Below are 225,117 nucleotides of genomic sequence, written 5' to 3'. Positions count from 1 at the left end.
CAATCTGTCGCATTTTGCAGCTGCTTTAAAGGTGCAGTGTGTAAATTTGAGCGGCGTCTAGTGGTGAAGTTGTGAATTGCAACCGCCCACTGCTCACTCCTCCCTTTCGAAGCACATAGAGAAGCTACGGTGGCCAACACAGGACAAAGATGTCGTCGTCTGAGACGGCAGAGAGTAGCTAGCGCTCTATAGAGAAGTTTGTCCATTTAGGGCTTCTGTGGAAACATGGCGGCACAAAATGGCGACTTCACTGTAAGGGGACCCGCGGTGTATGGAGATTCTAAGCGAATAAAAACATAACGGTTCATTATATACAGTCTTTATACTGAAAACATAGTTATGTATATTATATTGTTATATACAATATAATATCAGTCGGTCAAATTCATTTTCTGTCTGTCTAATTTATAAAAAAAAAAAAATTGTCCTGTGTGTTCTGAGCTAGATTAACTGAGACTTGCTACAGCACTTGCATACTGTTGCCCTTGACTGTTCTAGTTGCTTTTTTTGCTCTCATTTGTAAGTCACTTTGGAAAAAAGCGTCTGCTAAATGTAAATGTAATATTGCATTTCTGTCAATAGATCCTCATAAATATTACACACTGCACCTTTAAGCCTGTATGTAGATTTTTAAAAATGTAATGTAAAGGCATGCTAATATTTTTGTATGCTTTCAAAGCTATTACAATTATGACAACATGACAATATTTCTCATCATGTAAAATGCTTTATTACATTATGAGAACATTATTACATTATGAACATTCTATTACGATAACAATGTAATTCTTATTACATTATGTGCAGTTATTGCATTATGAGTTGATACAATGTCAAATAGTCTACAGTGTGTTACAAAATTTAAATTAATCAACAATACTTAAAATGCCCCAGATTCAACTAAGGTGAATTATTTAATATATTTATAAAAATATTCTATAATAAGTTAAATATTAATATATATATACTATGTTTTCAGTATAAAGACTGTATATAATGAACCGTTATGTTTTTATTCGCTTAGAATGAGCCATTTCTATCTCCATACACCGCGGGTCCCCTTACAGTGAAGCCGCCATTTTATTTATTATATTATATATATATATATAACCTATAATAGGATATTTTTTAGATTTAAATTTCCCTCACATTATAGAAATATAGGATAATAAACCATCTTGGACCAGCAACAAACCAGCTGGTCATTCCATGTTAAGGTGGTCAATATGAAATATAGTTTGTCATCCCGCTAACGACCAGATTTCACTATAATGTCATCTTGGACCCATCAGCTTTACCGGGATTTAACTGGCTTTAAATATTTATTAAACTATGAATGTAAAATATCATCATTTTTCCAATGCGTATTTTATAGGGACATTCTTATGCATTTATTCCATTTCACACAGATTCACTTCATGACCCGAAAGTGAATTATGACAGAGCAGATAAGCCTCTAAACTAATGGTACATTATAAAGATAACTAGTATTAATCTTCAAATGAACCTCACTGGCTCTGAGTCAAAAAAAATATTATATATATAAATAAAAAAGTAAAATTGAGTTGAAATAAGGAAGAATGCAGATACTGATTTACACAGACTTGTTTAATGTTTAAACATGAATGTCTCTTAAAGGTTTTATTACCCTTTTGATTGGTTGTGTTGTGAAGTCGCATGCATTTGTCTTCTATGGGATAAGACTTTATTGCAAATCCTTTGAATAGATAAATTGCATTATTAGGTTTTTTTCGTAACGCTCCTTGACTGACATGACACTGGACTTTAAACCATGACAGCCTTCTGATACTTATTCGGGCCAGGGGCCTTTAACCCGCCCCTGCTATTTTCAGCCACGGTGACCTTGCAGTTAGGCTAAAACGAGAAAGATAAATATTAGCTTGATTTTTTTTTTAGCAAAAAGGTCCAGGGCAATGCACTATGTCATGCAGCCAATGTGGAAGTGGCGTAACTAAGTCAATTAAGAATATTGAGATATTTATTTAATAATAACACTCACACACACATAAAATGCTCCGGCTACACATACTGCACAGGTCAGAGGTTCAACGTATGTTATGATAATGGGGTATAGTATTAAAAGTAGGTTTAGCTTTATTTTAACCTGCTGGATTGCCCCATGAAAGTTACTTGAATCCCATCCCAGTGAAATGCCTTTCTTTGGTCATCCATATGGGACAGTGCATTAAATTGTGTAAACTGGGAAACCATTGACAGGTTAACCAGACGCCTAACCTAATTAAAGTCGGAGGAGACTTACAACCTGCGATAGTGGTCACATGACAAAAATAAAACACACGAGAACGAGGAATATTGCCAATCAATACATTTCACACTGGGGAACATATTGCAGACTGCAAGCAACTTTCCTGAATTTCGAAAACCCAACAGGAAGTGTAGTTGCCTAATCTCCAAAAAAAAAGCGACTGAAGTGGGACTGAAAGCCCTGGCTAATGATTAACCAGTTTGTCAAATTTACTGTGTACGGTGAAGCAGTTGAAAGCATTCCAGCCTCTGCCTTCCACGAGAGAAAGCCACTGACTTACGAACAGAAACATGGCCACCAGCCGCAGCTTCCACAGGTGAGACGGTCAAACTGTGTGTGTTTTTAATATACAGTCAAACCAAACAGTATTCAGACAGCAGATATCATTTTGTACTAGTGGGTGCAGGACATTATAGTTTGTTTATGTAAGTGAGGATAGCAAAGTAAAGTAAACTGTGACATATTATACCCAAATATTCCTTATACAGTGACTATAAAATTGATAAAAACGGATTCAGACACTTTGAGCTGACCATGTTTTGCTTCAGTGTTTATTCTTTAATTGCTAATGCGACCTTTTACTCCACCAAATGAAGCATCTCTTGGTCACTGGTTGACCTAAATTGATATTATCTAATTGTAGACTTAAATTGAACAGGTGATTGGTTGATTGTTATCCATTACATACCTTTCTATCAAAGTTATCTGACATTATCAAGATGAATTTGTTCTGACAGCTTAACTCATATTTTACTACCACTTTCTAAACTAAAGTGAACAATAAACTATGATAATGTGAGAATGTTTAAGGTGTCTGAATACATTTGGGTTTGACTGTATTTCATGCACATTTCTGTGCATGGCGATGCTAAATTGAGTGTTTAAATGATGGCATTCATCTTGCATATGAACAAAGCACTTTATTTGAAGGTGTACTTGTTACAGTGTAAACCAGTAAAAGGGTTAGGGGCATGTAAATATGCATAATTTACTGTTATTAATATAATATAAAGTACATGTAACATGGACACTGTAAAATAAAATGTTACCCAAATTATAATATAACATCCCAGACAGCAACATAGTGTCAGCACAGATGTTTGGGATAGATTTTCCCAGAAAATCTATCTGTCTGGGATAGATTTATTTTGATCATATCCAGCATATATTATTATAAAAAATGCTGGGTTGTTTCAAACGAAATTTGGGTCAAATATGGACAAACCCAGCTATTGTGTTAATTTATTTTTAATAAGAATTTTAACCGAACGTTTGGGTTTGTCCATATTTGACCCAAAATTGGGTTAAAACATCACAGTATTTTTTAGAGTGTAGAAATGTATATGTAAATAATACATTTGAAGCTATGTATTATGATGAAGTGTGTGTCCTGGGTCTGCAGGTTAAGTGTGTTATGGTGTGTTGTGGCAATAAAAGTCTCCACACAGACACATTAAACTATGCCACCTGATTTCAACATGTCAAACACATTTCTGAAATGCATTAATATGGGATCATGTGCACATTGTGTTCTTTTGCAGACAATTTTGCAATATCTAGATATCATAACTGCATGATATCATAACTTCAGATTAAGTTATTTTCATATCAAAAGCAAATGCCAGCCTGGTGTAAGTCTGCCTGATATTGCGTTATCTAGTATGAGTAAATCACAGGTGTGTCAGACAGCTAAGTTTAGATTTGGTACGTGCTCCTCCAGACATAGTCAGTCTATCCAGACTGCTCACTGATAAAACATGCAATAGGTTTTGTAACAAACATCTTGAGATGTTTTTATCTGATAAAGACGGTCCTCCCAGAATTTCAAAAGAAAATCAGCTGTAATGGACGGTAATGCACATTTAATGATGATGACCTTTTAAACGCTAGCCCTGTGTTGTGATATGAAGTCTAGGAAAAATGGGTGAACATAAACTCCACAGTATTGCATTTCAATAACGGCATGTCTCACTTCTGAAGGTCCTCTCTACTCTCAAAGATAAGGAGTCAAGGGCAGACACACAATTCTCACGTGAACAACAGAGAGGTGAATACACACATGCACTGGGCGTCAAAATCTGAGAACACTATGCATGATTTCCCATTAGAAATGTGTATTTCAGTGTATTTCAATATAATTCTACAAAACTAAACATAATCCTAGAAATAAATGACGTGTAAGTTACTGTAAGTGCATTTTTTGAGTATAATATCTTTATTTTATACTTGCAGGATTTGCCTAAAAAGTGGTCACCGGCAAGCAACAGGGATGTCCACTGCCCCGTGTGTTTACAGATCGCCAGCTATCCTGTCGAGACAAACTGTGGGCATCTTTTCTGTGGTGTGTGTCACAAACTGCACAATACATCATTGCAAAACAAAAAACTATTATTTGTATCTCAGATCTTAGTGTTTCATAATGTTAAACATAACGTGCTGGTTCACTTAAAGGGATAGTTCACCCAAAAATGATAATTCTGTCAACATTTATTCACCCTCAAGTTGTTCCAAACCTGTATAATGCCTTTGTTCTGCTGTACACAGAGGAAGATATTTGGAAAAATGTCTGTAACCAAGCAGATCTCGCCCCCCATTGACTTCCATAGTATTTTTTTCTACTGGGCGAGATCTGCTTGGTTACAGACATTTTTCCAAATATCTTCCTCTGTGTACAGCAGAACAAAGGCATTATACAGGTTTGGGACAACTTGAGGACGAGTAAATGTTGACAGAATTATCATTTTTGGGTGAACTATCCCATTAAGGTTTTTAGATTAGAGTAACTGGGACCAGTTGTATAAACATACACTGCAAAAAATGCTTTTCTTACTTAGTATTTTTGTCTTGTTTTCAGTCCAAATATCTAAAAAATCTTACATTAAGAAGCATTTACTAGACAAGCAAAAGTTTTTGTCTTATTTTAGGGAAAATAACTAATTTTTTTTTGCTTAAAATAAGCAAAATAATCTGCCAATGGGGTAAGCAAAATAATCTTAATTCAAAGAGAAAACAAGATATTTTGTTTACCCCATAATATAAATTGAGTTGTGCAACTTAATTTAATAGAGTTGGTACAATTCCATAGAGTTTGTCCAACTCAATTTAATAGAGTTGGTCCAATTCCATAGAGTTCGTCCAACTCCATTTAATAGAGTTGGTCCAATTCCATAGAGTTTGTGCAACTCAATTTAATAGAGTTGGTCCAATTCCATAGAGTTCGTCCAACTCAATTTAATAGAGTTGGTCCAATTCCATAGAGTTCGTCCAACTTCATTTAATAGAGTTGGTCCAATTCCATAGAGTTTGTGCAACTCAATTCAATAGAGTTGGTCCAATTCCATAGAGTTCGTCCAACTCCATTTAATAGAGTTGGTACAATTCCATAGAGTTTGTCCAACTCAATTTAATAGAGTTGGTACAATTCCATAGAGTTCGTCCAACTCAATTTAATAGAGTTGGTCCAATTCCATAGAGTTCGTCCAACTTCATTTAATAGAGTTGGTCCAATTCCATAGAGTTCGTCCAACTCAATTTAATAGAGTTGGTCCAGTACCCAGTCATGTGACTCTCCAGTGTTGTGCATGGAGTTTAATATTATACTGTTACCATAGTTACGAAAGTCGAGCCTCTCACCTTACCCAGATCTCGTGAATACACACGCAGAGAGGGAACATTTGTAGATTTACGTTAATAGCAAACTACAGGGTTAATACAGTGAATTCTTGCATCACTTTAAATAAGCTCAATAAAGAGACTGAAATAAAGAACAGCAATAAAAATGAGTAATATAAATAAATATGTGGTGATACACACGTCTACCTTTTTGATTCAATCAGTTGTTCCATTCGAATATCTATTGTTCTTATTATTCTTCCTTCTAGTCACAGGAATTTGACTAAATGTATAAAAAGTAGTGATATGAACAGATACGAACAGTCTTAAGGAAAAACACTGAATGACTAACTTGTAAGACTAGTTTGTTTATGCAACCCTGGTCTACTGTGAGAGAGCAGATGGTGGTGGGCGTTTAACCTCCAAGTACTGAACACTCACCCAGTCATGTGACTCTCCAGTGTTGTGCATGGAGTTTAATATTATACTGTTACCATAGTTACGAAAGTCGAGCCTCTCACCTGACCCAGATCACGTGAATACACACTCAGAGAGGGAACATTTGTAGATTTACGTTAATAGCAAACTACAGGGTTAATAATACAAAATTCAAAACGTTGTACCATCACATTATAATTCTTGCATCACTTTAAATAAGCTCAATAAAGAGCAGCAATAACAATGAGTAATATAAATAAATATGTGGTGATACACACGTCTACCTTTTTGATTCAATCAGTTGTTCCATTCCAATATCTGTTGTTCTTATTATTCTTCCTTCTAGTCACAGGAATTTTCCTAAATATATAAAAAGTAGTGAACCTGAACAATTAATTTATGTAAAATATTTCCTTCGACTTGGATTTGCTAGATTTACCTGAATCAAAAAAAAGTGATTAAATAAACATAGCTTAGCAACAAACCATATTTGTGTGTGATTGTAACATGATGTGAATAATATAATTCAAATTACATTTCTGAATCACCAAAGTCAATGTATTTCAATGGAAAAGCAAATGTAAGGTAAATATTTGATAAAAATGGTTTAGAATAAAAAAAAAAAAAAAAAAAGCATAAATGTATTGCAAATACATAAATTTCTGTTTGCCAAGAAGATGAGTTGGACCAAGTCAAGTTAATTCATTGGGTCCAACTCTATTAAATTAAGTTCGTCCAACTCAATTTAATAGAGCTGGTCCGACTTAATTATATTTGGGCCAATTTTATTTTAATAGAGTTTGTTCAACTCAATTAAATTCAGTGGTTCCAACTCTATTAAATTAAATTGGACCCAATTTGGTCCAATTTCATAGAGTTGGTCCAACTGAATTTTGGCCAATTAAATTAAGTTTGACCAACTCAGTTTGGGCCATTGTTCAACTCAATTTGATCTAATACAGTTTAAATTAAATGTATACATTTATAAAATTACTTATGCTTGTCAAACTTAAATTAAAACATTTAATTGGAATATCAATTATAAGCAGTTTCATTAATCATTTTACATAATAAGAAAAGACTGGTGCGCCCACAGCTTAAACACTTAAGCAGCCTCTTGCAAAGCATGCTGGGAACTACAAATCCACTGCCCAGTTAGTTGTCAACAAAAACAATTCATGGATATTAAGTAAACTTCAGTTTTAAATATATTAGATTAAACACAATTTATTTAAGTTGTGACAAAATGTTAAAAAATGTTTTACTTCAGCTCATTTAATCAGTTAAACTGAACAAGAGGCAAAAAACAATGAGTGCATGTGCAGAAGGCGCTCCTCTTTCCAAAATCAGAGTTGATCTTTCATAGATGACACTATTTAAATATAAATACACATCACTCCTAGTTAGATATGTTTAAGTGAAAGACATTTAAATATGTCATATCATATCTATGAAGGGCCTTGTAAAGGAGAGGCCGATGCTAATCTGTCTTCTGTCTCTCTCTCCCTCTCCAGCACCATGTCTGATATCCTACTGGAAACATTGCTCCTGGTTAGATGCCATCAGCTGTCCTTTGTGCAGACAGACGGTAACAGATGAGATAGATAAACCTCTCATTGTATCTGATGTCTTTTATTATACAGACAACAACTGAAACGAAAGAGTTATGGTTTCCTCTGGGTTTATTTGTCGTCTTTATTGTCTTTACTCACTCAGGTGAATGAGATGTGCCGTCTCTTCAGCGAGAACAGAGCGGACTGTAAAGAGAGAGAAGTGCTGAGACACGTCAGAGACTATAACAAGCGCTACTCTGGGGCACCAAGACAGGTAAACACTGAGAGCACGTCCTGTTTGGAGATATTTTTCAGTATCTTATTGAAAACATATTCAATTTGAATAATTCAGTGCTTGCCAAACACAAGTCACTTCCTTTTTTTACTTTAAGTGAAAAAGTAATGTCTTTATAGTATTGTTCGTCAATTCTGTTACTGACAAATTAGGCAATGTGTAGAAATACCACCGGTAATAGAGTTTGACGGTAACCGGATTGACAATTTTAAACTTTTTAGCCCAAAACTCCACTTGCTAGCATAAATGCTAAGAGCACATGTCACTCATGAAATCATGATTAACAGACTTTTAAACAACCCACTGTGATCAATTCTGATATCGTGGAAACAATTTTGACCTTTTTTTGGTGTAAGAATTTTTTGATTAAAATATTTTCTCAGAGAGAACACACACACACACACACACACACACACACACACACACACACACACACACACACACACACACACACACACACACACACACACACACACACACACACACACACACACACACACACACACACACACACACACACACACACACACACACACACACACACACACACACACACACACACACACACACACACACACACACACACACACACACCTACCTTTCAGTGCTTCAGATCTTACCAGTGACGGAAAGTGACATCATTTCCTGTGTCTTACATAGTTGTGTACATTAAACGCAAAGTATGGTACCGTAACACAATTGACGCAAGATTTATGGATAAGTTTGGATAAATTTGATAAGATAAGTTATTTTTAAACAATTTAATGTTATAGATTTAGGAAAATGACTATTTAGGGCTTTTATAAATAAAATAAATGAAAAATTACCTAAATAAAAGTGAAATAAAATATTTTGATTACACAATGATACAAGATGGAAAAAATAAACTAATTCAGACAACAAGAAACCATGATTTTCAGCTAAATAAGACACTTTTTACAGAAAATATTGTATTGTTATGGCCTGTAACATCTTCTAAGTTATACAAAATTATTTAAAAAATTTGACCCATTTGAAAAAAGCAGAAAAATATTATGACTTTGGAAACCAAATGTACCTGCAATTATAGAATCACCCATATAAACGCTTTTTTATTCCGCAGTCCAGTTTTTGCGAAGTTAATTGCGATTGTAGGAGCTCGGCATTATCCATCATGTAATCGGACTACAGATACAGTCATCCTCAGCGCTGTGCGTAGGCCCACTGCCATATTATTAGGGGCCAAGCACCGAAGGTGCGGAGGCACCTATTGAAACCGTTAGATTTCTTATTATTATTATTCCGCCATTGAAGTCTATGTCTGAAATGTCACCATAGCAAATTTGGAGTCTCTAACTCAATCCCTCTAGCCCCCCATTTTTAATTAACCGAAAAACCTACTTTTGTGAACTCCTCCTAGGCCGTTGGTCCGATTTACACAAAAATTTAACCAGATAATCTTCAGACCATGCCGACAAAAATTCAGGAATTCAAATTGATTCGTCAAATCGTTTTTGATAAACGCGGCAACAAATTTTACGTAGCGGTTGCGAAAATACACTCAAGGCTATATCTCTGCAACGCTTTATTGTATTCAAACCAAACTTGGTACATGTCATCAGAAGCATGACCTGGCGCAGCGCCACCTAGTGGTCCGGAGATACGAAAAATTGCTATTTTTGCGTATAACTTCTGAACTGTATGTCCAAAAATCATAAAAGTGTCATCTCGTTAGATTCAGGACGGCATGCCGAGTCGTCTGATATCCAATTTTACCATATCGGCCATTTTGAATTATGTGCTAAAATGCTGTATTTTAGGAACGCATGAACGGATTGTCACGAAACTCGGTATGGGTCATCAGCACGATGCCCTGAAGGAGCCTGAGAAGTTTCGAAACAGCACCACCTAGTGGATAATTTTTTTTTTCAAACGCTTATAACTTTGGGTGTGGTTGACTTATTTTCATGGGAGTAACTTTTTTGGTCTCCTGAATACCAGATTTGCTAGGTTTCGGCGTATGGTTTGTGCAGCGTGGTAATTTAGCGCTTCTAAAACAGCTGATATCTTCGAAACCGCTAGTCCGATCGAGACGAAACCAGCATCTGAAGTTCGGATACATAGGTAGATGGCTAAACATTAAAACCCAAATATCAAAATATTGATATTAAGGGGGAGTAAAATCCAATCAAAGTCAGGTGTCAGTCATTTTTTATGTGTTTTTTAACATAAATGTCTATAACTCCAAACCGATTGAGATATTTTCACCAAAATTGACAAACACATGTATGGACTCACTCCGAGGACACATAAAAAAAATGGTATGATTGTGCCTCTTGGTGGCGCTATAATAGAACAAAACATGAAATTCCCATAGACTACAATGCATTCTTCAGCATTTTTGCCTTAAATCATCTCATTGCTGCCGTTTATCTGACACTCCAAGCCATTTTGGCATGTCTTGTCTTATTTGCGCTTGGCCCCGGTATTGCTGCTTGCTGCTATATTTTATCTTCGTCATGCTATGAAAGACTTTTAAAAACAATTAATTATATAACCTTTCTTTTTATTGTTGACAAGCCTGCTCCCCTTCCTGTAAAGCCAGTGCAGTTAGCATTATTACTTCTCAGCAAAGAGTTTACCGTTTTATTTGCTCTGGACAATATCACATTGCCACACCCATTTCGGCTCCTGATGTTGAAAGGTTGTGAAACCACAGGCAGTGTTGCCTAGTTAGAAGACACCCACGCATATGTTTTTATTGTTCAGACACACGTCACACACTGATATCCCACACGTGCAAGGTCATATGCTGCAGTATGATTGTCATCTTTTTCTTTCTAGGTCAAGGACTACCTGTGTGATACACCTCTCTTCCTGCTCCTGCTGGTGAGAGGGCTGGGGAACATGAGTGGCCTGGTGTGGCTGTTTCTCTTGAGGGTGGCCGTCTGTGGATTTGGTGCTGCCTTGTCCTTGGCCTCCCCGCTGGAGACTCTTCCCGGGCCGCTGAGCAGTGTGCTGGGCACGCTGGATGATTTTGTAGTGGTCTTCCTTCTGCTCATCTGCATTATCAACATCAACCAACAGATGGGGCCGCAGAGAACCGGACCGCACTCGGTCACGCAGGGTGTGCTGACCGACGCATTGTAGAGGACAGTGATAGTGTGCTTGCTAGCGTGTTGAAATGACACTAATCAACCTTGTTGGCAAAGGTTAACCGTGTTTGACCTGCTGCACTTTGGTCTTGGTGAACATGGAGGTCTGATGTTATAAAACCAAGCGATTTTAAAGTGTTTTATCAAAGATGGATTGTACATAATAAATGTAAAGTGCTTTTGTAAATATTCAAGTTTCTAATAAATACTTATTTATATATATTTTGTTTAAGTCGCTTAACTTTCACACAAAGGAAACCCAGACACGAACATTTTTTAAACATGTTTTTTTTAATATTATTTTACCAGTAGTTTTTTTCAGTGGAATGTTAATAATTTCTGGAATGTATATTTTGGATTTTTTAAATTAAAAAATGCTGACAATTATGTACTGAGACATGCATATGTTGAGGCATCATGTTAATTCTACCGGAGTACACACACAATTATCCAGATCTGAATAGTTCTGAATTTTCCAAAGGTAATAACTCTTCAGGTCAAGAGTATTAATAAGTTGACTAGTCTTTCTTTATCATCTATCACTAATGTACAGTGGCTATCTCTATGAGTTCTGACACCAGACGGCTGCATTACGGAACATGCTAAGCCAGGGTGAGGGATCCAGGGATCTGCTGAGGTGACGAGGAGCCCAGGCCCACTGCCAGCCCAGCACGGCCCGCTCCGGATGGGGCATCATGGCCAGGTGCCGGCCATCTGCAGAGCAGACGCCTGCCACACCTTGTGCAGAACCATTGGGGTTCATGGGATAGATTTCAGTAGGGCTGCCCGAGTCATCCACATAACGCAGAGGAGCTAAAGAGGAGCTGATCAGCTTCTGCTGAGCCTCAGGAGAACGAAACTGCATCAGACCTGTGGAACAAAAGACAGGTGTTTTTAACTCATTCCCTGCCATTGAGGGAAGTTATACGCTAGAGGGCGCTATGACATCTAGTATTGAGCAGTACTGAATCTACTGATCAAAGCACATGCAAAGAAGATGCAGAAACATGCAATATCATATGTAATCATATGCATATGTAAAATCATGATTAAACGGCAAATAAATAACAAATTCTGCCTAATGTTACTGAAATTTCAACCCAGGACGAGCTACAGGACTGTGCAAGCATTAGGGGTACAATGTACAGATTTCTAACCTTCTCCATGAGCGACCCAAACGCCCAGAGCAGAGCCCTCCATTCCCTTCAGCATGATGGCCGGAGAGGGCAGGACGCCCACACTCACAAACCTTGATTCGAAACGACCAGACTTGTTATGTGTCAGAGTAACATCAGAACCTGCAATTCAAATTAATAAAAAAGTTATAAAATAATATAAAATTAATACAATTGCCATTTACACATAATATGGATGAGACTAAAGGTTCTCTCTCTCTCACCTCCATCTTCTCTTTCACCCACCCAGCCCAGCAAAGCCAGAAGCTGACATCCGTTACACACTCCTAGACTCAGCGTGTCTTTACGGTTGCGGAAGCGCTCAAACTCCTCACGAGCCTTGGGGTTAAAGGTCACTGTTGCAGCCCAACCTGATTAATAAGAAAAAGTCAAAGCATCTGATCATCAGCTGGAGAACAAGTGCTAAGAAACACTCAATTTCAGTATGCAGAGCGGCAAGGCCAGTACGAAATAACCTACGAGTCGGGTCACGAATCTAAGGTCATCGAAACATTCAATGCTTGTTATTATATAGTAAGCAGTGATGCAGTATTTAATCAGCCGCCAATTGTGCAAGTTCTCCCACTTAAAAAGATGACAGAGGCCTGTAATTTTCATCATAGGTACACTTCAACTATGAGAGAAATCCAGAAAATAACATTACCTGATTTTTAAAGAATTTATTTGCAAATTATGGTGGGAAATAAGTATCTGGTCACCTACAAAAAAAGCAAGATTTCTGGCTCTCACAGACCTGTAACTACTTCTACTACTACTAAGTGGAGGACTGAGGCTCCTCTGTCCTCTTCTTGTTACCTGTATTAATGGCACCTGTTTGAACTGGTTATCAGTATAAAATACACCTGTCCACAACCTCAAACAGTCAGACTCCCAACTCCACTATGGCCAAGACCAAAGAGCTGTCAAAGGACACCAGAAACAAAATTGTAGACCTGGGAAGACTGAATCTGCAATAGGTAAGCAGCTTGGTGTGAAGAAATCAACTGTGGGAGCAATTATTCGAAAATGGAAGACATATAAGACCACTGATAATCTCCCTCGATCTGGGGCTCCACGCAAGATCTCACCCCGTGGGGTCAAAATGATCACAAGAACGGTGAGCAAAAATCCCAGAACCACACGGGGGGACCTAGTGAATGACCTGCCGAGAGCTGGGACCAAAGTAACAAAGGCTACCATCAGTAACACACTACACCGCCAGGGACTCAAATCCTGCAGAGCCAGACATGTCCCCCTTGCTTAAGCCAGTACATGTCCGGGCCCGTCTGAAGTTTGCTAGAGAGCATTTGGATGATCCAGAAGAGGATTGGGAGAATCTCATATGGTCAGATGAAACCAAAATAGAACTTTTTGGTAAAAACTCAACAGAAAGAACGCGGAGTTGCATCCAAAGAACACCATACCTACTGTGAAGCATGGGGGTGGAAACATCATGCTCTGGGGCTGTTTTTCTGCAAAGGGACCAGGACGACCGATCCGTGTAAAGGAAAGAATGAATGGGGCCATGTATCGTGAGATTTTGAGTAAAAACCTCCTTCCATCAGCAAGGGCATTGAAGATGAAACGTGGCTGGGTCTTTCAGCATGACAATGATCCCAAACACACCGCCCGGGCAACGAAGGAGTGGCTTCGTAAGAAGCATTTCAAGGTCCTGGAGTGGCCTAGCCAGTCTCCAGATCTCATGCCCATAGAAAATCTTTGGAGGGAGTTGAACATCTGTGTTGCCCAGCAACAGCCCCAAAACATCCCTGCTCTAGAGGAGATCTGCAGGGAGGAATGGGCCAAACTACCATCAACAGTGTGTAAAAACCTTCTGGAGACTTACAGAAAACGTTTGACCTCTGTCATTGCCAACAAAGGGTATATAACAAAGTATTGAGATGAACTTTTGTTATTGACCAAATACTTATTTTCCACCATAATTTGTACATAAATTCTTTAAAAATCAGACTATGTGATTTTCTGGAATTTATTTTTCTCATTCTGTCTCTCATAGTTGAAGTGTAGCTATGATGAAAATTACAGGCCTCTCTCATCTTTTTAAGTGGGAGAACTTGCACAATTGGTGGCTTACTAAATACTTTTTTGCCCCACTGTATGTAAGAGTGCTGCAACATGCAATAGTGTGATTTTCACCTTTAGCTGACCCCAGCACATCTGCATAGCTGAAACCACCCACAAACACCACGGCTCGGAAGGGGTCAAGGGTCGTAGAGCCGGAGCACAGGTCCTGCATTGTGACATCCCACACCTACAAATGGAAAAAAGCCGAAATAAAATCAAACTCAGTCTTGTTTAAACATTGTGCAAGAAAACAAGCAGCATTTGTGGTACTAGTGAACAAACATTATGCTAAAAGCTTCATTTTATTGTAAAATACAAGGAACAATTGGTGGTTAATTGCATGAAACAGTGTTGTATTTTAAACATATGTTATATTAATGTGTATAGGACTAGTAAATATACTTACACACATGATGCATACATTGCAAAGCAACTGAAAATCATGATGCATTCCTTTTATCGTATTATTTGTTTGTTTTATTTCACAAAAATGATGGTAAAAACAGTAATGTTGTGAAATATTGATGTAAATTAAAAGAACTGTTTTCAATTTTAATATATTTTAAAAATGTAATATATTCCTGTGATGCAAAGCTGTATTTTCAGCATCATTACTCCAGTCTTCAGTGTCACATGATCCTTCAGAAATCATTCTAATAGGCTGATTCGGTGCTCAAGAAACATTTCTGATTATTATCATCAATGTTCAAGTTATTTAACTACATATCGATCATTTTTAGGAGCGTCTTTACCTCGAATCCAGCCATGAACAGAGAAGTGGACATCTCTCTGTCTCCGTTACTGCCTTCCTCTCTCACAACAGCTACGCAAGGTTTCCCTGAAGCTGAAGCACAATACATATATCTTATATACAGGTCAAGTATGAATAAAGGAAAGATTGTGAAATGGGTCCATGGTCTCACCAAGCTCTTTAATGATGGGTGTTTGGGAGGGGTCAAAGGTGAGTTTGAGGTACGGCTGTGTGCGAGAAGCAAGCCCTTCTTCTTCCTCTTGGACACACAGTGGATTAGCCTGCAGTCGCTCCAGCTGAAAACTAGTGCTTTCCCATATCGCCCTAAGTGTGGGCAGACGCTCATCCAGCACTTCCTGTCCACGCAGACTCACTCTGACCTACAAGACCGTATGGGGAAGTAATCAACAGTTATTGAACACTTTAATGATACCCCATTGGACTCCATGCATATGCTTTCAGATGACAAAAACTCAGCTCACCTTGGCATCAGGTCCAAAACCAGAAGTTGTGCCAATTCTGTGGCACAAGAGACCAGCATCTGTGTATCTCTGACAGACACTCGATGCATTGCTCTCGCACACCTCCAGAACCAGACCAAGCTCCTCTGAAAAAAGAGCCTCCATCACTGAAAGAGAGGGATAGGGAGAGACGTGAGGAAATGTTTATTTAATCTTGTGAAAAATAGGAATAAATTGCAAAAAGAAATTGGGACTAAAGCAGAACTTCTCCCCCGTGTGCTCAAGAGACTATTGAAACTATTAAATAGCTGAAATAGAATAAAATATAAATGTTATATTAAAAAACAAACGAAAACTAGAAAATAAAAAGTATTTAATTGAAGTACTAAAATTACTAAAACTGAAAAATATAAATTAAAGCTAAATAATATATATTTTTAAAGGAACTATTAAAAATAAAAGCACATAAAATTACTAAAACAAACTAAAATAAAATTATTGATATAATAGTTTATTTTCTATTTTTAATCCAACACCTTACCTACGATAAAAATCCCATATAAATAGAGATATATTTAACTCGTATAAGCTATTCTGGGTCTTTTTGACCCCAAATTACATTTGCTGAAAAAAATGACAAATTCTCTTCATCTAAATGGCACGAGACTTGATGTGGTGGTGGACACTTGCTAGCTCTACAAATAAAACAATTAATTGGAATGATATATGGTCGTATGTTAGCGTGAAAAAAAGTCACACTCAGGATGTTCAGGGTCTCGAGAGAACGCAGACAGTAAAATGTGATTTTGTAACATTATAATGTAAAAAACTTTTTAACAAATGTAATATCACTCACTTTACTAATGTTTTTACTACATTTGTACAGTGTCTGGGGGTTTTAAGGATAAAAAAAAACGATTTTATATTTATATTATATATATATATATATATATATATATATATATATATATATATATATATAAATAAAATATACACACAAAATATTAAAAAAACTTCATAGACATCACTGGGAGACCATATATATTGCTTTTTGTTCAGTTACAAAGCAAAAAAACACACACATAATGAAAGGACGATACCACAACACACCCCTGATGGAGTAAACACACACAACAGCCCATCCCACAACTTACCCCACAAACCCACAAAAATCACTGAATAAAAGAAAAAAAAAGAAAAATGGGCTTCCATAAGTTACTCTCCGTGACATATTTTGCCAAAAAATAAATCAGCTACAATCCAGAACACACACAGAAAAGATGGAGTGACGCCACAACACATCCACGATGGAGAACAAATGCAAACACACATGTAACACACATAAAACACATATTTAACACTATGTTCAGGTTTGACGGTAATAATGTCATAATTGCAATTCTTTTTTACTTCAGTACCCATTTCAACAAAAAAAAATAAAAAATAACCTTTGAAAAAAAGTCATTTAATTTACTGTTCTAATAATTATTTTAGAATGTCTAAACATAAACCTTAATAATTATTTTAGAATGTCTAAACATAAACCTAAATAAAAGAAGAGATGCATACCCATGAGGAAATGGCAAATGAGCCATTGAGTAATGTTTTGGAGCCATCTACTGGCTGTAGTTCAGTTGCATGATTTAGGTGAGAAAAGCATATTTCAAAAAGTAGTTATTTTAATTTTAAAAGTGTTTGTTCTCCTGTAGATGGCAGCAATCTTCCATTTCAACCATGGCAGATTGTCCATATTATCTCCATGAATGAAAATCAGAAACTTTTTTTTAAAGTAAACTTTACATAAAAAGTTTAAAAAAAAATATATTTTATATAACAATATACCTTAAAATCCCCAAACACTGCACAAATATAGAGTAAAAATATGGATAAAGTGAGTGATATTGCATTTGTAATTTTTTTTTAAAATCCATTATGTTACAAAATCACATTTTACAATCAATAGCCTGGGTATACATCCCAAGCGAATAGCTTATAAGGGTTAATGACTAGTTCACTAGAAAAACACTTAATTATGTTAATGTATTCTTATTTCTAAAAATAAAAGCTTATTCAAAATGTTAATAAATACTATAACAGCATATAAATAATACTAAAATAACACATTTCCAGATTTAAAAAAAAAAAAATCAAAATGAGTGTATACATTTTCATGCGCATTTTTGGAAGTTTTATTTGGTATTTCCATGCAGACTGAAATAAAAATAAGGATGTTTATTTTATGAAAAGATAATATTCTTATGAAAGATGGCACAAGTATCTTTAACAAAACATCTTGAGCTTTTTCCATAACATAATTCATATTTTTATTACCAACCGTCAACGCCTTCTAAAGGCAAGTCCACCTCCATCCCATGATTCCCTGCAAAGGCCATCTCCAGCAGACAGGAAATAAGCCCTCCATCACTGACATCATGTCCTGCAGTCAGCAGTCGATCTGCAATATATGGTTTAAATCAACAGATTGAAGGGAATCAACAAACACAGGTGATCCTAGATCAGTTTATGGATGTTTTTAACAGCGCAGCTGCTTCTATAGAAGAAGAATGGAGCTATTAATACATCACTATACTATTGCTTCATCTTATATTTAAAGCACACACTGACCCTGAATCAATGTCTGTGTGGTGTTGAAGCAAGCAGAGAGCTTGTCTGGCTGATCCAGATCAGGACTGCAGTCTCCGAGTTGCCCATAACACTGAGCTAAAGCAGAGCCGCCCAGTCTGTATTTACCGGAGCTCACGGGCACATACAGAAGCACACCTGAGAAAGGAAGAGAGAGCTTGTGAGAGATGTACACAATCCTAATCGATTTTTGATATGAGAGGCACAAAGTGGTAAAGATTCACAAAGTCCAGACCTTTGTCATCAGGGTTTTCCAGGTCAGGGGTCACAGTAGCTGTGATATCAGGACACACAGCATAGACTGAGATAACCAAAGAGCCTAAAACACAAGATTAGTTTGTCATGTGACATAATCTGCTAACATTAAAAACATACAAATAGGGATCTGCACAGGTAAAAGTCTGGTTGAGTAGTTAATATACACCAACTAGAGAACCAAAAAACTATTTGTCACTATTTATTCTTTTTTGTTGTGTCTTTTTATTTATTTGTGCACATAGCATTGAAACGATGGAGTGTGTTGTGGTTGCTTCATCTGACAGAGCTTCTTCCACAAGCTTCTGGCTGCTTTATTTTAAATAAGCACTAGATGGCGCTGTTCTCGACACTCTCAAAGCTTCAAATCTTTTCCGGGATCAGTCAGGGGGAAGCCTCAGTGCTTCATTTCCCCATGCCTACTAATCACTTTCTCTTTTTTTATGTGATTTGACTACGAAATGACTTGAAATGTCGATTCCGACATGCACAAGAGATACCTGGAGCCTTAACCGTTTCTCCACCGACACGAGCAGCCATGCTAAGTGAATCTTTTCCCCCATCCACAGCCACTCCCAGCTGACCCATGACCTCACACATGGCCTGGCAGGCCTCCCACAGACATGCTCCCTCTCCTGGCAGCTTAGCAGCCCACATCCAGTTCCCACTGCACTTTACATCCTGTGAAGATATGCACAGATATCTTTGGGTGACAAGTGAGTGTGTGTGTGCGCGTGTTTTTCTTTTTCTTTCAAATTACGTGCGGTCACTTAACATGCAGTTGTTTCACCTTGAGAGCGGTCACTCTCGCAAACACCAAGTTAGTGAGAGCTTCTCCCACCGCCATTCGAGCCCCAGCGGCCGGTGACACCAGGCCTTTGATTGGCTGCTCGCCAATCGCTGTGGCTGCACCCTGGAGGCCGAACGGAGACAGGGCAACAACAGCTACATCAGCCAGTGGAGTGTGAAGAGGACCAACACACTGCTGCTGAGCAACCAGACCAGTCACAGATCGATCAACCTGGAACAGAGGGGTTTTATTTCACTTTAATTCATGTTTGCCAATTAAAAAATGCTGACATTTCTAGAATTACTGTGGTCTTTAGGTAGCCTGGATGCCAGCCGAATTTAGCCCAGCCCACAATTTTTTTTGCTCGGGCAATTCGGTCTGGACTCGCTCCATAGAGGAGGAATTATGCCCGAACAGAAACTGTTCTGACCAATGAAATTGTCAGGGCGGGCTTTAGACGATGATGGACAGATGATCAACAGTAACGTAATCATCCACGTCATCGAAGGCTCTTGGGTTGAATTTGCTCTCATCCTAAACGGAGAACTTGTTCGTATATGCGTTCACCTTCACTATTTCTCTCAGAAACGATGATCGTGTTGGTAAGTACTCTGGGTATCCTTAAATTACTTTATTACTGGCAAAGATCGTTTACACTCATCTTTTTCTTGTAACGTTACTTAATCCAGCGTGCGTGCAGACAGGGTTTCCAAGTGTTTTTGCAATGTCGCGCACAATTGCTACTCAAAACTATAGCCCAAAACAATAACTTTCCGGGGGGTTCTCCGGAAAAAAATGGCGTTTGGTTGGCAAAATATGTTATTTTGGCAAGGTTGCCTGCTAAAATTCGCATTCCTGGGTTTATATAATCACATAATTGGGGTCGCTTCAACCCGCGGACATGGAGAAAAACACGGACTTGGTAACACAGTGCAGTTGAGTTCTGTTGACATTTGACAACTAACGTTACGCGTTGCTCCGTTGCTCTGATTGGTTGTGGGTCTATCCAATTGAGGTCTTTCCTGGCTCGGTTGAAACACGCCCCATAATCAAAGCTCAATGGAGCGGTACCAGACTCAAATTCTGACTAGAATTGAGTATGGCCACGTCAGGCTAGTCTTTAGGAACAGGTTGCATTAAATTTAATTTAAATGCCTGTACATTAGATAAGACAACTAAATAATTGATTAAATATTGAAATGTAATTATTAAAAATTGTATTAAAGATGGCAAGGTAACAATAAATTCATATGTCTGGATATACCAGGAAGTATACAGCGGGGAAAATAAGTATTTGACACATCAGCATTTTTATCAGTAAGGGGATTTCTAAGTGGGCCATTGACACGAAATTTCCACCAGATGTATCCATCAAGCCAAATATTGAATTCATACAAAGAAATCAGAACATTTAAGTATACAAGTTGAGTCATAATAAATAAAGTGAAATGACACAGGGAATACGTCTTTTGAACACACTTTATTTAATACTTTGTAGAAAAGCCTTTGTTGGTGATTACAGATTCTAGATGCCTCTTGTGTGGAGAGACCAGTCGTCTGCATTGCTCAGGAGTGATTCTGGCCCATTCTTCCACACAAATGGTCTTTAAATCTTGAAGGTTCCTTGGGCCTCTTTTATGAACTTTGATCTTCTGGGTAGGGTTGCACCAGTCGTTCATAAGTTCTTTCTTAAATTGGAACGTAAAGTCCACACTAGAGGCTTAGTAACTACTAGATAGTTTGTAACTAACTCTATACTATTTTCGGTTGCACCATTTGTTCTTAAGGCAGAACGTAACTAGTAGGTTGCAAGCTCTCCGTAAAGTAATGCGTAGTCGCATAATATGACGTTTACCCTCAATGATCCAATAGCAGCCTTCAAACACGTGAGCAGAAGTTGTGTTGAAATACCGTGAATTTCAGTGTATCCTTCATTATTATAACTTCTTTTGCCTCACGTAACCAACTGTAAAAATACGTTTCCATTAAATATACTTAATCATGAATAACATAAGTGCTTTTATATATAAATAACATTCAGAAGCAATCAGTATATGAAAAGACATTAACAAAGATCAATAAATAAATACTGAAACAAAAACAAAAAAAAAACATAAGAAATTAAATTTATTGATTATGACTGATTTTATTTGACATCATGACGTGCACAACACGGACCGATGGGACAGATTCACGCAGCGGCGCAGTTTTGGATGGTTTCGTGTTGAAGAGCTGCAAATAAAGTAATCTATTCACATAATGTTTTCTCTCTTAAAATGTAAGCGAGTGTAAATGTCAGCATTATCATATATGTGTACAGAATTGAAGTCTGTCATGTAAAACAAGAGCTTATTATGCAGTTCAGTCAGTCTGCTTTACTATTCCAACCATTACTCCTGATTGCAGGCTTCCGTAAATATTTAGTTTATACGTAGATTTATGCTGCGTTCACACCAAACGCGAATTGAGCGTCAAAATCGCGCCTACCGCGTCTAGTTTCACGCGCGAACATTTTGAATGCATTCGCGCGTCCGCAGAGAATTGGACGATCGTAGAAATCGAGCGTTTGAAGCGAAATTGACGCGCGTTCAAGGCACTCCAGGAGAAATATGTCATAAAACACCACTCTGCCTCTTTTCATTTTCATTAAAAATATATATTAAGCATTAATAGCCACACAAATGTGGTCCAGGCAACTCCTACATCATCTTCACTGCATGTATGTTTAAATATCCTTAAAATATAAAGTTATGAAACTTATCTTTGCCCTCAGTCAAAACGATTTGGCAGACAACAAATTATAGATTCATGAGAGCAAAGATCGGCCGTTAGATCTACACAAAACGAACCACTACAGGACATCAGAGCCAGCGGCAGACGGCAGAAGGACTGGCCGAGGAAAGGCTGCTCTCGCCGGGGTTATGAGCGCTGATTGCCCGGTGATCGCCTGGATCTCACAACTCCAAAAACACAAGAATTTTTTTTTTCAATAAGCGCTCTCTTTATAAATAAACCACAGGTTGAGCTTTAAACAACTACATTCCCACCTGAAAAAGTCTTAAAACTACATTTTGTGACACAATAGTAATATTTTTAATTTATGCAGGGTTTCTCATACACGTCACTTTACCACGTGACAGCAGCAAGCAGGCTCCTGATTGGTTAACGCGGCGCGAATTGACGCCAAAGTTCAAATTTTTCAACTCGGGCGTCAGACGCGAATACGCTTCAAACGCGTGAATGCACAAAAGCACCATTCGCGTGTAACGCGCGTACCGCGCAAGACGCTCAATTTGCGTCCAATTCGCGCCATTCGCGCGAACTGGACGCGCGAATGAGGCGGATTCGCGTCCTTCGCGCCGCGCGTAACGCGCCTTCCGCGCCGCGGGACCTCCAGACGCGCGTCAACGCGCCTTTCCATTGACTTAACATTGAAATCACTCGCGCCAGACGCTCAATTCGCATTTGGTGTGAACGCAGCATGACGCTTCAACTAAGTTTAATGGTGCAACGCAAAAATATTTAGTAGTGCGTAAGTTGTAACTTAGTGTCCATTTACGTCAAAACTAAGCTAAGATGTAACTTACGCACAACTGGTGCAACCGGCCCCAGTTCTCTCCATAGATTTTCTATGGGATTTAGGTCAGGTGATTGACTGGGCCATTCAAGCAACTTGATTTTCTTTCTTTGAAACCACTTCATTGTTTCCTTGGCCTTGTGTTTGGGATCATTGTCTTGCTGAAATGTCCACCCTCTTTTCATTTTCAGCTTTCTGGTAGATGGCAGCAGATTTTTATCCAGAATGTCCCGGTACATTTCTCCATTCATCCTGCCTTCAATAATATGAAGTCTGCCAGTACCCCTTGCTAAAAAGCAGCCCCATACCATGATGCTTCCACCCCCAAACTTAACTGTTGGTATGGTGTTCTTGGGAGTGGTGGGCAGTGCCATTTCTTCTCCAAACATGGTGTGTAGAATGACTGCAAAAAGTTAAATTTTGCTTTCATCTGACCATACTATAGTCCCCCAATAATCCACAGGCTTCTCCAAATGCTCTTTCGCAAACTTTAAACAAGCCTCAACATGCTTTTTGTTCAGCAATGGAGTCTTGCGTGGTGAGCGTGCATGGATGCCATGGCGGTTCAGTGCATTGCTTATAGTTTTCTTTGAAACAACAGTACCTGCTGATGCAAGGTCTCCCTGAAGTTCTGCCCGAGTGGTTCTTGGCTCTTGGAGAACTCTCCTGATTATTCTTTGGACTCCTCGGACAGGGATCTTACGTGGAGCACCTGATCGTGGCTGGTTTATGGTAAACTGATGCTCTTTCCATTTCCGGATAATGGCCCCCACAGTGCTCACAGGAACATTCAGCATTCAGGAAATGCGCCTATAACCATTCCCATCAAAATGCTTTTCAACGATAAGATTACGAAGATCTTGAGAGAGTTCTTTGCTTTTACCCATCATGAAGTCTTTCCTGTGTGCCTCCTGGGTAATGAGAAGCCTTTATAGGCTATCAATTAGGACTAAAGCAGCTGATATCAATTAGTACTGATGGGGGCAGGGTTTCTCTCTCAATACTGACAGATTTCTGGCTTTCTATGCCATTTTGCACCTTGTTATCTTCATGTGTTCAATACTTATTCCCTGTGTCATTTCACTTTATTTATTATGACTCAACATGTATACATGTATATAAATGTTCTGATTTCTTTGTATGAATTCAATATTTGGCTTGATGGATACATCTGGTGGAAATTTTGTGTCAATAGCCCACTTAGAAATCCCCTTACTGATAAAAATGCTGATGTGTCAAATACTTATTTCCCCCGCTGTATAAATAAGTACCACTGCAATAGACAACCTGGAAAAAGTCATATATTACAGTGCATGTGCTGAAGAGGGAGCATTATACCTTGTTGGTGAGGTAGCGCTTGCTGGCCACTGAAGGCAACCGCAAAACTCTCTCTAGAGCAGGAAGAACCGAGAGACCCGCAGGAAGAGAGAGAGGCTGCAGAGTCACAGCCATGTGCTCCGATACAAACTCCTGAAAAGAGCCAGTTTAAACTCTCAATGACACACGTAGTGCTGACTGAGCAGTGAGTGACGTTATGCATGTATATACTTATAAGTAAAACAATCAAACATGCTTAAAGGGTTAGTTCACCCAAAAATGTATTATTATTTCATCTTCAGAACACAAATGAAGATATTTTTAATGAAATCCGAGAGGTCGCTGATCCCTCATAGACTGCGATGTTATTACCCCTTTCAAGGCCCAGAAAGGTAGTAAAGACATCATTAAAATAGTCCATGTGACTCCAGTCGTTCAATCTTAATTAGGGATGCACCGAATATTCGGCCACCGAAAATTTTCGGCCGAAAATGCCCCAAAAGTGCATTTTCGGTTTTCGGCCGAAAGACTTTTATCACCGAAACAACATGGCCGAAATGTTGTGATGACGCAAACAGAAACCGCGACCTGCACGTGCTTGTCTGAAGCAACATGTCTGCGGTGTGGACGTATTTCAGTATATCTGAGAAACACCCACGTCTGCTTCATGCACAAGCACTGACAGCGAGAGCTCATGTTGAGAAGAGCTCATGATGAGAAGAGGACCAGACTTCACTGTGAAACCGAACGCAATCTTTAACAGTGGGCATGTTTTAAGCGCGGAACACACTTCAATCTGGCGGCAGCGCGCGCGCGTGAACGCGATCATTTGTGAGCGCGATCGATCATCTCTTCCTTAAGAATAAACATGAATGAACATCTAAGGTGTGTTGAGGATACATTACAATTTACTGTCACGTATCATATGTGGTGTAATCGCTCAGTCAGTGTTTCAACGGCAGAAAGACCCTCAATATAACTGCTGTAAACTAAACAGTCATGTAGCATCATTTACATCAGGCACCTCAGTGTCCTCAGCTGTTAGTTCACTGGAAAAATCAACTCTTTCACTAAATATATGACCTATATTAGCCGTTATATTCATTATATTCTACTTAACCTGTTAATGATGTCTTGATTTTTTCATGTATGTTTAAATAAAATGACAGACACTGTGTATAAATGATTATATTTCAACAACGAATTGGATGAAAAACTATTTTATAATTAGATTTAGAAGTTATTGCAAAAACTGCCTTATGTGAAGTGTACATGTTTGTGTATGATGTTATTTGAGTGTTGATTATTAGACCTAAAAATACATAGCAACTGAATTTAGGCTAATAGTTTGGGCTCTGTTGTTAACCTTTAATATTAATGTGCAAGTAAGGGCTCCCTATATAGTTTAGAGCAATATATTCAATAAACTTTTAGTTATAATTTAATTCATTTAAGGACAGACTTTTTTTTCAGTAAACCAATAAAAATAAATAAAAAGCCATTTTGTAAAACTGCTGTACCGAACCGTCAGTTTTGTGTACCGCTACACCCCTATTCTACAGTTAACATATGGGCTATGGCAGTCTTTGCTTTGATACACTATTATGTTGAAGGCCTACAGAGAAAATAGTTTTATCTTTAAGCAGTTGCACTTGTTCTGAATGCACTTTCTTGTAGTAGTCCTACAGAGAAAATTTTTAACCCTCATATGTCCTTAGTTTCCTGTTTACACTCAGTGCATTTGGGGTCAATATGACCCCAAAATTTAGAGAATGATTGTAAAAAAACTATACATTTTTAATAATACATATAATATATTATTTATTTTTTTTACTTCTCATCTATACAGTAATGCTGTGTTTTTGGATATACAAAGTACTTTTGTACCTATTTACCACACAAATCCTCAACTATACCATTAGCTTGCGTGTAAAATATTAATTTTTTATGAAAAAAATACTTAAATGATGATCTAAATTAAAAATAATTTGTTTCTGGATATTTATCTAGGTGTTAGCTGTACAATTCTGCCATCTGTTGGTCAAAGACAAACCTGAAGGAATTACAAATTAAGAAAGAAATTGTTTTGTCCATTGAGACCCAGCAGAGGGCCATAGAGATCCATTCATTTTACTGGATGTGGCCAACTGCTCGTATCATAACTTTTGTGATACATTTTGTGAATTTATACATGCATAAACATTATACAAGACATTAAAAATAAATATTCTTTCAAATAGTAGAATTTTGGTAGTTTTTGATGCGTTTTGAAATGTCTGTTTTTACAAAATACCACAGAAATCGCCACAAGAAACACCTAAAGTTTCACTTGAATAAAGCAGGTAATCCAAAGTCTCCAGGAGAGTGTATTTCATTGTCATACTGCCACAGAATGAACTGTGTGCAGGACACCAAAGACCCTCTTTTGTGGGAACAATTTCTTTGTTTTCAAAACAAAGTTGCAGCTCTTAGATCTCAGAGTAAACTTTCTCAAAGTTGAACAGGTCAGATGCCTTTCATCTCTCCCTTGCTCTCTCTGCATGTGTGTGTGTGTGTGTGTGTGTGTGTGTGTGCATGCATTAGGTCTCACTGATTCACTCACACGTCTTCTACATTTGATAGCTGATTTCATTTGACAAATGATTTCATTTGCTGATTTCTGATTTCATTTGACAAACTCCATACAGATGCTCTCTGTGACAGTCACACCTCTCTCTCTCTGTGTGTGTGTGTGTGTGTGTGTGTGTGTGTGTGTGTGCGTGTGCGCGCGAGTGTGTGTGTGTGTGTGTGTGTGCACACGTGTGTGTGCCCGAGTGTGTAAATTAGGTCTCACTCCTTTTATCTTTGTTCTGCATTTGTGGCTGATTTTATTTGTCTGTGGCAGTTATACCTGTTTGTGTGTGTGTGTGTGTGTGTGTGTGTGTGTGTGTGTGTTTGAGTGAGCATGTCTTTTCTACATTGCATTTTTGCTCTAGTACCAGGCCTTCATTTCTGTGTGGAAATTTTCAGATTTATGCTGGAATTATTGATTTTATTTGTCAATTTCTAAAAAAAATGCTTTCAATTGGAGTCACACCTGTGTGTGTGTTTGTGTGCGCGAGCATGTGTGTGTGCAAGTGATCATGTTCGTTCCACATTACATTTGTGCTCTAGTACCAGGACTTCGTTGTGGTATGGAAATTTTCAGATTTATTCTGGATTTATAGATTTTTTTTGACAAATGAAAAATAAAAAACACATTTTTTTCGATTTTCCCATTCATTTCAATGTGGGGTCATATTGACCCCAAAGGTCATGAGTGTGACTTTTTTTTTTTACATGCCTTTAGAACAACCGAATCAAGCCCAGGTTTTTTGTGTGTGTATAGATAGATAATTTAGAAAAAGTCACAAGATTTCATTCCACTGAGATAAAGGGAACCATTATTTTTAACCAAAGAAAAGTCGATTGGGGTCATATTGACCCCAAAGCACAAATGAGGGTTAAATGCACTAGACCTAAATGCACTTTGTTTTTATGAGAGAACATTTAATTTAAAAACCTTTCTGTAGGCCTGTACATTATTATTTAATGTACAAATGAGTGGGGTCAAGTTAAACATTTTAGTTTGAATTTTATTTTATACTGTGCATTGTTGCAATGTGCTAAATAAATATTGGCATAACTTGTAATTGATTTATTCTTTGAAACGTTAATATTAATGTATGCAATTGCAATGCCTTGATTTTAGTAAAGTTAGTACACAGTCATAGCCATAAATGCTATGGTACTAATATTTGGCATAATTTATTTCGGTGTTTCGGTTTTCGGCTTTCGGCCTTGGTTTCCTCTTTTTCGGTTTTCGGTTTCGGCCAAGAATTTTCATTTCGGTGCATCCCTAATCTTAATGTTATGAAGAATACTTTTTGTGCGCAAAATCAAACAAAAATAACAATTTTATTCAACAATTTCTTCTCTTCCACGTCTCCCATGCAGTTCATGTAATAAACATAAACATGTGCAACCATTGGCTGACACGGTTCACGTGAGCACAACGACGCATGCGTGTGATGCTGTGAGCTGGCCAATCAGTGGCCAATACCAACCCGGCGTTCTGATGTAAAAGCAGGAAGTGCTGCACTGTGTTAACAACATAAACAGCGTAGGAGACGGACATGGAAGAGAAGAATTGCTGAATAAAGTCGTTATTTTTGGGGGGGTTTTGCGCACAAAAATATTCTCATCATCATCTCAATAAAGTTAAAGTTGAACCACTGTAGTCACATGGACTATTTTAACGATGTCTTTACCACCTTTCTGGGCCTTGAAAGTGGCTATTACGTTGCAGTCTATGGAGGGGTCAGAAATCTCTTAGATTTCATCAAAAAGATCTTCATTTGTGTACTGGTTTGTATGTAAACATGCTCACTGATACAGAAAATAACTCCTTTGTCCATTGTAAATTTGGTTGGCTACATTGGCTACAAGGATCAACACTCTTACACAGATACACACCGGAGCATTTGAAAGAAGGCGTCTTTCAACGTTGAACACTGTAGCCAATCAGAGACATATATGTTGTGCATGTGAACACGATGGCCAATCAGAGGTGTATATGAATCCGATCAACAGTGATCAAAATGCTAGAGGGAAACACTGGTATCATCACATTTTAAAATTTGAATACCGACTTGGTATCGAAGTCAGTAATTTTGACAACACTATAGTAGAGATGCCAAAATAGATTGTTTTTGCACCTTCTGTGGCATCTTTCCCAGGACCCAATCCAGCTCCAGATCCACAGGGCTCCGCCCACTATCAAGCCCATCGGTCTGTTTACACAGGTCGTCCACCAGCACGATCTATAGAGCAATATATGCACAGAATCCGAAAGTATCAAGAAGTGTCCAAAAATACACTTGTAACTACAAAAAGCCACAAACAGTGAGACTCACCTTGCCATCACCGGTTATCTTGCCGACAAAGTCAACAGGACATTTCTCCCTCTGACACACCCTCTCGAGGAAGCTCCGGTCAGAGGGGCGGAGCAACAGAGCATTACTCTCCTGATACTCCGCCCCCCACAGCTCCAAAACACTGAGGGTGGGGTCACCTCTCTGAGCATCAGGGTGAAATATGTATGTGACGGATATGAAACACTGACACTAAAATCAAGATACAGATGTTTTGATAAGATCTCACCTTGAACTTGCTAGTATAGATAATGGCACCAGCAGGCTCACTCAGCTCCTTCAACACATTACCTGCACAAATAACATGAAGAGAGTTTTTTCTTCAGAAGAGCAACTGTTGTCAAATATAGTGTGTGAAGGGAAATAGCACATTTAAAAACACCCCTACCATTGCCTCCAGCACCCTGGTCATGAATGCTGCAGATGGGGTTTCCTTCCATTCGCTCCAGGCAGGCCCTGAGAGCCCGGTTCATCTTTTGCTCCATTTCAGCGTCTCCTCTCTGAACCGCTCCAAGATCCCTGGCACTGGAGTTATCACCTTGAACCTACAATTATACACACACGCACACACAGATTAAGTTGCATTAGAATATGAATAATGATGCAATACACAAGCATGCCCTGTAAACACAAAGAAAGCACTTGTTAATTTCAAAATGTTGGTGTACCTGTACAGAAGAGGCAGCGCCTCCGCCAACACCGATCCTGTACACAGGACCTCCGATTTTCACAACCTCCATACCTGCCGAGAACAAGAGGAAAGAACAGAGGAATGAATAAAGAAAAAGGGCTATTTGTATACACTACCGTTCAAAAGGTTGGTTTTAGGTACTCAATACTTCTATTCGGCATGGATGCATTAAATTGATAATAAAAAGAAATGTTTCTTGAGCACTAAATCAGCATATTAGAATGATTTCTGAAGGATCATTTCTGATGCTGAACATGCAGTTTTGCCATCATAGGAATCCATTATTTAAAAGAAAAAACAGCTATTTTAACTTGTAATAATATTTCACAATATTACTGTTTTACTTTATTTTTTATCTGTCTTACTCAATTTTTATTTCATTTTTAGCAACTTGTTTTATGGGTGCAGTGTGTAAATTTTAGCGGCATCTAGTGGTGAGGTTGTGAATTGCAACCGTCCACCGCTCACCCCTCCCTTTCGAAACACATAGAGAAGCTACGGTGGCTATCACAGGACAAATATATCGTCTGAGACAGCTGAGAGTAGCTATCGCTCTGTAGAGCAGTTTGTCCTGTTAGGGCTACTGTAGAAACATGGTGGCGCAAAATGGCGGCTTCACTGTAAGGGGACTCGCTGTGTATGGAGATAGAAACGGCTCATTCTAAGGTAATAAAACATAACGGTTCATTATATAAGGTCGTTATACTCCACTGAAAACATAGTTATGTATATTATATTGCATTTCTTGTGTGTATTGATGCTTTGGCAATATTTTATGTTTAACAACCAAATAAATATGTTGAAATTGACTAGAGCGAGGGAAAAAAGAAAGATGCCAATGTATGAGCAATCAACTCTATTATGGTGCATCAGGTGTATCTTTTTCCTCACACACCTGCTGCAGCCTGTTCCTTCTCCACGTGCTGGTCCTCAATAGAGCCCAGCCCACCACTGAACATGATCGGTTTGATCCACTCCCGCCGTTCGCCGTTAGCCAATCGCATTCCAAAGGAACGAGCAAAACCTTAATGGGAAAGAAAATGACAGATAAAGAGCTGTAGATCCAAGCTAATAACCGCACATGAACAGATGGCCACAGTCCAGCTGGGTTTCACCTGCTAGAACTGGCTCCCCAAACTTATTGCCATAGTCGGAGGCTCCATCACTGGCCTCTATGGCCACCTGGAGTGGAGGAGCAAAGCTGGATGGGTACTCCCACCCTTCCTCCTCCCACGGGAGCACAAAACCTGAGAAGAGAGAAGATATCTGGTATGGGGAAGTGTTTTAAGGGCACTATTCAACTAAGTGGTTGAGGTTCATTATGAAACCTGGGCTTACCTGGGATGTGCAGGTTACCAAAGCAGTAACCAGCAGTGCCTGCGATCACGTGACCACCCTTTCCAGCACTCTGCACATCTCTGATTCGCCCACCAGTTCCTGTGGTGGCTCCGCTGAATGGAGCAACACCTGTTAGAAAGAGCATTTTATGACTCAAATATGAACTACATTATTGTTTTTGTCATCTAAAACTATTACGTTTTTCACTGCTAGAGGTCACCTATTCAAAACAAAGGTGGAAAGGGGTCAGCATGGGCACCCTGACTGGTCATACGCAACAAACTGAGATGATCTGTGTATTCTGACACCTTTCTATCAGAACCAGCATTAGCTTCTTGAGCAGTTTGAGCTCCAGTAGCTCGTCTGTTTGATCGGACCACACGGTCAGCCTTCGCTCCCCACGTGCATCAATGAGCCTCGGCCGCCCATGACCCTGTGGCCGGTTCTCCACTGTTCCTTCCCTGGAGCACTTTTGATAGAGACTGACCACTGCAGACCAGGAACACCCCACAAGAGCTGCAGTTTTGGAGATGCTCTGACCCAGTCGTCTAGTCATCACAATTTGGCCCTTGTCAAACTCTCTCAAATCCTTATGCTTGCCCATTTTTCTTGCTTCTAACACATCGACTTTGAGGACAAAATGTTCACTTGCTGCCTAATATATCCCACCCACTAACAGGTGCCGCGATGAAGGGATAATGTTATGCATGATCGGTGTATATACATACATAGATGCCTCAGTTTCTATGGGACGCTGTACGCAAGCCGTCCCCCATATTGGAACGGTCAAAAGTCGGTCCGTAAACACCATATATATATATATATTTTTTTTTCTTTTCCAAAAAATATTTTAATATTTTACTTATTGATCATGTTTTGAGTATTAATATGGAAGCTTGTTTCCTCGACACAATAAAACATAAAAAAGGTAATTGCGACTTTCTCACAATTGCGAGAGTTGTGAGAAAAAAAGTTGCAATCTTTTAAAAATGTTATTCTGTGGCAGAAACAAGCTTCCATATAATAGCTATTTTAATTTCATTCAAATTAATTTACACATGTGTTCAAAAGTGGGCAGATTAAATGTATTTAGGGTCAGACCGGTGGGGAAGTTGTGTGTCTCTGCAGTGAAGATGACGTGTCTGGTAGCATGTCGGGTTTCATACGGACTGGCCTGCACAGGGTTTGTGGGATACATGCACTCCAGCTCCATGCCTTTAATACCACTACAAACACACAAGAACCACACATTGAGACTTCCTGCCAAAGTGCCATTCCAAAGAGTTGACATTCACGGTGAAGCTCCTAACCTGCTGTTGTCACAGAATTTGATGACATTGTTCTGGTTGCTATGGTGCTGAGTGCCCATAATGAGGCTGAAGAGCGTCTCCTTCTGCTCTTCTCCATCGATGATCATTCGCCCTCGGAAGAACCAATGGCGGCTGTGCTCACTGCAAGACAAACAGGGCATTAGGGGGCATTAGGGGGCTAAGCATTGAATGGTGCAATGGCACCTATTGTATCCATTAGTTTTCTTGTTATTATTCTACTTCCGCCATTGCAGCCCATAGAACCATATGATAAAAAGTTGTGAAATTTGGCACACTGATAGAGGACAGTCCAAACATTCACCACAGCAAATTTGGAGTCTCTAACTCAATCCCTCTAGCGCCACCAACTGTCCAAATTTGCACTCACGTATATGCTAATAACTTTTGAACCATGAGGGCTAGAAACTAAATTCTCTGATTCCTTGGCTCAAGACGATTCGTTTGCACCCTATGACGTAATTTTCCGCAACTTTTTTCGAACTCCTTTCTAGACATTTCATCCAATTTTCACTCTACAGACCATGCTGGGAAAAAGTTATCAAAAGCTTTTTGATAAACCCAATTATTCTCGAATAACACGCAAACGAATTTGATGAAGAGCACGCCAATTTGGACGCAAGGCTATATCTCCGCAACGCTTTAGCGTATTCCAGACTAAACTTGGTACGTCATCCCAAGCATGACCTGAGGCTACATGCAGCGTTTCGCTAGAGTGCCACCAACTGGACAGGAGATATAAAAAAGGCTTTTTTTGCTTATAACTTCTGTGTGAGTCGAATGATACCCGATTTTCCCATATTAACTATTGTGGGCGTCGTCCATTTTTTATTTTGTCCTAAAATGCTGTATTTTAAGAACGCATTAGCGTATCGTTACAAAACTCGGTATGTGTCATCGGGATCGTGATCTGAAGGTACTCAAAGAGTCAATACAGTGCAACCAAAAGTTATAATGTAATTTTCAAAAATGCTAATAATTTTTGATTAATTTGGCCTATTTTAATCAAACTGGCCTTGATAGGTTACTTGGGTCATGCTGAGAACAATGTTACCAATGCCACATTTGCTCGAACTTGCTTTCCGCCATTTTGAATTTCTTTGAAAACCTACTTTTTCTAACTCCTCCTAGACTGTTGGTCTGATTTTCACCAAAATTGGCTCAGATCATCTTAAGACTGGCAAAAAGCTTTTCGATAGACCAAACCATTCTCGAGTAACACATCAACAAAATTGGTTGGCATGATGCCAAGCTGATTCTTTGTCTGTAACTCTGCAACGCTTTGGCATATCAACACCAAACTTTTTATGTGTCAGTAGCTATGTTTCCATCCACCTATTTTTATGCGAATTTTGGGATATCGCATCAAAAAATGCTGAATGGAAACGCCAAGATGCGCATAAATTCTAAAAATGTACATAAAAAACTTTTTTTTCTATCCGATACGAAAACATGCGCATAAACTAAGATGGAAATGCATTATCAAATAAATTCCTTGATGCGCATATAAAAAAATCATGTGACTTTCGCGATGTAACAGCATAACTGTAGTAACCAGCGGGAAAATCTTGTTTGCAAAACATCTGAAATGCTGTTTTGGTCATTCAGAAGTCTGTGGTCAAAGATGCTCGGTATATTTCACTCCTGTCTTACATGACTGCGTTCCCAAACAGCACATCTGCCTCTGAAAGCAGTCTTCACAAGTTTATTGAGACGCACAAGTTTCTCTGAGACGCAAATCATTTATTATATACGAAAATGATTATATATGGTGGCTTCTCCTATGTTTCTTAGTGATTTTTTAGAGGTAGTTTATCAGGAAGTGACGATTATGTTCTCTTCGACTCACTGGATGGAAATGGTGCTTTATTCGCAAATGTTTTATGCGATATTGCATATTTGCGCATAAATTACATTTGCAACTTTGGATGGAAAGCTTTCCTGTAGCTCACACAGTAGAGCGTGGCGCTAGCAACGCCATGGTCATGGGTTCGATTCCCAAGGAAAGCAAGAACTGACAAAATGTAAAATGTGTACCTTGAATGCAATGTAAGTGGCTTTGGGTAAAAGTGTCTGCCAAATACGTAAATGTAAATGGAAACATAGCTACTGTCACCTCCCACACCACACCATAATAATTTGATAACAGCACCACCTATTGGTCAAAAGTGATACACAAGTTAATCATTTACAAGTGATTTTATTTGTGATATTTATGTCATTTTGAGAAAAATATTTAAAACATTTCTTTAATTACTCATTGTTGCAATTATCCTGAAGCTCACAGCCATGCTTACATGTCTCACTGGTCCTTTTTGTGCTTGGCCCGGATATTTTTTTTTTCTATATTGGTTTCATATTATTGCAGATAAAAGACACCCTTTCCTATGGGGTTAATTCTCTGGAGACCACACACCTGTTGGACTGAGCCAGATCAAAGCATTCGACACTGGTGGGATTCCTTTTCACTCTCTGGAAGAGTGCAGTGTAGTAGTCCAGATCCCAAGAGTCAAACGCCAACCCTGTTCATACACGGAGAGAGACAAACAAACAGCAACCACAAACATGAACTTAAGAAAAAGATGATCAGAAACCAATTCAAAACCTGCTAAACTGACCCTTTGCTAAGCTCAGCCTCCCTCCCTCGTTAATGTTGCTGACTAAACAAGCTTTACAGGACGTCCTATAGGAACATGATCACAAGCCATAACATTAGTGTAAGTGAACAATGTATTCCTAATGTATTCACTATGGTACTCTTACTATTGACACTACAATGACATATGTCAACTTAATAACATTAACAGGGTTTCTGCAGGTTTCACCAAATCAAATTTAAGACTTTTTGAGACCTTTTTAAGACCATTATGAATTAAATTTAAGACCTATAAAAGGAAATGCAGTCACAAATTTACTTGCAAAGTAAATTAATTTATTCAAATTGAACAAATCGATAAACTTGCGCTTACGCATAACTCAATTCCACCAGGATTTTGTGACTTTTTTTGTGATTTTTTTAGATCAAAATGACTTGAATGATTTTGTGGTGGCAATTTCCAGACATTTGCATTTTGTTCATAATTAGGACACCACATTTATCATATTATGTAAGATGCACAACAGCAACGCATGACAATATAATAAAAAACTAAATACATAAATCTTGTTTATTTTGGTTTAGGAATAATGCAGGATCTAAAAAAAATGCATGTTGATTTTTCATTATATTTAGTAATCGCAGAAACACGAAAAAACTGGAGGACTATTAGCTGAAGAATAAAATCTGTTTTATGTGTCTGTGGTACAATCTGAAAGAGACTCCAATAACACGAAAGCTGATTGACTGCAATATAAGCTGCATGTTGGTCTCATTTGTAGTCGTATTACAGCAAATTATATTTGGACTAATTAAACATTCTAAAGTGCTGCAGGATTTCAAAGAGCATTAGAGCTAGCGTTACATGGACGTAGGAAAATCAAGACCTGTTTAAAAGGATTTAAGACATAGAACAGAATACTTCAGCGAATTTAAGACTTTTTAAATAGAAATTCTACACTTTTTTAAGACTTTTTAAGACTCTGCGGGAACCCTGATTAAAAAAAACACTTTAAAAACACAATGGGTAACATTTATCATCATTATAAGTGACCCAGAAACAAAGTTGTGTAGCATCTTTTGGTAATATCAATACAATTGGAGATGCTTCCTAAACATACACAATTGTTCAAAAGTTTGGGGTTGGTAAGATTTTTTTATGTTTTTGAAAGAAGTCTCTTATGTTCACCAAGGCTGCATTTATTTGATCAAAAATACATTAAAAGCAGTAAAATTGTGAAATATTATTACAACTTAAAATAACAATTTTCTATATTAATACATTTGAAAATATAATTTATTCCTGTGATGGCAAAGCTGAAATGCACTCGTCTTCAATCACATGATCCTTCAGAAATCATTCTAATATATGATTTGCTGCTCAATAAACTCATATTAATGTATACATTTCTCATTAATGTTGAAAATGTTGTGGTGCTTCATATTTTTGTGGAACGTGTGATACATTCTTAATAGGCTCAGATAACTGTGTAACATTTAAAAGTCAATTTCACCTGATTGTTCATTTCTATCCCTGTAGGCCTTCACTAATCTGATAGACAATGAGCTCTGTTGTAATCCACCGGTCATTCATTCTCTCTCTCCCTTCACACACCGCGTGATCTAATCAAATAGGCTCCCCTTATCTCGTGACATCTACTCTTCCTCTAATCATGTTAAGTGTCATGTGACCTTAAAATACTGGATGATTATGTGCTGAAGAAACAGTTGCAGATCTCATCACTGTGAGTGTTGACAACACACACTTTTTAGGCATTTGATTGAATCCCTATTCAAATACTCAGTACTCTTTAGTGTGATATAAGATTTTGGTCGTATCGCCCACCCCTAAAAATCATATTATCAAGTTACTTTTTTGTTAGTGGAAATGTGGTACAGACTCCAAACACGTCTCTTACCAAGTTCATCATTGGCCTTCTCCAAGGCAGCACGACCTTTCCCCAGAATGTCCAACTCAAACACTTCCTGTGGCCGAATATCAACGGCGAATGATGTGATTGGCTGGGAGTAAGCGCATTCTGTCATACTGTCATACAAGCAGCAAATCAGTCTCTCCATCTCTCCGTCCTTCATTACTCCAGTATGTCCCTCCTGGGGCTAGATGGGGATGAAAAAAGAGAGCTTTTAATCAAAATGGGTGAGAAAAACTCACTGAAACGTAAAGCTATTTAAAGCTATTCTCCTGACCTTGATGAGATGCCTGCGGGAGAGCTCCACTCTTGTCACCCGGTTCAGACCCGCACTTCGGCAGATGGACACGGCATTGGTGGACCATGCAGTGGAAAAGTTCAACCTACAGTGTTTAAGATATAATGATATAAGTTGCTGTAAAATTTACAATGCCATACATCATGATAAAGCAGTGGCAGAGGTTACCTGGGTCCAATCTCCACCAGTCTTTCTCCATCCGCTGGTTTAAGAGTGGGCTCCTCTGACAGATTGACAGAATAAGGGGGACTAAACAACCAGCGCAAAACACCTTTCTGCTCCACGCTTAAAGTGTCCGAGCCTGAGAGAGAAAGAGACGCAGATGAAGAGAGGACAAATCGAATTTGTTTAATAATTGATGCAACATCGACACTGTTATTGAACTGAACTGTATCAACATTGAACAGACTTGAGCTGAATAGTGAGCACGTTTACATGCACACCCGGAAGCTGATAACTCACAAATATCAGCTTATTGAAATAACCAGTTTTCCCCGTTTACATAAAAACCAGTAAACTGACAATGCAAGTAAACCGCGTTTACATGACTTTTATTAATCAATCGGATTATTTCCTTGTAGTGACTTCAGAAATAATAATTTCTTACTTATCTGACTCAAAGTATTCCATGTTATGTCAGTTGTGATGTTAAATAAAGCTTACAACGTGTCAGCGGGAAACTTACGACTCATATATACTCTCTCGTGCCGTTACAGATGCAGCGTTTTGACTGAACCACTTCGAGAGATGAGAACACATTTTTACAAATTTCTGGGTCTTAAAAGGGTCTGCGTTTGTGATATATTTCCTTCTTTCTTTCATGCAAAATGCTCGCTCTGTCTAGATGTGTTTAAATCTGCCCAAAGTATGCGTTTCTGTCCCCCCTCACACATGCCCATTTCATTAAGCCGACAGAAAGCAGGTTAATGCGTTTACATGCTGCGGAAAATCGGGGGAAGAGGGAAAAAAACGACCTGTTCTGACCGGTTTATGCTTAAACAGTTTATGACCTTACTCCGATAAAAGAAAACGGGTTACCGCTAGGGCTGTGCGATATTGAAGAAAAATGCGATCTGCGATATCCTTGTTAAATAATGCGATATTCGATACGATATTGCTTTAAGTGTGTAAAATCAATTTCTTTCCCCAACTGATATCGTTCACTTAAAGCATAACCAACTGTGTTTACATGAATACTCATCACAACTGTGTGTGTATTTGACAGTTCGAGTGTGAAACAAGACATGAAAAAAGAACGGCTTGTGCGCACGTTTTGGTGTGTGTGTCAGACAGCACAGGCATGCAAGGAGATGTTTTTTGCAAGTTATTGCGTTTAATAACTCTTTTTAACGTCAAGCAAGTCACATAAGTAACAGTCATGTGCTCAGTCTATTCTCTGCTGTATGCATCGACCTAAAACGTACACTTTTCACAATGTTGAAGTAGCCTATTAAAATCATTCAGATATTGCCTACCCTTGCGATATGCATATTGCGATATGTACATTTGCGATATTTCTATATATTGCGCAGCCCTAGTTACCGCGTTTACATGACCATGTTCGTTGTCGGCTTATTAAGCATAATCGGCTTAAGAACGTGCATGTAAACGCACTCAATGAAACTCTTGCCTTCTGTAGAATTGCTAATGGCTGAATTGAGTTTGCTTCATAAAAATTTGGTCCAGTTAGTTAACATTAATTAATGCATTAACTAACATCAACTAACAATGAGCAAGACATTTGTTGCAGTATTTATTCATCTTTGTTAACATATTTTGATTTTAATAATGTATTAGTAAATGTTGAAATTAAAGGCACAGTATGTAAGTTTGGCCACTAGAGGTCGCTTATTCAAAACAAAGGCGTGGCTTGATGATGGCGTGAGTGAGTGTGGAATCATGGGAGTTGTAGTCTTGACTCTTCACCTCCACAGCCGATGGAAAGGAATCCGACGAACTCGGGCAGAAATCATGTTCATGCATGAGTGAATGTATTAAAGTTTTATTAGCGTTACGCTGGTATGAAGCAGGACGTGCTAATGCTAATGAGAGAGATCTGCGCCAAACACCGTCTCTGAGCTTTTATTCTGCTTATGCTGCAGTCGCCGCTTACGCTCTTTTCGTTGTGTGTGTGTGGGAACGCAGTGCTGTTTTACATGCTTAAAACAATCACACTAAACACATCTGAGTGTGTGAGAGTTATGTTATAACGTTACTCTGAGCGTTCACTCTGCGGCTGCTATGAGACACTTGTTCACTTTGCAGTATCTAGATCGATATTAGAATATCATATTAATAAACACAGGATGACTAAATGACTGTTGCTCAATGACATGCAGTTAATTTGAACATATATTGTGTGATGGAGAAAGCTCTCTCTGATTATGCTGTTATTAAAATAGTGTCTCTGAGGTAAAAACGTCACTCGCGGTGAATCAAGAAAACAAGCGATTCAAGCAATAAGACTAACCGTGTTGAGCTGTAGAACAATGAGCAGTTTCTGTTGATAAATGATCCAAACAGTTGCTCGTCTGTCTAATAAAACACACACTTTATTAAAGCGCCTTTGGTGTTTTCATGGTTTCTACAGAAATCAAGGGTAGTACGAATATGACGTTATTGACAGGCGATGGTCATGGTCCATGTCCTGGTTAAAATTGCTGATTTCTCTGGATTGAAACATTGTTGGAAATGTTTGAGATAATGCAAGTACACAGGACAACAAAATATATAACACTGTTCAAGTGGTTTTTGGATATTTTAATCGAACAATCTTACATATTGTGCCTTTAACATCAACTAAGATTTATAAATACTTTTATAATAATAAAAGTATTTTTCATTGATATAGTAAACTGATGTTAAAAAAATGGAGCCTTATTGTAAAGTGTTACTACTAATGAACTGCGACACTGTCATTGAACTAAACTGAATCAACATTGAACTAAATTAAGCTGAATAATGATATTTTTTTAGCTGCTTTACAGCTGAAATTGTATGTTTCGTAACTGAAGAACATCAATCTGTATTGTGTAAAGTGCTGTATAAATAATTGTGAATTTACACGACAAAGAGCCACACAAATTTAACACCATTTCTATACTATATTCTCTCACCATCCAGCTCTACATTGTAGCAAAGCTCTGTGGTTATAGTAACATCTGGATACAGTTGTGCGATCCTTCTTAGGACCCGGCCCTCCCCGGTCTCCTCTCTCCTGTAGAAGCGCACGACTGGCATGATCCTGAGGGAGAGAGAGAGCATCCACAATAATGAACTTTTTTCACTCCGCATAATCGGGCACATTTCCTGACCTACCTTTAATTTACCAGCAAGTCAAAAAAATCTCAGCTTGGTCAGAAATCAGAAGATCAGCTTTAGAGTGCTTTCACACAACGATTTTTTCTTGATAATGAAGCTTACAGTGTACACTAATAAATACAGACATAATCATGAAATTAAAGAATAAAATATGTATAAGTATAAAGATGCAGGTTAAGTTAGAATAGACATATTTACAGTCAGAGCTGGATAGTAACTGATTACATGTAATCTGGATTACATAATCAGATTCCAAACATTAAGTACTTGTAGATTATATTACATTTTAAAATACTCGTATTCAGACTAGCTACTTTTTATTGATTACATGTTATTTTCACAAAGGCAGTCAAATATTCATAATTCACTGATTCTCTCGACTACTTATTTTTTTATCTTTTCCTTTGTAAAAAGACTGCTTGTGTACATTCAGAAGCTCTTCCAGTTTTGTAGAATTGCACACACAGATCAGCCACTGGTCATGTGATATAATCAGTGAAAACTGACACACACACACACACACACACACACACACACACACACACACACACACACACACACACACACACACACACACACACACACACACACACACACACACACACACACACACACACAGCGTTTGATCACTGGATTTAAAGAAATAATTTCACTTTGAACAAGAGTTTCTCAACATTGCATTTCTAATCAACTCCTGATTCACACATTCATTATTATTTTAATTATTATCACTCAGTTTCAGAGAGTTATTTAACCATGCATTAATGTCTTTGGAAGCTTTTGTCTTTCAAACACAATATAATGTACATAGTCACGCAATTTCATATTTACATGCAATGCAGGGATTCCCCAAGTATTTAGCCAGCTGAAATTGGTTTCTTTGACCTAATATATTTACTTGAAGTATCCCTGAGATTTTAGTTAGTAAATTAGGTCATTAATACAATTCTTAAGTCAATAAAAATAATAATAACGATAAATAATAAGTTCACGGTTCTCTGATGTCGGTTAGTAGTCACATGACATGCAGGCAAACTTATAAACTATTAAAAATATATATATTATTAGTAGCGTTTTATTTTGAATTATTTATTATAAATGTAAAATATTCATGATTTAATTACTTAATATTTTTTCGTTAAACTCACGAACCCCAAACCCTTACGTAATGTAATATTTAATACACTTCATGTGGTTTGATAAAGACATTTTTTATATATTTTCTCTCTCTTTGTATTTTTATATCAATATGGTACACGATTATTCTACTCAAATCAATGTGATAAACAAGTTAGGTCAAAGGTAATCTAAAAGTAATCCAAAAGTAGTCAGATTGCCTTAAATATGTAATGTAATGGATTACGTTACTAACAATTTGTGTCATGTAATTTGGAATCAGTAATCGATTACAATCTGTAAGTGATCTACCCAGCTCTGTTTACAGTGTTATGAGTAATATCAAACAAAATAGGGGTGAATTTGACAAAATATTGCACATTTACTTATGAAAAAGTTTTAGACTTTTAAGGGGAATTTGTATCAGTCAGGGGTCAAACACAGGAGTCACCCATTTAGTTTTAGTAAAAGAAAAGTGCTTTACATTTGAATGGGTTAGATTTAAAAAGGAAAATTACACGAATAAATGAATAACACTAAGACAAACACTCTCACTATGCATTGTTAACAACAAGTAGTCATATATTGGTGTTTTTATACTACTATACGACGTACTAACAGCCTGATATTATTTACAAACCTTGAAGTGCCTCTTATATCACAGCCAGTTAAAAAATAAGTAGTGAAATTGCAACTTAATAGCAAATAAAAGTGTTATTGTTAACACTTTCTGCTCCAAAATGGTGAACAAGTATCTTACTTTCCGGTTGCTGGAGTAGTCCGCAGGTTAATATTAGCCGACTCTGAGGTGATGTTGACCACTGACTTCAGGAACACAACACACACGTGTGTTAGTGGGTTAAACACGAACCTTCCGCCACAATGAGCACACTCTGTGCGCATGCGCACAACAATGTGTTTGATCAGGGGTTTTATTTTTTTATTTTGTATTTATTTTTTTACAGTTTATGTGTTATACATAGAAACAGTACTGACAGTATGTCACCTGAATGGAAACAATACATGAGAATATTAATTTTAAAAAAAGCACTAAAACGTATAAAAAAAGACTTTATTTTAATTTAAATTTTATTTATTTAACCGTCAACTTGCCATGTGTGGATGTGAAGTTGGGCACAAGCACTTCACTGACACTGTTGCCGTTTTAGTATACAAGTGCACTAAACAAACATTTGATAATACTTTATAAGAGCCAACATTGTTCGTTATGGGACAGTCGTACATTTTTAATTATATTATTTAGATTCACATCGTGTTATTAGTGTGTATACATTTGTTATATTTATTTCACTCGCCATAGTTTTGAAATAAAATAATTCGAAACCGTTTACTAGTATATTTTACGTACTACTGTTGCGAATTCTTCAGCCAGTTAGAGTCACCATTGTTGATGTTAGACAGCCAATCAGAATGCTTCTTGTACACACTCCTCCTCTGTCAGAGGTCGAACATGGCGGCGTGCACAAGGAGGGCGAGAGAAATGATGGGCTTGCTACGAATTTTAAGAAATGTAACTCATAACGAACGTATGTTACTATGTTTTATATTCCCCAATATCAAGTCATTGTTAGATATTAATGACATAAGAGTGTACAAGTGAGACGATCATTAAAACAATTAAAGTTTACAGTACGATTAAATGAATCAGATTGTTAGCTATTACTGACACCTAAAATGATTAGTACATATACATAACGCATATTTTATTCCTAGGACTTTTGTCGACGTCTGTGATGAGGCATGCTGCGGCGTCTGATGGACCTCCAAAATTCACCCCTCCGACCAAACCTGTTATCATAGACAAAACACAGAAAGAAGCATCTCTGCGAAAGTATGTACACTGTTTTTAAATAAGTGCATATGGTTATGTTTTGATTTGCACCTGCAGGTTAATTTAAAAAAGTTGTATTGGAAGCTGTCGCTCATTCAGCATGGGAACATGTACAAATGAGATATAGTTTGCAATTTTTGTGTTGATATATACGGATGATTGAGGGATGGTTTATGTTATTCAGCCGAAAATGAGAATTATCCCATGATTTACTCACCCTAAAGCCATCCTAGGTGTATACGACTTTCTTCTTTCAGACGAATACAATTGGAGTTATATTAAAAAAATGACCTGGCTCTTCCAAGCTTTATAACGGGAGCCCAAAATTTGAAGCCCCAAAAAAGTGCATCCGCCCATTATAAAAGTAACCCATAAGGTTCCGCCGGGGGGTTAAAAAAGGGCTTTTGAAGCGAATCGATGCGTTTTTGTTAGAAAAATGTCCATATTTAACATGTTATAATGTAAAATATCTAGCTTCTGGCGGACCTCCTTCTGTATTCAACTTATGTCAAAAGCGTAACACCTCTCGCAGTTCAAAATGCTACGTCATGCATCGCGTCAGTTATGCTTTTTTTTCACATAAGCTAGATATTTTACTTTATAACTTGTTAAATATGGATTTTTTTTTTTACACAAACCCATTGATTTGCTTCAGAAGGCCTTTATTAAGCCCTCAAAGCTGTGTGGAGCACTTTTATAATGGATGGATGCACGTTTTTGGGCTTCAAATTTTGAGCTCTCAATCAGAAAGCTTATAAAGCTTGGAAGAGCCAGGACATTTTTTTTAATATAACTCCGATTGTATTCGCCTGAAAGAAGAATGTCATACACCTAGGATGACTTGAGGGTGAGTAAATCATGGGGTAATTTTCCTTTTTGGGTGAACTATCCCTTAAAGGGTTAGTTACCCAAAAATGAAAATTCTGTCATTAATTACTCACCCTCATGACGTTCGACACCCGTTAGACCTCCGTTCATCTTCGGAACACAAATGAAGATATTTTTGTTGAAAGCTGATGGCTCTGAAAGGCTTCAGATAGGCCTCCATTGGCTTTCAGTACATTTACACTCCCAAGACCCATAAAAGGCACTTAAAACGTTGTTACAAAGTCCATCTCACCACAGTGACTCTACAATAATTTTACGATGCGACGACAATAGTTTTTGTGCGCAAAAAAAAATCAAAATAACACCTTTATCCAACTTGTTCTCGTCTTCCGTGTGTGCCTCCACGACGCATGCGCGAGAATATGACGCAGATCCGGCGTTCGGACACATGACCCAGAAGCGATTTGTTTACAAGCAGAGGAAGACGCGCGTGTCTAAGCTGTTGAATTCTACATTGATCGTGCTTTAGGTCTCGGCGTAGTTCTCAAAATCGGGCTAAAGTGTGCATTTCATGGATTCCCGAACGCTGGCGCTACGTCATATTCTCGCGCATGCGTCGTGGAGGCACACACGGAAGACAAGAACAAGTTGGATAAAGGTGTTATTTAGATTTTTTTTGGCGCACAAAAACTATTGTCGTCGCATCGTAAAATTATTGTAGAGTCACTGTGGTGAGATGGACTTTGTAACGACGTTTTAAGTGCCTTTTATGTGTCTTGGGAGTGTAAATGTACTGAATGCCAATGGAGGCCTATCTGAAGCCTTTCTCAGCCATCAGCTTTCAACAAAAATATCTTCATTTGTGTTTCGAAGATGAACGGAGGTCTTACAGGTGTCGAACGACATGAGGGTGAGTAATTAATGACAGAATTTTCATTTTTGGGTGAACTAACCCTTTAAAGCAGCGAGTTATGTCATTGTACAGGAAACACACCCCTGATTGTTAGCAACATGTTTCATGATTTTACATGATGCATGTCTGTAGGTTTTTGAGTCCAGAGTTCATCCCTCCTCGCCAGCGCACAAACCCTGTGAAGTTCTCCGTCGAGCGGAACGACATGGTGCAGAGGCGGAAAGTTCTCAACATTCCAGAGTTTTACGTTGGTAAGAAATGTTACGTTGATGTGTGCTTGATATAATCTACAGATGAAAAACATCCCCCTTTTAAATATTCTCTTTACCCTTTCATGTAGGCAGCATTTTAGCAGTGAGCATGTCTGATCCTCACGCGAGCGGGAACCTGAATCGCTTCGTTGGAATCTGCACTCAGCGCTCTGGAAAAGGATTGGGTGCTACTTTCATACTTAGGAATGTGGTCGATGGCCAGGGTAAAAAAATACCCCTGTAACAATTACTTTTACCACCCAACCACCATCAGTGGAGCTGTCATAAGCCGCGTTTCCACCGCAGGAACTTTCCCCAGGAACATGGGACTAGGGTCTAAATGAAGTTCCGGGTAAAAATGTCCCCCTCAGAAAGTCCCTGCTCACGAGGTAGAACTTTATCAAAAGCGAGGTAGAACTTTCGGGGGTGGGACTTGGGCGCTGAACATGCTGATTGGTTGAGTTTACGCCGCATTTTGATTGGTTGACATTTTTAAAAGTCTGTTGCGGTGCGCGCAGTAAGAGTTGTTTGCTATTCGAATCAACAATGGAGTTTTAAAAATACGACCGATAGACCGACAACGAGGTTCAGGATTTATTAAGCTTATATGCAGAGGACGAAATCCAGCGGGAAAAGACGTGCGCAGTCCTTCACCGTAAAAAAATGATTGTGATTTCAACGGTAAAAGACTGTAAAAATGCTACAGTTATAAACAGTTTATTGGTTAACAGAAAATGTCCGTACTATATACAATGATTAACGTTAATAGATCTAACCTTGCATCCGTTACATTTACAGTTTTTGGAAGTGAAAAAGAACAAGTCGTGTACTTTACAGTGAAAACCCGTAAATTGAAATTCTCAGAATTCCCTGTGTGACACTTCAATTGAATGTATTTTCATTGAAATAACTGTTGTTATTTTTTTCTAATCAGTTATGTACATTAGCGTTTTATGTTCTTTGTAATGTTAAATTAATGTTTATTGCACTTTTAAGATGTCATGTCACTCTGATGGTGTTTAGTGTTTGTGTGAAGGACACTGTGCACCTTCTATATATTAGTATTGTCTCAGGACTCAGGAAGTTGTTCAAAATCCTGCCGCGCCATTTCAAGGTTTTATATTAAATTTATATTATTTCCCTCAAATCGTCAATGGACACACTGATTTCACCCTGTGCTACAAGATACATTTGTTTTATATTCTGAGTTCAACAACTTAAAAAACGAAATAATAAATAAAGTAAGAACTCTCCCATCGTGCAGCTCTTCTGTCAGAAGTCGATTAAAAATTGAGCTTGCGCGTATAGAATGTGCGCGTCCGGTGTGCGACCCCCTTGACTCTCATCACCACTGTCTTTGGTGGTTGTCAGTAAATATCAAAGGTACATAACAGATATTAGTATTTCAATAGGTTGGTAATTTAACATTGTTTACGTTTAAATTAGTTTTTTTTTTACCGTAAATGTAACGTAACTTTTTACAGTGTACACGTAATTATTACAATATTAACCTTTAAATTATATGGTTTTGAACTGTAAAATAAACAGTAAACTAAGTGCTGTCCCGTAAAACCTAAAATATTGCTACCATATTTTTTACGGTAAGTTCTGGAAACCACAGCTGCCATATTTTTACCGTAAAATTTACAGGTATTTTTTTTTTTACAGTGTACGTCACTAGACTAATTTAACTAATCTTCACGGTACTTTAGACCAAGATGGGAACACAGACAGCAACAGGTCTGGGGGGAAAAAGTTCCTGTGGTAATTTCTGTGGAAACGCGGCTATGCTGTTTTTGTTTAGTTTCATTCTCTGTTCTGTAGGGCTGCCGGAACTAATCAGTATAATCAATAATGAAAGTTTGATTAATTAGTGGGAAAATATACACCTGTCACTTCATTTTACATGATTGAATAATGCATTTCTGTAAACAAAACACATCTGAAAAATAGGGAATTTAAGCAACAGCTGCTGATGGAACGGCAACGGCTTTCTTTATTGTGCCTGTGCGACTTTAAAGGCCCACTGAAGTGCGTTGTGCGAAATGTGTTGACGTAATTTCCCCTGAAACGACTCCAGCTGTTAGCAGCTCCTCTCCTTTTTTGAAACGGCCAATAGCGTTTTGTTAATACCACAGTTTGACTAGAGCCTTTCTGTTTGTTAAAGCCAGAGTTTCCTCCTAATCTCTAACCGTTTATCATCATAATCTCCTCTATATCGCTTTGAAATACAGCGTTCTGTGCAGAGTTTAAATGGGTCCGATATGTTTTGTTGTCTGCGCCGACTCGCGCATATGATCCGCTCTGCGCTCTCGTGTCTCTAGTCAACGGTTCTGGTCTAGACTGTGTGTGTGTGCGCGTGAAACTAACGTGAAACCCACGATTCCTTCGCCTCAACTGAAAGCATATTTACACTGTCTGAATCGTTTCCTATCGCATGTATAGTGCGCTAGGTGCCATTCACCATGTAGAAAATAGTAAATGCGTGAACAACTGACCGTTTTCAGACGCAGTTCAGGGTCTATTTATAAAGCAGGGGGCGGGACTTCAGATTCTAGAGCGCATTTGATTGGACAGAAAGTTTGATGAGAAGGTCTGCGATGATGTCATCAAAATCTGTGATTCGTTTAACGGGAGTGAGAGACTGTAAGTTTTGTATGCTTATATCTCATAAATGCAAACTTTGTCATTGTTTTGGAACACACCACCTTATTCATGACCTTAAAGGTAGGGTAGGTAGGATTTGGTTAAAAAAACTTTTTTTCCAAATTTGTTTAAACTTTCTTTATATATCAATACATAATTAAAATGTAAGTACTCTGAAAATGAAAGTATGAAAATTGAGTGTCTGTAGACCTCTCACGACTGTTTTAAAGACAGCTCATTATTTCCATTCACTCCACCTTCTCCCTTCTGGGCTCTTTCCAAAGCCACGCCCCCAAAACACATGAACGCGCTACGCCCACCGCGATCAGCTCAGCTGACGCATTATTTACCTGAGACGAGCGGAGAAGAAGAAGCGGAGTGCATGTAGTGACATCATGTCAGAATCACATGTAATAAAAAATCTAACTTTATCATTATGATTATAAACAAATAAGATGTCTTTTAGTAGGCTACTCACTCTCAAGCTAGAATAACGATACTGGTAAAGTTTAAAATACACACACAACACAGTGTCTACGACACACACAGATACAAGATAAAAGCATTGGTAGAGTATATAAAAACAAACCACGGAAATAAACGTGCAGGTAAAGTTCCCGGTGAACATGGTAGAAGAGTTTAGACAGAGGGTAGTAGCTAAAGCTAACTTAGTTCTAAAAAAAGTTCCTGGATGCGGTTTTTCTAGCTTTTACACATGCATTTTGTTATCTAAAGTAACATTTTGCGAAATTCAACACGACAGCGATCAACTTGAGCTAAGCATATTGAGTATTTATCATCTCTACTAATGGCTTGCTAGGTGTATAACATTGTAACTTTATGCTAAGTAATGTTATGTTAGCTATATTAGGCAGCTACGTGTGCTAGTGAGACATGCTTCATGAAAACATAAACCAAAAAAATGTATAATCAAAATGAAAGATTACCTGTCCAGCAGAAATACAGCCTCTTGAACTCAAACGGCTGCGCCAGGGTTGCCATGTTTTCACAACAAAATCCGCCCAATTGCTACTCAAAACTAGCCCAAAACAAGCCCAATCGTGTTTCTCCGGTAAAAATTGCGTTTGGGGGGTAAAATGTGTCTTTTTGGCAGGGCTGCCTGCTAAAATGCGCAAATCCCGGGGCAAAACATCACATAATTGGGGTCGCTTCAACCCGCGGACATGAAAAACAGCCCGCGGCAACAGTGCTGAAATAGCCCGACTTGGCAACACTGGGGTGCATGTGGGCAGATCCTGAGCAAAAGCGGCCGTAGCCATGGTAGCGAGAGAGAGTGACAGGCGCCCAAACCAATCACTTGATTCAGCCCGAACGAAAATAATGAGCGGTGTTTATTGCAGATTAAAAAGTCTAGAGTCACTCGATTTTTATACTCTCTTTTTCAGAGTACTTAAATTTTAATTATGTATTGACATATAAAGACAGTTTAAACAAATTTGGACAAAAGTGTTTTAGATCAGACTTACCTACCCCACCTTTAAGGCTAACATAGTCATACTAAAAGCTAAAAACGTTATTTTGATTTCAGTGGACCTTTAACTGCTACCTTGTGAGATTCTACAGCATCCGTCTATTACGGGAGAACAGCTGATTTGCCTTTGTCATTATTACGTGACAGATTTGATAAGTAATTTTAATTGTATCTGTATATAATTTCATGCCAAAATCAACCATTTACTTTTTAAAATAATATTTCTTGTATTTTGTTAAATGGTCCATTACGCCGTCCTCTTTATTGTTGCTTGGTGATTTTTGCGTTCTTTGGCTATGGCAGTTAACCGTTTAACCAGTAACTGCTGCTTAAAGTCCCTAATATCGGAGGACACAGAGTGAAAGGGCCTGAGCTGTCCTAAACTTGAGAATGCATGTAACATATTTACATTTTTGTAAGATGGTAACTTAAATTTTGCCATTATATTCTTATCCGTAAATGTACGAAAATGAGTATTTTACATTTTGCATAAAGGCTGGTCCTGGCAGAAAGCGAGAATCCTTTAAACTTCACAGAGCGAAAGGCGGTGCACATGCAGACAAACTGCAGGAGAATAGAAGCACAATAATTCAGACTTTGCTGTTAAAAATTCATTTTGTTGGACATTAAATGTAAGTTTTAAATGCAACATGTAACAGTAGTTGTATTTTTATGAGAGCAGTATAAGTAAAACAATTGTTGTAAATGTGTATAATATAATTACAATATCCAGAATGTGTTAAGCCTGTGCTTTTGGGTTGTTTTATTATGTTTGTTTATATTTTAATCCCCTTTTTTGCACACAATTTGTGTAAGGCAATTAGAGGACAAAATGGGCTGGATATAATTTAAAAAAATAAAATGAAATACTGAAAATCAAATGTAGCTTTTTAATTCAATTAATCAAAGATATAATAGACAGATTAATCGATTATCAAAGTAATTGTTATTTGCAGCCCTACTATACTGATTCGGTTTCATTTTAATCATGGTATTGAATTTTTGTTTGACTTCCACTGCCATTTTGTCACGATTTAAATAGTAATTTTCATTCACCGTAGGAGTGGAGATATGCTATGAGTTGTACAGTCCACGTATGCGTAAGATCGAAGTGTTGAAGCTGGAGAAGAGACTAGACGACAGTCTCATGTACTTGAGAGACGCTCTATCTGAGTACAGCACCTTCGACTTCAACATGCAGCCTGTCCATTATGAGCTGACAGGAGATGTCCCAGTCAATCCGGTAAGACCTTCCGGTAAAACATTTGACCTGTACATTTCTGTAATGTTAAATTTGTACAACTGCAGTGCTCAACCAACACATTTCCATCTGTTTCTCTCTTTCTCTTTTAGTTAAAAGTCAAAATGAGGCCAAAGCCTTGGTCTAAACGCTGGGAGCGTCCCAAGTTTAACATTCAGGGAATCCGCTTTGACCTATGTTTGACTCCAGAGATGATGGAGGATGCGCAGAAGTGGGGAGAGCCGTGGAGAGAGTACGATATGCTAAAGGAGTACGACACATCCAGCCTAGAGGAGCAGATCTTCCAGGAGGTCGAGGGAAAACTCAGCAAATGAGCAGTGAATGGAGACCGGCTCAAGCCTGGACTGAGACAATCCCTGTGAAGGGGCGTAAGGCTGAGGTGATGCTGAAAGGATCTGACTTTGGTGAGAAATGGTTTCTGGAGATGCATTTAGATGACTTGGGGAGAAGAGAAAAGAAAATCATTGGAACTTTTCATCTGTGTGTCTTTTATCTTATAATCTGCCGTCAGTCAGTGTCTGCTAATGCCTCTGACCAATAGAGGGCAGCAGAGAACACTCCAATAAAGTGTAAAATTGATATCTGAATAGTAAATAAAAATCCTAAAAGATTATATCCTAATTCCATGCTTAAATGAATGTCATTGTGCAGAGATGTTCCATGTAGCCCATTTTGCATTTGCTCACAGTCTGAAAAGAATAAGTTGTGCTACCGTTTAAATGTTTGGGGTCAGTGAGATTATTTAAAAAAATAAAAAATAACACTTTTTATTCAGCTATATCAGTTAAATTGAAAGTAAAGACCTTTACAATACAAGTTTTCTTTGTTCTTTTGACCTTTCTGTTCATCAAATAATACTGAAAAAAATCCATGAAATAGGTTACACTTTATTTTAAGGTGACATTGTTACACTTGTTATGTGTACTTACTGTTGTAATAACAGGAATTTATGCATAATTACAAGTAAGTTACTAACCCTAAACCCTATATTAAGTACATGTAGTTAATTAATATAACTCAGTACTTAAATATATATAATTACACTGTAACAATGACACCTTAAAATACATTTTAAGGGGTCTTTGTTACAGTGTAATTACACAAACAACTACTGAGTAATATTAATTAGCTACATGTATTTACTATAGGGTTTGGTTGCATGTAATTATGCATAATTTATTGTTATTACTATGGTAAGGTCATGTAACGTATGTAACAAGGCACCGTAAATAAAAGTGTTACCATTTTAAGTAACGTCATTGATAATAAGAAATGTATTTTGAGCACCAAATCAGCATATTAGAATGATTTCTCATGATTTGACTGCTGGAAATTCAGCTTTGCCATCACAGGATTCAGATTCATATTTTAAAAATATATTAAAATAGATAAATGTGACCCTGGACCACAAAACCAGTCGCACGGGTATATTTGTGGCAATAGCCAACAATATATATATGGTTCAAAATTATCAATTTTTCTTTTATGCCAAAAATCATTAGCATATTAAGTAAAGATCATGTTCCATGAAGATATTTAGTACATTTCATACTGTAAATATATAAAACATTTATTATTATTAGTAATATGCATTGCTAAGGACTTCATTTGGACAACTTTAAAGGCGATTTTCTCATTTTTTGCAATAAATTTATTTTCAAATAGTTGTATCTCTGCCAAATATTGTCCTATCCTAACAAACCGTACATCAATGGAAACCCTGGTTTTGTGGTCCAGGGTCACCACATATGCAGCCTTAGAGCATAAGATACTTTTTTAAACGCATTTAAAAATCTTTCCGATCCCAAGCTAGGGGCCGTTTTAAAAACAGCAAACTGTTGTGGTTCGTTCCGACACTCCTAATGTTTCTTGAGAAACTGAGACTGAAATTCGATTATAGAATAAGTACAGCTGTTAATATGACACAGTTATTTATATTAAAGGATATTAAAGAGGAAGTAATTACTCATTTACTCTCGCTATATGGACGTTTTTATTATCCCACAGCATAACTAAAATGAAGTCAGGAGACCAGCAGACCAATATAGGCTGGCTGGGTTAGCCTCCTAAGACCCAGGAAAACAGTCTGTTTAATTTAGTCATCATTACATTGGAGCATAAGAAACAAATTGATTTTTTTATTTATTTATTTTTTATTATATTTTATTCATATGTCCTCACCTCATAAGTGGACATTAAAAAATAAAACGACATGTAAAGGTAAAAATGGGATGTTTTCTTTCGCTAATCAATTTTTCAGGTTTCAGGACAGTTTAAAAATGATTCTCAATGTTATGAAAGATATAAAGGAATGAGTTGATATACCATTTTACTTTATGCAATATGTGGGTAAAATGGCCACACATGGGTTTTCCCATTTAATGCAATGTATCTATACACCGGATCTAATTTGCATATTGATGTTTTCTTGGAGCAACATGTCATGCAAATAGAAGTGTAATAATGGGGAGTACTAGTTGGCAACATTTTCATAATAATATCTAATATTTTATAGGAAGAATATGTAATTTCTCCCAAAATGCATGATAAACATGCTTTAAGTCCCGGTGTCCTCTATTGCATGAAATCAATGCCCTGTTTTGTTACAGAAAGTCATATTTTGTTTAGAAACCCCATAACATTTTCCTGAGATGTTGATTTATGGGTCAATGACACATAAGGCTATGGTGTTGATTCATATTGGTTTTACAGCTTTTAGACTGCATTAATTCATTATTAAACTAGATTTCTGATGTTACCACCCAGGAAATGTCAGGTGGTGCGACCATATATTCATTTAAAATAATATAGATTTAATGTACTTCGCACTACTGAAAACTGAATCATTGTAGTGTCTAAAATGCATATCACACTGTAAATTCCCTTTCTTTATGTATTGCCCTTTTAGTCCAATTCATATAAACTGACACTTTTCTGTGTGTTCAAACACCCAATTTTCCATAAAGAGTTTTTGTTTTGTTTTTAACTGTAAAAATTCTACATATATATATATATATATACTTTATATAACGGTTTACAGTTATATTTCTTACTTCATTTTGCAAGTGCAGTGGGAATTGATACTTTTAAATGTCAGGTATTGCGACCAGCAAATTTACATTTCAAAACTCACTTCAAATCTAACAGGCATTAACTTGGACACCTATACAAATGTTTGACCATATGCTCAAGGTTATACATACATTTTTTAAATCAAATACACATTTTAAAAGGTTTCCAGGGGTCATGCCACCTGACATAAGTTGAATCAACCTCATCATTACTCAAATGTCAAATTATTTAATATTTATGGGAGGGTGACTAACATTGTTACTGCATCAAAGTGGTCATCTGGGGTTTTCTGTAAGATGTCACATGGTTTTCCTAAAGTAACATTGCATAAAATGGCATTTTTATGTCGGTCACCCCCCTTGACATTTGGAGAAGTACATTTTTCGGACAAAAGTTTTTTTTAATAATTAAAGTTTTCTTTTCCTTCATTTATAAGGAATTTAACGTAAAATAGTGCCAAACTATTTTATTAATAATTTTACTGAGAAAATGAACCTTTTTATTGCAGTTTTGTTTTCTGCTTGTAAGTTCAGACGGTCGCACCACCTGACATTTTTGGTCTTTCAAACACCACAACTCAAAAAGTCATTAAAAAAATAAATAAAAATGAAAAATGTTTCTTATAAAGGAAATATTGTAGATCAATTTGATATAGGACATACATTTTTTTAAGGAAAATAATGAATTCGGACACAAAAAATTTTACCCTTATAACAAACACTTTGAATATTGGTCAGATTTAAATAATTACAAAATAGTATCCATAACTGTGCTAAACTCTGAAAAGCCCTCAATGTGCTCTTTACAGGACTTATCCAGACTTAAAACTGTGACAGAGAAATACACTAAAATATAATGGCACCCAAGAGGTTAGTATGTTTTTTTTTTTTCCAGCTTGGCGTTTTAATATCAAATTTACAGTCTTTTGAAACGCCTGAAACTGTCCAATTTTAACTCCACAGATTTTTCGCATAGCAGGCATAGTATTTCAATCCAAACGCTGCATGCATAATCCACACACAGCGTGAACTTGTCACATTATTTTAGTGACATGGTATTTTGTCCGAGCTCATCTAATCCGCGCGCACATCTGTGCAAGATGTACCGCTACACCGAGCGCGCGCCCGCGAAGCCCCGCCCACCCTGCTGTTGTGACTGACGTCAGCCCTATCACTTGTGGATAGTGAAGCGCCGCCGCCGCAGTCCGTCCGCCGAGCTGCAGTGAGCAGGTACAGCCGAGCCTTCACCTGGAGACCGAAAACACATCGCCCGCTATCCACGGATATTCCCGGTTACCCTGACGCCGTTTGGATGAAACCAAAACAACACTGTGTCTTTCTCTTCAGCGATACGCACGGTAAGCGCTTATATTATGAGCTTATCCCTGTTATCCCTATTGTGATGCTCGCAATAAGGTTGCCGTCTATTGTTACTGTTTTTAAAATAGCTTTTCAACATAATACATATTCAATAAACACATTTTAAAAGCTTAATCATGTTATCTGAGAGAGAGAAAAAGCGCAGTTTCAGAACAAAAGCCCGTAACGTGTTGGAGAAGGAGCGGAATCGCTGCCGTTGATTTCAATCACATAACGGACAAACTTGTTGTGCAGGTTGTGAACTTGTACAGCAACTCAATCCGTTTTTAAGCTCCGTAATAAGCTGAAACATAAGAACTAGTGTTTCCCAGCGGGCCGTTAGAGATGCAACACACCTGTCCCACTAGTGCACCTGCCTCCAGGATACCTGTGTGCATCTATGACCCTCATCCAGCCTATAGGAAATGCACTTGTTTGGCTCATTTGTGTGTTCAATTAACGCTTTTTGTTCTGGCATGTATTACACATTAAGTATTAAGTCATTTTTATTCAGGATTTAAGTTGCATTGTTCACTTATGTTGTGGGGTTGGTTTGGCAGAGTGTTAAAATACTGCAATAGTGAAGCAAAACAGTTTTTTTTTTCATGACTAAATTAAACTATGGTAAAATAGCATTTTATTTATTTATACATGCTTTTAACTAGTCTCACCCAGATATTTTCAGGGCTAGTTTGGTTTTAAAGGCACAATATGTAAGTTCCAAAAACCACTAGAAGAGTGTTATATATTTTGTTGACCTGTGTACTTACATTATCCCAAATGTTTCCAAGAATGTTTAAATCCAGAGAAATCAGCCATTTTAACCAGGACACAGGCCGTGACCGTCGCCTATCATTGACATATCATACCCGCGTTACCCTGGATTTTGTAGAAAACATGGAAACACCAACAACGCTTTAATATATAATGTGTTTTATTAGACATGTGAGCAACTGTTTGGATCATTCATTGACAGAAAACGAATAATTTTCATACAGCTAAACACAGTAAGTGTTTTTTGCAGTGAGAAGCGCCTTTTTAATAGATTTCTGTTGGCAGAGAGCGGCATGGGCCCCGGGGGCCTCGCAATTTAACCGCCTCGCGTTTTAGAAGGAGCGCTCTGAGCGCCTGAAGTTTGGAAAAAAAATCTACTTTTCTGAAGTCATCGCGTTTTTTTTTCTATTGTTCAAGCGAATGAATGGAGAGGCGGGCCTTCCGTTGTGGTCTGACAGGACGGCTGATTCGGGGGTTTCCTAGCAACATAAATAAAAAAACACTGATATTTTCTAAATTGAAAAACGCTGAACGCAGAGAATGGCATTATAACATAACTCTCAACACACTCAGATGTGTGTAATATGATAAAGCAGCGTTGCGTTCCCACACACACACAAGCAGAAGAAGAGGAAGCGCTCGTCTGACAGAATTAGGGCTGTCAAAAAAAATTTGAATTTCGAATATTCGTCGAATTTACAAAAAAAATGCACATTCGAATGCAAAAACTTTGCATTTGAATTTTCGGTAGAGGCACGTGAGACATGATGAAGACGTAACTGACGTGGTTTGTTTATCCAGTACAATGCGGTGCGGCTGTAAAAAGGCGGAAATAATGGGCAACCTGTTCAACGGCGTATTCAGTCAGACACAGAGCAGTGCAGAAGAAGGCAATCAGGGCTTTGGAGCATGAGATGGATATAAATGAAAGAGAAGATACTCTACCCGCTGACGAAAATCCTCTCAGTTGGTGGCAAAAATCATGCGGCCATATGTATCCACATATTGCGCAGCTGGCAAAGACATACTTGATCATACCTCACCAAAAATCGCTCCACACTCACTGCAGGTCAGGTTGACTGTTTGGTGTTTTTCACCAACAATATGTAGATGTTTAGTGAGTGGAAATGGATTGTTTCTGAATATCCGTTTGCTATTTTGTGTCCCCCATTACGTTGTCTGTTGAAGCGTGTTTTCTCAGGTAACTGATGCACTTGCAGTTTTATGTACTTTGTCACCTAATTTTCCTTACATACTCATTAATGAAATTATATTTTATTTAATAACAATTGTTTAAAAATGGTTAATGCACTGTAAAAAGTGAATGTCATTTAAAAAAAATATGCGATGCTTGATTTGGTTTACATTTGCTTGTTGCGCTCGCTTGCGCCCTCTTGTGGCCATAGGAGACAATACAGTACTTTTTCCCTCTAACATTTAAAGCTACATTGTGTGATATTTTCCCCCATCTATCGGTGAAAAGGTATATGACCATCCAGTGAATTTTAGTTTCTCTTCCTCTCAATTCCGATTTCGTTTTAACTCCTACGGTGGCCGATTTAGTCCAAGATTAATATGGCTTCCAGTTCGACCTCGTCCACATTCGACACGGTGCCATCGAGTGTTAAAACGCCAAAGGCGAAGCTTGAATTTACGGGTATGTCCCTCTTTGGCTAATGTACTTTCAAGATGGAGGGGCAACATGGCGACCTGCATTCGAACCCCTCACCCGTATGTATTTTCAATGGCATATTATAAACTTACGAGAATACTTTATTAATGAAAGAAGTAAATATACATTAATGAGCACATATATTTTTGAAAGAACTAAGTGTTTTTAGCTAAGAACAAACTAAAAAAGTTACACAGTGTAGCTTTAAGTATTTCTTTAGAATTCGAATATAATTCGAATTTTGCTAATATTTATGAAAGAATTTCGAATTTAGCTTTTCAGACATTTCGACAGCCCTAGACAGAATAAAAGCTCCACTGTTGTCGAGCCGTGTGTCCGCTCGTCTCTCATGAGCAATCGCTCCAGCGCCTCGTCCCGCTCCTGCTTCACACTACAGTAACACTCATAAATCTGTAATACATTCGCTCATCCATGAATATGATTTCTGCCCGAGTCCCGTTGGATTCTTTCCACCGGCTGTAGAGGTAAAGACGACAACTCCCATGATTCTGCGCCCTCTAGTTGGGAAAATTACATATTGTGCCTTTAAAGGTGCACTGTAAAAAAATTTCTGTAAAATATCCAAAAACCACTAGGCCAGTGTTATATATTTTGTTCAGGTGAGTACTTACAATATCCCAAATGTTTCCAACTATTTGTAAATCGTGAGATATTTTATTATTTTTCTATTTTAACCAAGGAACCGGGACGTGTGAGGGAGTCGCCTGTTGATGACATCATATCTGCGTTACCCTCGATTTCTGGTTTTATTTTGCAGAAACGCTTTACTCTCACTGCAGTGTGAACAAGTGTCATAGCAGCCGCTGAGAGAACACACAGAGTAACGCCATCACATCATTTTCAACACACTCAGATGTGTCTAATATGATAATCAGAGCTGCGTTACCTCATACTCATGACCTGCGACTGTGGCATAATAAAAGTCCCGCTGCTCGCAAGGCGTGTGTTGTGTTCATCTTATTAACAATCGCTCCAGCGGTTCCTCAGCTCCACAACACTCGCTCCTGCTCTGCTTCAGACTAAAGTAACGTTAATAATCACATCCATCAACATGATTTCTGCCCGAGTCCTGTCCCGATTCTTTTCCACCGGCTGTGAGGTGAAGACCACATGTCCCAAGATTCTGTGCTCAAACTTGGCGTCATCAAACTACGCCTTTTGTTTTGAATAGACGACCTCTAGCGGACGGAAAAGTTACATAGTGCACCTTTAATACGAATAATGGATGAATTGTGTCCCCCTTTTTATTTATTATATATGTTTTATGTGTGTTTCTGCATGTTTTTAGAGTTCAATGTTCAAATCAGCTATACATTAATTCTTATTGTAGGCTATACTACATACATACCCCAGGCAACCCTGAAAACCAAAGTGCCAAACATCCCCACTCTCGTCATCATAAATTACCGGCTTCAGAATCGTGAATCCAAACTTTATGGTTTCATTCATGTATTTTAAAATGTATGTGTGTGCGTGCTTCAATGAACGAATAATGAATAATATAGAACGGTGATTAAACTGACTCTCAACTACCCGTGCATTAAACGGTTTTAGTTGCACACCTTCCAGCCAATCAGAATTGAGTATTCAGACAGGCCACGGTATAATACATTTGTATTGATTAATCTCTGTTAATGTCAGCTCCATTAAATAATATTAACTGATATACTTTTGATTTTAAGGTATTAGTAAATACTGAAATTAAGATTAATACATGCTAGAAATATATTTCTTCGTTAGTTCATGTTAACTGATATTGTATTAAGAGGGAAAACACAACTTTGTGAGACCTAATTATGACCCACAAAACAAGTGTGTACCAACCAACACCGGATTTATCATGTTGTTCATTACTATTACTAAGAACTTACTCATAAAATTGCACTGTAACACTGTAGTGTGAAGTGTGACCCAGGCTATTTCCGTTGAAGTTTTTTAGATTCACAGACTGTTGTGGAAGTAGGTTATGTAGTGTGTGCCAACTGCCATATATTCTCATAACTCTCCCTCCAAGGCTAACGCTGTTAATCAAAGCACAGAGGCTACAATCTGTTTCGGCTCTTGCATCTTCTCCGTATGTGGGGCATTGGCCTGTCGCAGTAGTAAATAACCTGCGTGATGAATGGATGAGTCTGGTCAGGAGAAATATGCTGACCATCGTTTATTTTCTCTTATTGGCACCATAATAAACCCACCTCCCCGAAATATGTCATAATCGGCAGTTGTTGTTCATTTGCTGAAAGACACCGCTGTAATGACCTTAGACAATGTTTGGTTAGATTCTCTCTGAGGTCTTGATAGCTTAATCTTTGTGTAAATGTCAGTGGAATTTATACTTCATTGTGATCGTCTTTGGAAGATGTAATTCCTTTGCAAGGCATAATTGTGCCAAATTCACACGCATATGTGTCTTTATCTAAAGAATCTAAGCAGATTACATCATTTCCTGGAAGTTTAATGGGGTAATATTCATCATGTATACAAGACGGGGTGTGTTGCTGTACACTACCATTTTGGGTCAAGATTTTTTTGTTTGTTCTTTGAAAGAAATTCAAGTGCCCCATTATGCTATTTTATTGTCTCCTATAACAGGTTTACATGCATCAAAGGTCAAAAGCACTTTAATTTTTCCCATAATGCACATCACCACATTTTTCAATGATTCTCAGACAGATGAATCAGGCTGCGTCCGAAACCTGCAAAATGCTGCCTTCAGGGGACACATTATATCAAAGCATGTCCGAATCTAATGTTAGCTTCACTTCCTGTCCCCTGAGAGACCTTCATCTGATCGATTTTTGAAGGCAGCATTTATGTATCCTTCGCTGCTTTTGATATCCCACAATCCTGTGCTTTCCATTCTGTGACAGTTGAGCTGTGGGGAAAAGATGGCGTCCGAAAGTTGCATTTGCTGGTCAGTTTGTGTGTAAATATACGTTTTTATTACCAACATTTTCCACTTCTAGTGAGTAATTACTAATGTAGTAATTAAATATTAGTTTAGTTCTCACCAAAGCTCTCTCTATTTTGCTGTAGATCATTAAACTGTTACACTGCCTCAGAAGTCTGTCAGAAATTATTTTTGTGAGGTGCCTTCATGCACAAATGCTTGGGCTGGGTATTGACACAAATTTCACAATTCGATTCGATTTCGATTCACAAGCTTTCAATTCAATTTCGCTTATTTTAGATATATATCAGGTAAAATACATGGTCAATATTCTCAAGGAAAACAAAACTAATGCTGTGTCAACTATGGGAGTCATAATCATATTTCTACTCCAATATGTTTAATATAAACATTTGGCTGTCATAAAAACTTGCCAGATTTATTCATAGGCTACACACATGCATTAAATATTGAAGAACATTAAAAATGACAATCAATAGCCTATGTAATATGGTGCATATTGATAGATTTTGTATTTAAATCTTCCAGGCCAGTTCCTGTTTGTAAAATGAGCACCATTTGTCTTTAATGGCTCTTGGAGCCCATGAGTGATTGGATTAGCATCTATGCATTTGAATGTCACTGTTATGCTGATTGGATCAGTATCGATGGCAGGAACATTTGGGGTGTGTAAGAACGATCTCCTGTGGGAGGTCCTAACAGTTTTCCTTTGTCTGAAGCCCTTTGTCTTCCCTGTATAAAGTTCTGTCTCAGAACACAGAACGGTGGGTTAAGATTGTTGAAGGGCGGCATGATAACATCGATGCTGAAAGACTGCTACACTACAAACCTTCAATAAATTCTTCTCCCCACAAGATCTCTGGTCAAGCTTACTTATTTTATGTATTGGAGAAATCTAATACATTGGCGAGCCACCCAAACGACTGCTCGGCCAAATACACCAAAATCTAACAATTTGGCGAGCCAGCCAGGAGAGACTGACAAGAAGAGAACTCACCAGCTGCAACAAGAAACTGAATCCAGATTTAAAACTTCAAGCACAAAGATCTGCTTTCCAGACTGCATCTTGTGGAATCCAGAGTGAAACTTCCAGCTGAACAAAGATTTCCAGACTGAATCTTTCTCAAATATCCTAATTTGGTGAGTGAAACTTATCAGCTCTCTAAAAGAACAACTTCTGACAAGAATAAATAAGTAGACCAGTAAAGATTTGTAGTGTAGTCACACATACTGTGTATTGTTGAGAATTTTAAGCTTAGGCCTTTTTCATGAGTCTGTAGGAACCCATTAAATGATTTAGTTCTGAGGAGCTATTGTGGTGGGTTCGAGTCCCATCTCAGTAAGAATCATTTAAGAAGCGGTTGAGTCCGTTCTCATGTGATTGAAGGAGCTATTGAAATAAGTTTAGTCCTTTCTCTGGAAGTCTGTAGGAATTGTTAAAGAAACAATTGAGTCCGTTCATCAGAGAGATTGTAGAAGCAGAGGCTTAGCCCTTTCACTTTGATGTCTGTAGGAATTGTTAAAGAAACACATTGAGTCCGTTCGTCCAGAGACTGTAGAAACTGTATGAGGCTTAGTCCTTTCACTTTGATGTCTGTAGGAATTGTTAAAGAAACACATTGAGTCCGTTCGTCCAGAGACTGTAGAAACTGTATAAGGTTTGATCCTTTCTTTGGAAGTCTGTAGGAATTGTTAAAGAAACAATTGAGTCCGTTCATCAGAGAGATTGTAGGAGCTATTTTGGTGGGTTCGAGTCCCATCTGAGGCTTAGTCCTTTCACTTTGATGTCTGTAGGAATTGTTAAAGAAACACATTGAGTCCGTTCGTCCAGAGACTGTAGAAACTGTATATGGATTGATCCTTTCTTTGGAAGTCTGTAGGAATTGTTAAAGAAACAATTGAGTCCGTTCATCAGAGAGATTGTAGGAGCTATTGTGTTGGGTTCGAGTCCCATCTCTGTGTTTTCCTCTGCACTGCCAGGGAAGAGTTAACAGACAGCTGTAGGGTTTGGTTAACTAAGTTATCCTCTAAAATTTTTGTTTTAGAGATGAGTTAAGCCTCTGTTCAAACAGGGAAGAATTGTTTTTGCCTCTGTTTTTCAGACAGGGAAGATTAGCATACAGGCTAATTTTTGTGTTGTCCTCTGTTTTAAGCCTCTGTTCAAGCAGGGGAGAATTGTTTTTGCCTCTGTTTTTCAGGCAGGGAAGATTAGCATACAGGCTAATATTTGTGTTGTCCTCTGTTTTTTGTGAAGGAAAGTTAACAAGTCTGTTGATCAGAGAAGTCAGTGTTTGTGAGTGTGTGGTAACAGAACAAAGAGTAGCTAGAGTAGCTTCTTTGTGCTTCTCCGTGCTAGAGTAGCTTCTTTGACTAAGAAATTGAACCTCAACAAAGCTGCAGAGAAAACTGATGTGAATGAAGTTAGTCAGCCTGATAACATTTATCCTGATTTACAAGCTTTCTTTGAAACAGACGTAGCCATTCAACCAGTATCTGATGTGCCATTTGATTCAGTGAAACTATGTGGCGCTAAGAGAACATCTCAGAGATTTGAGGAAATTGAAAATATTTCTCAACCTGCTTACTCATGTGTCACACTGCAAAGTTGTTCCACCACCAACAGCGATAGGATAGGACGGACACATGGACCAGTGAGGAGCCCAGGAAAGAACCGAATGCAACAGGCATCGGGGGCCCATCCTTGGGTGAAGATTTCCCTCATAGGCATTCCCACAATAGTCCATCCTTACCTCACTGTTCTTTAGGTGTCGCAGGAATTAAGAAATAGGGAAAGAAGGAATAACAATAGCAGACTCAGATTGAACAGATGAGACAACCCTAATGTTTGCTGTCTTTTAGAACGAATACTGCTCTGTTGTCTTTTGTTCTCTTTCTTAATCTGTGCAGATACCACTTGACGGTTATCCTGAGCTCAAATATCCTAATTTGGGGACACATCTGCTGTACTGCCATGGCCGAGTCTACACAAATCAAAGATAATGACCAGACAAAAAGGCCAACCACAGAAAAGCATGGAACAGAACCCCCAAATGTAACCATTGCTGAAATGAAAGACAACCTGTTTGAATATTTGGACAAAAGGCTGGGACTGAGGAAGTGCCATGATGACATGTGGAAGAAATATGGCATTAAAAATTCAGAAGATGGATTATGGGACTTGCAGGATATTAAAAGGGTTTACGGAAAGACACATCACTTAAGGTCAAACACTAAGAGAGATGGATTATCTGTTATTCTGGGCAAACAAATTCGGCAACATTTGCAGAAGTGTGAGACTGACAAACTACATCGAGAGATCAATGCGGAAAAGGCAAAAGTTCGAGCACTTGCTGAACAACTGCAAAATGAAAAGAAGGAAAAAGAAAGACTCTTGAATGATAATGACAAGCTGTTAAAATTGCTTTCTGGGCAACAAAATTCCATAAAATCTAGCAGCAAGATAGAGAAAGAGTTGCTCTATCCATTTAAAGAACTCGAGAAGGTTCAACAGTGTCATCATCTGCTAGGAGAAACTGAGAGCTCTGATGGCAGTGATGTTGAACCTGAGACACATGTTCATGTCCCCAAGAAGAACAAAAAGATTAGACTTGCTCCTGTAATTGTCAAGAACAGAAGGACTGAAATTGAAGTTGACAATGAGGAGGAGTATGAGGAGGAAGGCGAAAGACGAACCCACATCGTAAAAAAAACTATTAAGAAATACATTCCCTGTAAGACATACCAGCCAGCTTCACCGGAGCAAGTAGACAAGTGGTCTAAGGAATTACCAGATGTGTACAAACAACCACGAAAAGTATGGCAAGTTCTTCAGCGGTTGCAGAAAATCTATTCCTTACACCCATTAGATGGAGCAATGATACTTAATATCAACATGAGAGACAATGATCAAAAAAACCTCACTGGAAGTGTTGAATCCAGGGTAGGTGAGTCTCAAGAGAACATTGAGGCTGGCTGGGAAGCTGTAAAAACCTTCTTGTTCGAACTGAAACCTGCAGAGATTAATTGGGCTAAAATTACCTTATGCATGCAGAAAACAGGAGAAACTGTTACAGAGTTTGAAGAACGCTTCACACAAACCTGGTTGGAACACTCCGGTGTAAATGACAGTGAGGATCTAGACAAGGATACTAGCATGCCTCTGAAAACTGCATTTGTGAATGGACTGAAACCTGAAATCTCAAAAGCCCTAAAAATCCGATATGACGACTGGGACAGTGTTGGGTCAGCTTTCAATCAGCTTGTTGAGTGGTCAGCAAAAATTGAAAGGACACATGAGGTCAAACTAAGAACTCTGCAATCTGGATCTTTAACACACAGCACAAGGAACATGGGGATTGATGTTCAAGAAAAAGGAGGTTGGAGATATACACACACAAAACCACAACGTCAAGAACGACACAGAAAGTGCAACTATTGCAACAAAGAAGGACACTGGTTTCGTGAATGCAAAAAGAGAATGAGGGATGAAAACAAAGATGGGAATGATCTCACCAAGAGGTTTGAGCAGCATACTGAAGAACAAAAGCACACCCTTCTAAATCAAACTCCAGGAGAACATAGCAGACAACCAAATGGCAAAGAAAACAGGTTTTGCAGTTCCTGTCAGAAAATAGGCCATTCAGAGGTAAAATGCTGGTCACTTGGAAAGGGTCGTCCTTCGCCTTATTTTCAGAAAAATAGGGAATTACTTTCTAAAAGCAAAGATCAGCGCGTATTTACAGGTAAAGCTCTCAGTGAGCTGACTGCATTGTTCATGCAAGGCCTTCAAGTATTAACTTCACTTGCGAGCGGGCTAGCAGCCTCTTAGCAATGAGTTTAATAGTAAAACATCCAAATATCCTGTTTGTTTTCTCATGAATAAACACAGAACACAACACTATCTGCCATTTCCAAAAGATCACAACTCCAAAATAAAAGCTTCAAGAGGATTCAAGCATTCAAGAGGATGATAAGTTTCACCATGAACTCTTATGCTGTAATTTTAAGAAAGAAATATACAGCATGTGTACATGATATCTATATTGTGATCAAAAATGATCAAAGGAGGGATTGATAGATTTTGTATTTAAATCTTCCAGGCCAGTTCCTGTTTGTAAAATGAGCACCATTTGTCTTTAATGGCTCTTGGAGCCCATGAGTGATTGGATTAGCATCTATGCATTTGAATGTCACTGTTATGCTGATTGGATCAGTATCGATGGCAGGAACATTTGGGGTGTGTAAGAACGATCTCCTGTGGGAGGTCCTAACAGTTTTCCTTTGTCTGAAGCCCTTTGTCTTCCCTGTATAAAGTTCTGTCTCAGAACACAGAACGGTGGGTTAAGATTGTTGAAGGGCGGCATGATAACATCGATGCTGAAAGACTGCTACACTACAAACCTTCAATAAATTCTTCTCCCCACAAGATCTCTGGTCAAGCTTACTTATTTTATGTATTGGAGAAATCTAATACATTGGCGAGCCACCCAAACGACTGCTCGGCCAAATACACCAAAATCTAACAATATAATTAGCAAAATGCTCCTCTCTAGAGTTAATTTTTCTTGCTGACTTAAGGCCTGTACACACCGGGACGAATATCGCGCACGCTTATCGCCAGCGTTTTTCGTGACGTTTTTCGGCGCGTTTTGAGTGTTCACACCCAAGCGATTTTCACTGGCGATGCGCAGAGTGAACGTGCACATTCAGTAGATGCGCTCCCGGTACACAAGATGGTGCTGCGGCACTTTACGCTTCTGACACTCGCTTGTCACACAGAAGAAGAAGAGAGACAGTATTTACGTGCTTGCCAAAACCATAGACATATTATGTCTATGGCCAAAACTATTCACACACTTTTTGCTAACTGGCAAGCAGCATTAGCAGCTCATCTTCTTCTTAATCTACTTACTACTTCCTCGTCGTATCAATGTGTGCTCGGCAAGACCGTTTTGTTCTTGAGCGCCACCAAGTGGTGTTTTACTGTCACTTCAGCAGCTCCAGGCACGTGAACAAAAGCGCTGATCTCATTGGTCGGCCAGTTTTTAACGCGCCGCGTCAAAATAAAAAAAACGAACCCGAGGCGTTTTTTTTTTTTTAAATGAAGCTTTTACGCCTGGCGTTTTATGCGTCGGTGTGCACTCTCACATTTGGCGCCCATTGTTTAGTCCCGAGGCGTTAAACGTCGGCGATAAACGCGTGCGAAAATCGTCCCGGTGTGAACAGGCCTTAAAGCTGACAAACGAGTTTATGGACACTGGATATGGTTTTTCTGAGCGATATGTGACGTTACGATATTGTTTACAAGCTATTTTACTTACGTCTTTCTGCGGTTAAAACACTTGAGCTATTCTATGTGACTTGATACGGATTTCAGTAAGTTGTCCTGTATCTTTTAACACACTTTCAGATGCTTATTCGTGTTTATTTTGCGCTGTAACTGGTATTAAATCGCAAGATATTTTGCATGCTAAATATATATATAATATCTGGACCTGTCGGCGATTCAAACTCCTGCTGTGTGAAATGTGTTCTGACTGAAAATTACATCGGCGATGATCGACAGCCAATGAGAGAACGAGATACAGGGCAGCGGGAGGTTCGGGGAGAGGTTATAGACCAGAATATCAGTATTTTAATAAATATATTTACAATTCTATCAAACAGAAACAAAGCACAAACATTTGCTTGACCAGCCGCAACAGCAGCACATTGCAAAACGATTTATGTACCTCCAACTCTCTTTGCATGAACACAATCATTGCTCCCTGTGTCTTCCCAACCATTTCCGCCACCAAAATCTTTTTTCTTTTTCTCCCTTTTGCTGTCAATCAGCGCACAGACAATTTGGACCACAAGTTTCTGCACTGCAGTATATATTTTTAATAACAATTCCAGTCTCGCGCGAGAACTCCGGTCTGACGCACGTGTGATCTCGCGTTGTTTCCTTCTCACTTCTCGTGTGTGTTTTGTTGCTAAACGTTATTTGCGGACGGGACAGAGCTGTCGCCGATATTTCCTCTTGTACAGTCATTCAGTGTGAATTCTGTGAAACCCCCTGTAGCCGATCCATCGTGCAGTGTGAACACAGCAGTGACTGAATGTTTGCCCAGATAGTCATGCAGTGTGAAAAGAGCAGTGATCCGACGAGTTTGAAAATCGTGCAGTCTGAACTAGGCTTTACAAGCCATTGTCTAATAAGGCAGTGAGGCAACGAGTCACTGTCTAGGTTTTTGGACGCAGCCTCAGTCTCTCTAAATCCCTCCTTTCTGTGAGCTACTCTGCTCTGATTGGCCAGACGGCCCAGTCTGTTGTGATTGGTCTACTGTGTACAGCGAGTGTTTCAGAAGCTAAACGCTCATCACCATAACTGAACTTCAGCTCCAGAGGCTTCCTAAAGCTCAGTGACGTCGGTGAGGTTGATTTTACCGCATCAATCCGAGCGCGAGTCCGATGATGAAACATTGAAGAACTAGTTATTCAACCCGAACCTCCATCACAAGACGACTTGAGCAGGAGTTTCTCAGGGATACGCTACTCATTTTGAGGTTCATTATGGGATGTTGCAACTGTAAAAAAGTAGTAAGAACGACAGACGATCTGCATTAACACACACAGTTTGAGGTAATAGTGGCCCACAGCTGATGAGCAGAAGTATTTCAGTAAGACCGTAATAACGCGAGTTAGCCGGAAACTTACACAATATAAAACACAAAACGACGTATTCTGAACACCTGGTAGAAAATGTATACATCAATAATTATTCATACTTATAGGTTGTGATTCTGAGGAGCTGGTCCAGATAAACTGACACTGACCCGAGGAGCAGTCGTCAGTAAAAGGACGTTTGAGGGTCAAGTTTTTCGCGGACGGACGACGTACAACATAGTCGACATTATGCAAATATATTTTCTAGTGATGTAGAACCGTAACGCAGTGAGATTCAAATTACAAACGACTCATTTAGGTATTCTTTCTTTCGCCGATTCTATCTTTTGGGAGATAACTTTATTTGTCATGTACTTTCGATGTTTACGATCACACAGCTCTATTTCACACTGCATGAAAGGGAATATTTGAGAAACCATAGTAGGGGCACTTTAATACTTATATTCTGCAAGGATTCTGTTCTTTTGAAATCCTGATAAAAATGTATCCTTGTTTCCACAAACATATTAAACAGCACAACTGTTTTCAACTTGGATAATAAGAAAAGCAGCAAATCAGCAGATTAGAAGGATTTCTGAAGGTCAACTTCGAGATGAGATGTAATTTGTGGACAGAGTGGAGTAAAAGTGCCTAAAGTGTGTATGGTTGACGTGACATGCTTTCTATTTGAGTTTCATTTCTCGTTCGCTCCTGAATGCCAACCACCCATGTTCTGTGCGAGTGTGTGTGTGTGTGTGTGTGTGTGTGTGTGTGTGTGTGTGTGTGTGTGTGTGTGTGTGTGTGTGTGTGTGTGTGTGTGTGTGTGTGTGTGTGTGAATCTCCCAGTGGGAACAGGGTGGAGTGTCCCAGAAATAAACCTTATATGTCACACACAGAGAGGATTGCTTCCTACTAGAGGATGTTGGCTGCCCTAAATACCAAATACTAGTGTGTGTGTGTGTGTGTGTGTGTGTGAGAGTTTACCAGTGAGATGTAAAGAGGAGAGAAAGGGATAAGAAAGGGAAGCTGAAAATTAAATGGTGTGTGTGTGGCTGTGTCCTCAAAACACTGTTTAATTTAATCAAATCTCTGAGAGTTAAATTCTCTTGCTTTGTCATTCGGTACACAACAATATCGTACTGTGAATATAAATGGAGTTACAGAGATACAAAACTTCACCTTCAAATGTAAAGAGTCAGGAATAGTTTCTCAAAGCGTCTCTGTTGAGACAAAGAGATTCCGCATGGAATAAGAATGATAGACGTGCCTTTCTGAACTTCTGAAAAAGACGTTTAAAAAGTTGGTTGGGCCTGAGTGAAGCGAAGTGCAATAGAGAAGACAAGCGGTTCCTTCGACGTGCACTTTCAAGAGAACGCGGCCCATGCCTTCTGTGCTTCTGCTTGCACAGACTAAAACACTGTGAACTATGAGGAAAAAGCATGCTAAAGGGATCTGAGGTGTGAACGCCACTTGTGTAACTCCGTGAAAAAAGGCGAGAGGTATAAGATCTGTTGCTGCAGTTCTCCCTGGATTACGATTGATAAAAGAGTTGTGTTTAGAAGTGCACTTGGAGTACTTGCGTCTCATGTTTAGCCAAAGTCCCTTTAAATCCTTTAATTTCACCTGGCGTCCATCTTGGTAACTCTATTCAGCAGCTATTTTCTGTGTAGATAATGGAGAATTTAAGTACCAACCTAGGAAGAGGATTAGCATTTTTTTTTACGTGTAGAAGAAGTCTACCTACATTTTTGCAAAAACAATCCTATACAATTCACTGCAGATTCCAGCAGAAAAGACGACTAGAGACTAGGGGTGTGCCACATCATAACGTCCACGATAATACCGGTATACATTTTTACATGATAAAAAAGTGTCATATCGTGATATCAATGATATAGCGACGCGATGGCGTGCGGCGCATGTACTTTCCCTAGCGTGCACAGCAACAACACCTGTCAGAGTATACACGAAGAGCAGCATAACGATAACGACTTAGTACCTAAAAAGGGAGCTACTTGGTTACAAGAGGTCAGCCCTCTTGACAACTGACTAAACATTGTACAACTTAAAGCTGCTATTGATGTAGACTGCCTTCTTTGAATCAGACACAGAGATATAGTGTGTAAGATTACATTTATGAGAGAGAGAGAGAGAGAGAGAGAGAGAGAGAGAGAGAGAGATTGATTCAGCGTCTCTCTTAATGAAGATGCGGGTTTATTAATGAAAAATAGCAATGTAACCCCATCGTTGCTGAGAAATATAATGTAGTGATCCAGTAACTTAGCTCTTTTATTGCTAAAAGTCTTGGGGCGGCGTTAATAACAAGTTTCTGCTCTCTGAATGCGAGTGTGTGAGCTTCGATAGCTCCGTTTACATGCACACTTTTATGTCATTCCGATTAAAATCATTCCGATTGAACGATTCTGTGGACAGTTTACACGAGACTTTATCTAAACCGATCTGGTGTTGCTGTAAGAAACACCTCAGAAAAATAAATTCTTCTGTCAGGCGCAGTTGAAGTAGAAAGTGCCTGGGACAAACGCTGTCAGATGAGATGGCGTAGCCAGGCTATGTCTGTGTCATTATTCCAACATTATCTTCATAACTTGTTACAAAATAAAAAGTGTAACACTTCAGAAAAATTGGTGTATCCTTATGAAAGCAGTGTTTATGCAGCATTTTCATTCAGACTTTCTGACTTTTAAACCGATTACAGTGCTCCTTCTAAACACACCTGAAATGAAAACAGTGCATTAATATAGAACGAGGATTCATCTGACTTGGAACTAGCTGTGCATTAAACGATTTTATTGCTCACCTTCCAGCCAATTAGAATCAAAAATTCAGACAGACCATGGTAAAAAATACATTAGTTATTGTTAAACTAAAATGTTATGTTATGGTTTTGTTTGCACTAATAAATGCTGTTGCCTACCAGCTGCAATAACCAATAAAACCTATTAACCATATATTTTTTTTCTATATCGTCATAAATATCGTTATCGCAAATATTCTCGAAATATTGTGATATAATTTTGAGGCTATATCGCCCACCCCTACTAGAGACTTTTTCATGCAAATTATTACAGGGCAGATTATTAATCAGAGACATATTTTCACACAGTTTCTTGTACAAAACTATGTTATGACCTCAAAATGTTCTTACCATATTTAATCTGTAAGCTAATACATGTTGACATTTGCATTGTGTATTTTTATCTCACGTTTGCTCTTTAAAGGCACAATATGTAAGATTTTTGGATTTAAAGGGTTAGTTCACCCAAAAAGGAAAATTCTGTCATTAATTACTTCCCCTCATGCCGTTCGACACCCGTAAGACCTCCGTTCATCTTCGGAACACAAATTAAGATATTTTTATTGAAATCCGATGGCTCATGGTGCGTTCACACCGGACGCGAATAAATCGCGCTATCTGCGCGTAGTTGGGTTAGGGTTAGCTTGAATTCAGATTGACGTTCATCCGTTTCAGATACAACTGAACTCGCTTTTAGTGCCAACTCACTGGACGTTTCGGTATGAAACTTGCAAATAGAAACATAATATAATTTAGTTTTAGAGTAAACTAAAGTCTGTGGTTTACTTAAACAAAATTTCTAAATTTGCTGTATGACATAACGTGCACATACAGTTGTAATTCAATTCATATTTATTTGTATAGCGCTTTTCACAATACATATAGTTTCAAAGCAGCTTCACAGAAAATGCATGTGTCTACATTACAATTTAGAGTGATCTGTTATCAGAGGTGACCGTGTCCAAGTTATAGATTTCAGAAATGTACATATACAAATCACAGTAGTATTTAGTATTAATCCCTCAAATGTACATTTTGAAGCTGCCATGTTGCTAACAGTTTGCTAAATAAGGACAACTGCCACAATAATGTGAGTTTGATTGACTAATCACAACTGTTGTCGGTCTTATGTAGCAAGTTAGCAACTTATTTTTAAAGCACAGTGTTTTCAAATTTCATGGATAATGTATGAGTGTGTGAAATTAATGTCGTATAACAAAATGTGAAAGTCTCTTGAAGAAGTATTAACCACAGAGCTCATGTATTCTGCCAAAAACCACAAGGGAAACCCATTAGCCTCCCGAATTGGCTCCAAATTAGCATTGTGTCTTAATAGTGAAGTACAAGTATGCAGCTTCCGTCTGTTTTTATGGGAAAAAAACAGACATATTGTTTCAATAATGGCAAATAAATTCAGCAAGAAAAAGAAGGTAGTATAGTACAATTTCGTAGCAAATAATGCTAAAACTTTTAGGTTCTGTAAGTATGATAGTCTGAAGGTTTTTCTGTGGTAATTGAAAACACGGTTTAATATTGCATTCAAGTAGGATCATTTAGCGGATTCACTTTTCATCTGTGGATATGCTGCTGTTTATTTAGCCAGCATCTGGAGATTTGTATGAGTATGAGTCTGCTAATCATACAGATATGATATAGAAAGTTGCCGCTCTCTGTTCACGTTCACCTCTGCGGCATCAACTCTCTGAATGGCTAGTGTGGTCTCGCTGGCATGTTTCATATGCTTGTTTCCTGTGTGGACAGAGGAGCCCTTATTCCCCTTCCCTGCACAAAGCATGCTGGGTAGTGCACTCAGAACAGACATGTGCTCTGTGAGGAGAGTGACATGTTGAATGCTGATTTGCCAGGTGTCCATCACTAATAGTTCAAGGGGCATTTGTCTGTGACTGTGTGAGATAAAGTAAGCGATGGATAGGGATGGGACAGAGCGAGACAGACAGAATGAAAGAGAGAGCAAGGTTTATGCAAGAACACAGGTCGAAAATACCCTTACCTGTTGTTTTTTCATGTGAGTGTTCTTGTATGTGAGGTTTTGACGGAAGGATATTGGGTGGGATTGCATGTTTCTGTATGTGTGTGTTTAAAGGAAAGCTTGTAAATCGTGTCCCAATGCTTGTAGGCTCAGACTCTGTTTGCAGATGTAACACTAACTCTTGGCTTGCACATACACAAACACACATTCTCACTACATGCACAATGGTGATATTGTCTGTATTGACACAAATGAGGAAGCATTCTAGATAACAAATGACAATTAAAGGCTTTCTTGTACCTCACAGCCCCATCAGCAAGACTCAATACACACTTCAATGCTCATTTGAACTCATTTTATACTGTATTGCATGTAGCTGTATCATGTTTAAAGCCAGTATTACTCTTCAAACAATCACTGCTGTGGGTGAAAAACTCATCAAAATTTCTGAATCATTTAATGTTAAGAACAAAACTTTTTTACAAGATGTAAAATAAGTCTCTGATGTCCCCAGAGTGTGTATGTGAAGTTTAAGCTCAAAATACTTCACAGATAATTTTTATAGCATGTTAAAATGGTCACTTTTTGAGGGTGAGCAAAAATGTGCTGTTTTTGTGTGTGTCCCTTTAAATGCAAATTAGGTGCTGCTCCCGGCCCCCTTTCATAAAGAGGGCGGAGCTTCAAGAGCTTGTGTTAGCAGCTCTGATTACCTCACGCAGACACGTACTGAAAATGTCCCAAACTGTTCAGCCTTTTATGTTCAAACCGGAGTCGGACAATGATGGAGAGACTCAAGAAGAAGAGACAACATGTAGAATACGGCAGGACGTTTCTGAATGGTTAGTTGATGAATTTATGTAGCTGATATGGAGTTAACTATTGTCAAATCATCGATTAGCATATTCTGTCATGATAATCTATAAATCGCTTGTGTGGGATCTGTTGTAAGATGCACAGAGCCAGAGAATATCTGCTGCATGAAGATAGAACAGGTATAGTTTAGTTTAATTACGGTTATTACTTATGTTGTCATCTTCGGTTTTATGACATGCTATTGCATTTGTGTTCGTACTGTATTGCAATAAATGTGAAAAGACGGATGCGACAGCTTGAGCAGACTCTTTACAACAACTCTTCCTCTTCTCAAAAGGGCCTTTGTTGTGTGTTCCTGGGGGCGGGGTTTATGTATATTTTAGGGTTAGTGATGTCACTAAATGTGAAGAAGCTCATTGTAGTGCCTACCGCCCATTTGTTGTAGTCCTTAAAAAGCGATTTCTGTAAAAGAAAATATCTCCCTTTGCTTTGAACTCTGAGCGGTGTGACTTTGCAGATGTTGTTAATGCTCAAGCAGCAACATTACACACTAACTAAAGTTAAAAAAGTGAAATCATAATCAACCACCCCTTTAAGAAATATACGGCTGCATGTAATATATATATATATATATATATATATATATATATATATATATATATATATATATATATATATATATATATATATATATATATACAATTCTTAAGATAAGGGACAAAACATTTACTACACACAAACGTCCTCTTTATGTTAAAAATAAAGGAATTTAGCAAAATAAAATACTTAAAAAGTTACATCTAAAGAAAATCTGGATACTCAGGACATTCATTGCTTTTATTTTTAAATAATTATGTTGTTATTATTTTAAATACATGCTCTATACTTGGAAAATACATGTCATTTAACCTGTCCTCAGCATGTCACAATGTGTCTAAAATGCAACACATTAAAAAATATACATTCAAATTGAAAGGCAGAGCTCTTTAATATATCAAACATTACACAAAGTCCATCTAGAATTATATTTTCCTTAAAAAAAAGTAATCAAAGTTGTGTCCTCACTTCTCTGCGGTCACAGCTTTAACATGTCAACTCTGTCATCCCGGTTCTGTAAATAGTTGTGGGATAAATCTTGGCAGTTTTATGTTTATTAAGGCAGCTACAACTAGGGTTGGGCGATGTCCCCTAAATTGGCAGTTGACGATGTATACAGTAAAACATTGCGATGGACGATGATATCGTATTTTACTATATCTCTTTACATAAATATTTTTTTTCTACATAACTATAATTTAGTTATTTTACTAACCCAACTAATTACTCATCCGGGCTTTCCAATAGGTTGCATGCACTTTTCGCAATCCGTTATGGATCTATTCAATTTTGATTTTGCATATGGTTTTTAAATGTTCATGTTAGTCATAGTTCATATGACCACCTTACAATATTTCAATAACAATGTATTTTGTAGCATATATTTTTTACCCTTAATTTCCATGATCTAAGAATTAAAAGTTTGTCATTTGAAAGTGTGTAGGTCTGCTTGCATTATTATGCTGTTATACTAGGATTAAATATTCAGTGGCATAAAATTGTCTTAAAATGACAATAATATAATTTATCGCTATTATTTCTGGGACGATATATCGCGAAACAAAAAGTAGTTATCGTGACAGGCCTAGTTTTATATTACAACTATATATTATTCATTATTAATTACTATACATTATCATTTAAATTATGTACCTTTAGTTTTAACATCAGGGTATCATTTGCATTTTTCCCGCTCCCACTTCCTAGTAATCAAATCCATGACCTTGGTGTTGCTGGTGCCATGCGCCAATTTTCGAGCTATAGGAATCCTTAATGATACACCCCCAGAATATACATTTCCTGCCTGTCCTTGTCTGTACAGTCGAATGAAACCCCACGGCTGTTATAAAGTGTACTGAGACTTAGTAGTTCAGAGAAGGAGCGTTTTTCCCCCCCGCTTTCTCGCTTTACTGTATGTCGCTCTCTCTGTCTTCATAGTGATCAGTTTGTGTATCTGTGCAGCCTGAATCCTAATGTTTTCTCAGAGCCTCGGGGAGACATATTTGTGTGGGTGTAAATAGAAATGCAACTGCCCATCTTAAATTTACTGCACAAAAATGTGAGACCCACAGTGACTTTTACTCCAGACATAGAGAGAATTGCATTGATGAATGTGGCGATTCACTCCAAATTATCCTTATCCTTATTAAGCGTTCAGAAGAAGAGTGACAGGAAAAGCGAGAAATCAACAGGGATCTGCAAGCCGTGCTATAAGATCACTGATGTACGAAGTCCTCTCTTCTCTCTCGCATCATCTCTGCTGCATTAGACAGAGAGAGACACTTTAATATTCATTCTAGTTTAGTCTACATGAGAACAGTGAAATTGAGAATGGAATTTAGAGAGCAGTTTTTAATAAGCAATTCATCCTGGATCCATTACACTTCTGAACCTCTCATCCACATCCCCGAACCTCTCTAGAGCACGAGCTCTTCTAGAAATCCTCCATGTGAAGCCGCAGAATTTCTGAACTAAATAATAGAAATCCTGGTTCCCATAAACACTTATGGTGAACAATGCGACTAAATGGACAACATTTAGTTGTCCAACGGCTTTATGCAAATGATGTGGTGGATTATATAAAGCTGATTTAGAAATGAATCAGAATTTGCCCCCTGTTCAACTAATGACATGCAAATGTCAGATGTTTACTATGTGCATATGAATGAGCTAAGAATTCTATGATTGTGTGAGAATAAAATGTAGTTTCTTTGACCTTTAGTTTCATGTGGATATTTTTTGACAGAAAAAAATTGAACGGTCACTTTAGGTTTGAACGTCATGTTCATATTTTGAATACACTCTCTCTAATACATCACAGGAGATTTTCCTGCAAATATTACCAGGATTTTAAATTGAATTAAACTGTTTTTGATTATTTTGTTTCATAAATAACTTGAATGAAAAATGGAAATTCATTTTAATTCTCTTATATATAATTATTATTAATTATCTATATTGTTCATTGGAAGAAATGGACCTGAATTATATTTAGAACCTGAATAAAATATTTGGGTTAAATTGAATAGTAAAAATGTTTGTTTGTGTGTGTTTGATTTCAAGGATTGAGATCCACTTCACCTTCGTCTCAACTTCACTCCACTAGCTTGTCTGCACATGCCTGTTGAACTGTGTATTTGTGTATATGTACACTATATTGCCACAAGTATTGGGACACCCCTCCAAATCACTGAATTCAGGTTTTCCAATCACTTCCATGGCCACAGGTGTATAAAATCAAGCACTAGGCATGCAGACGCTTCTACAAACATTAGTGAAAGAAGGGGTCGCTCTCAGGAGCTCAGAGAACTCAAGAGTGGTACCGTGATCAGTTGCCACCGGTGCAATAAGTCCATTCAGGAAATTTCCTCACAACTAAATATTCCACCGTCAACTGCTAGTGGTGTTATAACAAAGTGGAAGCAATTGGGAACAACAGCAACTCAGCCACGAAGTAGTAGGCCACGTAAAATCACAGAGCGGGGTCAGCACATGCTGAGGCTCACAGTGCGCAGAAGTCGCAAACTTTCTGCAGAGTCAATAGCTACAGACCTTCAAACTTCATGTGGCCTTCAGATTAGCTCAAGAACAGTGTGTAGAGCTTCATGGAATGGGTTTCCATGGCCGAGTAGCTCATCCAAGTTTTACATCACCAAGTGAAATGCAAAGCGTCGGAGCACTGGAGACGTGTTCTCTGGAGTGACCAATCACGCTTCTCTGTCTAGCAATACGATGGGCGAGTCTGGGTTTGGCGGTTGCAAGGAGAACGGTACTTGCCTACACTGTGCCAAGTGTAAAGTTTGTTGGAGGGGGGATTATGGTGTGGGGGTTGTTTTTCAGGGGTTGAGCTTTGCCCCTTAGTTCCAATAAAAGGAACTCTTAAAGGGTTAGTTCACCCAAAAATGATAATTCTGTCATTAATTCCTCACCCTCATGTCGTTCGACACCCGTAAGACCTCCGTTCATCTTCGGAACAGAAATTAAGATATTTTAGTTGAAATCTGATGGCTCTGAAAGGCCTCCATTGGCACAATGGCACGGTTCACTCTCAAGACCCTTAAAAGGTACTAAAGACGTCATTACAAAGTCCTTACAAAGTGGTTCTAAAATAACTTTATGAATCGGCGAGAATAGTTTTTGTGCGCAAAAAAACCCTAAATAACGACTTATATAGTGATGACGATTTCAAAACACGGCCTCATGAAGCTTCGAAGCGTTATGAATCAGTGAGTCGAATGATGATTCGGATCGCGTGTCAAACCGCCAAACTGCTGAAATTTGGCGATTCAAACTGCTGAATCGACTCACTGATTCATAACGCTTCGGAGCTTCATGAGGCCGTGTTTTGAAATCGACAGAATTTTCATTTTTGGGTGAACTAACCCTTTAATGCTTACCAAGACATTTTGGACAATTTCATGCTCCCAATTTTGTGGGAACAGTTTGGGGACGGCCTCTTCCTGTTCCAACATGACTGCACACCAGTGCACAAAGCGTCGGTCCATAAATACATGGATGAGTGAGTTTGGTGTGGAGGAACTTGACTGGCCTGCACAGAGTCTTGACCTCAACCCGATTGAACACCTTTAGGATGAATTAGAGCGGAGACTGAGAGCCAGGCCTTCTCGTCCAACATCAGTGCCTGACCTCACAAATGCGCTTCTAGAAGAATGGTCAAAAATTCCCATAAACACACTCCTAAACCTTGTGGAAAGCCTTCCCAGAAAAGTTGAAGCTGTTATAGCTGCAAAGGGTGGGCCAACTGGGATGTCATTAATGTTCATGTGCATGTAAAGGCAGACGTCCCAAACCTTTTGGCAATATAGTGTGTATATGTGAGATTGAGAGAGATTATTCCCATAGTTTATTCTTATTTAAAGCAGATATTTAGTGAGGTGTCTGGACAAAAGGTAAAATAAGAAAGGCAAAGTAAAAGATTGAAGTGCATTATTATGTAGTAAAAGCAATCAAAGCACCCTGAAGAGGTTTTGAGTTTCAGTGTGTATGAATGTGTGAGAACCCAGTCCAAACCACAGATCCTGTCTGCCTCAGCTTTCAGCTCTTTAATCTATACCTCAGTCTATTAACCCTCCATTTATTGATCTGTAATGGACTCTTTATTTGCACACAGTAGATTAGTAGAGGACGAGAACCCTGGGTCACATCTTCACTCTCATTATCTCCATCTATCCTCTCTTCTGTCTCAAATGGCAATCACAAGAGTGTCAATGCATATTAAGTTGGACACTATACAAATAAGCTTTATGACTTAGTGGGGTTGTAAGTATTTCCACAGTCTGAAGGCATCTTTACTAGGGATGCACGATATATCTGCCATCATATCAGTATCAGTCAATATATGTTAATTTTTAATGTTATCGTTATCGGCCCGATAAGAAAATTCGGCTGATATATTAAAGCAGATAAATAATGGATTATTTCCTTCAGTCGAGACACTTCAGATGCTGATTTAGATGTTGACCATGATAGTTTTGAATGGCTTGAAATATGATTGGAATCACTTCAATACCGGAAAATACAGTTCAATGCAAGTCTGTCATATAGGCCATGGGTTTTCAAACTGGGGTCCCCAGAAATTTTCAGAGAATAAAAAGAAAAATGGTTAAAGTCTACCAAACATTCTAACTGTTTAATTTCTAAATGTTTCTCTCTTTTCTTGTTATATACATACTTTCCAGAATTGTATGTTTGCTTTGTCTTTCTAGTTAATTTTTCTCACTATAGTCCCCTTTATCTCGCTCACTGGGGTTTTAAGGCAGTATTCTTAATGGAGTACGTAAACTGCTTACACACATTTATTGTGAAAGTTGCTTATACAAATAATTTTTCATTGAAAAATGTTCTTCAGGTTTATACATCCAACTGTCTTACAAATTTTAAATCAGTGTATTGTTTTATGTGAATGAGTAGGCTCAATGATTCTCACATCAGTTTAAAGCAAAAATGCTAGGCAAATACACCCATTAGACAAATGTCTTGTGGACATATCTATTGTGTGTTTTGAGGCCTTAATTTTAAAACTAGTTTTCTCAAAAACCATGCATAATTATTTTTCTCTCAACAATACAAGCATGCACATGTTGCTCACTTATTATGGTAGCCCAGTTTGTGCTGAATACAGTGTAATTACACTTTTGCCATTAATGTGTTTATAAGCAACTGAAAAAAAAACACAAATGTCAGAGCATGTCAAAACTTCTAAAGGGCCCCAAAAGCTCAGACTCCTAGGGGTTAAGTATAGCCTATTTAATTTTGGAAACAATATGTTGTATTAATAATGTCACACTTACTATTTATCTAACAGTTTAAATGTTTTTTCCATACATAAAAATATATAGATGGATTTTAGAAAGGGGGTCCCTCATAAAACGTTCGCCATATTTGGGGGTCCTTGGCATCATAAAGTTTGAAAACCCCTGATGCTACATAAAATTAGGACATTATAATTGTGTGCTTGGGACATGGCTTCTAATGGTAAGACTTTTGTTTTTGTAATCAGGCTTTCAAAAATTATATAAAAATGTGGTATATCGGTTATCGGCTTTCAAATATAAAGAATTATCGGTATCGGCAAATTTTCATATCGGTGCATCTCTAATCTTCAAATGAAATATTTTTATTAGCCTATATTATTATTTATTAATGCCAGTTTTAAAAGTACTTTAAGTTTGGTATGCCATGAAGCATTCCTTTTACTTTAAAAATGTTTCATAATGAGCGATAAGATTCTAGCAATTATAGCAAATGTGATGGATTGATTTAAGGTTAAACTTAAACCTTTGAATTGAACGCATGGCGGAAACGGCTTTTCGCCAAAACTTGACCCATTTTTAAAAGCACTTATATAGAATAGTATATATCTATTTAAAAAACCTTGCATTTGTACTGTGCTAGACCAACTGGGACTAGTCACAACACTTGACTATTGTTGCTCTATTGTTGGATTGATTGCTTCTATTGCTCTCCTCATTTGCAAGCATCTGCTAAATGAATAAATGTAAATGTATATCTGATCCCCTCAGTGTAGTTGATACTGTAATGATACTGTTAACCTCTGTAGTCTGCAGAAATTAATGAAGTTTGAAAATGAAGGAAATGAAGGCTTATGTGCTGTTCATGAATCATATACATGAGCGAGATATCGCTCTAAGCTCAAAAGCCTCAGTATTCCTTAATGCAAAACTGACGATGCCTCTCTCCTTTAGAATTATTTAGTTTACATTTCACTGCCAGTTGTATATTGTGTATATAACTGTGTATGTGACAAATAAAACTCTTGAATCTCTTGAATTATGAATTAGATAGGACAGTGAAGTTTAGACACAAACTAATGGGAAGAGAAGGAAACGGGATTCAGGAAGGACCTCATGCAGGGACTTAAACTCGGATGACTTGTTATTAAGGCAGTAAGAGAGGGAGAATTGGTAGATCAGACACGTTGTTCTGTTTTGCCTGGTTTCTGTTTATTCAGTCAGTTGACATGTTTGACTCAAGTAACTTGCTGTTATTGCCTTGCAGCATGCTGTGAAGAGGTAATAATAGGTATACTGTTGTAACAGTGTGAAATCATGTGCTATCTAAAATGTAATTTACGCTTTAAAAGCATAGATAATCCTGCAGTCAATGCTATTAGAAAACCCTGACTCTCATGGGAGCCATAAAAGCAGCACAATACATATACAATGCAGTGCTATTTTGTAAGTGTGGACTGGCTAAGCTGTTTGTGGCATTGCACGTTAAGATTGTTGCACTAATTGGACATAAATTCATGAAAAGCATTATGAAATGCTCTTTATGAAATGGAAATGTCTTTTATACAGTGCCCTCCACTAATATTGACACCCTTGGTAAATATGAGCAAAGGCTATATTGTTTATCCTTTTGATCTTAAAAAAAAAATTCCAAAATTCTAACCTTTCATTGAAGTAAAACAATTGGAAGTGGGGGAAAATCAACGTTTTTCTCCTATGCATACTGGCCACAATTATTGGCACCCCTAGAAACTGTTGAGTAAAATATCTCTGAAGTTTTATTCCCATTCATATTTACATTTGGGTTTACCACACCAGGGTGACTATGAGCATGAAATTGTCCAGCCATGACTTCCTGTTCCACAGAAGTATAAATATAAGACAGCCATAGACTGTAAAAAAATATGGATGTAGTGTCCGTGACATCACCCATAGGATTCTGATGAGCAGTTTTTAAGCGTAAAGTAGGGTCGAGCTGGCCGTTGCCATCTTGGCAGCGCGTCATTTCCGGATAACAGAAAATGGGCAAAAAGGCGGGACGTGGGCGGAGCTTAAGTGACGCGATGACTAACAGACAGCAGAAAAATGGCTATCCACCTGTCACTCAAAGTGGCCACGCCCTTAATTATGCAGAACTTTAATGCTTTATTTAATGTAAACGAATGAGTTATACAAAATTTCACCCCCTTCACAGTCGTCATAAAGGGCAAAATTAGCCGTATAGACCAAAACCACAATTTGTACCAGGCCGTAAACATGTGTTCTTCTGCTGTAAAGTTGGGCATTTTAACATGAGCTCAATGAGATTCTGCTCCTTCTGGAGCCTGTCCCTAGTGGCCAGTCGATAAATTGCAGTATATGTCACTTCCGTATTGGCTTCAAGAGAAACTGCGGGAGGTTGCCGCTTGGAGGAAACACAAAGGCCAAATTCCCTTAATCATTCATCACAAAACCACAGAATATAGTTCTGATGTGCAGCAAAAGATTGCTACACAAAATAGAAAATGTGTAAGAAAAGAGCTAAAGCATTGAAAATCCCCATTTCCACCATCAGGGCAATAATTAAGAAGTTCAATCAACTAAAGATGTCTGGAAGATGTCTATGAATCTGCCTGGAAGAGGACGTGTGTGTATATCGTCCTAATGCACGAGAGGAGGAGAGTTTGAGTGGACAAAGACTCTCCAAGATCACAGCTGGAGAAGTGCAGAGATTAGTTGAGTCTTGGCTCAGAAAGACTAAAAATTTATCAAACAGCTCCTACAGAAAAATCCTCCTCGCTCATCCAGAAACAAACTCCAGCATATTCAGTGTCAGACACGACTGGAGCTTCAGACGGGACCTGGTTCTGTGGTCAGATCAAACAAAAAAAAGTCCCCCATGTCCACAGTTAAATACACCGCTGAATCTTTAATGTTGTGGGTCTGTTTTTTTGCTGGAGGTCCTGGACATCTTGTTCAGATTCATGGTATCATGGATTCTAGCAAATACCAACAGATAAAAAAATCAAAACCTTTCTGCTAGAAATCTGATAATGGGCCGTGGTTGGATCTTCCATCAGGACCAAGCCTGCAGCACTCCTCTCAGAAACTGAAGCCTCTGTGCCTCGATCGCCCCCCCGGTGGTTGGTCCCAGTATAGCTCATAAACCCCGCCTCTCTGTGGATTCTAATGGACGTGAGACAAACTAAACAATTAAATTACACTTCTAATAATTGTTGGAGTGACGTCATGTTTGACAGCTGAGATTGACGGCTTCTCTGAGTGAAGTTGTCACTGAGGCACTAACAGATTTTTTCCGGGATTTTTGGGAGGAGGTTGGAGCTTTAGCTTTAATTTCTACATTTCCATAACCTTTTATTTCACACCATCATAATGAATTGTTCTGCAACTGTGAGAGTGTGGGAGGGCTTTTGATAATCGCGCCTCTACTTCCTGCTCTACCGCTCAGATTCCGGTCCCGAGATCACTACTGCGCAGACTCGGTCCCAAATCTGCGTAAGATATCAGTACCATATTCAGACCTCCGTCTCATCAGTGGAAGCCAATGAAGTCGCGTCGTCCATATTTTTTTACGGTCTATGATCAGGACAATGATCCAAAACAAACACAGAAATGTATGACTGAGCACAAAATGAAGCTTCTGCCATGGCCGTCCTAGTTCCTGAGCTGAACCCTATAGAGAATGAGTGATGAGCTGAAGAGAAGAGCTGGAATCTGAAGGATCTGGAGAGATTCTGGATGAAGGAATGGGCTCTGATCTCCAAACTCATCAGGCGTTACAGAAGAAGACTCAGAGCTGGTATCTTGGGGAAAGGACGTTGCAATAATTGGGTGCCAACTTGAGAAAAACATTTAATAAATTTGATTTGAAAGTTAGTTTTCGCTGCTGTGCCAAATTCAGACCCCTGCCAGATTACCTCCCCAGTATATGTAGGTTTAGGATTAGTTGCGGGGATGAGATTAGGATTAGGCAGCCAGGTAGTGGTCTCATCGAGGGAGGTAATAATTTGTCAGGAAATTAAAATTCAGCACAACACCGGCCTTCAAATCTGTTTGGCTCAATGACTCGTAATCTGAGCTTTAGAAATAATACTTTACTAAATACAGAGCTCCGTTGGACACCAGAAGTGAGTATCTGTGGTGCATAGCATGTCCTCAACCAAATGATAATTAGATTTTTACAGTCTTCAATTCCGCAGACAGATCGAAAAGTATTAAAGCAAATGAGCAGGAGGAGGTTCGTGCACTACTGAGTCACTGGCAGGCAAGTTTAATTAGTAGATTCAAACACCTCCAATACTGCTGGAATATTTGCTGACAGCTAATGTGCAGAGAGGTGCTGATTTGTATACTAATGCACTCTAGCATAACGGAGCAGATGTAAATGTACATTACTGAAAGATGTAATGTTTTGTCTCTCACTTCTGAGGATAATAACCAAACTGCACCAGTGCTGCCTCCCCCGTACCAGCGGCTCGGTTGAAACGCTGCCAAACATTTCATTTCCATTTAATAATGAAAGATGAGTTATGGAATTTGAACTTGGATGTGAAAATGGCTCTAAAGTAATGATGTTAAACTGCTTAAATGTGTTTCTGGTGTGGCATTGTTTTTTTTCTTTGGGAATACCGTAAAAGGATGTTGTTATTAGGGTTGTGACGATAGCTCACGAGACGGTACATGATATTGGGATCACGAGAACAAGACGAGACGATATTTTTAAGAAACACTATATTTAAGAAATCTACATTGACAAAATATGACAAAGTCACAGAATGCAAAACAATGCAGGTGCATTTTACTGTACTTATCATTTAATCTAGGGCTGTCGCGAACGATTATTTTGGTAGTAATTCGCCATTTATTTATTTAATCGAGTGTAACGGATAATATTTTTTGTGAACAATAGCCTTTAAAATTACTTAAAATACATATAATAACAACAAGGCAATAATAATAGGCAAGTCATTTTATTTTCCTGGATGCCAGCTGAACTTAGCCCTGCCCACAACATTTGAGGTCGGGCAGTTCGGTCTGGACTTGATCCGTTGTGGAGCAACTATGCTCAAACCAGAGCTGTTCGGACCAATCAAATTTTCAGGGCGGGCTTTATACGATGATGGACAGATGATCGACAGTAACGTAATCATCCACGTCACCAAAGAGCGCTTGGGTTGATTTCGTTCTAATACTAAACAGACTCCTTGTTCGTATATGTTTTCACCTTTACTATTTCTCTCTGAAATGATGATCGTGTTGGTAAACCCGCCCAATTGCACCTCAAAACTAGCCCAAAACAAGCCCAATAGCTTTCCGGGGGGATTTTTTGAGGGGTAAAATATGTGTTTTTATGGCAGGATTGTCTGCTAAAATTCGCATTCCTGGGTCTAAATATCACATAATTGGTGTCGCTTAAACCCGCGGACATTGAAAAACAGCCGGCGAGAAAACCGCAGACTTGGCAACACTGTGTGCAGTTGAGTTCTGTTGACATTTGACAACTAACGTTATGCGTCGCTCCGTCGCTCTGATTGGTTGTAGGTCAATCCAATTGAAATCTTTTATTATGTACGTTATGTATTATAGCAAATACCTGCAGAGGCCGCCACCAATGGCCTGGTGTTTGTTGTTGTTGTTGTTTCACTTTACAACACAATCGAAGCCTTATTAAATATTGACCGAAAAATATTTAATCGAAATGTCCACTAAATTGTTCATATTTGGCATTACGATAGAAATGCTACAACCTCAAAACAACATCAAAACATGCAAGGGTTTGATCTTTTATTTTGAAATCGCGGTGGACAACAGTTTCCATATTTAGAAATGTATTCTCCCGAGTGAGACTAGGTTTATAAATGATATAACGTGCTATATTAAGATTTTAAAGTTGTGTTTATATATATTGTGCAGAGAAAACGATCTAATAATGCAGTTCATGGATTCTCGTATGTGGAATGCGCCACTTCATGTGAAATTGCAATCGAGGATTTTTAAAATCGAACACTCAAATTTTATTGAGGAATCGTGACAGACCTATACTAATGATCTTGTAATGAAGGTCACTTCAGTTCTACTTTCTGAGTAGGAATTATCATATGCAGTAAAAGACAGTATAATGCAAGGCCTGTAAAAAGTTTTGCCACAAACTCAACTCAGTCATGCTGTTTTCGCGAGACTGAAACGGAAACGTTGCGATTTATTCTTTTTCCCCTATTGTGACGTATATCTGAGTAAACGGCTTCTGAAATTAGAAAAAATGTAAGGCGAGGGTTGGAAGTTGGGCGTTGCTAACAAAATGGAGGTAGAAACAAGCCATAGCACATGACAGGAAGAGAAGTCGTTTCGAGGGGGGAGGGAAGGTTACGCTGCATCCCAATTCGCATACTATCCGTACTGAATAGTATTCGAAAAAATAATTAGTATGTCCCAAATCGTAGTATGTTGAAAAGAGTATTCTAAAGATTCCCGGATGGTCAACTATTTCCGGTCATAATTCGAAGTGCAGATCGATGCGCACTCTAACGGCTGATATTTCCCACAACCCATTGCGAGATGGACGAGGATTCGATTAGAACTACAAACGCGGATACATTTAAAAAAAAAAAAAAACTACAAACATGACGGTTACACGAGTCTGACGGTTAAGTAGAGAGGATTAGATAAAGGGGTTTGAGTGAGCAATTATCAGTATTTAACCTGACGAAAAGATATTTATTCAATGTTAGCCACATTATATTTCACCTGCAGCAGCATTGAGAAGTTTGGTAATGATACGTTTGGCCATTAACTTTGCAAACATATGAGAGGAGTCTCTGCACTAAAGACCCACGAATGGCAGATCAACGTGCTACTACATTTCTCTCCGATACGGTAGGAAATGAAATTGAATGTGGAGGATTTGAACTGTGACTATGGTTGACTGGGCAGTTTAAACAGTGATGGGATGCACATAACTAAGCAACAGAGTCTGTTATAGATGATGAAGTAGTATGTCCCAAAGCTTGCATACTCTTCTGCTACACACTCAAAAGTATGTACTTTTTCTTCACAAAAAGAGTACATACTTTTAGGTCGTAGCATAAGTAGGCGAATTGGGACGCAGCAAAAGAAGAAGATGAGCTGCTAATGCTGCTAGCCAGTTAACAAAAAGTGTGTGAATGGTTTGGGCCATAGATATACATAATAAAGGCTAGATGTCTCGTCCCCGCTGCTGGCCAATGGAGGTCGACGTCCGCACCTGGCGGCCATCTTGTTACAGTCAGCTCGCTCACTCGTAACATTGTGTTTTATTGGTGCATGTACTTTTTCTTCACAAATAGAGTACATACTTTTAGGACGTAGTATAAGTAGGCGAATTGGGACGCAGCATTAGTGTCATTTTAAAATAGGCTCATTTTCCAACTCTCCTAGAGTTAAACAGTTGAGTTTTACCGTTTTCCAATCCATTCAGCCGTACATTTTTTCCTCACATTGGTTATGTTGACGGAAGTTAGCCTATTTTCAGGCGCTGTGTAATATCATTGCGCCGCTGCACTCATGGTACGGCAGCAAAGTTATTATTATTACGCACGAATGAGAGTTTAGTTCCGAGACATATCAGTCTAGAAAATCACAACTTTTCCGTCTGTCTTAGTACAAGAGTCAAGTTTTAAATAGGAAAAATATCGAAACTCTGGTCATTTTTGAGCGAGATGCTAACGGTCTAATCAGATTCAATGATCTATGCTAAGCTATGCTAAAAGTGCTACCGCCAGACCCGGAGATCGGCTGAATGGATTCAAAAACGGTAAAACTCAACTGTTTAACTCTAGGGGAGACGTTTTTTTTATTTTTTATTTCCTTTAAAGATTATGAGGGTGATAGCCAGACAAGTATTTATTAGCTTCTGTATATGTATGTGATACTGAAGCTAATAAATACTTGTCTGACTATCACCAGACCAAGCTCAATTTAAGATTGAACATTGGTCTGGGGAGTCTGCTCTGTATTTTCTACTGCACAAGAGGCGTGATCAACGAGCATAATTCAAATGACTCTGTACGCAATTGGATAGTCCTTCAACCAATCAGACCACAAGAGGCATGATAAATGGGCAACGACCCATCGCTTCTCTATCCGTCATCGTGTTAAACCCGCCAATAGCCAAAAGCCAGTCTGTGATTGGTTCCCGTAAAAGTGTAACACAAGCAGTAGAAATTAATGTGCAAGTGTCCAGACTGAGTTGCAGGGCGAAATCAAATCGCCAGCAGATCAGGCTGGGTTTACCCAGTCTAAATAAATACATATCTATAGCCTATACATTTAAAAAAGTAGTTGGAAGGACAGTAATGCATTGCCCTAAAAATCAGTGTTTAAAGGAATAATCAGTTTGTTTCCATATTGAATATGAAACTGCTGTGCGACATGACACAGCCAATCAGGAGATTTGATGTTTAAGCTATAGGACCTATACGATTCCACAGTGGGCGGGGCTTCCCTGTGCTCTATTGTAAACAAATATAAGCCTGTGAAGTCACTGACTAAAATACGTTTTTTATTTATTTATTTATTTTTAATGACAAAACAAATATGAGACATTGTGGTACAGTTCAGAGTATGTAGAACAGAATAACAACATCAACTAAAATATAGAATGATTATAAATTATATCAAATAATAATAATAATAATAATAATAATAATAATAATTAAAAAAATTAAATACTGAAACAAAGTATAATATTAGGGCCGTTACATGAATTTGAAAAGCTTTAAAGTTTGTATTGTTTTAATATGTTTTTTGTTTTGTGATCTCTTGTTTGAAAGGGTTTCAATGTGATTGCGAGATCACTGACTAAATCTTATTTTAGTGTTTGTGCACATGACACTTTCTCACACTGGTGACAGTTTAACTAGGAGGAATCTGTGTCTATCCACGTTCAGCAGGTTTACAGTTCAGCTTACGCATAAGATTTCATGTAGTACATGCAATATATAGGTCAAGAAGTTATATAATGTTTGGGATTGACTGTTACTTTTCAAATAAATGCTGTTCACTTGAACTTTCTGCTCATCAAAGTATCCTCGATTTAAAATAAACCCCATATCAACAAATCTTTGATTAGCATTAAAGTTTGCTTAATTTAATCCTTATTGGTGCAACTTACCCTAAGTGTTTTTCACGTTTTAGAACTTGCATTTAGTTCACATATTTTTGTTTTTAAGATGGAAAATTGACAGGCTTGTGCTGCAGATCTATCCTCCTGGGACCCAGAAAAAAAAAAGTTTTTTGAATTTAGTATTTTTTCATGTCATTACATTGTTTAGAGCATAAGAAACAAATGGAAAAACAAAACATTTTTGGAAAAATTATATTTTATTCATATTTTATGATGTGTCCTCTGTAGTTGACACCAGGACTAAAAAAATAAAATGACATGAAATTGCATGTATAGGTGAAAACAATGGATTTATTTTTCATTCACCAATCAATTTTTAGGTTTCATTCTTTGTTTAAAGATGATTCTGAACTATGTTATGAAAGATATAATGAAATGCATTGATATACCATTTTACTTTATGCAATATGTGGGTAAAATGGCCATACTTGGATTTTCCCATCCAATACAATGCATCTATACACTGCATCTAATTTGCATATTAATGTGTTCTTGGTGCAACATGTAAGGAAAATAGAAGTGTAATAATGGGAGGAATAATTGGCAACATTTTCATAATATCTCATATTTCATAGGAATATTGATATGTAATTTCGTCCCTATTCACATTATGTTTCCAAAATGCCTGATAAACATGATTTGAGTCCTGGCGTCCTCTACAGTGGACATTTATGAAACCAATGCCCTGTTTTGTAACAGAAAGTCATATTTTGATTAGGAACCCCATAACATTTTCCTGAGATGTTGATTCCTTAAAAACAATTTGAAAATTAATCCGATTTAAATTAGAATTACAAAATATTATCATATTTCCATAAGAGTGCTAAACATTAATGTCAGCCGTTTTTAAAAACCAAGAAGAAGTTGTTGTCCTGATGAAACCTCCAAACATTTGGTATCTCTGCAAAGCCCCGAATGTGCTCTTTACAGGACATTATGTGACATGTATGATGTCAGAGAAATTCACTAAAATATAATGTCCACTACAGTGGGTCCCAGGAGGCTATGGCTGTTTTGCTCTCCAGGGCTCAGCGACAGTCACGTGACTGAAAACTATGAATTTGGATTTAGTAATCAAGCCTTACTGACACAATACAATGTTTTGATATTAACAATAGTTATACTGTTTTTTTTACAATCCAGGAGACTTAAAAAAAAAAACTAACATTAGTGAAGGATTAACAAAACAGAATCAGATTGCTGTTCTAATCAATACAGCCCATACCAACTAATTTGGTTATACAATACGGTTTGTCGCTCTGTAACCAGAGTGTGTACACTCTAAAAAATGCTGGGTTAAAAATAACCCAAGTTGGGTTGAAAATGGACTAACCCAGCAATTGGGTTGTTTTAACCCTCTGGTGCTCTTCGTTTAGGGGTGGCATTGGTATTCTTCCCGGTCATAAGTGACCGGACACCTACAAATTAAACTTCCTCTACCCCAGTAAAACCAATGCAATGTATTTTTCTTCAATAATATTTTTTTTTTTTACATTTTGTGTTTTGAGATGGTTTTATGGTATTTTTTCATATTTAAGCAATAATTATGGTCTATTTTTGCCATTGAAAATTATACATTTAAATGTTTTTTTTTTTTATTGCAGTATTTCAGGTTAAAATAGAGACTAGGCCTTCAAAATATATTTTTTTGAAGGCAGATTAGCGCCCTCTTTTGGAATTATTTAAGAAATCATGCAACCATGGGTGTAATCACTAGAGGTCTCTATGGAGAATTCCCTAGTTCTGTTTTGAACACATTTAATGATTTTTTTTTTTTTATGGATTTGAATATATATATTTAAAAAAATCTCAAAGACTATTTATTATAAAGTTTTAGATTTTTTTGTTGTTGTTAGAAATATAGATTTGTTCTGTGAATTTGTGTTTTTTGCAGATTTCCCATTCATGGTGTCATTTTTGACCGAAGAGCACAAGTGGGAGTATTTTTTTACGACCACTTAACATACTTGAATCATGCCCTCAATTTTTGTGTGTTAACATACCTAATGCTAGAAACGTCACCAAGTTTCATATCATTCTGATGAAGCTGTGATTTTTTAAAATTCCAAATGTGGTTCATAGGTTCAGTTTTTCATAGGTGTGTGTGTGTGTATAAGTGTGCGTGTGTGAGTGAGTGTGTAAGTGGATGTGTCAATATCACACTCTTGATGTTTTAGAGTGTCACCCCTTCACTGCTGTGTACTTTTTTTCAGCATTGTGGCCGATTTGTAGATTGTACACACAAATATTCTGAGAATTTGTGTTTTTGCCGATTTCCCATTAATTTCCTACGGTCGGTCATTTATGACCGAAGACAATGAAAGCTACTTTTCTTTTTACGACCAATTAGCATACTCAAATCATGACCCCAATTTTTTTGTGTGTTAACATACCTAATGCTAGAAAAGTCACCAAGTTTCATATCATTCCGATGAAGCAGTGATTTTTAAAATTTCAAAACAGAAATGACGAAGAGCACCAGAGGGTTAAGCAAACATTTAACCCAACCGCTGGGTTAAAACAACCCAATTGCATTGTTTAGAGTGTAGAAATGGAGTTTAACACTCTCAACGGGACTGACAATCTGCTGCTGTGTGAATGTAGTCAAAGGCGCCGAAACTCTCGGACTTCTAGATTTTTCCAGCAAGTGTTTAAATGGGCTCAGAGATCCTCAGTTGTATTGGGAGTTTGTGTGTTTGTTCAATCTGCCCAATAGGATTCAGTTGTGAGATGCAGGGCTAGTTTCCCAGAAAGAGCTTTAGAGAGAAGACCGAGACGAACAATCGCTTTGCATTAGGCGAAATCGCTCGGGCACAATCAATATCCTGTTTGTGTGTGAGTGCGTGAAGGTGCACTGGGGATGTGGCTTGTTGCATGCACGTGTGTGTGTTATGGCAAACAACATGATTGAGTGTGAGAGGAAAATGGATGGAAACAATGGACGAAATATTCAACAGCAGCTGAGAAGAGATGCATCTGCCTCGGTCTCATTACTCTCTACTTGTTTTCGTCCTCCCATTTAATCCTTTTCACTTGTTCACAGTCTCTCTCTCTCTCTTGCTTCACCTCTTTCTCTTCCCATCATAGTGTGTCCTCTGTTGCTCTTCTATGTGTAAAATCCTCACTCTCTCGCTCTCTCTCTCTGTTTCTCCAGATGAGTATTAGCCAGCCGGTCGAGTAGAGGATCCCTCACATCCCACCTGCAGTCATGAATGGTAAGAACACAGATCTTTTGTGTGTCAAGGGCATGAAATTAGTACTTTCTTTCTTCAGTGGAACGCAAAAGGAGATGTTTATCAGAATGCCCAAGCTGCACTTTTTCATACAATTAAAATAATGATGAATAACTTCAATTTCAGTTTGTTCCTCCTTATATTGTCTCATCGTCTAGAATGCATGTCTTTATATTGGAGATTGACTGCTGGTCCACATCCACTTTTATTATTTAGAAGCGAGCAGTTCTTTTTGTGTTCTGCAAAATAATGTTATACGGGTTTGGAATAACATGAGGGCGATTAAACGATGACAGCATTTTCAATTTTAGCTGAATAATCCCTTTAAAAAGGATGAAGAGGTTATGGAGAATAAATCAGACGCATTTGGCTTGTGTGCTGAATCACGATTAGCAGAACTGCACTATGAGAAAAATATCAGAGGTTTTGGTGTTGTAGGATATTGTAAAAGTGAGCCGTCGTTATCAATATGTTTTTCTGATAGCAGAACACGTTTTAGATTCAGCTCAGTGTTTGTATAGAACACACCCAGTTGAAAGTTATGACTGCTTCCCTATTGATATAAGGATATGCTAATATTTGCTAAACTCCATGAAGGATTTTGACAGGTTTTTCAATATTTGCTACACTTTTGCTCATAAAAAACACTTAATTAATTGGCAGAAATAGCTTTTTTTATGTTAAGTTATTTTTATAGGCTCAACAGAATGTATTTTGGTTGATTTTGTAATTTAAAGGAGTCATGAACTGCGTAGTTTTTCCTGCACTCTAAAAAATGCTGGGTTAAAAATAACCCAAGTTGAGTTGAAAATGGACTAACCCAGCAATTGGGTTGTTTTAACCCAGCGGTTGGGTTAAATGTTTGCTTAAAACAACCCAATCGCTGGGTTAGTCCATTTACAACCCAACTTGGGTTATTGTTAACCCAGCATTTTTTAGAGTGTGTGGTGCAATTATAATGTTAGTAGGATTTTAACATCAAAAATGGTCATCATTTAGAAATAAAAGGCATTTGTCCTACTCTGATTTTAGCCTCTCAGGTCAAGTCAACTTTATTTATATAGCACTTTTAACAATGCAGATTGTTTCAAAGCAGCTTCACAGTGTTAAACAGGAAAATAATGCAACAGAAATGTATTCACCGTACAGCCGCTCTGGAGAAAACGGTGATGTCATCAGCTCATTTCAATTTTCATACAGTGACAATGTGGGCAGATCAGTAATTTAGTTGATGTATTTAATTTATTTTAGTTATTAAATTTATTTGGATATTTAGTTGAACATTTAGTGTCCCCAACTGAGCAAGCCAAACCAAAGGCCTTGATTTGAACGCTCTGTTTGAAGGGGCGAGACCTCAGTGTAAACGCCCACTGCTGTGATTGGCTGCTGTGAGACTTCAGTGTAAACGCCCACTGCTGTGATTGGCTGCTGTGAGACTTCAGTGTAAACGCCCACTGCTGTGATTGGCTGCTGTGAGACTTCAGTGTAAACGCCCACTGCTGTGATTGGCTGCTGTGAGACTTCAGTGTAAACGCCCACTGCTGTGATTGGCTGCTGTGAGACTTCAGTGTAAACGCCCACTGCTGTGATTGGCTGCTGTGAGACCTCAGTGTAAACGCCCACTGCTGTGATTGGCTGCTGTGAGACTTAAGTGTAAACGCCCACTGCTGTGATTGGCTGCTGTGAGACTTCAGTGTAAACGCCCACTGCTGTGATTGGCTGCTGTGAGACTTCAGTGTAAACGCCCACTGCTGTGATTGGCCGCTGTGAGACTTCAGTGTAAACGCCCACTGCTGTGATTGGCTGCTGTGAGACCTCAGTGTAAACGCCCACTGCTGTGATTGGCTGCTGTGAGACCTCAGTGTAAACGCCCACTGCTGTGATTGGCTGCTGTGAGACTTCAGTGTAAACGCCCTCTGCTGTGATTGGCTGCTGTGAGACTTCAGTGTAAACGCCCACTGCTGTGATTGGCTGCTGTGAGACTTCAGTGTAAATGCCACTGCTGTGATTGGCTGCTGTGAGACCTCAGTGTAAACGCCCACTGCTGTGATTGGCTGCTGTGAGACCTCAGTGTAAACGCCCACTGCTGTGATTGGCTGCTGTGAGACTTCAGTGTAAACGCCCACTGCTGTGATTGGCTGCTGTGAGACCTCAGTGTAAACGCCCACTGCTGTGATTGGCTGCTGTGAGACTTCAGTGTAAACGCCCACTGCTGTGATTGGCTGCTGTGAGACTTCAGTGTAAACGCCCACTGCTGTGATTGGCTGCTGTGAGACCTCAGTGTAAACGCCACTGCTGTGATTGGCTGCTGTGAGACCTCAGTGTAAACGCCCACTGCTGTGATTGGCTGCTGTGAGACCTCAGTGTAAACACCCACTGCTGTGATTGGCTGCTGTGAGACCTCAGTGTAAACGCCCACTGCTGTGATTGGCTGCTGTGAGACTTCAGTGTAAACGCCCACTGCTGTGATTGGCTGCTGTGAGACCTCAGTGTAAACGCCCACTGCTGTGATTGGCTGCTGTGAGACCTCAGTGTAAACACCCACTGCTGTGATTGGCTGCTGTGAGACTTATTTAACACAAATAAATAATGCTCAACTGAGACATTCACACTGATGAGAATAAATAAGCTCATTCCTAGCATTAGGATCCTTTGGAAGGGAATGTTATTTGTAGTCGCTCCTGAATCGCTCTTCTCTCCTCGTCATCTCACTAACACTCCAGTGGGCGGAGCTAAAGTTGTGATGATGAAGTAGGCGTTGATCTTCTTCTGCAGAGGCGTCTTTCTCCATCTATTACAGGCTCATTCCACAACGAGTCGCTCTCTGGGCTTGGTCACAATAAAAGCTGCTTTTGACTAACAAGGAAGTTTTTAGTTCTGAAACTCACAGGATATTCTTATAGTATGATGACCTCTTATATGTCAAAAGCTCAAGGAAAATTTGATTTCTCAGTTCATGACCCCTTTAAATCTGCCTCCATCATGGCTTTTTAAAATGTACTCTGGTGGCGGTAAAGCTTTGATTTATACCATCATATTAAATTATTATAAAATTCATATTCAATGGTATTTCATGGTACTTCATACCATAGTTTTACAAAGGCACTGTAAGACACTTTGAATAAAAACATTAAACAAATTGTATACAGTAAATGTAAATGGTTCTATGTCCAAAAACTTGATAGTACCATCATACTTCTTTGGGAATGAAATCTAAAGAAGATGCCTTCCAGATATACTGACTGAGATGGTTTAATTAAATATTTATCTTACAGGATAAGATAAGATAGAGAAAGAAAGCCAGCAAAGTGAGTAAAGTATGTTTAATGTCTCAGGTGAGTTTTGTAATGTGACTTTAAAGTGAGACGTCGCAAAAATTTACATTCTAGCTACAATTTCAGAAAATCCCAGGGGGGATTTTCAGGTCTGTTTGTTGAATGCCGCATCAGGCTGGTGTAACAATGGGGAAGCTGAGGCTGCAGGTTTGAACATCAGTCGTTGGTTCCTCAGATCAGTCATATTTGTGTAATGGCTGGTGTATATTTGATGCCAAATAGCTAAATCATCTCAAATAAATGCTTATGTCAGCGCAGTTAGGGACATTTTGGGCATTTCTAGGAAAATGTTCTGTGTGTTTATGTGCCTGGGTGCTTATTTAGTCTCTGTACTCATTCATTTATTTATGTGTGTGTGTGTGTGTGTGTGTGTGTGTGTGTGTGTGTGTGTGTGTGTGTTGTGGCTAATCCTCTATAGCGCTTTTGGGAAAGAGTTGCCTCTTCACTGTTTAATTAACCTGGAAGTGCACTGTAGAGAAACAGATATTGTTTGTTTATAATGTTTGCTCTTTTTGGACGTTTTCTATGCTTCTGTAAATTAAATATGTGTCAGTTGGTAATGGTATCTCAGATTTGCATGTTTGTTAAATTATTGTTTGTGCTACCTCTTTAAAACAGAGAAACAGTTACTGCTTTAATGGCTGGATGGGCCTGCATTAGTAATAAGCTTATGTTTCACTGTGTCCCCTGGAGAGATTACAATTTCCCAAAGGAGCACCTGAATACACCATCACACACACTCCCTGATTCCCACACTGACACACTCCGTTGCCATGTTTCAGTGTTAGGAGATTGTCTTTGAATATACTGCTAAGAGTAAAAATTAGTCGTTGTTTTAGTAATAAGTGCTGACAAATTATTTTTGTTGATGTAAACTAATAAAGTCCGGTTATTTCAGACATATTAAATACACTGTAAAAAAAAAGTTGCTGCTTTAAATATTTAAGTACAATCAACTTGGATGTTTAAGTCATTTTAACTTAAATGCACAATATGTAAAACATTTTTGATTAAAATATCCAAAAACCACTAGAACAATGTTATATATTTTGTTAACTTGTGTACTTACATTATCCCAAATGTTTCCAAGAATGTTTAAATCCAGAGAAATAAGCAATTTTAACCAGGACACGCAATCAATGACATCATACCCACGTTACCCTCGATTTCTGGTTTATTTTGTTGAAACCATGGAAACACCAAAGACGCTTTAAATATCTGATGTGTTTTATTAGACAGGTGAGCAACAGTTTGGATCATTGATGGACAGAAACTGATCATTGTTCTCCAGCTCAACACAGTTAGTCTTATTGTTTAAATCTGGTGTTGTTGATTTACCGCACAGAGTGCCATGTTTTACCGCCTAATATCATCTCTCACTGCAGTGTGAACAAGTGTCTCATAGCAGCGCCGAGTGAACGCTCAGAGTAGCATTATAACATCACTCTCACACACTCAGATGTGTCTAATATGATAAAGCAGCGCTGCGTTCCCCACACACACATGAGCAGAAGAAGCGGAAGCGCTCGTCTGACAGAATAAAAGCTCTGTGAAATCCGGGCGTCATCAAGCTATACTTTTGTTTTGAATAAGCGACCTCTAGTGGCAAAAAAGTACATATTGTGACTTTAAAGGGATAGTTCACCCAAAAACGAAAAGTTTATGTTTATCTGCTTACCCCCAGGGCATCCAAGATGTAAGTGTCTTTGTTTCTTCAGTAGAACACAAATTAAGATTTTTAACTCAACCGTTGCAGTGTGATAGTCGTATAATGCATGTCAATGGGGATATTTTAGAGTATGAGAGCAATGAGAGTAAAAACACACAGACATACGAATCCTTATTAAACCCTGCGGCTCGTGGCGACACATTGATGTCTTAAGAAACTAAACGATCGGTTTCTTCGAGAAACCCGACAGTATTTGTTATTTTTTTACCTCTTATCAGACGAATGTCATCTTGTATTCCCAGCGCCATAACTTCTGTCGAATGAGGTCAAAATACTTGCGCATTCAAAGATATATATACGTAGATGCCATATTCGACTGATCCGCACAGGCACTAATGAGGAATCTATGTATATATCTATGATCGTGCCGGTATTTTGCATGTATTTTGACCTTATTCGCCGGAAGTGATGGCGCGGGGACGGCTGATGCAGAGCCATAGAAAAAAATGAAATACATTTTCAAATATGGATATTTTTCTTATACAAACGCATCGATTCGCTTCAGAAGGCCTTTATTAACACCCCGGAGCCGCGTGGAGCAGTTATATGACGGACAGATGCATTTTTTATGGACTTCAAAAACAGAGCAACTATTACTGCTATTATAATGCTTGGATTAGCTAGAACATTTTTAATATAACTCAGATTGTATTCGTCTGAAAGAAGAAAGTCATATACACCTCGGAAGACTTGAGGGTGAGTAAATCATGAGCTAATTTTCATTTTTGGGTGAACTATCCCTTTAAATTACATTAAACTGACTTAAAAAAACAAGCTGTATCTTGTATAACTTTTTTTTTAAATTGCAATGCTTAACGTATTTAGTTGAGTTAAAGCAATGTAAAAACATGTTATCATAACTTATTGATCATATCATTTTTGTGTAGTATTTTTTATTTAGGACAGTCCCTGCTTCATGAGCTGTGTCCCAACAATTCCCCCATAATGTAAATATGTCCCTGGTTCTGCTTTTAGACTTAAAATGAAGTATCTTCAATGACTTTGTAGTGCCTGTGCTTCACAATAGGGTGACATTGCAGAGAAGGAAAGCTGTTGCTTTGCTGTTGCAAATTGTTTTAGACAATCAGCTTGTTTTACAATCTAAATCCATTTTTGAATAGCTGTTCAGAAAACGTTTATTTAAAGGTGCGCTATCAACACATAGGGCCCTATCACACACTCGGCGCAATACGATGCCAGGCGTGTTTTCTGCTAGTTTCAACCCGACGCAGTTATTATTTTCACGTCCAACGCCACATTGTTTAAATAGCAAATGCACTCGGGCCCATCTGTTCACCCATGGGTGTGCTGGTCTGAAAACCAGGTGTGTTCAGGCGCATAGTTGGTGTGTTGCTATTTTGTGGAATTGAAAACGACTGCGCCATTGACCAACTGGAACCTCGTCTAAAGTCAATAGTGCAGTATTTTTTGTGTTATTTAAAGGGCGTGTTAGTAAGGTGAGCCTATAGGCGGTGCACAACGCACGTACACTCTGATTATTACACACACAGGGCACACAAACATTTTTAAATATTAAAAATAAAAGGATTCCTCTCTGGAGAAGTGTTCAGTCTTTCCACTCACAAATTCCTCCATGTAAATAGCGAATCCACCATTGGTGCAAGCACAGCTGGCTTTTAAAGGGAATGGGAGATGAGACTCTTATGCCCAAAACACACCCATGACTCATTAAGAGACTATGTATAACCCTTTTGGACCATACGCCAGGCGGCCGACCAATGTTTTTCCATCATTAAACTAGCAAAAGTGGTTTCGGACACGCCCTAAGTGCACCTGCGCCGTGCGCTCAGATCATTAAAATAGGGCCCATTGCCACCTGATGACCTGTAAAAAATAAAATTTTATTTGACTACTGATATGAGTGGAGTCATGCGAGTGAACATGATTTCAAACATATGAAAGAACTATTCATTTCTTTGCACATAGAGTGCACATACTTTGTTCAAGGTTGGACTAATTGCTTCTTTTTTGTCATAAAAAGCGGCTCTGTTTTCCCGAAGAAAAGGCTGCTTATCTCAAATGGGTTATCTTTTGGTGAATGGGCTTAATTTCCATAAAGAGAGACATCACATGATTTCAGACCTGCACTTAATTAATCATGATGGCCTTTTTCTGAATCTCAGCGCTGCTGACAATGCAGGAAACATGAGCTGAAAGTAGTGTTTGTCCTCCCCAGAGAGAAAGAGGGACTCAGAAAGAAAGACTGAATAACAGGGTTTGTTAACATTTGTCCCAATCCATTCATTAACTATAGAAATACCTCAATTAGCTTATAATTGTGAATTAGTTAGTATGTGCACTTTTTGGTTTATATAACAGGCAAAGGTATGAAAGCAATGTCAGTTTGAAGCAAACGACGAGATCAGAGCTGCTATATAGCTGCACTTTTCAAACCAAGAACTGTCTGCACCTATTAAGAGCAGTGCTAAAAACACCAGCAGGTGATGAAAGGCTTCTCTTCAGCACTTTGTGTGAAAGCCGTGTTGAGATTGACCCACTTTGAGCATGTTAAGTGGCTGTTATTGGGCACTGACATTTTTGACGGATCTTCACCTGCTGCCTTTGAAGGACATTGTGGTTTACAATAATATTAAGTATGCTAAGTATTAATGGGGCTGTCATTCCATTAAAATGTGTAAAGTATGCAGCCTCCCTCCCTCCAGATAGACAGACAGACAGACAGACAGACAGACTGACAGACAGACATTTCTGATGCCTGGATCACACAAGCCAACAGACAACATCTCACAGAGAACTGGCAGGAACTTCAAGACCCAAAAAGTAGAAAAACAACAGCTGATCTAGGAAGAGATCTGTGAAGACGGAACACAATAATCCAAAAATAAAAGTCTCTTTCTCTGTCCCTCTCGTTGTCACAGGTGGTTTTACTATTTGGGCTATAACTCCAGAAGAAAGGGGAAAACATGACAAACAGTTTGACTCTCTGGCTCCCACTCTGGGCTATTTGTCAGGTAAGACCACACACACACACACACATGTTGGGTTTTCATGTTTTATGGGGACTTTCCATAGGCGTAATGGTTTTTATACCGTACATACCGTATATTCTATCCCCCTATACTGCCCCTGCCCCTAAACCTACCCATCACAGGAGACATTCTGCATTTTTACATTTTCAAAAAACATCACTTAGTCTGATTTATAAGATGTTTTCCTCATGGGGACCTAAAAATGTCCACACAAGGATGAGGATTTCGGATATTGCCATCTTTGTGGGGACATTTTGTCCCCATAACGTAGGGATTACCAGTCCACCCACACACACACACACACACACACACATGCACTACTCAAACGTTTGTTGTCAGTAAGATTTTTTTTTTAAGTGCCCCTATTATGAAAGTTTTCTAATTTTGTTTTGAGTGTCCTACAACAGGTTTACATACATCAAAGGTCAAAAACACTTTAATTTTCTCATAATATTCATTGCACATCACCACAGTGTTCAATGATTCTCAAACGATTCGACGGATGAATCAGTTTCTCTAAATCCCTCCTTTCTGTGAGATACTCTGCTCTGATTGGCCAGACGGCCCAGTCTGTTATGATTGGTCTACCGTGTACAGTGTGTGTTTCAGAAGCTAAACGCCCATCACCATAACTGAACTTAAGCTCCAGAGGCTTCCTAAGCTCAGTGATTGTAAAGACAGAACGATGACGTCGATTTTACCTCATCAATCCGAGCGCGAGTCCGATGATGAAACATTGAAGAACTAGTTATTCAACCCCAACCTCCATCACAAGACGACTTGAGCAGGAGTTTCTCAGTGATACGCTACTCATTTTGAGGTTCATTATGGGATGTTTACAACAAGTAAACAGCATTAACAAGTGTGTGTCCATCAACAAACCCATGTGTGTGTTTCTCATGTATTGGAGCACATGCGGGAACTGTATCAATAACAGCGCATACGTGAGCCCAGCACTGACGTCAATGACTGATGGAAAACAAATCTCGCTCCATCCTTTCTCTTTACTCACAGTAGTAAGAACGTCAGACGATCTGCATTAACACACACAGTTTGAGGTAATAGTGGCCCACAGCTGATGAGCAGAAGTATTTCAGTAAGACAGTAATAATGTGAGTTAGCCGGAAACTTACACAATATATAAAACACAAAACTACGTATTTTGAACACCTGGTGGAAAATATATACATCAATAATTATTCATACTTACAGGTTGTGATTCTGAGGAGCTGGTCCAGATAAACTGGGACTGACCCATCTCTCAAGAGCAAGAGTTTTGTGAATCCCGCGTTGAACTCTGAGATTCGAGGAGCAGTCGTCAGTAAAATGACATTTGAGGGTCAAGTTGTTCACGGGTGGACGATGTACAACATAGGCGGACATTATGCAGATGTATTTTCTAGTGACGTAGAACCGTAACGCAGTGAGATTCAAAACACAAATGACTCAAATAGACAGTTCAGAGTCGATTCTTTCTTTTGGGAGACTATAATAAAGACATTTACATTCACAAACAGTGATATTACACACTGCATGAATGAATGGGAATATTCGAAAAACCATAATAGGGGCACTTTAAAGAAATTGTTACTTTTATTACACATTAAATTGATCAAAAGTGACAGTAAACCCACTTATAATGGTTCAAAATAAACGTATTTCAAATAAGTACTGCACTTTCAAACTTTCTATTCATCACAGATTCCTGAAAAAAAAAAGTTTCCACAAAAATATTTTCAAATCATCATATTTGAATGATTTCTGAAGGATCATGTGACACTGAAGACTGGAGTAATGATGCTGAAAATTCAGCTTTGCATCACAAGATCACATTTAAAATAGAAAACAGTTATTTTAAATTGTAATATTTCACAATATCTGCACTTAGTGCGCTTAATTTAGTTTTATTTCTTTTTAGGAGATCAAGCACGGAAGTTCTTCCTGCAATCTGGTCTTCCCACAGCAGTCCTTGCAGACATCTGGCAAGTGTACACACACGTACACACACCCTTAATGTACATACATGCCTAATCCGGTTCTTCTGTCTTGCCCTTCCCATTTCTCTCCCAAAAAAAGTTGTGTTAAATTTAAAGAGCATTTATGACTTTTGGCTCTACTGTATATCTATGCGAATACAAATAAACTGCACATTTGTGTGTATGTTTGTGTTTTCTATGGCAGGACTGGATTTATCATGATAGTGTGGTGTGTGGGACAATGTGATTTGTAGCCACATACCTCTCTGGAAGGGTGGAGGTTCCCAAAAGTAACCTCTTCCTGTCTGTGGTTAGTCTACTGGTGTAAACACTGTCGCCATCCACAAACAGGATGTAGATTTACTGATGAAAGTTTGATTTGAGTTTATAGCATTTGCTTGCTCTAAAACGCTCTTGTTCATAAATAAATATTGTAGCATAACAAAAATCTGAGCCCAAAATAATGCTGCTCTGTCATCACGCACCAACTGAGTTTTTCCGTTGGGATTTTAATAGCAATTAGTGCTCTGTAAGCCACTTTTGATGGGAATGGCTGCTTCCTTTCTTTCAGGGCACTGGCGGATATAGGAAAGGATGGGAAGATGGACAGATTGGAGTTCTCCATCGCAATGAAACTAATTAAACTGCAGCTGCAGGGTCAGCCCCTCCCATCCAGCCTGCCAATCATCATGAAGCAGACGCCTACCCCTGCTATGACATCATCATCACGCTTTGGTATGAGTTGATAACTGGTTTTGTAACGTCGGGTGAGGTTTGTTTGCTTTGTTGTTAAGTTTGTTGAGTCTTATACTACAGGTTGTGACTAAGATGATGCTCAAATGTTGACGTATATTAATATTTGTGTAAATGGTCAATATTAACACTCTAAATAAAACAGTGTTGTTATTGTTATTGTTAAGTAAATCTATTTATTTTGTTTGGTAATTGAAATAAATAAATAATATATAAATATTAGATACAAAAAAAGTTAGAAAGATTAAATGAAAATTAAAAATGTTGCTTTGGAAACTATCTGAAATAAGTTGAAGGTGAAGTACTAAAATTACTAAAACTAAAACAAATAAACTAAAGCTATATATAAATATAAAACATCAAAAACACACAACTTAAAGAAGTCATGAACTGAGAAATACAATTTTCCTTGAGCTTTTGACATATAAGAGGTCATCATACTATAAGAATATCCAGTGAGTTTCGGAACTGAAAACTTCCTTGTTAGTCCAAAAGCAGCTTTTATTGTGACCAAGCCCAGAGAGCGATTTGTTGTGGAATGAGCCTGTAATAGATGGAGAAAGACGCCTCTGCAGAAGAAGATCAACGCCCACTTCATCATCACAACTTTGGCCCCGCCCACTGGAGTGTTAGTGAGATGACGAGGAGAGAAGAGCGATTCAGGACGGACTACAAATAACATTCCCTTCCAAAGGATCCTAATGCTAGGAATGAGCTTACTTGTGTTCGCTACATTTCACTGTGGATTCTTTGGTAAACAGACTTTTACGATCTGGACTCAACAGTAATGCCTGAACATGTCAGTAACCGTGTTAACTCTAATGCCTGATCTGAGATCAGTGATTTCTGATTTGTAATGATTCATGTACAGTCAGATGTTCTTTGTCTGTGTGTCAGTAAATCAAACCAGTGACTAAACGCTCAACTTCACATTGTTTCTCTTAGTAGATGAAAATAATCTGTTATTTAAACTGTGATTAAATTATATATAGAAAGCGATCAAAAAAATGCTCTTTTCAACCACTGGAGCTGTCAATCAAACAGCACGAGTTTATCAGTGACTGAGTTCTGGACTCATGACAAAACTCCCGTAATAATCAACGAATCTCTTATTTACATTGTGTTTGCTCTGTTAGTTATGATGAAAGCATTTGTGCAGAAATCGAGTTGCAATGACGAGATCAAAGCATTCATGAGCTCAACATGTGTGTGATCGGCTACAACGATCATCACTGCAACCTTTCATACCACGATCTGAATATAATGCCATAATCAACACTTAACATTGAGAGCTGAAATAGTAAAAACGCGCTAAAAGTTTCAGAGAGAGTTACACATGTAATACTAGCTATGCAAAGATGTCAGCCAATCACAGCAGTGGGCATTTACACTGAAATCTCACAGCAGACACGCCCCTGTAAACAGAGAGTTCAAATCAGACGGAAAAATTATGATTTTATTTCTAAAATATGCCAATTTTGGATGTAAAACTCATACTAAAATTATAAGTGCACTCCAGGAAACATTATAAAATAATAGAACAATGCAGTTCATGACCCCTTTAAATATTTTAGCATTAGATGACGGCAAAAGTCAAATAAAAGTAGAACTAGTGGAAATAAGCCTGAACCGTTCAGTCCAAAATATACTCTATTGCATTATCTGTAATGGATATGGTACCAATAACTCTTGTAGAAATGATCTCAGATAATCTGTTTTATTTCAGGTATGGGTTCCATGCCAAATCTGGCCATGTCAGTGATGCCCATCCTAACGGCCATCCCCCCAGGCCCTGGCGTGACCCCTTTGGTCTCTGCGCCCCCGCTGATGTCAGGACCACTGCCTCAGATGCCCAACTCTCTCAGTGTGCCCGCTTTACCTAACGGCAATGCAACTCTCCTCACACTAGCACCAGGTATCCCGAATTCATTCTCATGCAGCATTTTGCACAGACAGACGAGTATTATGCCATTACTATGAAATCTAGAGGCAGTGAGACTCGAGCATTGATTTATTGCATAATCTAAGTTTGCATGTGCTTTAAGTAATTGTTTTTCGTCTTTTACCTTTCCAGCATTCCCAGTCACCAGTGGATTGAGTAAATCTCACTCGCTCTTGGACCTTGGCTCTAGCAGGTGTGAACCTAATTTCAACGCCCATGTTTGTATTGGAATTGGCCGTAATACCTGTTTCAGTGAGAGCTAAAAAAAGACTTTCTTAGAACTGGGCTTGCTAGAAGTTTGTAGTAAATAAGAGCGTGTTTGCTGACAGAGTGCTTAAATAGCACAGCTGTCTCCTTGTATCTTAATAGGATCTTGTTAGAGTTCCTCCGAGAGTCATCCAACCTCCATGTGGTGCTACAGAAGCCTGTAATAAACCCACTAATACCTGCTCAGTGCCTGTTTAAAAACGAATTTGGGGCTAAGGCTGGGCGATATATCAAATACACAATGTATTTGGGATGAATATCCTGGCATAACGTTTCCATTTCCAAGAAAACTGTTTCAATTAATCATTTCAAAACTTGATTCAACAAATTCACTGGTGTTGTTACTGAGAAATAACCACAGAAATTTTATAAAATAAAATCAGGGTTCCTACGCAGTTTGAAAAAGTATGGAAAAATATTTGCATTTCCAGACTATTACCCCTGTTTAGTTTTCTATAATAGAAAATGTAGAATTTAATGAAAATGACATGTATCACACAAGTGTGTTTTCATGGCAGCTGTTTAGTGATTCTTTAGTGATCGTCAAACACAGTTGAATGAATTCAAGGTGCACTTGTGCAAAAATGCAGGTTATAAGCGCTTTGGGTTTCTTCTCACAATATTCTTAGCACTGTATTACAGAGCCTCTAAAAGGATCTTTGCAACAATAAAACATATACAGACTTTTGTTTGCGCATGTGAACCATTAAACGTGGCATATAGGACAATGCACAATGAGCCACCTATTGCGCCATCAGTCCATTTCGTGGTGTGGTTTCTTGGCCGCCAAACAGTATGCGTTAAAGCAGATATAAGTCCTTAAAGGGTTAGTTCACCCAAAAATGAAAATTCTGTCATTAATTACTTACCCTCATGTCGTTCGACACCCGTCAGACCTCCGTTCATCTTCAGACACAAATGAAGATATTTTAGTGTAAATCTGATGGCTCTGAAAGGCCTCCATTGGCACAATGCACGGTTCACTCTCAAGACCCTTAAAAGGTACTAAAGACGTAGTTACAAAGTCCATCTCACTACAGTGGTTCTACAATAACTTTATGGAGCAACAAGAATAGTTTTTGTGCGCAAAAAAACCCCTAAATAACGACTTATATAGTGATGACCGATTTCAAAAGATGGCATCATGAAGCTTCGAAGCGTTATGAATCAGTGAGTCGAATGAGCAGTTTGAATCCCCAAATTTCAGCAGTTTGGTGGTTTGACACGCGATCCGAATCATGATTCGACTCACTGATTCATTTCGAAGCTTCATGAGGCCGTGTTTTGAAATCGTCATCACTATATAAGTCGTTATTTAGGGTTTTTTGCGCACAAAAACTATTCTCGCCGATTCATAAAGTTATTGTAGACCCACTGTAGTGAGATGGACTTTGTAACAACATCTTTAGTACCTTTTAAGGGTCTTGAGAGTGAACCGTGCATTGTGCCAATGGAGGCCTTTCAGAGCCATCAGATTTCAACTAAAATATCTTCATTTGTGTTCTGAAGATGAACGGAGGTCTTACGGGTGTCCAACGACATGAGGGTGAGTAATTAATGACATAATTTTCATTTTTGGGTGAACTAACTCTTTAAAATATGAAGTACTGCCCTAACGAAAGACAAATATTAAACACTTTTACAGTACCAGTCTTTTTTTATAGACCCTTGAACTTAGGACTTTCAAATAGGGCAATGCACACCGCCGTATTGTGCCATCCGCCGGTTTCGTTTCATGGTTTCTCCGCCGCCACAGAGGAGGCATTATATTGGACATCAGGCCTTGATATTAGAGGTACTACCCTAACAAAAGCCACATTTTGAGCAAATGTATCTATATTAATTAATGTGCTTCGATGCTCTTGTTTTCTTCATAGAAAGATGGCAGTGATGCACAACGTAAATAGGTTATAGTATATATAAAAATAGAAATTGTAATGCGCAAGCACGCAAACAATTCCTGTGCGCATGTGTATGGTTTCTCAAGGGCACGAAACAGTTTCTTGTGTGCATGCAAAAGTCTATAAAAAACATATATATACAGTATATATTCCTAATATTGTGTTGGTCCCCATTTTGCTGCCAAAACAGCCCTGACCCGTCGAGGCATGGACCCTGAAGGTGTGCTGTGGTATCTGGCACCAGGATGTTAGCAGCAGATCCTTTAAGTCCTGTAAGCTGTGAGGTGGGGCCTCCATGAATCGGACTTGTTTGTTCAGCACATCCCACAGATGCTCAACTGGATTGAGGTCTGGGGAATTTGGAGGCCAAGACAACACCTCAAACTCGTTGTTGTGCTCCTCAAACCATTCCTGAAGCATTTGTGCTTTGTGCAGCGCATTATCTGCTGAAAGAGCCACAGCCACCAGGGAATAAAGTTTCCATGAAAGGGTGTACATGGTCTCAACAATGCTTAGGTAGGTGGTACGTGTCAAAGTAACATCCACATGGATGGAGGACCCAAGGTTTCCCAGCAGAACATTGCCCAAAGCATCACTGCCTCCGCCGGCTTGCCTTCTTCCCATAGTGCACCTGGTGCCATGTGTTCCCCAGGTAAGCGACACACACGGCCATCCACGTGAAGTAAAAGAAAACATGCTTCATCAGACCAGGCCACCTTCTTCCATTGCTCCGTGGTCCAGTTCTGATGCTCATGTGCCACTGTTGGTGCTTTGGGCGGAGGTCAGGGGTCAGCATGGGCACCCTGACTGATCTGCGGCTGTGCCGCCCCATACACAACAAACTGAGATGCTCTGTGTATTCTGACACCTTTCTATTAGAACCAGCATTAACTTCTGGAGCTCAAATTGCTCCAGTAGCTCGTCTGTTTCATCGGACACGGGCCAGCCTTCACTCCCCACGTGCATCAATGAGCCTTGGCCACCCATGTGTCATAATGTTATGCTTTATCGGTGTGTGTGTGTGTATATATATATATATATATATATATATATATATATATATATATATATATATATATATATATATATATATATATATATATATATATATATATATATATATATATATATATATATATATATATATATATATATATATATATATATATATTATCACTTCAAGAAAATCAATTAAACCCCTGAGAAAATAAAAATATTTAAGGATGACTACGATATACCAAATATAAAGTTGAAAATAATGCTGTATTTATGTTAGATATGGCCTAAAAATCTACAGAGAGGTTTGGAAATTAAAGTCTGGAAAACTATGACATTTTGAAATGGAAAACGTGTAGGAACCCCTGTAAAATATGAAGTATTTTAGTGAAAATATATGTTGATAAATGGCGCTGTTTATTTTCATGCAGTGTTATAATGATGCATATAAATGACAATATAGTGACCATAAATGTTATATAGAAATATATATTTTTTTATTTTAATCTAGATTTTTACACTTTTTTTAGTCATTTAATGTTTTGTAATGTACTCAGCAACAGTGTTTTTGTTGTTGTTGTTGTAATTATGCTTCCTGTAAATAAAAACAACAACACAGTTTTAAGCCATTTCAGAGCAAATACTTAAAATTTGAATATTGTCAAAACAGTGAAAAATCTTGAGACATACTGTATGTTTTAGCTATATCGCTCAGCCTTATTTTTTCTGTGTGTGTCCTCCCAATGTGTATAAGTGTGTGTATAGGTGTATTGGCCAGTCGTCAGGATCATAATTTCACTCGGGTCACATAACCTGCGTCTACATGTCATTTAAGTCATATCTCACACTCTCTCAACCTCTCATCACATATCTATCATTCCAGCCCATGCCGACCTGCAGAAGCTGCAGAATCCTGTTAGTGTTATCTCAGAATATTTAAAAATCAGTAAACTGACAGCAGTGAGTCGGAATACTGCGGATATGCTCATAATTATGAGTTTTGATTAGAATTTTAATGATTTCGGACCCGGTAGTGGTAATTACTGCCCTGACAAGGATTCTGCAAACCTTGCTCAGACATATCAATTATTAAAAGCATGATGTCACTGCAGAATCTCTCCGCACTGGAGGAAAAGCTGATCTTGCAGAGCTTTATCATGGTCTGGGTTATATTATATTAGTGTTAATGAGCAGCTACTAAATGCAGCTCATTTACGGCAATGCAAATGCAATTTCTGAATTTAAGAGTGCTATTAAAAAAATACTGTGGGGAATGATCTGAACACATGGAGCATAAATATGATCTATATTTAGCACATTCAAGTGTGCAATATACAGTAATATTTACAGTATTAATAAGTAATTTCATTTACTGGAGAACATATATATGGAAATTAAAAGCTCTACAAATGAATGTATCACCTGTATAGAAGTGCATACTAACTTTTTTTTTTCTAAATTCCCGCAGTTCTAACTCTTCCTCCACCACCTCCCTTGCGAGTAACTCCCCCAAAATGAGTGCATCTGATTGGGCGGTGCCTCAGTCGTCCCGTCTGAAGTACCGGCAGCAGTTCAATAGCCTGGACAAGCTGATGAGCGGATACCTGTCAGGTGAGTGTGTGTTTGTAGATGTCAGGATGCGGAGAGAATGGCAATGTTTGCATATGATAGTGTGTAAGCATCTCTGCATGTGTGCTATGTGTTAACCCTTTAGTGTGTATGTTTGAAGGTCCCCAGGTCAGAAATGCCCTCACAGCATCAAACCTCACGCAAACACAGCTTGCCACCATATGGTGAGTTCACAGAACACTGCACTCACAATATCAATCTCAAGAAGAATGTCTTGGTGACATTATATGCATGCACTTCCTCCCCCTATTTGCATTATTTCATGCTGATTTTGATAAAAAAATAATTATTATATATATACACTCACCTAAAGGATTATTAGGAACACCATACTAATTCTGTGTTTGACCCCCTTTCGCCTTAAGAACTGCCTTAATTCTATGTGGCACTGATTCAACAAGGTGCTGAAAGCATTCTTTAGAAATGTTGGCCCATATTGATAGGATAGCATCTTGCAGTTGATGGAGATTTGTGGGATGCACATCCAGGGCACGAAGCTCCCGTTCCACCACATCCCAAAGATGCTCTATTGGGTTGAGATCTGGTGACTGTGGGAGCCATTTTAGTACAGTGAACTCATTGTCATGTTCAAGAAACCAATTTGAAATGATTGGAGCTTTGTGACATGGTGCATTATCCTGCTGGAAGTAGCCATCAGAGGACGGGTACATGGTGGTCATAAAGGGATGGACATGGTCAGAAACAATGCTCAGGTAGGCCCCGGCATTTAAACGATGCCCAACTGGCACTAAGGGGCCTATAGTGTGCCAAGAAAACATCCCCCACACCATTACACCACCACCACCAGCCTGCACAGTGGTAACAAGGCATGATGGATCCATGTTCTCATTCTGTTTACGACAAATTCTGACTCTACCATCTGAATGTCTCAACAGAAATCGAGACTCATCAGACCAGGCAACATTTTTCCAGTCTTCAACTGTCCAATTTTGGTGAGCTTGTGCAAATTGTAGCCTCTTTTTCCTACTTGTAGTGGAGATGAGTGGTACCCGGTGAGGTCTTCTGCTGTTGTAGCCCATCCGCCTCAAGGTTGTGTGTGTGTTGTGGCTTCACAAATGCTTTGCCGCATACCTCGGTTGTAACGAGTGGTTATTTCAGTCAAAGTTGCTCTTCTATCAGCTTGAATCAGTCGGCCCATTCTCCTCTGACCTCTAGCATCAACAAGGCATTTACGCCCACAGGACTGCCGCATACTGGATGTTTTTCCCTTTTCACACCATTCTGTGTAAACCCTAGAAATGGTTGTGCGTGAAAATCCCAGTAACTGAGCAGATTGTGAAATACTCAGACCGGCCCGTCTTGCACCAACAACCATGCCACGCTCAAAATTGCTTAAATCACCTTTCTTTCCCATTCTGACATTCAGTTTGGAGTTCAGGAGATTGTCTTGACCAGGACCACACCCCTAAATGCATTGAAGCAACTGCCATGTGATTGGTTGATTAGATAATTGCATTAATGAGAAATTGAACAGGTGTTCCTAATAATCCTTTAGGTGAGTGTATATATAAAATAATGGTAACGCTTTATTCCGATAGTCCACTTTACACATTCTACTAACTATAAGTAACTTTACAACTTTATTATTGTCTGCTTAATATCTGATAACAGACATTCTACTGACTAGGGGTGGGCGAAATGACCAAAATCTTATATCACAATGGGCCAGTTGTTCAAAACATTGATCTGGATCAAAATGATCTGGATTTGGAAATCCCATGTTTTGCTATCCAGGATCAGGTAATTCATCTTACTTTTGTGCCGGTTTTTCAAAGCAAAATTGGATTGGATCACCCTGATCCAGATACACACCTTTTCAGATCACCAAATCTGGATTACTAGTGCTCTACGGAGCCCTTAAAGGGACATAGTGATGAAAAAAAAAAAATGAGTTTTCATAACACTGCATGAAAATAAACAGCGCCATTTATCAACATATATTTTCACTAAAATACTTCATATTTTACAGGGTTCCTACACGTTTTCCATTTCAAAATGTCATAGTTTTCCAGACTTTAATTTCCAAACCTCTCTGTAGATTTTTAGGCCATATCTAACATAAATACAGCATTATTAGTTTGCGTTCTCTCAGAAAAGTTTTGCGTAGCATTCACCCGAGAAACCTTGCGTTTGCTCGCAAAGAACTTTTGACTTGTTCATCTCTTATAATTGATAAGAAGTCTTATAAGTGATAACACTTTAAATTTCATATAATATTTTGTTTGATATTTACAGCTGTTTGGGTATTATTTTATGGCGGCTAAATCTTTTTTTACTGTGACTGAAGGCTACCGAAAGGCTTAATAGGTAGCCTAATGTCTACTTCTAATTTAATACTTTAACAATTTAATTAGCCTAACTAATCATGAGAAAAATAAAATAATGTGTTTGTGTATTATATGATACAAATGTTGTATTTTATTGATCAGTTTTAAAGTTTTACTACATTTCTTCCTGGAATCCATCTTGAAATCCTACCGCCTGTTGGGATCAGGATAATCCTGTTTTTTTGGATCAAAGTTATCCAAATCCTACTGACAAGTTTTGAACAACACAAACTGAAGGTTTGATCCAGATTAAAACTAGGATTGGATTTTTTCCCTTTTGAACAACACATTTTCAAGATTTGATCCAATCCGATAAACCAAAATCCGATCAGCTTACCTTTGAACAACTGGCCCTATATGAGTAATTTTATTTCACGATCACAATATTATAAGGTTTTTGTGGTATCAAACTTTTTGAAATTTCATAATTCTTATCACCATTTTTTATATAATTTAAAAAACTAATACTAGCCTAAAAAAACTCTCTAGACAAGTAAACTGTAATAAAGAAAGAGCAAAGAAAACAAACCACAACAGAACAAAGACACAAGAAATAGACTGAAAAACTTCATGCACTAGAAATACTACATAAAATGTATAAAGTAATCAAACAATGCATAATCTTTACTGTGCTAATTAAATATACATTTATTCTTACTAAAGTTACAAAAGTGATTCAGTCCTGAGCAGTGAGAGATTTTCTCTCTTTGTTGTTTGATTAGCATTAATAAAAGCAATTTTGCTACCGTCACTTTAAGAGCGACTGCACGGGTCCAATAGACTTGTGCGTTCGCTTTGACACATAGGTGTGTGTATCTGATCGTTCAAGCCCAAGCGGTAAAAAGCGCTCAGTTCAGTTCTCACATGTTCTAAGTAAGAGTCTCTCAGAGAGCTCCCATATACTGAAATGAGTTCTCTCCAGTGTTGCCAACTCTCGCAAGTCAAATAAGCAACCTTAGCTTCAAAAACAAGCCCAAAACAAGCCCAATATTATTTATTATCATCAATATCATTTTATGATCAATTATTTTTTATCAATAAATGAGCCGGCAACATATTAAACTGAAACCTTGCGGAGTTTGAAAAGCAAAAACAGATGTGATTTTACAAAAATCATCAAATTGCAATAATGGGCACGCAATATCCTCCGATCAGCTGTGAACTGAAGAGGTTTGGAGATGGAAAAAGAGAAAAAGGTACGTGAAGGCCAATTATGGTAACCCATAGTCGGAGTTAGTGCACACATATTAGGGGCAGTGAGTAGTGAACACACACACTGCAAACCTTGAAAAATATAAGCCCTACATCTCATGTGCACACTATCTGCCCTAAATAGTATTGAAAATGACTGTCACATACTATTTAGGATGGATAGTATGCACATTGGGACACAGAAAAGCACTAAGGGAGCGCTGCAATATAGCCACATATTTATAATAAAATAAATTCTAACCATACCTGTCGAACCATAACCATGTTATTATTAGTACTATACTTTTTTTTTTTTTATAATAGCCAGTAATGATAAATACATTACAAAAATATATATTTTTTTAATTCAATTAGGTGCCTCTCCTCCCTGTTTCCTCTCCATCGCTGTACTGCTGGTGACATTGTTTGTAAAAATGTTTACGTCTATTTAAGTCTACTATCTATCATTACGTGCTTTTATAACGTCACATGCCTGCACGTTGAACGCGATTTTTCTTCAATGAGGGGGAGAAGGAGGCGGGATGTATGAGGACGGACAGCACTTGTATCGTTGCACTGAATGGCTATCTGTGAGAAGACAGTGTCAGCCAATGTATTGGACAAAACAGCGACCATAAATGTAAAGAAATGAAATTGCTTGTCATGTTTTCCTAACAAGCAACCACATTTTTTTAAATAAGCCCAAAAAACGCAACACGCGACTCGTGATTTTTTTTAACGCGACTTGCCAAAAAAAGAAGCCCAAAGTCGCGTGTTATATGCAGACTTGGCAACTATGTTTCTCTCGCTGCTAATTTGACCCTTCGCTAAGCCACGCCCGAAAACCGCCACAGGCCAATCGTGGCTTAGCAACCGTAACTAGGCACGGAAAGTCTGTCAAGCTTTCGAGCGAGGGAAACATGCTGAAGCATTGTGCTTATGGATTGTGCAAATCTGAGACCCGGTATCCTAAAAGTTTGGACGGGGGGTGGAATTTTTTCTTCAAAAAGAAGAAAAAAATATTTTTTTTCGACAAATTCTGTCGATTTGTCCTACCTTGTCAGATTTTCCTACCGTAGCGCAAAATTATAGCCTTATCTATCGATCCATGCTACAGCATCGAAAAATCCTCCGCAGTTCCTACACGCAGTTAGCGTTTGTGACTAACTTACGTGAAATATTTCAGTGTAACTTTACAGAGGATTCTTATTGGGGAAAACGATTTTACAGTGCAAAATACCCCATCAGATTGTTGTAGATCAAGCAATATATATATATATATATATATATATATATATATATAAATAAATAAAATATAAGATAAGCGGGAGAATGTTATCATTGCAAAGTGGTCAGGCTAATGTTTATTCCACAAGATTTATGGATAAGCTGTTTGATTAATAATTATTAGGTTATTTTTCTAATTTCACTTACCCTGCTGTGCATGAACACAGCTGTTCCTCAATTTGTGTGTTTCCCATTTGAATGGTCAGCCTATGAGGCGGCTGCTGCTTGCACTGGGACCGGCTTTAGCTTCAAAAATGATTAAATTATTCTCTAATTGGTTGCATATTATGTCTTGGATATATCCCTCGAATGCATACTGCAGTCCCTTTTGTCTTGCTCTCTCAGATATTTCACCTGTTCGCCAAAAATGACTAATAATCTCCTTGGGAATGTCTGACACCGGCGCATGTCAAGCGAAGCAACAGTGACTAAGGAGGGCGGGGCTTAGCGAAGGGTCCATTGTTCGTCAATGGTTTAAAATCACCTGATTTTAAACCGCAAAGCTTAAAAATGACCACTCAACGTCACGTGAGCGTAACCACGATAGAGATGATAGTCCAAAATCTCTATCAAATTTCTAGCGGTTAATCGTGTCTGCCGGTATATCGCCCACACCTCCTTCTGACCATAAGTAACATTACTCTACCAACCCTAGCCTAACAGTCTACTAATACTCTAATGTAGTTGCAAAGCTACTTATAGTTAGTAGAATGTCTAAAGTGGACTATTGAAATAAAGTGTAACCAAACTAATAAATATTTGATTATGACGATTTGCATGAATGTATTACAATAATAATATAATATAATATTACATAATAATATACAGTATCCAAGTCCAAAAAAAAAGTCATTATTAATGTTGTATACTTGTACATTACACTTGGAGTTTACTACATATATTTTAATGTGAGTGGTAAACATTTACATAAGCTTTATCTTTAACTAAAGTTTTAATCTTATTGTATTGTATTTTTGTTTAATGCATATCTTCTTTCTTTTTGTTTGACAAAAATTGTATGAGATTTAAAAAAAAAATGTTAAAGCTAGAAATGTGTTGAAGACCCCTGCATTAATCACTTACACTTACTGTGTTAATCTGAGCGGTGTGTTAAACTCCTACTTCCACAGTGTTGCGTCTGCTGTTTCGGTGCCAGTTGGATAATAAGGAACTGTAATTCATCTATTAAATATCTGAAATGCTTCCAGGTTAATCACAAATGTGTGTGCTTGTGCATGGCTATATGTGTCTTTATCTGCAGGACTCTTGCTGATGTAGATCGTGATGGGCAGTTGAGAGCAGAAGAGTTTATTCTAGCAATGCACCTGGTGGATATGGCCAAGACTGGGCGGCCTTTACCTCTGACTCTACCTCCTGACCTTGTGCCACCTTCACTGAGGTAAGACACACAGACACGCCCACGCTAGTGAGCAAGTTATGGAGGAGACTGTGTTTAATTCTGTGAGTGTGTGTTTGTTTTTCAGAACAGCGAAGTCATGTGATCTGCTGAACGGACCTGTTCCTCTGATCAACACAGAGCTGATTGAGCCAGACAATCCACAGAAAAGCATGAGCAATGGTATTTGCATGTGCATATACTGGGTGTTCAATATATACAGTATATATACTCACAGAATTGCTGAAATTTAAACATTAAACAAACAATTGGTCTATAATAACATGCATTTAGTGTATTTGTCTACTTGATGCACACATTGCAAAGTTAATAATAAGTTACAACACAACATTTAGCTGAATTTTCCCTTCTAAGCCTTTGTCGAACTTATGCATGATTTCATTTTTTTCACAACAAAAAATTTGTTTGAGGTTTAAAGGATTAGTTCACTTCAAAATGAAAATTTCCTGATAATTTACTCACCCCCCATCTCATCCAAGGTGTTTGTGTCTTTCTTTCGTCTGTCGAAAATACGTTTTTTGAGGAAAACATTTCAGGATTTTTCTCCACATAATGCACTTCTATGTCAACCAACGGTTGAAGGTCCAAATCAATGCAGTTTTTAAAGGAAGGGCTTCAGAGGCTCTGCACGATCCCAGACGAGGAATAGAGTCTTATCTAGCCAAATCATCAGTCATTTTCAAGAAAAAATAATATACTTTTTAACCTAAATTGCTCACTTGCGCTGCTTTGCGACGGGCCAAGGATTGTGTAATCATGTTGGAAAGATCAACGCTAGACGTATGCGGAGGAAGTATCGCCCCAAGCGAATGTGCGAAGACTAATACAAACACTCTTTACCAAAAAAAACTCCATCTTCAACTTCAAAATCGTCCAACATCGTTGTTTAACCTTTTTTTGCTAAAGGATGTTTTCATTAGTCTTCGCACATGCTCTTTGTAAACACGGGGCAGTACTTCTGCCTACGTCTAGTGTGACCTTTCCCACGTGATTACGTAATCCGTAATATTTTGTATTGTTGAAAATGGCCGATGGTTTGCTAGATAAGACTCTATTCCTCGTCTGGGATCAGAGCCTCTGAAGCCCTTCCTTTGAAACTGCATTGATTTGGACCTTAAACCATTGGTTGCCATTGAAGTCAATTATGTGGAGAAAAATCCTGGAATGTTTTCCTCAAAAAACTTAATTTCTTATCCACTAAAGAAAGAAAGACATGAACATCTTGGATGAGATGGGGGTGAGTAAAATATCAGGAAAGTTTCATTTTGAAGTGTACCTATGGGTTGTAGGCCCCTGTTTAATTTCAGTTTTTTGCAACATTTATAAAAAATTCACACAAATATATATATAAAAAAGAAAAAAAAACTCTTATGCTCAAAAAGGCTGCATTTATTTGATTAAAAATAGAGTTAAACAGTAATATTGTGAAATATTATATGATTAAATACAATTAAAAAGAACTGTTTTCAATTTTAATATATTAAACATTTATTGAATTTCCTGTGGTGGCAAAGCTGAATATTCAACATCATTACTCCAGTCTTCAGTGTCACATGATCCTTCAGAAATCATTCTAAATGCTTGAAATAGAAATATTTTGCTACATTAAAATGTATTTACGTTCAATTTTGATATCGATTTAATGCATGCTTGCTGAACAAATTCTACAAAAAAAATCTTACTGACCCCAAACCTTTGAATGGTAGTGGATGCTAATATATACAAGCACGCTTATGCAAATACATGCTCCCCTTACAAACACACTGTCCTTATTTCTACACGGTATTGTAAATGATCCTTCTAAAATGAGCTGATTCAGCTGAAAAAAACAGCTAAACAGTCTCTTCTGAGTTTTTCTGCTTTATATTTAGCTCCTCATGATATAGTCTTTTTCTGAACATATGGTTTTCTGTGATGTATATTACTATTTTATTGTGTTGACACTTTATACCTCACCTTTCTGTCTCTTTCTCTCTCTCTCTCTCAGTGTCATTTGAGGATAAACTGAGAGAGAATTTCCAGAGAGGAAACGCAGAGCTGGAGAAAAGACGTTTGGCTCTGCTGGAGGAGCAAAAGAGAGAGGTGGAGAGGAGGAGAGAAGAGGAGAGGCGAGAGGAGGAGAGGAGACTGCAGAAGGAGAGGGAAGAGAGAGAACGGAAGGAGAGAGAGGCCCGGGAGATGGAGCTGAGGAGACAGAGGGAGGAGGAGAGGAGGATGGAGAGACAGAGAGAGCTAGAACGACAGAGAGAAGAAGAAAGACTGAAAGAATTAGAGCGACGTGAGGCAAGTGGAGCACACAAGGGCAGGCAGAGGTTGAACGACCACTAGAATATCACTAGAAGCTTTATGTTTTTTTCACATGCATATATCTTTTATGAATACACTCTTTGTTATTAATTTATAGGTGAATTATGTCCGTAATTAGGCTAGTATATGTTTTCCTTTAAATATGTTAAGCATTCAGTTTGATTCAGTTTTTTTCTTGAGGGTACAAAACAAAGAAAACTATTTATATTATAGACAACAATTTATATCAAATATATAATACAAATGTAATCTAAATAAAATGTATGTACAGCTGTCTAAACATACTTTTACATAATCTAATATGTACAATGTAGTGACATTAATGTTATATTAAGTTAATTATTTTTTTCCATTTTTTATTATAATTATTTGTGTATTATTTAATTATTATTATTACAAATCTTAAAGCTTGCAATTATTAATTACTCTACTGTATGTACTATTTCATGGCAAAGTGTAATGCTTCTCTAATGCTGCATTTCATTACGCAAGCAAAATAGGTTAATTGTGTTAAACAATTTGCATTAGATATATTTAAGTTAATATTATTAAGTGATAAGTTAACCCTAAAAGATAAAATAACCCAACACTGTACCTGCAGAGTGGAATCCCACTTCTCCTCCTAGGAGAAGCGTAGTTATGTAGAATATTCATAGTCTCCTTCACTTATTGCTCTCGTAGGAAGCAGAGCGACAGAGGCGAATGGAATGGGAGAAGAGTAAACGAGTGGAGCTTCAGACACAGAGAGAAAAAGAGCAGAGCGACATACAGAGACTTAAGGACAGGAAGAGGATTCTCGAGATGGAGCTGGAGGCGGTGGTCAGATTTCTTTCTTCTTTCTCATTCCATAATAATATTGGCACCCTTCGTAAATATGATCAAAGGTGGCTGTGAAAATAAATCTGCATTGTTTATCCTTTTGATCTAACCTTTCATTGAAGTAAAACAATTGAAAGTGGGGGAAACTCACATTATAATATACATTTTTTTCTCCAATGAATATTGGCCATAATTATTGGCACCTCTAGAAATTCTATATTCCTAGAAAGTCTATTCCCATTTCATATTTTTTAGCACACCAAGGGGACTAGGAGCATGAAATTGTCCAGCCATGACTTCCTGTTCCACAGGAGTATAAATATGAGGAAACACAAAGGCCAAATTCCCTTAATCCTTCATCACAATGAGTAAAACCCGGAATATAGTTCGAACACAACTGGACCTTCAGACGGTACCTGGAAAAAGAGCTTTTTGGCACAAAATGGCCAAAAGATGGCTTTGGTGCAAACAGGGATAAAAGTCCCCCATGCCCTCGGTTAAATACACCGCTGGATCTTTAATGTTGTGGGTCTGTTTTTTTGCTGGAGGTCCTGGACATCTTGTTCAGATTCATGGTATCATGGATTCTAGCAAATACCAACAGATCAAAAATCAAAACCTGAAGCTTCTGCTAGAAATCTGATAATGGGCCGTGGTTGGATCGTCCATCAGGACAATGATCCAAAACAAACATCAAAAATGTGTGACTGAGCACAAAATGAAGCCGTCCCAGTTCCTGAGCTGAACCCTATAGAGAATGAGTGATGAGCTGAAGAGAAGAGCTGGAATCTGAAGGATCTGGAGAGATTCTGGATGAAGGAATGGGCTCTGATCTCCAAACTCATCAGGCGTTACAGAAGAAGACTCAGAGCTGGTCTCTTGGGGAAAGGACGTTGCAATAATTGGGTGTCAATATTTGTGGCCAACATGAACTAGAGAAAAACATTAATTTCATAATGAGATTTCCTCCCCACTTTCAATTGTTTTACTTCAATGAAAGGTTAGAATTTTGTGTATTTTTTGAATGAAAGATCCGAAGGATAAACAATGCAGATTTATTCTCACAGCCGCCTTTGCTCATATTTACCAAGAGTGCCAATATTAGTGGAGGGCACTGTACCTGTTCTCCATCCAGTCTCATACACCCTCTTCTCTGTGGGATTGATTGTTATCTTATATTACAAATGAAAAGCATTTCAGTCTTTTCTTCTCCTAGGGTAACAAGCATAAGCAGATCTCTGATCGGCTCCGGGACGCCAAGAGTAAGAGGCAGGTCCAGAGGGCCGAGCTAGACCTGATCAATCAGAGGAGAGACAGCCGTATTACAGATATCAACTCCCTACAGTCGCAGATTGAGGTACATTATGTTTTTGTTGCATGAATAGAATAGCTTTTATTATTTTTAGGTCATTCTGGAGTCCATCTCTTGTTGTTCACAAGAAGTTTTAAGAAATTAATACTTTTGTTCAGCAAGGATGCATTAAATTGACAGTAAAGACATTTATAACGGTACAAAAGATTTCTATACGTCAAATAAATGCTGTTCTTAAAAAATATTAAGCGGCACAACTGTTTTCTTTCAAAAACGACACTGTAAACTCGAACACTAAAAAAACCTAATTGTTTTTGAGTAGAGCCAACTCAAATTAAACAAATTAGTTCAATCAAATTAACTTTTATGAGTATTTAGAACTTTCTTTTTCTTTTGAGTTCTCAAAACGGACACATTTTAAGTTATCTGAATTGTTTCATTGTTTTGAGTTTTATGAACTTGTTTTTTTAGTTTAGACAAACTTAAATTTAACTGAAACTGGGCTGAGATTTCTATTTCCCAGCATGCTTTTCCATGACACTCAAAAGGGAAAGTAAATGCTAAAATTATATGTTATATAATGTTTTTTGTGCAAGATTAGTGTTAAGTGGGAGATTTAGTAAGGTTTGATGTTTTGTTATTTTGGATTTTTGTAGGGTTTCCATCATGGAGACGAGTGGAGCATGAGCCTAGTTTGAGAACCGATATATATATATGTTAAATTGTATGCTAATGCTAGCAAAGCATTGTGATACCAATTAGCAAGGTGGCATTTATTGAATTAGCTAGTTAAAGCTAGCCAAGCCCCCCCCCCCCCCCCCCCTACTAAAAATATTTCAGTTGATAATTTGAATTTAAATGTATGAATTAGCTTACTCTTAATATTTGAATTTAAGAGCAATTAAAATATATGAGTACAAAATAAAAACTGCAAGTTCTTCTTACTTAAAGGAACACTCCACTTTTTTTGAAAATAGGCTCAATTTCCAACTCCCCTAGAGTTAAACCGTTGAGTTTTACCGTTTTCAAATCCATTCAGCCGATCTTCGGGTCTGGCGGTAGCACTTTTAGCATAGCTTAGCATAGATCATTGAATCTGATTAGACCGTTAGCATCTCGCTTTAAAATGACCTATGCTAAGCTATGCTAAAAGTGCTACCGCCAGACCCGGAGATCAGCTGAATGGATTCAAAAACTGTCAAACTCAACTGTTTAACTCTAGGGGAGTTGGAAAATGAGCCTATTTTCCAAAAAAGTGTTCCTTAAAAAAATTTGATGTAACCGATTGCCTCAATTTTTTTGAGTTTTGCCAACTTACTCGAGTTTATAGTGTTTATGAATGTGTTTTTTAACAGGAAATTCAGAGGCAGTTGAGTCGTTTTGGTCCTGAGAAGGGGCAACTGGCAGACAGACTTCTACATCTAACCCAAAACAACTCAAGTGAGCACTCGCATAGACCTGAAGCAATCAATCAATGGCTCATTTCATTTGTGTCCATTTCATACCTCTTGAATTCAGTGCCCGGGCACATTGATGTTTTTTATGTCCTTCCTTCTCTCTTTCTTTCCCTCCTTCCAGGTCCTTTGATAAACGATGTGAAACAGAGTGTGTGCGAGAAGGATCTGAGCTGTCGGAAACTGAAGGAGCAGCTGGATGTTTTGGAGCGAGAGACCACTGCTAAACTCTCACAAATGGAGCAGTACAACAGAGAAATCAAGGTCAGCGGCTTCTCTTACATTCCCAGTCTAAACCTCAACAACATTTAAAGTGCCGTGTTTTGATTAAAGCTAATGCGGGCTTTGGTTGGGGACTCTCTGAATTTATTTTAAACCTTAATGTCCCTGTGAGGGACTCGCTAGTTCACTGTTCTCCATGTTCCTGTGATTAAAACCTACAGCTCAACTCCCAGCCCTGAAGGCACTGAGCACTTCATTACACACTAACATTCACACTAAAGAAAACACTATCACTAACACACTTCCTGCATCAGATTGGAAACCTGAGCATTATACATGTGGCACTCAGCTATTGTTCAGTATATGTCTAATGTTTTCTGCTCCGAGCCTTTTCAACCCCAAGCCGCTGTATCTCCCCTTTTTCTTCTCTTCCTCTTTACTCCGGCTGTCTTCATAGTTTGTAGAAATGGATGACTGTGTGCTTCAAGGACTTCTCTCTTTGCTGGGCTGCTTAACCAATCTCTTCCTTCTAATAAAGGTTGACCTCTCTTTAGCGTTTCTTTACTCACACTCCTCTCAAAGCTGCCTGTCTTTCATTCATTTCACCGTTTGCTCTAGTTATTCTCCATGAAAGAAGTCTCACTTTACCCATATTGTCCCGAAATGAGCTCTAATGTCTGACCTCGTGACCTCATAACATCTTTGTGTCTGTCTGTGCCATTTTCATCACTTCATAATAGTGTCATAAAGTTTACTCACTGCCTAAAAACTAACAAACAACAGTAAAAGTAATGGGATTTTTGTTTTTAATGTTTGAAACATTTTCCATACGGAGCAGTTTGTGTTACAGTATGTAGAACAGTTAGAGCCAGGATCCAAAATGTCACTCGACAAACAAAAGTTAGGCATATTGTCAGTGCCGCATGATGCAATCCATCGGCCCGTCTCAAGTTTTAGTGGCACATGATCTCCGTGTGGAACATACCGACTGTTGTCAGCCTCAAAATCTCACTGGATTATTACAATTAAAGGATTAGTTCACTCCAGAATTAAAATGTCCTTTTACTCACCCCCATGTCATCCAAGACGTTCATGTCTTTCTTTCTTCAGTCGAAAAGAAATTAAAGGGTTAGTTCACCCAAAAATGAAAATTCTGTCATTAATTCCTCCACCTCATGTCGTTTGACACCCGTAAGACCTCCGTTCATCTTCAGAACACAAATTTAGTTGAAATCTGATGGCTCAGAAAGGCACAACTCCATTGGCACAATGCACTTTACACTCTCAAGACCCATAAAAGCTACTAAAGATGTCGTTACAAAGTCCATCTCACTACAGTGGTTCTACAATAACTTTATGAAGCGACGAGAATAGTTTTTGTGCGCAAAAAAACCCTAAATAAAGACTTATATAGTGATGACCGATTTCAAAACACTGCATCATGAAGCTTCGAAGCGTTATGAATCAGTGAGTCGATTCAGCGGTTTGGATCGCCAAAGTCACGTGATTTCAGCAGTTTGACGGTTTGGCACGCGATCCGAATCATGATTCGACTCGCTGATTCATAATGCTGCGTTCACACCAAACGCGAATAGAGCGTCAAAATCGCATCTACCGCGTCTAGTTTCACTTGCAAACATTTTGAATGCATTCGCGCGTCCGCTGCGAATTGGACGCGCGTAGAAAACGAGCACTGGAAGTGAAATTGACGCGCGTTCAAGGCAGTCCAGGAGAAATATGTCATAAAACACCACTCTGCCTCTTTTCATTTTCATAAAAAATATATATTAAGCATTAATAGCCACACAAATGTGGTCCAGGCAACTCCTACATTATCTTCACTGCATTTATATTTAAATATCCTTAAAAAATAAAGTTATGAAACTTCTCTTTGCCCTCAGTCAAAACTATTTGGCAGACAACAAAATATAGATTCATGAGACCAAAGATCGCCCGTTAGATCCACACAAGACGAACCACTACAGGACATCAGAGCCAGCGGCAAACGTCAGAAGGTCTGGCCGAGGAAAGGCTGCTCTCGCCGGGGTTAATGAGCGCTGAACGCCCGGGGATCGCCTGGATCTCACAACTCCACAAACACATTATTATTTTTTTTAAATAGGTGCTCTCTTTATAAATAAACCACAGATTTGAGCTTTAAATAACTACATTCTCACCTGAAAAAGTCTTAAAACTACATTTTGTGACACAATAGTAGTATTTTTATATTATGCAGGGTTTCTCATCACGTCACTTTACCACGTGACCGCAGCGAGCAGGCTCCTGATTGCTTAACGCGGCGCGAATTGACGCCAAAGTTCAAATTTTTCAACTCGGGCGTCAGGCGCGAATTCGCTTCAAACGCGTGAATGCACAAAAGCACCATTCGCGTGTAACACGCGTATCGCACAAGACGCTCAATTTGCGGCATCCGCGTGAACCGGACGCGCGAATGAGGCGGATTCGCGTCCTTCGCGCCGCGGGACCTCCAGCCGCGCGTCAACGCGCCTTTCCATTGACTTAACATTGAAATCACTCGCGCCAGACGCTCTATTCGCATTTGGTGTGAACGCAGCATAACGCTTCGAAGATTTTAAGATTTTTGAGGAAAAAATTCCTGGTCCCTCATTTATCAACAGTGCGTAGAAAAGGTTCTATATTTTGTCCTACGAATTAAATTTAAAATGCGCCTAAGTAGAAGAAAATCTGTATTTATCAAACGTGCACACATAGTTCTTACGCACATTAGTAAGCAATTATTGTTGATAAATCCCACATTTGCGTAAGTACCATGATCGTTCACGGTTCACATTAGCATTCGGAAACACCTCCAATGAACCATATATGGTGATAACACTTCCCTTTAAAAATCACGTGATTGTGTTTTTTCCTCACTGCAATAATGGCAAAGAGGAACTTCACAAACATAGAATGAGTCACGCAACGACGTTTAACAACAACACATTTGAGTCACAAATGATTTGCAGGTTAACAGAATGAATGTGCTTTGATGTGCTTTTATGGCGATGTGGGTGCAGTCTATGGCTCCAATTATGTTTGGGAATCTGGCGATAGCATAAAAGCCCCATTTTATTTTGGCTTGTTGAGGATTTCGGTAAGGAAATCACAGCTGTCTTTTATAGGGTTTGACACCAATTACGCATCGTGTTTAAAACTACAAAAATGATAAATTGAGTGTTTTATAATCATAGGAAACACAGGACATATGTGATTTGCTTAATGCATACTGTCTTAAATGCTTTTTATGTGTAGTGTCGCTATTCTACCACTAGATTCTCTGCGTAAGCATGCTCAGTTGTGTGCTTATATTTACACACATCTTTACGTGTAAGTACAAGTTGGTAGATCCCACATTTTCATTACGCACAAATCTGTGCGTACGCACAAGTTGATAAATGAGGGCCCAGGATTTTTCTCCATAGAGTGGACTTCATTGGGGACCAATGGGTTTAAGGTCCAAATTGCAGCTTCAAAGGGCTCTACACGATCCCAGACGAGGAATAAGGGTCTTATCTAGAGAAACGATCGGTCGTTTTCTAAAAAAAATAAAAATGTATATATAACATTTTAACCACAAATGCTCTGCTATGCTTCACGCATTACGTAATCACGTTGGAAAGGTCACGCGTGATGTATGTGGAAGGGCGAAAAACTCATCTCATTTTCTCCTCCAACTCCTCCAAAGTCGCAGACATCGATGTTTTACTTTTTTTGTAAAGGCCGTTTGACTTAGCCTGTGTCCGAAATAGACCCCATACCTTTAAATAGGGCACTATTTGAGGGGACAGCCATTTGTAGTGGTGTCCGAAACCATAGTTGACGTTATTGAGTGCACTCATTTAATCCCATAATCCACGAGTGTGCAACTGATGTACGCTCAACGGCTAGAGAATACCCATAATGCACTGTGAGAGTTGCGCATTGAATAAATTCCCGCGTCTCACCACAAGATGGTACAGCTGAATCATCAATCCATCCGTTTCCAAACCGCGCTGGTCCAGTGTAATATCATACAGGCATGAATTCCTTTTAATTGAATTTTAAATTGTTTAATTATGGTTTATACATGCTAGTTTCCATGGCAGAGTTCAAAATAAATCTTTTCATTACTACTGGATCAGTTTGCTACTTTTCAAATAATTATTAGGCAGCAAGCAGAAACTATGCAAAAGTGTTAGCCCTTTCGGTGCACTCAGTGTCTGAATTCACTCACTCGTTTTCATTCACTCCTATTAGTGGAGTAACGCAGGGAATAGTGAATGAGGGACTAGGGAACGATTTCGAACACAGCATTAGTCTTTGCACATTCGCTTGGTAAACACTGGGTCAGTACTTCCGCCTACGTCATGTATGACCTTTCCAATGTGACTATTTTATTTAATTTATGCGTGAAGTCGTGGACGCTCATCGCAGAGCTTGTGCAAGATGAGCCTTTAATCCTAATGAGCCTCAGATCCTTCTATGACCGTTTAGCTAGATAAGACCCTTATTCCTTGTCTGGGATCGTGTAGAGCCTTTTGAAACTGCAATTTGGACCTTAAACCCATTGGTCCCCATTGAAGTCCACTATATGGAGAAAAATCCTGGAATGTTTTCCTAAAAAAAAACTATTTTCCTGAATAAAATATCAGGAAATTTTAATTCTGGAGTGAACTAATCCTTTAATGGCAAAAGGAATGTTTGTAAATGTAAACTGATATTGACACACTACAGCAAAATATATAAATAACTGCCATTTTTGGGTGAAAATACTAACATGCATATACTACGTTCAAAAGTTTGTTGTCAGTTTGTTTTTTAATGAATACTTTGATTCAGCAAGTATGCATGAAATGGATCATTTCTAAATAAATGCTGTTCTTTTGAACTTTCTAATCATTAAAGATAATTATAAAAAATTATATATCTCAGTTTTCACGAAAATATTAAGCAGCACAACTGTTTTCAACATTGATAATAATAAGAAATGTTTCTTGAGCAGCAAATCAGAATATTAGAATGATTTCTGAAGGATCATGTGACACTGAAGACTGGAGGAAAATTCAGCTTTGCCATCACAGAAGTAAATTACGTTTTATTTTGTAATAGTATTTCACAGTATTACTGTTGTAACTGTACTGTTGATCAAATACAGCATAAGAGACTTTCTAAAACTTCCAAAAAAAAAAAAAAACGTTCTGACCCCAAACATTTTAGCGGTAGTGTTTATATATTATATTTATGAAAAAACATAAATCTAGAACTATTTGTTTGGTCACTTATATTTACTCAGTACCACTCAATAGTGGTCATTTGATTATGTTAGCTTGGGCAGTCAGTAAAGCTGAGCACAATGCCATATACTGTGTGTTTGAAACCATATTATTTTAAGGTTTGTTATAAGCATGATCTAAATGTTGAAGGATTGTGTGGGATAACGTTGCAGGAGTTGCGACAGAGGCAGAGCCAGCAGCAGGACGTCCTAGAGCAGCTCAGGAGGGTAAGATCTGAGAAACTCAAACAGCTACAGAGACACAGGAAAGAAGAGGAGGAGAGGAAGAGGAAGAAAGAGGAGGAAGCTGCAAGGTAAAACTGTGCTTTCAGACAAACATACATTTATCCAACTATCTTCAGTAAATAATTTAAAGTCTATAGAAAAGAAATGTCGGTAACACTTTATTTTAGGGTCCAATTCTCACTATTAAGTTGCCTATTAGCGTGCATATTTCTAGGATATTGGCTGTTTATTAGTACTTATAAAGCACATGTTAATGCCTTATTCTGCATGACCTTATTCTACATTGCTTAATCCTAAACTTAAACGCTACAAAAACTACCTTACTAACTATTAATAAGCAGTAAATTAGGAGTTTATTGAGGCAAAAAGCAGTTAATAGTTATCAGTGAGAATTGGACCCAAAACTAAAGTGTGACCGAAACTTATTTTTGTAAAGTAATCAATAATTATATCCCTTAAAATTCATCTTTGATCACCAAAACGACATATTTAAAGGTTATGAATATACAAATGAGCCCCTCCTCCACTCACTCAAACCAGCTCAGAGACACACTCGCCCAACTTTTACTCAAGTTACCGTAGTAAACGCTGCACAATGGTATCGTTCTTTACAACGTCAGACACATAACGACAATTGATATGATTCGCCTTTAGCTTGACTACGTTATCAAACAGCTAATAATGCTAATCAACCCTCTACGCACACCTTCGCAGTAGAATTGCCATTGGCTAGGACATTTTTTTGTTTAGTCGCCAGACTGATATTCTTTATTATATTATATTATACTATATATATATATATATATATATATATCTTTGTAAAATGGCACAAATATCTGAACGTTCGCGCTTAACATCAGTCAATCAAGCATTAGACTGTTATGATATTATGATAATCAAGCACTATTTAATGATAGAACTTTAGTAATTAGAACTAAAACTGTTGGTAACCATATATGAATGCATATTTGTCATTTAACTGAACTTTGGACTGGTGGTGGTGCTTAAGATATTGTTGGTGTTTCTGTAAAAAAAATTGACAATAGTAATTATATTATTAAAAGATAATACTAATTCTACTACTAATAACAATATAGAACACACTAAGGATTGATAAGCTGCTGGGTTCATAAATATTAATCGCGTTGACAGCATTCGCTCAAACTGATTTGCTGAAATCAAAACAGGGACAGGAAAAGATGAGCGCCAGCCAATGAGATTGCAGTTTGCAAATTAGTTCCGCCCACTACCGGAAATAAACGGCATATCTTCTGTTTGTTCTTAAAAGCTGATTAATTCCTAATGAACGCCGTTATTTTGACAAGAATATACAACAAAGAATGTTGTTAACATGTAGCGGGTCGATTTTGCGTGGCATGTAAGACTCTCGCGCTCTCTTGCTCACGCATGTGTGTGTGAGAAACGCGCTCAGCAAAGCGACAGAGTTCTTCACACGACTAGAGTTTACGGTACGTTAGATGATTTGAAATCGTAAAGATCGCTTGACGAAAGCGAAACTCAAGCGCTCATTCAGAGTGTTCAGCGAGTAAAAATATATTCATGCTAAACTTATTCTTAGCATCTAACACACACACTGGCGAGTAAAATCTGAGAATTTATTAGACAATGGCTAGTGATAGATTTTATTGAATCGCCCAGAGTGACGATTTACTTGCATATGCGAGTGTTTTACTCGCATTGTAGAGGGTTACTAATGTTACACAAACCATGTTCCTGTTCGCCATCTCAGTCGGTCTTGATTTTTCACATCAACAGAAAAATATACCGGTATGTCTTCTCTTGAGACTCGCCCGCTTCAGAGCGATCATAGTTAATGATATGCTAAACCCCCACCCACACGTTGACGTGATTGGTTACAAGGTAGTTTGTGACGTCAGAAACACCAGCGATTACAAACCGTGTTTGTGAGACTGTCTTTGGTTCACTACAGTTTAAAAGAGAAGATACTCAGCAATGGTGTTGACATGAATTTGCACATGGTTTGTCTGAAAGCATATTAAAAACACCACATAGACACACAAACAACATTAAAAACGTGATTTCTGAAAGCATATTAAAAATACCAAAGAACTTTTATATGTAGGCCTACGTATCTGTGTTTAATCTAGCCATTTTGGGGGCATATCTACTGTACAGATTTCTCCTCTTGTGACGTTTTCCAGCAAATATGCCCCCCAAAATGGCTAGGTTAAACACAGATTCTCTTACCCACTCATGAATGCTGAGATTCACAGAAACGTTTTGTTCGTGTGCCTGTAGAGAGGCGAAGCTGGAGCAGGAGCGTCTGGAGCAGGAGGAAGCAGAGCGTCAGAAGAAGCTTGCCCAGGAGCGAGAGGCCAAACTCAGGGAAGAACAGCAGCGGCAGGCCCAAGCCCGACTCAAGGAGGCCCAGGAGCAGGCCCGGGAGAAAGAGGAGAAGAGGAGGGCGGAGGAGAGAGAGAGGGAGAGGGAGGAGAAGGAGAGGGAGGAGAGAGAAAGGAATGAACTGGCGCTACACACTCAGCCCTCCGTGTCATACAATAGCACAGAGAACAAAAGTGAGTGTGTTTAAGCGTGTGTGTGTGTGTGTGTGTGTGTGTGTGTGTGTGTGTGGGTGAGTACAGCATTCATCCACTTGGCCATGAATATGTTTTCATTCTATTCATTGTAATGGCTGTCATTACTCTCACAGCTTCATGATTCACTTTAACTACCTCCCATTAATTATCCGAGTTACTATAACAGATCCACTAGAACGCGAGTGCTTTGAGAGAATAAAGGTAATAGACTGCTAAACATTTGTATTTTAATTTCAAAAATGAAAATTCTGTCATTAATTACTCACCGTCATGTCGTTCCAAACCAAAGACTTTAGTTCATCTTCAGAACACAAATTAAGAAATTTTGATGAAATCTGAGATGTTTCTGTCACTCCATTGACGGGGTACTCAATTTACACTTTAAAGCCCCAGAAAGGTAGTAAAGACATAATTCATGTGACTCCAGTGGTTTAACCTCAATTGTATGAAGTATGCAAAAAGCATAATGACCACTTATTTACACAATATTAATCTGCAATGCACGTTCCTTCATAACATAAATTATGTGAACCAACCCTTTAATACTTGCTTTAATTGTGTAAAGTCTTATTATGTCTATTATAATGTTATTTGAAGGGATAGTTCACCCTAAATAGAAAAATCTGTCATCACTGACTCACCCTAATGTCAATTTTCTTCCTTCCGTGAAACAGAAAGAGAACATTGGTCACTCCTCCATTAAACTGTTAGTCTTCTGAATCCAGTTTTGTGTGAGCAACAGGCTCAAATTTTTGTCATTAAATTAATGATATTAAAGCCACAATATGTTATTTTTTGCTATTTGAGGTCGCATATTCAAAACAAAGGCATAGCTTGATGACACCTTAATTTCTCAGAGCTTTAATTACATCCTCTTCTTCCGCTCGTGTGTGTGGGGGAACTCAGCACTGCTTTATCATATTACACACATCTCAGTGTGTTGAGAGTGATGTTATAATGCTACTCTGAGCGTTACTCGGCACTGCTATGAGACACTTGTTCACACTGCTGTGAGAGATCAATATTAGGCGGTAAAACATGGCACTCTGTGCGGTAAATCAACAACACCAGATTTAAACAATAAGACTAACTGTGTTGAGCTGGAGAACAATGATCAGTTTCTGCCGATGAATGATCCAAACAGTTGCTCACCTGTCTAATAAAACCCATAATATATTAAAGCGGCTTTGGTGTTTCCATAGTATAAAAACTGGAAATCGATATTCTCTGGATTTTACATTCTTGGAAACATTTGGGATAATGTAAGTACACAAGTCAACATAATATATAACACCGTTCTAGTGTTTTTTGGATGTTTTAATCCAAAAATCGTACATATTGTGCCTTTAAAGCAGCACTAGGTAGGTTTTTCTCTCTGGGTCCCCCTACAGTTGGGAAACAGTATTGTCCTCTACTACTGTCGTAAACTGTCATTCTACATCAGGGGATGCATCGCACGTGCATTTGTTGACATGACAACTATGATAGCCCTGAACACTGCAGGTGTTCTGCTTGCGTCGCGTGTGAAACGTCTTCATCCCAGGTACAGTGGCATATGTTTCAGCATGTCATATGAATATCATGTCATGGGTTTTATTTTTTTCAAACGCCAAATGATCGCGATACTCACGTTTACAAGCCAGCGTCATTATAGTAGCCTAGTCTATTGGTTCCCGTTTTACAGAATCTATATGATACTTCAATTCAATGCTTGAGTGTTAGGTAATAACCATATATCGTCAATATTATAATATCAAACTACCATTGATGAAGCTGCAAATTTGAAAAATCGATTTGCATTATAGCTTGAGGCAAGACAAATAAACAAATATCACAGACATGTTAGGTATCCTAAAATATGATTTTGTACGTCTCATGTATCTACTTGCAAGAATGTAGCCCCTCCTCCTTCAGCTCACGCCAACGAGCAAACGCTGGCCCAATGTTGATCCTCGTCCTGCCTTTAATCCCATCACTGATCGTTTCCTCTTTTTGCTTTCCTCCGACAAAACCTTTGCTTTCTTATTTTTCTGTGCTGCTTCGGCCATGACTATAACATTTGGCAAACAAATGATAGTTTGGCTCACACGTCCGAATTTAAGGAAGTGGGGGTGGTGGTGGAAGTGACGTATATGCTGTAAAGCAGTCGAATTTTGTAGTTATTTTTGTTCTCGGGTTACTACCCGAAACCCGAAGTTTAAAAGTACGATTAAAAACGATACAGACCCCGTCAGGCTATGGCAGACGTGTCATTCAACCTATTGTAAGTCGATGTATCATCACAAGAGGTTTGAAAATATATTATAAAGGTTGAAAAGCTACCTAGTGCTGCTTTAACAGCTGCAACCAAATTGATTCAATGAGTTGAACTTGAGAACCAATTCAGTCCGATTTGGGAATGAATCATTCAGACCAGCTTGTGAACTGGTTCAATCTACTGCAGCTCAAACTAATTATTTGTTGGACCACTTTTTTGATATTTTATGATGCTTTTGCATCCTTTTTAAAACCTTGAAAACCTTAGAAAAATGTGGGGTGTGTTTGTATGAATTACCAGGCAACAAAAATCCAGTCAATTTCAAATTTAACTAAAAAGTCCCACCCTACTTTTTTCCCCCTTGAAGCCGTTTCACTCATATATATATATATATACGTCACAACAGGAAAGAAAAGAAGACCTCCGTTTCATTCTGACTTTAACACTCACAATTTTGATGAATTCATCAAGCAATTAACCAAAACGATTCAATAGAATAATAATTAATTCATGTTTTTAAGTTTAGAAAAATTGTTTGTAAAGTACTGAAATATACATATTATAAAGAAAACTTCAAGGCTAAATCTGGAACAAAATAGTCTTTTATGCTCAGGAAATGCAGAGATCAGTACACTGATTATAGATATATGGTGGGATTTCTGTTTGAATTTGTTTTTATATGTTGAAAAATGCATTTGTGCTGCCTTTGCTGAATAGCTGTGAGATGTGTGTTGTACTGTATGTTTCTGATGTGTGTGTTTTTTGCAGGTTTGCAGCCAGTGGTGACCACTGAAGACACATGTACTCCGCTCACCAGCTACAGAGCGCTCTACCCCTTCACAGCACGCAACTCTGACGAGCTCACGCTGGAGGCCGACGGTCTGATCCAGGTACTCAACACACATTCACTCATGCAGCTGTAAATGTACTTATTCAAGTACACATTTAATTTGGCTTCCTGTGGATCCACAGGTGGATGAATCAACAGTTAGGGAGACCGGCTGGCTGTATGGGAGTTACCGTGGTAACAATGGCTGGTTTCCAGAGAGTTATGCTGAGAGATGCAGTAAAGACGATCAGACTGAACTAACTGCACCTGTTACACACACCACAGCGCCCTCTAACAGCTACCCTGGGTATGGCACTAGCAGCTTTAGTACTACATAGGCTGTGCAATTTAGCTTAAAAATTCCACTTTTCAACCTTTTTAGTATTAGTATATCAATATAAATATGTATTTATATCAATATTTATTTCAACCGAACACCAGTAGATTCACAAATATTAATATAATAAATTAATGTTACACAGTCATAATCAAGTTAAAGATAATCAGACATGTTTTGCACAAAAATTAAGGCGAGGAAGAATAATATTTATACATTTTCAGCAATATGCACAAATATGTTTATTATTTTATAATAAATAAAAAACAAATATCCCACAGAGATAGGGTGACCACCTGGTTATTGCTCTGTTTCAGGACAATAGATGTGATTTTTTTTTTAATTAATCGTATAATCAGAGTTGTGTACAGATTCAATGAAACAATTTGAACTAAAATGTGTAGTGTGTATATACATATACATACACTCATTACTATTTTAATGTTTTTGAAAGAAGTCTATTATCCTTATCAAGCCTGCATTTCTTAGATCAGAAATACAGAAAAAAAATTTCATATTGTGAAATATTATTACAGTTTAAATATAATGCTTTTCTATTTTAATTAACTTTTAAATGTAATTTATTTCTGTGATCAAATCTGAATTTTCAGCATCATTACTGCAGTCTTCAGTGTCACATGATCCTTCAGAAATCATTCTAATATGATGATTTGATACTCAGTTATTAACAATGTTGTAAACGGTTGTGCTGCTTAATATTTTTTGGAACCTGTGTTACTGTTTTCAGGATTCTTTAATGAATAAAAAGTTTAAAAGAACAGCATTTATTCAAAATATACATCTTTTCTAACAATATAAATCTTTACCCTCACATTTATCAATTTAATGCATCCATTCTTCATAAAAGTATTAATTTCTTTCAAAAAAAAGAAAGACAATAAAAAATACTGACCCCAAACAGTAGTGTATGTTTGTCACGCTACTGAGATGGAGGACCCAGATGCAGAATGAGCAGGGAAGTGATATTTATTAACAATAAGAGACAGCACAAGAATAGTGAGGCAGGAACCAAGTCCAAACAATAGGGGCAGAACACAATGGGAGAACTGGCCGGTCAGGGTTGAGACAGCAAAGATGCCAATGATGGAGACAAGGCAGCAGCTCAGGGAACCAGGCTTGACAGCAGGTGATGAAACTAGCCGTAGAACCAGACTAGTTTCCAGGCCAAGAGAGTCAAATGCAGGGATAATGCAAACTAAGAACTAAAAAAAAGAAAAATCAGAGATAAATATACATTTCTAAATAAACTATAACAAATAAGAGAAGCTAAAAAAATACTAGAAAAAAATGACTGGAACTTGAAACAAAGAAAAATAAACAAAACCGCAACCTCGCAGGAAACTAAAGGGAGAAAAATAAGACTACTAAACTAGAAAGAGTAACAAAATCAAAACTAGAGAAATCTCAAATATAAGGCTAGGGAGAATAAAGCAAAGAACTATAACTTGGCAAGATCAATAACTATCACCAGGACAAGATTAACTAGACACGAGGCATACAACAAATTCACTCAATTGCAATGAACATGAGGGAAAGTAGCACAATATAAAAGGACCAGAGCACGTGAGGATCAGGTGAGCACAATTTGTGAAATGAGGACTAGACCAGACTAAACAAGGGGGCGTGGTAACAGCAAACAAGGAGGCGGAGCAAGTACATACATGGCACATACAAACAAAGACACAGCCATGTGAGGCCTGTACCATGATGGTAGTTTAACAAACGCAGGGTTACAGGATTAGTTTCAAGTTGACAAAACCAAACCAATCTATTCAGGCTTTGGTTGTCCCATGATGCTGATCATCAGCTTTCTCTGTCAACTCAGGCTTTGCTCCTGAGTTTAGCTGTGACATCAGTAGTGAACAGCCAATCACATGCTGTGGATCAGTGAAACTTCTCGCGAGAGAAGCAGTGAGATTCATTTCTCTCTTCTGCAGAATATTACATGATTGAAAAATATTAAGAATTTAATCAAATTTACACAGCAAGAAGAAAAGAGCTGTCTATGAAAGAAGACAACTTAAAGAGAAATCTTATACGTCAATGCAAGTAAAAGTTATAGTTTAGTTGATATATAGAGAGAATTTAACATTTAAGCTCACATGTAGTAATTTGTATAGCTTTATTTATTGATTTTAAAGCTTATTTGTATGACCTTTATATAGGCTATTTATATTATTTTTTAACAAAGTGCCTATAAATGATTGATTAACTAAAGTGATACTTATGTAAAAAGACAAACAAAGAAACACTAAACAAGGACAAAACAGAAAAGACTGTCAGGGCAGGATCCTGACAGTATTGGTACACAATTTTCTATTTTTCTTTTCTGAAAGAATCCTGAAAAAAGTATCACAAGCTATAAAAACATATTAAGCAGCACAACGGTTTCCAACATTGATAATAACTGAGTATCAAATCAGCATATTTGAATGATTTGTGACACTGAAGACTGGAGTAATGATGTTGAAAATACAGCTTTGATCACAGAAATAATTGTATTTTAAAATATGTTAAAACAGAAAACCATTCATTTAAATTGTAATAATATTTCACAATATTACAGTTTTTTTAATAAAATAAATGCAGGCTTTATGAGCATAAGAGGGTGATATTACTTGCAAAATCAACATCACAATTTTGATTAATGTTATACAGTATAATGACAAAAAGTCAACACAAATATTATATATATTCAAGATAATATTAGATTCATCATCCAGCCCTATGGCTAACACATTTACAGTTTGAGCTTCACATTTATAAACTGCCATATTGTGTCAGACATTCAGGTAGAAAAGTCAGATGCAGTTTAGTCTGTCACTCCTCCTCTATTTTTAATCAGTGTGTGTGAAAGACCTCCGTTAGAGGAGGGTAAGATACAGCAACATTCGGTAGGTGTGACATCCTCGACCGCTGTTGAGCTGCTGGGACATGATCTGAATGATGAGTTACATTTGTTGTGTTATTAATCTTCAAACAAATAATTTCGTCCATATATTTTAGATAAATAAATAAATGCCAACTTATTTGGAATCCATCTTTCTCATTAACTTTCCTAGAATTCCTCGAGTGGACATAGAAGGACCAACACCAACACACACACCATTGTCTACAAACACACAGCACTCACAGGTCGGCATGTGTGAATATACACACACTCCATCGATCTCACATGCAACATTGTTTTTTTGATCATTGCCATTATACCTGTTTATAGTATGTGTGCGTGTTTGTGTGTAGGCTGTAGCTCTGTGTGAGTGGAGCGCCAAGACCGAAAGTCACCTGGGCTTCACCAAAGATGACATTATCACGGTTCTAGAGAAGCAGGAGAACTGGTGGTACGGAGAGCTCAACGAGAGCCGGGGCTGGTTCCCTTGCTCATATGTCTCCATGGTTACCACCAATAACACACAGAGCGAGTAAGAGATGAGATACCTCTCACTTAACCCCACAAACATGCTATTTGAAGACAGCTTATTGTGTTCATATTGCATTGCAAAACACTTTTTCGTATATCGGGTTGGATACGGGTAAAGTTAGGGACAGGTGTGGTGGTATGGGTAAGTTTAAGGGTAAAGTTAGGGACAGGTGTGGTGGTATGGGTAAGTTTAAGGGTAAAGTTAGGGACAGGTGTGGTGGTATGGGTAAGTTTAAGGGTAGAGTTAGGGACAGGTGTAGTGGTATGGGTAAGTTTAAGGGTAGAGTTAGGGACAGGTGTGGTGGTATGGGTAAGTTTAAGGGTAGAGTTAGGGACAGGTGTAGTGGTATGGGTAAGTTTAAGGGTAGAGTTAGGGACAGGTGTAGTGGTATGGGTAAGTTTAAGGGTAAAGTTAGGGACAGGTGTGGTGGTATGGGTAAGTTTAAGGGTAGAGTTAGGGACAGGTGTAGTGGTATGGGTAAGTTAAAGGGTAGAGTTAGGGACAGGTGTGGTGGTATGGGTAAGTTTAAGGGTAGAGTTAGGGACAGGTGTGGTGGTATGGGTAAGTTTAAGGGTAAAGTTAGGGACAGGTGTAGTGGTATGGGTAAGTTTAAGGGTAAAGTTAGGGACAGGTGTGGTGGTATGGGTAAGTTTAAGGGTAAAGTTAGGGACAGGTGTGGTGGTATGGGTAAGTTTAAGGGTAGAGTTAGGGACAGGTGTAGTGGTATGGGTAAGTTTAAGGGTAGAGTTAGGGACAGGTGTGGTGGTATGGGTAAGTTTAAGGGTAGAGTTAGGGACAGGTGTAGTGGTATGGGTAAGTTTAAGGGTAGAGTTAGGGACAGGTGTAGTGGTATGGGTAAGTTTAAGGGTAAAGTTAGGGACAGGTGTGGTGGTATGGGTAAGTTTAAGGGTAGAGTTAGGGACAGGTGTAGTGGTATGGGTAAGTTAAAGGGTAGAGTTAGGGACAGGTGTGGTGGTATGGGTAAGTTTAAGGGTAGAGTTAGGGACAGGTGTGGTGGTATGGGTAAGTTTAAGGGTAAAGTTAGGGACAGGTGTAGTGGTATGGGTAAGTTTAAGGGTAGAGTTAGGGACAGGTGTGGTGGTATGGGTAAGTTTAAGGGTAAAGTTAGGGACAGGTGTAGTGGTATGGGTTAGTTTAAGGTTAAAGTTAGGGACAGGTGTAGTGGTATGGGTAAGTTTAGGGGTAAAGTTAGGGACAGGTGTGGTGGTATGGGTCAGTTTAAGGGTAAAGTTAGGGACAGGTGTGGTGGTATGGGTAAGTTTAAGGGTAAAGTTAGGGACAGGTGTGGTGGTATGGGTAAGTTTAAGGGTAGAGTTAGGGACAGGTGTAGTGGTATGGGTAAGTTTAAGGGTAAAGTTAGGGACAGGTGTGGTGGTATGGGTAAGTTTAAGGGTAAAGTTAGGGACAGGTGTGGTGGTATGGGTAAGTTTAAGGGTAAAGTTAGGGACAGGTGTAGTGGTATGGGTAAGTTTAAGGGTAAAGTTAGGGACAGGTGTGGTGGTATGGGTAAGTTTAAGGGTAAAGTTAGGGACAGGTGTAGTGGTATGGGTAAGTTTAAGGGTAAAGTTAGGGACAGGTGTGGTGGTATGGGTAAGTTTAAGGGTAAAGTTAGGGACAGGTGTGGTGGTGTGGGTATTTGTTATTTTATTTTTATTTTTTATTTAAAGTCAGCGTGAAATGGAAATTGCTATATTATTTTCTTCCCTATTGTGACACATATCCAAGTGAAGCTTCTCAAACAAGAAATAATGTAGGATGGGACTTGATTTTGTCCATTGGGAATTGATCGCTATTGCTGTGATCTCATGTGATGTTTTCCCGCCCTCACGCCAGTAAACACATCCTCTGAGAAGAGATGAAATGTAGTTGCGAGTGGGAGAGAAGTTACTTTGGTTAAAGAATTTGAAGGCACATGAATAAGCAAAAAATTATGTGCAGAGATAAATAAGTTATAATTAGTATTGCAATATTCCATAACAAATACAATTTTTAGATTTGTCAGATTTTGTCAAACAGCATGTAACCCATTTTAGATCATCACAATGTAGTAGGTCAGACTTTTATTGTTCCAGACAGCTAAATATACATTTTGACATATATACTCTAGGGCTTTTCACACTGCGATTAACCCGGGTTATCATCAATCTAAACACTGCTTTAACCCCGGGTAAAGGAACGTTTCACACTTGCTTAACAACAGACAACCAATCCTGTACTCATAATTGTGTACTTTGAATCACTGCACATTTTATATAAACAGTAAATTCAGCGTTTGAGAGGGAAAATGTCAAAAGCTGACAGAAATGCAACAATTTGTGTGAAGAAGTGACCGCTTCATTCTTGCCTTTATAGTCTGAAGTATCCATTCAGTATAAACTCGATAGTACAGTCGGCAATATGAGGATGCGAGATGCTAGAGCTTTTATGTAAACAGGCCCCGTGCTGCGTTCATCCAATCAGTGACACTGACCCGCACATATGCAAATAAAAACTTTAACCCTGGGTTTAAGACTGAACAATGTGAAGCTTCAGCGTTTATGAAAACCCAGGATTAATTGTTAACCCCGGGTAAATTATGAGCAGTGTGAAAACGTGAAGCAAGATAACCCAGGATTCAGTTTGCCCAGGGTTTAGAATGAGCCAGGGTTAACTATTTCACGAGTGAAAAGGCCTTCTGTTTCTTCTACCAAAAGATGGCAGCTAGATTTCTAGTACTAGAGGGTTTTTGCACTCTTTAAAGGGGCACTTCAGCGCTGGGAAAATGAATGGGTCATTTATGTAGTAGAAATGTGAAATTATTTTTGAATTTGGTGCCTTCTAGACTGAGAAAAGACAGAAAATGTATTTTTGTCTCATGTGGATGAAAGACTACAACTCCCAGAATGCACTTGCTTCGCTGCCCTACGAGGCCACTCCCAAAGCCACGGTTACTGGTTTTCACTTGCCCACCATTACACCGCCCCCAACGTCGTTTTGATATTCATAGTAATACAATTATTTTGTTCAGTTAGAGAATGGTCCTGGAGGACCACCAGCACTGCACATTTTGTATGTCTCCCTCATCAAACACACCTGATTCAACTCATGAGCTCATTAGTAGAGACTGCAAGACCTGAAATGGGTGCGTCAGATATAGGGAGATATACAAACTGTGCAGGCTGGTGGTCCTCCAGGACAGGTTTGGGAACCACTGGAATAGACACTACAATCTTTTCAATAAAGTGTGAGTGAGCCGAACGAAAGTCACGTCACAGACGCAGCAGGAGTCAGATTTCATTCATCACGAGAAAAGTGCGACTGTCATTCTCGGCACGTGTCCAGTCTGGCTCATTATCAGATCGCATGTGGAAGCTTAACTTTCATAGGAATTCATTGAAAAGTTGAAACACTCACTTTGCTCCGCACCGCTCCGTTATTAATGCCCGATTACATTCTGTGCGTGAGATCTCTCCCCTGTGGGCGGCTTGATAACATGCGGAACAGCTCCATCTACTGGCTGTAGTCTCTAGCCTCTGGCCAAAAAATCTTCAGATGACGCACAATGACGATATTTGCGTCATCTGAGGATTTTTTTCCAGAAATAAAATGCATAATTTACTCGTCTCACGGGGACATGATGGGGGGGAAAGTACCATAATTTGAATACTACCAGGTTTCTACTGATACAAAGCTTAATGCTTAATCACTGAAGTAACCCTTTTAATAGTTAACCCTGGGTCTTTCTAAACCCTGGGTAAACTGAATCCTGGGTTATATTGTGGTAAGAATGAAACGGTCTCTTCTTCACTCAAATTGTCGCGTTTTCTGTCAGCTTTTGAAATTTTTCCTCTCAAATGCTGAATTTACTGTTTATATACAATGTGCAGTGTTTCCGTGACTGTCCAAAGCACACAAATATGAGCACGTGATTGGATTGGATTGTTAAGCATCAAGCAGTGACATTCTAACACTTCGCCGTTTCACACTATTTCACAAGTTTGGCACCGCAATGTGGGATTAACACTGCAAAAGCGGAGCTAACCCTGATCCGGAGCAAAGTGTGAAACGTTCCTTTACCCAGGGTTAAAAGCGGTGTTTAGAATGACGATAACCCGGGGTTAAGCACAGTGTGAAAATCCCTGATGTGTGTAAGTTATTAAGAAAGTTATTTAGGAATAAATGTATTGCATTTACTTTGAAGCCAAAACATAAACAGTAGTGTAATTTAGCAATTTGATGCTTAACTGTATCTTTTATGTTTTTTTGTGTCTTTTCCAGGCCATTATATTCTTCCATGGACGAGAATGACGTTTCAGACTCTGGTCTGCTTGAGGGTGAGGAATCTGTTTATGCTTTTTTATAGAACGATCTCTGGTCATTCAGATGAGATATTATGACATTAATTTGTCATTTCAGAGGTGTTTGTCATGGTTTGTTTTTGATTTCACCTTGCTAGAGTATGTGGCTCTGTACACTTATGAGAGTCCGGAGTCCGGTGACCTGACGTTCTGTGCGGAGGATGCTGTTCTGGTAACAGAGAGGGAAGGAGAATGGTGGAGAGGGTGCATCGGTGAACAGTCTGGCCTCTTCCCTTCCAACTACGTTAAACCCAAAGAGTCTGATGTATGCATATGCAGATCATTTTATATATTATTGTGTGTTCATATTTACCATATGAATACCCAAATACTTTAAATGCACAATATGTAATATTTTTAGATTAAAATATCCAAAAACCACTAGAACAATGTTATATATTTTGTTGTCTGTGTACTAACATTATCCCAAACGTTTCCAACAATGTTTAAATCCAGAGAAATCCTCTATTTTACCCAGTGTTACGGACCGTGTCCTTGCGTCACCTGTCAATAACATCATATCCGCACTACCCTTGATTTCTGTAGAAACCATGAAAACACCAAAGACGCTTTAATATAGAGTGTGTTTTATTAGACAGGCGAGCCACTGTTTGGATCATTTATCAACAGAAAACTGATCATTGTTCTCCAGCTCAACACGGTTAGTCTTATTGTTTGAATCGCTTGTTTTCTTGATTCACCGCGAGTGACGTTTTTACCTCAGAGACGACACTATTTTATCAAGTGGCTAACAGCATAATCAGAGAGAGCTTTCTCCATCATACCATATATGTTCAAATTAACTGCATGTCATTGAGCAACAGTCATTTAGTCATCCTGTGTTTATTAATATGATATTCTAATATCGATCTAGATACTGCAAAGTGAACAAGTGTCTCATAGCAGCCGCCGAGTGAACACACAGAGTAACATTATAACATAACTCTCACACACTCAGATGTGTTAAGTGTGATTGTTTTAAGCGTGTAAAACAGCACTGCGTTCCCCACACACACAACGAAAAGAGCGGAAGCGGCGACTGCAGCATAAGCAGAATAAAAGCTCAGAGACGGTGTTTGGCTCAGATCTCTCTCATTAGCATTAGCACGTCCTGCTTCATACCAGCGTAACGCTAATAAAACTTTTTTTTCCGTCGGATTCCTTTCCATCGGCTGTGGAGGTGAAGAGTCAAGACTACAACTCCCATGATTCCACACCCATTCACTGCGTCATCAAGCTACGCCTTTGTTTTGAATAAGCGACTTCTAGGGGCCAAACTTACATACTGTGCCTTTGATGATAATTTTAATAATTTGAGTACTACATTCTTTTGAAGAGAAGCGTTTTAAAAGAAGTTGCTGTTTTAAATGAGGCATTCGTAGACATTTAAGTTGGTGTGTATTGTGATAATGATGTGCTCACTGTATTATGTTTTTTAGTCTGCCAATCCTGGAGTTCCCAGTAAAAAGCCAGGTGAGATTTGAGAGCGTAGTACCATAACATAGAAGCAAAAATCAAGGCTGGCTGTTTCAGTTTTTAAACATTGTTAAATTGTGCTCTTTATTGGTCCTCAGAGATTGCTCAGGTGACTATGGCCAGTGCTGCCACAACACCAGAGCAACTGAGTCTGACACCTGGTCAGCTGATCGTGGTGCTGCATAAGAACTCAAACAGCTGGTGGCTGGGTGAACTACAGGTTAGTGTATCACATAACCAGACTTCAGCTAACCTAAGGACAACATTTGCTTATAGTGCAATATAGCATTCCTGTACAGTTATATACAGTACGACTAATGCTGGAATATCCCAATATCTTTCAATATGGCTTTTATATATAATATTCAAATTTAACATTAGGTCAGGCCTACATTGTGGGGACAAAATTACCTCAAAAGTAAAAAAAACCTGAGTTTACTTTAATTTTATTAAGACTTTTTTTAAAAGTTATAGTTCACCCAAAAATTCAAATTCTGTCATCATTTACTCACCCTCAAGTTGTTACAAAACTAACAAACGTGTTTCTGTTTGTAGGCACGGGGTAAGAAGCGCAAAAAGGGCTGGTTCCACTCTTCTAATGTCAGATTACTGGAGGCCAACAGCGGCAAAATAACTCCTGCACCTCAACCATGTGAGACACACACACACACACACACACACACACACACACACACACACACACACACACACACACAGGTTGTTGTCCATTCATGCGCTTTTGTATGTTGTGCTGTCTGTGTGTTGTTTCCCCCTCCCTCCATTCTGCTCCATCCATCCATTCTCTCTGTCTTCCCCCTGTAGTGTGTCAGGTTATTGCAATGTATGACTACAAAGCAGCCAGTAAGGATGAGATGAGCTTCCAAAAAGGTCAGCTGATCACCGTACTCAACAAGGACAACCCTGATTGGTGGAAAGGAGAGGTTGCTGGGGTCATAGGGCTGCTTCCAACTAATTATGTGAAGATGACCACAGAATGTGATCCCAGCCAGCAATGTGAGTATGAGAGTTACTTTATCAGTTCCTGTTTCCACATCAGATGATCTTTTGTAGGGCGAGGGTAGAGAGAATTGAAATTGAAATGGATTGAATTCATTTTTTTTGTAATAACCTTTTATAAAGAGTGTTTGTGAGAAGAAGTTCACACACAAACATATTTACCCAACTATTAATGACAGAAAAGGACAGTAAGAGAGATTTTTTTGGCCATAGCCTTTCTTTCTTTCTTTCTTTCTTTCTTTCTTTCTTTCTTTCTTTCTTTCTTTCTTTCTTTCTTTCTTTCTTTCTTTCTTTCTTTCTTTCTTTCTTTCTTTCTTTCTTTCTTTCTTTCTTTCTTTCTTTCTTTCTTTCTTTTTTTATCAACATGTTCTAATATATACTTTCCATTCATCTCTTCATTATTCATTTTCTCATCCGCCCTTATCTCCTCTCTTCCACCCTTTTTCCACGCCTCATCTGTGTTTTATTGTAGGACGATAGCTCTGGCCCCTCCTTCCTCTTCCTCCTCTCTTTTCTGGGCCAATCAGAACGCTGCTCTGGTCCAGGAAGCAGCCTCAAGCACGCCTCCAGGATTTAACAGGATTTAAACTTTACTTAAATCGCAAATGAACACATCAGTTTACCCCCACTGGCTTGTTTTCTTTCTGTTTCATTGGGGAAAGTTTGATATCACTCGCTTCTTTTCTCTGTTTCTTTGAAGAAGTGACAAATGAATGGGGCCATATCTTGAGCGATTTAATTTTGAATTAAAAGTTCCTTGTACTATGTAAAAAAATATTTTGTACATTTCACAACTTTAAACTTCCTTTCCAGTCATCATTTACAGGTACTAAGCTGCAAAAAATGGCTCGTTATGAAATCCTTGGATTTTTGACGTAATTAAAGGCACAATATGTAACATTTTTAGATTAAAATATCCAAAAACCACAAGAATGTTATATATTTAGTTGACTTGTGTACTTACATTATCCCAAATGTTTCCAACAATGTTAGTCTTATTGTTTGAATCGCTTGTTTTCTTGATTCACCGCGAGTGACGTTTTTACCCCAGAGACACTATTTTGTCAAGAGGCTTACAGCATAATCAGAGAGAGCTTTCTCCATCATACAATATATGTTAAATGTCATTTAGCAACAGTCATTTAGTCATCCTGTGTTTATTAATATAATATTCTAATATATTCTAGATACTGCAAAGTGAACAAGTGTCTCATAGCAGCTGCCGAGTGAACGCACAGAGTATAACATAACTCTCACACACTCAGATGTGTTTAGTGTGATTGTTTTAAGCATGTAAAACAGCACTGCGTTCCCCCACACACACAACGAAAAGAGCCGAAGCGGCGACTGCAGCATAAGCAGAATAAAAGCTCAGAGACGGTGTTTGGCTCAGATCTCTCTCATTAGCATTAGCACGTCCTGCATCATACCAGCGTAACGCTAATAAAACTTTAATACATTCACTCATTCATGAACACGATTTCTGCCCGAGTCCGTCGGATTCCTTTCCATCGGCTGTGGAGGTGAAGAGTCAAGACTACAACTCCCATGATTCCACACTCACTCACGCCGTCATCAAGCTACGTCTTTGTTTTGAATAAGCGACCGGCGAAACTTACATACTGTGCCTTTAAAACCTTAAAAAGTACCCACATTTGGCTATTCAGTGTTCAGTAACTTGATCTGCCCAGTCCTGGTGAGCTAATAAAGAGGATGTATGATAGATATTACTATACTTAACCAGAAAAAAACCAGCAGTAAGAATAAATAGTGTGAAAAAATGCTCTTCCTTGCAGTCTTTTTATTTGATTTTTAATACATTTTTACTCAGGTCCTTGGTCTTTTTTATTTTAACTATCACGTTTTTTTAATTATTATTAATCTTTTTTTAATATTTTAACTGTACTGAACTCAACATCAAATGTGTATTCCAACTATTTCTTGTATCAGTATCTGAAGACGGTGTTTGGCAAACAGCATGTGTAATTTTAAAATGAGGAACATGGCTATAGAGACAGAGCGACACGCGTCATAATCTGAAGGCCACGCCCACCGGGGGGGAAACCAATCAAACCGTCTCCATTGACTTTGCATTGCGTGAAGCGGCATCCTTGTCATTTCGGACTTATAACAAAAAACAGAACAATGTCTAAAAGCTGATATGTGACAAAGTGTACAGCAAACAAGCTAAGCAAAACCCACAGCCAAAAACCCAGACGTTTTTATTAGCTATTGAACCAAAAAACGAGCGTTTAAGGACAAAAAAGTGGATACAGGCCATTGAGACACGTTATTACACTGAGAACTACACCCACTAGAGGGGAACGTAATCAGAGACAGGAAATATCATATATAAAACTGACATTTGGATATTTGACTTAACAGTGACAACATATTTACTGCACACATAGGCATACTGAGTGTCAGGATCCCAAAATTTACCCATTCTTTTGCTGAAGCGTCACGTTTTACTGCCTTTATCCACTTTTGTCTCCTTAAACTCTCGTTTTTTTTGGGTCGACAGCTTATAAAAACGTATTTCTGTGTTTTTAAGCTTGTTTGCTGTACACTTTGTGACATATCCGCTTTTAGACATTGTTCTGTTTTTTTTTTTATAAGTCCGAAATGACAATGATGCAGCCAATGGAGAGCGTTGGATTGTTTTTCCCCCCTGGTGTGGGCGTGGCCTAAATACGCTCTGTCTCTACGGGTACAAGAACCTTGAGTAACATGGACCACAGGGTAAAAATTGTAATACTAAAAAAAATATATGACACGGCCCCTTTAAAGTGACCTACCCTTTCACACAAGCGAGCCCTGTTCATCAGCACAATGATATATTTGTAGATCACAGGATTGTTAGTCTGCCTCCGCGTGCTTGATTAAGTAGTTAAAGGAACTGATGACCAGCAACATGTGTTGCCCTCATTCTTGACCAGCTATGCAGCCAGCTAACAGTTGTGACCTTAGAGACCCTTAGACTTCACTCTGAATGTCATACTGTAACCTTTGCTCTGGATGCATTTTTGTATGGAAAGTATTCACTTATATGAAGCAGAATTTCACAAATAAAGTTTTCAATTGTGCCATGCTGTAGTGATGTGGTCGCTGATGAATGCATGTGCGTGCATGTGTGTGTAGGGTGTGCTGATCTGCTCAGTTTAGACTCTATGTGCACTGAGGAGAGAAAGAGGCAAGGCTACATCCATGAGCTTATTCAGACGGAGGAGTCCTACCTGGAGGACCTGGAACTGGCAGGGGAGGTGAACTAACAGTCCATGTTTATGACATGTCTGTGCTATGCAATTATGCTCTTTGTTTGGAGTTATATAAATATGTTGATTTCTTTCCTGTGTGTGTGGATCTTCAGGTGTTCTATAAGCCAATGGCAGAGTCAGGGCGGCTGACGGAGGCTGAGATGAGCCTGATCTTTGTGAACTGGCGGGAGCTGATCATGTGCAGCACCAAACTCCTAAAGTGAGTCAACACTGACGGCTAGAGACCGTTTGGGGAATTGCAAGTGTGTGTGTTGGATGGTTTGCTATGTTTTTTTTGTTTTGTTTTTTCGACCAATATTAATTCATTTTCCAGTTCTTTATGATGTTTCCAGTACATGGATCATGGCTTTGTGGAAAACCATTTAGCTTACACGGGGGACTTTCACATAGCAACCAATGGATGCAAATGAAAAATGAAAGAAATGGAGAAATGTAATATTTGAACAAATTTGTTCGTTAACATCAGGTAACTGAATTGTTCTTAAAATAGAAGGAGTAAGGTTGCAATTATTACCATTTTTAATTCTTCAATATATTTATGATTGGCTTATATGTTTTTTATTTATGCCAATAATTAATTTTATTCCTTGTTTTTTTAGAAATCTAGTCAATGCTAGAATACATTATTAAATATTTAAAAAATATTTATTAAAAAAAAATTATATTTGTCTCACAGTTGATACATTTTGAAACTTTTTAAAACGTAAACATTTTTATATTAAAAAGAACTATAATAGAGTAAAAAAATACATAAAAAAATAACTGCAATATATTAAAATTATTACATTAAAATAACTACAGTAGAGTAAAAAATGCATTAACAATAACTACAATAGAGTAAAAATGCATAAAAAATAACTACAAGAGTAAAAATACATTAACAATAACTACAATAGAGTAAAATGACATTAAAATAACTACAATTGAGTAAATATATATTAACAATAACTACAATAGAGTAAAAATACATTAAAGGTCCCATGGCATGAAATTTTCATTTTATGAGGTTTTTCAACATTAATATGAGTTCCCCTAGCCTGAATATTGTCCCCAAGTGGATAGAAATGTTGATCGGTGTAAAACCGAGTTCTGGCTGTCTTTCTCTGCCCTTGAGAAAATGACAGGCCAGACGAGCCAATCCTGAAGTCTCCTGTTATGAAGTCAAAACAGGAACGGGTACCTCCCTTTCCTCCACACAGAGAATCTGGCACGCCCATGCAAGCGCTATATTTATTTGTCCTGGAGAGATCATGGCTTGTGAACGAGTGAACGCTGGCAGTTTCTCAGTGTTTGGATGTACAAATGAAAACAGAAGTCTTTTTTCAGTTCCTTCTGATCTGTGATCAGTGATTTCTGATGTGTAGCTAATTATTTATTATTCGTGCACACGCTGCGGCTTCTCTCTCTCCCGACAGAACGGTGTTTTCGTGTTTTCTATCTTGTGAGTCAGTGTTTTTGTACGTCCTCGTCGAGTTTCTGCTCAACATCGGCAGAGCCACATCTTTAGAGATAAACCTCACACACGCTGAAGCTCGGGCTGCACTGACCGGTCGGCCTTCAACATCCCCGACCCCCAGTACTGCATCTGGCCCACAGCGGAAGCACCAAACGCGGCGCGAGATTAAGCGGAAGGGGGGGAAGCGTGAAGGTATCCGGCTAGCCAGCTATCCCCACAATAAACTGGATTACATTTGATTACTGCTGTTGTGTCTTTGTTTGCGCTGTGTACTCAATGCGCGTCACTGACACTTTTCATATGATTGGAACATATCTAAAAATAATGCTTTAATCAACACCTACTCGTAACTCGTTCATCTCGACAGCTGTAATGGTACTAAATGCGTGTGTTACAAAGTTGGTAATAAGGATGAAGACAGACTCCGCGTGACTGGGACTCGTGTTTATTCAGAACTCTCAAAAACAAACACAAAAAACTTGCGCTGACAGCGCTCTCATAACTCAGTAGTTACAATAAATAATTTTGTTAGCAATCGCTCCGTCTCTGGTACATTAGTGATGTCCAGTTCGCGAACGAATCATTCTTTTGAACCGGTTCTTTTTAATGACCCGAATCAGTTCACCAAATCGGACTGAATCGTTCTAAACAGTTCGCGTCTCCAGTCAGCGCTGATCCATAAATTTACTAGAGTTACTAACTTTCTGACATGAGTGACAGTCACTCCGACTATAAATAAACTAATAACCTGAAGTATATTCTAGTAACTACAACAGTTCACTGAACTGAGACTGACAGAACTGATGTGAAGTGAACTCAGGTCCATCCGTCTCTCTGGCAGCAGCTCGTGCCTCGTAGACCTCGTTAAACCACGCCCCCTCTGCTCATTTCAAATGCAAAGATGTCAGCCAATCACAACAGTGGGCGTTTTTACTGAAGTCTCACAGCAGACGACTCTTGAAGCAGGGCATTCAGCCACAGGGCAAACAGCAGTATAGAAAAAATGCCTTTTATTTCTACATTATGACATTTTATGATGTAAAAATCATACTAACAATATAAGTACACCTCAGGAAACATTATAAAATAATAGAAAAATGCCATGCCATGGGACCTTTAACAATAATTACAGTAGAGTAAAATGGCATTAAAATAACTACAATAGAGAATAAATGCATAGAAATAACTATAAAAGAGTAAAAATACTTAAAAAATAACTACAATAGAGTAAAATGACATTAAAAAGAACTGCAATATATTAAAATTATTACATTAAAACAACTTCAGCAGAGTAAAAATACATTAAAAATAACTACAATAGAGTAAAAATACATTAACAATAACTACAATCGAGAAAAATGCATAGAAATAACAATAAAAGAGTAAAAATACATAAAAAATAACTACAATAGAGTAAAAATACATTAACAATAACTACAATAGAGTAAAATGACATTAACAATAACTACAATGTAGAGTAAAAATGCATAGAAATAACAATATAAGAGTAAAAGTACATTTAAAATAACTACAATAGAGTAAAAATACATTAAAAATAACTACAATAGAGTAAAAATGCATAGAAATAACAATAAGAGTAAAAATACATGAAGAATAACTACAATAGAGTAAAAATACATTAACAATAACTACAATAGAGTAAAATTTAATTACATTAAAAATAACTGCAATATTTTAAAATTATTACATTAATACAACTTCAGCAGAGTAAAAAACTACAAAAAATAACTACAATCAAGTAAAAAATGCATTAAAAATAAATACAATTGAGTAAAAACTACATACAAAAATAAAAACAATACAGTAGAAGACATATTTAGCGTATAATTTTTATTTTTTGCTACACCTTTAAACAAGCGGAGTGGTCACTAAAATGTCTCACTAATGGACATGATTTCGTATTTCAAGTGCATTTTGATTCCTAGGCAAACAAAAGAAAATGTATAATATACAGTGTGTGTGTGTGTTTCAGAGCTTTGCGTGTCCGTAAGAAGATGTCTGGAGAGAGGATGCCGGTGCAGGTGGTGGGTGATATCCTGTCCTCAGAGCTCTCTCACATGCAGGCCTACATTCGCTTCTGCAGCTGCCAGCTCAATGCTGCAGCCCTGCTCCAACAGAAAACAGACACATCAGCGGACTTCAAACTCTTCCTCAAGGTAAATGCAGGAGGTGTGTAGAGTTAGGACTGGTCCATACTAAACACCGAGTAATATTCATTCATTTCGGTGTTTGATTTTAAGGACACTTTTGCACAACAAACAATTTCGGTCTGGGTTTCGGTCCCTTTTCCACAGTGGCCCACAAGATGGCGCTGTAAACACTGCTCTCCCGTGGTCGCGATAAGACATTTATTAGGCTCTAATGCTTCTCTTCCTTGTGTTTTTTACTCTTCTTTGTAGAAAATTGCCAGTAATTACCGCTGTAAAGGAATGCCACTGTCCAGCTTCCTCCTGAAACCCATGCAGAGAATCACACGCTACCCGCTGCTGATCAAGAACGTACGAGTACAAGTCATCGGCACGAACATCATTCTGCTATATTTCTAATGGTTTTTATTGAAGCCAGTGATTGTTCATGGTTGTGCAGATTCTGGAGAACACCCCTCCGGCTCACGCAGATCACACACACCTGCAGGCGGCCCTCGAGCAGGCTGAGGAGTTGTGCTCACAGGTCAACGAGGGCGTGAGGGAGAAGGAAAACTCGGATCGGCTGGAATGGATCCAGAGCCGTGTGCTGTGCGATGGAGTCATTGAGGTGAGACCACTGGAGGAGAGCCGCTGTTGACCTTTCTCTGCCACAGAATGACCTCAACGTGTAAAACACTTTTATTACGTGTTATGGAATTGATGAAGATGTCATATTCTTGTTTTAGCACCTCGTTTTTAACTCTCTGACGAACTGCCTGGGCCCTCGAAAGCTACTGCACAGCGGCAAACTACACAAGACCAAGAGCAGCAAGGAGCTCTGGGCCTTCCTGTTCAACGACTTCCTGCTCCTCACTTACACCTCCAAACAGTTCTCCTCTGGGCCAGACAAACTCTTCAATCCCAACTCAAATGCACAGTACAAGATGTATAAAACGGTAAAGCACCCCGATTGGTTAGATGTCCCTCAGAGCTTGTTACTCAGCTGTGTTGTGTTACACAATAGACCCTTTTCACATTTCCGGGTTTCTCAGAGCGGAAGTCATTATAGCTGTGAATGAGAGAATACATTAAATCTTTTTCTGTGTCCCCATTTGCTCACATAGCAAAATAAAAACGCCACAGTACTGATTTCACAACTTTCAAAAAGAGGGAAAAAATAGAGTGAGATTGATAACAGCAGTGAAAAGAGAGAAACATGTTCATTTTTACAGACGCTATTACTAAACACCCTCAACTTTTTTTATTGTAATTTGATGCTAAAGTAATAAAATACAAAGTATAAATGTACATATATATATATTTTTAAATGAAAATACAAAAAACGCTGCAGGATTTACGATATTGATGACCGTTAAAACGCGTCACCACAGTCTGTGAAAAGGGTCTATAGTGATATTTGTCAAATGTCCTTCTCTAAGATGATCTTTCTCATTCTAGCCAGTGTTTCTGAATGAGGTCTTGGTCAAAATGCCTTCTGACCCTTCCAGCGACGATCCCGTTTTTCACATCTCGCACATTGACCGGGTGTACACACTCAAGACGGACACCATTAATGAGAGGTAGAAACTAAAATGCTTAGAGAAATGCATAAAAAATGGCAACTATATTAGCGTCTAAACCAACGATAATGTTGTTTATTCTAAGCGTGCACTGCAGTTACAGGAGGGATTCTGATTGGCTGTCAATGTTTTTATCATTCATCAACAACAACAAAAAAATCACAATATTGTTCCTCTGTGGTGTAGACTTCCATATTCTCATACAATTATTAACAGTGTGAATGGGCCTTAAATTCATACACACACTTGAAGAGATCCACTGAACTGAGAACTATAGAGTATTATTCACATCTGTAGTGAAGCAAAAATACTCATTTATTATAGTGAGCGTCTGTTGTGCGGTATATAAATACAGTTACTAACATTATTGAACACTTTCATTTGAACTCAGGACAACATGGGTGCAGAAGATCAAAGCCGCATCCGATCACTTCATAGAGACGGAGAAGCTCAAGAGGGAGAAGGCGTACCAAGGTTGGGATTCAGTGATGACTCTCAAGAGTCAAAGGCTGCGTTCACACTGCAGGCTGAAACGACCCAATTCCGATTTTTTTGCCCTTATGCGACCTGTATCTGATCTTTTCATGACAGTCTGAACGACACAGATCCGATCTTTTCAAATGCGACCCAGGCCACTTGGGTATGTGGTCCAAATCCGATACATATCCGATCTTTTGAAATGCGTCTTCAGTCTGAACTGCCAGGTCACATGTATCCGACCCGCACGTCGTTGATACGCGACAAACGTCATCATTGTACGTTGAAGTAGGCGGGAATGAGAAGATAAACAACTATGGTGGACGATGCGGAGACCAGTCAGTGGAAGGGAAGCGAGATTTCGGAGTTAATTAATATTTGGGGGGACAGCTCTATTCAGGCCAAACTCGAGGGCTCTTATCGGAACCGGGCGGTTTTTGAAAACATTTCCAGCGAAATGGCCGAGCGTGGTTACAGACGATCCTGGCTCCAATGCCAGCGAAAAATAAAAAGCCTTTAAACAAAAACCTTGCTCTCCTCCTCTTTTTTAATTTTCTTCTTAACATGAGAAGGTTGTAATGGTGCTGGCTCCGTTGCGAAAATAACTTTAATAAAGCTAAACGAACTCCAATGCTGACACCCATATTTGGCTACTTCCGTAAACAACAAGTGACGTCGTTGACCGTTGAGTACTCTTCTGCGCATGCGGGTCACTTCTGGGTCATTTCACGTTCACACAGGAGATCACAAAAGGTCGCATTTAATTGGAAATGTGAACGGCCTTGCAAAAAAATCACATTTTTTCAAAAAATCGGAATTGAGCATTAAGCCCTGCAGTGTGAACGCAGCCTATAGTCAGTGGGATTGAATGCAGCGTTACTGATATAAGTGTGTGTGTGTTGTTTAGCTCGCTCTCAGAAGAACAGTGGGATCGGGAGACTGCTAGTAACCGTCCTGGAGGCGACAGAGCTGAAGCCCTGCAAACCCAATGGTTCGAATTACGCACACAAACCTCACTATACACACACACACACTGATCAGGCATAACATTATGACAGGTGAAGTGAATAACGCTGATTATCTCTTCATCACGGCACCTGTTAGTGGGTGGGATATATTAGGCAGCAAGTGAACATTTTGTCCTCAAAGTTGTTGGATAAAATGGGCAAGCGTAAGGATTTGATCGAGTTTGACAAGGGCCAAATTGTGACGGCTAGACGACTGGGTCAGAGCATCTCCAAAACTGCAGCTCTTGTGGGGTGTTCCCGGTCTACAGAGGTCAGTCTCTATCAAAAGGGCTCCAAGGAAGGAACAGTGGAGAACCGGCCACAGGGTCATGGGCGGCCGAGGCTCATTAATGCACGTGGGGAGTGAAGGCTGGCCTGTATCATCCGATCAAACAGACGAGCTACTGCAGCTCAAATTGCTCAAAAAGTTAATGCTGGTTCTGATAGAAAGGTGTCAGAATACACAGAGCATCTCAGTTTGTTGTGTATGGGGCGGCACAGCCGCTGACCAGTCAGGGTGCCCATGCTGACCCCTGACCTCCGCCGAAAGCACCAACAGTGGCACATGGGCATCAGAACTGGACCACGGAGCAATGAAAGAAGGTGGCCTGGTCTGATGAATCACATTTTCTGGATGGCCGGGTGTGTGTGCGTCGCTTTCCTGGGGAACACATGGCACCAGGTGCACTATGGGAAGAAGGCAAGCCGGTGGAGGCAGTGATGCTTTGGGCAATGTTCTGCTGGGAAACCTTGGGTCCTCCATCCATGTGGATGTTCCTTTGACACGTACCACCGACCTAAGCATTGTTGAGACCATGCACACCCTCTCATGGAAACGGTATTCCCTGGTGGCTGTGGCTCTTTCAGCAGATAATGCGCCGCACAAAGCACAAATGCTTCAGGAATGGTTTGAGGAGCACAACAACAAGTTTGAGGCATTGACTTGGCCTCCAAATTCCCCAGATCTCAATCCAATCGAGCATCTGTGGGATGTGCTGAACAAACAAGTCCGATCCATGGAGGCCCCACCTTGCAATTTACAGGACTTAAAGGATCTGCTGCTAACATCTAGGTGCCAGTGCCACAGCACACCTTCAGGGGTCTAGTGGAGCCCATGCCTCGACGGGTCAGGGCTGTTTTGACAACAAAAGGGGGACCAACACAATATTAGGTCATAATGTTATGCCTGATCGGTGTGCATTCAAGGTATACATTTGATCATTCCCTCCAATCCAATAATGACCTTGGGATTATTTTAGCAGGTTGATTTGTTGTACTGTGCTTTTGTTTTGCTCCTCTAGTAAACTAATCTAATGTTTAGATATTTTTTCAGTGTGTGATGTGTTGTGTGTTTATAGGGAAGAGTAACCCATACTGTGAGCTAACAATGGGCGCTCAGTGCTACACGTCCCGCCATCAGCCCGACACGCTCAACCCCAAATGGAACTTCAACTGCCACTTCTTCATCAAAGACCTGTACCAGGACGTCCTCTGCCTCACCATCTTTGAGAGGGACCAGTTTTCTCCTGACGGTGGGATTCTACACGGCATCACACAAACAACATATAGATACACAAAGATATATATTCTTAACGGATTGTGATTTCGATACAGATTTTCTAGGTCGTACTGAAGTTCCTGTAGCAACAGTGAAGAAGGATCAAGATGGTAAAGGTCCATTGGAACGGCGTCTGCTGCTTCACGAAGTTCCAACCGGAGAGGTCAAAGTGCGTCTCGACTTGCAGCTCTATGAGCAGACACCTCACATGTGAACATCTGCTTCATTAGCACTACAACATTAAACAGGTCATTCAACAAAACGACATTTGATAATTAGTGACACTCTTGATATGAAGAAAGATTAACTGCTTAATGGATGTTTACATGATTACTCACACATGCTAATGATGTTATATGATGGGGAATATTAGGTAATAATGTTATGATTTGGTTGGGATAGAAACTGGTTTGTATTTTGAAATTGCATTTATAATCTAAACATCCGACTGTTTCCTTCAGAAAACTTCTTTTGATTAGATGTGCCTGGCCTGTTAAATGTGCCTTATTTTTCCTTTCATTCATTAAAAGCCAAATATTGCTATCCCAGCTAACAAAACGTTTAGCTAATGTAAGCATTAAGTTATGAAAAAGCATTTTTCTCATTGCTCTCTGAACATTCAAAATGACATTACTTTAGAATTTTCTCTGAACATTTAAAAAAATGTCCAACTGTAGCATTTCAGAACAAAGCGTATGAACAATGTTTAAATAACGTTTTTGTGCTAATGTTTTGAGAAGATTATTAAACACCTGGGGTCCGTTCTTCGTACGCCGCTAACTCAGTTAGCTGGATTTGATTGTTGACGATTTGGCGTGATCTTGGATTGTTTGGTTCTTCGACGCTCATCCTGGACTTGCTGTCATAGCAACAGGTCTGGAAGCTTAAACCTGCTCGCGAGCGGCTTATTTCATGTAAACAGGATTAGATTGCATCTTTTTAAGCGGCGTTGATACTTAACATGTGTCCCAGCCACTGCTACTTCATTACAAGAGTTCCTTACTGAACCAGGGGCAATAATAATTTTAAATAATATAAAAATGTATTTGAAAATATTATAATGTTGTGTATGATTGACACAGCCACTTGATTGAGAGATTTATTTGAGATAGAATCATTACTTTATAATGTTATCTCAGTCTTACACACATATACAGTTACTCTGAGCTGTGCATTAATTTGAGTGATGACGGATATTATGGGATGGCTTGATTCGGCGCAGGAGATGCAGAGAACTTGATCTTGACCCTTAAGAAACTTTAATTAATGCTGTCACGTAACAAATCTGCCTCAAATTGAATTAAAAATGAAATGAATTGCTTATTACAACATTGAAATAAAACTGTAAAGGGTGTACAAATACTATAAAATCGTGAATATAAATAATTGGGAATTATGTTTAAAAAAACATTTATCTATTATAACTTTTATGTTGGTTTGGTCGTTTGGCTGGTTCCTTATAAAGGTCCAGAAATGCATGTTTTTTTTTTTATTTGTCAATGTTTTTGCCAGGTGGCTTTTTTAATTATATGATGTCATTACGTTGCTGTCTTGACGCCAGCCAATCGCTGCACTCCTAGTTTCGAGTATCGATGCATCAGCCCTCTTCAGGGAACACAGGAGCACGCAGTAATCTTAGACAACTTCATCCAGATATTTTAATCCAATCCGCAAATTCGTTTGAACAACCAAATTAGCCAGAGATCAGCTATCACGATTAAAGGTCCCATTCCGCATGATCCCATTGTTCAAACTTTAGTTAGTGTGTAATGTTGCTGTTAGAGCATAAATAATACCTGTAAAATTATAAAGCTCAAAGTTCAATGCCAAGCGAGATATTTTATTTAACAGAAGTTCCCTTTCAAAGCCTACAGCGAACGGCTGGCTTGGACTACATCCTGGTACTTCCTGCTTTAATTACGTCAGTAGAGCTGTAGAACAGACTAACTTCCGCCCACAAAGAAACGCGAAAAAGGGGGCGCGGTCTTGTTGCTGTCCCACGTGGAGAAGCGGACGTGTCGCGTGGAGAAAAGGAACTGTTGCGTTGAGTGTGTTTATCGCCATGTCGTCGAGACGCTGTTATTTTCATCCAGGAGTCAAATCACCTTTGTTTGGCTTTCCCAGGGACGCTGTAGAGATTATTGAACGCATACATCTCTCCGTTAAGAGGCGTGACCTTTCCAACATGCGCTAAGCTGCTGTCGAATCACAACACAGGAACTGCTGGCACGTGCGCTAAGCTGCGGTCGAATTACAACACGGTAAGCGCTTGCACAATCAGAACTCGTTACGTATTTCTGAAGGAGGGACTTCATAGAAAGAGGAAATCACCAGCCGTTTTTAGGACAGTGAAAACAGCGGTACACAGATAAGTACATTGTGTGAAAAATACTGTGTTTTTTTACACGCGAAACATGAACACATGTTATATTGCACACTGTAAACACAATCAAAGCTTCAAAAAGACACGAAGAACGGGACCTTTAAAAGATCTGGGATCTGTCAAATCATCTGTATTACGCGAGGTACGAAGAACGGACCCCAGATAGCTTAGAATAAATGTTCATAATTTTGAGAGAACCTTTTCCATAACATTAGCCAAAGGTCTGAGAACGTTCCCTGTTAGCTGGGATAATGGAGTGAAACCAGAGCATGTGAGCGGAGCACCTTTCTGAAGATCCCGCTCCGCTCGCTCATCCCAGAATTCCCTTTGTGATACGCTGGTTGGAAAATATGTTAAATTAGTAGGGCTGCCCCTGACAACTACTGGACTAGTAGTTGTTCATTTAAGCCATTAGTTGACGACTAAGTACACATTTATATTAGACTAATTTAATTGCTTAAATATATACTGGAGATAATTCTAAACAAGCGTTTACTTCAAACACATCAGCCTATTCCACACTCAAGCGCACGCATAAAGCTTGCCACAAAGAACAGCAAAAGTAATAATTATGAAAAAAATAGCAAGGAGACTATTTAATTGTTTATTAATAAACTAGGTTTTTTCTTTGTCATTACCGGCTGCAAAGACGAAGTTGACGATGCTGACTCGCCAAATGTCATTCTTTCCATTTTGAATTGTTTCGTTTAAAAGACAAATCAAGCTTTCTATAGACATATTTCTTGAGTTTCGGTTCATTTATTAGACGCGCTCTAGTCCATGATTATATTGTCTGCTATATTTGCAAATTAAATCCAGACTATTGGTTGATGAAACATTGATCAAAATTAAGATACAATTTATACAAAAGGAAATTCACTTTAAAGAAAGGCTAACTAAACTTAATGAAGTGGTCTAAATATTTTCTGACCCACTCCATGTCTTCCAATATATTGCGCATCTTATGATGTCCTATACTCATGCTGTTCACTTTTCATAATCAACAGATAAAATTATTATATAATATTTAAACATAAATATGAAACTAATTATTTGTTTTTAATGGCTACAAGTATAGTGCAATACAGGGAATCAAATTTCATGTCGGAGTTGTTTTACTGGTGAGCGTGAGCGGTTCATGAGTGGAGCGCTGGCATAGAGGGGAATACTGCACCTTTAACACCATGTACTGCTGCTTCATATGTAGAGGTCAAAAAATCACTGTTTGTTCAACTGAAATTGCTTGAAATGCCAAACATTAATTCAGTTATTTGTAGAATCCATGAAGCCAAGCACACGTGTGCTACCCCAGCGGTTCCCAAACTTATTCTTGGAGCCCCTCAGCGAATGTTTAATAATTTTATTATTAAAAACTGAAACACTGTTTAATTATATGATATACTATCTGAACATGTGTGAAGGAACACAAATTATTCTTTAAATTCCTAAATTTAGGAAAGATTTATTTATAAATGCTTTAAGAATGTATAATATGGTTCTTATGGTTTTGCATTGATTATGCCTAAGTAGGTTTTATGCACAGACTGGATCTGGATGTTGTACATTTGGGTTGATTCTGGATGTCGAAAGTTATTTGTTTAATGCATAATTGTATTAACATTTATAGGAATAGATTGCTGTATTGGTTTGGGTACAATTATTCATAAATACCAAAGACAAAAATAAAAACTCAGAATTTCTCTAAATGTATTTATTTGAAAAATTTAAATGAAAAAGGGTATTTTCATAAGACCCCAGATTTTTCAGACAGGAGGTTCACTGTATATTCTTAATATATTTTCTTCAGTTTCTTCTGTTAAGTGTGTCTCAAACTACATGTGATTGTCAGAATCTGCTCACCTTTCAATGTATGCATTGTTCAATAAGCACTACACACATTACATACTGTACACCTTATTATTTATTGCACTTCAATGGTATAACACGCACCATCCTCAGTACGGGAAGAAGTGTGTCCATACAACCTGATGTCAAAAAGGCCCTATGAATGCTGTCATTATCCATAGGAGGACCAGCACTCAGTGTGGAAGCTGCATCGCTCTGCCACAGCTGCATGTGGAGAGCCTCGACTCCTGAACAGCAACACATGACCTCAGTATCACTGGCACAGAAGCTCTAGAAACACAACGACTGACACAAAGCAGCTCCGCAGCGAGCCTGAAGATGATACCTTGATCCAAACGGACTGCCGTCCTCCCGAAGTCTGTGAGGTAGTATCTCTGGAGGGTTTAGCCTGGGACTTTTTGAGGCTCTGTTGGGAAGAAGGTGGACTCTGGAGAATTTCCTCCACCTGCTGACGGCGATACACATGACCTAGCATGCAGAGTTTAAAGGTCACACAGAAGCCATTTTGTTTACCTGTGTGTTTCAATGCTCTGTACCCCCTTAAAGGAAGTCGTACAATAATAACTCAACCCTCTACAATGCGAGTAAATCACTCACATATGCGACTAAATAATGTCTATCATTAGCCATTGGCTAATAAATTCTTCGATTTTACTCGCCAGTGTGTGTTAGAGGCTAAAGCCCTATTCAGACGGGATTAGTTTAAAGGGGCTATATGCGTTTTTTGAAATTTAAACTCGCGACTGACACCTGTGGCCAAAAAACAGAACTGCTCTTATTTTCTGCTCGCTCTCGCAGCGGTGGTGACGTCACATCCGCAGACAGCGCGGGAAAAATCCGACCCGACAGAAAATAGGAAAAATAGGATACAGGCTTATAGGTGCACCCACTGTGAGCGGACAAGGTGTCAGTATGCTCATCAGGAGATGTTTGAGTCATAAATGGTAAAATAAAAAGGCTATTGTTACGTTTATTTTGGGGAAAAAGTTGCATATAGCCCCTTTAACATGGAGAGGTGGGGTAAAGAAATTATTACCAGAGCTTCTCAGTGATTTTAGTCCCGTCCGAATGCGTCATCTCAGTAATCATTACAGACAATGTCAGTAAAGATTACGTTGACTTTTACCTTCTGGAAAAAGGTCTGGAAAAATTACCTCAGGTAATAATACTCCCGTGCGAACAGACCCACTGTAAATATGTACGTAAATATTCAGTCATTTCCAGCTTAAAAGTAGTTTTCTGCAGTTTTTCAAATATGGAGGTGCTTGAAAAATGCTTTTATATATATATATATACACACTGATCAGGCATAACATTATGACCACCTTCCTAATATTGTGCTGGTCCCCCTTTTGCTGCCAACAACCCTGACCCGTCGAGGCATGGACTACACTAGACAGATCCTAACGGCAGATCCTTTAAGTCCTGTAAGTTGCGAGGTGGGGCCTCCATGGATCGGACTTGTTCAGCACATCCCACAGATTGGATTGAGATCTGGGGAATTTGGTGGCCATGTCAACACCTCAAACTCGTTGTTGTGCTCCTCAAACCATTCCTGAACCATTTTTGCTTTGGTCCAGTTCTGAAGCTCACGTGCCACTGTTGGTGCTTTGGGCGGTGGTCAGGGGTCAGCATGGGCACCCTGACTGGTCTGCGGCTGTGCCGCCCCATACACAACAAACTGATGCTCTGTGTATTCTGACATCTTTCTATCAGAACCAGCATTAACTTCTTGAGCAGTTTGAGCTCCAGTAGCTCGTCTGTTTGATCGGACCACACGGGCCAGCCTTTACTCCCCACGTGCATCAATGAGCCTCGGCCGCCCATGACCCTGTGGCCGGTTCTCCACTGGTCCTTCCTTGGAGCACTTTTGATAGAGACTGACCACTGCAGACCGGGAACACCCCACAAGAGCTGCAGTTTTGGAGATGGTCTGACCCAGTTGTCTAGCCATCACAATTTGGCCCTTGTCAAACTCGCTCAAATCCTTACGCTTGCCCATTTTTCCTGCTTCTAACACATCAACTTTGAGGACAAAATGTTCACTTGCTGCCTAATATATTCCACCCACTAACAGGTGATGAAGAGATAATTAGTGTTATCACTTCACCTGTCAGTGGTCATAATGTGATGCCTGATCGGTGTATATAAAATACTGTAGTACTGTAGCCAATGGCGATTCTATTGCCAAGGTTTGCGTAGAGGCTTGAATGATCTAGTCATTATTAACAGCGAATACATTTGTGAAACCTGTTTGGCAGCGAAGTACTGCTGTCTTCTCCTTAATCCTGGCTCGTGACTGAAGAGACAGAGGATCCTCCAATGATGGGGTGGAGATCTGCACAAAAACACAAGCGAAGTTGAGTAAAACTTGATTGAATCCTTCACCAAATCAATTACATATCATTCATGCATTTAAGTTGTGTAACTATCAAGAGAAAAAAGATGATGATATGACTCACTCACTTTGTGATAATGTGTGTTGAAATGGTGCAGGAAAGGGTCGTACTCCAGGGGATCGTAACTCTCTAGAAACACAAAACCCTAAAACACAGGACACATTTGCGTTTTTAGGGGGATTAGAAATCATTATTGCAGTTTTTCATCATTTTTGTGTTTTCGTTTTTTTTATTATCCTAACATATCTGGCCTGTAACACACAAAAAATATTTTTTTAGCATTACTGACTCTTTAACATTCATAACTGCATTTGCTTCACCTTTAAAAGCGACAATTTGAAATTCCCCCGACTAAGGGCGTTTTCACACCTGAAAGTCCGCACCAAGATCCAAACCGAAGTTCATGTTTTGACACATTTTATACATTCGGTTAGTTTTGGTTTGGTTTCACATTGCAATTAAAAGAACTTTAAAATAAAGAAACGCACTAAAGAGCGCACTAAAGAAATTTACATGACACGCTTGTGTCCACTCGTCATCATCTATGTGGGCGGCATCTGGACATTGATTGGTTTGTAAACGGATGTGCGTCTGACGTCAGCGTCTTTGACAAGAATGAATGAACGGACGCATATCGTTGCCACTAATGAACAGTGCGCATTGCTTGACTATTTCTTTTAGTTTGGAATTGTTTTGTTTAAAAGTGGACATTTCAACATTTCTATAGGCCTACACATATTTCTCATGTCTGTGAGGCAAGTAGCCTTCTGAGTTTGGGTTTATTTATGAGACGCGCTCCAGTTCATGTGCAATGCAAGTGATCCATGTCACGATTGTTGTCTGCTATAGTCTATTTGCTTCTTATTGATTAAATCCAGGCAATTGGCTGATGAAACATTGATTCAAATTAAGATACAATTTATACAAAACCAAATTTCACTTTAGGGAAAGGCTTTCTACAAAACAAAACTTAATGAAGTGGTCAAAATCATTTCTGACCTTCTGTCTTCTGACATATTGCACATCTTTTCACTTTTCATAATCACTATAGCCGAGATGAAATTAAAAAAATAACATGATATTTAAACATAAACAGGAACTTCCTGTAAATGCTCTGAAAGGCCGAACCATACAGAAAATGCTTTCACTCTAGAAACGAACCGAACCTTTGTTCAGTTTGATCCGGACCGAGGCTACCTCTTTTCGTCGGACCAAATTTCGTCTGTTTGGTCTGGGGGAGGTTTTCAGCCCGAAAATCCGGACCAAATAAGGTAGGTGTGAAAGGGCCCTAAGGGTTACTGTGAAAGTTACTGTAATGCTGTGACTGTGCTGAAATGGCTATTTGCTATAACAGCATGCTTATGCTAATTGCAGTATTGTTATCCTGTAACTGTTTAAGTGTATACCTTAGCATTACAGTAGTTGATGTAGTGTGCATGCATGCTTCTCATCCTCTGTGTCTCATTGTAGCCATGCTGTGTAAAGTGTTGCTTAATGCTCCGCTGTACCGGCAGCCACACACTCTGCGTCCAGCGCTTATGGAGCAGTTTACTCTTCCTCAAGTCCAGTGCGTCTCTGTGAGTGAGGTATTGATCCAGATTCTGTACTGACACACACAAACACAAATGAGGGAACAGAAAGAATCAAGTTCGAAAGGCCACTTAAAACCTTACCTTTATGAATCCAGCCTCAGTCTCCAGCAGTGGCTGTGTAAGGGCGTCGACTTCCTGCTGTTCAGAGTGTAATTGTTCCTGCAGATGAACAGACAGTGGAGTTGGGTGAGTGTGCACTATCTATATAAGATGTAGTGTGTTTGTATGCAAGTGTGGCTGTACCAGTAGTTGTTTTTTGGAGCTGAGAGAAAGGTCATCTGCGATCTTTGTATCGGTCATTGTGCTGGTTGGTCGGAGCTTCATTCTCTTTTTAAATTAATTTCTGACAAGTTGAAAGTGGTTTGAAGACACTAAGGGCACAAGAACAATAACACTGAGGTTTATAACACCATTCAATATTTTGACATAGCCAAAACAAGTCTGAAGTTCTTATGCCACAGTCATTACTCATGAAAATTCATGCGAACATATTTGTTGATTTCTGTTGTAAAAAGTCAAATATGCTGTTTAACCGTAATAAGCCTACTTTATCATATTTGATACGCCTCTAGGTTTGCATGATAAAAACTTTGCAGAAAACCTGTTGTACACATGCCTAGATAGATGTTTTTAGCAAGTAAAATTTGCGTAAACTACGTCGAGTGGATCTAGGTGCAGGGTTTATTTGAACTAGCACTGATGGGCACTTTCGAAACATTTTCATAACGTTATGTGAAGCTTCGAAATCTTTGCAAATCATTTGTTTCAAACCAGTGATTCGGATCAAACTGCCAAAGTCACATGGTTTCAGCAAACAAGGTTTTGTTACGTCATAGTGGTTTCGAAAAATGGTTTCGGAGATCTGTGATCTATTTTTACCTGATCTTGGATCAGTTTATACATTTGCAGACACATTTGTATGATACAAAGAGTTAAAAAGCCTCTTTTATGATTAATCAAGCTCTCCATAAAACAATTGTAAAGACATTATTAATGTTATTCGATGATTTGTTAATTGCATTTATATTACAACTTCAATAAAACATTTACAACTGGTTTGTTTGGAATGTCTGCATTTACACTGTTTTGCGGTTTTTCGCACGCGTGTGGTGCTGATGCAGGAGCCGGCCAATCGTGAGCCGGCGTTCTGATGTAGAACCCGGAAGCGCTGCACAGGGTTTGCTACATGAACAGCTTCAGAGACTGAGACAGAAGAGAAGAAAGGGTTGAGTAAAGTTATTTTTGTTTTTGCCGCACAAAAAGTATTTGCTTTTATACATTAGGGTTGAACCACTGGAGTCACATTAAATATATAAATATATACTTAAAGGTGCACTATGTAACATTTTTGCAGTAAAATATCCAAAAACCACTACGCCAGTGTTATATATTTTGTTCAGTTGAGTACTTACAATATCCCAAATGTTTCCAACTATTTCTAAATCGTGAGAAATTGCTATTTTAACCAAGGAACCGGGACATGTGAGGGAGTCGCCTGTCGATGACATCATATCTGCGTTATCCTCGGTTTTATTTTGCAGAAACGCTTTACTCTCACTGCAGTGTGAACAAGTGTCATAGCAGCCGCTGAGAGAACGCACAGAGTAACGTCATAATATCATTCTCAACACACTCAGATGTGTCTAATATGATAAACAGAGCTGTGTTACCTCATACTCATGACCGGAAAAGCGGAGGTGGAGCCGGCGACTGTGTCATAATAAAAGTCCCGCCGCTCGCGAGGCGTGTGTTGCGTTCATCTTATTAACAATCGCTCCAGCGGTTCCTCAGCTCCACAACACTCGCTCCTGCTCTGCTTCACTACAGTAACGTTAATAATCACATCCATCAACATGATTTCTGCTCGAGTCCTGTCCTGATTCTTTTCCACCGGCTGTGAGGTGAAGACCACATGTCCCAAGATTCTGAGCTCAAACTTGGCGTCATCAAACTACGCCTTTGTTTTGAATAGGCGACCTCTAGCGGACGGAAAAGTTACATAGTGGACCTTTGAATATATAATTACACTGAAATAAAGTGTAACCAAAATATATTATTATTTTGGAACAACTGGTCCATTTAATGCAATTTTAAGCTTAATAATGAAATAATAAGCATTGTCTCTTTATATTAGGGAATATAATGAGGATGTGACATCACGGGTGGAGTCTTATTGCAGTGAGTGTGTAACCTGAAGTGCAGCATCTAATTCCCCAGGGTTTTCAACACAGAACTCCCTGACACCACTCAGTACATGCAGGGAAGAAAGAAAAGGCATCCATGCATGCTGTCCTGAACCGTACAGTGTTGAAAGATCTGGCAGGACCAGCCAAACATCATCTGAATAACCTGGAGAAGACAATTAATGTCCTTTTACTTTTTCTGGATGGCAGCTGAAAAGCAAACAACATTCCAGTGTAATTGCATGCAAATCTGCATGTACATATCCTCAAGTCACAAAGTAAGGTTCACCACCATAACTTTGGCAATAGTAGAGCCGAAGAATGCTTTGTTGGGTTGTTTCCTGTATATTCAGACCAGATTCAGACCCAGACAAATGGATGAAGCTTCCCTCATAGTAACTTACCTAAATAATTAGTAAGCAGCAGTTTCAGCCTTTATGACTTCAATGCTCTGGACTGTGAGATTCAGTAATAAGAATTAAAAACGCACCAGTGATGTGGGAGATGCATTATGTGAATGTATTAACTACTAGATAAAATTTAAAAAGAGTGATACAACAATAGCTGTAGCTTCAAGAAGGTTTAATATGGCTTCCAACTGTACTGAAACGTTTTTATTTACATCTATTTTCTCTCAAAATATTGACTGTCACGCAGTAAAATTGGCATAACATAGCCTATGAAAACTATGCATGCATAGAAATTTGTGGACTTAACACTAATAAAGACAATGAACTCAATTAAATCGGTACATGTTGATACTCACGGCGTCGTCGAAATGATGCGGAAAAACTACAAGCAGAGACTGTTCGCTATTCTGCGCGCCCCCGTGTTGCTATGGCGACGTATCTCAAACCAAAAGAAAACGTGAGCGCGCTCCTTCAGACATGTGCAGGCACCCTATGGCAGGCACATGTACAGAGCTGTCTTTTAAACCATTTAAGGTTCAGTTTTCGAGTTAAAATTTTGCAATGTATTGCATTACAATAAAATCATACTAGAATTCTAAATAATGATCATTCAAATCGTCGCCTTCTTAAAATAGGCTAATATTGACTCGTCAAATGACTTAAGCAATTGTTTTAGGAAGGTGACTATATGGATGGAGATATTTAAACTCCTGGATTATTAGTCTATGTGAAGTGTCATTTTACACTTAAACTGCTCGTTTTTAGTGTCCAACAGTCCCAAGTATTTTTTTTTTTTTTCATATTAATTTGGATAATTTATTTAACGACAATTTCAGTAAGACTAAAAATGAGTTTTTGAAAATTGCTGTATTAATAACTAGAAAATGATTCACACAGGCAAAAATTAATCATGAGTCAATTGAACTTTGTTTCATTGCTCTTTGTCATTGTCAATTACCAGACAACATTATAAATATATTATTCATATTTTCAAGTATTAAAGATGCTTATATTGTAAAATGCAACAGATAATGATAAACAAATGAACATATCTGTCATCTTTGACTTCATTAGTGAATTGTATCAAGCAAGAACAAGATTTGCTGGTCATGGTAGAGAGAACTGCTGGCTAAGCTCACCAATGTGAAAAGATAGCCTACTATCTTTTAGTGGTTCCAAGCAGAGCAGACTTTTTTTTCTGGGATAGCACACTGACAGAAAGAATGCTTTTATACAAATGATCAGTGTATTTGTGTTTTTCGAGCTGAGAGAAAGGGTGTGGTTCATGTCATCTCAGTTTTTGCATTGTGCTGGTTGGTCGAAGCTTCATTCTTCATTCATTCATAAATAAATTTGCTGTTTGACAAGATCACCAATGCAAGTCGTCTGAAGACGCTATAAGGGCACAAGAACAACAACACTGACATATGCATGCATAGGTCTAAGGCATTTTGATAAATGCCAAAACAGTCTGCTCTTAAGCCACAATCATTACACACTTAAATGCATGCAAAACATAGTTTAATGGTTGATTACGGTTATAAAATAATAGTAATATAATGTTAAATATGCTGCCCGTCCGGAGAAAGCAGGCTGAGGCAAGGATCTAAGTGCAGGGGTTTAATAAAGACACAACTAGCATATACAAACAAAAGGAAACATGGAGAACAAGGAACAAAAGCTAACCGAAAACAGGGACCACCACATTCAACAACTGACAGAGAGCAAATGAAACACAAGGACTATATATAAGCTTAACAAAAGTAACGAGGAAGCACCTGGGGAGACTAATCAACATGAAAAACTACAAACATGGCCAAAGGAACAGGACACATGAATATTCAATAATAACACTTCAAAATAAAAGTCCATACAACGCAGGGATTTTTACAATCATATTTGATTGAGAATTTCTAAGGCCTTCAAGTTATCAACATGACCAAAACTTTGCAGAAAACCTGTTGTACACAATAGCCTACTACATGCCAATTGATAGATTGTTACAGGGCCTTTAATTATAAACGTCCTCCTTTTTTGCCATGTAATCTTTACAGTTTAAGTAAATGTATAATTATCTTTTATATTGTTAGTAATATTCCCAGATGAAATATTCCCAGTCATTGTCGAGAACTGCTGGTTTAGTTCAGAGCTTCTCAAACTTGAAGCACATTTTGTCTGCCATCACTCACACCCATTCAAATCTTGCAGTAGCTGCGTTAAATCAGGTGTGTGAAGGCTTCCGATGAGGGAGACATCCAAAATATGCAGGAGACAGGTTTGAGAAGCACAGGTTTAGCTCACCCATGTGAAAAGATGCCATCTTTTGTGGTTTCACGCAGAGTGGACATTTTTCTGGGATAGCACACTTCAGGTTATAAAATCACTACAGCTTCAATACTGGAACACACGAGTGCACAAAGAACATTTACATTACAATAATTCCTGAAATGTAGTAAGCATAAGAAATTAAAGAACAAACAACCATTTGATACAATTCTTAAAATGACAAGACTCATAATGCCATCACAGGCAGCAACCTCACAGGCTCCAGACAATGAACAGTGCGCGTAATAAGAAGGAAATGAAACTTTCCTGTTGATTTTGTTATGTCACCATTGTTACCAGTTTGCATCATTCTGGTTTGCATAAGGAGGATGTCTTTCCAGAGCAACTCATCGGACAAGACTGCATTTTGCAAACCAGAAGCGATACGAAACACAAGGATGGGAACCCAGTTGTTCAGGTAAATAAACATTACTTTTCTGAAAAGTCTATGTAACGATAGATCCTTACAATAAATGATATTAAGCTGCTGTTGTAACTGAGTGAGTTGAATGTGTTTAGCGTTCAAGGAGCAGTTGAGCATTGAAAAAAAAAGTTTAACATTGTCAAAAAGTTAAAAGAGTGGTTTACACACACACACACACACACACACACACACACACACACACACACACACACACACACACACACACACACACACACACACACACACACACACACACACACACACACACACACACACACACACAAATCAATATAAAATCATCCCATCTTTTTATTTCTGAAGTAAGATAAATATTCAAGGGAACGTTTTTCACTATATTTTTACCATTACAAAAATCTTCTTGAAGTCTTCATTTTAAAGTTGATTCATTTGAAATGTGTAAACACTTTTTTCCCCTAATAGCACTGATGTGTATTCACGGATGGCACAAGAGCATGACAAACTCTTGAGAAAAGGTATGAAATTACACCAGTCAAATTATACATAAAAGCATATATCTATATAAAAATGAACTATGCACACATTTTTCTGATCACAGATGAAATCGCTATTAATCACACAAAGTTTTTAATATTTTTTAAATTGAAATAATTTCACATTTAATTTCCAAATTATTGTAGAAACAATATAAAGACAGTAGCCTATATTTTAAATATTTTGTTTAATGGCATCTTTTTATGAAAGAAGACCAGTATTACCAATACTGCTACTGATGTCTCTGCGAAATTGATTATAGACATTCAGCATTACAGTATAATGGAAAGCTATTGTTGTGAACTTCTTTTGTTCCTTGAAGTATAGAGACCGGGAGACTTGTATATGTTCTTCAGCAGAATTCTTTATTGAGAACTTGCGCTGTCTTTCGGCTGTGGACGTCGAGTCTAACTAAGGGAGCTGTTCATTGTTTTTTTAAAGGCATTCAGTTGGCAGTCCTTAAAGGTGTTCACACAGAAGGGGAGGAGACAATATAAACAAAGCAATGACCAATCACTAGTTGTAATCCAATCAGTATAACAGTGCCATTCAAATGCATAGATGATAGTTCAATCACTCAGGGGCTCCTCAAGAGCCATTAAAGACAAATGGTGCACTCTTAAAAATGTTAAAAATGTTTTAAAAATAACCCAAGTTGGGTTGAAAATGGACTAACCCAGCAATCGGGTTGTTTTAACCCAGCATTTGGGTTGTTTTAACCCAGCGGTTAAATGTTTGCTTAAAACAACCCAATTGCTGGGTTAAAACAACCCAATTGCTGGGTTAGTCCATTTTCAACCCAACTTGGGTTATTTTTAACACAGCATTTTTTTTTTTTAGAGTTTCTGGTCATCATAGTTGGGGTAAATATTATAGCTGTGAATGAGAGAATACATTAAATATATTTTTTGTGTGCCCATTTGCTCAAATAGCAAAAGAAAAACTCTACAATAGTGATTTCACAACTTCCAAAAAGAGGGAAAAAATTGAGTAAGATTTATAACGGCAGTGAAAAGAGAGAAATATGTTATTTTTTACCATCACTCCCATAGACGCTGTATTAGAAACACTCACAGCAGCGGTAACTATTTTTTTTGTAATTTGATGCAAAAGTAATATAATACAAAGTATTAGTGCTATAAATGTACATATATATATATATATATATATATATATATATATATATATATATATATATATATATATATATATATATATATATATATATATATATATATATATATATATTAAAAAATGAAATACAAAAAATGTTGCAGGATATATCAGGGCTCATTTTTTCTATTGGCCCAGTCAGGCCAGTTCAGATTTTTACTTGCCCTGTCAAAATGCACAAAAAGTTATTGTTTTCATTGTTTTTACACGTTACCTTGTAAACAGTGCTTTAAGATTTCTAAGTTGGTCTAACAAGTAGGCAGCGGCTATTTGCAGTAAGTGCAAATAGCAACTAGATTGTATTTAACACTTAGTGAAAACAGCATATTGTCTTAGCTATAGATGCTATTTACATGAAGTACAAATAGCAATAGAATAGGTTCTTCATTTTTTGTGTGAAAATAAATGCCTTTCCGATCTAAATGCCTTACCCCTACACCATTAAAACTGTGAACAATTCTATGTGTTGCGTAATATTGTCTGGCCCAACCAGACATAAGTGGGCGGAGTTAGTGTAAATAGTATTTAACAACAAGATGGGCAAGTAGACACTCCGCAAAAGGCACACAAACACTTAACAGTCTTCACTGCATAACTCATCTGTCATAAAGTTACGTGCATCCCGTCACTGTTTAAACTGTCCTGTCAATCATCTTGTCACAGTTAAAACCCTCCACATTCAATTTAATTTCATTTCCTACCGTATCGGAGAGAAGTGTACACGTCGATCTGTCGTGGGTATTTCATGTGGAGACTCTCCTCATGTGTTTGCAATTTAAATTGACGATGCATTTAAAAGTTAACGGCCAAATGTATCATTACAAAAGTTCACAATGACAAATAAAAGTACAAAAGTTCACAAATAACATTGAATAAATCTATTTTTAAAGAGCGCATGACTCTGCGTTTTGCTTCATGCAGTGCTGCGCAGACCTATTGGTGGCTGACGCAGCAGTGCATGCCGGTTAGAAATCTTGTCTGACTTGAGGCAGCACCGACGCCACATGACTGTGACGTATGTCAAGTTTCTCCAGAGTTTCTCGGCTGCACAAGCTCTGATGATGACCACAGCTGTTCCGCGTCGCTGCTGCCTCAAGTAGGGCAAGATTTCTAACCGGCATGTCAATAGGTCTGCGCATCGCTGCATTAAGTTGAACAAGCCTATTGTCAATGGAGACATGAGTTCCGGCAAAGGATTATGGGAAATGTAGCTCTTGATAGAATGACAATGGTCTGGGGAGGAGTGCCCTCTGGTGGATATGCAGGGCACTCCAACTGGTGAACGTGACATCATACACTTTATACCACTCACCTAAAGGATTATTAGGAACACCTGTTCAATTTCTCATTAATGCAATTATCTAATCAACCAATCACATGGCAGTTGCTTCAATGCATTTAGAGGTGTGCTCCTGGTCAAGACAATCTCCTGAACTCCAAACTGAATGTCAGAATGGGAAAGAAAGGTGATTTAAGCAATTTTGAGCGTGGCATGGTTGTTGGTGCCAGACGGGCCGGTCTGAGTATTTCACAATCTGCTCAGTTACTGGGATTTTCAGGCACAACTATTTCTAGGGTTTACAAAGAATGGTGTGAAAAGGAAAAAACATCCAGTATGCGGCAGTCCTGTGGGCGAAAATGCCTTGTTGATGCTAGAGTTCAGAGGAGAATGGGCCGACTGATTCAAGCTGATAGAAGAGCAACTTTGACTGAAATAACCACTCGTTACAACCGAGGTATGCAGCAAAGCATTTGTGAAGCCACAACACGCACAACCTTGAGGCGGATGGGCTACAACAGCAGAAGACCCCACCGGGTACCACTCATCTCCACTCCAAATAGGAAAAAGAGGCTAAAATTTGCACAAGCTCACCAAAATTGGACAGTTGAAGACTGGAAAAATGTTGCCTGGTCTGATGAGTCTCGATTTCTGTTGAGACATTCAGATGGTAGAGTCAGAATTTGTCGTAAACAGAATGAGAACATGGATCCATCATGCCTTGTTACCACTGTGCAGGCTGGTGGTGGTGGTGTAATGGTGTGGGGGATGTTTTCTTGGCACACTTTAGGCCCCTTAGTGCCAATTGGGCATCGTTTAAATGCCAAGTCCTACCTGAGCATTGTTTCTGACCATGTCCATCCCTTTATGACCACCATGTCCCCATCCTCTGATGGCTACTCCCAGCAGGATAATGCACCGTCACAAAGCTCCAATCATTTCAAATTGGTTTCTTGAACATGACAAAGAGTTCACTGTACTAATGGCCCCCACAGTCACCAGATCTCAACCCAATAGAGCATCTTTGGGATGTGGTGGAACGGGAGCTTCGTGCCCCGGATGTGCATCCCACAAATCTCCATCAACTGCAAGATGCTCTCCTATCAATATGGGCCAACATTTCTAAAGAATGCTTTCAGCACCTTGTTGAATCAATGCCACGTAAAATTAAGGCAGTTCTGAAGACGAAAGGGGGTCAAACACAGTATTAGTATGGTTTTCCTAATAATCCTTTAGGTGAGTGTATAACACACACACACACACACACACACACACACACACACACACACACACACACACACACACACACACACACACACAAACTGCTATACATTAAATACTAACTCAAGCTTAATTTCTAACACAGCTGAAGAACTGATGCAGGAAATATTGAGGTATGTAAAAGGAATGCATATATTAAATGCTAAATGTCTATATTGAATGCTAAATTTTGCCTTTTTTCTAGCTCTGAATTGCCCATGTGTTCTATCAGCACCATCTTTTTGAATGCTGGCGGTCAATTTGGCTTATTCGAGTTCATTAACACATGTGTCCTGGATTCGTACCTGATGGCCTTATATAGTTGCTATAAGCAGCATGACAGGATTGCGTCTCTCTTTAACTCTTCTGAAAAACTGAGAGCACCGATGGTCTTCTTAAGGGCTGGGATGCATAATGAGGCTAAAGCATCCTGGTTGTTTTTATCCCAATGCAAAGTGACCAAAAATTCTGAAAACGAAAAGTATGAAATAGATGCTTGGAGCAAGCCAGCGGATCATTTACACATGTTTAGTGATCTTCTTTTGCCCAAAGAAGACAGCACTCCATATTCTCAAGAAATTATTAAGAACTCACTGAGGTAATTTCATTTGAAGCTCATGATTGGTCCATTCTAAACTATCTTGATTGCTTATGATGATTTGAACATTGTAAAATGTAAGTTGCCTGTAACACAGGTCTTTAAAGATTAAAGCATGTCATGCTAATGCTAAACTTAGATTAAAGACCACAAAGTCTGATTATATCTAATTAAAGATTGTACAGTGGACTTTTCTAGTGATCCAGATGTACTGTATACAATGGTACATCATTTAACATTGTTCTGTTCTTTACGCCAGAGCATTTAAAGATCATGGCACAGCGCATGGCTTGGGTTTCAGCAGTCTCACTGCTTCACTCATTCTGGTTGAGATTCATCTGGACATAGTGCCACCTACATATGTTGATGATGCCTATCAAAGGTAAAGGTAACAAATAATTGTATACAGCAGTTCTTAAAGGGTTAGTTCACCCAAAAATGAAAATTCTGTCATTAATTACTTACCCTCATGTCGTTCGACATCCGTAAGACCTCCGTTCATCTTCGGAACACAAATGAAGATATTTTTGTTGAAAGCTGATGGCTCTGAAAGGCTTCAGATAGGCCTCCATTGGCATTCAGTACATTAATACTCCCAAGACCCATAAAAGGCACTTAAAACGTCGTTACAAAGTCCATCTCACCACAGTGACTCTACAATAATTTTACGATGCGACGACAATAGTTTTTGTGCGCAAAAAAAAATCAAAATAACACCTTTATCCAACTTGTTATTGTCTTCCGTGTGTGCCTCCACGACGCATGCCCGAGAATATGACGCAGATCCGGCGTTCGGACCCAGAAGCGATTTGTTTACAAGCAGAGGAAGACGCGCGTATCTAAGCTGTTGGATTCTACATTGATCGTGCTTTAGGTCTCGGCGTAGTTCTCAAAATCGGGCTAAAGTGTGCATTTCATGGATTCCCGAACGCCGGATCTGCGTCATATTCTCGCGCATGCGTCGTGGAGGCACACACGGAAGACAAGAACAAGTTGGATAAAGGTGTTATTTTGATTTTTTTTTGCGCACAAAAACTATTGTCGTCGCATCGTAAAATGATTGTAGAGTCACTGTGGTGAGATGGACTTTGTAACGACGTTTTAAGTGCCTTTTATGGGTCTTGGGAGTATTAATGTACTGAATGCCAATGGAGGCCTATCTGAAGCCTTTCTCAGCCATCAGCTTTCAACTAAAATATCTTAATTTGTGTTCCGAATATGAACGGAGGTCTTACGGGTGTCGAACGACATGAGGGTGAGTAATTAATGACAGAATTTTCATTTTTGGGTGAACTAACCCTTTAAACCTCTTAGACCAAGTATACTACCTCTGATCAAATCAAACAATCCAAGTACCACATTGACCTCTCCTAAAGCCAAAAGTACTTTGTAAATGTATTAGTTAACAAATACAAACAGAACAAGAACAGAACAGATAAAAGGGGGAAATTGAATATATGTATAATTCCATAGGCCCCTTTTTGGTCAAAATACTTTTGACTATAAAAACCTTTAAAGGGATTGTTCACCTCAACAACCCACCACATTTGACGGTTTTATTTTAATCATGAAAAGCAAAATGAGAAAAATGTATTAATAAGATAATCAATCTTTTTTTTTAAGGACCTTTGAACTCCAATTTTTGCTGATGACAAGGAGATCCTGTTCAACTCATATGCTAGTGGGCATAAACCTCTTTGATAAATGGACTCTCTTTGATGACGTGGGGCCATCTTCTGAGGATTTTAGTTTAAATTATAAGTTCAACAAAGATTTCATCATCTGTTTTGCTGGCTATCTTAATATAGAACAGAAATGGTATGTTTATATGTATGGATGTATTTATCATTTCACACTGCATGTTCAATCTATAACTTTCCTGAAGTTCATATTTTCACTTTTTTCATATTTTGTTTATGAAAGTTTTTCATTGAAAGTAGTTTAAATTTAAGAAAGTAGTCAAATACCTCTTTAAATTCTAGAATTAACAGCATGACTGTCTCATGTTTTACCAGAGCTCCAAAGTCCAGTTGTCCCAAGTCCGGCGTTCCCCTGTCCGGTGGTCCAAGAGCTCTGTTGGTCTGTCATCCCCCTGGCTCTACGCCTGGACCCTCCACTGCTTTGAAACCACTGGGATCCTCCATCCTCCGCCTTGGTCTCCAGTCTCTCAGAGTCCTGTGGAACATCTTGTTGCCAACCGCCACCAACTCACCAACTGAAAATAAATGCTTTTTTTAATCACTTTTTTTTTTAGCTGTCCTTCGCTTTTGTCTTATCTCTTTCATCCAAGTAGACTTGTTTCCCCAAGTGTGTTTTTTTCCTTTGCCTCCTTCAATCTCTTTGGTGAATTACTCATTACCTGCTGTTGCGATCATATCCTTCTTTTATCATATTATCTCCCATTATTCCACCAGCCATCTGTACTGCTTTGCTTCAATAAACACACTTGGGTTCTGCATTACACGTGTGCTGGTTTTCCCTTTATTTTTTAATGGGTAGTTTAAGTAGACTTGACTCATCTTTGTTTTTTTTCACAATTTATTTTATTCCTCCCCAGTGGTGTTGGTTTGTCAAGCCCCCAGACTCTCCATTACACCCCATGCTCTGTACACTCTCTTAATCACACTCACTTGTTCCCTTTTAGCGATCACTCTCAGACATGCTAAAAACACTATAGTGTGTATGTGTATACATCAATCAGGCATAACATTATGACATTGTGTTTGTCCCCCTTTTACTGCCAAAACAGCCCTGACCCATCGAGGCATGGACTCCACTAGACCCCTGAAGGCGTGCTGTGGTATCTGGCACCAAGAAGTCCTGTAAGTTGTGAGGTTGGGCCTCCATGGATCGGACTTGTTTGTTCAGCACATCCCACAGATGCTGGATTGGATTTGGATCTGGGGAATTTGGAGTCCAAGTCAACACCTCTAACTCATTGTTGTGCTCCTCAAACCATTCCTGAACAGTGTATATGCTTACGTTAATCTCTGTCTGTCTCACTCACTCTTATTCCGAGGTACTGTACACCAGACCAGATGGTGGACTTGCACCCAGATATGACCCGTTATCGAAGACCTCAACTAGAAAAGTCCTCGGCACAGATCCCAATGGGCAGCGGCAAGAACACAGCATCCCAGGAGCAGCTAGGACAGACTAGCAAGACCATCATGCAAATTGTCTTCAACCTTCATGGTCAACCTGCCAAGCAGACTACAACCCCACTAATGTTCTCACCTAATTCCGTCGTGTGACATTACAGTTTCTAAACAGAAGCAGACGTGTTGAAAATTTTGAATAACAAAGTGTTATTGAATAACACTAACTTGTTTGTTCTATTAGGCCAGAGGAGAACTGGCCCCCTGACTGAGCCTGGTTTCTCCCAAGGTTTTTTTCTCTACTATTGTCACCTGATAAGAGTTTTGGTTCCTTGCCACTGTCGCCTTTGGCTTGCTCAGTTGGGGCTTAAATGACAATTCAGATTCAGAAAATATTATCAATTGAACTGTACTAACACTATTGGATGAGAAGTTTAGTTCGCCTTTGTGCTTCACCCTCTGGAAGGTTTGTGAGGGGCCAGTGATTTAGTGGCCTTTTCAATGCTTCATTCCTGAATGAATCAGCCATTTGAATTAACTGGTTGTATGAATGACTGATGACTCACTCAATAAAACAATGACTTTTAATAATTTAATATTTCAATATTCATTTTTTAACCCATTAATACCTGTTTAAAACTCATTAATCTCATAGCATTATTATTTATGCAACTGCATTCATGCCACATTTGAGCTGCATTAAACAGTCACTTCAGATGGTTAGATAAAACATTTTATTCACTTGACAGCACTAATTACAATAGATTGTTAAAAAACAATCATAATGTATTATTTTTGCATTATATCTTAAATTATTTGCATGTTTGCGTTATTTCTTGCAGCTTTAGTTAGTTGTTTACGTCTCGTCTTCAGTTTCTTGTGTGTTGTGACTTTAGTCCAGGTTACCGGAAGCAAAGGGCAAATCCCCAGAGCGATCCACACTTGGTTCGTTTGCCTGGTCCGAACCCGCGTTCGATTGCTCCCCCCTCCCCTGGCTCTGCTGGACTGTGTTCAGATTATATTATTTGGGTCCGAGCCACGGTGAATTGCGTCATCAAAGCAGAAGCTGTTTACCCTGTTGCTTGGTAAAGACGGCGAAGAAGAAGGCTGTTCAAACCCTGGTGGCTCCAAACAACCGGACTGAGACAGCGGAAGAGATGGGTCTCTAACAAACAAACTTTGGTGCGGTTCGAATGAAATATGAACGCAACACGGACCAAAGATATCTAAAGAAACCAAAAACAGGGCATGATGTCACAAGATACACCCCCAAAAAGTCATTATGAAAGTCATTGTACTGAGGCCTCCGCTCTGCAGAGCTTAGCGGACCAGAAGACTGAGTTGCTAGCGCTTTCTGACCTTTTTTGGCTAATGCCTCTTGGTTAGGGCATTGCTAGGCCTGTTATTGAGGCCTCTGTTCTACAGGGCTGATTGTTAGGCTTTCTGTGAGCCTCCTTGGATGGAATAGAGAACATAGTTAATGTCTAATAGCTCGGGATCTGGCCGCAAGGAATTAATTGCAATGCTGGTGTGCACCTTAGGGATGGGGACTCCTTTAAGATTTTGACTTATGTCATTAAGGACACTCATCCCTCCAGCATACCAGCGTGGGTATTTCGTTCCCGATAGCGCCCTATAGGGGATGCAGCGTGTGGCAACGGAGGCTTCGCTCCCCACATGCATCAATGAGCCTCGGCCGCCCATGACCCTGTCGCCGGTTCTCCACTGTTCCTTCCTCTGAGCACTTTTGATAGAGACTGACCACTGCAGACCGGGAACACCCCACAAGAGCTGCAGTTTTGGAGATGCTCTGACCCAGTCGCACAAATCCTTACGCTTGCCCATTTTTCCTGCTTCTAACACATCAACTTTGAGGACAAAATGTTCACTTGCTGCCTAATATATCCCACCCACTAACAGGTGCCATGATGAAGAGATAATCAGTGTTATTCATTTCACCTGTCAGTGGTCATAATGTTATGCCTGATCGGTGTATGTCAAGCTCTGCCTCCCAATGTGCATACTATCCACCCTCTCCGCACTAAAAAGTATTGAACAATACTGATGTCACATACTATTTAGGATGGATAATAGGCACATTGAGATGCAGGCTTGCCTAAGTATAAGCGTGGTTTGCTGAGGCCCCCTAGTGGGCCCCTGGACATTGTTGAGAACTGCAGGTTTAGCTCACCATATTTTAGATTTTTTCTGAGATAACACCCTGCAAGTCATGAACTTGTAAAACACAAAGAACATGTTAATTATATGAACCTTCTTGTAATCACCATAGCTTCAATACTGGAACACAAACCTAGCAACCTACCAACCTAACAGGTTCCTGAAAATGAACAGCTGAGCGCACATGAAAATATACAGAATAGATTATGAAAATGAAACTTGTGTTGGCTTTGTGATATTATTTGGATGCGTCATTCCATACGTCATACCTGCCACGTGTTTACAGGTGATTCTTCTAGAACAACCTGAGAGTCGCCATTTTACAAACCCAAAGCGAGAGGATGGGAACCCAGCTATTGAGGTAAATATGAACATTAACTTTCTGAAAAGTCAAAGTAACAATAGATCCTTATTATATATCCTATATCGTTGTGCTAGAGCTGTTTTGTTAGAATAATTACACATATCTGCTTATAGAGCCTATAAACAATGTCGTTCAGCACATGCTTAGTATTCAGAGAGAATAGATTCCTGATGCCACAACAAATTAAAAGAGAAGTTCAATTAAAAAGTTATCAATATAAAATAAAACAATCGTTTTACTTCTAAGCAGATAAGGATATGGGAAAGTTTTCAATTACATTTTTCATTCCATGATAAAAAGGATTCTGTGGTGAAGTAAATACTGCAGAAAAACAAATGTAATTTCAACCTGAATAGTTCAGGCAATAATTAAAAACTTCTAAATTCTATATTAGTGCTCAATTTAAGCTTGTAGAATTTAAAGAGTAAATAACAATGTTATAAAATTAAGTAAAAACCTACTTAACTTTCTGATACTGGTGTTCCCATCATGCACTGAGAAATAAATAATTAACAAGATTGCATTTTTCACTGTTTTCCATGTGTGTTTTCACTGTTTTTGTCATGGGTGTGTGCATGCAGGAACAAATGGAGGAATCAGAAGATCCAAAATCAAACATTAACTTGAATCTTTACCACAGGAACAGACAGACAGGCAACAGAAACACACACTTAGCATAACGGTGACCAGAAAAGGAGTGCAGGAGATGGAACAACTTAAATGGTAAACTAAAACAAGATGATTAAACAGACAGAGCTGAATTAATGAAGGTAACCAGGGAGACAGACGAGTGGCGGGAAACTGAACAAAGAAACATGTGACATATGAAAACAAACTGAAAGTACATGAACAAAACTAATCAGAATGGAGTTTTATCATTGCTTTTGTTCCTAGGTTTAGTAACTTGCTGTTTTGTCACATCTGGAGTTCATTTTCTACTCAAAATGACACATTCATACTCAAAAATGATCCAACGAATGTTACCATTATTGTGTATTGTGAACCAATATTGAGATCTCTGAGTTCGGGTGGGTACCACATTATTTCTATGTAGATGTGATTTCTACACAATATCTATTGTATATTTTACTTAGATGTTCTAAGTAAAGCATACATTTTAAAAGTATGGCTTAATTGTGTGTTATGCTGTTTGAGTAAAATCAAGTATTTTATAAAGAAAAATTAAGATCTCAAAGACTTTTATTGTTTGATTCTTTCATACTGTGCCTCTAAACACTGTCCCTCCTTTTTCTAATAGCGTCGATTACAACGAACTCTTGAGAGAAGGTATGAAATGACACCAGTCACATCAAATTAAAACTAGTCAATAAACACTAAATTAAATATTAACTCATACTTTATTTCTAACACAGCCGAAAAATTGATGAGGAGCATCCTGTCAAGGTTGGATTTGTAAATTTATTATAAAGAGGTTATCCTTCTGTTATAGTAATTCTTACCTCATTACCTGTGCTAAAAGGCCCTTTCTTCTTCTTCTTCTAGGCCCAGTGATTGGCCCATTGGCTCTATCTACGACATCCATTTAAAAGCTGGTGGTCAATTTGGCCCAATCGAGTTCATTAACACGTGTGTCCTTGACTCGTTTTTGGTTGCATTATATTATTGCTACATTCAACATGACCGTATTGCATCTCTTTTCAACTCTTTTGAAAAGCTGAGGGCACCTATGGTCTTTTTAAGAGCAAGAATGTATGATGCAGCCAAAGCATCTTGGTTATTGAGGTCTCAATTCAATGTCACCAAAGATGCATCTGAAAAATATGTCGCAAATGCTTGGAGTAAGCCAGAAGACCATTTACAGTTGCTTAATGATGACCTTATAGTGAGCAACGACAAACTGAGGTAATAACATTTCCTACTTTGTCCTTTCTCAACTAGCATTTCTGAAATGAAATCAACATGCCTGGATGTAAAACTAAATATGAACACATTCTGTATTTCTCTGGTGGCTTTTCATTCTTGTTAGAGGCATATTTATTTAGTATAGGCTACTTTATGATCTACAGTAGTCTCAACTTTTGTTACCTTACTGAACTTTACTAGGGACCCAAACATGTCCTGAGTCGCATCATTTAACATTATTATTTTCTCTACCCAGCAAATTTGAACATCTTGGCGATGTGCATGCCCTGGGAATCAAAGATCCCGAGCTCGTTCTGGTGGTCATACATCAGGGAATGGATACAGCGCCACCCCTATATATTGAAGACGATTATTACAGGTAAACCTTTTTGGACATAGTACCACCTCAAGAACTACAATCATGTCTGACATATCAGTGGTTTTGCAAGTGACTGTTCAAGGTCAAGCTCTTTTGCTTTTTCTTACGCATAGGGGTCGTCTCTTTTGCTAGATGTAGCTAAACACAATAATTTAACCAATAATTTTGGGATCCCCTCCTCCATTTAGCTGCTAATGAGCACTTTCGTCTTGCTTGCTCTGAAAAATATAAATTGGCCTGTCTCCAAGGTTGCATCATACTTTCATTGCTGTATATTTTGTATTGCACATTTCCAGAGTTGCGTTGTGTAACGCCTCCACTGAACCTTTGTTAATGGATTTTTTTTAAGGACCTTTGACCTCCAGTTTTTACTGATGTCAAGGACATCATTCCCTACTCACATGATTGCAGGTTTAAACCTCTTTGATCGATGGGTTTGCTATGATGATGATGAGGAGCCATCCTATGAGGATTTTAACCTGAACCAGGCTGATTTCAGAATCCATTTAGCTGGTTATGTTAGAACACATGGTATGTTTATTTATCATTTCACTCTATGTGTGCAATTGTTTTCCCCTCATTTTCACATTTTTATTATTACTGAGACCGGGAGGGGACATGTTCGGTTCACTTAGTTTTTTCGTGGCCATGACATATAAACTCGTGGGAGCATGAATATGTCGTGGCTACGAGATATTAATTTGTGGGAAAGTCATATTAACTTTTGGGAACGTAATAATATGGCCAAGACATAATAATATTGAGGTAACGACATCAATATGTCTTGGTCACGTGATGGAAAGTTTGTGGCCTGAGAACATATTTTACAGTGTCCTTGTTACATTTGTTACAAGTACTTACTCCAGTTATAACAGTAAATTATGCATAATTACATGCAACTAACCCTCAACCAAACCCTAGTCCTACCCTAACCCTATAGTAAGGTAATTAATATTACTCAGTACTTAAATATATCAATACACTGTAACAATGACACCTTAAAATAAACTCTAACTTAATTGTAAATACATTTTTATTGTTAGGCTATGTTTATTATTATTGGTTAATTTTTGTATTGTAATGTGTGTTAAAGTAGGCCTATGTATTTAATATAGATTTAAAAGGCTGTGAGATGGGATGGATAAAAATGTTTTCTCGTAGACCTGTATTATTTTATGTTCTTACATATTATTTGATAATTTATTCACAATAACAAACTTCATTCGAATGCTTGCTGTGACTGTCTATAAGCACCATTGTGCAAATACAATAAGTATGTTAATATACGCTACTAATCATTTCTTAGTTCCGCGCTCTTTCTTTATTAAAAATAAATATTATTATAGGCCTATTCATTTCTGATAATTGTTGCTATGGTCGAACCGAACCGAACATGTCCCCTCCTGGTCACTGTATATTATAACAATTCTTCATAATATAATTTAAAAATATTTCTTTAAACTATGGAATCAACAGTATGACTGTCTCATGTTTGACTCCATCTTCTTTTTACCAGTGCTAGTCGGAGTAGCTGAAGAGGGATACTCTGGCGCTGTTCCATTTTATCCTTCCTGTGGTTTTCAAAAGGCACACATCGATTGAGTGTTAGATTAATCCTCCTTGCATCCCAATGTGCATTCTATTGAATATTACTAATGTCACATACTATTTAGGACGGATAGAATGCACATTGAGATGCAGGCCTTGAGTTGGGTGTTTGTGACGGATAAGCCAGGCTCCACCGGCGTCAGCCAATTACAATGCTCTCAATAACCACTGATCACCAGCACGCTCATCATCTTCATCTGCATAAGAACAAACCTCGGAGTCTCGTTGTCTGGCCTTATTTGAGCAAAGGGCTTTTGTTGCCATGAGCCCAAAGTCTGTTACCTCTCTCCAGCGGTTCACCATTGTCTTCCTGTTCCTCATCGTCTCCAGCGTCATTTGTTCTTCGTCGAGGTGTGCGCTCAGTCTTCTGTTCATCCATCCATTAGTGATGCAAAGTCCGATTCATTTCCGCGAACCGGTCCTTTTCGGACAGTTCGGTTCATTGAACCGGTTCAAAAACCGATTCATAGGTTCCTGACGTCGTGCAATGATGTCAATATGCATTTCTTTTATGCTTTTTTTATTCATTTCTCAGTGTCATGTTATATCAAAGAAACATTAAAGTTATTTGAGTGAGTGCATTTTGTTTATTGTTGTCTTTCATTCACAAATGGTGTTGTTTTCACAGTTAATTAATTTATCGCCTGAAATTTGCGCAACTACAGCACACATTACAGGCACTGATCAACAAACATGTTCTTGCCGAGTAAACCAGTCTTATCAACTCCTTGTTTATTTTCCTTATAAACTCGTTGGTTTAAAATATAATCTGCACGCACAAAACCATAGTAAAAAATGTTTTAATAAAATTAAGACCTATTTAATAAAACCATTTCACTTAAGTTAATGGTGTTTGTGGTTACAGTTTCATTCGCGGATCCTTTAGGTCGGATATGACTGACCAATATTGAGTAGCCCACATCTTAAGATTCCAGTAAGTTTCGCACATGCCACACACACATTGCAGACATGCATAAACGCAGATATGTTATGTCTAAAGTAGCCTATGGAAATGATAAACCAGCAGCTTATAAACTTATACATTTCGCTTAACAATTTAAAATATAATCTGCATGCACAATAAACTACAGTAACATTTTTTTTGCAGGTTTTAATAAAATGTATTTAATTACAGTAGTCATAAGCATATTTCCAGTAGGCCTACGTCCTTGAGTTGCTAACTCAATGATCCTCGGTAATCCTCGGCAAACTTCGACAGCTGGTTGAACCGGCTGGTTCGGTTCCTTTTGAGTCCTCGGTAATCCTCGGCAAACTTCGACAGCTGGTTGAACCGGCTCGTTCGGTTCCTTTTGAGTCCTCGGTAATCCTCGGCATACTTCGACAGATGTTTGAAACGGCTCATTCGGTCTTTTTTAGTCGGACGTGCTACTTCGGCTTTTGTGTCTTGCGTCATCAAACCGGAACTAAAGTTCGATTCAGTCCGATTAGTGAACCGGCTCGACCGGTTACTTGCTGAGAACCGAATCAAAAGAACGATTAGTTCAAGAACCGAACATCACTACCATCCATGATCTCCTCTCCATCTGTAATACAGAGACTGTCAGTATAATTCCATTTGTTGCTTGGTGCTTATCTGTGTAAAATAAAGAAGCCATTACTAAACAACTTTTTTCCACCCTTCTTTTGATCCTAATTTTGGGTTATAACAGTAATTGCTCTCAAGGGCAGCTGAACACACCTTCCATATCATGAGATACTCTTTATATTACATTATGAATTATATACATCCCTGTTTGTGTGCTTTTAAGGGCCATTCTATAATTATGTTGTAGCCTATTGGAAGGGTTTCCCATTGACTCTAATATTAATGTAAAATGTATTAAATAAGAAAATAATTGATTTTGAATATGGTAAGTGTTATAGCCCACATAGGCTACTACAAACAGAAAATACTTTTGTGCACTGAGAGCAAGGCACAAAATAAAATTCTTCATATAATCTTCAATAAAGTTTTAAGCCATGGCATAAATCACCTAGGGTCGGTCCAAATACACTTGTGGTTTTTGCACTTGACCACCAATGACGTAGCCACTTCCATGACGTAGCCAAGCCTATGAGTGTAGAACTTTACCTGATAAGACACACTTATCCTATAATGTTGAACAAATGCAAGTAAAGTTTTTGCACATCTTTTTTTAACATTTTAAAAACACATATGTCATGCACAACAATACACATTTTAATAGTTGTGTAAAAAGCTGTTGCAAACGTTTTACAAAATGGGCTACTCATCTCTGCATCAATAAAATGTGCAATACTCTAAATTTTTACAACAAATTAGCCTACATGCAGTCTAATGTGATTCATTTAACGGTAACACTTTACAATAAGGTTGTATTAGTTAACATTAGTTAATATGAACTAATGAACAACACCTCTGTTCAGCATTTTTAGTTCATCTTTGTTAACGTTAGTTAATAAAAATACAGCTGTACATGGTTTGTTCATGTTAGTTCACAGTGCATTAACTAATGTTAGCAAGATTTTAATAATGCATTAGTAAATGTTGAAATTAACATTAACAAAGATAAATAAATGCTTTATTAGTGCAGTTAATTATTAGTTCATGTTAACTAATGTAGTTAACTAATGTTAACTAACGAACCTTATTGCAAAGTGTTACCAATTTAACTTTTTCAGTGTAGGGCAGGCTAGGTTAGGTTCATGTTCCAGAACATGTTAGGATATATTCCCTCAAATACCTCTCTTTGCACACGGTTCTCTTTCTTCTCATTTCTTTCCCCCGTAGGCTATGTGGGAAGTTGTTTATTCTCACACGAGAATTCTGCTATTTAACACAATTTAAGCAAATAAGAGAAAATGAAGTTGAAATCACACTCCTAGAAACATGACTTAACAGCTTCGGAGCTCATGTCTTTGAAAAGCCATTCGTTAATGTTCAAAATCAATTTCTTCATCACGCAATTCGAGTCTGACTGCAGGTATGAATATAATATTTCACTACTACAGACAGTCGATGCACTAGATGGCGCTCTTTTGACATAACTTTAATAGTTTGCACTGAACAGACCAAATCCAGTATCAAATGTATAACCTCAATTGGAAAACGATTCTGAATCAAGACATTAAGTAAGTTTTTTAATTTATGTTATTCTTATTATTATTATGAAAATGGCAAAAAATGTTTGTAAGTTTTCTAATAGCCAACAGAATATTGACAATGTTGTTTGACATTGTTCATATTGCTGCTGCCATTTTTGACTATTGGACATCCTTCTCATTGCGTTTTAAGAGCTCAAACCCCCTCTGTTAATCTCATAGCCTCAAAATATAGCTACACATATTTAGTTATTGTCCCTTCATAAAACCGTTTACTATCTCCTCTACTGTTTACAACTTTGTCAGTGTGCTTTCTGTCTGGCTCCTGTACAAACTCATTGGAAGTCTGTTGAATATTGCACTTAATGCTGTTTAAGAACCTTTTTATTTAAATATTTGAATACTTGTATTCAGCAAGGATGTATGAAATTGATCAAATGTGGCTGTGAAGACTTGCATTGTTACCAAAGATGTTTTAACTTTCTATTGATAAAAAATATTAAGCAGCACAATAGTGATAATAATAAGAAATGATTCTTGTGCACCAAATCAGCATATTAGAATGATTTCTGAAGGATCATGTGACTCTGAAGACTGGAGTAATGATGCTGAAAATTCAGCTTTGCCATAGCAGGAATAAATTACATTTTAAAATTGTAATTCGTACTAATATTTCACAATATTGCTGTTTTTACTGTATTTTTGATCAAGTAACTGCAGCCTTGGTGAGCATAAGATACCTGAAAACAAAGTATGCAAAAACAAACTTTGAATGGTAGTGTATATCAGTTGTACATGTTTATGTTATGCAAGTGCAAATGAGAGTGTCCATTTACTAGTGTCTGTTTGATACGTTATCTATTATGTAATATGTGTATAGGCATGTGTCAAGACTGTGTGTGTGGTCTTGAGCTTGATGGACCGCACACAATGCAACTGTGTGGTCCGAAGTAGTCATTTAAAAATGCCATTGAAGTAAGTGTGAACATGAGAGGCCTTTGAAAACACGGCGGTGTTCATGTGTGGTTGACATCAGGTGTACGGTTACTGCGTGAAGAGGGTCTGTAAGTAAAAATGACTCAAAAGATGGCAATTTATATAAAAAATATATTTTATTTAAAACTACCAAAGTGAAAACATGTAACTTTTTGGTCACACTTCTCAATAAAATAATGGACAAGCTGTACCAAGAACAGTCAAGTCAGCACATGAAGCCATCAATAAACATGGTGAAGCAAGAAAAAAAAAAAAGAAATACAAATGCTTTGAATTTAAATTAACTTAAGCTGTACAAAATATGTACATTATTTACAGCTTTCAAAAAATAGATACTGTAATTAAAAAAAGAATGAAGCTACAATTCATCCAGTCTTTTTGACAGGGGTACTGACTCTCTCCCAACAGGGGGGGCCAGATAGTCGAAGTCAAACACTCAGTGCTATATTAACCTTCATAGTTCTTGGCCAAACTTCATGTCTCTGTTCGGCTCAATCAAACGCTGAGCCAACAAATTCAACTAAACGTAAGAGCACATCCGTCTCTTTCTTCTGCCTTTTCTCAGCTCGGTGAGGCGATTAGCTTCTGGGGTTAAAAGCTGCCATCTGTTTCTTACTATTTTTGCTCTCAGAATCTGAATCTACCCACCACAGTTTAGGGGAGGGGCTTGGCGTCATCTGCCAATCAGGCGTCACAGAGTCGGACTATAGTGCAGTATTGTTTTTTAGGGGGCGTCCGAACTGAGCCCGGTCATTTTTACAATCCCCACCCCCTTAGCCTTAGACAAATGAATACACACACACAGAGCCCATGTACAAGGTACAAACACATACACGTGAAAAGACGTCAAATGAAAGCAACAAACCATAAAAAGACAAACAAGTACTTTGTGCTGAGATATGAGATGGATATCTGTTCAATTCAAGTGGACAGTCACTGCATGGATCTCCTTGTCGTCGCCGTCTCCTCACGCCATGTCGCCGACCATCTTCTTGTAGTACATGGACTCAAAGACGTCGTTCTCCCCGGGGCAGTTGTAGTGGCACGCGCAGGTCTTGATAAACATCATCTGCTTCTTCATGACTTGGCCGTCGGGGCACTTGAACTCCATGGGCAAGGTGGCGGTTCTGTGAGGGGTGCAGCAGCGACCGTCCGTGCACACGCCGCAGAACTTGGGCCGGTAAGACTTGGTAGTGGTGCAGCCAGAAATCTCAAACTTCATGGGTTTGGAGACGCGTGGCGTGCGGATGCACTTCTTCCCTTTCTGTAAAGGCATGGAAGGAAAAATTAGCCATCAAGTTCTGTGATGCGATGGAACCAAGAGTGAGCTTTGCCGTGATCGGTAGGTTGCAGCTTACCCTGATTTTCTCCTCCAGGTGTGACTCGCAAGGGCGGACCATGCAGAGGCGGGACTGCTTCTCCAGGCGGCACTCGCGGTTGTCATTGGTGACGCGGGTAGAGATTCCCAAGCCGCAGGTCTTTGAGCATGCGCTCCATTCTGTGGTCTGAACCAGGCAGTTCTCTCTCATCATGGAGGGATCTGGCCCGTATGTCTCCTCCTCTCTGTAAGCTACAAGAAAGACAGGGCGTTACTCAACACATTCCATCCAGCAGCATGATTTCATCCCACTGTTCATATCATTACATCATCGGAGACCATTAATGTGTCGAGTCTGACTCGGAGAACAGTCAAGGAATGCTCACCTGCCAAAACTGGTCCCACAAAGGTGTTCTGGCGAGGGGAGTCGCACACCCACTCCTCGCAGCACTTCCCTGGCACTTTCACCCTTCGGGGCATCGGGCAGTCAGGGCTAGGGAGTCTGATGTCCATCCCACAGAGGGGCACGCAACCCACGGCTCCGTCCAGACACGTGCACTGGTATTTACAACTGCTCTGGAAGGACTCTCCGCTGCGGTATACCATCCCGCTGAACACGCAAGTGGCACCTTCTCTGGCTGTGGGAAGCAGATGGAAGTTGGTTTACAACTCTGACTCAACTCGACAGCAATAGACTCAGCGACTGAATGCCAAAAGCCAAGATCCTCACCTGTGCAGACGCCGATGCGACGGTTGCTTGGGGAGCCATAGTCACAGTAAAGACCTTTGTGGGGGTCGCAAACATCTCGTTCTGTGCACAGCTCGCCCAGTTGCTTGGCACACACCCGGCAACACCCACAGGTGTCCGGCACCAGGCTCACACCGGGCGAACACTGGGGTGGCACATCAGGGCATAGGCATTGTCCACTGCACTCCTGAGCCACAGCCTGAGGAATAAGACACAATGTTCCAGTGAGAGTTTGTACATTTGCTCAACGTTGACCTTAGTGGAAATCTCTGAGGGGTTTCGTTCAAGAAATAGAACTTAATGAGCTATATTCTGTACACTCTAGAGCTCCACATGCATTCAGACACATAATAGCTCCTAATAGTGCGTTAAAAGGACTTACCCATCTTAAGAAAGTCAGGCACAGCAGAGCAACCAGATTCATTCCAGAAAACATGATGAGCTCTTCTTTACAATCTGTATCAAGAAAATCTTCTGTGTGATCCTACAATGTCTTGCCGCGGTAGATTTGATCGAGCCGATCTCGTTGCGTGGTCTTTGAATCCAGTTCCTCCTGTTCTTGTCGAGTGAAAGCTAGAGTTTAGCTTCGGTACGAAGTTTAGGCAGAGCCAAGCTGAGCGACTGTTGCTTCTCGCTGGAGGACTTGGAGTGTTCTGATTCTCCAGCAGCAGCTGAGCTACCTTTATACACGCTGCGCTGCGGTGGACTGCCTCCACCTCAATGGAAAGCTGGATAAACATGGGCATTCCTGGCATTCTTTCCAAGTTTCCTGCCCCCCCTCCACTCTCCACTCCCCTCTCCCCCTCCGCTAGACCTGCACCCGCTGCCATCCCACATTCCTGGGCTGTCACATAGCAAAATAAAAGTGCAGTCTTGGCAATACCTTGCAGTGCTTGGTGGTAGTTTAAGCAATTTGTCTCAGAGATAGATGGGCGCATGTTTTTTTTTCGGATTTATTCAGTGGCCTTCAGTGTCTTGTTCTTCAAATAACAGTGTGGTGATTGGCAGTTCAGGATGATGGTAGCCAATAAGCATCAGTTAAAGTACAGTTCATCTATGAATGAAAAGTGTGTCATTATTTATAAAAAGAAGACATTTGAAAATGTTGTTGTCCATATACAATGTTGTTAAAACTTTGATCACAATGGCTTAAAGAGTTAATGTTAATGTACATAATGTTAAGTAAATAGTTAAGTTTGAGTCGACATCACAACACTACTATTTTTAGACTTGCGTCATGTCGGTTTCTTTTGACACTGCAACTCTGACTTGTTTTAGTCTGGGTGTTTTTCTAATTGTATTCTTTCACCTGGCTAATGACGTTTAGAGATCTGTGTGTTTTACAGTGCAGGTGCAGTGCGATTCTATTTGACTCCTTCAGACAGAACGCAGACAGAAGGGCAGCAGGAAAGTGGCTAGACTTTAGCGTTTGTATATTTTTTTTCAACAAAAAAAGAAGGATCCCCAGACTCCCCTCCTCGCTCTTATGAAAGGGAGCACTGCCTCTTACCAGCCGGCGAATCGGAAATGAAAAACTCCCAGAGAAGAAACGGGAGGTGAAGGAATGTTATTCCCCTGCCAGCAGACATACTGTTACTACATGCACACAGTCTCAGAGGAAGACTTGCCTTATATGGGAATCTTCACTCTAGTCTGGGATCTCTTGTTGCCACCCTCCCCGTTCTCTTGTCCACGCTCTTTCCCTCTGGTCTGAAAACAGTGTTGCTGGTGTTGAGGATTGTAATGTGCCTGTCTGTCAACAACCTCTCATTCCAGCTGAGCTGAAAGCTGACCCCCCCCCCCCCCCCTTTACAGCAGAGATTAGGCTCATCATGATGCTGAGTGCATTTGCATGTACTGTAGTCCTATAACAAAATGCTGATAACAAAATATTTTTTAGTTTTCAGACTTGTATATAGACATACATGTAAATGCATAACAGTGCAAACAGACAAGGCAAGAAAACTTGTAGCATTTTTACATTTTCAAAAGACTCATTCTGTATGATTCATAAGTTTGATTTATAAACTTGTGACACAAGTCCCCATGAGTCAGTGTGCATTCAGGTTGAAGTCCCCACCAGGCTAGAAAAACATGAACACACACGCACGCACGCATGCGCGTACACACACACACTCGGTTTCACTATCTTTGTGGGGACTCAGACATAATGGTTTTCATGCTGTACAAACTGTATATTCATATATGTTCATTAATACATTTCTGTCCATCCATCCATCCATCCATCAATCTATTCATCTATCTCTCTTTCCATCTGCAAAATTAAAAAATATAACATCCATCCATCCATCCACAAAATTAATAAATATAAAATCCATCTATCCATCTATCTTTCCGCAAAATTAATAAATATAAAATCCATCTATCTATCCATCCGCAAAATTAATAAATATAAAATCCATCTATCCAACCGCAAAATTAATAAATATAAAATAATTCTATCTATCTTTCTATCAATCTATCTATTAATAAATTTAAAATCCATCCATCCATTCTCAAAAATGAATATATTAAGTAATATAATCTCTAAATCTTACAAAAACTCAATATTAATGTGAATTATTTCAGGCACATATTAAAAAACATTTGCTAAAAATAAAAACATTTTTGGTCACTTTATTGTAGGGTTCAATTCTCACTATTAACTCGTTGCTTATTAGCCAGCATATTACTAGGATATTGGCTGTTATTAGTACTTATGAAGCACATATCGATTTCTTATTCTACATCCCTTAACCCAACCCAATACCTAAACTTAAACGCTACAGAAACTACCTTACTAACTATTAATAAGCAGTACATAAGGAGTTTATTGAGGCAAAAGTCAGTAAATAGTGAATATTACCATACTAAAGTGTTATCCTTTTACCGAAAATTCGCCTGCATTGAATCGGCCAGCAGAATACAAGTTTAACTTTTGATAGAGTTTGCTTCGAACTTGCATGTTTTTTTGTTAATATAAGCACAATATCATATTCAGCGTTGCGCCCTGTCAGTCATTAACAATGTGTTGTGCGTGTGTTGGACCGTGCGAGTTTTTCTGTGGCCAAGCAGGATGGACCTGCCACGGTCTGGCGGCTAAATAAACATAACTGTGTGTGGCGCAATTCAGGTGTGTGTAAGAATCGTGTTCTTACCTTCGTACTCTGTGCTAAGCTCTTTTAGTGCCTGCAGCTACATTCCTGCCTCAGTGAAGCAAAGATAAATATTTTCAGCTCTGCTAAACTTTAATGTCATGCACACTACCTCCCGAGGAGGATGAGGAAGGACTGAAACTTTACCACCAACAGAATATTTCAGGAATAACTTTCTGCCAGGTCTTTGAACAGAAGCCCCCTCATCGCGTTTATTCAAGCTGCTCAAATAGAGGATGATGGAAAAGCTGACAATGTTGTAAAACAGTTGGGAAGGAAAAATAGTTACTGTTTAATAACTGGCTTTAAAAAAGGTGGGCTGTAAATGACGACCTGATTCCAAAACTGCTAGGAGTGACGTGGACGGCAAACAGGGCTAAATTTGGTGAGCTAAGACAGCATTCCTGTATAAAACGCTGAGAGAGGTCAAAGGTCACTGTCTAATGATGTAATGGAAAAGACTCCAGGCATTAGGGAAATGAAAACCTGTTGACAGATCGGTCACTGGGGTATGTGGTCACATGACTGCATTTCACTTTCCGCCCAAGCTGGGGAGGGTCAGGGTTAGGCAGGTGGGTGTTCTGCACATAATTTGGAGGCCGGTTATTTGTTCTCTAGACAAAAGCGAACAAAGCTTGAATACTTCGGAGCCGTATTCTGGCTGCCAGGAGCCATTTTCCATAGCTCAATTATTCCAGCATCCCATTTTCATTCTATCTGGACAGCGCCCAGACCAGTTAATTTGAGCGCTCAGGTTACCAATGTCCAACCAAAATATGCTGTCTATATCGTATTGGTATTTTTACTCTTTGTTTTGGACTGGCTCTTTGTCTAGTCTAACGTGATTGGTGAAAAGTGATTGGACTCGTCCACAGAACAAACAAGGAGACTTGAATATCCGTGAATAGACATCATTTATCAGATGATTGAACAGAAGAAATTATCTATCTACCTACCTATCATTATATTTATCTATCCATCCATCGTTATATTGGTCTGTCTGTCCATCCATCCATCCATCCATCCATCGTTATCTTGGTCTGTCTGTCCGTCCATCCATCCATCCATCTTTATACTGGTCTGTCCATCCATCATCCATCCATCCATCGTTATATTGGTCTATCCATCCATCATCATCCATCCATCCTTATATTGGTCTGTCCATCCATCATCCATCCATCCATCCATCCATCCATCGTGATATTGGTCTGTCCATCCATCATCCATCCATCCATCCATCGTTATATTGGTCTGTCCATCCATCATCCATCCATCCATAGTTATATTGGTCTGTCCATTCATCATCCATCCATCGTTATATTGGTCTGTCCATCCATCATCCATCCATCCATCGTTATATTGGTCTGTCCATTCATCATCCATCCATCGTTATGTTGGTCTGTCCATCCATCATCCATCCATCGTTATATTGGTCTATCTATCTATCCATCATTATATTATCTATCTATCCATCCATCTATTCATCATCCATCGTTATATTAGTCCATCCATTCCATCCATCCATCCATCCATCCATCCATCCATCCATCGTTATATTGGTCTATCTATCTATCTATCTATCCATCATTATATTGTCTATCTATCCATCCATCCATCTATTCATCATCCATCGTTATATTAGTCCATCCATTCCATCCATCCATCCATCCATTGTTATATTGGTCTATCTATCTATCTATCTATCTATCTATCTATCTATCTATCTATCTATCTATCTATCTATCTATCTATCTATCTATCTATCTATCTATCTATCTATCTATCTATCTATCTATCTATCTATCTATCTATCTATCTATCTATCTATCTATCTATCTATCTATCTATCCATAGTTCTATCTATCTATCTATCTATCTATCTATCTATCTATCTATCTATCTATCTATCTATCTATCTATCTATCTATCTATCTATCTATCTATCTATCTATCTATCTATCTATCTATCTATCTATCTATCTATCTATCTATCTATCTATCTATCCATAGTTCTATCTATCTATCTATCTATCTATCTATCTATCTATCTATCTATCTATCTATCTATCTATCTATCTATCTATCTATCTATCTATCTATCTATCTATCTATCTATCTATCTATCTATCTATCTATCTATCTATCTATCTATCATTATATTGGTCTGTCTGTCCATCCATCCATCCATCATTATATTGGTCTGTCTGTCCATCCATCCATCCATCCATCCATCCATCCATCCATCCATCCATCCATCCATCCATCCATCCATCCATCCATCCATCCATCCATCCATCCATCCATCCATCCATCCATCCATCCATCCATCCATCATCTATCTATCTATCTATCTATCTATCTATCTATCTATCTATCTATCTATCTATCTATCTATCTATCTATCTATCTATCTATCTATCTATCTATCTATCTATCTATCTATCTATCTATCTATCTATCTATCTATCTATCTATCATTATATTGGTCTGTCTGTCCATCCATCCATCCATCATTATATTGGTCTGTCCATCCATCCATCCATCCATCCATCCATCCATCCATCCATCCATCCATCCATCCATCCATCCATCCATCCATCCATCCATCCATCCATCCATCCATCCATCCATCCATCCATCCATCCATCCATCCATCCATCCATCCATCCATCCATCGTTATATTTGTCTATCCATCCATTGTTATATTTGTCTATCTATCCATCCATCCATCCAACTATTAAATTGATCCATCCATCCATCCAATTATAAAATTGATCCATCCATCCTGTCCAGTCCTGACAAACTTTGTTCTTTTAGTTAGAATCAATTCCAATCTCAATTTGGTCTGTCTGGCAAATCTGTTTTGAATAGCCTTCAAAATGAATGTGTACTAATGTTTGCGCTCATTATTTCCTTGTGTTCCATACAGTTCCATGAATAAGAACACACATAAACAGCTCCCATACACAAGTGCTTCAATCCCATTTAACAGGAACAGTTTGGTCATAGATGTCCTCGGATTTGTGGCTTTTAGAAGTTTTGGCAAGGATCAGTGAAAAAGGCGTAATGCTCTTTGTATGGGTAAACACTTGAAATGAAGCAATTGGAAATCCTGTGTTATGGTCTTTTAAGTCACTTCCTGCTCAGGGTTTCCTCTGTCTGGCTGGTGAGGTGGTGGTTGTGGTAGAGGGATGCCCTCATTTGCTTGGTTGTTGTGCAGCGGAGGTTTTTGCGGCCACATTCCTGTGGGATTCAGTGGAACATTCCTCATGGGATTTGCCTGACGTTCCTCGCGCCCATGCATCTCTCACTTCTCCTCTAGTTACATCATCAGTTCCCCTCTCTGCCCACCCTATGTGTGATGATGCTTATATAACCATACCTATTTTATAATTTCTAGACCTGACTATTACAGGTTCAGCAGGTTCACATGTGTGGAAGATTCGGGCCTCAGAGTGGTATGCCAAACTGATGTTGATAGAAACGCCAAAAATGATCCATATTTTCCACCCTGCCTCACGGTATGCGAACCACCTCGATTCACAAATGCTTCTGTGGAGTTGACCATATGGAAGGCATAAAATCCACACATAACACCTCTGCACAAACATTTTCCAGTGTAACATTAATCATAATTCAAGCAACAGAGTGGGGTGACTGTAATATATCAGCAGAAGATATAATCAAGCATCATAAATTAGGATTTGTGGTTCTCTCAATCTGCCCATTTGATTACTTTTAAGAAAGTTTAATGTAAAGACAGTGGCTGCATCATATGTTTCCTTGTATAAAGCCTCATTATCAAAAGGCCCAAGCAGCTTTAAGTGCTGGACCATAAAACAAAAACTCTAAGAAAGATTATTTACCCCTCAATCGGCCGCCTCATCTAAAGCTGCTGCCTCTATAATTGGCTTCTGGCTGGCCGTTAAAAGAATGTTCCGCACTTTGAAACTTCAAACTGACCCTCCCTCAGCCTCAGTTTAAATACCACATGTGGCAGACACGGCAAACGGAGTTAATGGTGGTTACGGGCTGCAGCTTCGGCCCTTTGAAATGGTGCGGCTGGGTCAGACTGCACTGATTCAAAGTCCAGACTGGCCCGAGCCCACCGTACAACATCACATGTCTCGAAACAAAAAACCGCACTGCTCATTAGATCATTTAGGGTAGTCTGAGAGCAGAAAAATGTGGAAATTGGGTCCCTCAGAAAGGGTTAGTTGATTTATGAGACAAGTACAGGGGCATGATGGGGTGGGGGGGTTGTGCGAGTTTGTGGAAAATGCTATCAAGGATCGAGTGTTGTTTTGTTTGAAATCTAAAGGATGGAATGTGGTGGGAAACAGTGGTTGATTTGTTGAAAGGTTTGATCTGAGAGAGGAAGCTGGGATATGTGCAGACCAGTTAAGTTTCATCCGCCCCACAAGTCCATTTTTGAAGGCATCTAATGTTACCAGAAACTAAATGAAAAATTAGGTCAAAACTTGAGAAAATCTGAGATGCCCCCCCCCATTTTCTTTCGAACCTGACTGACAGTAGCCAATACACTTGGAGGTCTTGGACTATAGTAATCTGTTTGTATTTAGATCAGTTGTTACTATAACTCACTAAAAGTAGGAACACTATTAACTTAAAGGCACAGGATGTAAGATTAAAATATCCAAAAACCACTAGAACAATGTTATATATTTTGTTGAGCGGTGTACTTACATTATCCCAAACGTTTCCAACAATGTTTAAAGGTGTCATGAACTGACTTTTTAATTTTTTTTATACTGTTGTCTGAAGTCAACTTATGACGCTTGTGTGGTTTTTACATTCAAAAACATCACAATGAATAAGTAATAGGCTATTTTCTGCCTTGGTTTTGAGGTTCTCTGAAAAACACTCGGATTTGATGGGCGTGCCGCACTGAACACTTGGAAGTAAACGCCCACGGCTAGGATTGGATAAGATTTGCATATTTAATGAGCTTCAGCTACCGTCTGTCCCAGGAATCGTCTGGGGGAAATGCTCAGAGGACTCGCAAAATATCAAACAAACACAATTAAATCACACACACTCTCGCGGACACACACACACACACTCACTCACTCATGCGGACACACATACACACTCACTTGCGCGGACACACACTTGCGCGGACATCCCACACACTCACTCACTCACTCACTCGCGCAGACACACACACTAACTCACTCGCGCGGACACACACACTCACTCACTCGCGCGGGCGGACACACACTCACTCACTCGCGTCGCACAGATGCGGAGACACACAAACGCGCCTAGGCCCATAACGTTACAAGTCTGATCACTGTCAAGTCCCGTAATCAATAGATTTCAAACGATCTGTAATGTTATGCAAAACTAACACATATAAAAAAACATGTTTTAGCCTTCTCACATAAGTCTGTGTTCAGAAGGAAGCTTATGCAGGGACGATCCTTAGCTCACGAGTCGGTGGGCGGGGCTACAGAAGCATATTCATCTGTAGAGGCGGTGTCTAGGTCCTGTTACGTAAGAGATCCGCATATTCTGAGATCTCTCATTTATCATATTACCATGACCTTTTATATATCAAAATATATCTCAAGGGAAAGTTGATTTCTCAGTTCATCACCCCTTTAAATCCAAAGAAATCCTCTATTTTAACCAGCACGTCCTGCTTCATACCAGCGTAACGCTAATAAAACTTTAATACATTCGCTCATTCATGAACATGATTTCTTCCCGAGTCCGTCGGATTCCTTTCCATCGGCTGTGAAGGTGAAGAGTCAAGACTAACTGGAATATTTAGTGTTTCTGTTAATTATTTTGTTCATGTCATTGTTTTTGTGCCCAAAATAGGCTCTGATTAAAGGCACAATATGTAATTTTTTACTTATTTAGTTTATTTAAAACAAAGGCGTAGCTCGATGACGCCTTGTTTTCACAGAATCATGGGAGTTGTCGTCTTCACCTCTACAGCCGGTGGAAAGAATCGGACGGGACTCGGGCACAAATCATATTCATGGATGAGCTAATGTATTACAGATTTATGAGCGTTACTATAGTATGAAGCAGGAGCGGGACGAGGCGCTGGAGCGATTGCTCATGAGAGACGAGCGTGACACACGGCTCGAGAGCAGTGGAGCTTTTATTCTGTCAGACGAGCGCTTCCTCTTCTTCTGCTCATGTGTGTGTGGGGGAACGCAGTGCTGCTTTATCATATTACACACATCTGAGTGTGTGAGAGATATGTTATAATGCTACTCTGTGCGTTCACACAACCATTTCTAGGGTTTACAAAGAATGGTGTGAAAAGGGAAAAACATCCAGTATGCGGCAGTCCTGAGGGCGAAAATGCCTTGTTGATGCTAGAGGTCAGAGGAGAATGGGCCGACTGATTCAAGCTGATAGAAGAGCAACTTTGACTGAAATAACCACTCGTTACAACCGAGGTATGCAGCAAAGCATTTGTGAAGTCACAACACACACAACCTTGAGGCGGATGGGCTACAACAGCAGAAGACCCCACCGGGTACCACTCATCTCCATTACAAATAGGAAAAAGAGGCTACAATTTGCATGAGCTCACCAAAATTGAACAGTTGAAGACTGGAAAAATGTTGCCTGGTCTGATGAGTCTCGATTTCTGTTAAGACATTCAGAGGGTAGAGTCAGAATTTGGCGTAAACGGAATGAGAACATGGATCCATCATGCCTTGTTACCACTGTGCAGGCTGGTGGTGGTGGTGTAATGGTGTGGGGGATGTTTTCTGGCACACTTTAGGCCCCTTAGTGCCAGTTGGGCATCGTTGAAATGCCACAGCCTACCTGAGCATTGTTTCTGACCATGTCCATCCCTTTATGACCACCATGTCCCCATCCTCTGATGGCTACTTCCAGCAGGATAATGCACCATGTCACAAAGCTCGAATCATTTCAAATTGGTTTCTTGAACATGACAATGAGTTCACTGTACTAAAATGGCCCCCACAGTCACCAGATCTCAACCCAATAGAGCATCTTTGGGATGTGGGAACTTCGTGCCCTGGATGTGCATCCCACAAATCTCCATCAACTGCAAGATGCTATCCTATCAATACGGGCCAACATTTCTAAAGAATGCTTTCAGCACCTTGTTGAATCAATGCCACGTAGAATTAAGGCAGTTCTGAAGGCGAAAGGGGGTCAAACACAGTATTAGTATGGTGTTCCTAATAATCCTTTCAGGTGAGTGTATATTGATAATATATATACACTCTAAAAAATGCTGGGTTAAAAATAACCCAAAGTTGGGTTGAAAATGGACTAACCCAGCAATTGGGTTGTTTTAACCCAGCGATTGGGTTAAATGTTTGCTTAAAACAACCCATTGCTCGGTTAGTGTATGTTGATTACCCTCTATTAATCAACTTTTTGGAAATAGGACATAAGAAACCCAATATTAAAATTGATACCTATACAATTGATAACTACTTGAAATTTTTATCATTATTTACCATAAACCATGTTTTATTCGCTTCCACCTGAAGGCGCTGAGAAAATGGCGGCTTCTCGCAATGGTGTTGCCCGTGTTGTTAACGTGACATGCGTGCTCTCTTTCACGTCTGCGTGCCCAACCCAGCACCGAATGATTTTCCAACCCAAATGGGGTTAAATCAACCCAGCATCCTTACCCAACAGTCTCAACCCAGCGTTTGGGTTGAAAAAACAAGAGTGCAGCTAACTCCTTTTTTCAAAGGGGCTCTTGACTGCAGCTTAACTTGTATCTTGGCAAACACTGATTTCAAAACACTAACCTTTTGTATGGTAATAAAATGTGAGTTCTTGGAAGAAATACCACGATGGTCAGTAAATATTTAAGGTATTCTTCCAGACTAGAACAGAAAAAAAGAAGTGCTTTGGTCTTATTGTAAGATTTACAGCAGAGAGAAAGTCTCCCACTAAACCGGTGCAATGTTGTGCTGTTCACCAATCACCAATCAGTGATATTTCATATGGCGGCCTGACTGATTTTACTGAGTTTATTGAATCCTCTGTTCTCCTGGAATTCAGATCGTGGTTCGAACGCTGTCATGACAAAGAACAAAGATCCAAATATAGGCCCCTGAACAACAGCCCATTCCTCTAGACATACACCATCATTACTGTTTTACCAGACAACGTCAAGGTATGCATCTCCTCCTGCCCACACAGAGCAGTTAACCTTCTATAGAAGTGGCTCCATATTTTCAATCTCTCAGAGAGATCGGCTGTTTGCAGAAGCCTTTCCAAACCGCACACAAATAAGATTGCTTTGTTCCTATGCGGCGCCTGAAGCCCCTACGTATTTAGACATCCATTATGAGACTAAAAAGGTCATAACAGACTGAGCTCTGTGACTGACACATGCTCTGACAACCAGAGGAATTTGTACCAGTAAACGCTGTACATTTTATAAGCTATTTCCCGGTCTTTCTAAATTGGACCAGAGAGCAAAGACAGACTGTTTATGGAAAGTAAGACTTAATGACTCAGGCAAAATAAACTTAAAATAATTCATTTCTATGTATAACTTCAGACTATAGTGTTCCTGATTTACAAATGGTGTCCATGAAAACGTGTAGCCACGCTTAAATGTATAAACTGTTTTGTGAAATATTGTTACAATTTAAAATAACTGTTTTCTAGTTGAATACGTAATTTAATATGAATTCAAACTTTATCAAGTAAAGTTCCAGACAATCGCCTTCCGTGGAAAAGTGTTGAAAGTGCCTTCTCGCAATTCAAGATGCGTACTTGACGTCATGACGAGCGTACCTGGTCGTGTTTGTCTTTCGATCGGCAGAGGCACTTTCAACACTTTTTCCAAAAATTGAATACGGAAACTTAACTTTATAAAGTTTTAAATATGGATATTTTTCTTACACAAACGCATCGATTCGCTTCAGAAGGCCTTTATTAACAACCCAGAGCCGCGTGGGGCACGTTATTTGACGGACAGATGCATTTTTTATGGACTTCAAAACAGAGCAACTATTACTGCTATAATAAAGCTTGGATTAGCCAGGACTTTTAAAATATAACTCAGATTGTATTTGTCTGAAAGAAGAATGTCATATACACCTAGGATGACTTGAGGGTGAGTACATTTTAATTTTTGGGTGAACTATCCCTTTAAAACGCATCTTTAATCACCAAAATGACATAAAAGTCACCCTACACCCTTTCTTCAATTAGTTTTTGTGGATCCATGAATATACAACTGAGCCCCGCCTCCACTCACTCACTCCAGCTCAGAGACCCACTCGCTGTTCAAAGGTATCGCTCTTTACAATGTCGCACACATAACGGTAATTAGTGCTGGGCGGTATGACCAAAAATGTATATCACTGTATTTTTCAAAATTATACCGGTTTCGCTGTATATGGCAGTATTTTTTCCCCCCAAGCATGACCGGGTGTTAACCTCATTTTCTACTGATTGAGAGAGGAAATACTGCAGTAGATTGACTTTAGAATGCCCTTTTTTACTGTCATGATGAGTGAATATTGTAGAAAAATTATAGAATAACTACAGGTTTGCAAGGCCCCACAAAATGATGCTGTGGGGAGACAACAACCAATGATAGCACTAGTGTCTGAACAAATGACACATGTCAGTTTAACACAGAAAGAATAAAGACATTAGGCCTGTCGCGATTGGTCGATACAATCGACTGTGTCGACGCTGTTAATTAGTCGACGTCAAAAATTTTAGTCGACTGGGTAAGTTGGGTACAATATGAAATTGTAATAGTACCGGTACTTTAAAAACGACAGCACTCTAATAAGAGCAGTGCATTGATGTGTGACAGCAGGAGTGAGGACGTGTGTGTGAGTTCTGCTTCCACCATTCACTAAACAATGGAAGCAGAACAGTCAAATATGTGCAGCTCAGGAAAAAGAAAGCAACAAAAGTGCGGCCGCGCACACGCCTTTCACTCAGACAGATCGCGCCGCCAGTTTCGCGGATTATTGAGTTTGAATGGTAAAAAAGCTGTAAAAATGCACTTGGCGAGTATTCGGGTAAACGCAGTCGGATATGTCTTTAGTGAACGTATACAGAGTTGAATGAGAAATCGGGTGTTACAATGAATTTGGTCCGTGCAGCTCTTAATGGGCCGGACCTGATATTCTGTGTGAAGCAGGGCAGGAACATGCCGGCCAAGTGAGTTTTTAGGGTTTTTTAACCCTAAAACAATGATAAAACAATGAATAGTAAGTCTGTCATATTATTCAATTACTTTTACAGTTTTTTGCCATGGTATCGATTCAGTATCGGTATTGAGGTCATTTAGTCTGGTATCGTATCGAAGTCATAATTTTGGTATTGTGACAACACTATTCTATATTAAAAGTATTTGCTGATTTTCTCTTTTTTTTGTTATGTTGGTTTACAGATTTGTACCTTTTTACATTTTTACTCTTTTAGTTTTACATTTTGTCAAGTGCTTGTTTACATTTATACTTTTTTATAGTACACTACTGAAGGCCAACGTTGCAAGTTAAATTAAATGTTTTTAAGTAAAATCGCTGAAAATTATTGTGATAAATTAGTCGATAGATTAATCGATATAAAAATAGTCGTTAGTGGCAGCCCTAAAAGACATAGTTACTTTTTTGCCCATTCCTCTTTGAATTTACAGTCTACATCATTGTCTTCTGTGTATCAGAATAATCCATTGTGTCCACGTACGGCTGTATCAGTGTCCTTATTTGCACATATATTTCATTTGAAGACAACATGATTAAATATGTGTGCATACACGGAGCTGGTTCATGTTTAGAGCACTAGAGTATATGAAATATGGCCATAAAAATTTGAAATGCACTATCATAAAAAATTCAAATCATAAAAATAAACACCGGTATTCGGTATGAACCGGTATACCACCCAGCACTAACGGTAATTAATATGATTAGCCTTTTGCTTGACTATGTTATCAAACAGCTAATAAAGCTAATGTCACACAAACCATGTTCCCGTTCGCCATCTCAGTCTTCCTTTTATCAATCAGCATCCTTAAAGGCATATAGTTCATCATAACATCATAAAATACATAATTCACATATACATAATTGCTAAATCTACCCGATTTTTCACATCAACAGAAAAATATATTGGTATGTCTTCTCTTGAGACTCTCCCGCTTCAGAGCGTTATAGTTAATGATATGCTAAACCCCCACCCACACGTTGACGTGATTGGTTACAAGGTAGTTTGTGACGTCAGAAACACCAGCGATTACAAACCGTGTTTGTGAGACTGTCTTTGGTTCACTGCAGTTTAAAAGAGAAGATACTCAGCAATGGTGTTGACTTATGAATTTGCACATGGTTTGTCTGAAGGCATATTAAAAACACCACATAGACACACAAACAACATTCATTTTCACCACAGGGGGACTTTTAAGTTGATTAAAGTATGTACAGTATACGGCATCCATTTTTCTCTCTTAGCTGTTATATAATTGCTCTTTGTGGATCTTTACTTAGATGTGTAACGTTGGCCTTGTAGAGTGGGTTCAGAGAGCGAAGGGTGGATGTCTGTGGCAGCGGCCATGAAAAGCTCTGATTCATGTGACCAGTACAGGGCGTCAGTGCCAACACTAGCAGTAAAGGAATGTTACCCCAAAACAGGGCGAAAATAGCAGACTGGTGACACACAACATACACAAAAGCACACAGCTCTTAGTCACAAACTCAGGCCTGATGCATCTGTACCTGACATTTAAAACAACAAACAGTGAAGGTCAACACCATATGGGACAACACCACATCAGCCAAAAAGAACATGCTAAGCTAGCAACATATCACACTCTGTTGAACAACACACACATTTGTTGTCTTTTAAAGTCTCTTTGCCCAAAATGGAGATTAGCAAAACAGCACAGTCATACAGGTAACGGTAACATGGAGGGTGAGAGGTGTTTTCCAGTATTTTTTCCCCACTCACAATAATCCACTAGAAAGTTTGAATAACAGACACGCTATGAGTCAGAGCAGAGATGAGGTTAGGAAAGAGTGAAAGTGTCTGCTCATTCGGTGAGGAATCTATCACTGCTAGCTTACTGTCCGCTACTGTGCCCTCGCCCACTAATCCTCACAAACATGACCGCTTAAATGCGCCTCAACACCCCTGCCCTGTCTTCCACAGCATTTTGCTGATGATTCATGGCTCGACTGCATCATTCAGCAGTTTGTGTGAAGGAATGTTCCGGGTTCAGCACAAGTTAATGTCTATTCACACATGTTAAATGCTAGTGCGCTTAATTATTACACACAAACATGCGTGTTAAGCTAACCTCAAACTTGAAGACCCCCTGTGGTGAAAAGCAAGTTTTTAATGTTGTTTGAATGTCTATGTGGTGTTTTTAATATGCTTTCTGACAAACCATGTACACATTCATAAGGCAACACCATCGTTGATGTGAAAAATCAGGTACATTTAGCGATATAGCTAGTGAATTATGTATATGATGTATATTATGAAGTAATGACACTATTATGGTCAAAGCGTTTCTAAGGATGCTGATGTTTATAAGGCAGACTGAGAAATGGCGAACGGGAACATGGTTTGTGTAACATTAGCTGTTTGATAACGTAGTCAAGCAAAAGGCTAATCATATTAATTACCGCTAAGTGTCTGACGTTGTAAAGAACGATACCTTTGTGCAGTGTTTACTACAGTAACTTGAGTAAAATTTGAGCGAGTGGGTCTCTGAGCTGGTGTGAGTGAGTGGAGGCGGGGCTCATTTGCATATGTAACGGAGGCCAGCTAGTAGTCGCTGTGCGAGTAAACCTCACTCCTCTGATCTCAAGAGACGCTCTAGCGACTGACGCTAGAGGTTGCAGGCTTTATCCTAGGGCTGTACGATTAATCGAAAAATAACCGAAACCGACATTCAGAACCTCTAACCGACGTATTTTTCCCATGTCGGTTATTTCGGTCTTCACATGACTCCGCCCCGTCAGTCACATCAAGTGTCGCGTCTCTGACAACGCGTGCGCGCCCTGAAGGCAGACTCTTTCACCTGCGTCCTCACAAAGCTTTGTCATTTGTATGTGTTTGAAGCCCTGCCAGTTTGAACATTAAAGCGAGTTTAGACCATCAGATGTGTATTATGTTGAACTAATGCCTGATATATTGTGACAAACGAACACTCAGACAGAAGCTCGCACATCACGTGAAGATTGCGCGCAGAGAGCAGCGCAGAAACGCAGTGTCAACACTGTCCTGTGACTAAAGTAAAGTCACTAAAGTAGCTTAGAAACTCAACCGTCATAGCATATATTTTAATACCTTTGAAGTAGGCTAAGTACAAACCACATCTTCATAATGAATAGAGACGGTATGAGTAATTCACACACAATCACTCTCTCATTGATGCATTCAGATAAATGTAATGTGTCTACTACTGTGTCAATTTATCTGTATCTGATGTACAACAAGCAGAAATCTGCCCCATAGACAATAACTGCTGAAAGTGAACCGTTTCCTTCAAGTGTTTTAAAATCACGTAGAAATGCACTTTTTCATTAGAAAAAAAAAAATTCCACCTTTAATAGTAGAAAATATTTACAGTAAAAACCTTATCAGAAAATTACTCAAAAACCTTACGAGGGCAAAAAATGAAGAAAAAAAAAGCTAAATAATCGTTCATTAATCGTAATCGAGGTAAAATGTTCAATTAATCGAGGTTTTTATTTTTGGTCAAATCGTTACAGCCCTACTTTATCCTCATTGTTAGAAAGTTCGACTCTCATGCCGGCAGACCCGGGTTCTAGTCCCGCTTGGAGCGGGGCAGTTCGAACAGGAGGGGTTATATTGGTGCCATGACCCGGATGGGAGTGAGGTTTAGGGGGGTGAGTGTAACGGAGGGCAGCGAGTAGTCGCTGTGCTAGTAAACCTCACTCCTCTGATCTCAAGAGACGCTCTAGCGACTCACGCTAGAGGTAGCAGACTTTATCCTCAATGTTAGAAAGTCTGACTCTCATGCCGGCAGACTGGGGTTCGAGTCCCGCTTGGAGCGGGGCGGTTCAAACAGGAGGGGTTACACATATTCATAAATCCGCTTATATGTAATGAGGCAAGGGTGTGGAGTAACATTCAAGCTATTTTAAGGCATAACATATTTTCTTTACAATATATTTTTTAAAATGTAATTTTGGTGATCAAAGATGAGTTTTAAGGGGATAAAATTATTGACTACACGGGGAAAAAAGTCCCAAAACAAAGCTTGCGCCTGATGTTGGCAGAAAAAAAGACACTGTGAGTTCTTTAAGTGTGTGAAAGGTGAATTTTTTTTTATTTGAGCTGTAATGATCTTTTGTAAAGGTTGTACTGTACTGATCTAGGCTGAACCAACAACGACACAATTCTGTGTAAATAGCACTTTTTGTAGATCATGTCCCTTTTTGGTTTTGTATCGTATGAAGGTTAGCAGGTTTACTCGCTTTGGTCAAGGCATAAGTTGAAAGATGTAAAGTAAATACACACAAAATATGTATTAATACAAGCAATTTGATCAGTTCCACTGAATTATACACTTGGGCATTACAGTGCACTCGGTTATTAGTTTTGAGCCAGTCATGAGTGAGACATAATAAAATGCCTAAAGGCTCTGTGGTTAACTTCACACAATCAAACCAGACTCAGTGTGTTACAGAATGGGTTTTGCTCTGAAATTCCAAGTTATGAAAATACAGGATATGCTCAGGAAAAGCTTTGTCTTTATTTGAGCAGTATTGCTTGCTTGTGGTGAATCCCTCATTGGAAAGGCATCTTATTCAGCTCGGGCCGTCTTTGTGCTTAACTTTCCCTTAAAAGGCAAGTCATGTGGGTTCATGGGCAGGATTCTTAAGAAACATATCACTGTACTGTAAAAGAAGACACAGTGTTATCCGCACATGAGATTATCGAAGGAACACAGAATGTAGGTGACGTCAGGAAACAACATGAGAACAGCAGTTGTCTTTGTGACGGCTTAGACTTGGATCGTTATGCTTGCTGCTATGGCTTGCAAATCATGTTAGTGGGGGGAAAAAAATATTAAAGCAGGCCACAGAGGTGCCCAAAAACAGAGACGTTTTCCAGACAACTGTCGAGTCTTGACCTACTAACAACACGTCCAATCTAGCACGCTACCCTGCCAGATGCCGACCCTACAGTCTCTGTTTTCTTTCAATGTCTTCAGTCATCTATAACTGCTCGCATGCCACCTTCAGACATTGAGTTGCGAGTAGGTCACGATCACTTAGGCTCCAAAGAGTAACCCTTTTCCTCTCTTTCTTTTAAGTTCTCCAATTTGCCCATGCAGGTGTTAACTTCATTTGGCATTCAATTGACTGCGTGAAAATAAGAGAGACGGAAATTTGACTTCCTTTCATTTATTTGTCTAATTTGCCCCGTTCATTGAGTTCGTGAAGCCGTGTACCCAAACAGTCATTATCCGTCTTTCATAAGCCGACATCGGCTGTTTGCTTTTGGGTGATTTAACAGGAATACCATTTTCTCTCTCTTTCTCTTTGTAATTTGGCAGGCACTCCTAACTGGTTTCCTGAAAACGCTTTGAGTACTGTTTGTCCAATCTACCTTTTTTTGTTTCATCATGTGCCAAGGTAAATGTTTCATTCATAGGGAGTGTGACTTAACTGTTTTTCTTTACCGTTTTTTTCAAAACAGGTGTTTCATAGCGTGATACGCCGCTATCCTTCCTAATTTTACAGTGTATGATCCAAAGATATCAAAGGAGCCTGGTATGTTGTTTTTTTTCCCCCAAACGAATATTTAGTTCAAAACATTGCATTCACCCTGTAAATTCATGTGGCTTTGCCTTTCCTGAAGGAGCTGTCAGAGTCTGACAGCCTAAAAAGACCTACAGGTGTTATTATGGCTTATTTACTTAATGGTCACAGACAGACCCTGAATAACATTCACTTCTCACTTCAAATATTTGCAGGTATTTGAACGGTAAAGGAATTTTTTGTGTGTGTGTGTTTTGCAATAATGCATAATAATAATAATTGATTTTGATTTGAATTTAAATTGACTATTGATACATTTTTTTTTACAAATGAATCGCACATTTTTTCTGTAATTGATCGCGATGGAGTTTTTAATATTTTTATATTGTCATAATTTCACAGTTAATCTCCAAATTAATGTAGAATCAACATAAAGACAGTATATTTTAAAGGGGTTGTTGATTATGATTTCACATTTTTAACTTTAGTTAGTGTGTAATGTTGCTGTTTGAGCATAAACAACATCTGCAAAGTCAAAGTTCAAAGCAAAGGGAGATATTTTCTTTTACAGAAATCACTTTTTAAGGACTACAACAAGCTTCTTCAAGGGTTAGTGACATCACAAACTCTAAAATGTACATAAACCCCGTCCCCGGGAACACACAACAAAGGCCATGTTGAGAAGAGGAAGAGTTGTTGTAGAGAGTCTGCTCAAGCTGTCGCATCCGTCTTTTCATATTTATTACAATAGCCTATAGTATGTAACACAAATGCAATAGCTTGTCATAAACGCAAGATGCTTTTATAAGTTATATCTGTAATTAAACTAATGACAGACATCACAGCCACTGGTTTATTAGGCTGCTGTCACTTTAAGATCAGCTACTGCCGAACATGACGCAAATCATGCACATCTAATTTTCTCACAACTCTTTAAGTTAATTTAAGACGTTATTTGACTCATGTAAGACTGCTTTTATTAGGATACTCAACAAAACTGACAATTTGGTATAATTGTGTATTATTATTCGTTCAAACACGAAAGTGCATGCGATACACATCTGTCTGTGCGTCGTGTGTGTGTGTGTGTCATAGTCAGGACATTCACAGACAGTTTTATTCACAATAAAACGTGTCGAATTATAATGGAAAGGATTATTATTACCTCTTCCATAGACATCAGTGTGTATTTTACAAACTCTAAATGTATTGTTTTTTTAGTACTTATGTGAATTTATATGTTTGAAACCTAAAATAAACAGTATGTGGTTGAAAACACTGAAAAGTTGTGATATATGACAGCTCTGAGCGCCCCTGTCTCTGTTGATCATCCGCTCCAGGGACCAGCCTAGACTGATTACACCTGTGATCGTAAGTGCCAAAGGCTTAAAAACAATACATTTTCTGACACAATTTTTTGAAATGTAGGCTTAAATCAAACACATTTTAATTCAGATTCTGGTTTTCACCGAACACGTAGTCATATCGTATTGTATCGATATCGAGATATCTGGCATGAAAATCGAGATATGAAATTTTGTCCATATCGTTCAGCCCTAAGACTATGAAGTGATATTTTACATTTGATTACTATTTCTGTACCTGAAAACCTAGTTTAGACCTACATGAAAAACATGTGATGTTTGTTCTGTTGTATTTATGTATAATGTGTGTATATTATGTATATACTGCATTCTATATACAGTACCACCAGTCAAACGTTTGGACACACCACTGAGAAAGTGTGTCCAGACTGTACTATAATACACACATAAAGAATATTGGCCGATATATAAATATTAGACTTTTTTTTACTCCCTAATATCGGTATCGCCCCCAAAAACCCATAACGGTCGGGCTCTATAATATAATATAATATGAACTAATAGTATCTTTGGAATATTATAATAAAATATGTTTATTTTTCAAATTATTTATGCTAATGTTTTAGGATAACTAAAAGAAAAAGACAAGAAAGGGAAGGGAAGAAGAACTGATGTTCCCAATTCAGAAACAACAGTCTTCATATGATCAGCTCTCTTTTGGGCTTATAGGATGTGTGTGTGTCCATATCAGACAGATACAGTCTGTTTTTGAAGCGCTGCCTTTTATTAGGAAGTGTATCTGTGTTGTAAAGATACTGACACTTATAGAGGATATGACAGTTCATGAGAGTGGCTGTGTAAATAACCCTTGATGTCGTTGTTCATAAAGCATGTCATGTTATGTTTCAGTAATGGAAGTACCAGCATTAGGCCTTGTAAAGCTTTAAAATGTACTGCACAGAGTAAAGGGTTTAGTTATTGTGAGAAAAAGCACACATGATAAATTGCACATGACATCTACAGTACACAGAACACACGTTTTAGTGACAGCATGCAATTGCAATGGCTTTCTGTTTAGATCATGCACAGTGTTATGACAATGCAATAAAAACCTCAGTTATATAATGGTGTTAAATGATGACATCATTCTTTTACAGTGATGTCAGCATTATGCATCTGAACCGTTGCACTCCCACACTCAGAGGAACACCTCCCGAATCTTTCTCAGACGGCAAATCGTCAGAGCAGGAAAAACCGACACCTGTTTAGTCTACGCAGCTGACCCAAATCTGATGCAGATGCTGGTTCAGATGTTGAACTTTATTAGCTGATGCTGCACATTTGGCCCCGCTCTAATTTGAGCTCCACCTCACTTCTGCTGAATCAGACGAGATGTGATAGGCCGAAGCCCCTGTCCTGTAGAAAGAGAAGACAGGCTCGATTGTGTGTCTTAAGGGTGTAACCGGGCGAAAGTCTTAATGTAGTGTGGTCTCTCAGCCTTGACTGATCATAAGCGTTCTGAAAAACAGTATGGCATAGCACGTGTTCTGCAAAATAACAAACACCCGGAGCCCTGCCCTAAACCTTGAGTTTTTTGAGTCATTTGTCCAAGTACGCAGAAATTTTTTTTCATAGTCTTTTTAATATTTGTGTTTGGAACGCCCCCATTCCAATGGTAATATCACCTCTCAGATCTTCCTGGTAACATCTGATTAACTCCAGCTCATGACCCTCAAATTACTTTGAGGATTTCAAAAGGCATGAGATTAGCCTGGCAAGCCAGACCCACATCAAGATGTTGGGTCTGGGAACTCACCATTGGCAGGGCTCAATCCGAGGGGCGGGATTAACGGTTGTCTTTCAGATTCCCTCTGCACGCAATAGGATAGCGCTACAACCAATCAGAGCAACGAAGAAGGTGAAGCGGAGCTAGTTGATAGATTAAACTTTCGCCGTATCCGGTCGGCAAAACTCCAAACACATCTTCCTTTCTTAAGAATGACTTCAGTGCCGTTCTTTGTTCTTTTCTCAAATAAAAGCTTAACTCCAAGTCTTCCAGAGTCTTCCAGAGTCGCGGCCAAAGCCAATTCTAAAGACCGCTGTTCGCCAGCTTCTTTGTTTACGAGTAGCACGCGGAACCGCCGCAACTCTGCCATCATTATGCTAAGCCCGCCCACCGACTCTATACCCGATGTGATTGGCCTGACCAGAGTTTGGTATTTCCAGCTCGCAAGCCAACGGAGAGTTGCTAGCCTTCCCTGGCTGCAAATTAGATTTTCCGCCGCTAGGGTGCGTCTAGATTTCTTGGCTAGCATGAGATATAAAAGAACATACATTTTAGCCACATTAGAGAATTTCAAAGCAAAATTTTTTTTCACAGAAGTCACTTTCAAACTAGGCAGATTTCTGTAGGCCAGCGGTGCAAATTTCGTGTCACTAACTCGAAAAACGACGCAAAATCCGAGTGGAGAAATGTTTAACCCTCATAAATGTCCTAATCACTTGGATTTTCTATTTGCATTAACTGTGTGTTTTAGGCTAAGTTGGTTGCACTCTTGTTCCACTATGAACATTTATTCTTGTGTTTGTTGTTGGCGCTAAATAAAAATCAAATTAAGGGACATGTGAGATGTCACCATAGGGCTCTATAATTGAGTAATTGTAGATAATTATAGATATAGATGCCAATTCTAGAATCAACTCCCCCATCAGCTCTAAATGTGTGACATAAATGATAGGTTTTCTTAATATAGTTCTGGAGGCTGCATTTTTGACACTAAAATAGATATGTGGACAATACACGTGTCACGGTCATGTTTCTGGTTTGTAGTCTTGGTTTTCATTGTCTTTATTTGCTTGTGTTCTAGTTATTTTCCACTGTCAGGCCAAACTGTTCTTGTTGCTTAAGTTCACACAGAGGGCCCTATTTTAATGATCTGAGCGCATGGTCTGACACCATGTCCTAACTTCACCCGACGAGATAAGATTCCAGCGACAAGCGACTTGTCTGTCCACACCAGACGCGACGCGACTACGAGATGTGACAAATCAATCAAAAACCACAGCCAATCAGAACAGCGTGTGGGCGGGCTCTCACGGCACCAGAGATTAATCTTGACAGCATTTGCAAGGAAATGGATAAGTAGCCTACATAATCGAATTCACAAATATTACACCGTTTAAACACTACTAAACTACATACTGAGTTACTAAAACAATCTTTGTCATAGAATATACTTGTTTGTTCACAGTTTGAGCGTTCTTGTTTCCAATTGTTCAATTTCAAGATCTGAGGTGAATTATCCATTTTTGCTTTTAGGATGACTACGTTACAAAGTTGGGAGCACTCGATGATATTCAAAGTCACATTACACGCTTTTAACATTAAATAAAGCACATAAACACTACCTGAGATTATCATCGTCATGTTCTGTGTTGTTATTCAAGCCGCGGCGTCGCAGAAATATAGAAACCGCTTCTAAAATAGAATCATGGCGTGTCGCCGTCGCGGCTGGTTAGGACAAAAACTCCATGGAAAACATGGAAAAGATACCTTTTATGACGTGTCACGTGTAGTTAGAACACGATGGGAAGCTCATAGCGCAGGTGCACTTAGGGCGAGTCCAAATGTAGTTTAACGACGGAAAAAACAGTGCAAACGGTCCAAAAGGGTTGTACCTAGTCTCTTAATGAGTCATGGGTGTGTTTTGGGTGTAACGTACAATAAACCAATCAGAGTCTCATCTCCCATTCCCTTTAAAAGCCAGTTGCTCTTGCATCAAGGCGGATTCGCTATTTACATGGCGGAATTTGTGAGCGAAAAAACTGAACACTTCTCCAGAGAGAAATCCTTGTGTGCTGCTGCGCATCCCTGTGTGTGTAATGAGCAGAGTGTACGTGCGTTGTGCACCCGCCTATAGGGTCACATTACTAACACGCCCTTTAAATAAAACAAAAAATACTGCCCTATTGACTTTAGACCAGGTTTCAGCTGGTCAATGGCGCAGTCGTTTTCAGTTCCTCAAAATAGCAACACACCAACAAAGCGCCTGAACACACCTGGTTTTCAGACCAGCACACCCATGGGTGAACAGATGGGCACGAGTCAGGGGCGATTCTAGGATTTTCATTTTAGGGGGGCTCAGCCCCCAGTGAGGGTATGAAAAAAAAAAAGAAAAGTAAGACTTTAGTTTAGGGTCCAATTCTCACTATTAACTAGTAGCTAATTAGTATGCATATTAGGATATTGGCTGTTTATCATTTCGTTTCGGGGGCATGGCCCCTCGCGAATATTTTTATTTCTATGATCTCCATATGTGCATTTTAAGATGTTCTGAACGCCAAAAAATGTGATAACAACAGCTTGAAAACCATGTCAGTGGGCAGTGACTAATAAAGTTTTTCTATTTTTGTCAGTGAAGAAAGTAAACATATGTTTAACTGATATTTATATGTTTTATTAATTATTTTTGAAGGCTAACAGGAAAGCTAGGTAACTAAATTTATTAAATTAATTCACAATATGAACACATTCATTACTAATCTTATGCCCAATACAAGCTGAAAAAAGCTGAACTTATTTATTTACTGAATGCTACAAATGGAATTATTAATTTACAATATGCACACATTCATTACCATTAATCTTTTGCCTAATATGAAGAAAACGGCTTTGTTAATATTTCTTGTTTGTTATATTATAAATGATATTACATAGGCCAATTTCAAATCAAAATGGCGAAATTAGACAAATGTTTATTAATTTGCCTGAATATTTTTGTCATTTGCTTAACATTTCTGACTTAAAGAAGCAGCTGTCAAATATGAAATGTTTAGTTTAGCTACATATCTCGAGTCGCGCTGCTAAAATTCGTGCTCAGCCTCAGCAGCTTCTGTGTGAGCATAAAGCCCGCCTAAATATTTTGACATTGACGAGCGGTGACAGACCAATGAGGCTCAGATCAACGCACACACCTCTGCTTCTGACGTGCACTCTATTCGCCGCCACAGCGGATTGAAGAACGCGCTGATTAAAGCAGATTAAAAGACGGGAAGAAGCCGAAGCCTCCCGCCAGTTTCATATGTTTGAAAGGTTAATCACACATTTTTTAGGGGGGCTGGACAGAAGTTTAGGGAGGCTGAAGCTTCATTCAAGCATCATTATTTAACCATTTTACCTCATTACTAGCCCTAAATTGCTCCTGTCCCAACTTTTTTTGAAATGTGTTGCAGGTCTGAATGACAGGAAAGGATGCATATTTACAAATGACATGAAGTTGACCAGACAAAACATGAAATATTTTGTGTTCATATTGTCTGCAATGAAATACAAGTCAAAGTAAATTTAGAAATCACTTCTTTTTTTTTTATTTGCGTTTTCCATACTGTCCCAGCTTTTTCTGATTTGGGGTTGTAATAAATCATCATTAATCATAATAATGAAATGAAAACAAGCATTTTTATTTTTTGATAGTTTATTTTTGTTTATTGTCTTTTGAGACATCTGTCATTTATACAGTATGGTTATGATTGCTTGCGTTGCTTCTCCAGCGAAAGCCAGGGACAAAGAAACGGATTATACAAATGGGGTGGATTACATGGCCTGTTTGGAATCTGGATCTATCTGGCTGATGTGTCTGGCAGACGCCCATTTGGACCCAGAGTCATAATGTCTGTGTCAGTGAAGGAGCCCCTGAGAGCAGCACTGTCTGTCTGGGCTTGACTCACACCAAACCATGTGCTTGAACCTTCACTAAACCCACGCTATGGGCTAGTCTCTGGTCTGCAATCACCAACCCCCCCGAGTTCCCCCTACAGTCTCAACGAAATCTATCATTGTGCTTTCCTCCACGCAGCTCCTCTTTTTCTCACTGAGACTGTGAAATGAATCTCTAGTGAAGGTATTGGAGAGAAAGTAATGTGAAAGTGGATGTCTCAACACCTCCTGCTGAGCTCTTGAGCTGTATAATAACACGACCCTACGATTTAAAAGCAACCAACATGTTGTTTTCATCTCAGGGCCTCACGATGGAGTTTTTGACCTATGGCACTTAGGTGAGAGTTGCGTAAAATGTGCGTGTACTGAGAGAAAAGCAGGTCTGTTTCTATTTAGGATCTCCCATGGTTCAATCCAAATGTCTGTGTGCTTGCGTGCCTATATGTGTAATGGCGCTAAAAGCCTGAGATTTATACTCTGGAAATAGCTCAAAATGACGTGAAGGTTTAGGGTTGGACACAGTTTGTCCTGTTCTTGATAGCTGGTGGCAGCTTGTTCAGCAGATTATGTGTTAAAAAAACAGGTACCACATGAGAAACATATCAGCTATTGACTTCCAGTTTGATATCAGATTATTGATTTGTTCATTGGTTTGCTCCTTGTTCCGTATGTTGATTTGTGTGATCATAGGATCGGCAGTGTGTACTGTACAGATGAAGGGTTTACAAATGGTTGTCTGTGTGTTGCTGGGCATTGACTTGACTATGTGATTGTATAGTGATGCAGGGGGTCCTGTCGCTCCTGATTGGTCAGTTTCCACACTGAGGGCCTATTCACTGGCTCCAGCCCCAGAATCCCCCTGTGTACCGGCATTCCAACACCTGTTGCTTTCAAACATTCTGGAGAGCTGATAAAACCGCTATAGGCTAGTTTTTTAAAGGATGGAAAATAAGATGCTATGTTTTCCCTTGATCCCCCAGAGTGGCATTCTCATGATTGCTGGATATATCATTAAGGATGATCAGAATCTTTGAGACAAACGCTGTGAAGTCAAATTTGTCAGTGCTGTAAGTTACTTGTGTGCAAAATAATGTGTGCATAAAATTCTGTTTAATTAATCAGATGAATCACAAATAATAATAATCAAATAATACATCAGTCATTTTTGAATATGAAGATAATTCATAGTAAAGCTTTGAATAGACTAAAAAGTGGCTTTAGAATCAGTGATCAAAAATAAAGCTGAAATAAAATATGAATATTAGATGAAAAACTTAAACCTGAAAATGTTGCCTTGCAATCTATCTTTAAATTGAAATATTAAAATGACTAAAACTAACAGTGAAATGAAAATAAAGTTAAATAGAAATTATATATAATTAAAATATATGAATAATACTAAAATAATGGTTGCACTTTATTTGACAGTACATGAACCTTAAATGTTATTTATATATATATATGTGTGTGTGTGTGTATATATATTTATTTATTTATATATATATACACACCGATCAGCCATAACATTATAACACTATTGTGGTGGTCCCCTTTTTGCTGCCAAAACAGCCCTGACCCGTCGAGGCATGGGCTCCACTAGACCCCTGAAGGTGTGCTGTGGTATCTGGCACCAAGATGTTAGCAACAGATCCTTTAAGTCCTGTAAATTGTGAGGTTGGGCCTCCATGAATCGGACTTGTTTGTTCAGCACATTTCACAGATGCTCGATTGGATTGAGATCTGGGGAATTTGGAGGCCAAGGCAACACCTCAAACTCGTTGTTGTGCTCCTCAAACCATTCCTGAACCATTTGTGCTTTGTGGCGGCGCATTATCTGCTGAAAGAGCCACAGCCACCAGGGAATACCGTTTCCATGAAAGGATGTACATGGTCTCAACGATGCTTTTGATAGAGACTGACCACTGCAGACCGGGAACACCCCACAAGAACTGCAGTTTTGGAGATGCTCTGACCCAGTCGTCTAGCCATCACAATTTAGCCCTTGTCAAACTCGCTCAAATCCTTACGCTTGGCAATTTTTTCTGCTTCTAACACATCAACTTTGAGGACAAAATGTTCACTTGCTGCCTAATATATCCCACCCACTAACAGGTGCCGTGATGAAGAGATAATCTGTGTTATTCACTTCACCTAATGTTACCTAATGGTCATAATGTTATGCCTAATCAGTGTATGCGTATATATATATATATATATACAGCTCTGGAAATATCTTTATAATATTTATAATTATGCACAGTACACACACACATATATAATTGTAAACACAAACTTCTATTTTGGATGTGATTAATTGATTTGACAGCACTATATATTTAATTTAATTGTTGATGTTTTTATTATATTTATTATTTATTTTCAATCATATAAATTCAGTATTTTTTATAAATAAATATGAACATGTTAAATTAACAACTAATGTTTATTTGACATTTGACATGAACTTTCTTTATGAGCTCTACAGTAAAAAATGCACACACCTGTAGGTCTCCAATTCCTAATTCAAATATCTCTTGCATAATATCTATGCATAAAATGTAATCCATACACATGTAAGGCACCATCACATCTTCATCAGACTATTTAGTTTTGACATTTTAGTGAGATGGGTTTTACACTTTCTCATGTTTGGTCCTGATGACGTCTGAAGTGATGTTAGTGTGTGTTTGCTCTACACTCATTCTCACAGCTCCCTGTTGACTTCTCTCACCATAAACTCACACACTGCCACACTCACACAGCCCTCAGAGAGAGAACGACAGACTGAGAGCGAGAAGGAATAGTAATAAAAGACTTAAGCCGGATTTCCGATACAAATCATGCTCTTAAGAACATCTTAACTTACATTGTAGCCTGGATTACTTAATGATGAAGCAATGCTTGTAGAGCTGCACGATTCTGGATAAATTGAGAATCACATTTTTTTTTTGTTTTTGTTTCATTCTTGTTTCTTTTGTTCATGTAACGGCGGTCCACCTCGGCCTAGTTCCATACTGTAGCATCTCCTGATCTTTAGACATGTCTGGAATCCCTATATCCTTTCCATCCCGCTATGTCTGGTACCTCAGGGTCTCTGTTTCTGAGTAAGCACTGGGCCGTGGCCTTCGCTCCTGTCAGAGGGAAGCAGAGGAACCGGTCGGTGAGAGCTGGCAGCGTGTCAGGCGGCACTGTTTCCAGCTGCTGTTGCTGAAGAAAAACGAGACTCTGGAAATAAAACCAGACAGACCCAAGTGCCTTAATAACTCACAGCAGGGCCCACTGGGAAAAAAATAACAGAAAAAAAAGATATAGAAAGGAGACGGAGACGGAGGCAAGGCTTGATAGCAAATTATATGAAGAAAAATAGCAAGCGGTGTTTATGTTTCAATATTTGAAAACACATTTTGCAGGATCTTGGTGTGTTATAGCCTTTTCATTTTACCAGCCAACAACATTTGACATGATGTAAAGACAATAATGTCATGGCTTGATTGAGTCAAGTTTAAATAAAAAGCAAAAGAAAGAAACGTTGGCGCGCCACTCTGCCAGTTGCTTTTGGCACAATTTGCACTAGTACTGTACCTTTTTTCCTATATCATTTCTTTAATTGCACATGCTAGCAGAAGGAATTTAGCATGCATGGGCAGCTATATTACATAAATATGCAGCAGATGAAGAAAGGGATATTTCACCCAGAAATTTAATTTTTGTCAAAAAAAGAACATGAGAATGAACCTCATTGGTTCTTGCTGAAGCTCAAACGTGCGAGAATGAACCTCATTGGTTCTTGAGGAAGCTCAAACGTGCGAGAACGAACCTCATTGGTTCTTGAAGAAGCTTAAACGTGCGAGAATGAACCTCATTGGTTCTTGCTGAAGCTCAAACGTGCGAGAATGAACCTCATTGGTTCTTGAAGAAGCTCAAACGTGCGAGAATGAACCTCATTGGTTCTTGAAGAAGCTCAAACGTGCGAGAATGAACCTCATTGGTTCTTGAAGAAGCTCAAACTGGCGAGAATGAACCTCATTGGTTCTTTAAGAAGCTCAAACGTGCGAGAATGAACCTCATTGGTTCTTGAGGCAGCTCAAACGTGCGAGAATGAACCTCATTGGTTCTTGCTGAAGCTCAAACGTGCAAGAATGAACCTCATTGGTTCTTGAGGAAGCTCAAACTGGCGAGAATGAACCTCATTGGTTCTTGAGGAAGCTCAAACGTGCGAGAATGAACCTCATTGGTTCTTGAGGCAGCTCAAACGTGCGAGAATGAACCTCATTGGTTCTTGCTGAAGCTCAAACGTGCAAGAATGAACCTCATTGGTTCTTGAGGAAGCTCAAACTGGCGAGAATGAACCTCATTGGTTCTTGAGGAAGCTCAAACGTGCGAGAATGAACCTCATTGGTTCTTGAGGAAGCTCAAACGTGCGAGAATAAACCTCATTGGTTCTTGAAGAAGCTCAAACGTGCGAGAATGAACCTCATTGGTTCTTGAAGAAGCTCAAACTGGCGAGAATGAACCTCATTGGTTCTTGAGGAAGCTCAAACGTGCGAGAATGAACCTCATTGGTTCTTGAGGAAGCTCAAACGTGCGAGAATAAACCTCATTGGTTCTTGAAGAAGCTCAAACGTGCGAGAATGAACCTCATTGGTTCTTGAAGAAGCTCAAACTGGCGAGAATGAACCTCATTGGTTCTTGAAGAAGCTCAAACTGGCGAGAATGAACCTCATTGGTTCTTGAGGAAGCTCAAACGTGCGAGAATGAACCTCATTGGTTGTTGCTGAAGCTCAAACGTGCGAGAATTAACCTCATTGGTTCTTGAGGAAGCTCAAACGTGCAAGAATGGAGGGACAGAAATGTCTCAGATTTCATTAAAAAGATCTTCATTTGTGTTTTGAAGATTAACAAAAGTGTTCGGGGTTTGGAACGACATGAGGGTGAGTGAAGGACTAACCCTTTCATTTTTGCAGTAAACTATTGCAAATAACATATACTTCATATATACGTATATAAGCATTTACTTTTACAGTTAAGGCATAGAATAGTAATGTAAGATTCTCTCTTAGGACCTTAAAAATGATTTTGTGTTTACATGAGAAAAATGTGCAGGCATATCTTGGATGTAGTGTGTGTGGTTTGCCCTGTTTGGGTGTCAGTAGTAGTAGAGTTTCGCTCGTGCTATGGCACGATATGTTTATGCAGGTGTGGAACGGCCCATAGGAGGAATTTCCTGCCTTATGGGAAGCTTAGAGCGGTGTGCCGTATGGCTAGACTGCTTTAACGACCCAGCACTCCTCACACACCCCTCACTGAGCACCTCCACAGCATTCACTCAACACGTCCTCACCTTCAACACAGGTCAAAGGTCACCGATGAAACTTTTAGACTACCTCTGTGATCTGTTAACACCTGACCAGATCATGTGCATCTATCTATCTATCTATCTATCTATCTATCTATCTATCTATCTATCTATCTATCTATCTATCTATCTATCTATCTATCTATCTATCTATCTATCTATCTGTCTGTCTGTCTGTCTGTCTGTCTGTCTGTCTGTCTGTCTGTCTGTCTGTCTGTCTGTCTGTCTGTCTGTCTGTCTGTCTGTCTGTCTGTCTGTCTGTCTGTCTGTCTGTCTGTCTGTCTGTCTGTCTGTCTGTCTGTCTATCTATCTATCTATCTATCTATCTATCTATCTATCTATCTATCTATCTATCTATCTATCTATCTATCTATCTATTGGTTGTTTGGTATCTGTTTGCTTCCTCAATTTAAATTTAATAAAAAAAATCTGTTTTAAAATACAAAACAGCACAAAAATCTTTTTTTAATGAATGCACAACAGTATTTTATCTGCAGGTGGACGTCCATAGTCTTTGAAACAGATGAGAGAAAAAATGGACAAGACAAGAGAGTGAACTTGGCAGGGGAGGTCGAAACAGACTAATAAAAATAAAGAAGAGATTCCTCAGTCAGTCAGCTGTATCTAAACAGCTATTTTTAGAGTCCCAATACCCCGAGGCATCAGCTGTCTATGAATGAACAGTGCTCACATCCGTTACATCACTAACCTGACCCAAAACCATCGGCCCACACAGGAGATGCACAACAGATGTCTGCTTCTGTCTGCTCCTGTAGCCTGCAGCAAAATCACCATATAATAATTATTAATATATCTTTGCTGGTGGTAAGTAGGTCGCTATTTTACACATGACTTGCTGAATAATAACAGAGGGATGTTGCTTTGGTTTTACCTTGAAACCACTTTGGGCAAAAATCACATGTCCTAAAATTGCTGGCGGAAGTACTAATGCGTTTTGCCTATGTGTGTTTGCGTCAGTTGGTCACTTTGCCTATAACAGTATGTGTTTTAGTATGTGTGTAAACCTGTGTGTGGTATGATGACGCAGAGGAAGGATCGAAAGTGAGCAGGAAGGCTACATGATGTGTGTGTAAGTGTCTCTCTATGGTTTATCAGTAGTCAGACCGTTAACAGTTACTTTATATCAAAACAGTGCAGGTCGAACCACTGTTGTGTTTTACCACTGTACTGTACTTTTAGTTACTTATTTCCTCTAAGCATTTCACAAGTTACTAAGCAACAGTTCCAAGAACATGCTGGAGGTCCTGAGTCCTCTTCAGCCACACACGGCGGCGGTGGGTGGCGGAAATAACCACCAAAGTAGTCGCCTCGCTCACACACTTGCAAATGCATGGACATGGGCCGTCCGCGGTGCAGATGTTGGGTCTTCTTGAACTGTCTGTACGCCGGCACATTTCCGCTGTGCTGTTATTAGCAACGCGGCCACTACAAAGACACGGTTTGTGTGGGTTGCGTCATGGCTATTCTGCTCTGTGTCAAGAGTTCACGCAAGGCCTTCAGGTCACTTTAAACACATTTAGATTCTCATGATGCAACGACACATGTATTTTGGTGAGCTCAAGTAGGTCAGATTCAGAGGGCAACCGGATAGCACACTGAACTTATGCCCCTTGCCGTTGTAATGTGATGATGTTATTCTCTTGAATTGCGACGGTTGTCTTTGGTTTGGTACTTGAGATTCATATATCAGCCACCATCTGGGGCTGAAGAAAGATTTAGCTATAACACAAACAGCATGACTTTTCCCCACAGAAGTCAGTCTATTTTTACTATAAAAAATGAATGAAATATTTAGATACTTTGAAAGACCTACAGTTAATGAGGCATAGTGGATGTGTGTTTATATATATATATATATATATATATATATATATATATATATATATATATATATATATATATATATATATATATATATATATATATATATATATATATATACACTGTGTATATATATATATATATATATATATATATACACTGTGTATATATATATATATATATATATATATATATATATATATATATATATATATATATATATATATATATACAGGTGCTGGTCATATAATTAGAATATTATCAAAAAGTTGGTTTGTTTCACTAATTCCATTCAAAAAGTGAAACTTGTATATTATATTCATTCATTACACACAGACTGATATATTTCAAATGTTTATTTCTTTTAATTTTGATGATTATAACTGACAACTAAGGAAAATCCCAAATTCAGTATCTCAGAAAATAAGAATATTGTGAAAAGGTTCAATATTGAAGACACCTGGTGCCACACTCTAATCAGTTAATTAACTCAAAACACCTGCAAAGGCCTTTAAATGGTCTCTCAGTCTAGTTCTGTAGGCTACACAATCATGGGGAAGACTGCTGACTGGAAAGATGTCCAAAAGACGACCATTGACACCTTGCACAAGGAGGGCAAGACACAAAAGATCATTGCAAAAGAGGCTGGCTGTTCACAGAGCCCTGTGTCCAAGCACATTAATAGAGAGGCGAAGGGAAGGAAAAGATGTGGTAGAAAAAAGTGTACGAGCAATAGGGATAACCGCACCCTGGAGAGGATTGTGAAACAAAACCCATTCAACAATGTGGGGGAGATTCACAATGAGTGGACTGCAGCTGGAATCAGTGCTTCAAGAACCACTACGTACAGACGTATGCAAGACATGGGTTTCAGCTGTCGCATTCCTTGTGTCAAGCCACTCTTGAACAACAGACAGCGTCAGAAGCGTCTTGCCTGGGCTAAAGACAAAAAGGACTGGACTGCTGCTGAGTGGTCCAAAGTTATGTTCTCTGATGAAAGTAAATTTTGGGGTCCCAGAGTCTGGAGGAAGAGAGGAGAGGCACACAATCCACGTTGCTTGAGGTCAGGTGTAAAGTTTCCACAGTCAGTGATGGTTTGGGGTGCCATGTCATCTGCTAGTGTTGGTCCGCTGTGTTTTCTGAGGTCCAAGGTCAACGCAGCCGTATACCAGGAAGTTTTAGAGCACTTCATGCTTCCTGCTGCTGACCAACTTTATGGAGATGCAGATTTCATTTTCCAACAGTTCTTGGCACCTGCACACAGTGCCAAAGCAACCAGTACCTGGTTTAAGGACTATGGTATCCCTGTTCTTAATTGGCCAGCAAACTCACCTGACCTTAACCCCATTGAAAATCTAATTAAATTAAATGATATAGAAGGTTTTTAATAACATTTTATGATTACTATTTTTGATGTATTTGGAATAGAAAATGTGCATCTTAAGGTGTGTACCGTCTCAGAGTCCAAACCCACCACCCATAATCTCTGAGGCTTTGGGTTAAATCTCTGTAAAGCTGCTGACCGGATGTTTTTTGCTTTTCCACAGCTGTGTGTGTCTGTATCTAACTCCATGTTGAAGTCATTGTTTCAGAGGTGCACACCTCTCATAGAGGTCAGCAGAAAACTTGGGAAATACCCTCTCTGCGTCCTCTGAGGCTTGTGCGTTTCAGATTTATATCTCAGTGCCAGGGGATCAA

The 225,117-nt window shown here is 38.7% G+C and overlaps 8 protein-coding genes across 12 annotated transcripts; 5 read left to right on the top strand and 3 right to left on the bottom strand.

The window, feature by feature from the left end:
- Positions 1-2,474: 2,474 nt before the first annotated feature.
- On the top strand, positions 2,475-11,314 carry LOC307134870 (E3 ubiquitin-protein ligase RNF170; the record flags this gene model as incomplete). The annotated part of the gene is given in 8 exon segments (XM_079830903.1): positions 2,475-2,517; positions 2,520-2,561; positions 2,564-2,603; positions 4,268-4,334; positions 4,520-4,628; positions 7,852-7,925; positions 8,054-8,164; positions 11,009-11,314. Coding segments are annotated over 8 exon segments (792 nt in total).
- A 283-nt stretch (positions 11,315-11,597) lies between these two features.
- On the bottom strand, positions 11,598-42,884 carry pfas (phosphoribosylformylglycinamidine synthase). The gene is made up of 29 exons (XM_079830730.1): positions 42,705-42,884; positions 40,624-40,751; positions 37,676-37,808; positions 37,487-37,592; positions 37,198-37,396; positions 35,099-35,204; positions 32,665-32,805; positions 32,456-32,580; positions 31,355-31,483; positions 31,132-31,263; positions 30,912-31,040; positions 29,994-30,067; positions 29,714-29,870; positions 29,555-29,616; positions 29,308-29,469; positions 29,110-29,214; positions 24,395-24,526; positions 19,480-19,710; positions 19,190-19,370; positions 18,670-18,753; positions 18,417-18,572; positions 18,127-18,246; positions 15,813-15,958; positions 15,503-15,710; positions 15,332-15,423; positions 14,652-14,766; positions 12,719-12,865; positions 12,477-12,617; positions 11,598-12,189 (listed from the first exon to the last, which is right to left on the bottom strand). Exons 1-29 carry the CDS (start codon positions 42,845-42,847, stop codon positions 11,882-11,884), a joined length of 4,092 nt encoding a protein of 1,363 aa, XP_079686856.1. The 5' UTR covers positions 42,848-42,884; the 3' UTR covers positions 11,598-11,881.
- Positions 42,885-43,388: 504 nt separating this feature from the next.
- On the top strand, positions 43,389-52,846 carry mrpl19 (mitochondrial ribosomal protein L19). Of its 2 annotated transcripts, none has more exons than XM_079830729.1 (6): positions 43,389-43,475; positions 43,679-43,796; positions 45,670-45,788; positions 45,878-46,012; positions 50,988-51,169; positions 51,280-52,435. In XM_079830729.1, exons 2-6 carry the CDS (start codon positions 43,699-43,701, stop codon positions 51,499-51,501), a joined length of 756 nt encoding a protein of 251 aa, XP_079686855.1. In that variant the 5' UTR covers positions 43,389-43,475; positions 43,679-43,698; the 3' UTR covers positions 51,502-52,435. The 2 variants fall into 2 exon arrangements, with proteins under 2 accessions (XP_079686855.1, XP_079686854.1); XM_079830728.1 differs by having other exon boundaries at positions 43,397-43,491; positions 51,280-52,846.
- Positions 52,847-55,404: 2,558 nt separating this feature from the next.
- itsn2a (intersectin 2a) lies at positions 55,405-160,319 on the top strand. The gene is made up of 40 exons (XM_079830494.1): positions 55,405-55,616; positions 92,943-93,003; positions 100,986-101,078; positions 103,015-103,078; positions 103,644-103,807; positions 105,552-105,740; positions 105,900-105,960; positions 110,400-110,542; positions 110,661-110,724; positions 116,648-116,785; positions 116,871-116,965; positions 118,791-119,086; positions 119,792-119,929; positions 121,146-121,286; positions 122,597-122,681; positions 122,820-122,959; positions 128,364-128,503; positions 130,716-130,993; positions 134,040-134,161; positions 134,244-134,407; positions 137,521-137,593; positions 137,702-137,880; positions 142,159-142,214; positions 142,337-142,503; positions 143,678-143,711; positions 143,813-143,934; positions 144,270-144,366; positions 144,537-144,728; positions 147,873-147,994; positions 148,102-148,208; positions 151,459-151,642; positions 151,886-151,984; positions 152,073-152,240; positions 152,359-152,568; positions 153,071-153,192; positions 153,584-153,666; positions 154,577-154,660; positions 156,035-156,208; positions 156,291-157,957; positions 158,725-160,319. Exons 2-39 carry the CDS (start codon positions 92,997-92,999, stop codon positions 156,446-156,448), a joined length of 4,953 nt encoding a protein of 1,650 aa, XP_079686620.1. The 5' UTR covers positions 55,405-55,616; positions 92,943-92,996; the 3' UTR covers positions 156,449-157,957; positions 158,725-160,319.
- Positions 160,320-160,634: 315 nt separating this feature from the next.
- On the bottom strand, positions 160,635-164,774 carry fam228a (family with sequence similarity 228 member A; the record flags this gene model as incomplete). The annotated part of the gene is given in 8 exon segments (XM_079830775.1): positions 160,635-160,710; positions 160,809-160,844; positions 160,846-160,951; positions 162,734-162,821; positions 162,950-163,027; positions 164,289-164,483; positions 164,556-164,633; positions 164,718-164,774. Coding segments are annotated over 8 exon segments (714 nt in total).
- A 4,927-nt stretch (positions 164,775-169,701) lies between these two features.
- On the top strand, positions 169,702-178,331 carry LOC307135101 (uncharacterized protein). Of its 2 annotated transcripts, XM_079831280.1 has the most exons (7): positions 169,702-169,810; positions 170,258-170,310; positions 174,148-174,175; positions 174,247-174,639; positions 174,899-175,021; positions 176,263-176,457; positions 176,655-178,331. In XM_079831280.1, coding segments are annotated over exons 1-7 (882 nt in total). In that variant the 5' UTR covers positions 169,702-169,721; the 3' UTR covers positions 176,656-178,331. The 2 variants fall into 2 exon arrangements, with proteins under 2 accessions (XP_079687406.1, XP_079687407.1); XM_079831281.1 differs by lacking the exon at positions 174,247-174,639 and having other exon boundaries at positions 169,719-169,810.
- A 1,880-nt stretch (positions 178,332-180,211) lies between these two features.
- LOC307134663 (uncharacterized protein) lies at positions 180,212-184,709 on the top strand. 3 transcript variants are annotated; one of them, XM_079830559.1, is made up of 9 exons: positions 180,212-180,276; positions 180,861-181,002; positions 181,174-181,307; positions 181,538-181,566; positions 181,653-181,683; positions 181,783-182,142; positions 182,399-182,521; positions 182,871-183,052; positions 184,038-184,709. In XM_079830559.1, exons 5-9 carry the CDS (start codon positions 181,664-181,666, stop codon positions 184,121-184,123), a joined length of 771 nt encoding a protein of 256 aa, XP_079686685.1. In that variant the 5' UTR covers positions 180,212-180,276; positions 180,861-181,002; positions 181,174-181,307; positions 181,538-181,566; positions 181,653-181,663; the 3' UTR covers positions 184,124-184,709. The 3 variants fall into 3 exon arrangements, with proteins under 3 accessions (XP_079686685.1, XP_079686684.1, XP_079686686.1); XM_079830558.1 differs by having other exon boundaries at positions 180,861-181,049; XM_079830560.1 differs by having other exon boundaries at positions 180,233-180,276; positions 180,920-181,049.
- A 3,589-nt stretch (positions 184,710-188,298) lies between these two features.
- ccn2a (cellular communication network factor 2a) lies at positions 188,299-191,326 on the bottom strand. Its single transcript, XM_079830613.1, has 5 exons — positions 190,655-191,326; positions 190,255-190,471; positions 189,911-190,162; positions 189,565-189,776; positions 188,299-189,470 (listed from the first exon to the last, which is right to left on the bottom strand). Exons 1-5 carry the CDS (start codon positions 190,706-190,708, stop codon positions 189,174-189,176), a joined length of 1,032 nt encoding a protein of 343 aa, XP_079686739.1. The 5' UTR covers positions 190,709-191,326; the 3' UTR covers positions 188,299-189,173.
- Positions 191,327-225,117: the final 33,791 nt, after the last annotated feature.

Source organism: Gobio gobio (genome assembly GCF_949357685.1).
Source record: "Gobio gobio genome assembly, chromosome: 12".
In the NCBI taxonomy this organism is placed as follows: domain Eukaryota; kingdom Metazoa; phylum Chordata; class Actinopteri; order Cypriniformes; family Gobionidae; genus Gobio; species Gobio gobio.
Note: the sequence above shows the minus strand (reverse complement) of the source record. Positions and strands in the feature narration are given on the sequence as shown.

What these genes read in the sequence shown, in the direction of transcription:
- LOC307134663 (XM_079830559.1), top strand. Translation starts at nt 181,664, where the DNA reads ATGAGGAGCATCCTGTCAAG. An exon ending in ATGAGGAGCATCCTGTCAAG is followed by an intron (nt 181,684 to 181,782) that starts GTTGGATTTGTA and finishes TTCTTCTTCTAG; the next exon opens with GCCCAGTGATTGGCCCATTG. An exon ending in TGGTTATGTTAGAACACATG is followed by an intron (nt 183,053 to 184,037) that starts GTATGTTTATTT and finishes TCTTTTTACCAG; the next exon opens with TGCTAGTCGGAGTAGCTGAA.
- itsn2a (XM_079830494.1), top strand. An exon ending in CACTCTGGGCTATTTGTCAG is followed by an intron (nt 101,079 to 103,014) that starts GTAAGACCACAC and finishes ATTTCTTTTTAG; the next exon opens with GAGATCAAGCACGGAAGTTC. An exon ending in AACTCCTGCACCTCAACCAT is followed by an intron (nt 144,367 to 144,536) that starts GTGAGACACACA and finishes TTCCCCCTGTAG; the next exon opens with TGTGTCAGGTTATTGCAATG.
- ccn2a (XM_079830613.1), bottom strand. Translation starts at nt 190,708, where the DNA reads ATGTTTTCTGGAATGAATCTGGTTGCTCTGCTGTGCCTGACTTTCTTA. An exon ending in GCCTGACTTTCTTAAGATGG is followed by an intron (nt 190,472 to 190,654) that starts GTAAGTCCTTTT and finishes CTTATTCCTCAG; the next exon opens with GCTGTGGCTCAGGAGTGCAG. An exon ending in TCGCATCGGCGTCTGCACAG is followed by an intron (nt 190,163 to 190,254) that starts GTGAGGATCTTG and finishes TGCTTCCCACAG; the next exon opens with CCAGAGAAGGTGCCACTTGC.
- pfas (XM_079830730.1), bottom strand. Translation starts at nt 42,847, where the DNA reads ATGCGCACAGAGTGTGCTCATTGTGGCGGAAGGTTCGTGTTTAACCCA. An exon ending in TGGGAAAGATGCCACAGAAG is followed by an intron (nt 24,527 to 29,109) that starts GTGCAAAAACAA and finishes GGCTCTTTTCAG; the next exon opens with GAGTTTGTATCGGAGCACAT. An exon ending in GGAAAACCCTGATGACAAAG is followed by an intron (nt 18,573 to 18,669) that starts GTCTGGACTTTG and finishes TTCCTTTCTCAG; the next exon opens with GTGTGCTTCTGTATGTGCCC.
- LOC307135101 (XM_079831280.1), top strand. Translation starts at nt 169,722, where the DNA reads ATGTCTTTCCAGAGCAACTCATCGGACAAGACTGCATTTTGCAAACCA. An exon ending in CTGATGCAGGAAATATTGAG is followed by an intron (nt 174,176 to 174,246) that starts GTATGTAAAAGG and finishes CCTTTTTTCTAG; the next exon opens with CTCTGAATTGCCCATGTGTT. An exon ending in GTTGATGATGCCTATCAAAG is followed by an intron (nt 175,022 to 176,262) that starts GTAAAGGTAACA and finishes TTTTTTTTTAAG; the next exon opens with GACCTTTGAACTCCAATTTT.
- mrpl19 (XM_079830728.1), top strand. Translation starts at nt 43,416, where the DNA reads ATGGCGGCGTGCACAAGGAGGGCGAGAGAAATGATGGGCTTGCTACGA. An exon ending in AAAGAAGCATCTCTGCGAAA is followed by an intron (nt 43,797 to 45,669) that starts GTATGTACACTG and finishes GCATGTCTGTAG; the next exon opens with GTTTTTGAGTCCAGAGTTCA. An exon ending in GAATGTGGTCGATGGCCAGG is followed by an intron (nt 46,013 to 50,987) that starts GTAAAAAAATAC and finishes CATTCACCGTAG; the next exon opens with GAGTGGAGATATGCTATGAG.